Source organism: Callithrix jacchus, chromosome 6 (assembly GCF_049354715.1).
Source record: "Callithrix jacchus isolate 240 chromosome 6, calJac240_pri, whole genome shotgun sequence".
NCBI lineage: Eukaryota > Metazoa > Chordata > Mammalia > Primates > Cebidae > Callithrix > Callithrix jacchus.
In genome coordinates, this window is record NC_133507.1 from 30,398,908 (window position 1) to 30,687,265 (window position 288,358).

At 44.8% G+C, this 288,358-nt stretch overlaps 2 protein-coding genes and 6 pseudogenes across 2 annotated transcripts; 4 read left to right on the forward strand and 4 right to left on the reverse strand.

The window, feature by feature from the left end:
- Positions 1–12,032: 12,032 nt before the first annotated feature.
- On the forward strand, positions 12,033–94,963 carry LOC100895022 (interleukin-17 receptor A-like). Its single transcript, XM_078375622.1, has 9 exons — positions 12,033–12,117; positions 86,060–86,125; positions 86,953–87,065; positions 89,114–89,240; positions 90,613–90,660; positions 90,754–90,917; positions 92,159–92,246; positions 94,394–94,405; positions 94,851–94,963. Exons 1-9 carry the CDS (start codon positions 12,033–12,035, stop codon positions 94,961–94,963), a joined length of 816 nt encoding a protein of 271 aa, XP_078231748.1.
- A 7,920-nt stretch (positions 94,964–102,883) lies between these two features.
- LOC100389548 (transmembrane protein 121B-like) lies at positions 102,884–104,538 on the reverse strand. Its single transcript, XM_008990989.5, is given in 2 exon segments — positions 102,884–103,239; positions 103,242–104,538. Coding segments are annotated over 2 exon segments (1,653 nt in total).
- Positions 104,539–109,725: 5,187 nt separating this feature from the next.
- Positions 109,726–119,518, reverse strand: LOC100386307 (protein Mis18-beta-like; annotated as a pseudogene).
- Positions 119,519–122,162: 2,644 nt separating this feature from the next.
- Positions 122,163–194,277, reverse strand: LOC103790890 (adenosine deaminase 2-like; annotated as a pseudogene).
- A 6,368-nt stretch (positions 194,278–200,645) lies between these two features.
- On the forward strand, positions 200,646–210,754 carry LOC128932465 (centromere protein W pseudogene; annotated as a pseudogene).
- A 748-nt stretch (positions 210,755–211,502) lies between these two features.
- Positions 211,503–217,893, reverse strand: LOC100387015 (slit homolog 1 protein-like; annotated as a pseudogene).
- A 1,284-nt stretch (positions 217,894–219,177) lies between these two features.
- On the forward strand, positions 219,178–220,380 carry LOC100387371 (serine/threonine-protein kinase D3 pseudogene; annotated as a pseudogene).
- Positions 220,381–220,647: 267 nt separating this feature from the next.
- Positions 220,648–222,538, forward strand: LOC100387739 (glutamine--tRNA ligase pseudogene; annotated as a pseudogene).
- Positions 222,539–288,358: the final 65,820 nt, after the last annotated feature.

Consider the following 288,358-nt stretch of genomic DNA (forward strand, 5'->3'; position numbering starts at 1 on the left):
CCAGCCAGTAACCTCAATCAGGTCCTGACCTTTCTATCCCACTTTCAATGGTGTGCTGAGAAACTTTTAACTGACTCTGAAAAGGGGGCAAGAGAAGCCCTCATGTGGCGTGTTTGCTATTTTTTTTGGGGGCGTACTTGGAGGCTTGCTCTTTCTCCCAGGATGTTTTAAAAGTGGCCCCTGAATTAAAGGAACAAACAGGCTGGCAAACGTTCCCATTTTCGACCTCATTTTTGGTATTGCAGTCACAAAATTAACCACTTACTTTTTTCCCCCAGTGTGCTAAAAATGTTAGGTTGAAGACATTTTTTCGTGAGGAATGGGGTGATGGAAAGGCATCACTGCAGGTTAATATTGAAAACACTGAACAAGCATTAACATTTGAAATGATGGATCTTTACAACACTAAGTTTGAGCCCTCATGTCTGAGCATAGGACTGAGAGCCCAATACTGAGCCTGACTGGGAGAGCCAACAGGTGGATCTGTGGACTCACTCAAAGGCAGGGAGACTCCCCCAGGGTCCTGCTGGCAGGCCCACTCACCATCTGTCTGCAGCATCCATTCAATGTGAGCCATGGGGAACAGGTCTCCTTGCTGGGTGCAGGCAAAGCGGAGCTCAATCTGCAGCTCTTTCAGGGAGGAGGAGGTCAGGTTTTGAGGGTGGATCCAGCTGTCATCCAGGCAGGTACCTTGCAGCCAGGGAAGAAAAGCACTTAGAGACTTGCTGTGAAGACGGATGCCCCAGCAGTGGGTACAGACAGCTAAACAGCAAATAGCTCAGGGGCCTGTGACCTGCTAGCCTGTGAACCTTTGCTGCATCCTCAGCCTTCATTGACCTGCTCCCTCTGTTCTAATATGTACTGGGGTCACTACAAATCTCTAAGTCTAAAGTGTATTTTAGGAGAGAAGACAAAGTACACAACTTGATTTTGAGATGAAGCTGTGATTGGGCATAAGGGCACAGGCGGGATGGGGTTGTAGTAAGAGCTGCTTTATTTTTTTATTTTTATTTTTATTTTTTAAATTTTTTATTGGATTTTAGGTTTTGGGGTACATGAGCAGAGCATGCAAGACAGTTGCGTAGGTACGCACATGGCAGTGTGCTTTGCTTTGCTTCTCGCCTTCACCCACATTTGGCATTTCTCCCCAGGCTATCCCTCCCCACCTCCCCCTCCCACTGGCCCTCCCCTTTTTCCCCCAATAGACCCCAGTGTTTAGTACTCCCGTTTCTGTATCCATGTGTTCTCATTTTTCATCACCCGCCTATGAGTGAGAATATGCGGTGTTTCATTTTCTGTTCTTGTGTCAGTTTTCTGAGGATGATGTTCTCCATATTCATCCATGTCCCTACAAACGACACAAACGCATCATTTCTGATTGCTGCATAATATTCCATGGTGTATATGTGCCACACTTTTCCAATCCAGTCTATCATCAATGGGCATTTGTGTTGATTCCAGGTCTTTGATATTGTAAACAGTGCTGCAATGAACATTCGTGTACATGTGTCCTTATAGTAGAACGATTTATAGTCTTTTGGATATATACCCAGTAATGGGATTGCTGGGTCAAATGGAATTTCTATTTCTAAGGCCTCGAGGAATCGCTACACTGTCTTCCACAATGGTTGAACTAATTTACACTCCCACCAACAGTGTAAAAGTGTTCCTTTTTCTCCACATCCTTTCCAGCATCTGTTGTCTCCAGATTTTTTAATGATCGCCATTCTAACTGACGTGAGATGGTATCTCAATGTGGTTTTGATTTGCATCTCTCTGATGACCAGTGACGATGAGCATTTTTTCATATGATTGTTGGCCTCATATATGTCTTCTTTCGTAAAGTGTCTGTTCATATCCTTTGCCCACTTTTGAATGGGCTTGTTTGTTTTTTTCCTGTAAATCTGTTTGAGTTCTTTGTAAATTCTGGATATCAGCCCTTTGTCAGATGGGTAAACTGCAAACATTTTTTCCCATTCTGTTGGTTGCCGATCCACTCTAGTGACTGTTTCTTTTGCCGTGCAGAAGCTGTGGAGTTTCATTAGGTCCCATTTGTCTATTTTGGCTTTTGTTGCCAATGCTTTTGGTGTTTTGTTCATGAAGTCCTTGCCTACTCCTATGTCCTGGATAGTTTTGCCTAGATTTCCTTCTAGGGTTTTCATCGTGCCAGGTCTTCTGTTTAAGTCTTTAATCCATCTGGAGTTAATTTTAGTGTAAGGTGTCAGGAAGGGGTCCAGTTTCTGCTTTCTGCCCATGGCTAGCCAGTTTTCCCAACACCATTTGTTGAACAGGGAATCCTTTCCCCATTGCTTGTTTTTGTCAGGTTTATCAAAGATTGTATAGTTGTAGATACGTTGTGTTGCCTCTGGTGCCTCTGTTTTGTTCCATTGGTCTATATCTCTGTTTTGGTACCAGTACCATGCTGTTTTGATTACTGTAGCCTTGTAGTATAGTTTGAAATCCGGTAGTGTGATGCCCCCCGCTGTGTTCTTTTTGCTTAGAATTGACTTGGCTATGCGGGCTCTCTTTTGGTTCCATATGAAGTTCATGGTGGTTTTTTCCAGTTCTGTGAAGAAAGTCAATGGTAGCTTGATGGGGATAGCGTTGATTCTGTAAATTACTTTGGGCAGTATAGTCATTTTCACGATATTAACTCTTCCTAACCATGAACATGGAATGTTTCTCCATCTGTTTCTGTCCTCTCTGATTTCGTTGAGCAGTGGTTTGTAGTTCTCCTTGAAGAGGTCCCTTACGTTCCTTGTGAGTTGTATTCCAAGGTATTTTATTCTTTTTGTAGCAATTGTGAATGGCAGTTCATTCTTGATTTGCCTTTCTTTAAGTCTGTTATTGGTGTAGACGAATGCTTGTGATTTTTGCACATTGATTTTATATCCTGAGACTTTGCTGAAGTTGCTTATCAGTTTCAGGAGTTTTTGGGCTGAGGCGATGGGGTCCTCTAGGTATACTATCATGTCGCCTGCAAATAGAGACAATTTGGCTTCCTCCTTTCCTATTTGAATACCCTATATTTCTTTTTCTTGCCTGATTGCTATGGCTAGAACTTCCAGTACTATATTAAATAGGAGTGGTGAGAGAGGGCATCCTTGTCTAGTGCCCGATTTCAAAGGGAATGCTTCCAGTTTTTGCCCATTCAGTATGATATTGGCTGTTGGTTTGTCATAAATAGCTTTTATTACTTTGAGATACGTTCCATCGATACTGAGATTATTGAGGGTTTTTAGCATAAAGGGCTGTTGAATTTTGTCAAATGCCTTCTCTGCATCAATTGAGATAATCATGTGGTTTTTATTTTTGGTTCTGTTTATGTGGTGAATTATGTTGATAGACTTGTGTATGTTGAACCAGCCTTGCTCCTCGGGATAAATCCTACTTGATCATGATGAATAAGTTTTTTGATTTGCTGTTGCATTCGGCTTGCCAATATTTTATTGAAGATTTTTGTATCTATGTTCATCATGGATATTGGCTTGAAGTTTCCTTTTCTTGTTGGGTCTCTGCTGGGTTTTGGTATCAGAATGATATTGGTTTCATAAAATGATTTGGGAAGGATTCCCTCTTTTTGGATTGTTTGAAATAGTTTTAGAAGGAATGGTACCAGCTCCTCTTTGTGTGTCTGGTAGAATTCGGCTGTGAACCCGTCTGGACCTGGGCTTTTTTTGTATGGTGGGCTCTTAATTGCTGCCTCGACTTTTGACCTTGTTATTGGTCTATTCATAGTTTCAGCTTCCTCCTGGTTTAGGCTTGGGAGGACACAGGTGTCCAGGAATTTATCCATTTCTTCCAGGTTTACTAGTTTATGCGCATAGAGTTGTTTGTAATATTCTCTGATGATGGTTTGAATTTCTGTGGAATCTGTGGTGATTTCCCCTCTGTCATTTTTTATTGCATCTATTTGGTTGTTCTCTCTTTTATTTTTAATCAATCTGGCTAGTGGTCTGTCTATTTTGTTGATCTTTTCAAAAAACCAGCTCTTGGATTTATTGATTTTTTGAAGGGTTTTTCGTGTCTCAATCTCCTTCAGCTCAGCTCTGATCTTAGTTATTTCTTGTCTTCTGCTGGGTTTTGAGTTTTTTTGATCTTGCTCCTCTAGCTCTTTCAATTTTGACGATAGGGTGTCAATTTTGGATCTCTCCATTCTCCTCATATGGGCACTTATTGCTATATACTTTCCTCTAGAGACTGCTTTAAATGTGTCCCAGAGATTCTGGCATGTTGTGTCTTCGTTCTCATTGGTTTCGAAGAACTTCTTTATTTCTGTCTTCATTTCGTTGTTTACCCAGTCGACATTCAAGAGCCAGTTGTTCAGTTTCCATGAAGCTGTGCGGTTCTGGGTTGGTTTCTGTATTCTGAGTTCTAACTTGATTGCACTATGGTCTGAGAGGCTGTTTGTTATGATTTCAGTTGTTTTGCATTTGTTGAGCAGTGCTTTACTTCCAATTTTGTGGTCAATTTTTGAGTAGGTGTGATGTGGTGCTGAGAAGAATGTATATTCTGTGGATTTGGGGTGGAGAGTTCTGTAAATATCTATCAGGTTTGCTTGCTCCAGGTCTGAGTTCAAGCCCTGGATGTCCTTGTTGATTTCCTGTCTGGTTGATCTGTCTAATATTGACAGTGGAGTGTTGAAGTCTCCCACTATTATTGTGTGGGAGTCTAAGTCTCTTTGTAAGTCATTAAGAACTTGCCTTATGTATCTGGGTGCTCCTGCATTCGGTCCATATATGTTTAGGATCGTTAGCTCTTCTTGTTGTATCAATCCTTTTACCAGTATGTAATGGCCTTCTTTGTCTCTTTTGATCTTTGTTGCTTTAAAGTCTATTTTATCAGAGATGAGAATTGCAACTCCTGCTTTTTTTTGCTCTCCATTTGCTTGGTAAATCTTCCTCCATCCCTTTATTTTGAGCCTTTGTGTATCCTTGCATGTGAGATGGGTTTCCTGGATACAGCACACTGATGGGTTTTGGATTTTTATCCAATTTGCCAGTCTGTGTCTTTTGATTGGTGCATTTAGTCCATTTCCATTTAGGGTTAATATTGTTATGAGTGAATTTGATACTGCCATTTTGATGCTAGCTGGCTGTTTTGCCTGTTAGCTGTTGTAGATTCTTCATTATGTTGATGGTCGTTAGCATTTAGTGTGATTTTGGAATGGCTGGTACTGGTTGTTTCTTTCTATGTGTAGTGCCTCTCTCAGGAGTTCTTGTAAAGCAGGCCTGGTGGTGACAAAATCTCTGAGTACTTGCTTGTTCGCAAAGGATTTTATTTTTCCTTCACTTCTGAAGCTCAGTTTGGCTGGATATGTAATTCTGGGTTGAAAATTCTTTTCTTTAAGAATGTTGAATATTGGTCCCCACTCTCTTCTGGCTTGTAGTGTTTCTGCGACGAGATCTTCTGTGAGTCTGATGGGCTTCCCTTTGTGGGTGACCCGATCTTTCTCTCTGGCTGCCCTTAGTATTTTCTCCTTTATTTCAACCCTGTTGAATCTGACGATTATGTGCCTTGGGGTTGCTCTTCTTGCAAAATATCTTTGTGGTGTTCTCTCTATTTCCTGCATTTGAGTCCTAGCCTGTCTTGCTAGGTTGGGGAAATTTTCCTGGATGGTGTCCTGAAGGGTATTTTCCAGCTTGGATTCATTCTCTTCGTCCCCTTCTGGTACACCTATCAAACGTAGGTTAGGTCTTTTCACATAGTCCCACATTTCTTGGAGACTTTGTTCATTCCTTTTTGTGCTTTTTTCTCTAATTTTTGTTTGTCGTTTTATTTCATGGAGCTGGTCTTCGACTTCAGATATTCTTTCTTCTGCTTAGTCAATTCGGCTATTGAAACTTGTGCATGCTTCGCGAAGTTCTCGTATTGCGTTTTTCAGCTCCTTTAATTCATTCATATTCCTCTCTAAGTTATCCATTCTTGTTATCATTTCCTCATATCTTTTTTCAAGTTCCTTAATTTCTTTGCATTGATTTAATACATGTTCTTTTAGCTCACAAACGTTTCTCATTATCCACCTTCTGATGTCTAATTTTATCATTTTGTCACAGTCATTCTCCATCCAGCTTTGTTCCCTTGCTGGTGAGGAGTTTTGGTCCTTTCTAGGAGGCGAGGTGTTCTGGTTTCAGGTGTTTTCCTCCTCTTTTCGCTGGTTTTTCCCATCTTTGTGGATTCATCCGCTTGTCGTCTGCATAGTTGCTGGCTTTTCAATTGGGTCTCTGAGTGGACACCCAGATTGTTGATGATGAAGTATTTCTGTTACTTGTTTTTTCTTCTACCAGTCTAGCCCCTTCGCTGTACGACTGCTGAGGTCCACTCCAGGCCCTGCTTGTCTGGGGTTCACCTCTAGCAGCTGTGGCACAGCGAGGGATGCTACCAGTTTTTTTTCTTCTATCTTTGTCCCAGGATGATGCCTGCCAAGTGTCAGTCTTTTGGATATAGAGGGGTCAGGGAGCTGCTTGAGGAGACAGTCTGTGCTTTATATGAGCTCGATTTCTGAGCTGTGATCTCTGTTGTTCATTCAGGGCTGATAGGCTGATATGTTTGATTCTGCTGCAACAGAGCTCATTAAAACAACCCTTTTTTTTCTCAAATGATCTGTGTTGGGGTGTTCGGGCTTTATTTTTGGATGTTCGTTGAGGTGTCCTGCCCAGCTAGGAGGCAGACTAGCCACTGTTTGCCTTCCGAGGCTCCGCCCTGCTGTTGTGAGGCTCGCCCTGTTAGGGCCGGCTCTTCTGTTCTGCTCTGGTCTCCGCCACACCCTGCGGCGGAGTCTCTCTGTTGTAGTGGGTTTCCTTGGCAATGGCAGGCTGCATCAGCGGTGGGCGTGTATCTCAGTATGGACGGGTTGGCTCGGCAACGGCTGGCTGCGTCAGCAGCGGGCGTGTATCTCAGTTGGGGCAGGTTGCCTCGGTAATGGTGGACGCCCCTCCCCCACAGAGCGTCTCAGACCGACTGCATGGGGATAGTTTGAAATCGCGGTTTTGTTCGTCCCACTGGGATAGCCCAAACGCTCTGTCCCTGCAATCCCCTGGGCTGGCCCACTGTCCAAGTCTCATTTAGTCTCAAGTCCAGCCCTCTCAAGTCTCAGGTTGCCGGTTCAACAGGGCACCCGGACAAGCGCACCCTGTGGGGAGCGATAGGTAGGGCTGGCCGCTTCCACCCCGGCTGCCAGCTTCACCAGGCAGAGGCACTGCCAGGCATCCCGCGTCTCCTTTATACTTGGGAATTTCCCCGTTCTGTGGGCAACAAAGATAAGTCTGGAAATGCAGCTCCGACTCACCTCTTTGCGGATTGCAACAAAGATCAGTCTAGAAATGCAGCTCCGACTCACCTCTCCGTGGATTCAAGGAGAGCTCCAAACCTGGGTTGTTCTCACAGCGCCATCTTGAGTTCTTTCCCAGAGCTGCTTTATTTTTATATGTCAGGGGTCCCTAATTGGCTCAGACACTTGAATATGTGCCTCCTCTTTGAATTAAAGCAAAACAAAATCTACACCACAGATGTCTCTCACTTTACAGTGACAAGCTGTGTCAAATAAAATTACATTATAGATCCAGTAGGGCAGCACCCCAGGGAATACTTTCCCAATCCAATGACCATTCTGTTTCTCCCTTCCTGACTTTTGCATAATGAATGCTTTTGATAGGAAGTGCAGGTGCACGTATTCATGATTCTCCAGGATCCCTCCTTCTGATGGCTGTAACTCACAGCCTGAACCTGGAGTGGCATGGCAGGGCTTCTGCCAGAAGTTGGCACCATGCCATCACTTGATTAACAAGGCAATGAGAAGAACAGAAAAAGATGACTTACTATTCTTGACCGTGCAGTTTAGTCCCTGTGAAAAGAAAAGGGTGGTTATTACAGCTGGGAAAGGGCTTGAATTCATGTGCTGGGGCCAGATGCCCTCCCTTGGCTAGGAATGCTGTGACACAGGCTGCCCTTCTCACTTTTGGGGAATAGGATGAGGAGTGAGTCCAGCGGATGGCAAAGGGAAATAGCATTTTATGAGGAAGTGCTACGAACTGGGACCTTGACAACTTTAAAAGACACTGAGAGAGTTTTCTTGGGGCATGCTGAGCAAAGGGCCCCTATATATCCTGAGGTTTCCAACCTTCCTCGATGACACTGCTGTAAGAGATATGGAAGGGATAAGGGGCAGTATTTCCAGTTTCTGTGACAGATCTGTTGGGGAACATTCACTAAGTTCTCACAAAGTCTCTAGGAAATGTGTGCCAGGCCTTGTTCTGGGTGATCGTGATGAGTTATTATATTCAGCCCATTTTGTAGTTGAGGAAGCTGAGGCACTCATATCACATTATGTTGCCTCCCTCTTGGGCAATATGTGTTAACTTTCCAACCCTAAAGAGATCCTGATTGCCAAATTTAGAAGTCCTGGTGACAAATGCTACCAGGGAAATGTAACCATTAGGCTTATGTGTCACTGGCTGACCTACTTTGCAAAACACGCACACACTCAGATACACATACACAGACATACAACTTGAACACGGGGTTGAGTCGCCTCCCCAAGCCTCAATTTCTTCAACTATAAAAGCAGAATAATCATAATACCAACTCTGTAGCATTGTTGAGCACTATGTGACAAAAACGGAAATGCACACCTTGGGAGTGGGGGTGGGCTGGGGCTCAGGGTGTGCCTGTGGGAGTCGCTGACTTCTCCCTTCGAGTAGGTCTGCATGATAAACCTTTCAAACAATGGGAATGCAGTCACGGACTACACAATGGAATGAGTACTACCAGACAGGCAGCTCCCTAGAAGCACCGGAGAATCACTATGCCTAGAACCATCTCGCTTCCTGTGAAACAAGGCAAACTGTGCCCCGTGTCTGGCACAAAAGGGCTGCTCTGTGACTAATGGCTTCCTCCTCCAGAGTCTGGCATAGAGTAAGAGCTTAATAAATGAAAGCTACTTGTAGGGCCAGCAGAGGCCCTCACTCATTCAGACCTGGCAGTGCAGCCACGGCAGGCCCCATGGGGTGCTCAGGCTCGGGTGTCTCCAGTTCTCTAACTGGCAAAACAGACCAAATGCATCCCAGGGGGGAAAGTCAGATGCTGAGGCAGACCAGAAATTTCAAGGCCAACAGTGACTGGTGGGGCTGGTACCCTCCTCTCTCTTGAGAGGAAGCAGTGAAAAGCTCGTGCCACCAGGGTTCATTCACAGTGTGGGTGCAGAATGGCATCCACACGAGCCCAGGACAGGCTCTGAACGAGCTACTGCACCTGGATCCTCCCTCTCTGGGACCCCAGTTCATAAGTGCTCCCAACCCTGTTGAGCTCCTCTGATTAATTCTCCCCACAGGTCCCAGGATAGCACCACAGCCTCACCAGGCACTCCTCACATGTTCCCAGCAAAATCCATCTGACAGCCTAGGCCTGCACTAATAAATGCCACTCTTTCCTGAAGGATGAGGAGATTAACTCCCCTGAAGCCTCTCATTTCTCCTCTTTCTTACAATTCCTAGGATGTGGAGGATAAGAAAGTAGTTCTTTCACCTTGAGATGGGGAGCTTTTCCAGAGAAGGCAAACAGATACACCATTTAGAGTAACTTCCTACCAGCCACTGGGAATTACTTCGAAAACACTGCAGGGGCTGGGTGCAGTGGCTTATGCCTGTAATCCCAGCACTATGGAAGGCCGAGGTGGGCAAATCACGAGGTCAAGAGATCGAGACCATCCTGGCCAACATGGCAAAACCCCGTGTCTACTAAAAATACAAAAATTAGCTGGGCATGGTGGCATGCACCTGTAATTCCAGCTGCCTGAAAGGCTGAGGCAGAAGAATTGCTTGAACCCAGGAGGTGGATGTTGCAGTTGAAGTGAGCCAAGGTCGCACCACTGCACTCCAGCCTGGTGACTGAAAGACTTTGTCTCAAAAAACAAAACAAACAAACAAAAAAACCCAAAACACTTTAGGATGTGCCCATGATGAAAAGCTCTTGTCTTCATAAAGACCAAGAGGAGAGTGGAAGTGTTTGAGAACACAGTTAGCTGATTTCCAGTGCCACAGGTGGGTGCCCTCTTCTCATTCCTGAGATAGAGGGAAACAGTTCGGCATGCCCCAGGGAATACTGGTTTTGGTCTTGGTTTCTGATAGTTGTGGTTGAATGTAAGTCTTTTCCTTCGGTTACTCTTATGTTTATAGTTTTCATTCAAAACAGCCCTGAACCTTATCATAGATCTCTCCTCTCCAGCATGGATTAACAAACTAGGTTTTTTAGTGTACCATTGAGGTCATTCTTTTGATATTCTGGTAGATTACATTTGCTAATATTTTATTTAGAATTGCATAAATTTATATTCATAAATGAGATTGGGCCATAGTTTTTCTTTCTGTGTAAGATTTATCAAGTTTTAGAATTAAGTTTGTGCAAGTTTAAAAAAAAATGGGTACCTTTCCCTTTTGTTCTGTGGTACTGAATGTTCATCAAGAGAAAATGGCTAAATAAGGTGAGATCTATTTTAAATCTAAATGTCTATCAAACTACAAATGGTCGAATAGATGATTGCTGTATACTATGGAATGTTATGCAAATATTAAAGAGAATGAGAATTAGTTGCATAGACCTGCAGATGGCCAGAATGTGTTGATGAGTGAGGAAAAGAAATTGCAAACAACTTTTTATAGTATGAATCCATTTCTTTTCTTTTCTTTGAGACAGAGTCTTGCTCTGTCACCAGGCACCAGGCTAGAGTGCAGTGGCGTGACCTCGGTTCACTGCAACATCCGCCTCCCAGGTTCAAGTAATTCTCCTGCCTCAGCCTCCCAAGTAGCTGGGACTACAGGCATGCACCACCACGCCAAGCTAATTTTTTGTATTTTAGTAGAGACGGGGTTTCACCATGTTGGCCAGGATGGTCTCGATATTTTGACCTTGTCATCTGTCCACCTTGGCCTTTCAAAGTGCTGGGATTACAGGTGTGAGCCACTGCGCCCAGCCAGTATGATTCCATTTTCTATGGAAAGAGGTATGAAAAAGACCTCCCTGAATATACATATAAGTGTGACTGAATAAGAAGAGGAACATGAACAGGTGTGTATCAGGTATTAACACAGTTTGCTGGGGGCAAAGGGAACAGAAGCAAAGGGGATGGCATGAGAAACGACAAGGGTAAGAAGCTTTAAGTAAAACGACAAGGGTAAGAAGCTTTAAGCAAGAAAAATATACATGTAAGTGAAATACAGAATAAAAATTCTATTAGAGCTAATAGCGCATTGACCATGTACACACATTTTCTTCCTCTCTCCAAACAATATAACAATTCTGAAAAAATTTTTTTTTTGGTAAATTCTTAAGGATCAAAGAGCCAAACTCAGTGGAGAAGAGATATGAACAAATTTTCAAAAGCCCTTTTCAACTTGGGCCCAGCAGCACAGTTTCTCTAAAGAAGAGTGTTGAGGCTGAGCACGGTGGCTCATGCCTGTAATCTCAGCACTTTGGGAGGCTGAGGGGGTGCAGATCAAGAGGTCAGGAGATTGAGACCATCGTGGCTAACATAGTGATACTCAGTATCTACTAAAACTACAAAACATTATTTGCCAGGCATAGTGGCATGAGTCTGTAGTCCCAGCTGCCTGGGAGGCTGAGGCAGGAGAATTGCTTGAACCCAGGAAGTGAAGGTTGCAGTGAGCCGAGATAACACCACTGCACTCCAGCCTGGGAGACAGAGCGAGACTCCATCTCAAAAAAAAGGTGTTGGCTGGGTGCAGTGGCTTATGCCTGTTATCCCAGCACTTTGGGAGGCTTAGGTGGGTGAATCATCTGAGGTCAGGAGTTTGAGACCAGTCTGTCCAAGAGATGGTGAAACCTTGTCTCTACTAAAAATACAAAAATTAGCTGGACCTGGTGGCATGTGACTGTAGTCCTAGCTATTTAAGAGGCTTAAGTGGGAGAATTGCTTGAACCCAGGAGGCAGAGGCTGCAGAGAACCGAGATTATACCACCGGACTCTATCCTGGGTGACAGAGCAAGATTCTGTCTACAAAAGGGGAAAAAAAGCTATTATGCCACCTGCCACCAATGAAGTGGTGACACCAGAATATGACATCAGCATTCACGGGCACACCCATAGAGTGGACTTCAAGCAGCGTGCCCCTTGGGCCTTGGGCACTCAAAGAGACCCAGAACTTTGCCCTAAACAGACAGGGATTTCAGACATGCTAACACCAGGCTCAACAAAGCTGTCTGGGCTGAAAGAATAAGGAATGTTCCATACCATATCCACGTGTAGCTGTAAAGAAAGCATAAAAAAATTGAACAGTCACCAAACAAACTTTATTCTGGTTACCTGTGTCCCTATTGCCACTTTCAGAAACTGGCAGTCAGTCATTGTGGATGAGAACAAACTGTTGTCAAATAAAATTATAAAACTGCAAAAATTAACACATGAATGAATAAATAACTGTCCAAGTGGCAGCAGCGTAGACAGCTGGCTCCTGCTGAGTGGAGGAACTTCTCTCTGAATGCTACAAAAGAGAGTTATGGATAAGAGGCCAGAGGACCCTCAGAACCTTACAACACTCAGGGATTAGGGGCAGAGAGAATTAAGTGAAGGTCTACATGTGGAATGTTGTAAACCTTATGCTTTCTTTCCCTGCCCTGATCTCAGAATCCTGGCAGCCAGGCCCAAACAAAAGACCTCCATATTTCAGCATTTAGAGGTCACCCAATAGGCCAGCTTCACCATCAGCCTGACCTCCTACACAGTAAAGTCCTGTTCGATAAACCATAACTACACAGAACATTAAATTAGCTTTTAGGACTTCATTCTTAAAATATCCTCAGACAGGCCGAGTTCAGTGACTCATTCCTGTAATCCTAGCACTTTGGGAGGCTGAGGTAAGCAGATCACAAGATCAGGAGATCAAGACCACCCTGGCTAACAAAGTGAAACCCTATCTCTACTAAAAATACAAAAAATTAGCCGGGTGTGGTGGCATGTGCCTGTAGTTCCAGCTACTCAGGAGGCTAATTCAGGAGAATCTCTTGAACCCAGGAGAAAAAGGCTACAGTGAGCTGAGATTGCACCACTGCACTCCATCCTGGGAGACCGAGTGAGACTCTCACACACACACAAAAAGAAATCCTCAGACAGCTAAGAATGTTTGAGATGGGTTTTCAGTATAAAAAAAAAGATCAGGCTGGGCGTGGTTGCTCATGCCTGTAATCCAAGCACTTTAGAGGCCAAAGCAGGTGGATCATCTGAGGTCTGGAGTTCAAGACCAGTCTGGGGGAGACGACTCAAGATGGCGCTGTGAGAACAACCCAGGATTGAGGCTTTCGCTGGACGCACGGAGGTGAGTCAGGGACGCATTTCCAGACGGACCTTTGTTGCCCACAGAACGGGAAAATTCCCAGATATAAAACAAACGCGGGATGCCAGCCAGAGATCTTGACTGGTGTAGGCAGAAGCTGGTGCGGCTGCGGCCCGCGCCAAAGCGCAGAGGCGTTCCACAGACGTCCGCACAAAAGCGCACTGTTCCGGGTGCCCCGTTGAACTGGCAACCTGAGACCTAAGAGGGCTGAACTTGAGACTGAACAGGAATTGAACAGTGAGCCAGCCCAGGACAAAGCGTTAGGGGTAGCGCAGTGCGACAAACAAAACGGGATTCCAAACGCTCGCTGTTAAAAGGTTACCTTAAGGCACAGCTCCGTGCGGGAGGGGCGTCCGCCATTACCGAGGCAATCAGCCCCTACTGAGGTACACGCCCATTGCTGACGCAGCCTGCCGTTGCCGAGGCAACCCAGTACAACAGAGAGACTCCGCCGCAGGGCGGAGCCCGCGGCTGCAGGACGAAGCCCGCGGCTGCAGGGCGAAGCCCGCAGAAACAGGGTAAACCTCACACCAGCAGAGCGGAGCCTCGGCAGGACAAGACTGCCTCCTAGCTGGGCAGGACAACCCAGCAGACACTCAAAAATAAAGCCCGAACCCCTTCAGAAAGAGCAGCTGAGAAAAAAAAAGCTTTTTTTTGAGTTCCGTTGCAGCAGAACTAAACATAGCAGCCTAACAGCCCTGAATGAATATCAGAGCTCACAGCTCAGCATTTGAGCTCCTATAAAGAACAGACTGTCTCCTCAAGCAGCTCCCTGACCCCTCTATATCCAAAAGAATGACATTTGGCAGACATCATTCTGGGACAAAGATAGCAGAAAAAGAAACTGGTAGCATCCCTACTGTTCTGCAGCTGCTATAGGTGTACCCCAGACAAGCAGGGCTTGGAGTGGACCTCTGCAGTCGTACAACAAAGGGGCTAGACTGGTAGAAGGAAAACCAAGTAACAGAAATACTTCATCATCAACAATCTGGGGGTCCACCCAGAGACCCAATCGAAAAGTCAGCAACTACACAGACGACAGGTGGATAAATCCACAAAAATGGGAAGAAACCAGTGCAAAAAGGAGAAAAACACCCGAAACCAGAACACCTCGCCTCCTAGAAAGGACCAAAACTCCTCACCAGCAAGGGAACAAAGCTGGATGGAGAATGACTGTGACGAAATGACGGAATTAGACTTCAGAAGGTGGATAATGAGAAACTTTTGTGAGCTAAAAGAACATGTTTCAAATCAATGCAAAGAAACTAAGAACCTTGAAAAAAGATTCGAGGAAATGATAACAAGAATGGATAACTTAGAGAGGAATATGAATGAATTAAAGGAGATGAAAAACACAATACAAGAACTTCGTGAAGCATGCACAAGTTTCAATAGCCGAATTGACCAACCAGAAGAAAGAATTTCAGAAGTCGAAGATCAACTCAATGAAATAAAACGAGAAACCAAGATCAGAGAAAAAAGCGCAAAAAGGAATGAACAAAGTCTCCAAGAAATGTGGGACGATGTGAAAAGACCTAACCTATGTTTGATAGGTGTACCAGAATATGAGGAAGAGAATGAATTCAAGTTGGAAAATACTCTTCAGAACATTATCCAGGAAAATTTCCCATACCTAGCAAGACAGGCCAACACTCAATTGCAGGAAATACAGAGAACACCACAAAGATATTCCGCAAGAAGAGCAACCCCAAGGCACTTAATCGTCAGATTCAACAAGGTTGAAATAAAGGAGAAAATACTAAGGGCAGCCAGAGAGAAAGGTCGGGTCACCCACAAAGGGAAGCCCATCAGACTCACAGCAGATCTCTCGGCAGAAACACTACAAGCCAGAAGAGAGTGGGGGCCAATATTCAACATTCTGAAAAAAAAGAACTTTCAACCAAGAATTTCATATCCAGCCAAACTGAGCTTCAGAAGTGAAGGAAAAATAAAATCCTTTGTGAACAAGCAAGTACTCAGAGATTTTGTCACCACCAGGCCTGCGTTACAAGAGCTCCTGAAAGAGGCACTACACATAGAAAGGATCAACCAGTACCAGCCATTCCAAAATCACACTAATTGCAAAAGAGCATCAACATAATGAAGAATCTACAACAGCTAACAGGCAAAACAGCCAGCTAGCATCAAAATGGCAGTATCAAATTCACACATAACAATACTAACCCTAAATGTAAACGGACTAAATGCACCAATCAAAAGACACAGACTGGCAAATTGGATAAAAATCCAAAACTCATCAGTGTGCTGTATCCAGGAAACCCATCTTGCATGCAAGGATACACAAAGGCTCAAAATAAAGGGATGGAGGAAGATTTACCAAGCAAATGGAGAACAAAAAAAGCAGGAGTTGCAGTTCTCATCTCTGATAAAATAGACTTTAAAGCAACAAAGATCAAAAGAGACAAAGAAGGCCATTACATACTGGTAAAAAGATCGATACAACAAGAAGAGCTAACGATCCTAAACATATATGGACCCAACAGAGGAGCACCCAGATACATAAGGCAAGTTCTTAAAGACTTGCAAAGAGACTTAGACTCCCACACAATTATAGTGGGAGACTTTAACACCCCACTGTCAATATTAGACAGATCAACCAGACAGAAAATCAACAAGGATATCCAGGGCTTGAATTCAGACCTGGAGCAAGCAATCCTGATAGACATTTACAGAACTCTCCACCCCAAATCCACAGAATATACATTCTTCTCAGCACCACATCACACCTACTCTAAAATTGACCACATAATTGGAAGTAAAGCACTGCTCAGCAAATGCAAAACAACTGAAATCATAACAAACAGCCTCTTAGACCATAGTGCAATAAAGCTAGAGCTCAGAATTCAGAAACCAACCCAGAACCGCACAGCTTCATGGAAACTGAACAACTGGCTCTTGAATGTTGACTGGATAAACAACGAAATGAAGGCAGAAATAAAGAAGTTCTTTGAAATCAATGAGAACGAAGACACAACTAGCCAGAATCTCTGGGACACATTTAAAGCAGTCTCTAGAGGAAAGTATATAGCAATAAGTGCCCATATGTGGAGAATTGAGAGATCCAAAATTGACACCCTATCATCGAAATTGAAAGAGCTAGAGGAGCAAGATCAAAAAAACTCAAAATTCAGCAGAAGACAAGAAATAATTAAGATCAGAGCTGAACTGAAGGAGATTGAGACACGAAAAACCCTCCAAAAAATCGATAAATCCAAGAACTGGTTTTTTGAAAAGATCAACAAAATAGACAGACCACTAGCTAGACTGATTAAAAAGAAAAGAGAGAACAACCAAATAGATGCAATAAAAAATGATAGAAGGGAAATCACCACAGATTCCACAGAAATTCAAACCATCATCAGAGAATATTACAAACAACTCTACGCACATAAGCTAGCAAACCTGGAAGAAATGGATAAATTCCTGGACTCCTGTGTCCTCCCAAGCCTAAACCAGGAGGAAGCTGAAACTATGAAGAGACCAATAACAAGGTCAGAAGTCGAGGCAGCAATTAAGAGCCTACCACACAAAAAAAGCCCAGGTCCAGACGGGTTCACAGCCGAATTCTACCAGGCACACAAAGAGGAGCTGGTACCATTCCTTCTGAAACTATTCCAAATAATCCAAAAAGAGGGAATCCTTCCCAAATCATTCTATGAGACCAATATCATCCTGATACCAAAACCCGGCAGAGACCCAACAAGAAAAGAAAACTTCAGGCCAATATCCATGATGAACATAGATGCGAAAATCTTCAATAAAATGTTGGCAAGCCGATTGCAACAGCAAATCAAGAAACTTATCCATCATGATCAAGTAGGATTCATCCCGGGGATGCAAGGCTGGTTCAACATACGTAAGTCTATCAACGTAATTCACCACATAAACAGAACCAAAAACAAAAACCACATGATTATCTCAATTGACGCAGAGAAGGCATTTGACAAAATTCAACAGCCCTTTATGCTAAAAACCCTCAATAAACTCGGTATCGATGGAACATATCTCAAAGTAATAAAAGCTATTTATGACAAACCAACAGCCAATATCATACTGAATGGGCAAAAACTGGAAGTATTCCCTTTGAAATCCGGCACTAGACAAAGATGCCATCTTTCACCACTCCTATTCAATATAGTACTGGAAGTTCTAGCCAGAGCAATCAGGCAAGAAAAAGAAATAAAGGGTATTCAAATAGGAAAGGTGGAAGCCAAATTGTCTCTGCAGACGACATGATAGTATACCTAGAGGACCCCATCGCCTCAGCCCATAAACTCCTGAAACTGATAAGCAACTTCAGCAAAGTCTCAGGATATAAAATCAATGTGCAAAAATCACAAGCCTTCCTCTACACCAATAACAGACTTAAAGAAAGCCAAATCAAGAATGAACTGCCATTCACAATTGCTACAAAAAGAATAAAATACCTTGGAATACAACTCACAAGGAATGTTAGGGACCTCTTCAAGGAGAACTACAAACCACTGCTCAACGAAATCAGAGAGGACACAAACAGATGGAGAAACATTCCATGTTCATGGTTAGGAAGAATTAATATTCTGAAAATGGATATACTGCCCAAATAATTTACAGAATCAACGCTATCCCCATCAAGCTACCATTGACTTTCTTCACAGAACTGGAGAAAACCACCACGATGTTCATATGGAACCAAAAGAGAGCCCGCATAGCCAAGTCAATTCTAAGCAAAAAGAACACAGCGGGGGGCATCACACTACCGGATTTCAAACTATACTACAAGGCTACAGTAATCAAAACAGCATGGTACTGGTACCAAAACAGAGATATAGACCAATGGAACAGAACAGAGGCAACAGAGACAACACAACATATTTACAACCACACAATCTTTGATAAATTTGTCAAAAACAAGCAATGGGAAAAGGATTCCTTGTTCAACAAATGGTGTTGGGAAAACTGGCTAGCCATGTGCAGAAAGCAGAAACTGGACCCCTTCCTGACACCTTACACTGAAATTAACTCCAGATGGAATAAAGACTTAAACATAAGAGCTGGCACAATAAAAACCCTAGAAGGAAATCTAGGCAAAACTATCCAGGACATAGGAGTAGGCAAGGACTTCATGAACAAAACACTGAAAGCATTGGCAACAAAAGCCACAATAGACAAATCGGACCTCATCAATCTCCACAGCTTCTGCATGGCAAAAGAAACAGTCAATAGAGTGAATTGGCAACCAACAGAATGGGAAAAAATGTTTGCAGTTTACCCATCTGACAAAGGGCTGATATCCAGAATTTACAAAGAACTCAAACAGATTTACAGGAAAAAAGCAAACAAGCACATTCAAAAGTGGGCAAAGGATATGAACAGACACTTTACGAAAGAAGACATATATGAGGCCAACAATCATATGAAAAAATGCTCATCGTCACTGGTCATCAGAGAGATGCAAATCAAAACCACATGGAGATACCATCTCACGCCAGTTAGAATGGCGATCATTAAAAAATCTGGAGACAACAAATGCTGGAGAGGATGTGGAGAAAAAGGAACACTTTTACACTGTTGGTGGGAGTGTAAATTAGTTCAACCACTGTGTAAGACAGTGTGGCGATTCCTCAAGGCCTTAGAAATAGAAATTCCATTTTATCCAGCAATCCAAAAGACTATAAGTCGTTCTACTATAAGGACACATGTACACAAATGTTCATTGCATCACTGTTTACAATAGCAAAGACTTGGAATCAACCCAAATGCCCATTGATGATAGACTGGATTGGAAAAATGTGGCACATATACACCATGGAATATTTTGCAGCAATCAGAAATGATGAGTTTGTGTCATTTGTAGGGCCATGGATGAATATGGAGAACATCATCCTCAGCAAACTGACACAAGAACAGAAAACGAAACACCGCATATTCTCACTCATAGGTGGGTGATGAAAAATGAGAACGCATGGACACACAGCGAGAAGAGTATTAAACACTGGGGTCTATTGGGGGGAAATGGGGAGGGCCAGTGGGAGGGGGAGGTGGGGAGGGATAGCCTGGGGAGAAATGCCAAATGTGGGTGAAGGGGAGAAAGGGAGCAAAACACACTGCCATGTGTGAACCTATGCAACTGTCTTTCATGTTCTGCACATGTAACCCCAAACCTAAAATGCAATAAAAAATTAAAATAAAAGAAAGCCCATTATGAGCCTCGCTGAATTATGTATGCCTTGGAATCCTGAGGAGTCTATTTCCTATCAACCTCCTTTCCGAGTCTAACAGAAAAACCCATGCAGAATTGTAAGCAGTAAATTTTGTATAGCCTCTCCTTCAGAGTGTCATTGAGTAATGTATCCATGGATAAAAATTTGGAGACTCTCTCATATGGCCATTTGTTAAGAGCATCAGTAAAGGATGCATACCTGTGGAGTGGCCAGGTGTCTATTTTCTTTGGCCACACATTCAGAACATCAGTGAATAATACACACCTGAGGTATAGTCAGGAGTCTATATCATAAGGCCCCTTATTCAGAGGCTGAATGAATAATACACACCTGGGGAATAGTCAGGAATCTATTATATATTGCCACTTATTCAGAGCCTCAGTGAATAATGCACACATGGGAAATAGTCAGGAGGCTATTTCATATCGACACTCTTTCAGAGCTTCCCTGAATAGTACACACATTGGGAAGATTCAGAAACCTGTTTATTATGGCCACTCACTGAGACTCCCAGAAAATAGTGCACACTTGGGAAATTGTCAGTAGTCTATTTCATATGGCAACTCATACAGAATCTCAGTGAATAAGACACACCTGGGGAATAATCAGGCGTGTATTTCAATTAAGCACACACCACAAGGGTCAGTGAATTATACACAACTGGAAAAGCATCAGGAGTTAATTTCATCTGGCCTCTCACTCAGAGCTTCATTGAATAATGCCCTCCTGTGGAACAGTCAGGAGCTTAATTGATATAGCTACTAATTCAGAGCCTCTCTAAATAATATGCAACTCGGGGATATTTAGGTATCTATTTCATATTATCACTGATTCAATGCATTAGTAAATAATGCATACCATATCTGGGGAGTACTCAGCAATCTATTTCATATGGCCACTCATTCCTCACCTCAGTGAATAATGCACACCAGGGGAATAGTCAGCATTCTATTTCTTATGGACACTCATTCAGACCTTCACTTAATAATGCACACACTTGGAATAGTGAGGTTTCTGTTTCATATGACCACTCATTCAGAGCCTCACTGAATGGTACACACCTGTGGAATAGTCAGGGGACTGTTTTATGTAGCCACTCATTTAGTTCCTCAGTGAATCATGCACGCCTTAGAAGTACTGAGGATTTTATTTCAAATGACTCAATGAATAACACACACCTGAGTAATAGCCAGGAGTTTATGTCTTCAAGCCAATCATTCAGAGGCTCAGTGAATTGTACACACCTTGGAAATAGGAGTCTACTTCATATTGCTCCTCATTCAAAGCCTAAGTGAACAATGAACACCTGTTCAGTCCTCAGGAATGTATGTCGTATGGCCACTCATTCAGCACCTCACTGAATGATACACACGTGGGGAATAGTCGGGATTCTATTTAATATGGACACCCATTTTGAGAATAACTGAATAACCTATTCCTGTAGAATAGTGAGGAGTCTATTTCATATCACCCCTCCTTCCAAGTCTCACTGAGTAATACACACCTGGGGAATTGTCAGGAGTCTATTTTGTATGGCCTGCATTTAGAGCCTTATTGAATAATGCATACCTGGAGAAAAATTTGGAGTCTCTTTCATATGGCCATTCATTCAGAGCATTGGTGAATAATGTACACATGTGGAGTAGCCAGGTATCTATTTCCTTTGGCCACACATTGAGAACCTTAGCGAATAATACACACCTGTGGAATAGACAGGAGTCTATTTCACATGGCCCCTCATTCAGTGCCTTTGTGAATAAAACCCACCTGGAAAATAATCAGGAGTCTATTTTACATTGCCTCCAATTCATAGCCTCAGTGAATAATCCACACCTGGGGAATAGTCAGCAATCTATTTTATAGGGATAGTTTTTCAGAACCTCCCTTAATAATGCACACATGGGGGATATTCAGAAGTCTGTTTCACATGGCCACTGATTCACAGCCTCCGTGAATAATTCTTACCTTGGGAGAACTCAGCAATCTGTTTCATATGACCACTCATTCAGCACCTCAGTGAACAATGCACACCTGGGGAATAGTCAGGATTCTCTTTCACATGGTCACTAATTCAGAGCCTCACTGAATGGTACATACCTCTGGAATAGTCAGAAGTCTTTTATATTTCCACTCATTCAGAGCCGCAGTGAATAATGCACACCTGGGTAGTACTGAGGACTCTATTTCAAATGACCCCTCATTCAGAGCCTCAGTGAATAATACGCACATGGGGAATATTCAAGTCTCTATATGATATGGCCACTCATTCAGAGCCTCAGTGAATGATACATGCTTGGGGAGTAATCAGTATCTTATTCCATATAACCTGTGATTCAGAGTCAACATGAATAATGCACACCTTGGGAACAGACAGGTTTCTCTTTCATATGGACACTCTTTTCGCGCCTCAGTGAATAATACACACCAGAGGATTATTGATTAGGTTATTTCATATTGCCATTCATTCAGAGCTCTCCGAATAGTGCAAGTTTGGGGAATTTTTAGGAGTTTCTTTACAGTGTCCTCTCATTCAGAGCCTCATTGGATAATGCATACAGAGAAAAATCTTGGGGTCTCTTTCACATGGCCATTCATTCAGAGCATCAGTGAAGGATGCACACTTGTGGAGTAGCCATGTGTCTATTTTCTTTGGCGACACATTCAGAACATCAGTGAATAATACACAGCTGTGGAAGAGTCAGGAGTCTATTTTATACGGCCCCTCATTCAGAGCCCATGTGAATAAAACACAACTGGAGAATTGTCAGGAGTGTATTTCATATTGAAACTCATTCAGAGCCTCAGTGAATAATGCACACTTGGGGAATAGACAGGAGTCTATTTTATAAGGACACTCTTTCAGAGCCTCTCTGAAGAATATACACACATGGGGGTAGAGTCAGGAGTCTACTTCATATGGCCACTCAGTGAGAGCCTCAGGGAGGAGTGCACACCTGGGGAATTGTCAGGAGTCTATTTTGTATGACAACTCATACAGAACCTCAGTGAATAACACACACTTAGGGAAGAGTCAGGAGTGTGTTTTAATTGGCCACACATTCAGAAGCTCAGTGAATAATACATACCTAGAAAATTGTCAGAAGACGATTTCAGCTGGCCTCTCATGCAGACCTTCACTGAATAATGCACTCCTGTGGAGTAGTCAGCAGCCTAATTTATATTGCCATTCATTTAGAGCCTCTCTGTTATAAGCTCCCTTCAGATATTAAGGAATCTCTTTAATATGGCCACTCAGAGCCTCACTGAATAATAGACAACTGTGGAATAATTATATAGCCCCTAATTCAGAATCTCATGGAGTAATGCACACCACTGGATAAGTGAGGATTCTCTTTCATCTGGCCTCTCATGCAGAGCCTCACTGAATGATACACACCTGTGGAATTGTCAAGAGTCTATTTTATATTGCCACTCATTCAGAGCCTCAGTGAATAATGCATACATGGGGAGTACTGAGGATTCTAATGTAAATAATAGACACTTGGGGAACAGCCAATGGTCTATTTTATATGGTCACTCATTCAGACCCTCACTGAATGATACACACCTGGGGAATAGTCGGGATTCTATTTCATATGACCAGTCATTGAGAGCCAAGCTGAATAATGCACACCTTGGGAATAGTTAGGTGTCTCTTTCATAGGGACACTGTTTTTCAGAGCCTCAGTGAATAATGCACACCTGGGGAATAGTCAGGAGTCTGTTTAACATGTTCACTCATTATAAGCCTCAGTGAATAATGCACGTCTGTGGAGTATTGAGGAGCCTAATTCATATCATCCCTGATTCTGAGACTCCCTGAATAACTCACACATTGGAAACAGTCAGATATCTATTTTGTATGGTCACTCAGCAAGACCCCCACGGAATAATACACAACTGGGGAATAGTCAGGGGTCTAGTTTATATGGCCACTCAGAGGATCAGTGAATAATGTAGACTTGGGGAATACTCAGGAGTCTATTTCACATGGCCAATAATTCAGAGCCACAGTGAATAATGCACACCCGGGTAATAGTCAGGAGCCTCTTTAATATGGCCACTCATTCAGTGCCTCACTGAATGATACACACCTGGGGAATGGTCAGGATTCTATTCCATACTACCACTCATTCAGAGCCTTATTGAATAATTCACAATGGGGCAATAGTCAGGAGTCTATTTTACATGGCCTCTCATTCAGAGCTTCAGTGAATAATGAACGCCTATGGAGTAGTCAGGACGCTGTTTAAGATAGCCACAAATTAATTGCCTCCCTAAATGATACACACCTGGGTGATAGTCAGGATTCTATTTTCTATGACCTCTCATTTTTAGGGCTCACTACATAATACACCCCTAAGGGAGTGTCAGGAGTCTATTTGTATGGACACTCATACAGAACCTATTTGTATAATGCAAACATGGAGAACAATTAGGAGTCAATGTCATATGGCTACTCATTCAGACAATCAGTGAATAACGTACACATGTGGAGTAATTAGGAGTCTGTTTCATATGGCCACTCTTTCACAGCCTCACGGATATTGCACACTTGTGATAGAGTCTGAAGTCTATTTCTTATAGCCACTCATTCAGAGCCTCACTGAATAATGCACACCAGGTAAAAAGAGACTATTTCATATGGAAACTCATTCAGAGCCTCACTGAATATTATATACCTGGGGAATTTTCAGGAGTCTCTTTCATATGGCCACTCTTTCACAGCCTCAGGAAATAATGCACACCTGCAGAATAGTCAGAAGTCTCTTTCATAGGGCCACTCATTGAGAGCCTCACTAAATGTACGCACGTGGGGAAATAGTCAGGATTCTGTTTTATCCCCTCATTCAGAGTCTCACTGAATAATGCACACCTGTGGAATAGTCAGGAATCTTTCTCATGTGGCCTCTCATTCGGAGTGTCACTAAATAATGTGGAGTAGTGAGAAGTGTATATCATGCAGCCACATATTCAGAGCCTCAGTGAATAATACACACCTCTGGGATAGTAAGGAATCTAATTAATATGGCCACTTATTCTGAGCCTCACTGAAAAATACACACCTGGAGAATAATTTGGAATCTATTTCCGATGAACATTCATTCAAAGCCTCAGTGAATAATGCACACCTGTGGAGTAGCCAGGAGTCCATTTCATTTGGACATTCATTCATAGCCTCAGTGGATAATATGCACCTGTGGAATAGTCAGGAGTCTATTTTATATAACCACTTATTCAGGGCCTCCGTGAATAATACACACTTGGGGAATAGTTAGGAGTTTATTTTATGTGGCCACTCTTTCAGTGCCTCACTGAGTAATACATACCTGGGGAATAGTCAGGACAGTTTCATATAAACAGTCTTTGAGAGCCTCACTGAGAGGAGAGAGATCCAAGATAGGTGACCACTAGCAGCTCAGGCTTGTAGCTTCCCGTGAAACCTCAAAGAATGAGAGGACGCTACACTTTCAGACAAATTCTTGTTGCTTAAGAGCCAAAAGATTCCAAGGAGAGGAGCCCCAGGGGTCGCCTTATAACTGGCACTGCTGCGGTTTTGCCACTGGTGCAGTGGTTCTTGGTGCAGAGTAAATGGGACTGGTTCCCCTTTTGGCCGACGTTTGGAGCTGATTGAAGAAGGGATTCCGGAGTGAAGCCAGACGGGAGACTCCTGGATATAAAAGCACCATGAATCTTGATGCCGCTGTTTTAGCCAGTGCAGTGGGTTGCTCACATTTTGGCCCTGGGAATTAACAAGTTGGAGGTTCACTAAGAGACCTAATTGAAAGCTGGTAATTACATAGATGACAGGTGGATACATTTACAATGATGGAAAGAAACCAGCCTAAAAAGGCTGAGAATACTCAAAATCAGAATGTCTCTCCCTCTACAGAGGATCACAGTTCCTCATCAACAGAGGAACAAGGCCTGATGGAGAACGAGTGCATTCCATTACCAGAATCAGGCTTCAGAAGGTGGATAATAAGAAACTTCTGTGAGTTAAAAGGACATGTTCTAGCCCAATGTAAAGAAACTCAGAACTTTGAAAAAAGATTTGACAAAATCCTAACAAGAATAGACAATTTAGAGAGGAATATAAGTGAATTAATGGAACTGAGGAATACTATACTAGAACGCCAAGAAGTATGCACAGGTTTTAACACTCGAATTGATCAAGCAGAAGAAAGGATATCAGAGGTCGAAGACCAACTTAATGAAATGAAACGAGAAGACAAGATTAGAGCAGAAAAAGTAAAAAGGAATGAGCAAAATCTCCAAGAAATATGGGATTATGTGAAAAGACTTAATTTGCGTTTGATAGGTGCACCTGAATGTCATGAAAAGAAGGAATCCAAGCTGGAAAATATTCTTCAGCATATTACTCTGGAAAACTTTTCTAACCTAGTAAGGTGGGACAATACTCATCTCCAGGTAATACAGAGAACACCACAAAGATATTCGTCAAGTAGAGCAACCCCAAGACACATAATTGTTAGATTTACCAGGGTTGAAATAAAGGAGAAAATTCTAAGGGCAGCTAGAGACAAAGGTCAGGTTACCCATAAAGGGAAGCCTATCAGACTTACAGCAGATCTCTTTGCAGAAACCCTACAAGCTAAAAGAGAGTGGGGGTTATTATTCAATAGCCTCAAAGAATAGAATTTTCAACCCAGAATCTCATATCCAGCAAACTAAGCTTAATAAATGAAGGAAAACTAAAAATTTTCACGAACAAGCATGAACTCAGAGATTTCATCACCACCAGGCCAGCCTTACAAGAGCTTCTGAAAGAAGCATTACACACAGAAAGGAACAACCAGTATTAGTCATCCCAAAAACTTACCAAAAGATAAAGAATATCTCCATAATGAAGTATTTATATCAAGTAATGGGCAAAACAGCCAGCCAGCATTAAATAACAATATTAAACTCACAAATATCAATATTAATCCTAAATTTAAATGGAATAAATGCCCCAATCAAAGACACAGACACGGAAACTGAATAAAAAGTCAAAACACATCGGCACTCTTTATCCAGATCCATCTCATAAGCAAGGACACACAAAGACTCAAAACAAAAGGTTGGAGGATGACTCACCAATCAAATGGAGAGAAAAGAAAAACAAAACAAACAAACAAACAACACAGGAGTTGTAACTTTCGTCTCTGATGAAATAGACTACTATAGTAACCAAGACTAAAAGAAACAAAGAAGGACATTACATAATTATAAAAAGATCAATGCAACAATAGGAGTCAATGATCATAAATATATATGTACCCAAAATACGGGCACCGAGATATATAAGACAAGTTTTCAATGACTTATAAAGAGACTTGGACTCCCACACTAATAGCGGGAGACTTTGACACCACATTGTTAATATTTGACGGATCAACCAGATAGAAAATTAACAGAGACATTTTGATTTGAACTCAGACCTTGAACAAGTAAACTCAGTGAATATTTATAGAATTCTTCACCCCAGGTCCACAGAACATACATTTTTTTAGTATCACATTACACCTATTTTGAAAGTGACCACATAAATGGAAGCAAATCACTCTTCAGCACTTCCACAGCATTTCACAGATTTAAACAAAATATTTGTTGGCTGTTTGTTATTTTCTTTCCTTTTTCCTTCCTGTCTCCTCAAAATCATCAGCATAAAAAAGGTTAAACACAATCATCAGCATAAAAGAGGTTTTTAATACCTATTTCTAGATTGCATTCCAGCCTGGGCAATAAAGCAAGACTCCTGTTCTCTCTCCCCCTTTTCTCTTTCTCTTTCTTTGTTTAAAAGAAAAACAAAACAAAAAAAGAAAGCCTCACTGAATAATGCACACCTGTGGAATAGACAGGAATCTATTAAATTTGGTCCCTATTTCAAAGCCTCAGTGAATAATACACACCTGGGGAACAGTGAGGAGTCTATTTCATGTGGCCCCTCATTCAGAGCCTTAAGGAATAGTGCACAACTGGAGAATTCTCAAGAGTCTATTTGGAATGGCAATGCATTCAGAGACTCTGTGAATAACACACACCTAGGGAATAGTGAGGCATCTATTCCAAATGGCCAAACATTCAGAGCCTCAGTGAATAATGCACACCTGGGGAATAATCAGGAGTCTATTGCTTATGTCCACTCATTCAGCCCCTCAGTAAATAACGCACGTCTTTCGAGTACTGAGGAGTCTGTTTCATATGGCCACTCACTTCGAGCCTCACTGAATAGTACACACCTGGGAAAAAGTCAGGTGTGTATTTCAAACGGCCACTCATTCAGAGGCTCAGTGAATAATTCACACCTGTTGAGTACTCAGGAGTCTTTTTCATATGGTGAATCATTCAGAGATTCACTGAATAATAAACACCTTGGGAATAGTCAGGATTCCGTTTAGTATGACCACTCATTATGAGCCTCAGTGAATAACGCATGTCTGTGGAGTACTGAGGAGACTAATTCATATCGCCCCACATTCTGAGATTCCCTGAATAATAAACACCTGTGGAAAAACCAAAAGTCTATTTCATATGTCCACTCATTAGGACCCCCAAGAAATAATACACAACTGGGCAATAGTCAGGAGTCTATTTCTTATGGCCACTCAGAGAATCAGTGAATAATGCACACCACAATAATAGTCAGGAGCCTCTTTCATATGACTACTGATTCAGTATCTCACTGAATGATACACACCTGGGAAATCGTCAGGATTCTATTTCATATGACCACCCATTTAGAGCCTTACTGAATAATGCACAATGGGGCAATAGTCAGAAGTCTATTTCATATGACCTCTCATTCAGAGCTTCAGTGAATAATAAACACTTGTGGAGTAGTCAGTACCCCATTTAAGATAGACACAAATTTAGCAACTCCCTGAATGATACATGCCTGGGTGATAGTCAGGAGTATATTTGATATGGACACTCATACAGAACCTCTTTAAATAATGCACATGTGGGGAATAATCACTAGTCTATTTCATATGGTGATTCATTTAGAGAATCAATGAATAACGGACACCTGTGGAGTAAAATGGAGTCGATTTCATATAACCACTCTTTCAGTGTTTCAGTGAATAATACATATATCTGAAATAGTTAGTAATCTCTTTCATATGGCCACTCATTCAGGGCCTCAGTGAATAATACACTCCTGGGAAATAGTCAGGGGTCTTCTTCAAATGGCTACAAATTCAGAGTCTCTGTAAATAATGCACACCTTGAAAATAGTCTGGAGTCTCTTTATTATGCCCACTTATTCAGAGTCTCATTCAATAATACACACCTGGGGAAGAGTTAAGATTCTACTTCATATAGCCACTCATTTAGAGCCTCAGTGAATAATGCAGACCTAGGGAATAAACACTAGTCTATTTTATATGGCCACAAAATCAAAGCCTGAGTGAGTAATGCACAACTTTGGAATAGTGAGGAGTCTATTCCATTTTTCCACTTAATCAGAGTCTGAGTAAGTAATACACACCTGAGGAATAGTCAGGAATCTATTTTATATGGACACTAACTCAAAGCCTCATTAAATAATACATATCTGTGGAATAATCAGGAGGCTATTTTATATGGCCAAACTTTCAGAGCCTCAATGAATAATGCATACTGGGGAATATTCAGGACACTATTACATATGACCTCTCATTCAGAGCTTCGCTGAATAATGAACACCTGTAGAGTAGTCAGAAGTCTATTTCATATAGCTACACATTCAGAGCCTCACTGAATAGTACACAGCTTGGGGAAAGTCAAGATTCTATTTCATGGAGCCACTCTTTCAGAGCCCAACCTAAAAGTGCACTCCTGGGAGTATTCAGGAGTCTCTTTTCTATGGCCTCTCATTCAAAGCCTCATTGAATAATACACATCAGTGGAAAAGTCAGGAGTGTACTTCACATGGCCACTCGTTCAGTGCCTCAGTGGAAAATGCACACCTGAGGAGTAGTCATGAGGCTATCTCATGTAGCCACTCATCCATACCCATAGTAAGTAATACACACCTGGGGAAAAGTCAGGAGTCCATTTCATGTGGCCACTTATTCAGAAACTCACTGAATGATACACACCTGGAAAATAGAGTCTATGTCATATGGCCACACAATCGGAGCATTACTGAATAATGCACACATAGGAAACCGTCAGGATTCCATTTCATATGACCATTGATTAAAAGCCTCATTGAATAATGCACACCTGGGTAATAATCAGGAGGCTATGTCATATGAACACTTATTCAGAACCTCAGTGAATAATGCACACCTGTGGAGTAGCCAGGAGTGTATTTTATACAGCCACTCGTTCAGAACCTCCGTGAATAATACACATCTGTGGATTAGTCAGGATTCCATTTTATAGGGCCACTCACTCATAGCCTCAGTGAATAATGAACAAATGTACATTACTCAGCTATCTATTTCATATAGCCACTCATTCAGAGATTCACTGAATAATGCAAACATGGGGGATAACCAATATCCTATTTCATATGATCACTTATGCAGAGCCTCACTGAGTAATACACACCTAAGGTAGAGTTAGGAGTCTACTTTATATAGCCACTCATTTACAGCCTTAGTGAATAATGCCCACCTGGGGAATAGACACTAGTCTATTTTATATGGCCACAAAATCAAAGCCTGAGTGAGTAACGCACAACTTTGGAATAGTCAGTAGTCTATTCCATATGCCCACTTATTCAGAGTCTCAGTCAATAATACACACCTGGGGAATAGTCAGGAGTCTATTTCATATGGTCACTAACTCAAAGCCTCATTAAATAATACACACCTGTGAACTAGTCAGGAGACTATTTCATATGGCCAAACTTTCAGCCTCAGTGAACAATGCATACCTGTGGAATACTCAGGATGCTATTACATATGGCCTCTCATTCAGAGCTTCACTGAATAAGGAGCGCCTGTAGAGTAGTCAGAATTCTATTTCATATAGCCACACATTCAGAGCCTCACTGAATAGTATACACCTGGGGGAAAGTCAGGATTCTATTTCATATTGCCACTCATTCGGAGCCCAACCTAAAAATGCACGCCTGGGGAGTATTCAGGAGTCTCATCCTATGGCCACTCATTCAGAGCCTCACTAAAAAATACACACCTATGGAGAAGTCAGGAGTGTATTTCACATGGCGACTCATTCAGAGCCTCAGTGAAGAATCATATATACCTGGGGAATACTCAGGAATCTATTTCATATAGCCACTTTTTCAGAGACTCCCTGAATAATGCACACCTGAGGAATAGTCTGGAGTCTATTTGATATGACCTTTCACCCAGTGTCTCAGTGGAAAATGCACACCTGAGGAATAGTCAAGTGGCTATAGTCGGGAGTCTATTTCACATGGTCGCTCATTTAGAAACTCACTGAATGATACATACCTGGGGAATAGTCAGAGTCCACGCCATATGGCCACTTAATCAGAGCATAACTGAATGATGCACACCTGGGGGATAGTTAGGATTCTATTTTGTATGACCACTGATTGAGAGCCTCATTAAATAATGCACACCGGACATTAATCAGGAGGCTATGTCATATGAACACTCCTTCAGAGCCTCGGTGAATAATACACAGGTAGGGAATACTCAAGAGTCTATTACACAGGTTCTCTTATTCAAAGCCTCACTCAATAATGCACCATTTTTGGCTACTCAGGAGTCTATTTCATATGGCCACTCATTCAGCACCTCACTGAATGATACACACGTGGGGAATAGTCAGGATTCTGTTTAATATAAACACACATTATCAGGCTTGCTGAACTATGTATGCCTTGGAATCCTGAGAAGTCTATTTCCTCTTGATCCACTTCCCGAGTCTAAGAGAAAAGTTAACTCATGCGGAATTGTAAGGAGTATATTTCGTATGGCCCCTCCTTCAGAGCCTCATTGAATAATGTATACCTGGAGAAAAATTTGGAGTCTCTTTCATATGGCCATTCATTCAGGGCATCAGTAAGGAATGCACATTTGTGGAGTGGCCAGGTGTCTATTTCCTTCGGCCACACATTCAGCACATCAGCTAGTAATACACACCTGAGGTATAGTCAGGAGTCTATTTCATAAGGCCCCTCATTCAGAGACCGAGTGAATAATACACACCTGGGGAATGGTCAGGAATGTATTATATATTGCCACTTATTCAGAGCCTCAGTGAATAATGCACACATGGGAAATAGTCAGGAGGCTATTTCATATGGACACTCTTTCAGAGCCTCCCTGAATAATACACACATTGGGGAGAGTCAGGAATTTGTTTTTTATAGCCACTCACTGAGACTGCCAGGGAATAATGCACGCTTGGGGAATTGTCAGGAGTATATTTCATATGGCAACTCATACAAAACCTCAGTGAAAAGACACACCTGGGGAATAGTCAAGAGTGTATTTTAATTAAGCACACACTAAGAGCTCGGTGAATTATACACAACTAGGGAAAAATCAGGAGTCAATTTCATCTGGCCTCTCACTCAGAGCTTCATTGAATAATGCACGCCTGTGGAATAGTCAGGAGTCTAATTGATATAGCTACTCATTCAGAGCCTCTCTAACTAATATGCACCTCGGGGATATTTAGGTGTCTATTTCATATTACCACTGATTCAACGCATTAGTAAATAATGCATACCATACCTGGGGAGTACTCAGCAATCTATTTCGTATGGCCACTAATTCCTCCCCTCAGTGAATAATGCACACCAGGGGAATAGTCAGGATTCTAATAATGCACACCAGGGGAATAGTCACCATTCAGAACTTCACTGAATAATGCATTAATTTGGAATAGTGAAGATTATGTTTCATATGGCCACTCTTTCAGACCCTCACTGAATTGTACACACCTGTGGAATAGTCAGGAGACTATTTTATATAGCCACTCATTCAAGCCTCAGTGATTCATGAACGCCTGAGGACTACTGAGGATTTTATTTCAAATGACCCTTCATTCAAAGCCTTGGTGAATAGTCAAGCGTCTATTTCATATGGCCATTCATTCAGAGCCTCAGTGAATGACACACACTTGGTGAATAACCAGGGTTCTATTTCATACAAACAGTATTGAGAGCCAAACTGGATAATGTATACCTTGGGAATATTGACGAGTCTGATAGGAACACTCTTTTAGTGCCCCCGTGAATAATACACACCAGGAAAATACTGAAAAGTCTTTTTGATATTGTCCCTCATTCACAGCCTCTCGAAGTAGTGCAAGTTTGGGGAATTGTCAGGAGTTTAGAATGGCCACTCATTCAGAGACTCGGTGAAAAATGCACACCCAGGGAATAGTGAGGATTCTATTTCCAATGGCCACACATTCCGAGCCTAAGTGAATAATGCACACCTGAGGAATAGTCAGGGGTCTATTTCATATGCCCACTCTTTCAGAGTCTCACTGAATAACTCACACCTGTGGAGTACTGAGAGGTCTATTTCATATGGCCACTCATTTTGGGCCTCACTGAATAATACATACCTCGGTAATAAAAGTTTATTTCTTCAGGCCAATCATTCAGAGGCTCAGTGAATTATACACACCTGTGAGATAGTCAGATGTCTACTTTATATTGCTCCTCATTCAAAGCCTAAGTGAACAATGAACACCTGTTCAGTCCTCAGGAATGTATGCCATATGGCCACTCATTCAGCACCTTACTGAATGATACACACGTGGGGAATAGCCGGGATTCTATTTAATATGGACACCCATTTTGAGACAACTGAATAACATATCCCTGTAGAATAGTGAGGAGTCTATTTCATATCGCCCCTCCTTCCAAGTCTCACTGAGTAATACACACCTGGGGAATTTTCAGGAGTCTATTTTGTATGGCCTTCATTTAGAGCCTTATTAAATAATGCATACCTAGAGAAAAATTTGGACTCTCTTTTATATCGCCATTCATTCAGAGCATCGGTGAATAATGTACACATGTGGAGTAGCCAGGTATCTATTTCCTTTGGCCACACATTGAGAACCTCAGCGAATCATACACACCTGTGAAAAAGACAGGAGTCTATTTCACATGGCCCCTCATTCAGTGCTCATGTGAATAAAACTCACCTGAAAAACAATCAGGAGTCTATTTTACATTGCCTCCCATTTATAGCCTCAGTGAATAATCCACACCTGGGGAATCATCAGCAATCTATTTCATAGGGATAGTTTTTCAGAACCTCTTTTAATAATGCACACATGGGGGATATTCAGAAGTCTGTTTCACATGGCCACTGATTCACAGCCTCCGTGAATAGTGCGTACCTGGCGAGTACTCAGCAATCTATTTCATATTGTTATTCATTCAGCACCTCAGTGAATAATGCACACCTGGGGAATAGTCAGGATTATCTTTCACATGGTCACTCATTCAAAGCCTCACTGAATGGGATACACCTGTGGAATAGTCAGTAGTCTTTTTTATATTTCCACTCATTCAGAGCTGCAGTGAATAATGCTCACCTGGGGAATACTGAGGATTCTATTTCAAATGACCTCTCATTCAGATCCTCAGTGAATAATACACCCATGAGGAATGTTCAAAGCTCTATATCATATGGCCACTTATTCAGAGCTCAGTGAATAATACATGCCTGGGGAATAATCATTAGTTTATTTCATATGACTGTGATTCAGAGACAAACTGAATAATGCACACCTTGGGAATAGACAGGTTTCTCTTTCATATAAACACTTTTTCAGAGCCTCAGTGAATAGTACACATTAAGGGAATATTAATTAGGTTATTTCATATTGCCACTCATTCAGAGCTCTCCGAATGTGCAAGTTTGGGGAATTTTCAGGAGTTTGTTTACAGTGTTCTCTCATTCAGAGCCTCATTGAATAATGCATACCTGGAAAAATCTTGGAGTCTCTTTCACATGGCCATTCATTCAGAGCATCAGTGAAGAATGCACACTTGTGGAGTAGCCATGTGTCTATTTTCTTTGGCGACACATTCAGAACATCAGTGAATAATACACAGCTGTGGAAGAGTCAGGAGTCTATTTTATATGGCCTCTCATTCAGAGCCCATGTGAATAAAACACAACTGGAGAATAGTCAGGAGTGTATTTAATATTGGAACTCATTCAGAGCCTCAGTAAATAATGCACACCTGAGCAATAGACAGGAGTCTATTCCATATGGATACTCCTTCAGAGCCTCTCTGAAGAATACACACATCAGGTAGAGTCAGGCGTCTATTTCGTATGGCCACTCAGTGAGAGCCTCAGGGAGGAGTGCACACCTGGGGAATTGTCAGGAGTCTATTTTGTATGACAACTCATACAGAACCTCAGTGAATAACACACACCTAGTAAATAGTCAGGAATGTATTTCAGTTGGCCACACATTCAGGAGCTCAATGAATAATACACACCAGGGGAATTGTCAGGAGACAATTTTATCTGGCCTCGCATGCAGAACTTCACTGAATAATGCCTTCCCGTGGAGTAGTCAGCAGCTTAATTGAAATAGCCATTCATTCAGAGCCTCTCTGAGTAATAAGCTCCTTGTGGATATTCAGGAATTTCTTTAATATGGTCACTCAGAGCCTCATTGAATGGTGTACACACCTGTGGAATAGTCATATGGCCACTAATTCAGAATCTAATGGAGTAATGCACACCGTTAAATAAGTGAGCATTCTCTTTCATATATCCACTCATTCAAAGCCTCACTGAATGATACAGCCAAGGCAAGGCAAGGCAATTCCAGGCTATGTAATACCAGGCAAGGAGAGGCAATGCAACCCAAGGCAAGGCAAGGCAATTCCATGCAATTCTAGGCAAGACAATTTCAGGCAAGGCAATCCCATGCAGTAAAAGGCAAGGCAAGGCAAGGCAGGGCAATTGCGGTAAAGTCAATGCAAGGGAAGGAAAGGCAAAGCAAATACAGGCAAGGCAAGGCAAGGCAAGGCAATTTCAGGAAAGGCAATTCCAGGCAAGGCAATTTCAGGCAAGACAAGGCAAGGTAATTTCAAGCAAGGCAAGGCAGTACAAAGCAAGGCAATACCATAGAAGATAATTCCAGGCCAGGCAAAAAAAGGCAATTCGAGGCAAGACAATTCCAGGGAAGGCAAAGTAAGGCAAGATAATGCAATTCTAGGCAAGGTAATTTTAGGCAAGGCAAAACAATTTAAGGCAAAACAATTCCAGTTAAAAAAAGGTAAGGCAACACAAGACAAGGCAATTCTAGGCAAGGCAATTCCAGGCGAGGTAAATCAAGGCATGGAAATTCGAAAGAAGGTAACTCCAGTCAGGGCAAGGCAAGCCAAGGCAATTCCAGGCAAGACTATTCCAGGGAAAGCACTGCAGGGCAATTTCAGGCAAGGAAAAGCAAAACACGGCATGGCAATGCAATGCAATGCAAGGCAATTTTAAGCAAGGACATTCCAGGCAAGGCTTAAGCAAGGCAATTTCAGCAAGGCAGTTCTAGGCTTGGCAAGACAATGCAAGAGAAGGCAGCGGAATTCCAGGAAATGCAATTCCAGGCAAGGTAGGGCAAAGCAATGTAGGGTAATTTTAGGCACAGCCCTTTAGGCAAGGCAATGCAAGGCAATATCAGGAAAGTCAATTTTAGACACGGCAAGAAAAGTCAAGGCAAAAAATGTCAATTCCAGGCAAAGCAAGGCAAGAAAAGGCAAGGAAAGTCTTTTCAGGCAAGGCAATTTCAGCTAAGGCAAGGCAAGACAATTCCAGGCAAGGCAATTCAAGTCAAGGGAAGGCAAGACAATGCAGGGCAAGGCCATCCTAGGCAAGGCAATTTCAGGTAAGGAAAGCCATGGCATGGCAAATTGAAGCAAGGCAATTCCAGTCAAGGAAAGGCAAGACAAGGCAATTCTATGCACGGCTATTTCAGGGAAGGCAAGGCAGGGCAATTCCAGGCAAGGAAAAGCAAGGCAATGCAAGGCAATTCCAGGTAAAACAAGGCAAGACAATTTCAGGCAAGGCAACTCCAGGCAAGGAAATTCTAGGCAAGGCAAGACAAGACAATGCCAGGCAAGGCAATCCTGGCAAGGCAAGGCAAGGGAAGGCAAGGCAAGAGAAGGCAAGGCAATTCTAGGCAATGCAATTGCAGTAAAGACAATTCCAGGCAAGACAAGGCAAGACAAGGCAAGACAAGGCAGAGAAAGGCAATTCCAGGCAAGGCAATTTTAGGTAAGGCAAGGCAGGGAAATTCCAGGGAAGGCAACTCCAGGCAATGCAAGGCAGGGCAAGGCAAGGCATTCAATTTTAGGCAAGACAATTCCAGGCAAGGCAATCCCATGCAAGGAAAGGCAAGGCAAAGTAAGGCAATTTCTGGAAAATCAATTCCAGGCAAGGAAAGGCAAGGAAATTCCTGGCAAGGCAAGGCAAGGCAGTGCAATTCCATGCAGAGAAATTTCAGGCAAGGTAATGCAAAGCAGGTCTGTTCTGGGCAAGAAAAGTCAAGGCAATTATAAGCAAGGCAATTCCAGGCAAGGCAAAGCAAGCCAAGGCAAAACAATTCCATGCAGGGCAATTCCAGGATAGGCAAAGCAAGGCAACGCAAAAAAAATTCCAGGCAAGGCAAAGAAAGTCAAGGCAAGGACAGGTAAGACAATTCCAGGCAAGGCAATCCCATGCAAGGAAAGGCAAGGCAAAGTAAGGCAATTTCGGGAAAATCAGTTCTAGGCAAGGAAAGGTAAGGCAATTCCAGGCAAGGCAAGGCAAGACAGTGCAATTCCAGGCAGGAAAATTTCAGGCAAGATAATGCAAAGCAGGTCTGTTCTGGGCAAGAAGAGTCAAGGCAATTATACGCAAGGCAATTTGAGGCAAGGCAAAGCAAGCCAAGGCAAAAAAATTCCATGCAGGGCAATTCCAGGTTAGGCAAAGCAAGGCAACGCAAAAAAATTCCAGGCAAGGCAAGAAAAGGCAAGGCAAAGAAAGTCAAGGCAAGGAAAGGCAAAGCAATTCCACGCAAGGCAATTCCAGGCAATGCAATTCTAAGCAAGGCAAGGCAAGGCAAGGAAAAACAAGGCAAGGCACGACAAAAAAGAGAAGGCAAATTCAGGCAAGGCAGTTTCAGACAAGGCAAGGCATTTCCAGACAAGGCAAGGTAAGGTAAGGAAAGGCAGTTTTAGGCTACGCAATTTCAGGAAAGGCAATTCCAGGCAAGGGAAGGCAAGGCAAGACAAGGCAATTCCAGGCAAGGCAATTTCATGTAAGGCAAGGCAGGGCAATTCCAGGAAAGGCAAATCCAGGTTGGGCCAGGCAAGGCAATTCCAGGCTAGGAAATTTCAGGCAAGGCAAGACAAGGCAAGGCAATTCCAGGCAAGGCAAGATAAGGCAAGGCAAGGCATGGGAATTCCAGTAAAGGCAATTCCAGACAAGGCAAAGCAATTTCAGGCAAGACAATCTTAGGCAAGGCCAGGAAAGTCAAAACAATTCCAGACAAGGCAAGACAAGGCAAGGCAAGGCAATTCCAGGCGATTCAAGGCAAGGCAATGCAATTCCAGGCAGGAAAATTTCAGACAAGAAAATACAAGGCAATTCTAGGCAAGAAAATTAAAGGCAAAACAAGGCAAGCCAAGGAAAGGCAATTTTAGACAGGGCAATTCCAGCCTAGGCAAGGCAAGGCAAAGGAAGAAAACTCCAGAGAAGGCCAAAAACATTAAGGCAAGACAATTTCAGGCAAGGCAAGGCATGGCAATACCAGCCAAGGGCATTCCAGGCAAGGCAAAACAAGGCAAGGCAGGTCAATTGCAGATAAGACAATTCGAGGTAAGGAAAGGCAAGACAAAGCAGGGAAACGCCAGAGAAGGTAATTCAAGACAAGGCAAGGCAGGGAAATTTCAAACAAGGCAATTTGAGCCAAGGCAAGGCAAGGCAAAAAAGGGCAATTCAAGGCAAGGCTATTTGAGGCAAGGCAAGGCAATTCCAGGCAAGGCAAGGCAAGACAAGGCAAGGCAATTCCACACAAGGTAATTCCAGGCAAGGCAAGGAAAGGCAATTTGAGGCAAGGGAATTCCAGGCAAGGCAAGGTAAGGCAAGGCAATGCAATTCTAGGCAAGGCAATTCCAGGCAAGGCAAGGCAATGTAAGGCAAGGCAATTCCAGTCAAGGCAATGTAAAGCAACGCAAAACAAGAAAATTCCAGGTAAAGCAAATCCAGGCGAAAAAATGCAAGGCAAGGCAATTTGAAACAAGGCAACTCCAGTCAAGGCAAGGCAAGGCAAGGCAAGGCAAGGCAAGGCAAGGCAAGGCAAGGCAAGGCAAGGCAAGGCAAGGCAAGGCAAGGCAAGGCAAGGCAAGGCAAGGCAAGGCAAGGCAAGGCAAGGCAAGGCAAGGCAAGGCAAGGCAAGGCAAGGCAAGGCAAGGCAAGGCAAGGCAAGGCAAGGCAAGGCAAGGCAAGGCAAGGCAAGGCAAGGCAAGGCAAGGCAAGGCAAGGCAAGGCAAGGCAAGGCAAGGCAAGGCAAGGCAAGGCAAGGCAAGGCAAGGCAAGGCAAGGCAAGGCAAGGCAAGGCAAGGCAAGGCAAGGCAAGGCAAGGCAAGGCAAGGCAAGGCAAGGCAAGGCAAGGCAAGGCAAGGCAAGGCAAGGCAAGGCAAGGCAAGGCAAGGCAAGGCAAGGCAAGGCAATTTCAGGTAAGACCAAAAAAGTCAAGGCAATTTTAAGCAAGGCAAGACAAGACAAGGTAAGGCAAGGCAATTCCAGGCAAGAAAATTCCTAGCAAGGCAAGTCAATGCAAGGCAATTCCAGGCAAGTAAATTCCAGGCAAGGCTATGCAAGGAAATTGCAGGCAAGAGAAATGTAGGCAAGCCACGGAAAGGCAAGGAAATTCCAGGAAAGACAAGGCAATTCAAGGCAATTGCAGGCAGGGCAATTTCTGGCAAAGCAAGGCAAGGCAGGGCAATTCCAGGCAAGGCAATTCCAGACAACACAAGGCAAGGCAAGACAATTCTAGGCAAGGCAATTCCAGGCAAGCCAATGCAAGGGAATTCTAGACAGGACAATTTCAGGCTAGGCAAAGAAAGGCAATGCAATGAAATTTCCAACAAGGCAAAAACTTTCCAGGCAAGGGAATCCAAGGCAAGGCAAAACAAGGCAAGGCAGGGATATTCTACGCAAGGCTATTCGAGGTAAGAAAAGGCAAGGCAAAGCAGGGCAATTCTAGGCAAGGCAATTCGAGGCAAGGCAAAGCAGGGAAATTCCAAGCAAGGCAATTCGAAGCATGACAAGGCAAGGCAAAAATGTTCAATTCCAGGCAAGGCGATTTCAGGCAAGGCAAGGGAAGTCAATTCCAGTCGAGGCAAGGCAAGACAATGCAATTCTAACCAAGGCTATTTCAAGGAATGCAATGCAGGGCAAATCCAGAAAAGGAAAAGCAAAACAATGCAAGGCAGTTTCAGGCAAGACAATTCCAGGTAAGGCAAGGGAAGACACTTCCAGGCAAGCAATTCTAGGCAAGGCAATTCGAGGCAAGGCAAGGCAGACAAGGCAATGCCAGGCAAGGCAATTTCAGGAAAGGCAATGCAAGGGAATCCAAGGCAAGGCTATGCAATTCTAGGCAAGGAAATTGCAGGAAAGGCCATTCAAGGAAACGATAGGCAAGAAAAAACAGAAAGGCAATTGTAGGCAAGGCAATTGTAGGTAAGGCAAGGCAAGACAATTTCAGGGAAGGCAACCCCAGAAAATGCAAGGCAGGGCCATTTCAGGAAAGGCAATTTCCGGAAAGACAATTCCAGGAAAATTAAAACAAGAGAAGGTAGGGAAAGGCAATCCCAGGCAAGGAAATTTCAGGTAAGGCAAGGCAAGGCAATTCCAGGGAAGGCAACCTTAGACAAGGCAAGGCAAGGCAATTTCAGGCAAGGCAATTCAAGATAAGGCAAGGCAATTCTAGGCAAGTCAAGGCAAGGCAATTTCAGGCAACGCAAAACAAGGCAAGGCAAGGCAAGCCAAGCCAAGGCAAAACAATTCCAGGCAGGGCAACTCCAGGCTAGGCAAAGCAAAAAAAAACGCAAAAAAATCCAGGCAAGGAAAGGCAAGGAAAAACAAAGAAAGTCAAGGCAAGGAAAGAAAAGGCAATTATAGGCAAGGCAATTCCAGGCAAGGAAAGGAAAGACCAGACAGGACAAGGCTAATCCAGGCAAGGCAGCTCCAGGCAGGGCAAGGCAAGGCAAGGCAAGGCAATTCCAGGCTAGGCAATTGCAGGAAAGGTAATTCCAGGCAAGACAAGGCAAGACAAGGCAATTCCAGGGAAGGCAACTCCAGGCAAGGCAAGGCAATTCCAGGCTAGGCAATTACAGGCAAGGAAAGGCAAGGCAAGAAAATTTCAGGAAAGGCTATTCCAGGCAAAGACCAGGAAAGTCAAGGCAATTCTAGGCAAGGCAACGATTCAAGGCATTAAAATTTCTATTAAGGCAAGGCAATGCAAGGCAATTCCAGGCAAGTAAATTCCAGGCAAATCTAGGCAAGGAAATTGCAGGCAAGGCAAATCCAGGCAAGGCAAGGCAATGCAAGGCAAGGCAACTCTTGGCAAGGCAATGCAAGGCAGGGCAATTTCAGGCAGGGAAATTACAGTCAAGGCAAGGCAAGGCAGGGATATTCCAGGCAGGGCAATTCCAGACAACACAAAGCAACGCAAGAAAATTTCAGGCAATGCAATTCCAGGCAAGGCAAGGCAAAGCAAGCCGAAACAAGGTAATTCCAGACAGGGCAATTCCAGGCTAGACAAGGAAAGGCAATGCAAGAAAATTCCCAGCAAGGCTAAAAATTTCCAGGTAAGGGTATTCAAAGCAAAAAAAAAAAAACAAAAAAACAGGGCAAGGCAGCCCAATTCCAGGCAAGGCGATTCAAGAAAAGGAAAGGCAAGGCAAAGCAGGGCAATTCCAGGAAAGGCAAGGCAGGGAACTTCCAAGCAAGGCAATTCGAGGCATAGCAAGGCAAGGCGAAGAAGCGCAATTCCAGGCAAGGCGAATTCAGGCAAGGCAAGGCAAGGCAATTCCAGGCAAGGCAAGACGACAAGACAAGGAAATTCCAGGCCAGGCACGGAAAGGCAATTCTAGGCAAGGCAACTTCAGGCAAGGCAGGGCAAGGCAATGTAAGGCAATTCCAAGCAAGGCTCTTTTAGGCAAGGCAAGGCAATTTCAGGAAAGTCAACTTTAGGCATGGCATGGCAAGGCAAGGCAAGGCAAAGAGAGGCAATTCCAACCAAGGAAATTCCAGGTAAGGCAAGGCAAGGCAATTAAAGACTAGGCAATTCTAGGCAATGAAAGGCACGGCAAGGCAAGGCAAGCTAAGACAAAACAATTCCAGGCAGGGCAATTCCGGGCTAGGCAAGGCAAGGTAACACAAAAGAAATTCAGGCAAGGCAAGGCAATTCCAGGCAAGGCAAGGAAAGGCAAAACAAAAAAAGTCAAGGCAAGAAACGGAAAGGCTATTCCAGGCAAGGTAATTCCAGGCAAGGCATTTCTAGGAAAGGCAAGGGAAGGAAAGGAAAGGAAAGGAAAGGAAAGGCAAAAAAGGCAAGACAAGGAACATCCAGGCAAGGCAGTTCCAGGAAAGGCAAGGCAAGGCAATTCTAGGCTAGGCAATTGCAGGAAAGGGAATTCAAGGCAAGGCAAGGCAAGACAAGGCAATTCCAGGCTAGGCAATTCCACATAAGGCAAGTAGGGCAATTCCAGGAAAGGCAAATCCAGGCAAAGCAAGGCAAGGCAATTCCAGAAAAGTCAACTCCAGGCAAGACAAGGCAATTCAATTTCAGGCAAGGCAATTCTAGGCAAGGCAAGGCAAAAAAGAAAATTCCAGGAAAGGCAATTCCAGGTAAGGCCAAAAACGTCAAGGCAATTTCAAGCAAGGCAAGGCAATTCCAGGCAAGAAAATTTCTAGCAAGGCAAGTCAATGCAAGGCAATTCCAAGCAAGTAAATTCCAGGCAAGGCAAGGCAAGGCAAGGAAATTGCAGGCAAGACAAATGAAGGCAAGGCAAGGCAAGGCAATTCTAGGCAAGGCAAGTCAGGACAATTGCAGGCAGGGCAATTTCTGGCAAAGCAGGGCAAGGCAGGGCGATTCCAGGCACGGCAATTCCGGGAAACACAAGGCAAGGCAAGGCAAGACAATTCTAGGCAAGGAAATTTTAGGCAAGAAAAGTCAAGTCAAAGCAAGGCAATTAAGACAAGGCAATTCCAGGCTAGGCAAAGAAAGGCAATGAAAGAAAATTTCCAAAAAGGCAAAAACCTTCTAGGCAAGGGAATTCAAGTCAAGACAAAACAAGGCAAGGCAGTACAATTGCAGGCAAGGCAATTCGAGGTAAGGCAGGGCAAGGCAATGTAGGGCAATTTCAGGCAAGCCTCTTTAGGTAAGGCAAGGCAATACAAGGCAATTTCAGAAAAGTCAATTTTAGGCATCACAAGGCAAGGCAAGAAATGGAGAGGCAATTTCAGGCAAGGCAATTCCAGGCAAGGCAAGGCAAGGAAAGGCAATTACGGGCTAGGCAAAACAAGGCAAGGAAAGGCAAGGCAAGCCAAGGCAAGGCAAAACAATTCCAGGCATGAAATTTCATGCTAGAAAAAGGAAGGCAAAGCAAAATAATTTAGGAAAGGCAAGGAAATTCCAGTCAAGAAAAGGGAAAACAAAGCAAAGAAAGTCAAGAAAAAGAAAGGCAAGGCAATTCCATGCAAGGCAATTCTAAGCAAGGAAAAGCAAGAAAAAATAAGAAAAGGCAAGGAAAAATAAGGAAAGGCAAGACAAGGCAAGACAAGGCATATCCAGGCAAGGCAGTTACAGGCCAGACAAGGCAATTCCAGGTTAGGCAATTACAGGAAAGGCAATTCCAGTCAAGGCAAGTCAAGACAAGGCAATTTCAGGCAAGGAAATTTCACGTAAGGCAAGGCAGGGCAATTCCAGCAATGGCAAATCCAGACATAACACGGCAAGGAAATTCCAGGTAAGGCAACTCCAGGCAAGGCAAGACAGGGCCATTCCAGGCTAGGCAATTCCAGGTAAGGGAAGGCATGGCAAGGAAATTCCAGGAAATGCAATTCCAGGCAAGGCCAGGAAAGTCAAGGCAATTCCAAGCTAGACAATTACAGGCAAGGCAAGGCAAGGCAATTCCAGGGAAAATAATTCCTAGAAAGGCAAGTCAATGGTAGACAATTTCAGGCAAGTAAATTTCAGGAAAGGCAAGGCAAGAAAATTGCAAGCAAGACAAATGCAGTCAAGGCAAGACAATGCAAGGAAATTCCAGGCAAGGCAAGGCAGGGCAATTGCAGGCAGGGCTATTTCAGGCAAGGCAAGGCAAGGCGGGGCAATTCCAAACAAAGTAAGTCAAGGCAAGACAATTCTAGGCAAGAGAATTCCAGGCAAGGCAAGGCAAGCCAAAGCAAGGAAATTCCAGACAGGGCAATTCCAGGCTAGGAGAGAAAAGCAATGCAAGAAAATTTCCAAAAAGGCAAAAACCTTCCAGGCAAAGGAATTCAAAACAAGGCAAAACAAGGCAAGGCAGCCCATTCCAGGCTAGGCTATTTTAGGCAAGGCAAAGCAACGCAAGGCAATTTCAGGAAAGTTAATTTAAGGCACGGCAAGGCAAGGCAAGGAGAGGCAATTCCAGGCAAGGCATGGCAAGGCATGGCAATTCCAGGCTAGGCAAGTCCAGGCAATACAAGGCAAGTCAAGGCAAGACAAGACAAGGAAAAACAATTCTAGGCAGGGCAATTCCAGGCTAGGCAAAGCAAAAATAATCCAGGCAAGGCAAGGCAATTCCAGGAAAAGCAAGGAAAGGAAAACCAAAGAAAGTCAAGGCAAGGAAAGGCAAGGCAATTATAGGCAACGCAATTCCAGGCAAGACAAAACAAGACAAGGCGAATCCAGGCAAAGCAGTTCTAGGCAGGGCAAGGCAAGGCAATTCCAGGCTAGGCAATTGCAGGAAAGATAATTCCAGGCAAGGCAAGGCAAGACAATGCAATTCCAGGCAAGGCAAGGCAAGGCAAGGCAAGGCAATTCCAGGCTAGGCAATTCCAGGCAAGGCAAGGCAAGGAAATTCCAGGAAAGGCTATTTCAGGCAAGACCAGTAAAGTCAAGGCAATTCAAGGCAAGGCAATTGCAGGAAAGATAATTCCAGGCAAGGCAAGGCAAGACAATGCAATTCCAGGCAAGGCAAGGCAAGGCAAGGCAATGCAAGGCAATTCCAGGCAAGTACATTCCAGACAAGTCTAGGCAAGGAAATTTCAGGCAAGACAAATGCAAGTAAGGCAAGGCAATGCAGAAAAATTTTAGGCAAGGCAAGGCAAGTCAGGGCAATTGCAGGCAGGGCAATTTCTGGCAGGGCATTTCCAGGCAGGGAATTCCAGACAACGCAAGGCAAGGCAAGACAATGCTAGCCAAGGCAATTTCAGGCAAGGCAAGAAAAACCAAAGCAAGGCAATTTCAGACAGGGCAATTTCAGGCTAGTCAAGGAAAGGCAATGCAAGAAAATTTCCAACAAGGCGAAAACCTTCCAGGCAAGGAAATTCAAGGCAAGGCAGGCCAATTACAGGCAAGACGATTCGAGGTAAGAAAAGGCAAGGCAAACTAGGGCAATTCTAGGCAAGGCAAATTCTAGGCAATTCAAGGCAGGGAAATTGCAAGCAAGGAAATTCGAGGCAAGGCAAGGCAAGGCCAAAAAGGGCAATTCCAGGCAAGGCAATTTCAGGAAAGGCAAGACAAGGCAATTCCAGTCAAGGCAAGGCAAGGCAATGCAATTCCACGCAAGAGTATTCCAGGGAATCAAATGCAAAGCAATTCCAGGAAAGGAAAAGCAAGGCAATGCAAGGCAATTTCAGGCAAGATAATTCCAGGTAAAACAAAGCAAGCCAATTTCAGGCAAGCAATTCCAGGCAAGGCAATTCTAAGTGAGGCAAAGCAAGTCAAGGCAAGGCAATGCCAGTAAAGGCAATTTCAGGCAGGGCAAGGCAAAAGAAGGCAAGACAAGGATATGCAATTCCAGGCAAGAAAATTGCAGAAAAGGCAATTTCATGCAAGGCTATGCAAGACAAGGCAGAGAAAGGCAATTCCAGGCAAGGCAATTTTAGATAAGGCAAGGTAAGGCAATTCCAGGAATGTAACTCCAGAAAATGCAAGGCAGGGCCATTTCAGGCAAGACAATTGCTGGAAAGGCAATTCCAAGAATATTAAAGCAAGAGAAAGCAGGGAAGAGAAATTCCAAGCAAGGCAATTCCAGGTAAGGCAAGGCATGGCAATTCCAGTAATGGCAACCCCAGACAAGGCAAGGCAAGGCAATTCCAGGCATGGCAATTCCAGACAAGTAAATTCTAGGCAAAACTAGGCAAGGAAATTGCAGGCAAGGCAAATCCAGGAAAAGCAAGGCAACGCAAGGCAAGGCAGTTCCAGGCAAGACAACTCCACGCAAGGCAATCCCATGCAAGGATAGGCAAGGCAATGCAAGGCAATTCCGGGAATGTCAATTCCCTGCAAGGCAAGGCAAGGCAATTCCAGGCAAGGCAAGGAAAACCAGTGCAATTACAGGCAGGGAAATTTCAGGCAAGGTAATGCAAGGCAGGTCAGTTTCAGGCAAGACAAAACAAGGCAATTATAGGCAAGGCAATTCCAGGCAAGACAAAACAAGCCAAGGCAAAACAATTTCAGGCAGGGCAATTCCAGGCTAGGCAAAGCAAGGCAACGCAAAAAAATTCCAGGCAAGGCAAGGCAATTCCACGCAAGGCAAGGAAAGGCAAGGCAAAGAAAGTCAAGGCAAGGAAAGAAAAGGCAATACCAGGTAAGGCAATTTCAGGCAAGGCAAGGCAAGGAAAGGCAAAACAAGGCAAGACAAGGCAAATCCAGGCAAGGCAGTTCCAGACAAGGCAAGGCAATTCCAGGCAAGGCAAGACAAGATAAGGCAAGACAATTCCAGACAAGGAAATTCCAGGCAAGGAAAGGAAAGGTAATTCCAGGCAAGGCAAGGTAAGGCAAGGCAATGCAATTCTAGGTAAGGCAGTTCCAGGCAAGGCAATGAAATTTCAGGCAAGGAAATTTCTGGCAATGCAAGGCAAGGAAATTGCTGGAAAGGCAATTCCAGGCACGGTAAGGCAAGACAAAGCAGGGAAAAGTATTTCCAGGCAGGGCCATTCCAACTAAGGCAAAGAAAGGCAATTCCAGGCAAGGCAATTCCAGTCAAGGCAAGGCAAGGCAATGCAAGATGAGGCAAACTAGTCAAGGCAATTCCAGGTGAGAAAAGAAAAGGCAAGGCAATACGAAGCAAGGCAATTCCAGTGAAGACAAGGCAATTCTATGCAAGGCTATTCCAGGTAAGGGAAAGCCGGGTAATTCCAGGCAAGAAAAAGCAAGATAATGCAAGACAATTTCAGGCAAGGTAATTTCAGGTAAGGTAAGACAAGACAATTCCAGGCAAGGCAATTCCAGGCAACTCAATTCTAGGCAAGGAAATGCAAGGCTAGACAAGGCAATGCCAGGCAAGGCAATTCCAGGCAAAAAAAAGCACAAGGGAATGCAAGGCAAGGCAATGCAATTCTAGGCAAGGCAATTGCAAAAAAGGCAATTCCAGGCAAGACAAGGCAAAACAAGGTAGATAAAGGCAATTCCAGGCAAGGCAATTTTAGGTAAGGCAAGGCAAGGCATTTCCAGGGAAGGCAACTCCAGCAAATACAATGCAGGGAAAATCCAGGCAAGGAAATTGCCACAAAGGAAATTTCAGGAAAATTAACGCAAGACAAAGCAGGGTAAGTTTATTCCAGGCAAGGAAATTCCAGGGAAAGCAACTCCAGACAAGGCAAGGCAAGGAAAATCCAGGCAAGACAATTCTAAATAAGGCAAGGCAAAACAATTCCAGGCAACCAATCCCAGGCAAAGCAATTCTAGGCAAGGCAAGGCAAAACAAGGCAAGGCAATTCCAGTAAAGAAAACCCCTGGCACACAAGTCAATGCAAGGCAATTTCATGCAAGTAAATTCCAGGCAAGTCTAGGCAAGGAAATTGCAGGCAAAGCAAATCCAGACAAGGTAAAGGCAAGGCAAATTCAATTTCAGGCAAGGCAAGGCAAGGCAAGGCAGGGCAATTCCAGCCAGAGCAATTCAAGACAACGGAATGCAAGGCAAGACAATTCTAGGCAAGGCAATTTCAGGCAATGCAAGAAAGCCAAAGCAAGGCAATTCCAGACAGGGCAATTCCAGGCTACGCAAGGAAAGGCAATGCAAGAAAATTCCCACCATGGCAAAAAGATTCCAGGCAAAAGAATTCAAGGCAAGGCAAAACAAAGCAAGGTAGGCCAATTCCAGGCACGGCAATTAGAGGTTAGGAAAGGCAAGGCAAAGCAGGGCAATTCCAGGCAAGGCAATTTGAGGCAAGGCAACCCAGGGAAATTCCAAGCAAGGCAATTCGAGACAAGGCAAGGCAAGCAAGAAATGGCAATTCCAGTCAAGGCTATTTCAGGCAAGATGAGGCAAGGCAATTCCAGGCAAGGCAACACAAGACAAGGCAAGGCAATTCCAAACAAGAAAATTCCACGCAAGGCAAGGATAAACAGTACAGGCAAGGCAATTTCAGGCAAGGCAATTGCTGGCAATGCAAGGCAAGGCAATACAAGGCAAAACAATTGCTGGAAATACAATTCCAGGCAAGGCAAGGCAATTCCAGACAGGGCAATTCCAGGCTAGGAAAGGCAAGAAAATACAAGAAAATTTTCAGCAAGTCATGGAAATTCTAAGCAAGGCAATTCCAGGCAAGGCAAAGCCAGGCAAGTCAGGGTAATTCCAGGCAAGGCAATTCCAGGCAAGGCAAGACAAGGCAATTCCCGGCAAGGTGAGGCAAGGCTGGGCAAGCCAATTTCAGGCAAGGCAATGCAAGGCAAGGAAAGCCAATTCCAGTAAAAAAAAGGCAAAGCAAGGCGAGTAAAATCAAGGCAATTCCAGGCAAGGCAATTTCAGGTAATGCAAGGGAAGTCAAGGAAAGGAAACTCCAGGCAAGGCAATCCCAAGCAAGGCAAAACAAGGCAATTCCAGGCAAGGCAAGGCAAAGCAATTCTAGGCAAGGCAATGAAAGGTAAGGCAATTCCACGCAAGGCAAGGCAAGGAAATAGAAGAAGAGGCAATGCAAGGCAAGGCGATTCTAGGCAGTGCAATTTCAAAAAAGGCAATTTCAGACAAGGTAAGTTAAGACAAGACAGAGAAAGGCAATTACAGGCAAGGTAAGTCAAGGCAATTCCATGCAAAATGATTCCAAGCAAGGCAAGACAAGGAAGATAAGGCAATTCCAGCCAAGGAAATTTTAGGCAAGGCAAGGTAAGGCAATTCAAGGCAAGGCAAAGCAATGTGGGTCAAGGAAATTTCAGGTGAGGCAATTTCATTCAAGGCAATTCCAGGCAAGGCACGACAGGGAAGAAAAAACAATTCCAGTAAAGGCAATTCCAAGCAAGACAAGGCAAGGCAAGGAAAGAAGAGGCAATGCAAGGCAAGGCCATTCTAGGCAAGGCAATTCCATGAAAGGCAATTCCAGGCAAGGCAAGTCAGGACAAGGCAGGTAAAGGCAATTTTAGGCAAGGAAATTCCAGGTAAGGCAAGGCAAGGTAATTTCATGCTAGGCGATGCCAGGCAAGGCAAGACAAGGAAGATAAGGCAATTCCACACAAGGCAATTCAAGACAAGGCAAGGCAATTTCAGGCAAGGCATTCCAGGCAAGGCAAGCCAATGCAAAACAAGAAAACACTAGGCAAGGCAATTCCAGGCATGGCATGGCAAGGCAAGGCAAGGCAAGGCAAGGCAAGGCAAGGCAAGGCAAGGCAAGGCAAGGCAAGGCAAGGCAAGGCAAGGCAAGGCAAGGCAAGGCAAGGCAAGGCAAGGCAAGGCAAGGCAAGGCAAGGCAAGGCAAGGCAAGGCAAGGAGAGGCAATGCAAGGCAAGGCAGGGCAATTCCAGGCAAGGCAAGAAAATTCCAGAAAAGGTAATTCCAGGCAAGATAAGGCAAGGAAAAGGAATGCAATTCAATGCAAGGCAATTCTACATTAGGTAAGGAAGGCAATACCAGGCAAGGCAATTCCAGGCTAGGGAATTCCAGGCAAGGCAATTCCAGGCTAGGGAATTCCAGGCAAGGCAATTACAGATAAGGCAAGGCAAGACAAGTCAAACCAAGGCAATTCCAGGCAAGGCAATAAAATTCTATGCAAGGCAAGGCAAGAAAGTGCAATGCAAGACAAGGCAATTCCCCAAAAGGCAAGGCAAGAAAAGGCAAATTCACATAAGGCAATTCCAGGCAAGGCAAGAATAGGCAAGCCAAGCCAGGACAATTTCAGGCAGGGCAATTTCAGGCAGGGCAATTCCAGGAAAGACAAGGCAATTCCAGGAAAGGCAATTCCAGAAATAGAAATTCCAGGCAAGGAAAGGAAAGGGAAGAAGAGGCAAAGCAAGGCATGGTAATTTTAGGCAAGGCAATTCCAGGCAATGCAAGGCAATTCCAGGCAAGGCAAGGCAAGGTAATTCCAGGCAAGGTAAGGCAAGACAAGGTGAAACAAGGCAATTCAAGGTAAGGCAAGGCAAGACAAGGCAAGACAAGGCAAGGCAATTTCAGACAAAACAAATCCAGACAAGGCAAGGCCAGTTAAGACAAGGAGATTCCAGGCGAGGCGATTCCAGGCAAGGGACGTCGAGACAATTCCAGGCAACACAATTCTAGGCAATGGAAGGTAAGGCCAGGCAAGACAAGGTAATTTTACACTAGGCAATTCCAGAAAATGCAAGGCAAAGCTAGGGAAGGCGATTCCAGGCAAAATAATGCAAGGCAGGGCAATTCCAGTCAAGGTAATTTTAGGCAATTCAAGGTAAAGAAAGGCAGAGCAATTCCAGGGAAGGCAAAACAGAGAATCTCTAGTCAAGAATATTTCTGGCAAGCAAGGCAAGAGAAAACAAGGCAATTACAAGCAACCCATGCCAGGCAAGGCAAGCAGGGCAATTTCATGCAAGGCAATTCCAGGTAAGCCAAGGCAAGGCAGGACAATTCAACACAGAGCAATTTCAGGCAAGGCAAGGCAATTCTAGGCAAGGCAATTTTAGGCAAGCCAAGGCAAGGCTATTCAAGGCAAAACAATTCCAGGAAAGGCCAGGCAATTCCAGGCCAGCCAAATCCAGCAAAGTCAAGGCAATTCCAGCAAAGTCAAGGCAATTCCAGGCAAGGCAATTCCAAGCAAGGCAATTTCAGGCAAGGCAATTCCAGGCAAGGCAAGGCAAGGTAAATCCAGGCAAAGAAATTCCAGGCAAGGCAAGGCAAGGTAATGCAAGGCAATTCCAGGCAAGGCAAGACAAGACAGTGTAATTCAAGGCAGGGCAATACCAGGCAGAGAAAGGCAAGGCAAGGCAAGGGAAGGAGAGACAATGCAAGACAAGGCAATTCTAGGCAACGCAATTTCAGGAAAGGCAATTCAAGGCAAGACAAGGCAAGACAAGGTAGAAAAAGGCAATTCTAGGCAAGGCAAGGCAATTGCATGCAAGGCAATTCCAGGCAAGGCAAGACAAGAAAGGCAAGGCAATTCCATGCATGGCATTTTCAGGAAAGGGAAGGCAATGCAAGGCAAGGCAATTCTAGGCAAGGCAAGGCAAGACAAAGCAATTCTAAGCAAGGCAATTTCAGGCAAGACATGGCAAGGGAAGGAGAGGCAATGCGAGGCACAGCAATTCCAGGCAAGGCAAGGCAAGGGAAGGAGAGGCAATGCGAGGCACAGCAATTCCAGGCAAGGCAAGGCAAGGCAAGACAAAGCGATACCAGGAAAAGAAAGGTAAGGCATGTGAAATCAAAACAATTCCAGGCAAGGAAATTTCAGGTAAAGCAAGACAAGTCAAGACAAGCAAATTCCAGGCAAGGCAATTACACGCAAGGCAAGGGAAAGCAATTCCAAAAAAGGCAAGGCAAAGCAAGGCAAGGGAAAGCAATTCTAGGCAAGGAAATTCCAGGCAAGGAAAGGAAAGGAAAGGAAAGACAATTTCAGGCAAGGCAAGGCAACACAATTCCAGTCAAGGCAAGGCAAATCAAGGCAAGGGAAGGCAAGGCAGGCCAAGGAAATTTCAGGCAAGGCAATTTCAGGCAATTTCAGGCAATTTCAGGCAAGGCAAGGCAAGGCAAGGCAAGGCAAGGCAAGGCAAGGCAAGGCAAGGCAAGGCAAGGCAAGGCAAGGCAAGGCAAGGCAAGGCAAGGCAAGGCAAGGCAAGGCAAGGCAAGGCAAGGCAAGGCAAGGCAAGGCAAGGCAAGGCAAGGCAAGGCAAGGCAAGGCAAGGCAAGGCAAGGCAAGGCAAGGCAAGGCAAGGCAAGGCAAGGCAAGGCAAGGCAAGGCAAGGCAAGGCAAGGCAAGGCAAGGCAAGGCAAGGCAAGGCAAGGCAAGGCAAGGCAAGGCAAGGCAAGGCAAGGCAAGGCAAGGCAAGGCAAGTTAATCCCCGTCAAGGCAATTAAATGCAAGGCAAGGCAATGCAAGGCATAGCAAGGCAATTCCATGAAAGTCAAGGCAAGGCAGAGAATTCCAGGCAAGGCAATTTTGGGCAAGGCAAGAAAAGGCAAGGTAAAGAAAAGGCAAGAAAATTCCAGACAAGACAATTCCATGCAAAGCAAGGAAAGGCTACACAAGTCGATTCCAGATGAGGGACATCAAGGAAATTCCATGAAAGGCAATGCTAGGCAAGGGAAGTTAAGGCCAGGCAAGACAAGGCAATTTCAGGCTAGGAAATATTAGACAAGGCAAGGCAAGTTAAGGCAATTCCAGGCAAGGCAATTTCAGGCAATGCATGGCAAGGTAAGGCAAAACAATTCTCATCAAGGCAATTCCATGCAAGACAAGGCAATGCAAGGCAAGGCAATTCCAGGCAACGCAAGGCAATTCCAGAAAAGGCAAGACAAGGCAATTCCAGGAAAAACAATTTCAGGAAACACAAGGAAAGTCAAGGCAAGAAAACTCCAGGAAAGGCAATTCCAAGCAAGGCAAGGCAAGGCAAGGCAATTCCAGGCAAGGCAAGACAATTCCAGGGAAGGCAAGGAAAGGCTAGGCAAGGCGATTTCAGGCAAGGGACATCAAGGCAATTCAAGGCAAGGCAATTTTAGGCAAGGGAAGGTAAGGCCAGGAAAGACAAGGCAATTTCAGGCTAGGTAAATTTAGGCAAAGAAAGGCAAATCAAAGCAAGGCAATTCCAGAAAAAAAATTCCACGCATGATAAGGCAAGGCTAGGCACTGCAATTCCAGGTAAGTCAAGGCCAGGAAAAACAAGGCAAGGCAAGGCAATGCAATTCTAGGCAAGGCTATTTCAGGCAAGGCAAGGCAGGGCAATTTCAGTCAAGGCAATATAAGGCAATGCAACACAAGGCAAGGCAGGGAAATTCCAGGCAAGGCAATTCCAGGCAAGGCAAGACAGGCAGGGCAATTCCAGTGAAGGCAATTTCAGGCAGGGCAAGAAAAAAGACAACAAGGCATTTACAAGCAAGCCCAGGCCAGGTAGGGCAATTTTATGCAAGCCAAGGCAAGGCAGGAAAATTCCAGGCAAGGCAATTCCAGGCAAGACAAGGCAAGGCAAGACAAGGAAAGGCTATTCTAAGCAAAATAATTCCAGGCAAGGCAAGGCAAAACAAGACAATTTTAGCGAAGGCAATTTCAGGCAAGGCAAGGTAAGGAAAGGCAATTCCAGGCAAAGAAAGGCAAGAAATTCCAGGCAAGACAAGGCAAGAAAAAATAAGGGAAGAAGAGGCAGTGCAACGCAAGGCTATTATAGGCAAGGCGATTCGAGGGAATTCAATTCCAGGTAATGCAAGGCAAGACAAGGGAGGGAAAGGCAATTACAGGCAAGGCAATTTCAGGCAAGGCAATTTCAGGCAAGGCAATTTCAGGCAAGGCAATTTCAGGCAATTTCAGGCAATTTCAGGCAAGGCAATTTCAGGCAAGGCAATTTCAGGCAAGGCAATTTCAGGCAATTTCAGGCAAGGCAAGGCAAGGCAAGGCAAGGCAAGGCAAGGCAAGGCAAGGCAAGGCAAGGCAAGGCAAGGCAAGGCAAGGCAAGGCAAGGCAAGGCAAGGCAAGGCAAGGCAAGGCAAGGCAAGGCAAGGCAAGGCAAGGCAAGGCAAGGCAAGGCAAGGCAAGGCAAGGCAAGGCAAGGCAAGGCAAGGCAAGGCAAGGCAAGGCAAGGCAAGGCAAGGCAAGGCAAGGCAAGGCAAGGCAAGGCAAGGCAAGGCAAGGCAAGGCAAGGCAAGGCAAGGCAAGGCAAGGCAAGGCAAGGCAAGGCAAGGCAAGGCAAGGCAAGGCAAGGCAATTCCATGCTCAGTGACTCCAGGTGAGGCATAACAAAGAAGATGAGGCAATTCCAGGCAAGGAAATCCCAGGCAATTCAAGGCAAGGCAATTCCAGGCAATTCAAGGCAAGGCAATTCCAGGCAAGGCAACTCCAGTCAAGGCAAAGCAATGCAAGGCAGGGCAATTCCAGTCAAAGAAATTCCATGCAAGCGAAGGCAAGGGATGGCAAAAGAATTGCACGTGGGCCGGGTGCAGTGGCTCAAGCCTGTAATCCCAGCACTTTGGGAGGCTGAGGCGGGTGAATCACGAAGTCAAGAGATTGGAACCATCCTGGTCACCATGGTGAAAACCCGTCTCTACTAAAAATACAAAAAATTAGCTGGGCATGGTGGTGCATGCCTGTAATCTCAGTTGCTCGGGAGGCTGAGTCAGGAGAATTGCCTGAACCCAAAAGGCAGAAGTTGCGGTGAGCCAAGACTGCATCATTACACTTCAGTCTGGGTAACAAGAGCGAAACTCCATCTCAAAACAAACAAAACAAAACTAAACAAAACAAAAATAAGAATTGTTACAAAGTCCAGGCCAGGTAAGACAAGGCAGGACAATTTTACGCAAGGCAATTCCAGGCAAGGCAAGGCAGGACAATTCCTGTCAGGGCAATTTGAGACAATGCAAGGTAAGGCCAGGCAGAACTATTCCAGACAAGGCAAGACAGAGCAATTCCAGTCAAGGCAATTCGAATGCAAGGCACAGGAATTCCAGGCAAGGCAATTCCAGGCAAAGCAAGCCAATTCCAGGCAAAGCAAGGCAAGGCAAGAAAATTCCAGGCAAGGTAAGGCAAGGCAATTCCAGGCAAGGCAAGTCAATTCCAGGCAAAGCAATTCCAGGCAAGGCAATTCAAACTAAATCAAGGCAAATTCAGACAAGGCAATTCCAAGCAAGGCAATTCCAGGCAAGACAGTTCCAGGCAAGGCAATTCCAGGCAAGACAATTCCATGCAATGCAATTCCACTCAAGGCAAGACAAGGAAGGCAAGGCAATTCCAGTTAAGGCAATTCCAGGCAAGGCAAGGCAAGGTAAATCTAGGCAAAGCAATTCCAGGCAAGTCAAGGCAAGACAATGCAAGGCAAATACAGGCAAGGCAAGGCAAGACAGGTAATTCAAGGCAAGGCAACACCAGGCTACGCAAGGCAAGGCAAGAAAATGAAAGGAGAGGCAATGCAAGGCAAGGCAATTCTAGGCAAGACAATTTTAGGAAAGGCAATTCGAGGCAAGACAAGAAAAGACAAGGCAGACAAAGGCAATTCTAGGCAAGGCAAGGCAATTTCATGCAAGGCAATTCCAGGCAAGGCAAGACAAAAAAGGCAAGGCAATTCCAGGCAAGGCATTTTCTGAAAAGACAAGGCAGTGCAAGGCAAGGCAATTCTAGGCAAAGCAAGGCAAGGCAAAGCAATTCCAAGTGAAGGCAATTCCAGGCAAGGCAAGCCAAGGCAAGGGAAGAAGACGCAATGAAAGGCACAGCAATTCCAGGCAAGGCAATGCAAGACAATTCAAGGAAAGGCAATTTCAGACAAGAAAAGGCAATGCAAAACAAGGCAATTCCAGGCAAGGCAATTCTAGGCAGGGCAAACCAAGCCAAGCCAAGGCAATTCCAGGCTAGGCAAGGCAAAACAAGGCAAGGCAATTCCAGGCAAGGCAAATTCAGGCAATGCAAGGCAAGGCAAGGCAGGGAAATTTCAGTAAAGAAAATTCTAGGCAAGGCAAGGCAAGGCAAGGCAAGGGAATTGCAAGAAAGGCAAGGCCAGGCCAGGCCAGGCCAGGCAAGGCAGGGCAATTTCAGGCAAGGCAATTTCAGGCAAGGCAAGGTAAGGCAGAACAATTCCAGGCAAGGCAGCTCCAGGAAAGGCAAGATAATGCAGTTCAAGGCAATTTCAGGAGAGGCAATTTCAGGCAAGGCAAGACAGAAAAGGCCAATCAATTCCAGTCAAGGCAATTCCAGGCAAGACAAGGCCAAACAATTCCAGGCAAGGCAATTCCAGGCAAGGCAAGGCAAGGCAAGGCATGGCAATGCAAGGCAAAGGAAGAAAAGGCAATGTAAGGCAAGGCCATTTTAGACAAGGCAATTCCAGGAAAGGCAATTCCAGGAAAGGCAAGTAAAGACAAGTTAGGGAAATGCAATTTTAGGCAAGGCAATTTCAGGTAAGGCAAGGCAAGGCAATTCCATGCAAGGCAATTTTAGGCAAGGCAAGGCAAGACAAGGAAGATAAGGCAATTCCAGTCAAGGAAATTCCAGGCAAGGCAAGGCAAGGCAAGACAAGGCAAGGCAAGGCAAGGCAGGGCAGGGCAGGGCAGGGCAGGGCAGGGCAGGGCAGGGCAGGGCAGGGCAGGGCAGGGCAGGGTAGGGCAGGGCAGGGAAGGGCAGGGCAGGGCAGGGAAGGGCAGGGCAGTGCAAGGCAAGGCAAGGCAAGGCAAGGCAAGGCAAGGCAAGGCAATTCCAGGCAAGGCAATTCAGTGCAAAACAAGAAAACATCAGGCAAGGTAATTCCAGGCATGGAAAGGCATGGGAAGGCAAGGGAAGGAAAGGCAAAACAATGCAAGGGAAGGCTATTACAGGCAAGGCAAGGCAAGGCAAGGCAATTCCAGGAAAGGTAATTACAGGCAAGGTAAGGCAAGGAAAGGAAACGCAATTCAATGCAAGGCAATTACACGTAAGGCAAGGCATAGCAATATCAGGCAATGCAATTCCAGGAAAGGCAATTTCAGGCAAGGCAAGGCAAGACAAGTCAAGACAAGGCAATTCCAGGCAAGGCAAGAAAATTATCCTCAAGGCAAGGCAAGAAAGTGCAATTCCAGGCAAGGCAATTCCACAAAAGGCAAGGAAAGAAAAGGCAAGGAAAGGCAAATCCACGTTTGGCAATTCCAGGCAAGCCAAGGTAAGGCAAGGCAATTTCAGGCAAGGCATAACAAGGCAAGGCAAGGCACGACAATTTGAGGCAGGGCAATTCCAGGACAGGCAAGATAAATCCAGGAAAGGTAATTTCAGAAACGGCAATTCCAGGCAAGACAAGGCAAGGCAGGTAAAGGTAATTCCAGGCAAGGCAAGGCAATTCCAGGCAAGGTAAGGAAGGCAAGTCAATTCCCGGCAAGGCAAGCAAATTTCAGGCCAAGCAAGGCAAGAAAAGGCAAGGCAATTCCAGACAGAACAATTCCAGGCAAGGCAAGGCCACACAAGACAAAGCAATTCCAGTCGAGGATATTCCAGGCAAGGGAAGTCAAGGCAATTACAGGCAAAACAATTCTAGGCAAGGGAAGGTAAGGCCAGGCAAGACAAGGCAATTTCAGGCTAGGCAATTCCAGGCAAAACAAGGCTAGGCTAGGCTAGGCAAGGCGATTCCAATCAAGGGAATTTGAGGCAATGCAAGATAAGGTAAGACAGGGCAATTTCAGTGAAGGCAATTCAAGGCAAGAAAAAAACAAGGCAATTGCAAGCAAGACCAGGCCAGGCAAGAAAAGGCAGTGCAATTTCATGCAAGGCAATTTTAGGCAAGCCAAGGCAAGGCAGGGTAATTGCAGGCAGGGCAAATTCAGGAAAGGCAAACCAATTCGAGGCAAGGCAATAATAGGCAATATAAGGCAAGCCAAGGCAAGACTACTGCAGGAAAAACTCTTCCAGGCAAGGCAAGATAATTCCAGGCAAAGCAATTCCAGGCAAGGCAATTCCAGCCAAGTTGAGACAATTCCAGGCAAGTCGATTACAAGAAAGGCAATTCCAGGCAAGACAAGGCCAGACAAGGCAAGGTCAGGGAAGACAAGGCGATTCCAGGGGAGGGGATTTTAAGGAAGAGAAGTCAAGGCAATTACAGGTAAAACAATTCTAGGCAAGAGAAGGTAAGGCCAGGCAAGACAAGGCAATTTTAGGCCAGGCAATTCCAGGCGAGGCAAGGCTAGGGAAGGCGATTCCAGGCTAGGCAAGGCGAGGCAAGGCAAGGCAAACCAGGGCAATTCCAGTCAAGGCAATTTGATGCAATGAAAGGTAAGGAAAAGCAGGGCAATTCCAGGCAGGGCAATTAAAGGCAAGGCAAAAAGGATGGCCGAGAAGATGGTGCTGTAGGACCAACTTAAGATTTCAGCTCCCAGTCAAAGCACAGAGGGTGAGTGGACGCCGCATTTCCAGACGGATCTTTATTGCCCACAGATCAGGAGATTCCCAGGTGTAGGAGCCCCACAGGCCGCCTGCACGGCTTTTTGGGCCAGTGCGGCTGTTTGGGCCGGTACTGCAGCGCAGTGGCACTCTGTACAAAATACTCTGGTTTGGTTGCCCTGTTAAACCAGCAACTGGAGATTTCAGAAGGCATATTAGCACATTCATCTGATTAAAAGGGACTTAAACAGAAAGACAGGCCAGGAGATTCCCAGGCAACACCATTGTTCCAGCCGACGAAGTGGAAAATCAAACAGATCCTGGCCCCCTTTCAGGGGGGAACTGGAACACCTGGGAAAAAGTTAACCGTTCAACTTAAATAAAAAATAAGGGATCTGAGGCAGGGAGCCAGCTGATCAGGCTTGGTGGGTCCCACCCCCACAACAACAAAAAACAAAAATTGGAAACGCTCGGGGTTGAGAGTTTTATGGCAAGCACAGCTGAACCCAGGACAGTGCAGCTTGGTGGGGGAGTGGCGTCCGCCATTACCGAGGTACTTGACCCCTATGGAGTTACTCTGCCATTGCTGACGCAGCCTGCCATTGCTGAGGAAACCTCCAATTGCTAACAAAACCCGCCATAACAGAGATAGTCCGCCACTACAGAGGCAGGCCACCATCACCACGGAAGCTCTAATCACACCCATATAAACAAGACTAAAGGGAATTACACATGGCAGCAGAGTAGAACCCACGAGAGCAGGGCAGAGCCCACAACAGCAGAGTGGAGCACATGGCAGCACAGCATAGCCACTACAGACAGGCAGTAATTAGACGTCCTCCTTGCTAAGCATGACAGTGCAACGGATACTCATAAATAAAGCCCTAACTCCCCAAAACAAAACATTGGAGGAAAAAAGGGGCTTTATGAGTTCTGCTTCAGCAGACTTAAATGTATCTGCCTAGCAGCCCTGAATGAAAAACAGAGCTCACAGCTCAGCACTCAAGCTCCTAAAAAGTACGGACTGTCTCCTCAAGTATAAAGTACAAATAGTCTCCTCAAGCAGGTCTCTGACCCCCATACATCCAAAGAGTACTCACAAAGGACTATAAGACTGATATTTGGCAGGCACCACTCAAGGACAAAGATAGCAGAAGAAGGAATTGGTAGCAACCATCATGGTTTGGCAGCTGCTACAGGTGTACCCCAGACAAGCAGGGCCTGAAATGAACCTCAGCAGTCCTACAGCAGAGGGGCCAGACTGTTAGAAGGAAAACTAAGAAACATAAATACTTTCTCATCAACAATCTGGATGTCCACTCAGAGACCCAATTGGAAAATCATCAACTACTCAGAAAACAAGTGGATAAATTCACAAAGACGGAAAGAAACCAGCGCAAAAAGGAGGAAAACACCTGAAACCAGAACACCTTGCCTCCTACAAGGGATCACAACTCCTCACCAAGTGCTGAACCTCTCTGTTCAGCAAGGGAACAAAGCTGAACGGAGAATGAGTGTGATGAAATGACAGAATCAGACTTCAGAAGGTGGGTAATGGGAAACTTCTGTGAGCTAAAAGAACATGATCTAACTCAAAGCAAAGAAACTAAGAACTTGAAAAAAGATTTGGGGAAATGATAACAAGAATGGACAACTTAGAGAGAAATATGAGTGAATTGAAGAAGCTGAAAAACACAACATAAGAACTTCGCGAAGCATGCACAAGATTCAACAGCCGAATTGACCAAGCAGAAGAAAGAATATCAGAATTCGAAGACCAACTCAATGAAATAAAACGAGAAACCAAGATCAGAGAAAAAAGCGCAAAAAGGAATGAACAGTCTCCAAGAAATGTGGGACTATGTGAAGAGACCTAATCTACATTTTATAGGTGTACCTGAATGTGATGAAAGGAATGAATCCAAGCTGGAAAATACTCTTCAGGATATTATCCAGAAAAATTTTCCGAAACTAGCAAGGCAAGTCAATATTCAAGTCCAAGAAATACAGAGAACACTGCAAAGATATTCCGCAAAAAGAGCAACCTCAAGGCACATAATCGTCAGATTCACCAGGGTTGAAATAAAGGAGTCAATGCTAAGGGCAGCCAGAGAGAAAGGTCGGGTCACCCACAAAGGGAAGCCCATCGGACTCACAGCAGATCTCTCGGCAGAAACACTACAAGCCAGAAGAGAGTGGGGGCCAATATTCAACATCCTTTTTTTTTTAATTTTATATGGTTAATTTTCATTTTTTAAAAAATTTTTATTGGATTTTAGGTTTTGGGGTACATGAGCAGAGCATGCAAGACAGTTGTGTAGGTACACACATGGCAGTGTGCTTTGCTTTTCTTCTCCCCTTCACCCACATTTGGCATTTCTCCCCAGGCTATCCATCCCCACCTCCCCCTCCCACTGGTCCTCCCCTATTCCCCCCAATAAACCCCAGTGTTTAGTACTCCCCTTTCTGTGTCCATGTGTTCTCATTTTTCATCACCCGCCTATGAGTGAGCATATGCGGTGTTTCATTTTCTGTTCTTGTGTCAGTTTGCTGAGGATAATGTTCTCCAGATTAATCCATGTCCCTACAAACGACACGAACTCATCATTTCTGATTGCTGCATAATATTCGATGGTGTATATGTGCCACATTTTTCCAATCCAGTCTATTATCAATGGGCATTTGGGTTGATTCCAGGTCTTTGCTATTGTAAACAGTGCTGCAATGAACATTTGTGTACATGTGTCCTTATAGTAGAACGATTTATAGTCTTTTGGATATATACCCAGTAATGGGATTGCTGGGTCAAATGGAATTTCTATTTCTAAGGCCTTGAGGAATCGCCACACTGTCTTCCACAATGGTTGAAGTTCTTCGAAACCAACCAGAATGAAGGCACAACATACCAGAATCTCTGGGACACATTTAAAGAAGTCTCCAGAGGAAAATATATAGCAATATGTGCCCACATGAGAAAAGTGGGGAGATCCAAAGTTGACACTTTAACATCAAAATTGAAAGAGCCGGAGGCACAAGAAAAAAATACTCAAAACCTATCAAAAGACAAGAAATAACTAAGATCAGAGCAGAACTGGAGGAGATAGAGACAGGAAAAACCCTTCCAAATAATCAATAAATCCAAGAGCTGGTTTTTTTAGAAGATCAACAAAATAGACAGACCATTAGCCAGAATAATAAAAAAAGAAGAGAGAATAACCAAATAGATGCAATAAAAAACGATATAGGGGAAATCACCACAGATTCCGCAGAAATTCAAACCATCATCATAAAATATTACAAACAACTCTATGCACATAAACTAGTAAACCTGGAAGAAATGGATAAATTCCTGGACACCTGTATCCTCCAAAGCCTAAACCAGGAGGAAGTCAAAACTATGAATAGAACAATAACAAGGTCTGAAGTCGAGGCAGCAATTAAGAGCCTACCACACAAAAACAGCCCAGGTCCAGATGGGTTTACAGCTAAATTCTCCCAGACACAAAGAGGAACTGTTACCATTCCTTCTGAAACTATTCCAAATAATACAAAAAGAGGGAATCCTTCCCAAATCATTTTATGAGACCAACATCATTCTAATACCAAAACCCGGCAGAGACTCAACAAGAAAAGAAAACTTCAGGCCAATATCCATGATGAACATAGATGCAAAAATTTTCAATAATATGCTGGCAATCCGATTGCAACAGCACATCAAAAAGCTTATCCACCATGATCAAGTAGAATTTATCTCGTAGATGCAAGGCTGGTTCAACATACACAAGTCTATAAACGTAATTCACCACATAAACAGACCCAAAAACAAAAACAACATGATTATCTCAATTGACGCAGAGAAGGCCTTTGACAAAATTCAACAGCGCTTTATGCTAAAAACCCTCAATAAACTCGGGATCGATGGAACGTATCTCAAAATTATAAGAGCTATTTATGACAAACCAACAGCCAATATCATACTGAATGGGCAAAAACTGGAAGCATTTCCTTTGAAATCTGGCACTAGAGAAGAATGCCCTCTCTCACCACTCCTGTTCAGTATAGTACTGGAAGTTCAAGCCAGAGCAATCAGGCAAGAAAAAGAAATAAAGGATATTCAAACAGGAAAGGAGGAAGCCAAATTGTCTCTATTTGCAGACGACATGATAGTATATCTAGAAGACCCCATCGTCTCAGCCCAAAAACTCCTGAAACTGATAAGCAACTTCAGCAAAGTCTCCGAATATAAGTTCAATGTGCAAAAATCACAAGCATTTCTATACGCCAGTAATAGACTGAAAGAAAGACAAATCAAGAATGAACTGCCATTCACAATTGCTGCAAACAGAATAAAATACCTAGGAATACAACTAACAAGGAATGTCAGGGACCTCTTCAAGGAGAACTACAAACCACTGCTCAACGAAAAAAGAGAGGACACAAACAGATGGAGAAACATTTCGTGTTTATGGTTAGAAACAATCAATACCGTGAAAATGGCCATACTGCCTAAAGTAATTTACAGACTCAACACCATCCCATCAAGCTACCATTGACTTTCTTCAAAGAAATGGAAAAAAAACACCATGAACTTTATATGGAATCAAAACAGAGCACGCATAGCAAAGTCAATTCTAAGTAAAAAGAACACAGTGGGAGGTATCACACTACCGGACTTCAAACTATGCTACAAGGCTACAGTAATCAAAACCGCATGGTACTAGTATCAAAACAGAGATATAGACCAATGGAAAAGAACAGAGGCATCAGAAGCAACACAACATATCTACAACCATACAATCTTTGATAAACCTGACAAAAACAAGCAATGGGGAAAGGATTCCCTGTTTAATAAATGGTCTTGGGAAAACTGGCTAGCTATGTGCAGAAAGAAGAAACTGGACCCCTTCCTGACACCTTACCCTAAAATTAACTCCAGATGGATTAAAGACTTAAACATAAGGCCTGGCACCATAAAAACCCTAGAAGGAAATCTAGGCAAAACATTTCAGGACATAGGAGTAGGCAAGGACTTCATGAACAAAACACCAAAAGCATTGGCAAAAAAAGCCAAAATAGACAAATGGGACCTAATCAAACTACACAGCTTCTGCAAAGCTAAAGAAACAGTCACTAGAGTGAATCGGCAAGCAACAGAATGGGAAAAATTTTTGCAGGTTACCCATTGACAAAGGGCTGATATCCAGAATTTACAAAGGACTCAAACAGATTTACAGGAAACAAACAAACAAGCCCATTTTAAAATAAGCAAAGAATATGTACAGACACTTTATAAAAGAAGACATACATGAGGCCAACAAACATATGAAAAAATGCTCATCATCACTGGTCATTAGAGAGTTGCAAATGAAAACTGCATTGAGATACCATCTCACACCAGTTAGAATGGCGATCATTAAAAAAATCTGGAGACAACTGATGCTGGAGAGGACGTGGAGAAATAGGAACACTTTTACACTGTTGGTGGGAGTGTAAATTAGTTCAACCATTGTGAAAGACAGTGTGGCGATTCCTCAAGGCCTTAGAAATAGAAATTCCATTTGACCCAGCAATCCCATTACTGGGTATATATCGAAATGAGTATAAATTGTTCTACTATAAGGACACATGCACACGAATGTTCATTTCAGCACTGTTTACAATAGCAAAGACCTGGAACCCATACAAATGCCCAGCAATGATAGACTGGACTGGGAAAATGTGGCAAATATTTACCATGGAATATTATGCAGCAATCAAAAATGATGAGTTCCTGTCCTTTGTAGGGACATAGATGAATCTGAAGAAGATCATTCTCAGCAAACTGACACAAGAACAGAAAATAAAATACCGCATATTCTCGCTCATAGGCGGGTGATGAAATATGAGAACACATGGACACAGGGAAGGGATTGTTACACACTGGGGTCTATTAGAAGAAATAGGGGAGGGACAGCAGGGGGGGAGCTGGGAAGGGATAGCCTGGGGAGAAATATCAAATGTTGATGAAGGGGAGAAAGGCAGCAAAACACACTGCCATATGTGAGCCTATGCAACTATTTTGCATGTTCTGCATATGTACCCCAAAACCTAAAATGCAATTAAAAAAGACAAGGCAGGGAAAGGCAATTACAGGAATGGCAAGGCAAGGCAATTCCATGCAAGACGATTCCAGGCAAGGCAAGACAAGGAAGATAAGGCAATTGCAGGCAAGGAAAGGCAAGGCAATTCCAGGCAAGGAAATACAATGCAAGTCAAGCCAAATTCAGATGAGACAATTTCAGGCAAGGCAATTTTAGGCAATGCAAGTCAATTGCAGACAAGGCAAGACAGGGAAGGCAAAACAATTCCAGCCAAGGCAATTCCAGGCAAGGCAAGGCAAGGCAAGGGAAGAAGAGGCAATCCAAGCCAAGGCCATTCTAGACAAGGCAATTCCAGGAGTGGCAATTCCAGGCAAGGCGAGTCAAGACAAGGCAGAGAACAACAATTCTGGGAAAGGCAATTTCAGGTAAGGCAAGGCAAGCCAATTCCAGGCGAGGCAATTCTAGGCAATGCAAGTCACGGAAGATAAGGCAATTCCAGTCAAGAAAATTTCAGGCAAGGCAAGCCAAGGCAGTTCCAGGCCAGGCAAGCCAATGCAAACCACAGCAACTTCAGGCAAGGCAATTACAGGCATGGGAAGGCAACGCAAGGGAAGGGAAGGAGAGGCAATGCAAGGCAAGCAGGGAAATTCCAGGCAAGGGAAGGCAATTCCAGGAAAGGTAATTTCAGGCAAGTTATGGCAAGGCAATAAAACCCAATTCAATGCAAGGCAATTCCACATAAGGCAAGAGAAGGCAATACCAGGCAACACCATTCCAGGCAAGGCAATTTCAGGCAATGCAAGGCAAGACAAGTCAACACAAGGCAATTCCAGGCAAGGCAAGGAAACTCTATGCAAGGCAAGGCAAGAAAGTGCAATTTCAGGGAAGGTAATTCCATGAAAGCCAAGGAAAGTTAAAGCAAGAAAATGCAAATCCACATAAGGCAACTCCAGTCAAGGCAAAATAAGGCAAGGCAAGAATAGGCAAGGCAAAACAAGGCAAGGAAAGGCAAAACAAGGTAAGGCAGTACAATTAAAGAAGGGCAATTCCAGGCAAGGCAAGGCAATTCCAGGAAAGGCAATTTCAGAAATGGCAATTCCAGGCAAGGCAAGTCAACACCAGGCAGGGAAAGTCAATTCCAGGTAAGGCAAGGCAACTCTGGGCAAGGTAATTCCAGGCGAGGCAAGGCAAGGCAAGGCAAGAAAATTCCAGACAAGAAAATTACAGGCAAGGCAAGACGATTCCAGAAGAGGCGATTCCAGGCAAGGGAAGTAAAAGCAATTTCAGACAAAACAATTCTAGGCAACAGAAGGTAAGGTTAGGCAAGACAAGTCAATTTCAGGCTAGGCAATATTAGTCAAGACAAGGGAAGGAAAAGCAATTCCAAGCAAGGCACTTCCAGGCAATGCAAAACAAGGCAAGAATAAGGCAATTTCAGCAAAGCAAGGCAAGGCAAGTCAAGGCAATTCAAGGAAAGGCAATTCCAGGCAAGAAAAGGCAACGTGTGGTAAGGCAATTCCAGGCAAGAAAAGGCAAGGTGTGGTAAGGCAATTTCAGGCAAGGCAAGGCAATGCAATTGCAGGCAAGGCAAGGCAAGGCAAAGCAAGGCAAGGCAAGGCAAGGCAAGCCAAGGCAATACCAGGCAAGGCAACTACACTCAAGGCAAGGAAAGGCAATTCCAGGCAAGACAAGGCAAGGTAATCTAGGCAAGGAAATTCCAGGCAAGGCAAGGTAAGGCAATTCTAGCAAGGCAATTCCAGGCAATGCAAGTCAAGGAAAGGCAAGGCAATTCCAGGCAAGGCAATATCAGGTAACGCAAGGTAAGGCAAGGCAAGGAAACTCCAGGCAAGGCAATAACAAGCAAGGCAAAGCAAGGCAATTCCAGGCAAGGCAGGGCAATTTCAGGCAAGGCAAGGAAAGACAAGTCAAGGCAATTTCAGACAAGACAATTTCAGGTAAGGCATGGAAAGGGTAGGCAAGGCAGGCAAGGGACATCATGGCAATTTCAGCCAAGGCAATTCTAGGCAAGGGAAGGTAAGGCCAGGCAAGACAAGGCAATTTCAGGCTACGCAATTCCAGGCAAGGCAAGGCGAGGCGAGGCGAGGCGAGGCGAGGCACGGCGAGGCGAGGCAAGGCGAGGCAAGGCAAGGCAAGGCAAGGCAAGGCAATTCCAGACAAGAAAAGGCAAGGTTAGGCAAGGCAAGGCAAGGTTAGGCAAGGCGATTCCAGGCAAGGCAAAGCCAGGCAACACAAGGCAAGTCAAGTCAAGACAATTCCAGGCAAGGCAAGGCAGGACAATTCCAGTCAAGGCAATTTGAGGCAATGCAATGCAAGGCAAAACAGGACAATTTCAGGCAAGGCAATTTCAGGCAATTCAAGGCAGTACAAGTCCAGTCAAGACTATTCCAGGAAAGGCGAGGCAAGAAAAAATAAGGCAATTGCAAGCAAGGCCAGGTCCAACACAGGCAAGGGAGGGTAATTTCAGATAAGGCAATTCCAGGCAAGGGAGAGCAATTCCAGGCAGAGCAATCTCAGGCGAGACAAGGTAATTCTAAGCAAGGCAATTGTAGGCAAGACAAGGAAAGCCAAGAAAAGTCTATTCCAGGAAAACAATTTCAGGCAAGGCAAGGCAATTCCAGTCAAAGCAATTCTGGGCAAGGCAATTTCAGCCAAGTCAAGGCAATGTAAGGCAAGGCAATTCCATGCAAGGCAAGGTAAAATAAGGCAAGGCAATTCCATGCAAAAGAATTCCACTCAAGGCAACACAAAAAAACTAGGAAACTCCTGGCAAGGCAACTCCCAGCAAGACAAGGCAAGGCAATTCCAGGCAAAGCAATTCCAGGTAAGGCAAGGCAAGACAGGGTAATTCAAGGTAAGAAAATACCAGACAAAACAAAGCAAGGGAAGGAAACGGAATGAGAGGCAATGCAAGGCACGGCAATTCCAGGCAAGGCAATGCAAGGCAAGGCAATGCAATTCCAAACAAAGACAAGGCACGTCAAAGCAAGAAAATTCCAGACAAGGCAATTACACTCAAGGCAAGGCAAGGCAATTCCAGGCAAGCCAAGGCAAGGCAATTCCAGGCAAGAAAATTCCAGGCAAGGTAAGGTAAGGTAATTCTAGCAAGGCAAGGCAAAGTAATTCCAGGCAAGGCAAGAAAATTCCAGGCAAAGCAAGGCAAGGCAAGAAAATTCCAGGAAAGGCAATTCCAGGCAAGGAAAGCAATGCAAGGCAAGACAATTCCAGGCAAGAGAAAACAATGCTGGGCAAGGTAAGCAATGGAAGGCAAACCAATTCCAGGCAAGGTAAGGCAATTTCAGGCAAGGCAAGGGAAGGCCAAGCAAGGTAATTCCAGGCAAGGGAATACAACACGAGGCAAGGGAATTCCAGGAAAGACAAGGCAAGGCAAGGCAACTCAAGCCAAGGCAATTTCAGGTAATGCAAGGAAACTCAAAGCAAGAAACTCCAGGCAAGGCAATTCCAAGCAAGGCAAGGCAAGGCAATTTTAAACAATGCAATTTCAGGCAAGGCAACTCCAGGAAAGGCAAGGCAATGCAAGGCAGGGTAGGTTAATTCCCGGCAAGAAAATTTCAGGAGTAGCGATTCCAGTCAAGGCAAGGCAAAACAAGACAGGGAAACGCAATTGCAGGCAAGGCAATTCCACGTAAGGCAAGGAAATGTCATTCCAGGCCAGGCAAGGCAAGGCAAGGCAATTTTAGTCAAGGCAATTTCAGGCAAGGCAAGGCAAGGCAATTCCAGGCAAGGCAAGGCAAGGGAAGACACTGCAATTCCAGTCAAGGAAAGGCAAGAGAACTCCAAGCGAGGCCAGGTCAGGCAAGGCAAGGCAGGGCAATTTCACACAAGGCAATTCCAGGCAAGGCAAGGCAAGACAGGACAATTCGAGGAACGGATATTTCAGACAAGGAAAGACAATGAAGGTCAAGTCAATTTTAGGCAATGAAGGTCAAGGCAATTCCAGGCAATGCAAGGCAATTTTATGCAAGACAATTACAAGCAAGGCAAGACAGGGAAATCTAAACAATTCCAGTCAAGCTAATTACAGGCAAGGCAAGGCAAGGCAAGGCAAGGCAGTGCAGGGCAGGGCAGGTCAGGGCAGGGAAGGGCAGGGCAGGGCAGGGCAGGGAAGGGAAAGGCAAGGCAAGGCAAGGCAAGGCAAGGCAAGGCAATTCCAGGTAAGGCAATTCCAGGTAAGGCAATTCCAGGCAAAGCAATGCAATGCAAGGCAAGGCAAGGCAATTTCAGGAACGGCATGGCAATGGAAGGCAAGTTAATTTTAGGCAAGGCAATTTCAGGTAACACAAGAAAATTCAAGTCAAGGAAACTCCAGGCAAGGCAATTCCTAGCAAGGCAAGGCAAGGCAATTGCAGGAAAGGCAAGGCAATTCCATACAAGGCAATTCCAGGGAAGGCAGGGAAATTTTATGAAAGGCAAGGCAAGGCAATTCCAGACAAGACAATACTAGGTAAAATAAAAACAATAGGCAAGGTGATTCCAGGCAAGGAACGTCAAGACAATTCCAGTCAAGGCAATTCTAGGCAAGGGAAGGTAAGACCAGGAAAGACAAGACAATTTCAGGCTAGGCAATTCCAGGCAAGGAAAAACAATTTCAGGCAAGGCAAGGCAAAGCTAGGAAAGGCAAGGGTAGGCAAGGCGATTCCAGGTATGGCAAGGCCAGGCAAGACAAGGCAAGACAAGTCAAGGAAATTCCAGGCATGGCAAGGCAGGGCAATTCCAGCCAAGGCAATTTGAAGGAATGCAATTCCAGGCAAGGCAGGGCATTTCCAGGCAAGGCAATTCCAGGCAAGGCAAGGCAGGACAATTCCAGTAAAGGCAATTCCAGGCAAGGCACGGCAAGAAGAAACAAGGCAATTGCAAGCAAGTCCAGGCCTGGCAAAAGAAAGGCAGGGCAATTTCATGCAAGGTAATTCCAGCCAAACCAAGGCAAGGCAGGGCAATTACAGGCAGGGCAATTATAGGCAAGACAAGGCAATTTCAGGAAAGGCAAATCTAGGCAAGACAAAGAAAGCCAATAAAAGGCTATTCCAGGCAAAAAAATTCCAGTCAAGGCAAGGCAATTCCCGGCAAAGCAATTCCAGACAAGGCAATTCCAGCCAAGTCAAGGCAATGTAAGGCAAGGCAATGTAAGGCAAGACAATTCCAGGCAGGGCAATTCCAGGCAAGGCAATTCCATGCAAGGCAAGGTAAATCAAGGCAAGTTTATTCCATGAAAAGCAATTCCACTCAAGGCAAGAAAAGGAAGGCAAGGCAATTCCAGGCAAGGCAAGGTAATGCAATGCAAGGCAATTCCAGGCAAACCAAGGCAATACCAGGCAATGCAAGGCAAGGATTGGCAAGGAAGTGAGAGGAAATACAAGGCATGGCAATTTCAGGCAAGTCAACACAAGGAAAGAAAAGGCAATTCCAGACAAAGAAATGCAAGGCACATCAAGGCAAGGCAATTTCAGGTAATGCAAAACAAGTCAAGGCAAGAAAACTCCACACAAGGCAATTACACACAAGGAACGGCAAGCAATTCCAAGCAAGGTAAGGCAAGGCAAGGCAAAGGCAATTTCAGGCAATGCAAGGCAAGGCATAGTAAGGCAATTCCAGAAAGGCAATTTCAGGAAAGAAAAGCAACGCAAGGCAAGGCAATTCCAGGCAAGGCAAGGTAATTCCAGGCAAGGCAAGGCAAGGCAATTCCAAACAAGGGAATTCCAGGCAATGCAATGCAAGGCAAGGCAAGGCAAGGAAATTCCAAACAAGGAAATTCCAGGCAATGCAAGGCAAGGAAAAGCAAAGCAATTCCAGGCAAGGAAAACAATTCAAGGAAAGGCAATTCCAGGCAAGGAAAGGCAATTCTGGTCAAGGCAAGGCAAGGCAATTTCAGGCAAGGAAAGCAATGCAAGGCAAGGAAATTCCAGGCATGGCAAGGCAAGGCAATTTTGGGCAATGCAAAACAAGACAAGGTAAGCCAATTCCTGCCAAGACAATTTCAGGCAAGGAAAGCAATGCAATGTAATGCAACTCTAGACAAGGAAAGGCAAAGCAATATCAGGCAATGCAATGCAAGGCAAGGCAAGGCAATTCCCGGCAAGGCAATTTCATGCAAGGCAAGGCAAGGCAATTCCAAAAAAAAGCAAGGTAATTCCAGGTAAGGCAAGGCAATTCCAGAAAAGGGAATTCCATGTAATGCAAGGCAAGGTAAAGTAAGGCAATTCCAGGAAAGGCAACGAAAGCAATGCAAGGCAAGAAAATTCAGGAAAGGCAAAGCAATTTCAGGCAAGGCATGACAAGGCAATTTCAGGCCAGGCACAGCAAGGCAATTTCAGGCAAGGAAAGCAAGGCAAGGCAAGGCAAGGCAAGGCAAGGCAAGGCAATTTTAGGTAAGGCAAGGCAAGGACATTTTTGGCAAGGCAAGGCAAGTCAAGGTGAGGAAAGGTAAGGCAATTTCAGGTATGGCAATTCCAGGAAGGCAAGGCAAGGCCAGATAGGGCAATTCCAGTCAAGGCAAAACAAGGGAAGGCAAAAGAATTGCAAGCAAGGCTAGGCCAGGAAAGGCAAGGCAGGGCAATTTCACGCAAGGCAAGTTTAGGCAAGGGAAGGCAAGACAGGCCAATTCGAGAAAAGGCAATTCTAGGTAAGGCAATTCCAGGCAAGGCAACTAAAGGCCATTCCACGCAAGGTAAGGATGGGCAAGGCAATTTCGGGCAAGGCAATTTCAGGCAAGGCAATGCAAGGCTAGGTAAGGCGATTCCAGGAAAAAAAAACAAGGCAAGGCAAGTCAAGGCAAGGCAATTCCCAGCAAGGCAATTCCATGCAAGGAAAGGCAAGGCAAGCTCAGGCAAGGCAATTCCAAGCAAGACATGCAAGGCAAGCCAAGGCAATTCCATGAAAGAAAAGAAAAGGAAAGGCAAGTCAAGGCAAGGCAATTCCTGGCAAGGCAATTCCATGACATTCAAGGCAAGGCAATTTCAGGCAGTGCAAGGCAAGACCTAGCAAGGCAATTCCACGTAAAGCAAGGCAATTCCAGACAAGGCAAGGCAATTCTAAAATAGGCAATACAAGGCAATTTCAAAAAAGTCAATTGCAGGTAACGCAGGAAAAGTCAAGGTAAGGAAACTATGGGCAAGGCAATTCCAAACAAGTAAAGGCATGGCAATTTCAGGCAAAACAAGGCAAGGGAAGGCGATTCCAGGCAAGGCAAGGCGATTCAAGGCAAGGCAAGGCAAGGCAGGGCAAGGAAATTCCAGGAACAGTGATTCCAGTCAAGGAAAAGCAAGACAAGGCAGGGAAAGGCAATTCCAGGAAAGGCAATTCCAGGTAAGGCAAGGCAAGACCATTCCAGGTAAGGCAAAACAAGGCAAGGGAATGCAAGGCAAAATAAGGCAAGGCAAGGACATTCCAGGCAATGCAATTCTAGGCAAGGCAAGGAAAGGGAAGAAGAGGCATTGCAAGGCAAGGCCATTCTAGAAAAGGCAACTCCCGGCAAGGCAAGGCAAAACAAGGCAAGGAAAGGCAATTCCAGGGAAGGTAATTTCAGATAAGGCAAGGCAAGTTAATTCCAGGCAAGGCAAGGCAAAACAAAGCAAAAAAATTCATGCAAGGCAATGCCAGGCAAGGCAAGACAAGAAAGATAAGGCAATTCCAGGCAAGGAAGTTTCAGGCAATTCAAGACAAGGCAATTTACGACTAGGTAACTCCAGTCAAGGCAATGCAAAGCAAGGCAGGGCAATTAAAGTTAAAAATTCCAGGCAAGCTAAGGCAAGGGACGGCAAAATAATTGCAAGCAAGACCAGGACAGACAACGGAAGGCAGGGCAATTTCACACAAGGCAATTCCAGGCAAGGCAAGGCAATGCAGGCCAAGACAATTTCAGACAGGCAATTTCAGCCAAGGCAAGGCAAGGCAAGGCAAGGCAATTACAGGCAAGGCAAGGCAATGCAGGTCAAGACAATTTTAGGTGATTCAATTTCAGGCAAGGCAAATTCAAGCAATGCAAGGCAATTCCAGGAAAGACAAAACAGGAAAGGCAAAACAATTCCAGTCAAGGCAATTCCAGGCAAGACAATAAAAGACAAGGTTATTCCAGGCAAAGCAAGGCAAGGGAAGAAGGGGCAATGCAAAGCAAGGCCATTCTAGGAAAGGCAATTCCAGGAAAGGCAAAATGAGGAAAGGCAAGTCAAGACAATGCAGAAGAAAGAAATTCCAGGCAAGGCAATTCCAGGTAAGGCAAGGCAAGGAAATTCCATGCAAGACTATTTCAGCCAAGGCAAGACAAGAAAGGTAATGCAATTCCAGGCAAAGAAATTCCAGGCAAGGCAAGGCATTTCCAGGCAAGGCAATTCCAGGCAAGGCAAGGCAATGCAAATCAAGGCAACTCCAGGCAAGGAAATTCCAGGCATGGCAAGGCAAGGCAAGGCAAGGGAAGGAGAGGCAATTCCAGGCAAGGCATGGCAATTCCAGGCAAAGCAAGGCAATTCCAGGCAAGGTAAGGCAAGAAGAGGCAACGCAATTCAATGCAAGGCAATTCTATGTAAGGCAAAGCAAGGCAATACCAGGCTAGGCGATTCCAGGCAAGGGAATTCCAGGCAAGGCAATCCCAGGCAAGGCAATCCCAGGCAAAGCAAGGCAAGGGAAGTCAAGACAAGGCAACTCCAGGCAAGGCAATTCCAGGCAAAACAAGAAAATTCTATGTAAGGCAAGGCAAGGCAAGAAAGTGCAATTCGAGGCTGGACAATTCCACACAAGGCAAGGAAAAAAAAGGCAAGGAAAGGCAAATCGATGTAAGGCAATTCCAGGCAAGGAAGGTATGGCAAGGCGATTTGAGGCAAGGAAAGAATAGGCAAGGCAAAATAAGGCAAGGCAAGGCAGGACAACACGAGGCAGTGCAATTCCAGGCAAGGCAAGGCAAGGTAAGGCAGGGAAAGGCAATTCCAGGGAAGGCAAGGCAATTCTAGGCAAAGCAAGTCAATTCCAAGCAAGGCAAGGGAAGGAAATTCCAGGCAAGGCAAGGCAAGACAAGGCAAGGTAAGGCAGGGAAAGGCAATTCCAGGGAAGGCAAGGCAATTCTAGGCAAAGCAAGTCAATTCCAAGCAAGGCAAGGGAAGGAAATTCCAGGCAAGGCAAGGCAAGACAAGGCAAGGCAATTCCAGACAAAATAATTCCAGGCAATACAAAGCAATACCAGGCAAGGGAAATCAAGGCAATTCCAGGCAAAACAATTCTTGGCAAGGGAAGGTAAGACCAGGCAATAAAAGGGAATTTTAGGATAGGCAAATTCCAGGCAAGGCAAGGCAAGGCAAAGGAGGGCAATTTCAGTAAAGGCAATTTGAGGAAATGCAAGGTAAGAAAAGGCAGGACAATTCCAGGCAAGGCAATTAAACGCAAGTCAAGACAGGGAAATTCCAGTCAAGGCAATTCCAGGCAAGGCAAGGCAAGGCAAGACAGGGAAATTCCAGTCAAGGCAAGTCCAGCCAAGGCAAGGCAAGGCAAGGCAAGATAAAACAAGGTAATTTCAACAAGGCCAGACCAGACAAGGCAAGGCAGGGCAATTTCATGCAAGGCAATTCCAGGCAAGGCAGGGCAATTCCAGGCAAGGCAATTTCAGGCAAGGCAAGACAATTCTAGGCAAGGTAATTCTAGGGAAGACAAGGCAAGCCACGGCAAGGCTACTTCAGGCAAAACAATTTCAGGCAAGGCAAGGCAATATCAGTCAAAGAAATCCCAGGGAAGGCAAATCCAAGCAAGGCAATTCCAAGCAAGGCAATTCCAGGCAAGGCAATTCCATACCAGGCAAGGCAATGCAAGGTAAGACAATTTCAGGAGAGGCAAGGCAAGGCAAGGAAATTTCAGGTAATGCAAAAAAAGTCAAAGTAAAAAAACTCTAGCCAAGGCAATTCCAAGCAATGCAAGGTAAGACAATTACAGCCAACGCATTTCCAGGCAAGGGAGGGCAATTCCAGGCAAGGCAATTCCTGTCAAGGCAAGTCAAGGCAAGGCAAAACAAGGCAAGGCAAGGTAAGGTAAGGCAATTCAGGGCGAGGTAATTCTTGGCAAGAAAATTCCAGCAGCAGCGATTCCAGTCAAGGCATGTCAAGCAAGGCAGGCAAACGCAATTCGAGGCAAGGCAATTGCAGGCCAGGGAACACCCGTACAAGCCATTCCAGACCAAGTTAGGCCAGAAAATTCCAGCCCAGGAGAGGTAAGGCTAGGCAAGACCAGGCTATTCTAGGCCAGGTCAGACCAGACATTGCAAGGGAAGGCAAGGGAAGGCAAGGGAAGGCAAGGCAAGGCATGGCAAGGCAAGTCAATTCCAAGCAAGGCAATTCCAGGAATGGAAAGAAAAGACAAGTCAAGGCAAGGCAATTCCAGGCAAGGAAATTCTAGGCAAGGTAAGGCAAGGCAATTCCAGAAAAGGAAAGACAAGACAAGGAAAGGCAAGGCAATTGCAGGAAAGGCATTTCTAGGCAAGGCAAGGCAATTCCTGGCAAGGCAAGGCAAGGCAGGGAAATTCCAGGCAAGGCATGGCAAGGCAAGGCAGGGTAATTATAGGTAAGGCAATTACAGGCAAGGCTAGAAAAGGGAAGGCAATTGCAGGCAAGTCCATTATTGGCCAGGCCATTTCAGGCCAGAACAGACAAAGCCAGGAAAGACCATTTCAGGCGAGCCCAGGCCAGAGCAGGCAGGAACAGGCCAGGCCAGGCCATTCCAGGCTAGTGCAGTCAAGTCCAGGTCATCCCAGGCCATGTCAGGCCAATCCAGGCCATTTCAAACCAGGTTAGGCAAGGCCAGGCAGTTCCAGCCCAGGCCAGACAAGGTCAGGCAATTCCAGGCCAGGCCAAACCAGGCCAGGCAATGTAATGCAAGACAAGGCAAGGAAAGGCAAGGCAAGGCAATTACAGGCAAGGCAAGGCAATTTTAGGCAAGGCAAGGCAATACAATCTAAGGCAAGGCAAGTCAATGCAACTCCAAGCAAGGCAATTCGAGGCAATGAAAGGCAAGGCAAGACAGGCCAATTCTAGGCAAGGCAAGGCAAGGCAGGGCAATTCCAAGCAAGACAATTACAGGTGAGGCAAAACAAAGCCGGTCAAGGCAATTCCCAGCAAGGCAATGCAAGGCAAGGCAAGGCAATTTCAGGTAATGCAAGTCAAGTCAAGTCAAGGAAATTCCAGGCAAGGCAATTCCACGCAAGGCAAGGCAAGGCTATTCCAGGCAAGACAAGGCAATGCAATTCCAGGCAAGGAAATGCAAGGCAATTCCAGGCAAGGCAAGGCAAGGCAAGGCAGGGCAATTCCAGGCAAGGCAATTTCAGGAAAGGCAAGGCAAGGCAATTCCAGGCAAGGTAAATCCAGGCAAGGTAATTCCATGCAAGGCAATTCCAGGCAAGGCAAGAAAAAATAAGAAAGACAATCCAGGCAAGGCAATTTCAGGCAAGAAAACCCAAGGCAGGGTAATTCCAGGCAAGGAAATTTCAAGCAAGGCAAGACAACACAAGGCAGGGAAAGACAATTCTTGGCAAGGCAATTCCAGGTAAGGCAAGGCAAGGCAAAGCAAGGCAATTTCAGGTAAGGTAATTCCAGAAAAGGCAAGGCAAGGAAATTCCATGCAAGGAAATTCCAGGCAAGGCAAGACAAAAAAGGCAAGGCAATTCCAGGCGAGGCAAGGCAATTGCAGGCAAGGCAAGATAAGGCAGGGAAATTACAGGCAAGGCAAGGCAAAGGAAGGAGAAGCAATTCCAGGAAAGGCAAGGCAAGACAATTCTAGGCAAGGCAATTCCAGGCAAGTCAATGCAAGGGAAGGACGGGCAATTCCAGGAAAGGGAAGGCAAAATAGGGCAATTCCATAAAGGACAATTCCAGGAAAGGCTATCAAAGGCAAGGCAGGGAAATTTTAGTCAAGGCAATTTCAGGCAGGGCAAGGCAAGTCAGGGCAATTTCAGGCACAGCAATTCCAGGCATGGCAAGGCAAAGCAAGGCAATTCTAGGCAAGGCAAATATAGGCTAGGCAAGGCAAGCCAAGCCAAGGCAAGTCTATTCCAGGCAAAACAATTCCAGGCAAGGCAAGGCAATTCTAGGCAAGGCAATTCCAGCCAAGTCAAGGCAATTCCAGGCAAGGCATAGCAAGGCAAAGCAATGCAATTCTATGCAAGGTAATTCCAGGTAAGTCAAGGGAAGGCAATTCCAGGCAAGGCAGTTCCAGGGAAGGCAATTCTAGGCAAGGCAATTCCAGCCAAGTCAAAGCAATGCAGAGCAAGAAAATTCCAGACAAGGCAATTCCAGGCAAAATAATTCCAGGCAAGTCACGGCAAGGCAAAGCAATGCAATTACATGCAAGGCAATTCCAGGTAAGGCAAGGCAAAGCAATTCCAGGCAAGGTAAGGCAATTTCAGTCAAGGCAAGGCAATTCCAAGCAAGGCGAGGAAAGAAAAGGCAATTCCAGGCAAGGCAATTTCAGGCAAGGCATGGCAAGACAATTCAAGGCAGGGCAAATTCAGGCAAGGCAGGGCAATTCCAGGCAAGGCAATTCGAGACAATGCAAAGCAAGGCAAGGTAGGAGAATTCCAGGAAAGGCAATTCCAGGCAAGGCAAGGCAAGGTAGGACAATTTCAGGCAAAGCAATTCCAGGAAAGGCTACACTAGGCAAGGCAGGGCAATTGCAGTCAAGACAATTCCAGGCAAAACAAGGCAAGGCAAGGCAAGGCAATGCAATTTTAGGCAAAGCACGACAAGGCAATACTATTTCAGGCAGGGCCAGGCAAGGCTAATTTCTTGCAGGCATGGCTAGGCTAGGCTAGGCCCTTGCAGGTCAGGCCAGGCCAGTCCAAGCCATTCCAAGCCATGTCAGGCCAGGCCAAACGATTCCAGTCCACTCCAGACCAGACCAGGAAATTCCAGCCCAGGCCAGGCAAGACCAGGCAATTCTAGGACAGACCAGGGCAGGCAATGCAAGGCAAGGAAAGGAAAGGCAACTCCAGGCAAGGCAAGGCAATGCAAGGCAAGGCAAGGCAAGAAAAGGCAAGGAAAGGCAAGGCAAGGAAACGCCAGCCAAGGCAATTTTAGGCAAGGCATGGCAAGGCAATTCCAGGCAAGGCAAGGCAATGCAAAGCAAGAGAATTCCAGGCAAGGCAATTCCAGGCAAGGCAAGGAAAAGAAATAAAAGGCAATTCCAGGCAAGGCAATTTCTGGGAAGGTAAGGCAAGGCAAGGCAAGGAGGGGCAATTCCAGGCAAGTCAAGATAGGGAAATTTGAGGCAATGCAATTCGAGGCAAGGAAAGATAAGGCAAGGCAGAATAACTCTAGACAAGGAAATTCATGGCAAGGCAATGCAGGGCAATTTCTGGCACAACAATTCCAGGTAAGGCAAGGCAAGGCAAGACAAAACAAGGCAGTTCTAGGAAAGGCAAGAATAGGCAAGGAGAGACAAGTATAGGCAAGACAAAAGAAGGGAAGGCAATGCAAGGCAGGGTAATTGCACGCAATGCAATTTTAGGCAAGGCAAGGCAATTCCAGGCAAGGTAGGGTAATTCCAGGCAAGGCAATTTGACCCAAGGCAGAGCAAGGCAAGGCAAGTCAGGGCAATTCCAGGCAAGGCAATTCCAGGCAAGGCAAAACAAGGCAAGGCAAGGCAAGGCAATTCTAGGCAATGCAAGGCAATGTAAGGCAAGGCAATTCCAGGAAAGGCAAGTGAAGACAAGGCAAGGCAAGGAAATTTCAGGCAAGGCAATTCCAGGCAAGCCACGGCAAGGCAATGCAAGGCAATTCTGGGCAAGTCAAGGCAAGGCAATTCCAGCAAGGTAATTGCAGGCAACACAAGGCAATTCTAGGCAGGGCAATTTCATTCAAGGCAATTTCAGGCCAGCAAGGCAAGGAAATCCGAAGCAATTCCAGGCCAGGCAAGACAAGGCAAAAGAAGCCAAGGCAATTCCAGAACCAGGCAAAGCAAGCCATGGAAAGGCAATTCCAGAAAATTCCCTGCCAGGCAAGGCAAGGGAAGCCAATACCAGGCCAGGGAAGGCAAGGCAAGCAATTCTAGGCAAGACAAGTCAGGGCAAGGCAAAAGAATTTTAGAAAATTCCAGGCAATTTCAGTCCAGGCAAGGCAAGGCAAGGCAAGGCAAGTCAATTTTAGGCCAGACCATGTCAGGCAACGCAAGGAAAGTCTAGGCCAGGCAAGAGAATTCCAGGCCAGGCAAATTAAGGCAAGGTAAGGGAATTCCAGGCAAATTCAGGCCAGGCAAGGCAAGGCAAGGCAAGGCAAGGGAAGGCAAAGCAAGTCAATTTCATGCCAGGGAAGGCAAGGCAAGGCAATTGCAGGTCAGGCAAGGTAAGGCAAGGCAAGGCAAGGCAATTTCAGGCCAAGCAAGGCAAGACAAAGCAAGGCAATTCCAGCCAGGTTATGAAAGGAAAGGCAATTCATGGCAAGGCAAGGCAAGGTGATTCCAGGCCAGGCAATGCAATGCAAGGCAAGACAAGGCAATTCCAAGACAGGCCAGGCAAGGCAAGGCAATGGCAATTTAATTCCAGGCCAGGCAAGGCCAGGTAAGGCAAGGCAATTTCAGGCCAGGCAAGGCAAGGCAAGACAAATCAATTTCAGGCCAGGCCCAGCAAGGCAAGGCAAGGCACTTCTCCAATTTCTTTCTCTCACTGGCATTTTAGTGGATACAATGCAATATAATGAGGGGAGGGAAGGCCACAGAGGTGGTCCCTGGAAAACCTGGGTTTGTATGCATCATTGCACTTACTGTCTTCTGCAGTCTTGAGGTTTGAGGCTGCCTGGGCCTGGGTTTTCTCATTTCTCCAAAAGCAGGACTGGATGAGCCTTCTTAAAGTATGCCCATGGCACTTTTCATAATATAAGTGTCTGTCCAAAGCCCATTTAGACTTAGCCCTCCATGACTATCCTCAGACAGGAAGGAGGCTTCTACACACCTGTTCTGTACATAGCTCAGTGCTTAAGTACTAAATGCAGTGGTGTGATAAATATGTGTTGACTGAACAAAAGAATGCATGAATGAAAGAAAAAATGGTCAGCTATGCTTGGAAAGTAGTGGCAGTCTGAGACCCACCTTAGCATTGGTGCCAGCTGCCTGGGGTTAGCACCTCAAAACCCAGAAGGCTGATTTCCCCACAGAAATCAATACAAGAGAAACCATCAATAATTGCATTTCCCTGTGTATTTCCTTGTGACTAGCCTTGCCCTCTAGCTAGGCTTTATGCAGGTTTCCCATGACTGCCAGACTGGAGGAATGCCCATAGGAAAAATAGCAGCAACGTAAGAGTTGGCCAGGGTGATTGTTAACACATAAGTTCACAGAGAGGATGTGTGTTTCATTACAATCTTTTTTTCCTGAGTATTCACGGTTTTGACTTGTGGTTGTAGAACAAGTGCTCAGGTAAACCCCTTTATCTTCTTCTTGCCATAAGCCACTTTCATCATGCCAATCTTCCAAAGTCCACAAAGTTGTGTTCTTTGTGCCAGGCAATGTGCCAGTGGTTCACAAGTATCCCTTCATCCCATGCTCACAACAGCTCACAAGGTTGGCAAAATGAACCTGCTTTTGAGAGGCTGGGTCATTGGCCCAATGTCTCACAGCTAATGAGTGCCAAGCTGAAAATGAGAGCAAACTGTGCTTATAAGTTCAAAACCCACTTTCTCTCTCAGGCACTCAGTAGTGTTCCCTGAGTGCACTGACTTGAATAGAATCTTTCATTTCTTCCTCTTAACCTTCACCTTCTGGGTAGAGAACAGTGATCTATTGGAGATGTCTCTTATTGATTGATTGATTGATTGATTGAGAAAGAGCTTCATTTCATTGCCCAGGCTGGAATGCCATGGCATAATCTTGGCTCACTGCAACCTCCACCTCCCAAGTTTAAGCAATTCTTGTGCCTCAGCCACCAGAGTCACTGGGACTACATGTACCTGCCACCGTACCCAGCTAATTAATGTTATTTTTTTTTGAGATGGAGAGTCACTGTTGCCAAGGCTGTAGTGCAGTGGCATGATCTCACCTCAGTGCAACCAGGTTTCAGTGATTCTTCTGACTCAGCCTCCCAAGGAGCTGGGACTATAGGTGTGCACCATGACACTGAGCTGATTTTTGTTATTTTAGTAGAGATAGGTTTTCACGATGTTGACCAGGCTGATCTGGAACTCCTGACCTAAGGTGATATGCTTGCCTCAGCCTCCCAAAATGCTGGGATTACAGGTGTAAGCCAAGACGCCCAGCTAATTTATTTATTTTATTCATTTATTTTTTTGAGACAGGATCTCACTCTTTTGCCCACATTGGAGTGCAGTGGCATGACCTAAGCTCACTGCAACCTCCACTTCCCAGGCTCAAGGAATTCTACCGCCTTAGGTTCCCAGGTAGCTGAGATTACAGGCATGCACCACTATGCTCAGCTAATATTTGTATTTTTAGTAGAGATAGGGTTTCACCATTTTGGCCAGGGTGATTGTGAATTCCTGACCCAAATGATCCACCCACCTCAGCCTTCCAAAGTGCTGGCATTACAACCATGAGCCACCATGCCAGGCCAATTTTTTTATTTTTCATTTTTGTAGAAACAGGGTTTCATTATGTTGGCCAGGTCTTCATCTGCCAACCTCGGACTCCCAAAGTGCTGGAATTACAGGGATGAGCCTCTCCACCCTTGTCTTTTTTTATTTAAAGAGACAAGATGGCAGTGATTAAGATCTTATATTCTGGGGCAAAACTTTGTTGTGCAAATGCCAGCTCTGTGATACCTTGGGCCACTTACCCAACCTCCCTGATTCTTAGTTTTTTCAGCAGTACAGTTGCGATAAGGGTGCTTGGCTCATAGGATTGTTGTCAAGATCAAATGAGATATGTGTAAAAGTGCTTACCATGATGCCTGCACAAAAGAGGAGCTCAATAAACATCAGCTGTTTTCACCTTCATTGTCATGACAATCCCCCCCCGCTTTCTGCAGGATGCCTCACGTAATGCCATTCACAAGCAGGTAGCTCACAGATAATGTTCTGATCCTGCTGTTTTTAATGAATGGGCAGTGGCGCCATGCCTGTAATCTTAGCACATTGGGAGGCTGAGGGAGGCGAATCACTTAAGCCCAGGAGTTCAAGACTAGCCTGGGCAACATGGCAAAACCCTGTCTCTACAAAAAATACAAAACAGCTAGCTGTGGTGGTGCATGCAACTAGTCCCAGCTACTGGGGAGGATGAGGTGAGAGAATCTCTTGAGCCCAAGAGATGAACACTGCACTGAGCCCTAAGCATGCCACTGCACAACAGACTGAGACCCTTCTCAAAAAAAAATAAGAATGAAGGATTTAAAATTAGGGATGACTGTTGAAAAGGGATTTGTTAGTCAAGATATGTCTTAGTAATAGCCAAAGAAGACCCCAAACACCTTTTTTTGCTTTATTTAAAATGTTATACAATTTTATATTGAAACTAAATTATAAGGAAAAAATGTCTACTCTTTCTTCCTCTAAACAAATTAACGTTTTTATTTATTTTATCTTACTTTTCAATCCTTTCATTTGTTTAGCAAACTTCTATTTTCAAATTAATTTTTATCAAGTTATGTATGGTGATTCTCCTTTAACTCCTTTAAAAATGGTACTGAAATGTTTAAAACAAAAAACAGCATATCCCTGCGCCACCCCAAACCTGCTCCCCAAATATGATGCCTTTACTTCTTCTGACATTTACCTCCATATTTCTAAACATGCTGTGATATTGTTAATTCATGATTTGTTAATTTAAGATATTATGTATTGACTTCCAATAGAAGAAAATTACATTATCGTTGTGCCACCACCTCTCTCCTTTATTACATTTAAATCATGATATTAATTAAATGGAAGGCAGCATTTATATTATTATAACAAGTAAGCATCTTCACTGTCGAGGCCAGTAAGTGTACTTTTTTTGAGATGGAGTCTCTCACTGTCGCCCAGGTGGAGTGCAATGGCATGATCTCAGCTCACTGCAACCTCTACCTCCAGTCACACACAGGGATCAGTCAGGCCAGGCTGCCAGTTAGGTGACACTGACCCCACACTGCAGTGTCTCTCAGCAGCACAGGATGGATTTCTCTGCCATGTTATGCATCCCACCTGGGACATCTGAGACTGCTCCTTGTGCACTTCACTCCATGATCTGTCTGCTCCTGGAAGAGGGAAAAGAGAACTTGGTGAACCACGTCCTGGCTTTTTTTTTTGAGATGGACTCTCTCTGTCGCCCAGGCTGGAGTGTAGTTATGCAATCTTGGCTCACTGCAACCTCCACCTACTGGGTTCATGCAGTACTCTTGCCTCAGTCTCCCAAGTAGGATTACAGGTGCCCACCACCCCTGGCTAATTTTTTGTATTTTAGGTAGAGACGAGGTTTCATTATGTTGACCAAACTGTTCTCGAACCCCTGACATCATGATCCACCCATCTTGGCCTCCCAAAGTGCTGGAATTAAAGGCATGAGCAACCGCATTCAACCAGCAATGTACTTTATGTATTTTTTTCTGATACAAACCCCTCCCCTCCTGCCCTAGAGATAATAATTGTTTTAAATTTTTACTTGTATAATTTTTTTTAAGATGGGGTTTTACCATGTTAGTCAGGCTGGTCTTGAACTCCCAAGGTGATCTGCCCACCTTGACTTTTAAAGTGCTTAGATTACAGACATGAGCCACCATGCCCAGCCTACTTGTATAATTTTTTATGTAGTTAGTCTTAGTTGTTTTCTATCACACTTGTTGTATTATTTTTCCTGCCAAATCATCAGATATTCCATCCATTCCATCCCCCCTTTCTCCAGAGAACTTCCTCCTAGAGTCCTCTGTTCTCCAGCCCCAACCAGGTTTGTGCTATCTAGACCTGTGTCTAGACAAAAACAAACATCCTGTCATGGTCAAATCTCTCATGTCCTGGATGTTGTGTCTTCTTCCTCAGGGGTCACTCCCTCATTTTGCTGCAGCACATCCTCCTGTAATTTCCTAAGAATATGTATGAGGATGGATATAGACACACACACACATATCATGTATGTTCCTGATCTACATATATATGTACATCTACATGTATATTAGACATACATGTTAAGTATTTTCATGTCAAATATCTTTATTCTACCCTCATAACTTTTTTTGATAATTTGGCTGGGTATGAAAAGTCTGTGTTAAATATAATTTTCCCTCAGAATTTTGAAAGCATTGCATTCTAGGAAATTGTACATATGCTAAGAAAATCAATGTTATTACATTTGTTATCCATTTTTATGACACTTAATTTTTCTCTCTGGAAACTTTTAGGAACTTCTTTTTATTTCTGATATTACAACCGTTTTAAAATTTGGAGCCTTGGTCTGCTCTGCTTGCTCATTTTAAATTCTGTACCTTTTTAGTAGACAACTGAAGTGAAGAGGAGGGGAAGAGACTTTTAAATATTTTGCTATTAAAAAATTGTGAAAAGTTTCTATCAGATGGGGAGACTGCAGAAAAGGCTTCTCTTGGCTTCGAAGGTGGTGTAGCAGGTGTGAGCAATACTAGTGCCATGTGCCTTTCACACAGCATTTGCATCTTATTATTGTTGATATTACAACAGTTTCAGAATTTGGGGTCTTCGTTGCTGTTTTTGTGCAGGCCATTTAGTACCCATTTTAATTCAGCAATGTGATACTGTGAAATATGTATTTGGTTTTCAACCCCTTTTTCTGGAATAGAAACTCCTAAAACACTTAGAGTCTCCAAAATGGTATGTTTTATATACTAATGATTCATTGATGGCTGGCAGCTTCTAGGCAGATCAGGATGGGGGCTACCTAGAGGTACCAATCCTACCTGGAAGGACCAAGGTAGGATTAGAGGACTGGGATGTTCAGCCTCACTCCTTTCACCCTCACATCTGGGAAGGGCAGAGGGGACTGAAGGTTAAGTTGATCATCAATAGCCAGTGGTTTCATTAGTCATGCTCATGTGCAGCTCCACAAAAACTCAAAAGAACCTGGTTCAGAGAGCTTCCAGGTGGTGGAACATGTGGAGGTTCCTGGAGGAGGAAGCACCTGGGGAGGAGGAGGCACCTGGGAAGGAGGGCACACCTGGGAGGAGGGTGTACCTGGGAGAAGGGTGCGCCTAGGGAGGAGGGCACACCTGGGGAAGAGGGCATATATGGGGAGAAGTGTGCACCTGGGGAGGGCATGGAAACTCTGTACTCCTTCCCCTGTACCTCACCTTCTGCATTTTTTCCTTGGTATTATTTTTGATATTTTAAAAATAAACTGGTAATCGTGTTTCCCTGAGTTCTCTGAGCAGCTCTAGCAAATTAATTGAACTAAAGGAGAGAAGCATGAGAACCTCAAATTGAAGCCAGTTGGTCTTAGATGTTCTGGAGGCCTGGACTTACGACTGGTGTCTAGAGGGTGGGCAGTCTTGGGGACTGAGCACTCTACCTGTGGGATCTGATGCCATCTTTAAATAGTGTCAGAATTAAATTGGAGAACACCCAGCTGGTGCCTGCTGAAGAATTGATTGCTAGCTTGGTGGTGGGCAGAAACCTCCCCCACGATATGTAGTCACAGAAGTCTTTTTTGTTGATTGTGGTGTTGTGAGGGCAGGAGAGTTTCTCTACATTCTCAGGGAATATGGGTCCTTCACTTCCAGAATGTTTTCTTTCTTTCTTTTCTTTTTTTAAAAATAATTTCTCCCTTCTGTTTTCTCATTAGTCTCCTAGAAATCTAGTCAACCATATTTTGTTTCCCAAATTGAATTTCTAATAGTCATATATTTACTCCTATTTCTATTTGCTCTACTTTCAGAGAAATGTCCTTAATTTCATAGACTAACCCTTCTATTGAATTTTTATTCAATAGAACTTTATCTATTGAGTTTCAAGGTTCAGTTTTCATTCTCTGCCTGCTTGTTTGTCCGCGGTGTCCTGCCCCATCTTACAAATGCAATGACGTATCTCTTTGGGGCTATAATCCTTTTACTTATTTGTGTTTGTTTGTTTGTTTTCTAGTTTTAACAAAGAATTTTATTTGTTGCTCAAAAGTGGAATCCAGACAATAGCAACCCACTTCAAGAAGAGTTCTCTAATAAAACATTATTGGTCATTCTCTCTTCTCTTCACGTGGTGTACTCTCTCATGTACACATAATCAGAAAGCAGACTGATGCATGCAAACCCTGTGTGAAAGGCACAAGGCACTAGTATTTCTCACACCTGCTACACCTTTTTGCAAGCCAAGGAAAGTCTTTTCTGCAATCTCTCCATTTTGATAGAAAAGACCAGAGGAGAGTGGAAGGAATTGAGAACACAGTCAGTTGATTCCCAGTGCCACAGGCTGGTGTCCTACTCTCATTCCTGAGATAGAGGAAAATAGTTTGGCATGCCCCATGGAATGCTGGTATTGGTATTGGTTTCTGATAGTTGTGGTTGCATGTAAGTCTTTTCTTTCGGTTACTATTATGTTTATAGTTTTCATTCAAAACAGCCCTGAACCTTATCATAGATCTCTCCTCTCCAGCATGGATTAACAAATTAGGTTTGTTAATGTACCACGAGGTCATTCTTTTGATGTTCTGGTAGATTACATTTGCTAATACTTTATTTAGAGTTGCATGAATTTATATTTATAAATGAGATTGGGCTATAGTTTTTCTTTCTGTGTAAGATTTATCAAGTTTTAGAATTAAGTTTACACAAGCTTTAAAAAAATAAATAGCATTCCCTCTTTTTCTGTGGTACTGAATGTTCATCAAGAGAGAATGGCTAAATAAGGTGAGATCTAGTTTAAATCTAAATGTCTATCAAACTAGAAATGGTTGAATAGATGATTGCTGTCTACTATGGAATGTTATACAAATATTAAAGAGAATCAGAATTAGTTGCATAGACCCATCTGTTGGCCTGAAGATGGCCAGAAAGTGTTGATGAGTGAGGAAAAGAAATTGCAAACAACTTTTTATAGTATAAATCAATTTTTTTCTTTTTTTGAGGCAGAGACTTGCTCTGTCACCAGGCACTAGGCAAGAGTTCAGTGGTGTGACCTCAGTTCACTGCAATGAATGGATGCTGCAGACAGATGGTGAGTGGGCCTGCCAGCAAGACCCTGGGGGAGTCTCCCTGCCTCCGAGTGAGTCCACAGACCCACCTGTCAGCTCTCCCAGTCAGGATCAGGATTGGGTTCTCAGTCCCATGCTCAGACATGAGGGCTCAAACTTAGTGTTGTAAAAATCCATCATTTCAAGGGTTAATGCTTGTTCAGTGTTTTGGATATTAACCCACAGTGATACCTTCCCATCACTCCATTCCTCATGATAGGATGCCTTCAGCCTGACATTTTTAGCACACTGGGGAAGAAAAAGCAAGTGGTTAATTTTGTGACTGCAATACCAAAAATGAAGTCGAAAATGGCAACACATTTGCCAGCCTGTTTGTTTTCTTAATTCAGGGGCCACTTTAAAAATATCCTGGGAGCCTATTCAGGAATAGAGAATTTATGTTACAGAATTGGGGCAACTGGGGTGAATGAGAACCAGCCCCAGATTTGTGACTGGGGCCTGGGGGAGTTCTCTCTGAAAGTCTCCAGCCTCAGTACTCCTGCTGACTGCTGCAGCCTCGTGAGGATGATGGCATAGCTGTGTTTGACACCCGTGCCAGGCTGTCAAAGCCCTCACTACAAATTTGCAAAGCCTTTGCTTCTAGCCCTGTGTAAAGTGTCCTTTGTCCTTGCCCAGCTGGGAAATAACTGCAAGGAACTACACAGAGAGCAAGCTGAAAGGGATAGGAAGTGGAGAGCTGGGTTAGACAGGCAGATTTTCTTTCAAGAGTGAACAACCACAGGAGAGAGGGACACCCGGCACTTGTTGTGGCTGACCTGCATCTGTTTACCTTCTCTCCTCTGTTCTCCAGCCAGCGTCCTGTACCTTGAGGGCACAGGGTTACCTGTCCTGCAGCTAAACATTAATGAGTGTTTGTGCGTCAGGTTCAAGTTTCTGTCCAAACTGAGGCATCACCACAAAAGGGTAAGAATACAGCTTCTGAGTGGATCATGGTCCGCTGATGACACCAGCACAGACTTGTCCCCAAAATCATACCCTTATTTAGAGTGGTGAAGACCCAGAGGTGCTGAGAGAGTCTGAGGAATTCCAAACGGCAGCTTCAGATGGTCAGAAGTCAAAAGAGAAGTGTGGCTGTTGTGAGCAATAGTGAGGGACAGAGTGTATTTTAAAAGCTTTCCTGACATACCCCTGCTTTTTCTTCCCACTGTACTGAGCTATTCATTCTGAAAGAAAGGTGAATTGGAAGACAAATTCCACAGCCCTGCCTCCTGGCATCTTTGTGTAACTTTGTATGACATCTTTTCTGTGTAACTTGGATTAAGCTTGGGTTTACCCCCAGGAAGAAAAAACCACCCAGACCACAGAGCTGCTGCAGGTGGGCAAATGAGCACTCTGCAGCTCAATCTCATGCTGCTGTGCAAATGGTCAAATATTGATTCTTGTTTAAGTTTGTTTAAAACAGTGGGTCCCAAAGTGTGCTCCCTAGATCAGCAGCCTCAACTTCACCTGGGAACTTGTTATAAATGTGTGTTCTGACTGGGCATGGTGGTTCACACCTGTATCCCAGAACTTGGGGAGGATAGGTGGGTGGATCACAAGGTCAAGAGATGGAGACCATCCTGGCCAACATGGTGAAACTCTGCCTCTACTAAAAATACAAAAATTAGCTGGGTGTGTTGGCGTGTGCCTGTGGTCCCAGCTACTCAGCAGGCTGACAGGAGAATCACTTGAATCCAGGAGGCAGAAGTTGCAGTGAGCCGAGATTGCACCACTGCACTCTAGCCTAGTGACAGAATGAGACTCTGTATCAAACAAAAGAAGAATTAAAGAAATGTGTATTCTCTGGCCCCACCCCAGACTTCCCAGGTCAGAAATTCTTAGGGTGCGGTCCAGCAGCTGCTGCCTAACCGCCCCTCAAGTAATTATATTTATTATTTATTTTTTTATTTTTTATGAGACGGAGTTTCACTCTCGTTACCCAGGCTGGAGTGCAATGGCACGATCTCGGCTCATTGCAACCTCCACCTCCTGGGTTCAGGCAATTCTCCTGCCTCAGCCTCCTGAGTAGCTAGGATTACAGGCATACACCATCATGCCCAGCTAATTTTTTGTATTTTTAGTAGAAACCGGGTTAAACCATGTTGACCAGGATGGTCTCGATCTCTTGACCTTGGGATTCACCCGCCTCGGCCTCCCAAAGTGCTGGGATTACAGGCATGAGCCACTGCGCCCAGCCCCTCATGTAATTATGATACAAGCCTTAGTCTGAAGACTGCTGGTTTAACCCTGCAAACGGCCACTTGAAAACAAGTTAGGTCTCCCACAGACACAAGCAGCAAAGACAGGACCCGTGTATGATGTTAGATTAGAACCCCCAAACTTGGCTGCTGTGTGATGGTGAGACCCAGGTTTTTCCATCCACTCAGAAGCAAAGGACCCCTTGCCTCTCCTCCAGGGTAACTAAAATGGGTGTTGGAGTCGATATCTGTAATCTCTACCACTCAGAAAATAACTCAGCACAAATTCAAATATCTCTGCAACTAAGGTGCCTGCTGGCCCAGGGAAAGTGAACTTGTCCTCCACACTTTTTACCCCAGAACATTCTCAATAGATTCCTGGCTTTCCCATTTAAGGAGGAAGAATTATTTGAAAAAGTTTTTTACCTGCCTGTGTGCCAGATATCCAGAGCCTTAAGTCCTCTGGCTCAGTCATCTCACACCCATTGTTCTAGAATTTGAGAAGCCTAGTTGGGGGCAGGAATGCTTTCCCTTATTCACTGTCTGCTCAGGAGGCCAGATACAGGTTGCTACTGTTTTTCTTAACAGGCAGAAAAGACCAGAGGAAGCAGGACAAGAATACTGATTTCCCTGACTGGGTTTTGCTGTGGTAGTTGCTTTATTCTTATTTTTGCTTGAATGTTTAGGAGTGGGTGGGAACAGGGGTCTTTGGGCATAGATGGGTGAGAGGGGTGCATGTAACCCATCCACCTTCCCTTCCTGCCTTCTCTTCAGTGGTGTTTTACCTTCAGCCACTTTGTGGTTGATTCTAACCAGGAGTATGAGGTGACCATTCACCACATGTCCAAGCCCATCCCTGACGGGGACCCAAACCACCAGTCCAGGAATTTCCTCGTGCCTGGTAAGAGCATCCTTACAAGGCATTAACTACCCCCTGGACTCTATGAGAAGGAAGCAGCAGGTGGCACAGATGCCAGCCCCCTCGCTCAGCAAGGTAGTGACTGGCACTGCCAGTGCCTGAGACCCACAAAACAAAGGCCAGGACTGGGAGTTCTTTGGCGTGTGCTGCAGCCTCCACTCCCTGAGGCAGAGCCATTCACTGCTGAAACAGCAGTGGACATTGGTCTAAGATCCCACAAGTTTCATGAGAACCAGAGTTCCTCCTTCTACCTTGAGAAGCACCCATACTGCCCAGAAAATAGCATAAAGGCAAAGCCACAGACAAATCGTGGAGAAGTTGCAGCCTCTGCCCAAAGCCTGGTGCCACCTCCATGGCTTGCTTTTTTCTTCCCACCTTGCATTCTCCCTGCATCACGCAACACTCATCCCAGGCATGGTGCTCTCCTTCCTGTGCCATCCATTCTGCCTGCAGTTACTGCCAGGCTTTTCTTCTCAGGTATCCTTTGACATACATGCACCTTTTACTTCCCCATCCTCCCCAGAGGCTCAGCTGTTACTTGCATTTCTCTTTCTAATTTTAATCGAGGCGGTCTCACTTTGTCAACCAGGCTGTAGTGCAGTATTGCTATCCTAGCTCACTGCAGCCTGGAACTCCTGGGCTCAGTCGATTCTCCTGCCTCAGCCTCCCTATAATTCTCACTTTTCATAGCCAGCTGTGTCAGAAATCCTGCTTGATAACAAAGTCTGGGTCTTCTGCCCACTTGTGGCATCTCCAGAGCCTCAAAAATTGCTTTGCATATAGCAGGTGGTCTAGAAATTCTTGTTAAGGGTGATGTTGACTTTCTTCATCCTGAGGACACCCTGCACACATGTATGTGCACACACTCTCGGCTTACCCTGCTGGGTATCCCCGCGTGTGGCTCATCACTCCCTGGCATGGTGCTGCATGCTGTTTGTTTGCTTTTATTGGTCTTTCCTATGGGCTTGAAGTCTCCAGGGGGCAGGGCTTTGTCCTGTTTACCATTTAGCTGCAGTGTCAAGAACAGGGCCTGGTGCACCAAGTGCATTCAGGAGGAATGTACTTGAATTCAGAGGGTTCCCTGGAAGACGATGAACAGGCAAGCAGGCTAACACCCATGCCAAGATGGGTCCAACCCCAGAGCTCACTCTGAAGGGGCCATTCATGGACAGGCTCCCAGCAGAGAAAAGATAGCTGTTCTGGTGTCAGGAGTCTGGAAGAACAGGTTTCCGAAGGCAGAGGCTTCATGAGTTTCCTTTTCTCTGTGTCGGCAGACTTTGAGGACACCAGGGTGAAGGGAACCACGCAATGCGTGAGCGCAGGTACATGAGTTCCCTTTTCTCTGGGTCAGCAGGCTGTGAGGACACCAGGGTGAAGGGAACTGCGCCATGCATGAGCGCAGGTAATGGGCTGCCCTGGAGAGCTGCACACACGCATGCACACTTTCACTCCCATGCCCTTTCTCATTCCCAGCCTGCATGTGTAACCTTGGCAGGCAGCCTGTGGGACGCTGACATCACTGTGGAGACTCTGGAGGCCCACCAGCTGCGTGTGAGCTTCACCTTGTGGAACCAATCTACCTGTTACCAGGTCCTGCTGCCCAGCTTTCCACATAAGAAGAACCACAGCTGCTTCGAGCACATGCACCACATGCCTTCGGTAACTGCTATTTTTGACCCTTCTAAGCTCAGAACCACCCTCCAAGCCCCAAGTCTCTTCTCTGCTAGTCTGACAGAATTGTGTTGCCAGAGCTTGGAGCTCATTCTGTGCTTACTCTGTAGTGGTCATGGTGGCTTGCCTTTTTCTTCCCTGGTGATCTGATGGTTGATAGAAAGGCAATGGACTTCATCTTGCCCATGACTCAGCCCTCTTCCTTCTTCCCTCTTCCACAGGCTCCCTTGTTCTCTTTGTTTTGCTGTGTTTACTACAAACATGATTTGATGATTTAAAAAATATGTGGAAATAGAGATAAAGGGGAACTAAAGAAAATAAGTGCCTCACACCTGTAACCTTGATACTTTGGGAGGCCATGGCATGCTTGAAGTTGGAGTTGGAGCTGCAGTGAGCTGTGATGGCACCACTACACCTAACTAGGAAAACAGAGCAAGGCGCTGCCTCCTAAAAACGAAAAGCCTGGGCACAGTGGCTCATGCCTGTAATCCCAGCACTTTGGGAGGCCAAAGTGGGTGAACCACAAGGTCAGAAGTTCAAGACCAGCTGGCCAAGGTAGTGAAACCCCATCTGTACTAAAAGTACAAAAATTAGCTGGGTGTGGTGATACATGCCTGTAATCCCAGCTACTCGGGAGGATGAAGCAGGAGAATTGCTTGAACCTGGGAGGTGGAGGTTTCAGTGAGCTCAGATCATGCTTCTGTACTCCAGCCCAGGCAACAGAGTGAAAAAAAAGGAAATTAATGAAATAAAATTGGCTGGGCATGATGGTTTATGCCTATAATTCCAGCACTTTGGGAGGCCAAGGCAGGTAGATCACTTGAGGTCAGGAGTTCAAGATCAGCCTGGCCAATATGCTGAAACCCCATCTGTACTAAAAGTACAAAAATAAGCCAGGTGCACTGGCCCACACTTGTAATTTCAGCTACCTGGGAGGCTGGGCAGGAAAAGTGTGCTGTGTGGTTCTGTACAACTGGTGTGAATGACCACAGATTTGTAGCTTCAATTCCCAGCAGCCATAGCAAAGAGGGCCTTACCAGTTAATAAATGTACTTACAAATTTACAACAAACCGGCTTCCATGCAAAAATGGAGTTTTTTCTGGAACAGAAACCGGAAAAGCCTTTGTCTCCTGGTGTTACTAAGGTGTGCCCTGGAAAGCCTCTCTGTGGCAGAGCCACAGCAGGTTCTCACCCAAGTAGTCTTACCCATCCTTGCCTCTCTCCTCAGCCCAGACCACAGGACTTTCACCAGCGATCCAATATCACACTCACTCTATGCAGTTTTAGAGGGTGCTGTCGCTGCCAAGTGCACATGAGTTAATGTGGTGTGGGTGGGTGTGGGGAGCAAAATGGGTGGACAGTGAGGTGTGGGGAGTGAGGAGTGTGCACAGGTGGGGAGTGGTGTGGATGGGAGTGTGGAGTGTGTACATGTGGAGAGTGTGGTGTGCACAGGAGTGAGGAGTGTGCACAGGTGGAGGTGGTGTGGATTGGGAAAAGTGTGCACAGGTAGAGAGTGTGGTTTGGGGGAGTGAGGAGTGTGCACAGGTGGGGAGTGTGATATGAATAAACGTGAGGAGTGTACACAGGTGGAGAGTGGTGTGGATGGTAGTGAGATATACACAGGTGGAGAGTGGTGTGGATGGTAGTGAGGTATTTACACAGGTGGAGAGTGTGGTTTGGGGGAGTGAGGAGTGTGTATGGGTGGAGAGTGTGGTTTGAGGGAGTGACGAGTGTGCACAGGTGTTGAGTGAGTTGTGGATGGGAGTGAGGACTGTGCACAGGTGGAGATTGTGGTGTGCACGGGAGTGAGGAGTGTGCACAGGTGAAGAGTGTGGTGTGGATGAAAGTGAGGAGTGTGCACAGGTGGAGAGTGTGGTGTGGATGGGAGTGAAAAGTGTGCACAGGTGGAGAGTGTGGTGTGGGGGAGTGAGGAGTGTGTACAGGTGGAGGGTGTGGTGTGGATGGGAGTGAGAAATGTACACAGCTGGAGCTGTGGTATAGATGGGAGTGAGGAGTGTGTACATGTGGAGATTGTGGTGTGCACGGGAGTGAGGAGTGTGCACAGGTGGAGAGTGTGGTGTGGATGGGAGTGAGGAGTGTGCATAGGTGGAGAGTGTGGTGTGGGGGAGTGAGGAGTGTGAACAGGTGGAGAGTGGTGTGGACAGAGGGGAGTGTGCACAAGTGAAGAGTGTGGTGTGGACATAGAGAGGAGTGTGCACAGGTGGAGATTGTGGTGTGGGGAGTGAGGCGGGTACACAGGTGGAGAGTGTGGTGTAAATGGGAGTGAGGAGTGTGCACAGGTGGAGATTGTGGTGTGGGGATTGAGAAGTGTGCACAGGTGGAGAGTGTGGTATGGACAGAGAGGAGAGCGTGCACAGTTAGGGAGTATGTTGTGGACAGAGAGGGGAGCATGCACAGTCTGTTTTTCCTGATGGTGTAGAGGGAAGCCTTGTGCTCTCTCTGGCACCAGACACCACTGGCAGTGAGAATGCCTTGCTGGTTGAGACACTGCCCCTGCCTTTCTCCTTTCCAATTCTCCCAGCTTCATCTGGGCAGGGGTACTCTCACCATTCACTCCTTGCTGGAGGGAGGCAATGGCCCTTAACCTGCCCTCTCTGCCCATAGATCTAGGCCTTCTTCAGCAGCTGCCTCAAATGACTGCTTCAGACACTCCATGACTGTTTCCTGCCCAGAAACGCCAGACACTCCAGGTTGGAGACATGCAGCTGTCCAGGGCCACACTGGGAATGCAGGTGGCTGAGGGCCACCAGCCTGGGCTGAGGCCTGATCTGGGTCTGAGGGGTGGTTTCAGAGGAGAGTTTAGTTTAACATGGAGCTCTTCAGGCCTGAAGTGTGGAGTGGGGTTTAGAGTGTCACTCCCTGGAGTTGGAGTCTTGGCTGCCTTTCATTAGTGATTCATCCTCAGGCAAAATCTTTAGTCTTTCTGACCCTCCACTTTCTTTACTGGAAAATGGGGTGGTTTTAAGCCTATAGGCTAGTGCTGTGCCATGCACTGAGCACGCAGCTCCAACACACTGTCCATGTTTAATTCTCCCTCATTGTGAGTGAGTCATCATACTGTGAAGTACAAGATTCCCCCACCCTAAACCCCAGGTTCATGGATGAGGAAAGTGAGGCACAGCGATATTGAATAACTTGTCTAAGATCACACCCCAGGGACACTGTTTAGAAGTTGCATGCCCTAACGCATGGGAGGCTATGGCCACAGGCTCACAAGAAGGCTGAGACATGGGGCCAGGCTGGAAGGAGACCCAGCCTCCCAAGGCCAGCAGCTCAAGTCCTTGTCTCTTGTAGGTGGCTTCATTAATTTCAGCCTGAATCTAAAGTGCCTGGTGAGGGGCCAAAGTTATGAAAGCCCTTAAGGGATTTCAGTGGTGGATTTTGTGATGACTGGGAAGGGTTAAGAATACTCTTTCCCCTTTTCCCTTTGTTCTCATTGCAGAAACAATTGCAGGTAAGCTCTGATCTCTGCAGGGTGGCAGCCCTCAGGGACCATTCCCCAGGGGCCACGTGAGAGTGAGAAGTTCGTGCCTGACCCAGGCAGACTAGCCTGAAGGAGGCAAGCTGGGGTGGTGTGAGGTGGTGTGCGTGGGTGAGACTATGGTTTGTCAGCCGGGGGTTCAGTGTGTGAGACCATGATTTGTCAGTCTGGGGTTGGGTTGAGACCATGGTTTGTCAGCCCAGAGAAGGGGGTGAGACCACAGTTTGTCAGCCCCTGGGTGGGTGATACCATGGTTTGTCAGCCTGGGAGTGGGGGTCAGTCATGAGGGGGTGGGGTGGTGGACTGTGATTTGTCAGTAGCCAGAGAGGACAGAGCCTGAGGCTGGGGATAGGGACTGGGGCCCTCAGGGCCAGCAGGGCAGGCCTGGGCAGAACTCACACTGTTCTGCTCACCACAGATTACATGCCCCTGTGGGTTTACTGGTTCATCACAGGCATCTCCATTTTGCTCATGAGCTCCGTCATCCTGCTCAACGTCTGCATGACTTGGAGGCTACCCAGTAAGGGCTAGACCTCTGGCCATCCCTGGCACTGCCACTCACTATCAGGGCAAATTGCTTTATTCTCTCAGCCTCAGGTTCTCACTTGTAAAATGGAAATCACAGTGATACCCATGTCACTGTGCTGCTGAGTGAAATAAGGCATATGAATTCTTAGCACAGAACCTGGCATATGCTGTTTGCACAGTGTCCATTAGTTACCATTATATTTGTTGTTATTAAATAAAATATTACTAAAATCAACAGGTTAAAAGGAGCCAGAGTGAGGTTTTTTTGTGACAGAAATTATCAGCCAGGCAGGCGAAGCAGCCTGAACAACCCCGTGCTACAGCCCCAAGATGTGTGCATCTGGGGTCAGGGAGAATAGCTAGGGCCAGTGTCAGGTGATAGAGAAGACCCCGGCTGCCCTGAGCCATTGGGGAAGACCTCAACCCCACCTCGTTAGCCTTGTAGTCACAGGCCAGTTACTTAACACACCATGGAGTCACTTTTCTGTAAAATGTGCTGATAATGCTTCCCTCTCAGGGCTGTGATGAAGGTTAAATGAGTAGCTGAGGAAGGTGCTTGCTGGGGGAGATTAGTACATACCAGTATCATCTCCTACCTTCAGCCCGCTGCTGGCATGAGAGGGCCTTTGGGGGGTTCTGATAACAGCTGGTGCTCTGTAGGCTGTGCAGGTCTCTAATGGTGTGGAGGGTGCTTTTCATTTCTTTTCTGCTGTTGCTTCTGCTTCCCAAAGTGCACTGCATCCCAGGGTGAAGGCAAGGAGGAGCCTCACTTGTTATTCGACTGTCTTTGATGGGTCTATGGAAGAGCTGAAAGGATGAGGATTGAGATTAAGGTTCTAAGTCACTTGCTCAGTAATCTGTAAGTCTTGATCAACCCAGCTGTCACTAAGGAGTTAACTCTCACAGAGCAGTTTTTTCATTACATCTCCAAGGGGAACAATTGCTTAAGTATGTGGGTTCCCCTTCCTCACCCCAAAAATACCAGGAGGGAATGTTTCAAGGGACCCAGTGGGGCGGGTTTTGGAAAGTAGGGTGGTAAGATGCATGCCTTCTGCAAGGGTCCTTCTGGGGAAGAGCTTTCCCTCAGGTGGACTCAGTTTGGGATGGCCAAATTTCAGGGACACAGGGCAGACCAAGACCATAGTGAAAAGCCAGGGTGGACCCTCCAGCACTGCTCTGGGGGTCCCAGCTGTGTCAGTGCTGTAAAATAACAACTGGGACCCCAGCTGATTGTGTACAACGTGCCAGGACTTTACATAAACAAGCTCATTTAATGCCCATTGTACAAGAGCAAACACAACCTCACTGCACAGAGGAAGAAACTGCATTTCAGAGGCACCAGTGACTGTTCCAGTCATGTGCTCATAGTGCTCAAAGAGGATTGTATTCAGTCCCTGAAACATCTGAGCTGGGTCTCTGAATGCAAGGGTGCAGTGGAGTTACTTCGTTCTTGCTTTTATTATGTCTTGGTTTTTCTTTTTTTTTTTTGAGATGTAGTTTTACTCTTGTTACCCTGGCTGGAGTGCAATGGCATAATCTCGGCTCACCGCAACCTTTGCCTTCTGGGTTCAGGCAATTCTCCTGCCTCAGCATCCTGAGTAGCTGGGATTACAGGCATGCGCCACCATGCCCAGCTAATTTTTTGTATTTTAAGTAGAGATGGGGTTTCACCATGTTGACCAGGATGGTCTTGATCTCTTGACCTCGTGATCCACCCACCTCGGCCTCCCATAGTTTTGGGATTACAGGTTTGAGCCACTGCGCCTGGTCGGTTTTTTGTTTTTAAGTAAGGATCTCTCTCTGTCCCAGCCTCAAGCAATTCATCCTCCTCAGCCTGCCCAGTGACTGTAGCTGAAACTACAATCATGTACCACCATGCACGGCTAATTAGTGTGTGTGTATTTTTTGTAAAAATGGGGTTACACCATGTTTTTCAGACTAGTCATGAACTCCTGGGCTCAAGCCATCTGCCTACCTCGGACTCCCAAAGTGCTGAGATTACAGGCATGAGCCCACCAAGCCTGGTCTTCACTGTTTATCTTTGAAAATTAAATAGGGCATAAGAGAGAAGAGGAAGTGCTTACAATGCAGTGGGTAGTTTTAATTCTACAGCCTTTGGGATCTGCAATTGGTGCTCTCCTTCCTGAATAAACGAGGGATGTGCAGGGTCCTCTTCCACCTTAGTGCCCTGCCACAGCTGGGACTCCAGCAAGGCCGGGGGCGCTTGAGGGCAGAGTGAGATGGAGGCTGCCACTCAGCATCCAGGCCCTCATTTCACAAGTCAGGTGTGTCAGACACTGGGTCCTCACAGAGAAGAGGCAGCAGGGCTGGGGACTGGCCAGCTGCTCATCTGCCCTAGGTGGCTTGCCCATCTGTAAAGCGAATGGGGCAGGAGTTCTCACTTCATGGGGTCCTGGGAGGCCTGTAGTATCCCTGAGAGGCACCAGCCTGCTTCTGGGGCAGAGCAGTTTGTGCCCCAGAGGCATCGTTGAGCCTCTTTCGCTGCTGTTAGGTATTGCTCTCTCCCTCCTGTGTTTGCCTATTTAGACTCTAAAAGTAATAAGTGTTCCCATACTGTGCATCTTTAAGGAGCTCAGGAAGTGTCTGGCTGAGGGAGCAATGTGCATTGTGGAAAAACGGTCACAATATGGATTCCAAGGGTTATATTTTGCAGAAGACTATGAAGATAAGCAACTACCTTCAACCCATGGTGAGAGCTGTTAAGGTTAATTTTGTGCCCCTATGCATTCCCCGCCGATCCTCCCTCACTCTGAAATGGCCTCGTGGTCCATCTTGCCCTTCACCTCTGCATGTCTCTGTACACCCCATTGCTTCTCCCAGATCCTAGCACTGGGTGCACACTCTCGCCCTGTGCATTTAGGTCGATGAAGGGGGGTACTCACCAGGTGAGCCAGCCTTGCCTGTGAGAGGAACACACAGTCTCCTGTCTCCTGGTTTCAAGGGTGCCAGGAAGCCTGGCCCAGCCCACCTCCCCCCTGGAGTCCTTCCCAGGAGGAATAACCCCTTAGGCTATTGACTGTAGGATGAGTTTTCTCACAGGATATTTCCTCTATTATGAGACAAAAAGAAGGTACACGGTGACGGGTAGCAGGAGGAGAGGAAGTGGAAAGGAAGTGTGCAGGTGACTGGCCCCTGTGCTTGTCTGCTCCCTGGCATGGGTGTCCCACTGGCCGCCTCTGCCCACCAGTTCCATGGGATAGTCACAGAAGGTGAAATCAGCCCCTGCTTTTTTGCTAGAATGGCTGAGCTTTCATGGAAAGGAAGCTGGGCTCAAGCACCCACTGGTCACTGCAGGCTGCCTGGAGTGCAGAAGTAGGAGTGTGCACTGGCTTCTCCTGACTGCAGTGCCACATTGTGCAAGCCACCTCCCTTCTCGGGGCCTCAGGAAAATAGAAGGCAGCCCTGAAGGTGGCTGTGAGGAGGGACGAGGCTGATGTGCAAAGGGCCCTACAGTCGACCATGGACTGTGTTCTTTTGTTCTTCCTTAGGGCCACTGCTCAGGCATACGCCTCAAGGCCCAGGTGTGGGGTGAGGTTGGCCTTCCCTACACATGAACAAATCACTGCCCCCCTTCTCCACCTGTCACAAATCGACTTCTGATATGCCTGGCAAACCAAAATCGGTCAGGGATGGCTTACTTTCCTAGCAGATGTTTCTAAATATTCATAACATGCTTTGTCAAAGCAATCACCTTATTTTACATCCACTCCAGGGAGAAATGAAGATATGTTTCTATGTTGTTCTGTAATGATTTTGTATGTACATTGTGTTCCATGTTGCAGTTATACATGTCATAGGGGAAAGGACCTTTTTCTATGTATTCTGTGGTTGCTCCTGTTTTATAAATAATGAAGTTCCAGGAGGCCAGATGATAAGTAAAGCCACAGCTCACGAGAAGCAGAGAGGAGTTTTCAGGCTCCCAGGAGCATCTACTCTTGCCTTCTGGGCTCTCCTGAGTCAACTTTTTGCATCGCCTTTGGCACAGCCAGAAGCAGCAAGCTAGGATCTGTATAATACTGCCTGCCTGTGTACTAAGAAAACCACAATGTGTTTATTTGGATGCAGCCCCGACCTTCTTCTTTAGACTTAATACTATCCTTCATGTTAAAATAAAGCCAAATAAAAACCCATGGCCTTGTTTTTCTTATTCATATATAAGAATCTGTGCTTCTGGATGGGACAATAGTGATAGACGAAGGCAAAGTATTTAAAAATTAGTTTCTCAAGATGTTCCCCTTTGGAAAGCTACTCTTAGAAATAAATGGGAAGCTGGGTGTGGTGGCACACACCTGTAGTCCCAGCTACTTGAGAGGCTGAGGCAGGAGGATTGCTTGAGCACAGGATTTTGAGGCTGCAGTGAACTATGATGGCATCACTGTACTCCAGCCTGGTTGACTGAGACCGTAGCTCAGAAAAAAAGAAAAAGAAAGAAGGAAGGAAAGAAAGAAAAGTGAGAGAAAGAGGCCAGGGTGATGGGGAAAATCGTTCTCAGGCTGACTCCATTAAAGCTGAGCTGGCTGTGCTGACAAACTCTGTCAGATACTCACCTGCCCCAGGCCACAGCCTTACTGGCCCCCTGAGCCACATGCCACTGCCTAGAAGGAAAGGGCCATGGTGTTCCCATAATGTTAACACAAACCTATAAAATAATGGCAAATGTCACAGTTACATTTAAAAACTTTGTAAGAAAACCAAGACAGAAAAAATGTTAAACCACACAGGAAGCTTGTCACAAGTCTCAAGTTTTTTATTTTCAGAACAGTCTGGTTTTATTTTTAAAAAGAGAAGGAAAAAAGTGATTGCTAGTGAGGTGCCACTTCCCTCCTTCCTCCAGGCTCTCACCACCAGCTAGCTGGCTCACAAACCCACAGATACAGAATCAGGGCATGTTAAAATGGAACAGTTTTTAGAGAGGTTCTAGTCTTTTTTAAATAAGTAAGGATTTGGGAACTTAGAGAGGAACCCTCTGACTGGCAGAAACATTAAGAACAGGCAATTCTCAAGATTCTGAGCTCAGGGTCCTCTTCTGTGAACTATGTATGGGCTGGCATTGCCCTTGGGAGACAGGGAACCTCCTTGGCTGTCAAGCCCATGGGGAAATCCCAGATTTGCCCCTGCATCAAGGAGGCACTAGAAAGCAAGGCAAAGGAAGCTTCAGGGGTCATGATGAATGGAGCAAGGGAGGTGGGTGCAAGGGCCTGACACTCTGAGCACACAGTGCTCTACCCACATGTTTAAAACAGAGTGACTGGAACTGAGTTGGGCGCCTGATCTCTACCAGAATTGGGGTAGTTGCCATCAAGCTCTTCACATCTCCAGGGAAGTGGCAACTCATTGGAACTTATCACAACCTCCCACCAAAACCTAACAGTGCACAGATTTTACAACCAGGGAGACCAGGCAGGAGATGGCCATTTAAACAACAGAAAGGGGGAGGTCATGGGGCCGGCCAGTGGCCAGCCATGACTCAGACACAATGTCCTTTCACAGTCACTGAAATTAGGTAGCAGAGAAACAGCAAAGCTGGAGAGAGTACATGGGAACAAGGATCAGATGTTGGTAGCCACCCAGGGCCCAGGCCCCAGAAGCTGAAGTCCAATGAAAGTGAGGGGAGAGACATCAGTGGGGGTGGAAGAAGAAGGCAGAAAAAATAAATATGAAACCCAGGCAGCTTTGGGGCCACATAGGGTGAGAAACTGAAAGCACAAATCGTGGATGAAGTGTAAACATTTCCCCCCACCCTTCCCTGCTCTGAAAGCATTAGGAGGCTCAAGAGAACTTTGAGCCTCAGTCCCTTTTATGTCTGTCTATGTGGGTGTCTCTTTCCCAAGCCCCCAAGCAGTTGGGAGGGGAGCTTCAAGTGGGAGGCAGGGGCTTGACCTGGGTGCTGAGTTCATGTCCAGTGACTTGGCACTTCTGGCCCTCTCTGTGGGGGGTGCTGTGGACACTTCAGCTGTGCCAGTCCTGCCCCACACCTAGCCCAGGAGCCCAAGCTTTCCCTCTGGCTTCTTCTGGAGCTTCACCCACCTGGTGCAGAGCGGGGAATGTTCTGCTGGTGCAGCCTGGCTGGCTTCTCTCCTGGCCACCTGTACAGGGAGGATCAGGACCAGGGTTTTCAAGAGCCACAAACTTAAAAACTGAGAGTTGAAATTACCTTCAAACTTAAAGAGCACTCATCTAACTTCTACTTTTTTAATATGAGAAAACAAGCCTAGAAAATAAAAACAATATGTCACTCAAGGCCAGTGAATGACACAATCAGAACTAGAATCAATGTCTTCTGGTAACTCGCCTAGGGTTTATTACACCACATAAAACTTCCCAAACATAAGAAGGGAGAAGGGGAAATAAAAATTCTGCAAACAGCCGGGCGTGGTGGCTCACCCCTGTAAACCAAGCACTTTGGAGACCAAGGCTGATGGATCACCTGAGGTTGGGAGTTCAAGACCAGCCTGACCAACATGGTGAAACCCCATTTTAAAAAAAACATTCTGCAAGCTTCACCCCCACTGCGTCCTGTTGAGCGTGGAAGGAAGTATTTCCTGGCCTTGTTCCCTGCTGTGCTCCTGCATCCTTAAAATTTGTAAAAATAATTATCCTGCCTCAAAGATTGCAAGAGTAGTATTCCACACCAAGACTCTGAATGTACAGCCCCAAGATGTCTCTTGTCATCACCCTCAATGAGAAAAATCCAGGAGGGAAAGCCCTGCAGGCTGCCTTGTCCCTAGTGAGATTCGACCAGACCAGAGGGAGGAGGTCACCACCTCACTTTCTGATCTACACTTTCTAGAGGAAGAACAGGTGGGGAATGGGGCTCCCTGGTCTCCTGGGCCTATGGGAGGGCCAACTTCATGTCAATCTAGGAACCTCACCAAAGCTATTACTCTAAGCCCAGATCTGACCTAGTTGGCACCAAACCACAGGAAGGATAAGAGTTCTAGGTGCAGAGGGAAGAAGAGAGGGAGGCCAAGCCAATGGCTGTTACTCCACAGATCCTGTAATAACACTGGCACCCAACCCCAGCTGAAGCTGGTGGACATGGCGAATGCAACTTCTGAGTATTTTGTCTTATTTTTTGCAAGCAGCATCAGTGCATGATGCAACAAAAGTTGAAAGCGCGGAGGTAGAAATGCTCACTCACCCAAGAAAGGGTGCAGTTTGGTCCTTAGAGAATAGATTTCCTCCTCCCTCTGAGTGAAGAAGAGAGAAGCAGGATTGAGGAAGATCCTGGGTGAGTGTCTCCCTTAGAAGGGAGTACCTGGGCAGCTCCCAGGGGCCCCGCTCTTTTTGGGAATTTATGGTAACAAATCCAGGCAGAAAAGAGGAGGGTGGTGGTAAGTAAGGTGTAGGGGCAGGGCCTCCCCAGATCTCCTACCCATTGCAAAGTGTCACAGGGTGGATTCAAAAAACAACACTACACACACACACAGAGACATACACTTTGCATCTATCACCCAGGAGAAATAAAATAGACGCATCAGTGGAAAGTAGGTTCTGGGTCAACGTCAAGGCATGGGACAATGGCCACCAACCACAGCCTAAAAGAGGCTGGCACTTTTAAGCCAGGAAAAAGACTCAAGGCCGAGCACCCCTCTCCTCCTGATGGATGGCAATTAGAATGGAGGTGGGCAAAGAAAGAAGCAGAGCTACCAGCCCCTTGGAGGTCAGGATTGGAGTAGGTTAGAAGAAAGAGTGTAAGTGCGCCTACCTCCCTCACCATTAACTGCTGGTCTCCCTCCAAGAGGTCCTCACCCCAGGGGTGCAGAAGGACCCCCTGGCCCCTCAGCCCTATAAAGGGTTACCTCTTCCAAACAGAGGCTGAGCAAATCTGGGTGACAGAAGGTAGAAGATAAGAGAGTTGGGGACTGTCAACCCAAAACCAGGGACCCATGCTCTTCACCCTCAATTCTGGGAGATCACAGCCAGGGTGTTGACATAGCCATGGGCACCCTCGTCATTCTCCGAAATGCAGTGGCCCAGCTGGGAACCTCCCTGAGGTGGTGGCGGAGGCCATGTAGGGGTGGAGGGTGGAGCACCATAGCCCCCTCTGGCCCGACTCGGGAAGGACCGACTGTCCCTGTCCCAGCAGCCCTTCAGCACCTCCAGGCAGCGGCAGCCAAGGAAGAAGAAGTTCTTGAGCATGAAGATGTAGAGGGGCTTCTGGTAGCTGACCACCAGCAGGCAGCACAACACCAGCAAGGGCACGTCCACCAGGCAGCTGCCCAGGAGGCACAGAAGGCGGCAGCAGCTGCTGGGCTGGAGGCCTGGCCCCTGGATGCCACCGCCACCTTGGTGGCAGCGTTAAGCTCATAGAGCCATAGCACCGGTGAGGTGAGGGTGAGGAAGTAGACGGTGATGAGCAGGTGGCACAGGTGTATGCGCAGCTGCGCGGGGCCCTCCAGCATCAGCTCCAGCAACGTGAAGCTGTCGACCAGGTCCAGGCACGTGCCCAGGAAGCACCTGGCTGTGCAGTGCTGCTGGGGCTGCAGCGGCAGTGGTCTGGCTGAGCCACAGGGTGTGCCCACCTCACTGATGACCCGCGCCAGGCTGTAGAGCAGGGGCACAGACAGCGCTATGGTGAGGCGGAAGCCCGTGATGCCAAAGGGCACACTCAGCTCCATGAGGTCTAGCATGGACGTGCCCAGGATCAGCACCACCTTGGGTGTGAAGGCTATGGAATAGATAAGCCAGGCCAGGTAGGTGAAGGCAAACTCGCCCGCTGCCATGGCCGCCCCCGGGAATCTGCACACCTTGGCCCCAATGGAGGTGGTCAAGGGGGTGGGCAGGTTTAGGGGCAGTGCAGCATGGTGGTGGTGCGGGTAGCGTGGGTGGTGCGCACCACCCCAACGTCCCCGGCTGTTCTTGGCGAAGAAGATGGCCCAGCCCACCACCACCACCAGGGCCGTGGCGATCCAGGAGCACCAGTTCAGGTCGGTGATGGCGATGAAGTACAGGTCCAGTAGGCTGCCCTGCACCAGCAGCAGCACGAGGGACAGTGCCTGGTAGCCCCAGAGGCACCCGGGACGGGGGGCACAGCAGCAGCAACACGAACAGCAGGAGGCACCGCTGCCCGCCCCGCCGCCGCGTGCTTCCCCTGCTGAGAGGCTCCCAGGGCCCTTGACGGATCCGGTCGCGGCGCCCCCGCCGAAGTCAGCGGCGGTCATGCTGCAGGAGGAGGTGGGCATGGAGCTGGAGGACGAGGTGTCGGCAAAGGAGAAGAAGGCGGCGGGCGCGGAGCCGGCAGGGGCGCCCCCCTGCACCGGCAGCCCCGGGAGTGCTGCGTTGGGCACCAGCAGCTTGCTGACACTCAGGCTTTCATGGCCGTCCTCGCGATCGGCGCCCGTGCTGCTGCTCGGGGAGCCGCCGCCCCCGCTGTGTCTGCTGCCGCCTTCCCCGCGGCTAGTGCTGGTCCTGGTATTACCATCGCCCGAGCCTCTCCGGCCGCAGAAGGAGTCCCCGCGGAGGAAGAGCGGCTGCAGCCAGGCGGTGGTGGTGGGTGGTGGGAAGGCGCCGGGCACAGAGGAGACCGAGCGAGGGTGGCCCAGCGTTGGGCGCATTGTCTTCCGAGAGGCTCTGGGGCCACCGAGCTGCTCCCTTCCCGCCAACCCCAGGCGGGCAAGGCAGCCAAGGGGAGCCGGTCCCACCGCCTCTCCAGTGGTGGGGACTAGCGCGTGGGCCAGGTGTGGCGAGATCCGGACTGGAGCCACTGGACTGGGTGAGCCGGGCCAAGCCAGGTGGGAGCAGAGGCAGGCACGGAGCCCAGCAGACCGCGGTAACTGCGGGCGGGGTGGAAAGAGAGCCCACCAGGAGGGAGAGAGGCTGGCAGTGGGGAAACCAGGACTGGATTCGAGGGGGAGAGGAGGCGGCGAGGCCAGAGGAGGGGAAAGAGTGGCACGCTGGATCAGCAGGAAAAGGGGCAGAGGTGCCCAGCGTTGGAGTCTGGTGGGGAGCCCTATGGCCTGGAGGAAGCGGAGGAGGAGCAGGCGGCCGCCCGAGCGAGGCGACCCGCCGGGGACTCTGAGGGAGCGCGGACTCCTAAGGAAGTCACTGGGAGTTCCACTGGTTGCACTCCAGGGCGCTAGTGCCTAGATGGCTTCGGTGTCCCCAAGCCATGGACTCAGGCAACAGGGCGGGCTTTGCACCTGGCCTTCCCAGCTCTGATGTAGGCAAAGGGCAGTTTCCCTCCACCCTTCATCCAGTGCCCTTCCCACGGGCCCATCCGCCTCTCCCTAAGGCACTGAACACCGGTGAATGAGGCAGGCCATGTTGGCAAAAAGGGCCAGGGCAGCAGCCCCAGACCTACAGTCCTAAATATCCGTGTTCCCAGCACTGGGGTCAGAGCCATCTCAGGGATGACCCAGCTGATGGAGAAGTTCCCTGAAAACACCTGCCTAGGAGGAGAGGCTAGTGGTATCCACCCAGTGGGCTTTGCAAAGGTTTTATAAGCCGAATGGGACATAATAGGAAGATGTGTCTAGCAGAGAGGAAAATAAAGGGATATTTAGAGGTGTGGGCACCTGGATGAAAACAAAGGCTCCAAAGGGATGATGGTGAGGGTTACAGCCTGTCACAGTAGACAGAGACACCAAGGAAGAAAAGCAGTCAGTAACCCTCCATAGACAGGCTCAGAAGAAAGAGCACAGCAGCTCACCCCAGGACTCATCCATGGCTTCGGCCAGATGTCCATACAACAGCTCTGGAAGGCAGAAGGTAGAGTGCTGCCTTTGGGGATTCAAGGGAGAAAGAAATGACTATAGCAGTTGGGGCTCAAAAACAATCTGAGGTTCACCAAAAATGGAGACATTCCATTCCCAGCCCCATTAAAGGAAAGCAGGAAGCCCGCCTGGCCTGTTGGCCTCCACACTTTTTGGGTGGCCTGTGCCCTCCCTGATTTCATGGCCTTTGAAGGGTTGCTGTGGGCTCATCTTCCCTAGGTAACGGCTTGCAGCATGGCAACACCATGCAGTGTGAGGGAGTGTGTGCAGTGGAGCTGCAGGGCTTAGTCAGGCCTGTCTCTAAATCCACCTCTTGAATGAGGGTCAGTTTCAGCCAAATCTGCCTTTTCCAATTCCGTGGAGTCTGCACAGCCAATCCCTGGTAGATGTACAATTTAGAACCTGCACCATTTCCACCTCTCCTGAACATACAACCTTTGGAAAGCAGGCATGGTGGTGAAGGCAGGAGGAGCTCTGGGGCCGCTGCCCCAGCTGTGCCACTTAACACCTTTATGGTCTTATCCTGGATATTTCGCCTCACAAAGCTGATCTATAAAAAAGACCCCACCCCAATCTAAATGGGTTGCTGTATGAAGAGAGATCATGTGTGTAATCTCTCTTTGATGACAGAGCCAGTCCCTGGCTCGGAGTCCATGCTCAGTTAAAGGTCTCTGTGTGATCATCATTCTACTTAGGCTTTGCTTCCCAGGGAACGTCCACTCATAGCAGGGGCCTACAATGGCTGTTTTCTGGCTGGACTATGAGTTTTACTCTCCCACAGCATTGCACTTTGGTAAGTGCCAGAAAGCAAAACTGCCATGATTAGGAGCACTGGTTCTTGGAGCTGGTCTTCACAGGCTTACAGTGTGAGACAGCCAGGGTTCCAGTTGGGGCCAGGGTACACTCACATGGAGCTGGATGGGGAGTGAACGGTCTGGCAGGTGCAGCCACCACTCATGGCAAGCAACACAGCAGGCCTTGAGCTATCAGGGCTAAGCCAGTCCAGGTCAAAAAGTGGCCTTGTTGGGGGTCTGCCAACTGCTAATGGGGGTGCTTATGGCAGCTTCCCAATCCCTTCAGGGAAAACACAAGCTGGAAGCTCACACAGAAGCAGGCTTAGGCCTCCTGTACAAGTAAGTAAAGTGGTGGAAGAAAGAAGTAGCTGGTGGAGTGAAGTTACTCATGTCTGTAATCCCAGCTCTTTGGGAAGCAGAGAAGGACAATCACTTGAAGTCAGGAATTTGAGATCAGCCTGGCCAACACAGTTAAGTCCTGTCTCTACTAAAAATACAAAAAATAGCCTAGTGTGGCGGCAGGGATCTGCAATCCCAGCTACTCAGGAGGCTGAGGCAGGAGAATCACTTGAGCCAGGATGGTGGCGGTTATAGTAAGCTGAGATTGGGCCACCACTGCATTCCATCCTTGGCAACAGAGCATGGCTCAGTCTCAAAAAAAAAGAAAAAAAGAAAAAGGAATAGGGACATTTTCCTGAGGAAGGTCTAGCCCCTCTTCCAGAAGTGAGACTGGGTCACAGCCTTTCAGAGTCCCTCGTGTGCTGGGGCTCCTGTAAGTAGCTCTCTTTCAGCTAATCTTTTCAACCTCCACATGGCTTTCCTCCTTCCAAATGAAGAGCTGACCTGGAACGATGCAGATCCAGATTTTGGGTCAATGAGGTTTATGCATATTGGAAGAGTCTTCTTAATTAAAAAAGAATAAAATCTCACAAATACACGTTTTTTTCTGAAATGGGAGCTTCAGTAGTACCTAACCTAGTCCTGTATTCCAGAGGTCACTCTCAGCTCTAACAATTCCATTATTCTCTCTTTTTCTTTCAACTCTTTCCCTCTTCCTGCCTATTTTGTTTGGGTGTTTGCTTTGGTTTTGCTTTTTGTGTGTGGGTTTTTTCCTATTTTGTTTTGTTTTGAAACAGAGTCTTGCCCAAACTGGAGTGCAGTGGAGAGCAATCTAAGCTCACTGCAGCCTCCACTTCCTGGGTTCAAGCGATTCTCCTGCCTGAGCCTCTCTTGAGTAGCTGGGATTACAGGCATGCACCACCATGCCTGGCTAATTTTTTTGTATTTTTAGTAGATGACAGGGTTTCACCATGTTGGCCAGGCTGGTTTTGAACTCCTGACCTCAAGTGATGCACCTGCCTCGGCCTCCCAAAGTGCTGGGATTACAGGCATGAGCCACCACGACTGGCCCTATGTTTCCATTTTAATATGCATAACCATATTTATGTGTCTATTACACACACACACACACATACATACATACTCCAGTGACAATGGGCACATCTAGTGCCTGGAGCAGGGCTACTAAATATTCTCTGCTGAAAAAAGCAGAGCCCCCCAGAGAAATGGCTGAGCTCAGACGTCAGACAGAAAAAGTGCAAAATGAACCTAGAGTATTTTATTGTTTCAGAAAGTAAGGAAGTCTGGCCAGATGTGGTGGCTCACACCTGTAATCCCACCACTTTGGGAGGCTGAGGCAGACAGATTGCATGAGCCCAGGAGTTTGAGACCAACCTGGGCAACATGCATGGCAAAACCTAACTTTACAAAAAAATATACAAAAAGTAGCCAGGTGTGGTGTTGCATGCTTGTAGTTTCAGCCACTAGGAAGGGTGAGGTAGGAGGAACACTTGAGCCCCCTTGAGCCTGTGGGGTCAGGGCTGCAATAAGCTGTGATAGCACCACTGCACTCCAGCCTAGGAAGTGGAGAAAGACCCTGTCTCAGGGCCAGGTGCAGTGGCTCACGCCTGCAATCCCAGCATTTTGGGAGGCAGAGGTGGGTGGATCACTTGAGGTCAGGAGTTCGAGATCAGCCTGGCCAACATAGTAAAACCCCACCTCTAAAAAGAAAAAAAGACCCTGTCTCAAAAACAGAAAAGATAAAAGTAAGAAAGTTCTAAAAAATTATAGAACTTTATCAGCAGATCTGGAATCGTGTGAGCAACACAATAAGTAGAAATGAATTATAGCCCACTGAATACAACCTGAATCCCTAAGTATAATACAGATAAAAGGAAAAAAGGAAGGAGGGACGGAAGGAATTGTTCATCCTTGCAGCAGAATGGCACCTAAAATATGGAAGAAATGGTAGAATTGGAAAATCACCATTTTGGCCAGACACAGTGGCTCCTGTCTATAATTCCAGTGCTTTGCGAGGCAGAGGTGAGAGGACTGCTTGAGCCCAGGAGTTTGAGACCATATTGGGCAACATAGCAAGACTTCATACCAGAAAGAAAATTTTCCATCATCAGGCTGGAGTGCAATGGCATAATCTCGGCTCACTGCAACTTCTGCCTCCCAGGCTCAAGCGATTCTCTTGCTTCAGCCTCCAGAGTAGCTGGGACTACAGACATGCACCACCATGCCTGGTTAATTTTGTATTTTTAATAGAGATGGGGTTTCTCCATGTTGATCAGGCTGATCTCAAACTCCCAACCTCAGGTGATCCACCCGGCGTCAGCCTCCCAAAGTGTTGGGATTACTGGCATGAGCCACCATGCCTGACCCCTCAAAATTTTTTTATATTATTCAGGCAATTTGTTAAACATTGCCTATATATCATGGTCTGTATTTTATATAAGTGTAAAATTTTACTAATAAAAATGATTTATAGTATTCATAACAACTGTTTCATGCAAGAATATGAGTAGTCAACATTAAGCCCAACTCTATTTTCAGACCAACCATGCAACTGTAGATCAGAGGACACATGACACTTTGCACTTTAATTCCTAAATTTACAGTCAAAGACGTTTTCAGAGGTAAGTATTATGAATTCAATAAGAATCTAAAATAAGTTCTTAAGGCAAATAGCCATAAAACAGAAGAATCCTTAGTTTCTCGTCTTCTGAACACAGATTCACAAATCATTTAGAAAATGAGCCTAGAAGTAAATAGAAACTGCATTTCCCGCCCCCATTCTTGAAGCCAGTCTTTTCCAAAAAATGACGTCAGCCGCACCTGTTGTTGAAGACAGCAATAAAGCCTGAACCTGAAACTCAAGCATTGCTACAGATCAGTTTTCTGGCTTGGGCTGGTCAGAAGTCACTTCACTCAGAATCTTCATTAGTGAATTTTTTTTTTTACTGATATATCAATCTTTTATTTCCTTAAATAGTCTTTTTTTAAAATTTTTTATTGGATTTTAGGTTTTGGGGTACATGAGCATAGCATGCAAGACAGTTGCGTAGGTACACACATGGCAGTGTGCTTTGCTTTTCTTCTCCCCTTCACCCACATTTGGCATTTCTCCCCAGGCTATCCCTCCCCACCTCCCCCTCCCACTGGCCCTCCCCTTTTCCCCCCAATAGACCCCAGTGTTTAGTACTCCCCTTTCTGTGTCCATGTGTTCTCATGTTTCATCACCCGCCTATGAGTGAGAATATGCGGTGTTTCATTTTCTGTTCTTGTGTCAGTTTGCTGAGGATGACGTTCTCCAGATTCATCCATGTCCCTTCAAACTCATCATTTCTGATTGCTGCATAATATTCCGTGGTGTATATGTGCCACATTTTTCCAATCCAGTCTATTATCAATGGGCATTTGGGTTGATTCCAGGTCTTTGCTATTGTAAACAGTGCTGCAATGAACATTCGTGTACATGCGTCCTTATAGTAGAACGATTTACAGACTTTTGGATATATACCCAGTAATGGGATTGCTGGGTCAAATGGAATTTCTATTTCTAAGGCCTTGAGGAATCGCCACACTGTCTTCCACAGTGGTTGAACTAATTTACACTCCCACCAACAGTGTAAAAGTGTTCCTTTTTCTCCACATCCTCTCCAGCATCTGTTGTCTCCAGATTTTTTAATGATCGCCATTCTAACTGGCGTGAGATGGTATCTCCATGTGGTTTTGATTTGCATCTCTCTGATGACCAGTGACGATGAGCATTTTTTCATATGATTGTTGGCCTCATATATGTCTTCTTTCGTAAAGTATCTGTTCATATCCTTTGCCCACTTTTGAATGGGCTTGTTTGTTTTTTTCCTGTAAATCCGTTTGAGTTCTTTGTAAATTCTGGATATCAGCCCTTTGTCAGATGGGTAGACTGCGAAAATTTTTTCCCATTCTGTTGGTTGCCGATCCACTCTAGTGACTGTTTCTTTTGCCGTGCAGAAGCTGTGGAGTTTCATTAGGTCCCATTTGTCTATTTTGGCTTTTGTTGCCAATGCTTTTGGTGTTTTGTTCATGAAGTCCTTGCCTACTCCTATGTCCTGGATAGTTTTGCCTAGATTTCATTCTAGGGTTTTTATGGTGCCAGGTCTTATGTTTAAGTCTTTAATCCATCTGGAGTTAATTTTAGTGTAAGGTGTCAGGAAGGGGTCCAGTTTCTGCTTTCTGCACATGGCTAGCCAGTTTTCCCAACACCATTCGTTAAACAGGGAATCCTTTCCCCATTGCTTGTTTTTGTCAGGTTTATCAAAGATTGTATAGTTGTGTGTATGCTGTGTTGCCTCCAGTGCCTCTGTTTTGTTCCATTGGTCTATATCTCTGTTTTGGTACCAGTACCATGCTGTTTTGATTACTGTAGCCTTGTAGTATAGTTTGAAATCCGGTAGTGTGATGCCCCCCGCTGTGTTCTTTTTGCTTAGAATTGACATAACTATGCGGGCTCTCTTTTGGTTCCATATGAAGTTCATGGTGGTTTTTTCCAGTTCTGTGAAGAAAGTCAATGGTAGCTTGATGGGGATAGCGTTGATTCTGTAAATTACTTTGGGCAGTATAGCCATTTTCACGATATTAATTCTTCCTAACCATGAACATGGAATGTTTCTCCATCTGTTTGTGTCCTCTCTGATTTCGTTGAGCAGTGGTTTGTAGTTCTCCTTGAAGAGGTCCCTTACGTTCCTTGTGAGTTGTATTCCTAGGTATTTTATTCTTTTTGTAGCAATTGCGAATGGCAGTTCGCTCTTGATTTGGCTTTCTTTAAGTCTGTTATCGGTGTAGACGAATGCTTGTGATTTTTGCACATTGATTTTATATCCTGAGACTTTGCTGAAGTTGCTTATCAGTTTCAGGAGTTTTTGGGCAGAGGCGATGGGGTCTTCTAGGTATACTATCATGTCATCTGCAAATAGAGACAATTTGGCTTCCACCTTTCCTATTTGAATGCCCTTTATTTCTTTTTCTTGCCTGATTGCTATGGCTAGAACTTCCAGTACTATATTGAATAGGAGTGGTGAGAGAGGGCACCCTTGTCTAGTGCCAGATTTTAAAGGGAATGCTTCCAGTTTTTGCCCATTCAGTATGATATTGGCTGTTGGTTTGTCGTAAATAGCTTTTATTACTTTGAGATACGTTCCATCGATACCGAGTTTATTGAGGGTTTTTAGCATAAAGGGCTGTTGAATTTTGTCAAATGCCTTCTCTGCGTCAATTGAGATAATCATGTGGTTTTTGTTTTTGGTTCTGTTTATGTGGTGAATTACGTTGATAGACTTGCGTATGTTGAACCAGCCTTTCATCCCTGGGATGAATCCTACTTGGTCATGATGAATAAGTTTTTTGATTTGCTGTTGCAATCGGCTTGCCAATATTTTATTGAAGATTTTTGCATCTATGTTCATTATGGATATTGGCCTGAAGTTTTCTTTTCTCGTTGGGTCTCTGCTGGGTTTTGGTATCAGGATGATGTTGGTCTCATAAAATGATTTGGGAAGGATTCCCTCTTTTTGGATTGTTTGAAATAGTTTTAGAAGGAATGGTACCAGCTCCTCCTTGTGTGTCTGGTAGAATTCGGCTGTGAACCCGTCTGGACCTGGGCTTTTTTTGTGTGTAGGCTCTTAATTGCTGCCTCGACTTCTGACCTTGTTATTGGTCTATTCATAGTTTCAGCTTCCTCCTGGTTTAGGCTTGGGAGGACACAGGAGTCCAGGAATTTATCCATTTCTTCCAGGTTTACTAGTTTATGTGCATATACTTGTTTGTAATATTCTCTGATGATGGTTTGAATTTCTGTGGAATCTGTGGTGATTTCCCCTTTACCATTTTTTATTGCATCTATTTGGTTGTTCTCTCTTTTATTTTTAATCAGTCTGGCTTGTGGTCTGTCTATTTTGTTGATCTTTTCAAAAAACCAGCTCTTGGATTTATTGATTTTTTGAAGGGTTTTCGTGTCTCAATCTCCTTCAGCTCAGCTCTGATCTTAGTTATTTCTTGTCTTCTGCTGGGTTTTGAGTTTTTTTGATCTTGCTCCTCTAGCTCTTTTAATTTTGATGATAGGGTGTCAATTTTGGATCTCTCCATTCTTCTCATATGGGCACTTATTGCTATATACTTTCCTCTAGAGACTGCTTTAAATGTGTCCCAGAGGTTCTGGCACGTTGTGTCTTCGTTCTCATTGGTTTCGAAGAACTTCTTTATTTCTGCCTTCATTTCGTTGTTTACCCAGTCAACATTCAAGAGCCAGTTGTTCAGTTTCCATGAAGCTGTGCGGTTCTGGGTGGGTTTCTGAATTCTGAGTTCTAACTCGATTGCACTATGGTCTGAGAGGCTGTTTGTTATGATTTCAGTTGTTTTGCATTTGTTGAGCAGTGCTTTACTTTCAATTATGTGGTCAATTTTAGAGTAGGTGTGATGTGGTGCTGAGAAGAATGTGTATTCTGTGGATTTGGGGTGGAGAGTTCTGTAAATGTCTATCAGGTTTGCTTGCTCCAGGTCTGAGTTCAAGCCCTGGATATCCTTGTTGATTTTCTGTCTGGTTGATCTGTCTAGTATTGACAGTGGAGTGTTAAAGTCTCCCACTATTATTGTGTGGGAGTCTAAGTCCTTTTGTAAGTCATTAAGAACTTGCCTTATGTATCTGGGTGCTCCTGCATTGGGTCCATGTATGTTTAGAATCGTTAGCTCTTCTTGTTTTATTGATCCTTTTACCATTATGTAATGGCCTTCTTTTTCTCTTTTGATCTTTGTTGCTTTAAAGTCTATTTTATCAGAGATGAGAATTGCAACTCCTGCTTTTTTTTTGCTTTCCATTAGCTTGGCAAATCTTCCTCCATCCCTTTATTTTGAGCCTTTGTGTATCCTTGCATGTGAGATGGGTTTCCTGGATACAGCACACTGATGGGTTTTGGATTTTTATCCAATTTGCCAGTCTGTGTCTTTTGATTGGTGCGTTTTGTCCATTTACATTTAGGGTTAATATTATTATGTGTGAATTTGATACTGCCATTTTGATGCTAAGTGGCTGTTTTGCCTGTTAGTTGTTGTAGATTCTTCATTATGTTGATCCTCTTTAGCATTCAGTGTGATTTTGGAATGGCTGGTACTGGTTGTTCCTTTCTATGTGTAGTGCCTCTTTCAGGAGCTCTTGTAAAGCAGGTCTGGTGGTGACAAAATCTCTGAGTACTTGCTTGTTCGCAAAGGATTTTATTCTTCCTTCACTTCTGAAGCTCAGTTTGGCTGGATATGAAATTCTGGGTTGAAATTTCTTTTCTTTCAGAATGTTGAATATTGGCCTCCACTCTCTTCTGGCTTGTAGTGTTTCTGCTGAGAGATCTGCTGTGAGTCTGATTGGCTTCCCTTCGTGGGTGACCCGACCTTTCTCTCTGGCTGCCCTTAGTATTCTCTCCTTTATTTCAACCCTGTTGAATCTGATGATTATGTGCCTTGGGGTTGCTCTTCTTGCGGAATATCTTTGTGGTGTTCTCTGTATTTCCTGCAATTGAGTGTTGGCCTGTCTTGCTAGGTGGGGGATATTTTCCTGGATGATGTCCTGAAGAGTATTTTCCAGCTTGGATTCATTCTCTTCGTCCCCTTTTGGTACACCTATCAAACGTAGGTTAGGTCTTCTCACGTAGTGTCACATTTCTTGGAGACTTTGTTCATTCCTTTTTGCGCTTTTTTCTCTGATCTTGGTTTCTTGTTTTATTTCATTGAGTTGGTCTTCGACTTCAGATATTTTTTCTTCTGCTTGGTCAATTCGGCTATTGAAACTTGTGTTTGCTTCGCGAAGTTCTCGTGTTTTTCAACTCCTTTAATTCATTCATTTTCCTCTCTAAGTTATCCATTCTTGTTATCATTTTTTGAATCTTTTTTCAAATCTTTTTTCAAGGTTTTTAGTTTCCTTGCATTGATTTAATTTATGATCTTTTAGCTCACAAAAGTTTCTCATTATCCATCTTCTGAAGTCTAATTCCGTCATTTCGTCACAGTCATTCTTTGTCCAGCTTTGTTCCCTTGCTGGTGAGGAGTTTTGGTCCTTTCTAGGAGGCGAGGTGTTCTGGTTTCGGGTGTTTTCCTCTTTTTTGCACTGGTTTCTTCCCATCTTTGTGGATTTGTCCGCTGGTCGTCTGCGTAGTTGTTGACTTTTTCGATTGGGTCTCTGAGTGGATACCCAGAATGTTGATGATGAAGTATTTCTGTTGCTTGGTTTTCCTTCTACCAGTCTAGCCCCTTTGCTGTATGACTGCTGAGGTCCGCTCCAGACCCTGCTAGTCCGGGGTGCACCTCTAGCAGCTGTGGCACAGCGAGGGATGCTACCAGTTTCTTTTTCTGCTCTCTTTGTCCCAGGATGATACCTGCCTTATGTCAGTCTTTTGGATATAGAGGGGTCAGGGAGCTGCTTGAGGAGACAGTTTGTACTTTATAGGGGCTTAATTGCTGAGCTGTGAGCTCTGTTGTTCATTCAGGTCTGTTAGGCTGCTATGTTTGATTCTGCAGCAACAGAGCTCATTAAAAAATTCTTTTTTTTTCTCAAATGCTCTGTGTTGAGGGGTTTCGGCTTTATTTTTGGATGTCCGTTGAGGTCCTGCCCAGCTAGGACGCAGACTAGCCACTGTTTGGCTGCCGAGGCTCTGCCCTGCTGTTGTGTGATTCGCCCTGTTCCTGCAGGCTCTGCTGTGGTCTCCGCCATGCCCTGCAGTGGAGTCTTTCTGTTGTAGCGGGTTGCCTCGGCAATGGCAGGGTGCGTCAGCAGTGGGCGTGTATCTCAGTAGGGACGGGTTGCCTTGGCAATGGCAGGGTGCGTCAGCAGTGGGCGTGTATCTCAGTAGGGACGGGTTGCCTCGGCAATGGCAGGCTGCGTCAGCAGTGGGCGTGTATCTCAGTAGGGACAGGTTGCCTTGGCACCGGCTGGCTGCCTCAGCAATGGGCATGTATCTCAGTTGGGGCGGGTTGCCTTGGTAATGGTGGACGCCCCTCCCCCTCAGAGCATCTCGGGCCGTCTGCCCGGGGCTTGTTTGAAATCGCGCTTTTGTTCGTCCCACTGGGCCAACCCTAACGCTCTGTCCCTGCGATCCCCTGGCTGGCCCACTGTCCAAGTCTAGCTGAGTCTCAAGTCCAGCCCTCTCACGACTCCTGTTGCCAGTTCAACGGGGCACCCGGACAAGCGCGCCCTGTGGGGAGCGCTGGGTAGGGCCGGCCACCGCCACCCCAGCTGCCGGCTTCGCCAGACGGAGGTTCTGCCTGGCGTCCCGTGTCTCTTCTTCACTTGGGAATTTCCCCGTTCCGTGGGCAACAAAAATCAGTCTGGAAATGCAGCTCAGACTCACCTTTCCGTGGACACAATGTGAGCTCCAATCCTGGGTTGTTCTCACAGCACCATCTTGAGTCCTCCCTCTTCATTAGTGAATTTAAGCGAGTGTGCATTAGCACTATCTTCTCTTTCAGCTCTGCAATCGTTTCTGATAGAGGTACATCGTGAATATCCAACTCTGATGCATTTACTATGGCTTTTGTTTTTCAGAGAAAGCACACCATTTTGTTACTGAAAAGGCAGAAGTAACCTCTCAAAGCAGCCAGGGCAGCATAGGTAGAATACAGATGGACACCAATGGGAATCCCACAGGAACCACAGAACAAAAGGCTGTAAGTACTCCCTTTGAGTGAACCTTCAATGCCAACTAGGAAGGGCTCTTCCAAAACGATGTTATTTGTAACTCTGAAGAAGACAGAGGAACCGCGACAGGTCCCAGGCGAGATGCACTGAATCAGCGAGCATTGCGTGGCAATGTGTGCACTGAAACACAATGCACCACTCAGGCTGCAGCCAAGACGGTCACTGCTGGCCGGCAGCCAGATCCTCAGCCTCCAGCCCTGCGGGGCTGAGCAGCGAGGACCCATTCACCACCTGAGTATCCCACTTCATGGAGGTTGTAAAAGAAGCTTCGTCAGTCGTCCTCTCAGTGCCATCAAAAAAGTCAACCTGGGGCTGCGTTGCAGCCGGCACCTCCCCCCTCAAAATTTTTAATTAGCTCAGAGCAGTGATGTACACCTGTAGTCCCAGCCACTTGAGTGGCTGAGGCTAGAGGATTACTTGAGCCCAAGAAGTTAAGGCTGCAGTGAGTTGTGATCATGCCACTGCACTCCAGCCTAGATTTGAGACACAGTCAAAAAAGGGAGGAAGAAAGGAGGGGAGGGAGGGAGGGAGGAAGGAAGGAAGGAAGGAAGGAAGGAAGGGAAGGAGGGGAAGGAGGGGAAAGGAAGAAAGGAAAAAAAAAGGTGGGAAGGGGAGGAGGAGGGGAAGGGGGAGGGAAGGAAGGAAGGGAGGGAGGGAGAAGGGTGGGAGAGATGGGAAGGGAAGGAAGTAGGAAAGAAGAGAGAAAGAAAGTGGGGAAGGGGAGGGGGGAAGGGAAGAGGGGGAATGGAAGAGGGGAAAGGAAGGAATGGAGGAAGTAAGGAAGGAAAGCATTTGATAGTTGTATTTTACAAAATATTTTCCAACAATTCTTACACTATATACTATTTTTTATAATGTGGCTTTGACAAGTTTTCATTAGAAGTTGGGATCTCCATCTCCACCTCTTAAAATTAGGAGGTGTTTTTTGTTACTGTTGGGACCAACAGAGTATGGCATAAATGATGCCATGTGACTTCCAGAATCTTTCATTTATTCCCTGGAATACTTACCTCAGCAGTTGAGGTCAATGGGAAGAGGCCTAACCCGCCATAAGGAAAGCACCAGCTGAGCCCTGTGACTGTATTGAGAGCATCCCCTGGTGGCCTGACAGCTGCAGCTTTGCCTTTATTGTGACAAGGACCTCATGAGACCCCGAGCAGAACTGCCCAGCTGGGCCCTGCCCAGACCCGTAACCCACAGACTCTGGGAGGGATCACACATTTTTATTTTGTTTTAAGCCACTACGTTTTGGGATATTTGCTACATGGCAATAAATGGAACAGCGACCATGAGAGCAATAGGTTCGAGAAAAGTCCTCAGCAGATACAAGTAAAGTTTTAAGGAGGAGTCAAGACTTAAATAAAGTGTCTCCTCTCCAAATATTTGTTAATTACTAAGGGAAAAATGGTAACTTCACAATGCAAATTCTGGCAGGAATCAAGTTAAAGTGATCAAAGTCAGTAACATCGTATTAAGACAAATTAACATAGTATGCAAATGTGTAACAGCTGGCTGGTGGGGCATCGATTTGTAATATTTGCTGACTTTTGTGCGGTAAAAATTTCTACAAGCTGGTTGTATGACTCATGCCTGTAATCCAAGCACTTTGGGAAACTGAGGCAGGAGACTGAGTTGAGGTCAGGTCTTTGAGACAGGCTGGGCAGTAGAGCAAGATCCCAATCCCAGCTGTGGGACACTGGGTAAAGAGAGTGTTTGAGGTTTGTGGTGGTGTTGTTTTTGTTCGTTTTGTTTTTTTGAGTCTGGGTCTCGATTTGTTGGGTTGCCTAAAGTACAGTGGTGTGATCTCAGCTGACTGCAACCTCCACTTCCTGCACTCAAGTCATCCTCCTACCTCAGCCTTCTGAGTAGCTGAGACCACAGGCATGCCCCACCATACCCAGCCAATTTTTGTATTTTTAGTAGAGATGAGGTCTCACCATGTTGCCCAAGCTGGTCTCGAATTCCTAGGCTCAGGCAATCCATTCATCTTGGCCTCCCAAAGTGCTGGGATTACAGACGTGAGCCCCTGTGCCTGGCCTGTTAACAGTTTTCTGTACTATTCTTGCAACTTGTTTTGAAATTATTTCAAAATGATCAGATAAATGCTCCATGGACATTTAGTTCAATAGGACTAGGCCATGAGAAATAAAGGCAAGAAAGAAGAACTGGACACAGGCAATACTGTTGCTGGTTCACTTTGCCAAGTCGGAGATGACAGCAAGTTCAGGCCAGAGGCTGTCTGCATCTGCCTGTGCTGGAGATCCCCTGAAGCCATGGAAACTTGCTACAGAAGTCCATTCTGCTAAAGTCCATCTTTACCAACTGTTAAATATAAGTTAGTGGGTTGGGACCTTAAAGAGTTCTTCAGGGATTTGGTAAGGCATTGAATCACCTGCAGAGTTAGACAGGACCCTAGAGGCTGTCTTCTTACCCCCAGGCACAGCCTGTGGTTGCTGACTCCTGGTGGGCAAAACTTTTCCCAGGTCTACGAACCAAATGGTGATAAACTAGGAGTGGAGAGAGGGCTCACCACTGCCTGAGAGCTCAGGTGCAGGTCACAGAAGATGGATAAGAAGACATTTACCTCCACCTGCGACTTTTTTTTTGAGATGGAATTTTGCTCTTATTGCCCAGGCTGGAATGCAGTGGTGTGATCTCAGCTAACAGCAAACTCTGCCTCCCAGGTTAGAGTGATTCTCCTGCCTCAGCCTCCAGAGTAGCTAGAATTACAGACATGCACCACCACGCCTGAATAAGTTTGTAGTTTTAGTAGAGATTAGGTTTTCCCATGTTGATCAGGTTGGTCTCAAATTTCTGACATCAGGTGATCCACCCACCTCAGCCTTCCAAAGTGCTGGGATTACAGGAGTGAGCTACCACACCCAGCCCCACCTGTGGCTTTTAAGTAGTTCTTTGATCCCCTGCCATCCTTGAGTTGAGTGAGGACAGGGCTGACTTCTTGCATCCTTCTCCCAAGGCCAGGCAAGGAGCTGCACTCCGATCACATGAGGTCTTTTATTTGGGTGGCTCTGCTCTACTGCCCCCTGCCTCAGCAGCTGACTGAGCACACACAGAGACACCCACTCATTCAATGCATTGTTTATTGAACACGGACTGGGTTTGGGCTCAGGCACTGAGTTAGCATCATGTGTGAAACAATCAGAAACAATCATGAGTGCCTGCCCACGTGGGGGTTTCAGTCTGGCTGAGCGAGACTGTAAACACAGAAGTAAATGTACAATTATAAATTGTGATTAGAGGCAAGATGGAAAAGGGCAAGGGTTCCTGAGAGGAACAGGGCAGGCACAGGAAAACCCCTGAGACAGTGACAGGAACCTGAAACTTGAAGGGTAAACAGGAACAGGTGAGACAAAGGGGAAAAAAGAAACATGCTTGCTGGGCACAGTGGCTCACCAGCACTCTAGGATGCTGAGGCGGGCAGATAATGAAGTCAAGAGATTGATACCACCCTGGCCAACATGATGAAACCTGTCTCTATTAAAAATACAAAAATTAGCCAGGTGTGGTGGCACATGCCTGTAATACCAGCTACTCAAGAGGCTGAGGCAGGAGAATCACTTGAACCTGGGAGGCAGAGGTTGCAGTGAGCTGAGATCACATTACTGCACTCCAGTCTGGCAACAGAGACCTCATCTTAAAAAAAAAGAACGTTCCAGGGAGAGAGAAGGAGAAAAGACCCAGGTATGGTATAGAGCTGGGGACATCTGAGGAATAAAAGGCCTCTGGGGTGGGGGGCCCTTGGGGTGACTGGGAGAGGAAGGTGCTGGAAGGGATCCAGATTAAATCAGATGCTGTGTACCCTGTGGAGACACTGGTGTTCCTCTGATTGCACTGGGTTGTAAGCAAAGAAGTAACCTGATTTAATTTGATATTTAAAAAGTCAGGCTGGGCAAGGTGGCTCATGCCTGTAATCCCAGAACTTTGGGAGGCCCAGGCTGGTGAATCATGAAGTCAGGAGTTTAAGACCAGCCTGGCCAACATGGCGAAACTCCATCTCTACCAAAAATACAAAAAAATTAGCTGAGCATGGTGGTGCACCTGTAATCCCAGCTACTTGGGAGACTGAGGCAGGAGAATCACTTAAACCTGGGAGGTGGAGGGTGCAATGACCCAAGATCATGCCATTGCACTCCAGCCTGGGTGACAGGGTGAGACTCTGTCTCAATACAATAAAAGTCATTCTACTCTGTAAAGAATGAGCTGGAGGAGGCAAAGGGAAGAAAGGGGAGATCACCGAGGAGGCTGTTGTCATAACTCAGGTTGGGGCATGGTGGCTTGGACTTGGTAGCAATGTGCAGGCAGAGTGCCACTGTTTGGATCCAGATGCAGGGTGTGTTCTGATTTAGGGAGTGAGGGACAGCACAGCATCAAGACTTTCGTTGAAAATTTCTGCTTTGAGCAACTGGGTGGAATGTACAGAGGTGTCTTTTACAAGATATGGGAAAGGCCAGGGAAAGGTTTAAAGGGCTGAGTGTGGTGGTTCATGTCAGTAATCCCAGCACTTTGGGAGAATGAGGCAGGAGGATCACTTGAGACCAGGAGTTGGAGACCAGCCTGGGCAACATAGCAAGACACTCATTAGAAAAATTAAAGTAAAGAAAAAGAAAGGTTCAAATGGAAGAGATTGAGGGTTTAGAATTGTACCTCCTCAGCTTCAGAGATTCCTTTGAGCTCTTCAAGTACATAAATAAATGTGGGAATCATTAACAAATAAATGGTATGAAAAGGCAAGGGAATGGATGAGACCACCCAGGAAAAGAGAACACAGAGAGAAGAGAAATAAAGAGGACAGAGTTAAAGAGATCAGAACAGGCCAGGTGTGGTGGCTCACACTTGTAATCCCAGCATTTTGGGAAGCCAGGGTGGGTGAATCACTTGAGATCAGGAGTTTGAGCCCAGCCTGACCAACAAGATGAAACTCATTCTCTACTAAAAATATAAAAATCAGCTGGGCATGGTGGCACACACCCGTAATCCTAGCTACTTGGGAGGCTGAGTCAGGAGAATTGCCTGAACCTGAGAGGCGGAGGTTGCAGTGAGCCAAGATGGCACCATTGCCCTCCAGCCTGAGTGTCAAGAGCAAAACTCCATCTTGAAAGAAAAATTCTTAATTAATTAATTAATTAATTATTTTAAAAGACGGGGTTTCATCATGTCTGTCAGGCTGGTCTTGAACGCCCAACCTCAGGTGATCCTTTCATCTTGGGAGGATCCAAAGTGCTTGGATTACAGGTGTGAGCCACCACGTCTGGCCAAAAAATAATTTTTTTAAGAAAGAGATCAGAATAGAAGAGAGCCCAGGACTGAGGCCTGAGGACACAGCACAGAGGTGAGAGAGGAGAGATTCTGAAGTAGAGAAACTGGAAGCGATGGACACAGAGCAGAGAAAATCAAGAGGGCTAATGCTGCTGTAGCTGAGGGAGAATGTTCCAGAAGATGAAGCTAGTCAGCCAGCCAAGTGCTTCTCACATGGTCGCTCTGTACCCAGGCCATTGATTTGATGGGGACATGGAGCTGATTCAAGAATGGGTGAGTGGTGGTGGCAGTGCATGCGGGAAGGCAGCTCGTGGAGGATGGCTAGTTTCTCCTCACTCTGTAGTCACATCCACTATGAACTTATCCCATCTCTTCTTCCAGATTGCCATGAAAATATTTTTCTCAATCTCCAACAGGCTACTGTACTTGCAGGAAGAGGAGGAACCCAGGTCAGCCTCAGGGCAGGGGTTGGGAATGAGTCAGGGAGCCTGAGGGGACATCTGAGGCTTGAAGAGCAGTCTCCCCAGTACAGCAGCAAGGATTAACCAGCCATGATAAGAAGGAACCCAGAGAAAATATCAAGGCATTAGCTTCAAGCCTCCTCAGATGCAAACATGAGCTGTGGGCTGGAAGGTGGGCAGGGAGCCTGGGATGACATGAGACACTCACTTGATAGAGTTGATGGCCAGCTTCTTGAGGGTTCTCAGGCCAGCCTTCATCCTCCCAATGTTCATGAAGACCTCACAGAAATTGTAGGATCAGAGCTGATCACCATGGGGCACCCGATGGCCATCAGAGTAGCTGCAGGGTGGTTTCTCAAATCAGACACCAGTTTCAGAACCTGACCAGTAGGAGGCAAGGGAAAAAGATGAACTCTGAGTCCTAAAAAGAGTAGTCACAAGTGAATGAGACCCGGAGCCCCATCAGCTCCCTTCATCTCCCCATTGTTATCTCCCTAAAATGGGGATGACTTCTGGGCAGTCACAAGGAGAACAGGGCCAGTCCCCATGTGTCTCCTCCTGTTTCATCAGCACCACAAATACTCAGTCACTTCTGGTCCTGCTCAGAGAAGAGCTAACTGAATGCAGACACAAAAGACCCCAGGAAGCATTGGCCACCCCTGTGTCCTTTTTGCTCTGTCTGCAGTTTTGCCCAAAATTCCACCCCACTGGGGACCCTCACAGCTGCCGAATTCTTCCTGGTGGATTAAGCAAAAGGCCCCTTTGGAATGACTTTACTAACAGGTGGGAGAGTGGACATATTTTGGTAACAAGAGAGTTAAGGAAAGAGAAGTTATATGGAAAAAAGTTTAAGGGGGCAGAAATTGCGGTTAGGGGAGATCACATGAGATCAGCCGCTTGAGCCACACATACCTGGTTAGAAATGGGACAGATTTCTATGGGGATGTCCTTTTTCCACGAGTAAACCCTGAGGGCGGGGTGTTTGCTCAAAGCAAATTCATGTCCGATCCTGGTAGTGTTTAGCATTAAAGCATTCAGAATGTTCTTGTCTATGGAAGTGCCCTGCCAGTCTGAAGACATGGGAATGGTCTTCCATGGGGGATGGATGGGTCTGAACCCCCAGAACATCTTCAAATAAACAGTCCCACAAGCATTAAAATGAAAATAAATTAACACAAATACACACACACACGTGCACAGTTTCCTTTTAACAATGCTAAAAAGAGGTATGATACGGCTTTATTAATCATCTAATTTATTAATCATTCTAATGAGAAAGTTGAAACTTAATAGCTTTTATGAATTGACCAAAAATATTCACCTTGTAAGTAGCAAAACCAACTTTTAAACCTTGGTCTCTCTGACCTCACAGTCCACATTTAAAAAAAAATCTTTCTCTCTATAACCCAGGCTGAAGTGCAATGGCAGGATCTCAGCTCACTGCAACTTCTGCCTCCCAGATTCAAGCGATTCTCCTGCCTCAGCCTTCCTAGAAGCTGGGATTCCAGATGCCCACCACCACACCCAGCTATTTTTTGTATTTTGAGTAGAGATGGGGTTTTACAATGTTGGCCAGGCTGGTCTCAAACTCCTGACCTCAGATGGTCCACGCATCTCAGCCTCCTAAGGTGCTGGGATTACAGATGTGAGCCACTGCACCTGGCTTTGGGACTCTTATATTTATAATCTTTACAATAAGGTGTTACAAGGTTCTCTTGTTTACAACATCAGTATAAGTACCTGTATGTGACGACTGTAAACATTCTTGTGGCCTCCTCCCCTGCTGTCCCCATTGTGCCTTTCTTGCAGCTAAGGCCCTCAGTAGAGGGTGAAAGGTCAGATGTGGCTTCTCCAGACTCCCTTACAGCTAAACTAGCCTTAACACTGGCCTGGGAGGTTACTTGTTGGGGAGCTTTAGGGGATTCCTCCCTGATAAAAGGAGATGCACTGTGGGGCTGTCTTCTATTTTTTTCACTAGATATGGTCACCCTGAATGTGATTCACCATCCGACAACCAAGTGGGGCAGAATCACCCACAAAATGGGCATAGCAGAGATTCCTTCTTCTTTTTTTTTTTTTTCTGAGACAGAGTCTCACTCAGCCCAGGCTGGAGTGCAGTCACACAATCTTGGCTCACTGCAACCTCAGCCTTTCAGGCTTCAGTTCAAGCAATTCTCTTGCCTCAGCCTCCGTAGTAGCTGGGATTACAGGCACATGCCACCATACCCAGGTAATTTTTGTATTTTCAGTAGAGACAGGGTTTCACCTGTTGGCCATGCTGGTCTTGAACTCCTGACTTCGTGATCCACCTGCCTCGGCCTCCCAAAGTGCTGGGATTACAGGTGTGAGCCACCGCACCCTGCCCAGAGATTGCTTCTTATGTAAGATAACAAATGTCCTTATTGTAAAATCTGTGGGATGCATTCTTGCAGCCATAAGCATTCTAATGGATTCACACATAAAATATGAAAATTTGTCTAGGTATAGTGGCTCACACCTGTAATGGCAGCATTTTGGGAGGCTGAGGCAGGAGGATTGCTTGAGCCCAAGAGTTCAAGACCAGCCTGGGCAACATAGAGAAACCCTGTCTCTACAAAACTTATGGCCAGGTGCAGGTGGCCTGTAATCCCAGCACTTTGGGAGGCCAAGGTGGGCAGATCATGAGGTCAGGAGTTCGAGACCAGTCTGGCCAATATAGTGAAACCCCATCTCTACTAAAAATACAAAACATTAGCCAGGCATGGTGGCACATGCCTGTAGTCCCAGATACTCAGGAAGCTGAGGCAGGAGAAATGCTTGAACCCAGGAGGCAGAGGTGGCAGTGAGCAGAGATCATGCCACTACACTCCAATCTGGATGACAGAGTGAGACTCCATCTCAAGAAAAAAAAAAAGAAGTACAGAAATTAGCCAAAAATTGCATGATGGTGTGTGCCTGCAGTCCCATCTACTTGGGAGGCTGAGGTTTAGGATCACTTGAACCCAGAAGGTAAATGGAGGCTGTTGTGAGCCATGGTCATGCCACTGCTCTCTGGCCTGGGTGTTGGAGTGAGACCCTGTCTCAAAATATGTATATGAACATTCCACTCTTCTGGTAGAAATAAAACTCAAGAATTTCCATCGCTACCTAGCACATATATTTTTCTGAATTTTCACTGGTTTTTAAAGATTTCTTCTTCTTTTTAAAAATAAGGACATGGCTTTGAGGTATTAAATACTCAAGTCCTGACAAAGTTATCTCCAAGGATCATACAACTTGAAACTTGCTAGGTCCTGTATTGCAACATTTTGAACTGTCAGAATTATTTCACACACATATAATTTTTCCCAACTAGACCACAAATTCTTCAAGGTTAACAACCCCCTCCCCTTCAAACAATTCTTCTGCTCTCCTAGAGCAGACTTTGATCTAAATTGGATCTAAATTGACTGGAAAGGTCAGGAAAAAGATTACTGTAGAGTCTCTTCCTCTAGAGATGGTATGATAAAGCAGAGCCTGCGTCTGGGTAGGAGACGAAGCTGCCCACCACTCTCTCCACCCTGCCTTCCTATTCTGAGGGTGACAGGTGGAATGCTGCAGAGAGCTGCTCTCCTTGTCCCAGCATCCATGTAAACAGCCTCCCCTGAAGGACAGTCACAGTAGCTCACACCTACAATCTTAGCACTTTGGGAGGCTGAGGCGGGTGGGTCACCTGAGGTCAGGAGTTCAAGACCAGCCTGGCCAACATGGTAAAACCCTGTCTCTATTAAAAAAAAAAAAAAACAGGCCGGGTGCGGTGGCTCAAGCCTGCAATCTCAGCACTTTGGGAGGCCGAGGTGGGTAGATCACGAGGTCAAGAGATCGAGACCATCCTGGTCAACATGGTGAAACCCCATCTCTACTAAGAATACAAGAAATTAGCTGGGCATGGTGGCACGTGCCTGTAATCCCAGCTACTCAGGAGGCTGAGGCAGGAGAATTGCCTGAATCCAGGAGGTGGAGGTTGCTGTGAGCCGAGATCATGCCATTGCACTCCAGCCTGGGTAACAAGACCAAAACTCTGTCTCAAAAAAAAAAAAAAAACACAAAAAACCAAAAAACCAACAACACAGCCTCCCCTCCGAAATCTTCCTTTGGATCCGAAATTGCAGCCATGATCTTGCTTGTTAGGTTTACACATTTTATGGACTGGAATATGGAAGGGCTAAGATGACTGAAAAAGCCCGGGAAGGAGTTCTGGGGAAGAAAGATGGGACTGGACTAATGGTAGTTCAGGAGGAACACCAGCCAGGGCCTGCATGGGGCAGGGCAGGGTTTCCTTTCCTGCAATAATGAGGGACAAAACATCCTAAGACAAGGAGAAGTCCTGGTTCTCCTCCCCCTTCTGCCTATTTCCAGCTCTGTGGCTTTGGGCCGATCAGTTAACCTCTCAAGCACAATTCACTCGGAAGATGGAGAGCTTAAGACAGGGTTCCAGTGTTTAGTACTCCCCTCTCTGTGTCCATGTGTTCTCATTTTTCATCACCCGCCTTTGAGTAAGAATATGCGGTATTTCATTTTCTGTTCTTGTGTCAGTTTGCTGAGAATGATATTCTCCAGATTCATCCATGTCCCTACAAACGACACAAACTCATCATTTCTGATTGCTGCATAATATTCCATGGTGTATATGTGCCACATTTTCCCAATCCAGTCTATCATCGATGGGCATTTGGGTTGATTCCAGGGGTCTATAGGGGGGAAAGGGGAGGGCCAGTGGGAGGGGGAGGTGGGGAGGGATTGCCAGGGGAGAAATACCAAATGTGGGTGAAGGGGAGAAAGCAAACAAAACACACTGCAATGTGTGTACCTATGCAACTGTATTGCATGCTCTGCACATGTACCCCAAAACCTAAAATGCAATAAAAAAAAGACAGGGTTCCAATTTATATATATTATATATATGCATCAAAATATCACATGTGGCCAGGTGTGGTGGCTCACACCTGTAATTTCAGCGCTTTGGGAGATCTAGGTGGGCAGATCATTTGAAGTTGGAAGTTCAAGACCAGCCTGGCCAACAAAGTGAAACCCTGCCTCTACGAAAAATTCAAAAAATTAGCCAGGTGGGTATCAGGACCCTGCAATCCCAGCTACTAAAGATGTTGAAGCATGAGAATCACTTGAACCTGGAGGCAACATTTACAATGAGCTGAAATCGCACCACTGAATTCCAGCCTTGGCTACAGAGTAAGATTCAGTCTGAAAACGTTTTCTTTCTGTGGCTCAAGCCTGTAATCCCAACTCTTTGGGAGACAGAGGTGGGTGAATTAATTGAGGTCAGGAGATCAAGAGCAGTCTGACCAATACAGTGAAACTCCATCTATACTAAAAACATAAAAATTAGTCAGACATGGTGGTACATGCCAGTAATCCCAGCTACTCCAGCAGCTGAGGCAGGAGAATCACTTGAATCGAGGAGGCAAGGTTGAAGTGAGCTAAGATCTCACCACTGCCCTGCAGCCTGGGTGAAGAGTGAGACTCCGTCTCAAAAATTTTTCTTTTCTTTTTTTTTTTAAATTTCAGATTACAGAATTTTTTGTTCAAGTATGTGACTCAGTCAGGTTACAAAATTTATACCTAACTTCATTGATTTAACACGTGTATCTCTTTTATCTTTAACTGAAAATCTGGGTTATAACAACATTATTTGTTATTTTATATACATATGCAATTTTTTTAAAAATTGCATTTTAGGTTTTAGGGATCATGTGCAGAACTTGCAAGATAGTTGCATAGGTACACACATGGCAGTGTGTTTTGCTGCCTTCCTCCCCTTCACCCACATTTGGTACTTCTCCCCAGGCTATCCCTCACCAGCTCCCAACCCGCGCTGTCTCTCCCCTATTCCCTGCAATAGACCCTAGTGTGTAGTGCTCCCTTCCTGGTGTCCTTGTGGTCTCATTGTTAATCACCCACATATGAGCGAGAATATGTGGTATTTCATTTTCTGTTCTTCGGTCAGTTTGCTGAGAATGATGTTTCCAGATTCATCCACGTTTCTACAAAGGACATGAACTCATCATTTTTGATTGCTGCATAATATTCCATGGTATATATGTGTCACATTTTCCCAGTCCAGTCTATCATGGATGGGCATTTGGGTTGGTTCCAGGTCTTTGCTATTGCAAACAGTGCTGCAATAAACATTCGTATGCATGTGTCCTTATAGTAGAACGATTTGTAATCCTTTGGATATATACACAGTAATGGAATTGCTGGGTCAAATGGACTTTCTATTTCTTTTTTTCTTTTTAATTGCATTTTAGGTTTGGGGGTACATGTGCAGAACATGCAAGACAGTTGCATAGGTACACACATGGCAGTGTGTTTTGCTTTCTTTCTCCCCTTCACCCACATTTGGCATTTCTCCCCAGGCTATCCCTCCCAAACTCCCCTCCCACTGGCCCTCCCCATTTCCCCCCAGTAGACCCCAGTGTTTAGTACTCTTCTCTCTGTGTCCATGCATTCTCATTTTTCATCACCCACCTATGAGTGAGAATATGCGGTGTTTCGTTTTCTGTTCTTGTGTCAGTTTGCTGAGGATGATGTTCTCCAGATCCATCCATGTCCCTACAAATGACACAAACTCATCATTTCTGATTGCTGCATAATATTCCATGGTGTATATGTGCCACATTTTTCCAATCCAGTCTATCATCAATGGGCATTTGGATTGATTCCAAGTCTTTGCTATTGTAAACAGTGCTGCAATAAACATTCGTGTACATGTGTCCTTATAGTAGAAGGACTTATAGCCTTTTGGATATATACCCAGTAATGGGATTGCTGGGTCAAATGGAATTTCTATTTCTAAGGCCTTGAGGAATCGCCACACTGTCTTCCACAGTGGTTGAACTAATTTACACTCCCACCAACAGTGTAAAAGTGTTCCTTTTACTCCACATCCTCTCCAGCATCTGTTGTCTCCAGATTTTTTAATGATCGCCATTCTAACAGGCATGAGATGGTATCTCAATGTGGTTTTGATTTGCATCTCTCTGATGACCAGTGACGATGAGCATTTTTTCATATGATTGTTGGCCTCATATATGTCTTCTTTCGTAAAGTGTCTGTTCATATCCTTTGCCCACTTTTGAATGGGCTTGTTTGTTTTTTTCCTGTAAATCTGTTTGAGTTCTTTGTAAATTCTGGATATTAGCCCTTTGTCAGATGGGTAAACTGCAAAAATTTTTTCCCATTCTGTTGGTTGCTGATTCACTCTAGTGACTGTTTCTTTTGCCGTGCAGAAACTGTGGAGTTTAATTAGGTCCCATTTGTCTATTTTGGCTTTTGTTGCCAATGGTTTTGGTGTTTTGTTCATGAAGTCCTTGCCTACTCCTATGTCCTGGATAGTTTTGCCTAGATTTCCTTCTAGGGTTTTTATTGTGCCGGGTCTTATGTTTAAGTCTTTAATCCATCTGGAGTTAATTTTGGTGTAAGGTGTCAGGAAGGGGTCCAGTTTCTGCTTTCTGCACATGGCTAGCCAGTTTTCCCAACACCATTTGTTGAACAGGAAATTCTTTCCCCATTGCTTGTTTTTGACAGGTTTATCAAAGATTGTGTGGTTGTAGATATGTTGTGTTGCCTCTGTTGCCTCTGTTTTGTTCCATTGGTCTATATCTCTGTTTTGGTACCAGTACCATGCTGTTTTGATTACTGTAGCCTTGTAGTATAGTTTGAAATCCGGTAGTGTGTTGCCCCCCGCTGTGTTCTTTTTGCTTAGAATTGACTTGGCTATGCGGGCTCTCTTTTGGTTCCATATGAAGTTCGTGGTGGTTTTCTCCAGTTCTGTGAAGAAAGTCGATGGTAGCTTGATGGGTATAGCATTGATTCTGTAAATTACTTTGGGCAGTATAGCCATTTTCACGATATTAATTCTTCCCAACCATGAACATGGAATGTTTCTCCATCTGTTTGTGTCCTCTCTGACTTCGTTGAGCAGTGGTTTGTAGTTTTCCTTGAAGAGGTCCCTTACTTTCCTTGTGAGTTGTATTCCTAGGTATTTTATTCTTTTTGTAGCAATTGTGAATGGCAGTTCGTTCTTGATTTGGCTTTCTTTAAGTCTGTTATTGGTGTAGAGGAAGGCTTGTGAATTTTGCACATTGATTTTATATCCTGAGACTTTGCTGATGTTGCTTATCAGTTTCAGGAGTTTTTGGGCTGAGGCGATGGGGTCTTCTAGGTATGCTATCATGTCGTCTGCAAATAGAGACAATTTGGCTTCCACCTTTCCTATTTGAATACCCTTTATTTCTTTTTCTTGCCTGATTGCTCTGGCTAGAACTTCCAGTACTATATTGAATAGGAGTGGTGAGAGAGGGCATCCTTGTCTAGTGCCAGATTTCAAAGGGAATGCTTCCAGTTTTTGCCCATTCAGTATGATATTGGCTGTTGGTTTGTCATAAATAGCTTTTATTACTTTGATATATGTTCCATCAATACCGAGTTTATTGAGGGTTTTTAGCATAAAGGGCTGTTGAATTTTTTCAAATGCCTTCTCTGCATCAATTGAGATAATCATGTGGTTTTTGTTTATGATTCTGTTTATGTGGTGAATTACGTTGATAGACTTGCGTATGTTGAACCAGCCTTGCATCCCCAGGATGAATCCTACCTGATCATGATGGATAAGTTTCCTGATTTGCTGTTGCAATCAGCTGGCCAATATTTTATTGAAGATTTTTGCATCTATGTTCATCATGGGTATTGGCCTGAAGTTTTCTTTTCTTGTTGGGTCTCTGCCGGGTTTTGGTATCAGGATGATATTGGTCTCATAGAATAATTTGGGAAGGATTCCCTCTTTTTGTATTATTTGGAATAGTTTCAGAAGGAATGGTACCAGCTCCTCTTTGTGTGTCTGGTAGAATTCGGCTGTGAACCCGTCTGGACCTGGGCTTTTTTTGTGTGGTAGGCTCTTTTTTTTTTTTTTAATTTTTTTTTTTAAATTTTTTATTGGATTTTAGGTTTTGGGGTACATGAGCAGAGCATGCAAGACAGTTGCGTAGGTACACACATGGCAGTGTGCTTTGCTTTTCTTCTCCCCTTCACCCACATTTGGCATTTCTCCCCAGGCTATTCCTCCCCACCTCCCTCTCCCACTGGCCCTCCCCATTTCCCCCCAGTAGACCCCAGTGTTTAGTACTCCCATTTCTGTGTCCATGTGTTCTCATTTTTCATCACCCGCCTATGAGTGAGGATATGCGGTGTTTCATTTTCTGTTCTTGTGTCAGTTTGCTGAGGATGATGTTTTCCAGATTCATCCATGTCCCTACAAACGACATGAACTCATCATTTCTGATTGCTGCATAATATTCCATGGTGTATATGTGCCACATTTTTCCAATCCAGTCTATTATCAATGGGCATTTGGGTTGATTCCAGGTCTTTGCTATTGTAAACAGTGCTGCAATGAACATTCGTGTACATGTGTCCTTATAGTAGAACGATTTATAGTCTTTTGGATATATACCCAGTAATGGGATTGCTGGGTCAAAAGGAATTTCTATTTCTAAGGCCTTGAGGAATCGCCACACTGTCTTCCACAATGGTTGAACTAATTTACACTCCCACCAACAGTGTAGAAGTGTTCCTTTTTCTCCACATCCTCTCCAGCATCTGTTGTCTCCAGATTTTTTAATGATCGCCATTCTAACTGGCGTGAGATGGTATCTCAATGTGGTTTTGATTTGCATCTCTCTGATGACCAGTGGCGATGAGCATTTTTTCATATGATTGTTGGCCTCATATATGTCTTCTTTCGTAAAGTATCTGTTCATATCCTTTGCCCACTTTTGAATGGGCTTGTTTGTTTTTTTTCTATAAATCTGTTTGAGTTCTTTGTAAATTCTGGATATCAGCCCTTTGTCAGATGGGTAGACTGCGAAAATTTTTTCCCATTCTGTTGGTTGCCGATTCACTCTAGTGACTGTTTCTTTTGCTGTGCAGAAGCTGTGGAGTTTCATTAGGTCCCATTTGTCTATTTTGGCTTTTGTTGCCAATGCTTTTGGTGTTTTGTTCATGAAGGCCTTGCCTACTCCTATGTCCTGGATGATTTTGCCTAGATTTCCTTCTAGGGTTTTTATGGTGCCAGGTCTTGTGTTAAAGTCTTTAATCCATCTGGAGTTAATTTCAGTGTAAGGTCTCAGGAAGGGGTCCAGTTTTGCTTTATGCACATGGCTAGCCAGTTTTCCCACCATTTGTTAAACATGGAATCCTTTCCCCATTGCTTGTTTTTGTCAGGTTTATCAAAGATTGTATAGCTGTATGTATGTTGTGTTGCCTCCGGTGCCTCTGTTTTGTTCCATTGGTCTATATCTCTGTTTTGGTACCAGTACCATGCTGTTTTGATTACTGTAGCCTTGTAGTATAGTTTGAAATCCGGTAGTGTGATGCCCCCCGCCGTGTTCTTTTTGCTTAGAATTGACTTGGCTATGCGGGCTCTCTTTTGGTTCCATATGAAGTTCCTGGTGGTTTTTTCCAGTTCTGTGAAGAAAGTCAATGGTAGCTTGATGGGGATAGCGTTGATTCTGTAAATTACTTTTGGCAGTATAGCCATCTTCAAGATAGTAATTCTTCCTAACCATGAACATGGAATGTTTCTTCATCTGTTTGTGTCCTCTCTGATTTCGTTGAGCAGTGGTTTGTAGTTCTTCTTGAAGAGGTCTCTTACGTTCCTTGTGAGTTGTATTCCAAGGTATTTTATTTTTTTTTGTAGCAATTGCGAATGGCAGTTCGCTCTTGATTTGGCTTTCTTTAAGTCTGTTATTGGTGTAGACGAATGCTTGTGATTTTTGTACATTGATTTTATATCCTGAGACTTTGCTGAAGTTGCTTATCAGTTTCAGGAGTTTTTGGGATGAGGCGATGGGGTCTTCTAGGTATACTATCATGTCGTCTGCAAATAGAGACAATTTGGCTTCCACCTTTCCTATTTGAATACCCTTTATTTCTTTTTCTTGCCTGATTGCTCTGGCTAGAACTTCCAGTACTATATTGAATAGGAGTGGTGAGAGAGGGCATCCTTGTCTAGTGCCAGATTTCAAAGGGAATGCTTCCAGTTTTTGCCCATTCAGTATGATATTGGCTGTTGGTTTGTCATAAATAGCCTTTATTACTTTGAGATACGTTCCATCGATACCGAGTTTATTGAGGGTTTTTAGCATAAAGGGCTGTTGAATTTTTTCAAATGCCTTCTCTGCGTCAATTGAGATAATCATGTGGTTTTTGTTTTTGGTTCTGTTTATGTGGTGAATTACGTTGATAGACTTGCGTATGTTGAACCAGCCTGGCATCCCTGGGATGAATCCTACTTGATCATGATGAATAAGTTTTTTGATTTGCTGTTGCAATCGGCTTGCCAATATTTTATTGAAGATTTTTGCATCTATGTTCATCATGGATATTGGCCTGAAGTTTTCTTTTCTCGTTGGGTCTGTGCCGGGTTTTGGTATCAGGATGATGTTGGTCTCATAAAATGATTTGGGAAGGATTCCCTCTTTTTGGATTGTTTGAAATAGTTTTAGAAGGAATGGTACCAGCTCCTCCTTGTGTGTCTGGTAGAATTCGGCTGTGAACCCATCTGGACCTGGGCTTTTTTTGTGAGGTAGGCTCTTAATTGCTGCCTCGACTTCAGACCTTGTTATTGGTCTATTCATAGTTTTGTCTTCCTCTTAGTTTAGGCTTGGAAGGACCCAGGTGTTTAGCAATTTATCTATTTCTTCCAGGTTTACTAGTTTATGTGCATAGAGTTGTTTGTAATATACTCTGATGAGGTTTGAATTTCTGTGGCATCTGTGGTGATTTCCCCTTTATAGTTTGTTATTGCATCCATTTGGTTTTTCTCTCTTTTCTTTTTTATCATTCTTGCTAGTGGTCTATTTTCTTGATTTTTTCAAACAACCAGCTCTCATTTTTATTAATTTTTTGAAGGGATTTTCAGTCTCTATCTTTTTCAGTTCTGCTCTGTTCTTAGTTTTTTCTTGTCTTCTGCTAGGTTTTGAGTTTATTTGATCTTACTCCTCGAGCTCTTTCAATTTTGATGATAGGATGTCAATTTTGGATCTCTCCACTCTTCTCATGTGGGCACATATTGCTATATATTTTCCTCTGGAGACTGCTTTAAATGTGTCCCAGCGATTCTGGTATGTTATCTCTTTGTTCTTTTTGGTTTCCAAGAGCTTCTTCATTTCTGCCTTCATTTCATTCTTTATTCAGTCAACATTCAAGAGCCAGTTGTTCAGTTTCCATGAAGCTGTGCGGTTCTGAGTTAGTTTCTGAATTCTGAGTTCTAACTTGATTGCACTATGGTCTGAGAGATTGTTTGTTATGATTTCAGTTGTTTTGCATTTGCTGAGGAGTGCTTTACTTCCAATTATGTGGTCAATTTTAAAGTAGGTGTGATGTGGTGCTGAGAAGAATGTATATTCTCTGGATTTGGGGTGGAGAGTTCTGTAAATATCTATCAGGTTTGCTTGCTCCAGGTATGAGTTCAAGCCCTGGATATTCTTTTTAATTTTCTGTCTGGTTGATCTGTCTAATATCGACAATGGAGTGTTAAAATCTCCCACTATTATTGTGTGGGAGTCTAAGTCTCTTTGTAAGTCGTTAAGAACTTGCCTTATATATCTAGGTGCTCCTGTATTGGGTCCATATATATTTAGGATCGTTAGCTTTTCTTGTTGTATTGATCCTATTACCATTATGTAATGACCTTGTTTGTCTCTTTTGATCTTTGTTGCTTTAAAGTCCATTTTATCAGAGATGAGAATTGCAGCTCCTGCTTTTTATTGCTCTCCATTTGCTTGGTAAATCTTCCTCTATCTATTTATTTTGAGCCGTTGTGTATCCTTGCATTTGAGATAAATTTCCTCAGCACACCGATACAGCACACCGATGGTTATTGGATTTTTATCCAATTTGCCAGTCTGTGTCTTTTGATTGGTGCGTTTAGTCCATTTACATTTAGGGTTAATATTGTTATGTGTGAATTTGCTACTGCCATTTTGATGCTAGCTGGCTGTTTTCCATGTTGGTTAAGGGAGATTCTTCATTTTGTTGATATTCTTCAGTATTTCATATGTTTTCGAAATGGTTGGTACTGGTTGTTCTTGTCTATGTGTACTGCCTCTTTCAGGGGCTCTAGTAAAGCAGGCCTGGTGGTGACAAAATCTCTGAATATTTGCTTGTTTGCAACGAATTTTATTTTTCTTCACTTATGAAACTCAATTTGGCTTGATATAAAATTCTGGGTTGAAAGTTCTTCTCCTTAAGGATGTTGAAGCCCCCACTCTTCTCTGGCTTGTATAGTTTCTGCCGAGAGATCTGATGTGAGTCTGACGAGCTTTTCCTTGTGGGTGACCCAACCTTTCTCTCTGGCTGCCCTTAGTATTTTTTCCTTTATTTCAACCCTGGTGTATCTGACGATTATGTGCCTTGGGGTTGCTCTTCTTGCAGAATATCTTTGTGGTGTTCTCTGTATTTCCTGGACTTGAATATTGGCCTGCCTTTCTATGTTGAAGAAATTTTCCTGGATAATATCCTGTAGAGAATTTTCCAACTTGGATTCATTCTCTTCGTCACAGTCAGGTACACCTATCAAACGTAGGTTAGGTCTCTTCCCATATTCCCACATTTCTTGGAGACTTTGTTCATGCCTTTTTGCACTTTTTTCTCTCATCTTGGTTTCTCGTTTTATTTCACTGAGTTGATCTTCGACTTCTGATATTCTTTCTTCTGCTTGTTCAATTTGGCTGTTGAAACTTGTGCATGCTTGCAAAGTTCTCGTTCTGTGTTTTTCAGCTTCTTCAATTCATTCATATTCCTCTCTACATTGCCCATTCTTGTTATAATTTTCTCGAATCTTTTTTCAAACCTTTTTTCAAGGTTCTTAGCTTCTTTGCATTAATTTAGAACATGTTCTTTTACCTCACAGAAATTTCTCATTACCTGCCTTTTGAAGTCTGATTCCGTCATTTCATCACACTCATTCTCCATTCAGCTTTGTTCCTTTGCTGGCGAGGAGTTTTGGTTCTTTGTAGGAGGCGAGGTGTTATGGTTTTGGGTGTTTTCCTCCTTTTTGCCCCGGTTTCTTCCCATCTTTGTGGGTTTATCCACCTGTTGTCTGTGTAGTTGCTGACTTTTCAATTGGGTCTCTGAGTGGACGCCCAAATTGTTGATGATGAAGTATTTCTGTTACTTAGTTTTCCTTCTAACAGTCTAGCCCCTGTGCTGTATCACTGCTGAAGTCCACTCCAGGCTCTGCTTGTCTGGGGTACACTTGTAGCAGCTGCGGAACAGTGAGGGATGCTACCAATTTCTTTTTCTGCTATCTTTGTCCCATAATGATGCCCACCAAGTGTCAGTCTGATCAGTTTTTTTTTTGAGGTGACTCTTTGTTTATGCATGGGTCAGGGAGCTGCTTGAGGAGATAATCTGTACTTTATAGGAAGCTCAAGTGCTGAGCTGTGAGCTCCATTGTTCATTCAGGGCTGTTAGGCAGGTACATTTAAGTCTGCTGCTGCAGAACTCATAAAACTCCCTTTTTCCCTTAGATGCTCTGAATCAGGAAGTTAGGGCTTTCTTTATGAGTATCCGTTGCACTGTCCTGCCCAGCTAGAAGGCAGTCTAGTCACTATTTGCTTGCCGATACTCCACCCTCCTACCATGGAATCCTCCCTGTTGCCATGGGTTCTGCCCTGCTGCTGTGGGCTCCACCCTGCTTCCGGGGGCTCCGACCTGCTGTCATGAGCTCCACCCTGTTTCTGTGGGCTCTGCCCTACTGTGGTGGGCTCCATACTTTTGCCATGGGCTCTTCCCTGTTGTTGTGGGCTCCACCCTGTTGCCATGGGCTCTGCCTTGCTGCCGAATGTAATTCCTGTTTATATGGTTGCCTCGGTATTGGCGGAGTCTCTCTGTTATGGCGGATTGCCTTGGCAACGGAGTTGCCCTACCGCACCATCTTCCAGAGCTGCCGAATCTACATATGTAAATTCCCAGGTCAGAAGACCCCGCAGGGCTTTCTCTGGACTTCTGGGGCCCTGAATGCACGAGGACGCATAAAGGCTGAATAAGGGTTCCTCTCTGAGTAGTAGCGGACACGTCTCTCTTGTGCCACCCCTCCCAGTATCTCAGGCTTTCGCCTTTGCAGTGGCACAAATGTAGTTGGCTTCCTCGGGCTCCTATGACCCGTGAAAGCTATGGGAGTCACAAGTTTTTAAATGTGACCGGCCTCTCGGGAACTGAAGGTCAATCGGATGCAATTCCACCCTCCAGGAAGGCGCAGAAAGGGGTACCAAGACTGCCGATGAGGCGTTGGTGGGGGTGGGGATTGCTAACATGGGCAGTCGCATAGGCACGACCCTTCTCATGCCTTTTCTAAACCTAACCAAACACGGTAGCTTCTTACACCTGCAAGGGCCCTAGCCTGCAGCCCAAAAAATTGTTCATATTTGTGTAGAATGGGATCTTGCTATGTTGCCCAGACTGGTCTCAAACTCCTGGGCTCAAGTGATCCTCCTGCCTCTGCCTTCCTAAGTGCTAGGGTTACAGATGTGAGCTACTGTACCCGACTAAAATGAATTTCTTTTGAGACAGGGTCTAGCTCTGTCACCAGGCTGGAGTCCAGTGATTCTGGCCTCAGTTGACCCTCCTACTTCAGCATCTGAGTAGCTGGTACTACATGTGTGTGCTGTCGTGCCTCACTATGTTTTGTATTTTTTTTTTAGAGAGAATGTTTTATCATGTTGCCCTGGCAGGACTCAAACTCCTAGATTTAAGAGATCCACCCACATCAGCCTTCAAAGTGCTAGGATTACAGGCATGAGCCACTGCTTCTGTGCCCAGCCTGAAACAAAATTTAATAGCCAAAGTAGAATGATGTGAGTTTGCAGGATTATACAACCACCATGAAAAATAAAAGAAAATTAAAAAAAGAAGGATTCAAAATCAGACTCCACTGCATACCAGCTCTTTAACCCTGGACCACTAACACCACACTTGGAGTGCTGGGCTCTTCATCTATCAAATGGAGATTAGAACACAAGCAGGACTGGAGTACAAATTAGAAATAAATTAAAAATAATACATGTAATGTTGCTGATTCTATTATCCTTGTTATTTTTTCTCCACAGGGCTGTTGTCATAATTAAATGAGAGAAAACAAAGGAGAGGGCACTGGAAGCATCTGCAGGCCCTAACCCTGAGGTGTGGTCGCTGCTGTCCTGTTTCCTGGCAGCAGGCTGGAGTTGTGACTAGAAGCTCTCCCACTACCCACCTCTGCTGATTCCCGTTGGCTCACCTGTCTTTCCGCCATGGCAGAAGTAAGGCAGCTTAATACCATCCTTGGTGGGAATCATCAGCGCTTTGTTGTAGTAGTGCAAGGAGTGGCCAGTGTCCTCATGCCCCACCTGCAAAACAGAGAGGGACAGGAGGCATCTGCGGGGCACATGCCTCACTTGCTGATGGCACCCTTTGTAGCCCTTGAACACCCTCCCTTGTACCCTGCTGCCACAGCTGGGACCTTTGTCATGCAACCTCCAAAGAATGGCAAGGAGCAGCATGGCACGGTGGCTCACACCTATAATCCCAGCACTTTGGGAGGCTGAGGCGGGTGGATGGTGAGGTCAAGCGATTCAGACCATCCTTGCCAACATGGTGAAATCCCATCTTTACTAAAAATACAAAAATTAGCTGGGCGTGGTGCTGCACACCTGTAGTCCCAGCTCAGGAGGCTGAGGCAGGAGAATTGCTCAAACTGGGAGGCAGAGGTTGCAGTAAGCTGAGATCATGCCACTGCACTCCAGCCTGGCACCTGGCGACAGAGCAAGATTGTCTCAAAGAAAAGAAAAGAGACCCAGAGAGTGTAAGACAGAAAAGGAGAATGCAAGCCTGGTCCCAGGAATCAGAGGACTCCAGCCACCACTGCCACCCACCTCTTGTATGTCTGCATGTGTCAGTTTCCCTGAGACTCAGTTTCTTGCCTATAACAAGGACAACCACACCAAAATTGTGCTTTTCAAAGTAAGCTACACACAACCATGAGGCTCTGTAGCTGAGTGCTTTAGAATTAAAAGGGCTGGGTGTGGTGGCTCACACCTGTAATCCCAGCACATTAGAAGGCCAAGGCCTGGTCAACACAGAGAAATCCTGTCTCTACTAAAAATGCAAACATAAGGCCCAGCATGGTGGCTCATGCCTGTAATCCCAGCACTTTGGGACCCCAAGGCAGGTGGGTCACCTGAGGTTGGGAGTTCGAGAACAGCCTGACCAACATAAAGAAACTCTGTCTCTACTAAAAATACACGCACAAAAAAAGATGAGCTGGGTGTGGTGGTGCATGACTGTAATCCCAGCTACTTGGGAGGCTGAAGCCAGAGAATCACTTGAACCCAGGAGGTGGAGGTTGTAGTGAGTTGAGATGGTGTTATCACACTCCAGCCTGAGTAACAAGAGTAAAACTCTGTCTCAAAAAAAGAAATGCAAAAATGAGTCAGCCATGGTGGTGGGCACTTACAAGTGGTGGGCAATTACAATTCCCACTACTCAGGAGGCTGAGGCAGGAAAATCACTTAAATCTGGGTGGTGGAGGTTGCAGTTAGCGGAGATCACACCACTGCACTCCAGTCTGGGCAACAGAGTGAGACTCTGTCTACCCTCCCACCTTGCCCCCCAAGTTCTGAGATTACAGGCATGAGCCACTGACCTGACCTAATCTAGATTTTTTTTGATGGAGTCTCTTTGGCCCAGCTGGAGTGCAGTGGTGCAATCTTGGCTCACTGCAACCTCCACCTCCTGAGTTCAAGTGATTCTGCCTCAGCTTCCCAAGTAGCTGGTATTACAGGTGTGGACCACCATGCCTGGCTAATTTTTGTATTTTTAGTAGAGATAGGGTTTTGCCATGCTGGCCTGGCTGGTCTTGAACTCCTGATCTGAGGTGATTCACTTGCCTCAGCCTTCCAAAGTGCTGGGATTACAGGTGTGAGCCACTGCATCTGGCCAGTGCCACCACTCTGGGTCTAGATTCTTAATGAGATTAATGAGCTTTCACCTAAGAAATCTGTCCTGTATGTGCTTTGATTTGGTGGGGGTGTGTGAGACAATGACAACACCTATGAGTGCGCAGCTTCAAAAACAGGTTTGGCTGGGAACGGTGGTTCACACCTATAATCCCAACACTTTGGAAGGCTGAGGTGAGTGGATCATGAGGTCAGGAGTTCGAGACCAGCCTGATCAACACGGTGAAACGCTGTCTACCGAAAATACAAAAATTAGGAGGCTGAGGCAGGAGAATCACTTGAACCTGGGAGGTGGAGGTTGCAGTGAGTGGAGATCGCAGCACTGCACTCCAGCCTGGCTGACAGTGAGACTTCATCTCAAAAAAAGAATAGGTGAGGAATAAAATGGAATAGAAAAGAGGGAGGGGACAAATATCACTACCTTAAGTATTTGCAAAGAGCTGGTTCCATCCTGGACTCTGTTTTCAGATATTATCTCCCACCCACCTCCCTGCATGGAACAGAGGATAGTGAGGGTATTCAGAGCCACACCTGGGTGAGCAATGTGGAATTGATAAAAGGGCCATGGAGTATGAACCCATTACTGTCATCAGAACTCCCTGAATGCCATCCTTATTCTGGAACTTTTCTTTTAGCCAGCTGGCTGCTCTCCCTTCTCCAGTGACTGCCATTCTCTGCAGGCCCCTGAAGAGGATCAGTGCTGAGCTCTGAGCAGCCCTGCTGGGCCAGCAGGCTAAGCCTCTCCCTGGGATTTTAGGGGTACCACAGGCACATCAGTCTCCCATCTTAGGGAGTTGCCACTCCACCCAAACAGGCATCCCCACATGCACCCTTAACAGGCAGCCCTTGTGTTCACAGCATGGGTTACCAGGTCGTACCCTGCCACCACTGTGGGGAACTTGGTTCAGAGCCCCATGGCTGTTCAGATGGATTCTGCGATGAGTCACATCTTTGGATCTATGAGAGAGATGGAGAAGCCAGAAGACAGTGCCCAGCATGGACAGAGAGCTACACACCCCCGAGCATGCCCTCTGTGCAGGGCTGGGGGGCCCTGAGTGCACAGCAGCCACTTTCCAAACCTGAGGCACCCTTGCTTTCCTGACCCCACTCTGACCAGGCCACTGAGATCCTAAATCCATTCTTCAAAAACACTTGCTGTCTCTGGGGGCACCCTTAGTCTCTGAAAAGTAGGTGGGGTCAGAGGACCCATGGAAACGGTCTTCTTTGTCTGCATTCAGAGGAGGCCAAGTGGCCTTGCTCTCAACTCTCCCTGCATCTCTGTGAGGGGGCATGGATGTGGATGCTGTTCAGAAACAGCTCTCTGTTCACTGGACACCTGCAAAGGGCCACAGGTCACCCAAGTCCCTGTTGAGTTGGCTTCACTTGGTAATCATCTGGCCTCTTGCTGATTACATCAGCCAGCCCTGAGCACCGCAGAAACCCTACCGGGGCAAGGCAGGCAGCATAACAAAAACTGCAAAACACAGTGTCTGGCACAAGCCCACGACAGGCTCCAGGTCTCTGCCCTGCCACTGAATCTCCAGCTGTAATCCTTGGCTTTGTGGGGACAAAGGCTTCCTCGCCTTTCCCACCCGTGGCCTCTCCCTGGAGCCTAGGTGAACCTGGGGGCACTGATAAACTCAGTTCAGCCCTCACACCCTCCTGCCACTGGCCCTGGAAAGGGGCAGCTGGCACCAGGGAGCCACTGAACAGAACCTGGGCCCATATTGCAAGCTTCCTCCTAGGAGGATGGACACACAGGCCAAAGCTCAGCTCCTCCAGGTCCCAGGCCCCATGGAAGGGGAGGACACTCAGGAGGAGGCACAGGAGGAGGCTCCTAGTGAGTCAGTGCCCTCCAGAGCCCAGGCTTGTGGGTAGGCTGAGCAGAGGAGCCACCATGCTGGATTCCTTCGCTGCCCACCCTGTGCCTGACTCCCAGTAAACCCACTGGCTGCTGGCCCTGCAGCTGTGACCACAGACAGGTCCCAGCCTTAGACTTGCTTCTCTTCAAAATGAGGGGAGAGGTGCTGTCTGGTAAAGTTGGGACACTGAAGCTGCAAAGCATTCTGTGCTTCCCTGAAAAAGGAGTGGGTCTTTTATCCATGTGCCAGGCCATGCACATGGTGCTACTGGGGTTCACCATACACAGACCTGAGCCAGTGCCACTTAGGACATCTCCTTGATCAGGGACTTGCATGCAACCGCATGCAGAACAAGTTGAAACCAAACAATGGGCCAATTATCCAAACATTCAGGCAAAATCATTATACTCATAACTGAGTCACCCAGGCCAACATGGAGTCACAGCCAATAATTATCTGGGAAACTGACACACTCTTCATTTCAGTTTGGTGGTGAAGACCTAGGAGGGGCTTCAGGAACCATTTCTACTACTGTCCTCACACACAGAAAGCTTCTTGGCACCTGTGAGGGGCAGCGTCTCCCGAACTGCCAGCCTCACTTCTTGCCATTCCCCTCCCAGCCTAGCAGCTCTACCTGCCTCCCAGTCTCCCAACCCCAGCTCTTCAGCAATGTTCTCTCTCACCTGTGATCTGAATAAATAATTTTGATTCCAATAAACTCTGGGTGAGTTTTCATAAACTTCTCAGCCACTTCCTGGTAAGCCTTCACTGACCACTGTACATCATGCTGCTCCCCTCTGAGCTTGTACACCTGGGATGGAAGCACGGCCAGGAGCCATCAGGCCAGCAGAGGGAGGCACCTCCCCATTTCCCAGCCACCCCTTCCCAACACCCCCTCCCAGCAACCCCTTCCCAGCCACACTCTCCCAGCCATCAACAAGCTCTGGGAAAAGTAGATGAGAACAGAGGACACACAAAACAGTTTTATTTGCTTGTGTTTGGAGAAACCCAAGTGGCCTTATTCCCAAAAGTCTGGACAGGCTGGAATTATGCTTCTCTTGTTCAGGTCCTCTATGACCTCAGATGTCTCTTTTGCTGCATGGGGAACTCCTAGCTGGCTCTGGGATAACCCTGATGCCCACCTGTCTCCTTAGTTGCTGGGTTACTGCACTTAAAACAGCACCTGGGGAAGGCTGTGGTGGCTCATGCCTGTAATTCCAGCATTTTGGGAGGCCAAGGCGACAGATTACCTGAGGTCAGGAGTCAGAGCAACCTGGCCAACATGGTGAACCCCCGTCTCTACTAAAAATACAAGATTAGCCTGGCATGGAGGTGTGTGCCTGTTAATCCCAGCCCCAGCCACTGGGCAGGATGAAGCAGGAGAATCGCCTGAACCCAGGAGGTGGAGGTTGCAGTGCTCCAAGATCATGCCACTGCACTCCAGCCTGGGCAACAGAGTAAGACTATCTAAAAAAAAAAAAGCCTGAGCACGGTGGCTCATACCTATAATCCCAGCACTTTGGGAGTCCAAGGTGGGCAGATCACGAGGCCAGGAATTCACCAGCCTGGGCAATATGATGAAACCTGGTCTCTACTAAAAATACAAAAATTAGGCAGGCTAGTAGTGGTGCCTGTAATCCCAGCTATGTGGGAGGCTGAGGCAGAAGAATTGCTTGAACCCATGAGGTGAGATTGCAGTAAGCTGAGATCATGCCACTGCACTCCACCTTGGATGACAGAGAAAGACTGTCTCAAATATATATATGAATTTCTGCAGAAACTGTGGGGTGAAGGGGATGAGAGCAATAATATGGAGGTGTCGATTACTTCCATGGCCATCAATTAAGCCCCTATGATGTAAAAGAAACAGGGCTGGGCATTGGAAGGGATTAAAAAAGTGCTAATAGACAAGATGGCTGCCCTCAGGAGTGACAATATAGTCAGAGAGATAAACTTGTGCCACTAAAAACAGCTCGCACGTATAATCCTGGCACTTTGGGAGGCCAAGGCAGGAGAATCACTCTAGCCCAGGAGGTCAAGACAAGCCTGGGCAATGAGTTAGTCTCTGTCTCTAAAAAGAATAAAAGAAAACAATAGAGTCAGTTCTAAAGCGAAGCACATGGCCTCCCAGAAGCAGCAGTTTGTGGTGACTGGATGGGGTCAGAGAAAGTTGCTAGCCCTGACCGAGCGAATGGTGGCTCCACACAGAGCCAAGAGCTGCATGGAAGGGGGCGGTTCAAGGAGCTGAGGTTGAGACCCTTGGTGGGAGCCAAAGCTGTGCCCTTGCTAAGGAAGAAACATCTTCCTCCTCACTGGAGTCAGCTCTTGCCTCTGAGGCATCTCAGGAGCTGGGTCCACCTCCTCTGCTCATTTCTCACCTGCCCCTTGCCTCACTCCTGCCTCCCTAGCCTGGGGGTCTCCCACCTGCCTCCAGGTTGCAGCCGTCGGGTGCCCTTTGTCACTGGGCAGTCCCTCAGACCCTGTTTTTCCTCATGCCCTCAGAGCAGCCCTGCTGCTCTCTGATCTCCAGGGTTCTGCCCTGCTGCCTGGGCAAGGCAGTAGGGGAGCAAGCAGCAAGGTCTCTGCTCTCCACTGGTGTTTCCTCTTCTGTTTCCTCTGCTGCCCCCAGGAAGCTCAGCACATCACACAGCCCCCACACCCTGCACCTGCCCAGGGCACTGGACTCACTCTGCTCAGTTTTCCTGACTGCCTGACCTGGCACGGACATGCTCATGGCTACTGAATGTTAAGGCTGCCAGAGCATGTCAGAGAGGAGAACCTTAGTTACTGTTCACTCTGAATCTGGTATTGTTTATTATTTGTATTACTATTTACTGAAGGGGGTCAGAATACATCACCCTAAATAAGCCACTTAAGCAGAAGGACTATTTTTAGGTGAAGGCAATTAAGAAGCTGCAAACGAAGAAAGAGCTCCTTGCCCACATCAATGTCATTTGCCTTAATTTCCCTTTGTGAAAATGTTGACCTTCCCTCTCCTAGTACCAAGAGAATCACCACATTTCGTTAGAAAAAGGAGGTTGTCACCAAGATGGGTTCGCACAAACCAGCCTTGTAAAATTGCCCTTATCTTCCATGAGTTTCCCCCATATGTTTACCTGCCCACAATTCACTGTTCCTAAAAGCCCAAACCCCGTTTTCTTGTTCTTCTCACTTCTTCACAACTTATTACCAGTTGTTAGAATGGAACATAAGCCCCCAGTCTAACTTCTTTGAGGCTTCACATCTTTTCAAGGAAGGCCTCCATCTATCTGAGCACATAACAAATGTTTAGGCCAGGCATGGTGGCTCATACCAGTCATTATAGCACTTTGGGAGGCGGAGGTGGATCAACTTGAGCAGATCACCCAAGGTCAGGAGTTCGAGACCAGCCTGCCCAACGTGGCAAAACCCCATCTCTACTAAAAATACAAAAATTAGCCGGGCTTGGTGATGGACGCCTGTAATCCCAGCTACTTGGGAGGCTGAGGCAGGAGAAATGCTTGAACCCAAGAGGTGGAGGTTGCACTTAGCCAAGATCTTGCTGTTGCACTCCAGCCCAGGCAACAAGAGCAAAACTCCATCCCCCCCAAAAAGAAAGAAAATCTCTTAATTTTAACATCTAATACAGGAGATATTAATAGATATAATTCACATAAATAAAAGGTGTTTTAAATTAACAAACATTTTAAAGACTATAAAGAGGTTCTGGGACCAGAAATTTGAAGAACCACCTTGGAATCAGAAAAGTGTCTCTTCAAAGTGTCCTTTCTTGTTAATGAATAATCATAAGTGTTAGAAATAACGGTTTGTTTTAAAGACTTTCTTCAAAGCCTTCTTGCTCTTTGCTAGTAGCTCTTTGTTAAGCCATATCCTATGCGCTGTGAGACATGCTCATGGCCATGTGGTACATTCTGTGTTCTTGTACTTTAACCAAGACACTTGTGATAGACGTGCTCACAGGCACGTTCCAGCTCACAGTCCATGCCCCTTCCTTATTTGGACTTCCTTTTTGTTCTCCATTGCTTTTACCTGTTTAGAAAAGTTTTAAGTTGTTAGCCAATCGAGTTTTAGTTTGGATGGTGAAGAAAATCAAAGACAACCCCAAATACATAAGATAAATACGTCTGCTTTTCCTTTGTTAGTTTGCTTTCGAAGCAAGATAGCTAACAGGAGCACCCTTTCTGCATAAAGTAAAATTGCCATGCTAAGAGATTTTTTGTCTCAGTGCTAATTATTTCTTTGCAGCACCAAACATCTGTTTCCAAAAACCAATCCAGAATTGTCACCTGCATTGTCTAATATTCATCCAGCTGACTCACAGAAGGGAAGAACAAGGTCCTGTCCTGGCCCTGACCACCCTGTCATTGCTGAGTCTCCTGCCTGCCCACACCCCCCAGTTGGATTGGGCAGCTTTACTCTTTCCACCCTCTCTCCAATGGCACCAGAGAAAAAGCTCCATCAATAAATATTAATTTAACAAGAGAACAATCCACAAGGAGTTTTAAAACTACTAAGGCCCAGGCGGAAGGGCAAATAGACAGATGTTAGAGGAGTGGTAGGTGGAACCATGCTAACAGAAAAGAATAGAGACAAAAGAAATCACCTTAATAAAATGACAACCCAGGACTCAAGATGGCGCAGTAAAAACAACCCAGGATTGAAGCTCTCAGTGAATGCACAGAGAGGGTGAGTCAGGGCCGCATTTCCAGACGGATCTTTGTTGCCACAGAACAAGGAAATTCCCAGGTATAAAAGAGACGTGGGACACCAGGCAGAGGTTTTGGCTGGTGCAGCCGACAGCCAATGCGGCCGGCGGTTGGCGCTGTAGCGCAGTGGTGCTACACAGTGCTCCGCACAAAGCACAGTGGTCCGGGGTGCCCTGTTGAACTGGCAATCTGAGACTTGAGAGGGCTGAACTTGAGACTGAATGGGACTTGGACAGTGAGCCAGCCCAGGAGATTCCAGGGAAACAGCGTTTGGGGTAGCGCAGTAGGAAAAAGAAAACTGCGATTCCAAACACTCCCAGTGGAAAGGTTCCCTGAGGGCACAGCTGAACCCAGTACAGTGCAGCTCCATGGGGGAGGGGCGTCCACCATTACCGAGGAAATCTGCCCCTACTGAGGTACACGCCCATTGCTGACACAGCCTGCTGTTGCTGAGACTCTGCCACAAGGCGTATCCCATGGCAGCAGGGCGGAGACCACAGCAGAAGGGCAGAGCCTGCAACAACAGGGCGAACCTCACACCAGCAGGGTGGAGCCTCGGCAGGCAAATAGTGACTAGACTGCCTCCTACCTCAGCAGGACAGCACAACGGACACTAACGAAGAAAGCCCCAACACCCCTGAGACAGAGCATCTGAGAAAAAAAGGTTTTTTTTAATGAGTTCTGTTGCAGCAGAATTAAACGTAGCAGCCTAACAGACCTGAATGAACATCAGAGCTCACAGCTCAGCACTTGAGCTCCTATAAAGTACAGACTGTCTCCTCAAGCAGCTCCCTGACCCCTCTATATCCAGAAAACTGACATTTGGCAGGCATCATTCTGGGACAAAGATAGCAGAAAAAGAAACTGGTAGCATCCCTCACTGTTCCACAGCTGCTATAGGTGCACCCCAGACAAGCAGAGCCTGGAGTGGACCTCAACAGTCGTACAGTGGAGGGGCTAGACTGGTAGAAGAAAAACAAAGTAACAGAAATACTTCACAATCTACAATCTGGGCGTCCACTCAGAGACCCAATCAAAAAGTCAGCAACTACAAAGACGACAGGTGGATAAATCCACAAAGATGGGAAGAAACCAGCTCAAAAAAAAGAAAAACACCCGAAACCAGAACACCTCGCCTCCTAGAAAGGACCAAAACTCCTCACCAGCAAAGGAACAAAGCTGGACAAAGAATGACTTTGACGAAATGACAGAATTAGACTTCAGAAGGTGGATAATGAGAAACTTTTGTGAGCAAAAAGAACATGTTTTAAATCAATGCAAAGTAACTAAGAACCTTGAAAAAAGATTTGAAAAAAGATTCGAGAAAATGATAACAAGAATGGATAACTTAGAGAGGAGTATGAATGAATTAAAGGAGCTGAAAAACACAATATGAGAACTTCGCAAAAGATGCACAAATTTCAACAGCCGAATCGACGAAGCAGAAGAAAGAATATCAGAAGTCAAAGATCAACTCAACGAAATATAACGAGAAACCAAGATCAGAGAAAAAAGCGCAAAAAGGAATGAACAAACTCTTCAAGAAATGTGGGACTATGTGAAGACACCTAACCTACGTTTAATAGGTGTACCAGAATGTGACGAAGACAATGAATCCAAGCTGGACGATATTCTTCAGACATTATCCAGAAAAATTTTCGCCACCTAGCAAGACAGGCAAACACTCAAATGCAGGAAATACAGAGAAGACCACTAAGATATTCCGCAAGAAGAGCAACCCCAAGGCACATAATCGTCAGATTCAACAAGGTTGAAATAAAGGAGAAAATACTAAAGGCAGCCAGAGAGAAAGGTCGGGTCACTCACAAAGGGAAGCCCATCAGACTCACAGCAGATCTCTCGGCAGAAACACTACAAGCAAGAAGAGAGTGGGGGCCAATATTCAACATTCTTAAAGAAAAGAACTTTCAACCCAGAATTTCATATTCAGCCAAACTGAGCTTCAGAAGTGAAGGAAAAATAAAATCCTTTGCGAACAAGCAAGTACTCAGAGATTTTGTCATCACCAGGCCTGCTTTACAAGAGGTCCTGAAAGAGGCACTCCACATAAAAAGTAACAACGAGTACCAGCCATTCCAAAATCACACTAAATGCTAAAGAGCATCAACATAATGAAGAATCTACAACAACTAACGGGCAAAAAAGCCAGCTAGCATCAAAATAGCAGTATCAAATTCACACATAACAATATTAACCCTAAATGTAAATGGACTAAATGCACCAATCAAAAGACACAGACTGGCAAATTAAATAAAAATCCAAAACCTATCAGTGTGCTGTATCCAGGAAACCCATCTCACATGCAAGGATACACAAAGGCTCAAAATAAAGGGATGAAGGAAGATTTACCAAGCAAACGGAGAGCAAAAAAAAAGCAAGAGTTGCAATTCTCATCTCTGATAAAATAGACTTTCAAGCAACAAAGATCAAAAGAGACAAAGAAGGCCATTACATAATGGTAAAAGGATCGTTAAAACAAGAAGAGCTAACAATCCTGAACATATATGGACCCAATGCAGGAGCACCCAGATACATAAGGCAAGTTCTTAACGACTTACAAAGAGACTTACACTCCCACACAATAATAGTGGAGACTTTAACACTCCACTGTCAATATTAGACAGATCAACCAGACAGAAAATCAACAAGGATATCCAGGGCTTGAACTCAGACCTGGAGCAAGCAAACCTGATAGACATTTACAGAACTCTCCACCCCAAATCCAGAGAATATACATTCTTCTCAGCACCACATCACACCTACTCTAAAATTGACCACATAATTGGAAGTAAAGCACTCCTCAGCAAATGCAAAACAACTGAAATCATAACAAACAGCCTCTCAGACCATAGTGCAATCAAGTTAGAACTCAGAATACAGAAACCGACCCAGAACCGCACAGCTTCATGGAAACTGAACAACTGGCTCTTGAATGTTGACTGGGTAAACAACGAAATGGAGGCAGAAATAAAGAAGTTCTTCGAAACCAATGAGAACGAAGACACAACATGCCAGAACCTCTGGGACACATTTAAAGCAGTCTCTAGAGGAAAGTATATAGCAATAAGTGCCAATATGAGAAGAATGGAGAGATCCAAAATTGACACCCTATAGTCAAAATTGAAAGAGCTAGAGGAGCAAGATCAAAAAAACTCAAAACCCAGCAGAAGACAAGAAATAACTAAGATCAGAGCTGAACTGAAGGAGATTGAGACACGAAAAACCCTTCAAAAAATCAATAAATCCAAGAGCTGGTTTTTTGAATAGATCAACAAAATAGACAAACCACTAGCTAGATTGATTAAAAAGAAAAGAGAGAACAACCAAATAGATGCAATAAAAAATGATAAAGGGGAAATCACCACAGATTCCACAGAAATTCAAACCATCATCAGAGAATATTACAAACAACTCTATGCACATAAACTTGTAAACCTGGAAGAAATGGATAAATTCCTGGAGTCCTGCATCCTCCCAAGCCTAAACCAGGAGGAAGCTGAAACTATGAATAGACCAATAACAAGGTCAGAAGTCGAGGCAGCAATTAAGAGCCTACCACACAAAAAAAAGCCCAGATCCAGACGGGTTCACAGCCGAATTCTACCAGACACACAAAGAGAAGCTGGTACCACTTTTTCTAAAACTATTTCGAACAATCCAAAAAGAGGGAATACTTCGCAAATCATTTTACGAGACCAACATCATTCTGATACCAAAACCCGGCAGAGACCCAACAAGGAAAGAAAACTTCAGGCCAATATCCATGATGAACATAGATGCAAAAATCTTCAATAAAATATTGGCAAGCCGAATGCAACAGCAAATCAAAAAACTTATTCACCATGATCAAGTAGGATTCACCCAGGGGATGCAAGGCTGGTTCAACATACACAAGTCTATAAACGTAATTCACCACATAAACAGAACCATAAACAAAAACCACATGATTATCTCAATTGACGCAGAGAAGGCATTCGACATAATTCAAGAGCCCTTTATGCTTAAAACCCTCAATAAACTCGGTATCGATGGAACGTATCTCAAAGTAATAAAAGCTATTTACGACAAACCAACAGCCAATATCATACTGAATGGGCAAAAACTGGAAGCATTCCCTTTGAAATCCGGCACTAGACAAGAATGCCCTCTTTCACCACTCCTATTCAATATACTACTGGAAGTTCTAGCCAGAGCAATCAGGCAAGAAAAAGAAATAAAGGGCATTCAAATAGGAAGGTGGAAGCCAAATTGTCTCTATTTGCAGACGACATGATAGTATATCTGGAAGACCCCGTCATCTCAGGCCAAAAACTCCTGAAACTGATAAGCAACTTCAGCAGTCTCAGGATATAAAATCAATGTGCAAAAATCACAAGCATTCCTCTACACCAATAACAGACTTAAAGAAAGCCAAATCAAGAAGGAACTGCCATTCACAATTGCTACAAAAAGAATAAAATACCTAGGAAAACAACTCACAAGGAACGTAAGGGACCCCTTCAAGGAAAACTACAAGCCATTGCTTAACGAAATAAGAGAGGACACAAACAGTTGGCGAAACATTCCATGTTCATGGTTACGAAGAATTAATATCGTGAAAGTGGCTCTACTGCCCAAAGTAATTTACAGAATCAACAGTATCCCCATCAAGCTCCTTTCTTCACAGAACTGGAAAAAATCACCATGAACTTCATATGGAATTAAAAGAGAGCCCGCATAGCCAAGTCAATTCTAAGCAAAAAGAACACAGCGGGGGGCATCACCCTACAGGATTTCAAACTATACTACAAGGCTACAGTAATCAAAACAGCATGGTACTGGTACCAAAACAGCGAATATACCAATGAAACAAAACAGAGGCATCGGAGGCAACACAACATATCTACAACCATACAATTTTGTATAAACCTGACAAAAACAATCAATGTGGAAAGGATTCCCTGTTTAACAAACGGTGTTGGGAAAACTGACTAGTCATGTGCAGAAAGCAGAAACTGGACCCCTTTCTGACACCTTACACTAAAATTAACTCCAGATGGAGTAAAGACTTAAACATAAGGCCTGACACCATAAAACCCTAGAAGGAAATCTAGGCAATACCATCCAGGACATAGGAGTAGGCAAGGACTTCATGAACAAAACACCAAAAGCATTGGCAACAAAAGCCAAAATAGGCAAATGGGACCTCATGAAACTTTACAGCTTCTGCACAGCCAAAGAAACAGTCACTAGAGTGAATTGGCAACCAACAGAATGGGAAAAAATTTTTGCAGTTTACCCATCTGACAAAAGGCTGATATCCAGAATTTACAAAGAACTCAAACAGATTTACAGGAAAAAAACAAACAAGCCCATTCAAAATTGGGCAAAGGATATGAACAGACACTTTACGAAAGAAGACATATATGAGGCCAAAAATCATATGAAAAAATGCTCATTATCACTGGTCATGAGAGAGATGCAAATCAAAACCACATTTAGATACCGTCTCACGCCAGTTAGAATGGTGATCATTAAAAAATCTGGAGACAACAGATGCTGGAGAGGATGTGGAGAAAAAGGAACACTTTTACACTGTTGGTGGGAGTGTAAGTTAGTTCAACCATTGTGCAAGATAGTGTGGAGATTCCTCAAGGCCTTAGAAATAGAAATTCTGTTTGACCCAGCAATCCCATTACTGGATATATATCCAAAAGACTATAAATCGTTCTACTATAAGGACACATGCACACCAATGTTCATTGCACCACTGTTTACAATAGCAAAAACCTGGAATCAACCCAAATGCCCATTGATGATAGACTGGATTGGGCAAATGTGGCATATATACACCATGGAATATTATGCAGCAATCAGAAATGATGAATTTGTGTTATTTGTAGGGACATGGATGAATCTGGAGAACATCATTCTCAGCAAACTGACACAAGAACAGATAATGAAATACTGCATATTCCCACTCATAGGCGGGTGATGCAAAGTGAGAACACATGGACACAGGGAGGGGAGTACTAAACACTGGGGTCTATTGGTGGGGAAAGGGGAGGGCCAGCGGGGGGTATCTGGGGAGGGATAGTCTGGGGAGAAATGGCAAATGTGGGTGAAGGGGAGAAAGGAAGCAAAACACACTGCCATGTGTGTACCTATGCAACTGTCTTGCATGTTTGCACATGTGCCCCCAAACCTAAAATGCAATAAAAAATTTAAAAAAATGCCGACCCTGATTAAAAGCAGATCTTTGAGGCTGGGCACGGTGGCTCATGCCTGTAATCCCAGCACTTTGGGGGGCTGTGGTGGGCAGATTTTCTGAAGTCAGGAGTTCAAGATCAGCCTGGCCAACATGGCAAAACCCCGTCTCTATGAAACATGCAAAAATTTGCTGGACATGGTAGTGAGCACCTGTAATCCCAACTACTTGGGAGGCTGAGGCAGCAGAATCACTTGAACCTGCGAAACAGAGGTTTCAGTGAGCCGAGGTTGTTTCACTGCACTCTAGTCTCAGTGACAGAGTGAGACTCTGTCTCCAGAAAAATAAGAGAAAATTTCTGGCAGATTAGTCTAGTCTGCTCAGATACACAAGTGACAAAACCAGAGTAGAGGGCAGTGGTTTGAAACCCTCAATCTCAGCGATTCTGTGATCATCCCTGGAGAAGCCAAAAGTCCTGCCTTCCAAGGTCCCATTCACACTGTTGGTGGCATAGCCAGGAATGCCTGCAGAACAGGGTCAGGCCCCCAGGGCTGCCAAACCACCTTCCCAGTCTCCTGGTGCCCTGTAAACTACCACCAAGTCTGCCCATGAAGGAAGGGCCCAGGATGGGATCGGATTATAAACAGCACCCCAGTTCAAAGAGAGGGAAGCCATCTCAGGGTGAGGGACACCTGCAGCTCCTCAGGGGTTCTGGTCAGCCTTCCAGATTCAGGCTTTCAAAGGAGACTCCTCATTCTGTCTCAAATATATACATACAGCTAACAGAAGCACCCTCTCTGCAGAAAGTAAAATTGCCTTGCTAAGAGATCCTTTGTCTCAGTGCTAATTCTAATCCCAGAGGATTATTGCAAAGATCAAACAAATTAATAGTTTTAATGCTTTCAGAAATGATAACTACTACTAATAATGTTATTATTACAAATCTATCACCAGATCTAGAAAAACAACTCAAAATCCACAGTTGCCTCAGGAACACTGAGTTGATGTCTAAGAGTTTAAAAATCTGGCTGGGCGCAGTGGCCCATGCCTATAGTCCCAGCACTTTGGGAGGCCAAGTCAGGCAGATCATGATGTCAAGAGATCAAGACCATCCTGGCCAACATGATAAAACCCCGTCTCTACTAAAAAATACAAAAAAATTAGCTGGGTGTGGTGGCGTGTGACTGTAGTCCCAGCTACTCAGGGGGCTGAGGCAGGAGAATTGCTTGAACCCGAAAGGTGGAGGTTGCAGTGAGCCAAGATTGTGCCACTGCACTCTAGCCTGGCTCCTGGTGACAGAACAGATTCCATCTCAAAAAAAAAAAGAATTTAACAATTTGTAAGTACAAGAAACTAGTGTTAGCCATTCATCTAAGACTAAGTGATATAAAAAGTTGCCCTGAATTCACTTTAGATTATCTCAATTACTAACTATAGTTTAATAGAAAACTATAAATTTTTAGTGAAGTTATTTAAAATACATGTACCTTACATAAAGCAATATAATATAAAATTTTACTCACTATGATATCATGAAAGTATAAGAAAAAAGTTTTTTTTTGAGACAGAGTTTCACTCCTGTTGCCCAGGCTGGAGTACAAGGCATGATCCTAGCTCACTGCAACCTCTGCCTCCCAAATTCAAGTGATTGTCCTGCCTCAGCCTCCTAAGTAGCCGAAATTACAGGCATGAACTACCACACCCTGCTAATTTTGTATTTTTAGTATAGTTGGAGTTTCTCCATGTTGATCAGGCTGGTCTCCGACTTCCAACCTCAGGTGATCCACCTGCTTCGGCCTCCCAAAGTGTTGGGATTACAAATGTGAGCTACTTGCACCCAGCCCAGGAAATATAAAATTTTGAAGCTGGGAAGAACAACAGGGAGACTTGGAAGCAGAGAGCTGTTAAGGTCATACTACAACTGGTTTGTATCAGAACAGAAACTAAGACTCAGAGTTTCTTTTATTTTTGTTTTGAAATAGGGTCTTGGCTAGGCATGGTGGCTTACACCTGTAATTTAAACACTTTGGAGGCCAAGGAGGGTGGACCACCTGAGGTTGGGAGTCCAAGACCAGCCTAACCAACATGGTGAAACACCATCTAAAAAAAAGAGGCAGAGTCTCACTCTGCCACCCAAGCTACAATGCAGTGGCACCATCTTGAACAGCCTTGAACTCCAGGGTCAGGTGATCCTCCCACCTCAGCCTCCTGAGTAGCTGGGATCACAAGTGCATACAACCATACCTGGCTAATTACTTTGTTTTGTAGAGATGGGGGTTTTGCTCTATTGCCTAGGCTGGCCTCTAACTGAAGAGCTCAGAGGATTTACCTGCCATGGTCTCCCAAAGTGGAAGTTTCACTCAGCTTTCACTTCCAGCACATCATTCACTTCACAAGTGTTAAGTTTCTCCTATGTGCCAGGCATATGCACAGGCTTGATGCCATAATATCATTTAATTTTTGAAACTACACTATAAGTTAGGTCTCATTTTACAGAAAAGGATTTCGAGGTTGAGAAAGTTAGGCCCCCTGAATAATTAGTGAAGCTGGAAGCCGACCCCATTTCAAAATTTTGCTTGCCCTGAGGTGTCTTCTGCCCCTGCCTGTAGAAAGGTAACAGTCACCTCCAGGCACAGTAACTCACATCTGTAATCTCCGCACTTTGGGAGGTGGAGGCAGGTGTATCACATCATCATCAGTTTGAGACCAGCCTGCCTGGTAGACATGGTGAACCCCCATCTCTACTAAAATACAAAAACTAGCTGGGCGTGGTGGTGGGTGCCCGTAAACCCAGGTACTAGAGAGGCTGAGGAAGGAGAATAATTTGAATCCAGGAGGCGGAGGTTGCAGTGAGCCAAAATTGCACAATTGCACTCCAGACTGTGTGACAGAGTGAGACCCCATCTCAAAAAAAAAAAAGAAAAAATGAGGGCTGGACATGGTGGCTCCCACCTGTAATCCCAGCACTTTAGGAGGCTGAGGCAGGTTGATCACCTGATGTCAGAAATTCAAGACCAACCTGACCAGCAGAATGAAACCCCATTTCTACTAAAAATTCAAAAATGAGATAGGCATGGTGGCAGATGCCTGTAATCCCAGCTACTTGGGAGGCTGAGGCAGCATAATTGTTTGAACTTGGGAGGTGGAGGTGGCAGTGATCCAATATTGTGCCAAAACAAAGGGGATGAAAGGAAGGAGAAAGAAGGAAAGGAAGGAAGAGAAAAGAAAGAAAGAAGAACAAAAGAGAGGGGAAAAAAGGAAGGAGAAATAAGGAAAAAAAGAAAGGAAAGAGAGGAAGAAAGAAAAAGAAAGATGAGAGGAAGATTTACAAAGATAATGGAAAGCAAAAAAAAGCAGGAGTTGCAATTCTCATCTCTGATAAAATAGACTTTAAAGCAACAAAGATCAAAAGAGACAAAGAAGGCCATTACATAATGGTAAAAGGATCGATACAACAAGAAGAGCTAACGATCCTAAACATATATGGACCCAACACAGGAGCACCCAGATACATAAGGCAAGTTCTTAATGACTTACAAAAGGACTTAGACTCCCACACAATAATAGTGGGAGACTTTAACACTCCACTGTCAATACTAGACAGATCAACCAGACAGAAAATCAACAAGGATACCCAGGGCTTGAACTCAGACCTGGAGCAAGCAAACCTGGTGGACATTTACAGAACTCTCCACCCCAAATCCACAGAATACACATTCTTCTCAGCACCACATCACACCTATTCTAAAATTGACCACATAATTGGAAGTAAAGCACTGCTCAACAAATGCAAAACAACTGAAATCATAACAAACAGCCTCTCAGACCATAGTGCAATCAAGTTAGAACTCAGAATTCAGAAACCCACCCAGAACCGCACAGCTTCATGGAAACTGAACAACTGGCTCTTGAATGTTGACTGGGTAAACAACGAAATGAAGGCAGAAATAAAGAAGTTCTTCGAAACCAATGAGAATGAAGACACAACGTGCCAGAACCTCTGGGACACATTTAAAGCAGTCTCTAGAGGAAAGTATATAGCAATAAGTGCCCATATGAGGAGAATGGAGAGATCCAAAATTGACACCCTATCGTCAAAATTGAAAGAGCTAGAGGATCAAGATCAAAAAAACTCAAAACCCAGCAGAAGACAAGAAATTACTAAGATCAGAGCTGAGCTGAAGAAGATTGAGACACGAAAAACCCTTCAAAAAATCAATAAATCCAAGAGCTGGTTTTTTGAAAAGATCAACAAAATAGACAGACCACTAGCCAGATTGATTAAAAATAAAAGAGAGAACAACCAAATAGATGCAATAAAAAATGATAAAGGGGAAATGACCACAGATTCCACAGAAATTCAAACTATCATCAGAGAATATTACAAACAACTCTATGCACATAAACTAGTAAACCTGGAAGAAATGGATAAATTCCTGGACTCCTGTGTCCTCCCATGCCTAAACCAGGAGGAAGCTGAAACTATGAATAGACCAATAACAAGGTCTGAAGTTGAGGCAGCAATTAAGAGCCTACCTCACAAAAAAAGCCCAGGTCCAGATGGGTTCACAGCCAAATTCTACCAGACACACAAGGAGGAGCTGGTACCATCCCTTCTAAAACTATTTCAAACAATCCAAAAAGAGGGAATCCTTCCCAAATCATTTTATGAGACCAACATCATCCTGATACCAAAACCCGGCACAGACCCAACGAGAAAAGAAAACTTCAGGCCAATATCCATGATGAACATAGATGCAAAAATCTTCAATAAAATATTGGCAAGCCGAATGCAACAGCAAATCAAAAAACTTATTCACCATGATCAAGTAGGATTCATCCCGGGGATGCAAGGCTGGTTCAACATACGCAAGTCTATCAACGTAATTCACCACATAAACAGAACCAAAAACAAAAACCACATGATTATCTCAATTGACGCAGAGAAGGCATTTGACAAAATTCAACAGCCCTTTATGCTAAAAACCCTCAATAAACTCGGTATCGATGGAACGTATCTCAAAGTAATAAAAGCTATTTATGACAAACCAACAGCCAATATCATACTGAATGGGCAAAAACTGGAAGCATTCCCATTGAAATCTGGTACTAGACAAGGATGCCCTCTCTCACCACTCCTATTCAATATAGTACTGGAAGTTCTAGCCAGAGCAATCAGGCAAGAAAAAGAAATAAAGGGTATTCAAATAGGAAAGGTGGAAGCCAAATTGTCTCTATTTGCAGACGACATGATAGTATACCTAGAAGACCCCATCGCCTCAGCCCAAAAACTCCTGAAACTGATAAACAACTTCAGCAAAGTCTCAGGATATAAAATCATTGTGCAAAAATCACAAGCATTCCTCTACACCAATAACAGACTTAAAGAAAGCCAAATCAAGAGCGAACTGCCATTCGCAATTGCTACAAAAAGAATAAAATACCTTGGAATACAACTCACAAGGAACGTAAGGGACCTCTTCAAGGAGAACTACAAACCACTGCTCAACGAAATCAGAGAGGACACAAACAGATGGAGAAACATTCCATGTTCATGGTTAGGAAGAATTAATATCGTGAAAATGGCTATACTGCCCAAAGTAATTTTCAGAATCAACGCTATCCCCATCAAGCTACCATTGACTTTCTTCACAGAACTGGAAAAAACCACCATGAACTTCATATGGAACCAAAAGAGAGCCCGCATAGCCAAGTCAATTCTAAGCAAAAAGAACACAGCGGGGGGCATCACACTACCGGATTTCAAACTATACTACACGGCTACAGTAATCAAAACAGCATGGTACTGGTACCAAAACAGAGATATAGACCAATGGAACAAACAGAGGCACCGGAGGCCACACAACATACATACAACTATACAATCTTTGATAAACCTGACAAAAACAAGCAATGGGGAAAGGATTCCATGTTTAACAAATGGTGTTGGGAAAACTGGCTAGCCATGTGCAGAAAGCAGAAACTGGACCCCTTCCTGACACCTTACACTAAAATTAACTTCAGATGGATTAAGGACTTAAACATAAGACCTGGCACCATAAAAACCCTAGAAGGAAATCTAGGCAAAACTATCCAGGACATAGGAGTAGGCAAGGACTTCATGAACAAAACACCAAAAGCATTGGCAACAAAAGCCAAAATAGACAAATGGGACCTAATGAAACTCCACAGCCTCTGCACGGCAAAAGAAACAGTCACTAGAGTGGATCGGCAACCAACAGAATGGGAAAAAATTTTCGCAGTCTACCCATTTGACAAAGGGCTGATATCCAGAATTTACAAAGAACTCAAGCAGATTTACAGGAAAAAAACAAACAAGCCCATTCAAAAGTGGGCAAAGGATATGAACAGATACTTTACGAAAGAAGACATATATGAGGCCAACAATCATATGAAAAAATGCTCATCGTCACTGGTCATCAGAGAGATGCAAATCAAAACCACATTGAGATACCATCTCACGCCAGTTAGAATGGCGATCATTAAAAAATCTGGAGACAACAGATGCTGGAGAGGATGTGGAGAAAAAGGAACACTTTTACACTGTTGGTGGGAGTGTAAATTAGTTCAACCATTGTGGAAGACAGTGTGGCGATTCCTCAAGGCCTTAGAAATAGAAATTCCATTTGACCCAGCAATCCCATTACTGGGTATATATTCAAAAGACTATAAATCGTTCTACTATAAGGACACATGTACACGAATGTTCATTGCAGCACTGTTTACAATAGCAAAGACCTGGAATCAACCCAAATGCCCATTGATAATAGACTGGATTGGAAAAATGTGGCACATATACACCATGGAATGTTATGCAGCAATCAGAAATGATGAGTTCGTGTCGTTTGTAGGGACATGGATGAATCTGGAAAACATCATCCTCAGCAAACTGACACAAGAACAGAAAATGAAACACCGCATATTCTCACTCATAGGTGGGTGATGAAAAATGAGAACACACGGACACAGAAAGGGGAGTACTAAACACTGGGGTCTATTGGGGGGAAAAGGGGAGGGCCAGTGGGAGGGGGAGGTGGGGAGGGATAGCCTGGGGAGAAATGCCATATGTGGGTGAAGGGGAGAAGAAAAGCAAAGCACACTGCCATGTGTGTACCTACGCAACTGTCTTGCATGCTCTGCTCATGTACCCCAAAACCTATAATCCAATAAAAAATTTAAAAAAAAATAAAAAATAAAAAAATAAAAAATAAAAATAGAGTTATGTTTAAGTCTTTAATTCATTTTGAGTTGATTTCTTCATAGGGAAAAAAAAAGAAAGATGAAAAAGAAAGAAAGAAAGGGGATGAAAGGAAGGAGAAAGAAAGGAAGGAAGGAAAGAAGAAAGGAAGGAAGGAAGGTGACTGTTACTAGAGTGACATCTCAGCTCCGGTTGCATATTGGTGTCACTCAAGGAGAGGAAAAATGCCTGTGTCCCACTTCAGAGCAACCAAATCAGAATCTGTGGGGTAGGAGCTTGGTGTTTTGGACCCCCGCCAGGTGGTTCTAGGGTGCAATATACAGCTGGGGCGAAGTTCTGCCCTGTTCCAGTTGGACAGACACGTAAACAGCACAATGGTAGCGTCGTCAGATGAGTCCTATCAAAACAGGAGCAGTTAAGAGTGTGTGTCTTCTCCTAAAGAGACAACAGCAACATGACACAGGGTCACTTCGTTCAGCAAGGAGCCAAATAGAATTCTGAATGCTAAGAATTCAGGCAAAAGCCTGGTGGCTGGGGGCGGGTGCAGAAAGCACTAGAAATACTTATGATATTAATGACAACGTCTAGGCAAACGTCTCAAAATTGCTGTCAAAAGTTCTGTCCCCTGGACTGTGTCCCTTGGCCTCTCCCTCCTGAGTGCCAGCAGCACCATCACCTGTGGAGAACTCTGGGGTCTTTGAAGAGCCCCATGAAGATGCAGAGGACACAGTCGGGGCCTACGCCTCTGCCTAGGGGAAGGGACTGGACACTGGAGAAAAGACCCGCCTAGCAACTGTTGCCACCGGCGAGTGGCCTCTGTCACTGAGCACTAGCAAAACAATGAGAGGCTCTGTGGCCAGGATGGTCAGTCCACCACAGCCCCAGCCGAATCCGCAAGCAGGCCGGGGAGGTGGAGTGGCTCTGCAAAACGATTCCCGAGAAGGCTGTTTTTGGCTGTTCACGTGTTGATGGCCCCCCACTCAGGCTAATGGGGGTCATTAAGACCTCAACTCTCCATGGCAGAAGCCTTTGTTCCAGGGTCAGACCTGAACAAATGGTCACATCCCCTCCCCCTCAGCCTTTACAAAAATCCCCAATCCTAGCAATCTTCTTGCACCTTCTCCAAAGGCCGACTGTGGGACGAGCAAGGGTGGGCGGCATGAAGACCGCCCCCGAGGTCTCTCCACCCTGGCTCTGGAAGAAGAAAATGGCACCTACAAAAAAAGGGGAGCAAGACGGAACAGGAAGCCGGTGCTCGGGCCCCTCTCCCTGCTTTTCATCAAACCACTCAGCAGCTTCTCACACGTGCCATCCCACTGTGCTCAAGATAAAGGTCATCGAAGAGGCTCAAGGAAGATGGCACTGTAGGACCAACTCAGGATTGTAGCTCCCAGTTAATCCGCAGAGAATGAGTGGATGCTGCATTTCCATACTGATCTTTATAGACCACAGACCAGGAGATTCCCAGGTGTAAGAACCCATGGACTGCCAGTGAGGCAGTTTGGGCTGGCGTGGCTGTTTTGGCTGAGGCCGCAGTGCAGCGGCGCTCCATACAGAAAACACTGATTTGGTTTCCCTGTTAAACCAGCAATTGGAGATTTTGGAAGGCAGATTAACACATTCATCTGATTAAATGGGACTTAAACAGAAAGCCAGGCCAGGAAATTCCTGGGCAGCAACATGGTTTGAGCTGGCCCAGTGGGTCGCTGCATGGGAAATCACAAATATCCCAGCACCCTTTCAGCAGGTGACTGGAACACCTAGGAGAGAGACAACCGTTCAACTTAAAAAAAAGGAGGGGCTCTGAGGCAGAGAGCCAGGTGATCAGGCTCGGCGGGTCCCACACCCACAACAACAAACAAAACAGCAATTGGAAACTTTCAGGGTTGAGAGTTTCATGGCAAGCACAGCTGAACCCAAGACAGTGCAGCTTGGTGAAATAGGGGCATCCGCCACTATCGAGGCACGTGACCCTATGGAGGTCGTAGCCATTGCTAAAGCAGCCTGCCATTGCCAAGGCAACCCACCACAACAGAGAGAGTCCACCACTAGAAAGGCAGGCCACCATCACCACCACAGTTCTAACCACACCCATATAAACAGGACTACAGGGAATCACACATGGCAGCAGGGCAGAGCCCACAGCAGCAGGGTGGAGCCCACGACAGCTCGTGACAGCCACTACAGGCAAACAGTGACTAAACTGCCTCCTCGCTGGGCAGGAAAGTGCAACGGATACTCATAAATAAAGCCCTAACTCCCAGGGAGAGAGCACCTGAGGAAAAAAAGGGGGGCTTTATGAGTTCTGCTGCAGCAGACTTAAACGTACCTGCCCAGCAGCCCTGAATGAACAACGGAGTTCACAGATCAGCACTAGAGCTCCCATGAAGTCTAGACTGTCTCCTCAAGCAGCTCCCTGACGCCTGTATATCCAGAGTCCTCTCATAAAGGACAGATTAGACTGACATTTGGCGGGCATCATTCAGGAACAAAGATAGCAGAAGAAGGATCTGGTAGCAACCCGCACGGTTCCGCAGCTGCTACAGGAGGTTCCCAGGCAAGCAGGGCCTGGAGTGCACCTCAGCAGTCATACAGCAGTGGGGCCAGACTCTTAGAAGGAAAACTAAGAAACAGAAATACTTCATCATCAACAATCTGGACGTCAACTCAGAGAACCAAACGGAAAATCAGCAACCACTCAGACGACAAATGGATAAATCCACAAGGATGAAAAGAAACCAGGGCAAAAGAGAAAAACACCCGAAATAAGAACACCTCATCTTCTAAAAAAAAATCAAAACTCACCAGCAAGGGAACAAAGCTGGACGGAGAATGAGTGTGATGAAATGACGGAATCAGACTTCAGAAGCTGAATAATGAGAAACTTCCGTGAGCTAAAAGAACATGTTCTAAATCAATGCAAAGAAACTAAGAACCTTGAAAAGAGATTTGAAAAAAGATTTGAGAAAATAATAAGAATGGACAACTTAGAGAGAAAAATGAGTGAATTGAAGAAGCTGAAAAACACAACACCAGAACTTCATGAAGCATGCACAAGTTTCAACAACCGAATTGACCAAGCAGAAGAAAGAATATCAGAAGTTGAAGATCAACTCAATGAAATAAAACAAAAGCCAAGATTAGAGAAAATAGCACAAAAAGGAATGAACAAGTCTCCAGGAAATGTAGGACTATGTGAAGAGACCTAACCTACGTTTGATAGGTGTATCTGAATGTGACGAAGACAATGAATCCAAGCTGGAAAATACTCTTCAGGATATTATCCAGGAAAATTTCTCCAACCTACCAAGTCAGGCCAATATTCAAGTCCAGGAAATACAGAGAACACCACAAAGATATTCCTCAAGAAGAGCAACCCCATGGCACATAATTGTCAGGTTCACCAGGGTTGAAATGAAAGAGAAAATGCTAAGAGCAGCCAGAGAGAAAGGTCGGGTCACCCACAAAGGGAAGCCGATCAGGCTCACAGGAGATCTCTTGGCAGAAACCCTACAAGCCAGAAAAGAATGGGGGCCAATATTCAACATCCTTAAAGAAAAGAACTTTCAACCCAGAATTTCATATTCAGCCAAACTGAGCTTCACAAGTGAAGAAATAATAAAATCCTTTGCAAACAAGCAAGTACTCAGAGATTTTGTCACCACCAGGCCTGCTTTACAAGAGCTCCTGAAAGAGGCACTACACATAGAAAGAAACAACCAGGACCAGCCATTCCAAAAAACATACCAAATGCTAAAGACCATCAACAAAATGAAGAAACTGCATCAACTAATGGGCAAAACAGCCAGCTAGCATCAAAATGGCAGTATCAATTCACACATAACAATATCAACTTTAAATGTAAATGGGCTAAATGCACCAATCAAAAGAAACAGACTGGCTAACTAAATAAAAAGCCAAAACCCATCGGTGTGTTGTATCCAGGAAACCCATATCACATGCAAAGTTACACAAAGGCTCAAAATAAAGGGATGGAGGATGATTTACCAAGTAAATGGAGAGCAAAAAAAAGCAGGAGTTGCAATTCTCATCTCTGATAAAATAAACTTCAAAGCAAAAAAAAAAAAAAAACAAAGAAGGACTTTACATAATGGTAAAAGTATCAATACAACAAAAAGAACTAACGATTCTAAATATATATGGACCCAATACAGGAGCACCTAGATATATAAGGCAAGTTTTTAAAGACTTACAAAGAGACATAGACTCCCAAACAATAACAGCGGGAGACTTTAACACCCCACTGTCAACATTAGACAGCTCAACCAGACAGAAAATTAACAAGAATATCCAGCGTTTGAACTCAGACCTGGAGCAAGCAAACCTGATAGACATTTACAGAACTTTCCACCCCAATCCACAGAACATACATTCTTCTCAGCACCACATCACACCTACGCTAAAATTGACCACATGATTGGAAGTAAATCACTCCTCAGCAAATGCAAAACAACTGAAATCATAACAAACAGTCTCTCAGACCATAGTGCAATCAAGTTAGAACTCAGAATTCAGAAACTAACTCAGAACCGCACAGCTTCATGGAAACTGAACTACTGGCTCTTGAATGTTGACTGGATATAGAATGAAATGAAGGCAGAAATAAAGAAGTTCTTGGAAACCAACGAGAACAAAGACACAACATACCAGAATCTCTGGGACACATTTAAAGCAGTCTCCAGAGGAAAATATACAGCAATAAGTGCCCATATGAGAAGAGTGGAGAGATCCAAAATTGACACCCTAATAACAAAATTGAAAGAGCTAGAGGAGCAAGATTTAAAAAACTCAAAACCTAGCAGAAGACAAAAAATAACTAAGACCAGAGCAGAACTGAAGGAGATAGAGACACGAAACACCTTCAAATAATCAATAAATCCAAGATCTGTTTTTTTGAAAAGATCAACAAAATAGACAAACCACTAGCCAGACTGATAAAAAAGAAAAGAGAGAATAACCAAATAGATGCAAAAAAAAAAAAAAAACGATAAAGGGGAAATCACCACAGATTCCACAGAAATTCAAACCATCATCAGAGAATGTGACAAACAACTCTATGCACATAAACCAGTAAACCTGGAAAAAATGGATAAATTCCTGGACACCTGTGTCCCACCAGGCCAAAACCAGGAGGGAGCTGAAACTGTGAATAGACCAATGACAAGGTCTAAATTGAGGTAGCAATTAAGAGCTTTCCACACAAAAAAATCCCAGGTCAAGATGGGTTCACAGCCGAGTTCTACCAGACACACAGAGGGGAGTTGGTACCATTCCTTCTGAAACTATTCAAAATAATTCAAGAAGAGGAAATCCTTCCCAAATCATTTTATGAGACCAACATCATCCTGATACCAAAACCCAGAAAAGACTCAACAAGAAAAGAAAACTTCAGGCCAATATGCATGATGAACGTAAATGCAAAAATCTTCAATAAAATACTTGCAAGCCGATTGCAACAACACATGAAAAAGCTTATCCATCATGATCAAGTAGGATTCATCCTGGGGATGCAAGGCTGGTTCAACATTCGCAAGTGTATAAACGTAATTCACCACATAAACAGAACCAAAAACAAAAACCACATAATTATCTCAATTGACTCAGAGAACGCCTTTGACAAAATTCAACAGCCCTTTATGGTAAAAACCCTCAATAAAGTCAGTATTAATGAAACGTATCTCAAAATAATAAAAGCTATTTATGACAAACCAACAGTCAATATCATACTGAATGGGCAAAATTTGGAAGCATTCCCTTTGAAATCTGGCACTAGACAAGGATGCCCTCTCTCACCACTCCTATTCAATATAGTACTGGAAGTTCTAGCCAGAGCAGTCAGGCAATAAAAGGAAATAAAAAATATTCAAATAGGAAAGGTGGAAGCCAAATTGTCTCTATTTGCAGACGACATGATAGTATATCTAGAAGACCCCGTCATCTCAGCCCCAAAACTCCTGAAACTGATAAGCAAATTCAGCCAAGTCTCAGGATATAAAATCAATTGCAAAAATCACAAGCATTCCTATACACCAATAACAAACTTAAAGAGAGCCAAATTAAGAATGAACTGTCATTCACAATTCCTACATAGAGAATAAAATACCCAGAAATACAACTTACAGGGAATGTAATGGACCTCCTCAAGGAAAACTACAAACCACTGCTCAATGAAATAAGAGAACACAAACAAGTGGAGAATCATTCCATGTTCATGTTAGGAAGAATCAATATTGTTAAAATGCCATAGTGCCCAAAGTAATTTACAGACTCAACGCTATTCCCATCAAGCTACAATTGACTTTCTTCACAGAACTGGATAAAACCACCATGAACTTCATATGGAACCAAGAGGGCCGCATAGCCAAGTAAATTCTAAGGAAAAAGAACACAGTGGGAGGCATCACACTACCATACTTCAAACTATACTACAAGGCTACAGTAATCAAAACAGCATGGTACTGGTACCAAAACAGAGATATAGACCAATGGAAAACAGAGACATCAGAGGCAAGACAACATATCTACAACCAGACAATCTTTGATAAACCTGTCAAAAACAAGCAATGGGGAAAGGACTCCCTGTTTAATAAATGGTGTTGGGAAAACTGGCTAGCCATGTGCAGAAAGCAGAAACTGGACCCCTTCCTGACACCTTACACTAAAAATAATTCCAGATGGATTAAAGACTTAAACATAAGACCTAGCACCATAAAGACCCTAGAAGAAAATCTAGGCAAAACCATTCAGGACATAGGAGTAGGCAAGGACTTCATGAACAAAACACCAAAAGCATTGGCAACAAAAGCCAAAATAGACAAATGGGACCTAATGAAACTCCACAGCTTCTGCACGTCAAAAGAAACAGTCATTAGAGTGAATCGGCAACCAACAGAATGGGAAAAATTTTTGCAGTTCACCCATCTGACAAAGGGATGATATCCAGAATTTACAAAGAACTCAAACAGATTTTACAAGAAAAAGTCAAACAAGCCTATTCAAAAATGGGCAAAGGATATGAACAGACACTTTACAAAGAAGACATACATGAGACTCGGGGGAGGACTCAAGATGGCGCTGTGAGAACAACCCAGGATTGGAGCTCTTCTCGTTGAATCTGCAAACGGTGAGTCAGAGCGGCATTTCCAGACTGATCTTTGTTGCCCACAGAACGGGGAAACTCCCAAGTATAAAAAAGACACGGGACGGCAGGCAGTAGGTCTGCCTGGCGAAGCCGGCAGCTGGGGCGGCGGCGGCCGGCCCTACCCAGCAATCCCCACAGGGCGCGCTTGTCTGGGTGCCCTGTTGAACCGGCAACCTGAGACTTGAGAGGGCTGGACTTGAGACTGAATGAGACTTGGACAGTAGCCCAGCCCAGGGGATTGCAGGAATTGGGATACCCAGTGGGACGAACAAAACCGCGATTTCAAACTATCCCGAGCAGACGGTCCGAGACGCTCTGTGGGGGAGGGGCGTCCACCACTACCGAGGCAACTCGCCCCAACTAAGATACACGCCCACTGCTGACGCAGCCAGCCATTGCCGAGGCAACCCGCCCCAACGGAGATACACGCCCATTGCTGACGCAGCCAGCCGTTGCCGAGGCAACCCGTCCCTACTGAGATACACGCCCACTGCTGACGCAGCCTGCCGTTGCTGAGGCAACACGCTACAACAAAGAGACTCTGCCGCAGGGCGTGGCAGAGACCACAGCAGAGCCGGCAGGAACAGCACGAATCACACAACAGCAGGGCGGAGCCTCGGCAGCCAAACAGTGGCTAGTCTGCCTTCTAGCTGGGCAGGACACCTGATCGGACATCCAAAAATAAAGCCCAAACCCCTCAACACAGAGCATTTGAGAAAAAAAAGGGGGTTTTTTAATGAGCTCGGTTGCAGCAGAATCAAACATAGCAGCCTAACAGCCCTGAATGAACAACAGAGTGCACAGCTTAGCAATTAAACCCCTATAAAGTACAAACTGTCTCCTCAAGCAGCTCCCTGACCCCTCTATATCCAAAAGACTGACATTAGGCAGGCATCATCCTGGGACAAAGAGAGCAGAAAAAGAAACTGGTAGCATCCCTCGCTGTGCCACAGATACTAGAGGTGCACCCCAGACAAGCAGGGTCTGGAGCCGACCTCAGCAGTCGTACAGCGAAGGGGCTAGACTGGTAGAAGGAAAACAAAGCAACAGAAATACTTCATCATCAACATTCTGGGTGTCCACTCAGAGACCCAAACGAAAAGTCAGCAACTACGCAGACGACCAGCGGACAAATCCACAAAGATGGGAAGAAACCAGCGCAAAAAGGAGGAAAACACCCGAAACCAGAACACCTCGCCTCCTACAAAGGACCAAAACTCCTCACCAGCAAGGGAACAAAGCTGGACGGAGAATAACTGTGACGAAATGACGGAATTAGACTTCAGAAGATGGATAATGAGAAACTTTTGTGAGCTAAAAGACCATGTATTAAATCAATGCAAAGAAACTAAGAACCTTGAAAAAAGATTTGAAAAAAGATTCGAGGAAATGATAACAAGAATGGATACCTTAGAGAGGAATATGAATGAATTAAAGGAGCTGAAAAACACAATACGAGAACTTTGCGAAGCAAACACAAGTTTCAATAGCCGAATTGACCAAGCAGAAGAAAGAATATCTGAAGTCGAAGACCAATTCAATGAAATAAAACAAGAAACCAAGATCAGAGAAAAAAGCGCAAAAAGGAATGAACAAAGTCTCCAAGAAATGTGGGACTATGTGAAAAGACCTAACCTACGTTTGATAGGTGTACCAGAAGGGTACGAAGAGAATGAATCCAAGCTGGAAAATACTCTTCAGGACATCATCCAGGAAAATTTCCCCCACCTAGCAAGACAAGCCAACACTCAACTGCAGGAAATACAGAGAACACCACAAAGATATTCCGCAAGAAGAGCAACCCCAAGGCACATAATCGTCAGATTCAACAGGGTTGAAATAAAGGAGAGAATACTAAGGGCAGCCAGAGAGAAAGGTCAGGTCACCCACAAAGGGAAGCCCATCAGACTCACAGCAGATCTCTCGGCAGAAACACTACAAGCCAGAAGAGAGTGGGGGCCAATATTCAACATTCTTAAAGAAAAGAACTTTCAACCCAGAATTTCATATCCAGCCAAACTGAGCTTCAGAAGTGAAGGAAGAATAAAATCCTTTGCGAACAAGCAAGTACTCAGAGATTTTGTCACCACCAGGCCTGCTTTACAAGAGCTCCTGAAAGAGGCACTACACATAGAAAGGATTAACCAGTACCAGCCATTCCAAAATCACACTGAATGCTAAAGAGCTTAAACATAATGAAGAATCTACAACAACCAACAGGCAAAACAGCCACTTAGCATCAAAATGGCAGTATCAAATTCACACATAACAATATTAACCCTAAATGTAAATGGACTAAATACACCAATCAAAAGACACAGACTGGCAAATTGGATAAAAATCCAAAACCCATCAGTGTGCTGTATCCAGGAAACCCATCTCACATGCAAGGATACACAAAGGCTCAAAATAAAGGGATGGAGGAAGATTTACCAAGCTAATGGAAAGCAAAAAAAAGCAGGAGTTGCAATTCTCATCTCTGATAAAATAGACTTTAAAGTAACAAAGATCAAAAGAGACAAAGAAGGCCATTACATAATGGTAAAAGGATCGATACAACAAGAAGAGCTAACGATCCTAAACATATATGGACCCAACACAGGAGCACCCAGATACATAAGGCAAGTTCTTAATGACTTACAAAAGGACTTAGACTCCCACACAATAATAGTGGGAGACTTTAACACTCCACTGTCAATACTAGACAGATCAACCAGACAGAAAATCAACAAGGATACCCAGGGCTTGAACTCAGACCTGGAGCATGCAAACCTGGTGGACATTTACAGAACTCTCCACCCCAAATCCACAGAATACACATTCTTCTCAGCACCACATCACACCTATTCTAAAATTGACCACATAATTGGAAGTAAAGCACTGCTCAACAAATGCAAAACAACTGAAATCATAACAAACAGCCTCTCAGACCATAGTGCAATCAAGTTAGAACTCAGAATTCAGAAACCGACCCAGAAACACACAGCTTCATGGAAACTGAACAACTGGCTCTTGAATGTTGACTGGGTAAACAACGAAATGAAAGCAGAAGTAAAGAAGTTCTTCGAAACCAATGAGAACGAAGACACAACGTGCCAGAACCTCTGGGACACATTTAAAGCAGTCTCTAGAGGAAAGTATATATCAATAAGTGCCCATATGAGGAGAATGGAGAGATCCAAAATTGACACCCTATCATCAAAATTGAAAGAGCTAGAGGAGCAAGATCAAAAAAACTCAAAACCCAGCAGAAGACAAGAAATTACTAAGATCAGAGCTGAGCTGAAGGAGATTGAGACACGAAAAACCCTTCAAAAAATCAATAAATCCAAGAGCTGGTTTTTTGAAAAGATCAACAAAATAGACAGACCACTAGCCAGATTGATTAAAAAGAAAAGAGAGAACAACCAAATAGATGCAATAAAAAATGATAAAGGGGAAATCACCACAGATTCCACAGAAATTCAAACCATCATCAGAGAATATTACAAACAACTCTATGCGCATAAACTAGTAAACCTGGAAGAAATGGATAAATTCCTGGACTCCTGTGTCCTCCCAAGCCTAAACCAGGAGGAAGCTGAAACTATGAATAGACCAATAACAAGGTCTGAAGTTGAGGCAGCAATTAAGAGCCTACCACACAAAAAAAGCCCAGGTCCAGACGGGTTCACAGCCGAATTCTACCAGACACACAAGGAGGAGCTGGTACCATTCCTTCTAAAACTATTTCAAACAATCCAAAAAGAGGGAATCCTTCCCAAATCATTTTATGAGACCAACATCATCCTGATACCAAAACCCGGCACAGACCCAACGAGAAAAGAAAACTTCAGGCCAATATTCATGATGAACATAGATGCAAAAATCTTCAATAAAATATTGGCAAGCCGATTGCAACAGCAAATCAAAAAACTTATTCATCATGATCAAGTAGGATTCATCCCGGGGATGCAAGGCTGGTTCAACATACGCAAGTCTATAAATGTAATTCACCACATAAACAGAACCAAAAACAAAAACCACATGATTATCTCAATTGACGCAGAGAAGGCATTTGACAAAATTCAACAGCCCTTTATGCTAAAAACCCTCAATAAACTCGGTATCAATGGAACGTATCTCAAAGTAATAAAAGCTATTTATGACAAACCAACAGCCAATATCATACTGGGCAAAACCTGGAAGCATTCCCTTTGAAATCTGGCACTAGACAAGGATGCCCTCTCTCACCACTCCTATTCAATATAGTACTGGAAGTTCTAGCCAGAGCAATCAGGCAAGAAAAAGAAATAAAGGGTATTCAAATAGGAAAGGTGGAAGCCAAATTGTCTCTATTTGCAGACGACAGGATAGTATACCTAGAAGACCCCATTGCCTCAGCCCAAAAACTTCTGAAACTGATAAACAACTTCAGCAAAGTCTCAGGATATAAAATCAATGTGCAAAAATCACAAACATTCGTCTACACCAATAACAGACTTAAAGAAAGCCAAATCAAGAGCGAACTGCCATTCGCAATTGCTACAAAAAGAATAAAATACCTTGGAATACAACTCACAAGGAACGTAAGGGACCTCTTCAAGGAGAACTACAAACCACTGCTCAACGAAATCAGAGAGGACACAAACAGATGGAGAAACATTCCATGTTCATGGTTAGGAAGAATTAATATCGTGAAAATGGCTATACTGCCCAAAGTAATTTACAGAATCAACGCTATCCCCATCAAGCTACCATTGACTTTCTTCACAGAACTGGAAAAAACCACCATGAACTTCATATGGAACCAAAAGAGAGCCCGCATAGCCAAGTCAATTCTAAGCAAAAAGAACACAGCGGGGGGCATCACACTACCGGATTTCAAACTATACTACAAGGCTACAGTAATCAAAACAGCATGGTACTGGTACCAAAACAGATATATAGACCAATGGAACAAAACAGAGGCACCGGAGGCAACACAACATACATACAACTATACAATCTTTGATAAACCTGACAAAAACAAGCAATGGGGCAAGGATTCCATGTTTAACAAATGGTGTTGGGAAAACTGGCTAGCCATGTGCAGAAAGCAGAAACTGGACCCCTTTCTGACACCTTACACTAAAATTAACTCCAGATGGATTAAAGATTTAAACATAAGACCTGGCACCATAAAAACCCTAGAAGGAAATCTAGGCAAAACTATCCAGGACATAGGAGTAGGCAAGGACTTCATGAACAAAACACCAAAAGCATTGGCAACAAAAGCCAAAATAGACAAATGGGACCTAATGAAACTCCACAGCCTCTGCACGGCAAAAGAAACCGTCACTAGAGTGGATCGGCAACCAACAGAATGGGAAAAAATTTTCGCAGTCTACCCATCTGACAAAGGGCTGATATCCAGAATTTACAAAGAACTCAAACAGATTTACAGGAAAAAAACAAACAAGCCCATTCAAAAGTGGGCAAAGGATATGAACAGATACTTTACGAAAGAAGACATATATGAGGCCAACAGTCATATGAAAAAATGCTCATCGTCATTGGTCATCAGAGAGATGCAAATCAAAACCACATTGAGATACCATCTCACGCCAGTTAGAATGGCGATCATTAAAAAATCTGGAGACAACAGATGCTGGAGAGGATGTGGAGAAAAAGGAACACTTTTACACTGTTGGTGGGAGTGTAAATTAGTTCAACCATTGTGGAAGACAGTGTGGCGATTCCTCAAGGCCTTAGAAATAGAAATTCCGTTTGACCCAGCAATCCCATTACTGGGTATATATCCAAAAGACTATAAATCGTTCTACTATAAGGACACATGTACACGAATGTTCATTGCAGCACTGTTTACAATAGCAAAGACCTGGAATCAACCCAAATGCCCATTGATAATAGACTGGATTGGAAAAATGTGGCACATATACACCATGGAATATTATGCAGCAATCAGAAATGATGAGTTCGTGTCGTTTGTAGGGACATGGATGAATCTGGAGAACATCATCCTCAGCAAACTGACACAAGAACAGAAAATGAAACACCGCATATTCTCACTCATAGGTGGGTGATGAAGAATGAGAACACATGGACACAGAAAGGGGAGTACTAAACAGTGGGGTCTATTGGGGGGAAAAGGGGAGGGCCAATGAGAGGGGGAGGTGGGGAGGGATAGCCTGGGGAGAAATACCAAATATGGGTGAAGGGGAGAAGAAAAGCAAAGCACACTGCCATGTGTGTACCTACGCAACTGTCTTGCATGCTCTGCTCATGTACCCCAAAACGTATAATCCAATAAAAAATTAAAAAAAAAGAAAGAAGACATACATGAGACCAACAAACATGAAAAAATGCTCATCGTCACTGGTTATTAGAGAGATGCAAATAAAACCACATCGAGATACCATCTCACGCCAGTTAGAATGGCGATCATTAAAAAATCTGGCGTGATTGTTAAAAAATCTGGAGACAACAGATGCTGGAGAGGATGTGGAGAAATAGAAAAACTTTTACACTGCTGGTGGAAGTGTCAATTAGTTCAACCATTGTGGAAGACAATGTGGCGATTTCTCCAAGACCTAGAAATAGAAATTCTATTTGACCCAGCAATCCCATTACTGGGTATATATCCAAAGGACTATAAATCGGTCTACTATAAGGACACATGCACACGAATGTTCATTGCAGCACTGTTTACAATAGTAAAGACGTGGAACCAACCCAAATGCCCATCAAAGATAGACTGGACTAGGAAAATGTGGCACATATATACTATGGAATATTATGCAGCAATCAAAAATGATGAGTTCGTGTCCTTTGTAGGGACATGGATGAATCTGGAGAACATCATACTCAGCAAACTGACACAAGAACAAAATATTAAATACCACATATTCTTACTCATAGGCGAATGATGAACAATGAGAACACATAGACACAGGGAATGGAGCACTACACATCTGGGGTCTTTTGGGGGGAATAAGCGAGGGAAAGTGGGGAGGGTGAGCTGGGAAGGGATAGCATGGGGAGAATTGCCAAATTTGAGTGAAGAGGAGGAAGGCAGAAAAACACACTGCCACGTGTGTACCTATGCAACTATCTTGCATGTTCTGCACATGTACCCCAAAACCTAAAATGCAATTAAAAAAAGTTAAAGGTCATCATCTCAGGGTCTCCTTTCTCCCCTCTTGTTTTCCCCTGCACCCACGGAAGATCACAGTGTTCTGCAAGGGTCGGGGTTCTTAATGCAAGCCCACACCAAGACAGTTGACAGGATTTGCCCAGCAGGAATATTCTCCCCTGCCAGGCTCAAGGTCCATTCCAGGCAATCTATCTTTCCTCTAGAAAAAGGAAAATTGAAGCCAGAAGCCCTCTGGGATCTCCCCTTGAGGTGGGTTTGGCTATAAAGGCACTCAGAGAGCCCCACTCCATGAGAAAACAATAAACTTAGGAGCCCTGATCTGGTCCAATCTACCTGACCTTCATCGAGCTCTTTGACCTTTCCAAGCTTTAGTTTCGACATTTATAAGATGAATTAATACCTGGGCATGGTGGCTCACACCTGTAATTTTAGCTCTTTGGGAGGCTGATATAGGTGTGTTGCCTGAACTGAGGAGTTTGAGATCAGCTTGGGCAATATGATAAAACAACATCTCCACTAAAGTAAAAAATTAGCTGAGAGTGATGACCTGCACCTTTAGTCCCAGCTACTCAGAAGGGTAAGGCAGGAGAATCACTTGAACTTGGGAGGTGGAGGTTGCAGTGAGCCAAGATCCTGCCATTACACTCCAGCCTGTTGACAGAGCCAGACTTTGTCTCAAAAAAATAAAAGGTGGTTGTGGGGAGCTGAGGGGTGCCTGGCAAAGTGGCTCATACCTGTAATTCCAGCACTTTGGGAGGCCGAGGTGGGCAGATCATGAGGTTAGAAATTCAAGACCAGCCTGACCAACATGCTGAAACCCCATCTCTACTAAAAATAAAAAATTAGCTAGACATGGTGGCAGGTGCCTGTAATTCCAGCTACTCAGTAGGCTGAGGCAGGAGAATCACTTGAACCCGGGAGGCAGAGGTTGCAGTAAGCTGAGATCATACCACTGCACTCCAGACTGAGAAACAGAGTGAGACTCTATCTCAAAAAAAAAAAAGAATTAATATCTTCCTTAAACTAGCCTCACAACATTAGCTTCCAATGTGACAATGTAGGTAAAGTACTTTGCAAAGGTCAAGGTGAAGCAAACCTCAAAGTGTGGTCTGGGTCAGGCCACCTGCATTAGAATCCACAAGAAAGGGGCTGGGAGAGGGGGACTAGTTATTTTCACAGCTTCCTCACCCTACCAGACAACTCAGAATTAAAACCTGGGAGGTCAGCATTCAATACCTGATTTTTTTGAGAGTTTCACTCTTATTGCCCAGACTGGAGTGCATTGGCTGGATCTTGGCTCACCACAACCTCAGCCTCCCAGGTTCACATGCCCTGCCTTAGCCTCCAGAGTAACTGGGACTACAGGTGCCTGCCACCACGCCTGGCTAATTTTGTTTGTATTTTTAATAGAGATGGGGTTTTACTATGTTGAACAGGCTGGTCTTGAACTACTATCCTCGTGATCTTCCCCCCTTGGCCTCCCAAAGTGCTGGGATTACAGGTGTGAGGCCCCCTGCCTGGCCCAATACCTGATTTTAAACAGCATCTCCAAATTCTTCATATGCACCCCGATGTTTGAGAACCCAGATTCACACACATGATGACAACTACTGGGGTCTACTCCTTGTAAGATGTGGGCTGGTCTGAAATAAGTCACAATTTAGTTGAGAAATCAGGACTGACATATTCTTGCATAAATAACATAAAGCAATGAATTTGGGCTACTGAAAAGAAATGTTACAGGGAACAAAGGAATGAGGGAAGTAGAAAGCCATGGTCCCAGAAAGAATAAAGGAGGGGCTGCTGGTCTTCCAACTGGGTGGAGCTGAAATTGCTCAGGAGAGAAGGGTGAGCCTTGATGGAGTCCAACCCTGGAGAGAGGCTTTCAAACACAGAAATTAGCCAGGCACAGTGGCTCACACCTGTAATCCCAGCTACTTCAGGACTGGGGTGGGCGAATCACCTGAGGTCAGGAATTCAAGAGCAGCCTGGCCAACATGGTGAAACCCCATCTGTACTAATAATACAAAAATTAGCTGGGCTCATTGGTGCATGCCTGTAATCCCAGCTATTTCAGAGCCTGAGGCAAGATAATGACTTTAACCTGGGAGGCGGTGGTTGCAGTGCTAGGATTACAAGGCTGACCCAGTGTACCCAGCCCCCAAAAATCTATTTTTATTGTTTAATCCTCCAGCCTGCAGTATTCTGTTATGTCAGTTCAAGCAGGTTAATGAAAGGGGTAGAATGGAAATGACTTGAATCGGCACCCAGGTTTGCATCCTTGATTGGCCATTTACCAGCTGAGTATCCTTGGATAAGCTGGTTAAACTTGCTGAGCTTCATATTTCTCATTTCATAATCACTTATAAAATATTACTATACAAGGCCAGATATGGTGGCTCATCTCTGTAGTCCTAGCACTTTGGGAGGCCAAGGTGAGTGGATGGCTTGAGCTCAGGAGTTCAAGACCAGGATGAGCAACATGGCAAAACCCCATCTCTATAAAAAATACACATATTAGCTGCTCTGAAGGCCGACACAAGAGGATTGCTTCAGCCTGGGAAACTGAGGCTGCAGTGAGCTGAGATTGTGCCACTGCACTCCAGCCTAGATGACAGAATTAGACCCTGTCTTAAATGGTAATAATAATAATATACAAGTCTGTTAGAAAATTGTTCCATCATGTTTTCAGGAAGATTCATCTGGCTGGGTGTGGTGGCTCACACCTGTGATTGCAGCACTTTGGGAGGCTGTGGTGAGTGGATCACGAGGTCAAGAGGTTGAGACCATCCTGGCAACATGGTGAAATTCTGTCTGTACTTAAATAGAAAAATTAGCTGGGCATGGTGGTGCACACCTGTAGTCCCAGCTATTTGGGAGGCTGAGGCAGAAGAATTGCTTGAATCCGGGAGGTGGAGGTTGCAGTGAGCTGAAATCACGCCATTGCACTCCAGACTGGCACCTGGCAACAGAGTGAGATGCTGTCTCAGAAGAAAAAAAAGAGGATCATCTTCCAGCGAGATTGTCATCACTTCAGATCTAGGAGCTTTTATTCTCTCTGGTCTTACTGAGCATCAGACAAGTCTCATTTGCTGCAGTAATGGAGTTGCTGGCCAGGCTCATGCCTGTAATCCCAGCACTTTGGGAGGCCGAGGTGGGTGGATTAACTGAAGTCAGGAGTTCAGGACCAGCCTGACCAACATAGTGAAACCCTGTCTCTACTAAAAATACAAAAATTAGCCATGCGTGGTGGTACATGCCTGTAATCCCAGCTGCTCAGATGGCTGAGGAAGGAGAATCACCAAAGCTAGGAGGCAGAAGTTGCCGTGAGCCAAGATCATGCCACTGCACTCCAGCCTGGGTAATGGAGCAAGACCCTGTCCCAAAAAATAATAATAGTAAGTTAAAATAGTGATGTTGATAATGCTTTTTGTAGATTTTAAATGTACCAGAAAATTACTATTGATAGAAAAGGTGTTGAATGCTTTTGTGGAGCAAAGTATTCTTTAAAGTTAAAAGAAAAAGCTGCTCATGCTTTTTTTTGAGGTAGGGTTTTATTTTTCTATTTATTTATTATTTTTTCTTTGAGACAGAGTCTCGCTCTGTCGCCCAGGCTGGAGTGCAATGGCATACTCTCTACTCACCGCAATCCCCACCTCCTAGTTTCAAGCAATTCACCTGCCTCAGCCTCCCAGGTAGCTGGGATTACAGGTACATGCCACCACACCCAGCCAATTTTTGTATTTTTAAGTAGAGACAAGGTTTCACCATGTTGGTCAGGCTAGTCTCAAACCCCTGATCCTGTGATCCACCCACCTCAGCCTCCCAAAGTGCTGGAATTATAGGTGTGAGCCACTGTGCCCAGTGAGATAGGGTTTTATCTTGTCACTTACACTGGAATGCAGTGGCTCGATCTCAGTTCACTGCAGTCTCAACCTCCTGGGTTCAAGTGATCCTCCTTCCTCAGCCTCCCAAGTAACTGAGACTACTGGCAGGCAGCAGCACACCTGGCTAATTTTTTGTATTTTTGGTAGAGACAGAGTTTCACCATGTTGTCCAGACTGGCAACTCCTGGGCTCAAGTGTTCTGCTCGCCTCAGCCTCCCAAAGTGCTGGAATTACAGGTGTGATCCACAGTGCTCAGCCTTGCTTCATGCTTTTTTTTGAGACAGAGTTTCACTCTTGCTACCCAGGCTGGAGTGCAATGGTGCAATCTTGGCTCATCGCAACATCCACCTCCTGGGTTCAAGCAATTCTCTTGACTCAGCCTACCAAGTAGCTGGGACTATAGGCGTGTGCCACCATGCCCAGCTTATTTTTGTTGTTTTAGTAGAGATGGGGTTTCACCATATTGACCAGGATGGCTTCAATCTCTTGACCTTGTGATCCACCTGCCTCCGCCTCCCAAAGTGCCGGGAATATAGGTGTAAGCCACCGTGTCCAGCTGCCTCATGCTTTTTTAAAGCCATATTTTTATTCATAGCTTTGTACCAAGGGAGAAACCTCCCCACTGCCACCCATGACCAGCCTGGTACACGTGCTTTCTGAACTACTACTCACCTGTCATCAAACTCAGTGATGTTTTCCACCCGCCTCCGACAACCCTCCAGCAGAATCCACTTGGGACATTCTTCTGACATATGTGGAGTTGGGTGAGCAGATCTAAACTGTACGATCCCCTTCGTGGTGAAACAGATGTGGCAGTGGGGTCTGTAGGTGACATTTCTCACCAGCCAGTCCATAGTCACAATGCCAATGTCATGGAGGTGCAAGGAAGCCCCTGGAGAGAAAAGAATAATGGGGGAGACAAAGGGGTGCAGTCCCCCCCATGACTCCAAGGCTGTGGGGATAGTGTGGATTACAAGACGTGGGAGGAGAGGATCTCTGTCCAGACATGTTCCTCAGAACTTGTTTAAGCCTTTAGTTTAAGAGTGGAGCTTCTGGCCTGGTGTGGTGGTTCATGCCTGTAATCCAAGCACTTTGGAGGCCAAGGCAGGTGAATAACCTGAGGTCTGGAGTTCAAGACCAACCTGACCAACGTGGAAAACCCCGTCTTTATATTTTTTAAAAAAAGGAGTGGAGCTTCCGTGGCTTCTTGTATCACTAGTCAGGAGCCAGAGATGATCTTGTCCAAGAGGGGCAGCATGGGAGAGTGAGAGAGCCCCAAGCCTTTCAGCCAGGCCTTGCCACCCAGCACTACATGATGAGATGCACTGGGGTGAGCTTCAGAGCTATGGTTCTATTCACACATTAGTCCTCCATCCTCTTATCCTGCCCCTAGCTCCTCTCCCACTGGCTTCTAGTTCCTGGCATGGGTGATGTGTCTGTACAGCTTCTGGCCTGTGGGCTTTGCCAGTTGAGTCCCCGTGCTTGTCCTCGCAGCCAGACACCATCTGTGTCTCTTGCTCCCCCAGGCACAGTGCATGCCATCCCTCTGCTCTTCTTGCCCCCGCCCAGCACCTGGCCCTGACACAAGCCCCTAGACACCTGTCCTGGCTGCATGAGCTTTTGTGTGTCGCCCTCCTATGCTCCCCAGCAACCGGGGATGCTACTTTGCTGACCTCATGGTTTACTTTTTTAAAATAGGCCAGGCGTGTGTGGCTCACAACTGTAATCCCAGCACGTTGGGAGGCCGAGGTGGGTGGATCATGAGGTCAAGAGATGGAGACATGATGAAACCCCATCTCTACTAAAAATACAAAAATTAGCTGGGCGTGGTGGAGTGCACCTGTAGTCCCAGCCACTCAGGAGGCTGAGGCAGAAGAATTGCTTGAACCCAGGAGGCGGAGGTTGCAGTGAGCCAAGATCGCACCACTGCACTCCAGCCTGGGGCCTGGTGACAGAGCAAGACTCTGTCTCAAAAAAAAAAATCTATGTTTATAACATTAAAAGAAAAAAAAAACACAGGTTTTGGAAAGTCTTTGTAAACTGAAAATTGCTATTATTTTTAAAATTTAACTTGACATTTTTGGCCAAGTGCAGTGGCTCACACCTGTAATCCTAGCACTTTTGGAGGCTGAGGTGGGTGGATCACCTGAGGTCAGGATTTCGAGACCAGCCTGGCCAACATGGTGAAACCCCATCTCTAAAATAAATAAATAAATGAATGAATGAATGAATAAATAAATAAATAAATTGACATTTTTGGCTGGGTACGGTGGCTCATACCTGCAATCTCAGTACTCTGGGAGACTGAGCTACCCAGATTAGGAGATGAAATATTTAGCATCCTGCACATATGAATAACCAGGGAAGTGGTGCGCCTGTAATCTGAGCTACTCTGGAGGCTGAGTGGAGAGCATTGCTTGAGCCCGGGAGGTGGAGGTTGCAGTGAGCTATGATGGCACCACTGCATTCCAGCCTGGCGGACATGGTGAAACCCTGTCTCTACTAAAAGTATTAAAAGGGGCTGGGCATGGTGGCTCATGCCTATAATCTCAGCACTCTGAGAGGCTGAGGCGGGTGAATCACAAGGTCAAAAGATTGAGATCATCCTGGGCAACGTGGTGAAACCCCGTCTCCACTAAAATGCAAATTAAAATTAAAAAATAAAAACTAGCCAGGCATGGTGGCACACGCCTATAGTCCTGAGGCAGGGCTGAGGCAGGGGAAGCTGAAGCAGGGGAATCGCTTGAACCTGGGAGGCAGAGGTTGCAGTGAACTGAGATCATGCCACTGCACTTCAGCCTGGTGACAGAGCAAGAATCAGTCTCAAAAAAAAAATACAAAAATTGGCTGGGTGAGGTGGTTCATGCCTGTAATCCTAGCACTTTGGGAGGCTGAGGTGGGCAGATCACTAGGTCAAGAGATCAAGACCATCCTGGCCAACATGAAGAAACCCTGTCTCTACTAAAAATACAAAAAAAAAATTAGCCAGGAGTGGTGGCACGCTCCTGTGGTCCCAGCTACTCGGGAGGCTGAGGTGGAAGAATCACTTGAACTCAAAAGGTGGAGTTTGCAGTGAGCTGAGACTGTGCCAGTGCACTCCAGCCTGGTGACAGAGCAAGACTCCATCTTAAAAAAATACAAAAATTAGCCAGTCATGGATGTTAATTATTTCATCATTTATGGAGGTGTATTTATACCACTCCAGGATGCTACATCATATTATGGTAGCTTAGCCCCTGGGAAAGGCATAAAAGAAAGTGTTGTAAGGAAAGATATGAAGGGAATATCACAGTCTCAGGGCTGTATGCTTTTCCAACGTTTCCAGGGACAATCAGGAATATTCAGGCTGATCTTAATTGTTGCAAGTCACCTAGGTCTTGGTTTCTGACACATTTTCCTAGTCTACCCATAAGTACTGCAGGACAGAGCGGCTGAGTGAGGTGTCTCTGCTCCACCTAAAATAGCAACATCTACAAGCACAATAACAGCTCCGAGATGAGTTCCCCGGCCTTCCCAGCACCCAAATCCATGCCTTTCCAAAGCTTACCTTTTGGCATCATCCTTAGGATATTAAACACCTGACTTCTCTCAGTGAGATGCTTGGCTCAGAAAAAGTGCATGCTTGGTGGGAATATCAGGGTCTTCATGGCCTCCTTCATCTCAGTGACTTTGAGGGTCATGAGCTTCTCATTGGCCTGCTCCTCCTTGATGTTCAGCAGCAGCTGCCCCCTGCAGCTGCATCATTTTTTCTTTTGTCAACAGGTGCTCCCATGTTTCTTCCTTGGATAGAGTTGAGCCAAAAAAAGACATTGCCACAGCCAACAGCAAGAAGCACAGGGCTGACCACTCAGATGGCCCATTCACCAACAACAGGACACCTGGGCGAGGAAACAGCTCCAATGGAGACTCCACAGGACTGCAAAGGGGAGTGGGTGAGTGAAAACTTAGATTTAAGGACTGAACTCCGGTCTTCCTTTTCTTGCCCTGCTCTCAAATTACCAGAAGGCAGGATAGTGAAGGATTCTTCTTCCAGACCCCAGAGAAAAGACCTACTGGTACAGACAGGTAGGGGGTTCCCAAATTAAAGGTCACCCTGAGGCCTTCTGATAGTGAAACATTATGGTCAGCAAGCCCTGGCTCATATGTAAAGACACTGCAATCTGATTTTTAATGGTTCACTTTTATTTTATTTTAATAATAATTATTATTCTTTTCTTTTTTGAGACAGAGCCTCAATCTGTCACCAGGCACCAGGAGGGAGTGTGGTAGCACAATCTTGGCTCACTGCAACCTCCACCTCTTTGGTTCAAGCAATTCCCCTGCCTCAGACTCCCAAGTAGCTGGGACTATGGGTGCATACCACCACATACAGTTAGTATTTGTATTTTTAGTAGAGACGGGGTTTCACCATGTTGAACAAAATGGTCTCAATCTCTTCACCTCATGATCCACCCACCTCGGTCTCCCAAAGTGTTGGGATTACAGGCTTGAGCCACTGCACCCAGCCTATTATTTTTTTAAAGGCAGTCTCGCTCTGTCGCCCAGACTGTAGTGCAGTGGTGCGATCTTGGCTCACTGCAACCTCCACCTCCTGGATTTAAGCGATTCTCATGCCTAAGCCTCCTGAGTAGCTGGGACTATAGGCTTGTGCTACCACACCAGGCTAATTTTTATATTTTTAGTAGAGACCCTATTGGTAAGGCTAATATTGAACTCCTGGCCTCAAGTGATCCACCCATCTGGACCTCCCAAAGTGCTGGGACTAGAGGCATGAGCCACCATGCCCAGCCAGTGTTTCATCTTTAAATATAACCAGCATGCCTGTGATCCCAGCTACTCAGGAGGCTGAAACAGGAGCATCACTTGAGCCCAGGAATTTGAGGCTGCAGTGAGCTAAGAATGAGCCACTGCACTCCAGCCCTGTCAAGAGAGTAAGACCTCTCTCAAACAACATTTTTAATTAAATAATAAAAATAAGACTAGGTGCTGGCACAACAGGTGGATTTCTCAAGACCAGGAGTTCAAGACAAGCCTCAACAACATGTTGAAACCCTATCTTGGCCAGGCATGGTGACTCACTCCTGTAATTTCAGCACTTTTGGAGGTGGGGGCAGGCAGATCACAAGGTCAAAGATTGAGACCACCCTGGCCAACATGGTGAAACTCCGTCTTTACCATAATTACAAAACTTAGTCGGGCACAGTGTCAGGCACCTGTATTCCCAGCTACTTGGGAGGCTGAGGCAAGAGAATCACTTGAACCTGGGAGGCAGAGGTTTCAATGAGTTGAGATAGCACCACTGCACCCCAGCCTGGAGACAGAGCGAGACTCCATCTCAAACAAAGAAACTCTATCTCTACAAAATATACAAAAATTAGTTGGGCATGGCGTTGCACACCCATAGTCCCAGCTACTGGGGAGCCTGAGGTAAGTTGACCTGTGCCTGGGAGGTTGAGAATGCAATGAGCCAAGATTGTGCCACTGCCATCTAGCCTGGGAACATAGTGATATCCTCTCTGAAATAAATATATTATATAAATAGCAAAAAAAAAAAACAATTAACGGAATAAGGAGACAACCTTTTTTTTTTTCAGTGGAGTTTCACTCTTGTCGCCCACGCTGGAGTGCAGTGGTGCAATGTCAGCTCACTGCAACCTCCAATTCCAAGTTTCAAGCAATTCTCCTGCTTCAGCCTCCCGAGTAGCTGGGATTATAGGCATGCACCACCATGGTTGGCTAATTTTTCTTTACTAGAGGGGGTCAGCCGGGCACTGTGGCTCAGGCCTGTAATCCCAGCACTTTGTAGGCTGAGGTGGGAGATTATCTGAAGTCGGGAGTTCAAGACCAGCCTGACCTAGATGGAGAAATCCTATCTCTACTAAAAATACAAAATTAGCCAGGGCATTCTGGCTCATGCCTGTAATCCCAGCTACTCAGGAGTTTGAGCAGAATTGCTTGAATCTGGGAGGCAGAGAATGCAGTGAGCTGAGATCATGCCATTGCACTTCAGCCGGCCAATAAGAGTAAAACTCTGCCTAAAAAAAAAAGGGGGGGATCTGGCTATGTTTCTCAGGCTGGAGTGCAATTGTTATTCACTGGTGCCATCCCACTACTGATCAGCACTGGAATTTTGACCTGCTCCATTTCCAGCTGGGGCTGGTTCACCCCTTCTTAGGCAACCTGGTAATCTCCTGCTCCTAGGAGTTCATCATATTGATGCTGAAATGAGTGCGGGCACCTGATCAGCACAGTGAACTACAGCCCAGAAATCCTGGGCTCAGGCAATCCTCCCACCTCAGCCTTCTGAGTAGCTGGGACTACAGGCACGCACAGGCATGCCTGGGAATTTTTTTTTTATTTTTTATTGGATTTTAGGTTTTGGGGTACATGAGCAGAGCGTGCAAGACAGTTGCCTAGGTATGCACATGGCACTGTGCTTTGCTTTGCTTCTCCCCTTCACCCACATTTGGCATTTCTCCACAGGCTATCCCTCCCCACCTCCCCCTCCCACAGGCCCTCCCCTTTTCTCCCCAAAAGACCCCAGTGTTTTGTACTCCCCTTTCTGTGTCCATGTGTTCTCATTTTCATCACCCTCCTATGAGTGAGAATATGCGGTGTTTCATTTTCTGTTCTTGTGTCAGTTTGCTGAGGATGATGTTCTCCAGATTCATCCATGTCCCTACAAACGACACAAACTCATCATTTCTGATTGCTGCATAATATTCCATGGTGTATATGAGCCACATTTTTCCAATCCAGTATATCATCAATGGGCATTTGGGTTGATTCCAGGTCTTTGCTATTGTAAACAGTGCTGCAATGAACATTCGTGTACATGTGTCCTTATAGTAGAACGATTTATAGTCTTTTGGATATATACCCAGTAATGGGATTGCTGGGTCAAATGAAATTTCTATTTCTTTTTTTTTTAAATTTTTTATTGGATTATAGGTTTTGGGGTACATGAGCATAGCATGCAAGACAGTTGCATAGGTACACACATGGCAGTGTGCTTTGCTTTTCTTCTCCCCTTCACCCACATTTGGCATTTCTCCCCAGGCTATCCCTCCCCACCTCCCCCTCCCACTGGCCCTCCCCTTTTCCCCCCAATAGACCCCACTGTTTAGTACTCCCCTTTCTGTGTCCATGTGTTCTCATTTTTCATCACCCACCTATGAGTGAGAATATGCGGTGTTTCATTTTCTGTTCTTGTGTCAGTTTGCTGAGGATGATGTTCTCCAGATTCATCCATGTCCCTACAAACGACACGAACTCATCATTTCTGATTTCTGCATAATATTCCATGGTGTATATGTGCCACATTTCTCCAATCCAGTCTATTATCAATCAGCATTTGGGTTGATTCCAGGTCTTTGCTATTGTAAACAGTGCTGCAATGAACATTCGTGTACATGTGTCCTTATAGTAGAACGATTTATAGTCTTTTGGATATATACCCAGTAATGGGATTGCTGGGTCAAATGGAATTTCTATTTCTAAGGCCTTGAGGAATCGCCACACTGTCTTCCACAATGGTTGAACTAATTTACGCTCCCACCAACAGTGTAAAAGTGTTCCTTTTTCTCCACATCCTCTCCAGCATCTGTTGTCTCCAGATTTTTTAATGATCGCCATTCTAACTGGCGTGAGATGGTATCTCAATGTGGTTTTGGTTTGCATCTCTCTGATTACCAGTGACGATGAGCATTTTTTCATATGATTGTTGGCCTCATATATGTCTTCTTTCGTAAAGTGTCTGTTCATATCCTCTGCCCACTTTTGAATGGGCTTGTTTGCTTTTTCCTGTAAATCTGTTTGAGTTCTTTGTAAATTCTGGATATCAGCCCTTTGTCAGATGGGTAAACTGCAAACATTTTTTCCCATTCTGTTGGTTGCAGATTCACTCTAGTGACTGTTTCTTTTGTTGTGCAGAAGCTGTGGAGTTTCATTAGGTCCCATTTGTCTATTTTGGCTTTTGTTGCCAATGCTTTTGGTGTTTTGTTCATGAAGTCCTTGCCTACTCCTATGTCCTGGATAGTTTTGCCTAGATTTCCTTCTAGGGTTTTATGGTGCCAGGTCTTATGTTTAAGTCTTTAATCCATCTGGAGTTAATTTTAGTGTAAGGTGTCAGGAAGGGGTCCAGTTTCTGCTTTCTGCACATGGCTAGCCAGTTTTCCCAACACCATTTGTTAAACAGGGAATCCTTTCCCCATTGCTTGTTTTTGCCAGGTTTATCAAAGATTGTATAGTTGTAGATATGTTGTGTTGCTTCCGGTGTCTCTGTTTTGTTCCATTGGTCTATATCTCTGTTTTGGTACCAGTACCATGCTGTTCTGATTACTGTAGCCTTGTAGTATAGTTTGAAATCCAGTAGTGTGATGCCCCCCGCTGTGTTCTTTTTGCTTAGAATTGACTTGGCTATGCGGGCTCTCTATTGGTTCCATATGAAGTTCATGGTGGTTTTTTCCAGTTCTGTGAAGAAAGTCAATGGTAGCTTGATGGGGATAGCGTTGATTCTGTAAATTACTTTGGGCAGTATAGCCATTTTCACGATATTAATTCTTCCTAACCATGAATATGGAATGTTTCTCCATCTGTTTGTGTCCTCTCTGATTTCGTTGAGCAGTGGCTTGTAGTTCTCCTTGAAGAGGTCCCTTACGTTCCTTGTGAGTTGTATTCCAAGGTATTTTATTCTTTTTGTAGCAGTTGTGAATGGCAGTTCATTCTTGATTTGGCTTTCTTTAAGTCTGTTATTGGTGTAGACGAATGCTTGCGATTTTTGCACATTGATTTTATATCCTGAGACTTTGCTGAAGTTGCTTATCAGTTTCAGGAGTTTTTGGGCTGAGGCGATGGGGTCTTCTAGGTATACTATCATGTCGTCTGCAAATAGAGACAATTTGGCTTCCACCTTTCCTATTTGAATACCCTTTATTTCTTTTTCTTGCCTGATTGCTATGGCTAGAACTTCCAGTACTATATTGAATAGGAGTGGTGAGAGAGAGCATCCTTGTCTAGTGCCAGATTTCAAAGGGAATGCTTCCAGTTTTTGCCCATTCAGTATGATATTGGCTGTTGGTTTGTCATAAATAGCTTTTATTACTTTGAGATACGTTCTATCAACACCGAGTTTATTGAGGGTTTTTAGCATAAAGGGCTGTTGAATTTTGTCAAATGCCTTCTCTGCGTCAATTTAGATAATCATGTGGTTTTTGTTTTTGGTTCTGTTTATGTGGTGAATTACGTTGATAGACTTGTGTATGTTGAACCAGCCCTGCATCTTCGGGATGAATCCTACTTGATCATGATGAAAAAGTTTTTTGATTTGCTGTTGCATTCGGCTTGCCAATATTTTATTGAAGATTTTTGCATCTATGTTCATCATGAATATTGGCCTGAAGTTTTCTTTTCTTGTTGGGTCTCTGCCGGGTTTTGGTATCAGGATGATGTTGGTTTCGTAAAATGATTTGGGAAGGATTCCATCTTTTTGGATTGTTTGAAATAGTTTTAGAAGGAATGGTACCAGCTTTTCTTTGTGTGTCTGGTAGCATTCGGCTGTGAACCGTCTGGACCTGAGCTTTTTTTGTGTGGTAGGCTCTTAATTGCTGCCTCCACTTCTGCCTTTGTTATTGGTCTATTCATAGTTTCAGCTTCCTCCTGGTTTAGGCTTGGGAGGACACAGGAGTCCAGGAATTTATCCATTTCTTCCAGGTTTACTAGTTTATGTGAATAGAGTTGTTTGTAATATTCTCTGATGATGGTTTGAATTTCTGTGGAGTCTTTGTTGATTTCCCCTTTATCGTTTTTTATTGCATCTATTTGGTTGTTCTCTCTTTTATTTTTAATCAATCTGGATAGTGGTCTGTCTATTTTGTTGATCTATTCAAAAAACCAGCTCTTGGATTTATTGAGTTTTTGAAGGGTTTTTCGTGTCTCAATCTCCTTCAGCTCAGCTCTGATCTTAGTTATTTCTTGTCTTCTGCTGGGTTTTGAGTTTTTTTGATCTTGCTCCTCTAGCTCTTTCAATTTTGACGATAGGGTGTCAATTTTGGATCCCTCCATTCTCCTCATATGGGCACTTATTGCTATATACTTTCCTCTAGAGACTGCTTTAAATGTCTCCCAGAGGTTCTGGCTTTTTGTGTCTTCGTTCTCATTGGTTTCGAAGAACTTCTTTATTTCTGTCTTCATTTCATTGTTTACCCAGTCAACATTCAAGAGCCAGTTGTTCAGTTTTCATGAAGCTGTGTGGTTCTGGGTCGGTTTCTGTATTCTGAATTCTAACTTGATTGCACTATGGTCTGAGAGGCTGTTTGTTATGATTTCAGTTGTTTTGCATTTGTTGAGCAGTGCTTTACTTCCAATTATGTGGTCAATTTTAGAGTAGGTGTGATGTGGTGCTGAGAAGAATGTGTATTCTGTGAATTTGTGGTGGAGAGTTCTGTAAATGTCTATCAGGTTTGCATGCTCCAGGTCTGAGTTCAAGCCCTGGATATCCTTGTTGATTTTCTGTCTGGTTTATCTGTCTAATATTGACAGTGGAGTGTTAAAGTCTCGCAGTAGTATTGTGTGGGAGTGTAAGTCTCTTTGTAAGTCATTAAGAACTTGCCTTATGTATCTGGGTGCTCCTGCGTTGGGTCCATATATGTTCAGGATTGTTAGCTCTTCTTGTTGTATCGATCCTTTTACCATAATGTAATGGCCTTCTTTGTCTCTTTTGATCTTTGTTGCTTTAAAGTCTATTTTATCAGAGATGAGAATTGCAACTCCTTCTTTCTTTTGCTCTCCATTTGCTTGGTAAATCTTCCTCCATCCCTTTATTTTGAGCCTTTTTGTATCCTTGCGTGTGAGATGGGTTTCCTGGATACAGCACACTGATGGGTTTTGGACTTTTATCCAATTTGCCAGTCTGTGTCTTTTGATTGGTGCATTTAGTCCGTTTACATTTAGGGTTAATATTGTTATGTGTGAATTTGATGCTGCCATTTTGGTGCTAAGTGGCTATTTTGCCTGTTATTTGTTGTAGAATCTTCATTATGTTGATGCTCTTTACCATTTAGTGTGATTTTGGAATGGCTGGTACTGGTTGTTTCTTTATATGTGTAGTGCCTCTTTTAGGAGCTCTTGAAAAGCAGGCCTGGTGGTGACAAAATATCTGAGTACTTGCTTGTTCGCAAAGGATTTTATTCTTCCTTCGCTTCTGAAGCTCAGTTTGGCTGGATATGAAATTCTTGGTTGAAAGTTCTTTTCTTTCAGAATGTTGAATATTGGCCCCCACTCTCTTCTGGCTTGTAGTGTTTCTGCTGAGAGATCTGCTGTGAGTCTGATGGGCTTCCCTTTGTGGGTGACCTGACCTTTCTCTCTGGCTGCCTTTAGTATTTTCTCCTTTATTTCAACCTAGTTGAATCTTACGATTATGTGCCTTGGGGTTGCTCTTCTTGTGGAATATCTTTGTGGTGTTCTCTGTATTTCCTGTATTTGAGTGTTAGCCTGTCCTGCTAGGTGGGCGAAATTTTCCTGGATGATGTCCTGAAGAGTATTTTCCAGCTTGGATACATTCTCTTCGTCCCCTTCTGGTCCACCTATCAAACGTAGGTTAGGTTTTTTCACATAGTCCCATATTTTTTGGAGACTTTGTTCATTCCTTTTTGCGCTTTTTTCTCTAATCTTGGTTTCTCGTTTTATTTCATTGAGTTGGTCTTCGACTTCAGATATTCTTTCTTCTGCTTGTCCAATTCGGCTATTGAAACTTGTGCATGCTTCGTGAAGTTCTCGTATTGTGCTTTTCAGCTCCTTTAATTCATTCATATTCCTCTCTAATTTATTCATTCTTGTTATCATTTCCTCATATCTTTTTAAAATTTCCTTAGTTTCTTTGCATTGATTTAATACATGTTCTTTTAGCTCACAAAAGTTTCTCATTATCCATCTTCTGAAGTCTAATTCCGTCATTTCGTCACAGTCATTCTCCGTCCAGCTTTGTTCCCTTGCTGGTGAGGAGTTTTGGTCCTTTCTAGGAGGCGAGGTGTTCTGGGTTCGGGTGTTTTCCTCCTTTTTGCGCTGGTTTCTTCCCATCCTTGTGGATTTATCCGCTTGTCACCTGCATAGTTGCTGACTTTTCGATTGGTTCTCTGAGTGGTCACCCAGGTTGTTGATGATGAAGTATTTCTGTTACTTGGTTTTCCTTCTACCAGTCTAGCCCCTTTGCTGTACGACTGCTGAGGTCCACTCCAGGCCTTCTCGTCTGGGGTGCACCTCTAGCAGCTGTGGCACAGCGAGGGATGCTACCAGTTTCTTTTTCTGCTATCTTTGTCCCAGGATGATGCCTGCCAAATGTCAGTCTTTTGGATATAGAGGGGTCAGGGAGCTGCTTGAGGAGACAGTCTGTACTTTATAGGGGCTCAACTGCTGATCTGTGATCTCTGTTGTTCATTCAGGGCTGTTAGGCTGCTATGTTTGATTCTGCTGAAACAGAGCTCATTCAAAAAGCCCTTTTTTTTTCTCAAATGCTCTGTGTTGGGGGGTTCAGGCTTTATTTTTGGATGTTCGTTGAGGTGTCCTGCCCAGCTAGGAAGCAGACTAGTCACTGTTTGCCTGCCAAGGCTCTGCCCTGCTGTTGTGAGGCTCACCCTGCTGGGGCCGGCTCTGTTGTTCTGCTGTGGACTCTGCCACGCCCTGAGGCGGAGTCTCTCTGTTGTAGCGGGTTGTCTCGGCAATGGCAGGCTGCATCAGCAGTTGGCGTGTATCTCAGTAGGGATGGGTTGCCTTGGCAATGGCTGACTGTGTCAGAAGTGGGCGTGTATCTCAGTTGGGGCGGGTTGCCTCTGTAATGGTGGACGCCCCTCCCCCTCAGAGCGTCTCAGACCGACTGCATGGGGATCATTTGAAATCGCGGTTTTGTTTGTCCCACTGGTCTAGCCCCAACGCTCTGTCCCTGCAATCCCCTGGTCTGGCCCACTGTCCAAGTGTCGTTCAGTCTCCAGTGCAGCCCTCTCAAGTCTCAGGTTGCTGGTTCAACAGGGCACCCAGACAAGCGCGCCCTTTGGGAAGCGATGGGTAGGGCCTGCCGCCACCACCCCGGCTGCTGGCTTCGACAGGCAGAGGTACTGCCAGGCGTCCCGCATCTTTTTTATACTTGGGAATTTCCCCGTTCTGTGTGCAACAAAGATCAGTCTGGAAATGCAGCTCCGACTCACCTCTCCACGGATTCAAGGAGAGCTCCAATCCTGGGTTGTTCTCACAGCGCCATCTTGAGACCCCCTCCCAGCAATTTTTTTTTTAAAGACAGAATTTCACTGTGTCACCCAGGCTGGAGTGCCACAGCATGATCTCAGCTCACTGCAACCTGGACCTCCCAGGTTCAAGCAATTCTCCCACCTCAGCCTCCCAAGTATCTGGTACTACAGGCATAAGCCACCACGACCAGCCTAGTTTTTTGTATTTTTAGGAGAGACAGGGTTTCACCATGTTGACCAGGCTGGTCTTGAACTCCTGACCTTGTGATTCACTGCCTTGGCCTCCAGAAGTGCTGGCATTACAGACATAAGGCATCATGCTCTGTCTTTTCTCAGCTCACTGCAACCTCCACCTCCCAGGTCCAAGCAATTCTCCTGCCTCAGCCTACTGAGTAGCTGGGACTACAGTCGTATGCCACCATGCCCGTCTAATTTTTTATTTTTTAGTATAGATAGAGTTTCACCATGCTGGCCAGGCTGGTTTTGAACTCCTGACCTCCAGTGATCCACCTGCCTTGGCCTCCCAAAGTGCTGGCTGGGTATGAGTCACTACACCAGGCCAGAGACAATCTCCTCAATAGGAGAAAGTTCTTAAAAATTAGTTATCTGGGCTGGATATGGTGGCTCATGCCTATAATCCAAGCACTTTGAAGGCCAAGGCGGGTGGATCATCTGAGGTTGGCAGTTCAAGACCAGCCTGACCAACATGGTGAAACCACATCTTTAAAAAAAATTAGTTATCTGACTAAGATCAAGAATATAAATGGAAATCAAACAACAGTAAAAAGAAAATCTCACTTTAAAAATGGCCAACAGGTATATAAATAAATGCCCCCAATTTTTTTCTTTTCTTCTTTCTTTTTTTTTTCTTGAGATGGGGTCTCAGGCCAGGCATGGTGGCTCAAGCCTGAAATCCCAGCACTTTGGGAGGCTGAGGAGGGCAGATCATGAGGTCGAGAGATCGAGATGATCCTGACCAAAATGATGAAACCCCATCTCTACTAAAAATACAAAAATTAGCTGGACTTGGTGGCATGTGCCTGTAGTCCCAGTTACTCAGGAGGCTGAGGCAGGAGAATTGCCTGAACCCAGGAGGTAGAGGTTTCAGTAAGCTGAGATTGTGCCACTGCACTCCAGCCTGGTGCCTGGAAACAGAGTGAGACTCTGTCTCAAAAAAAAAAAAAGAGAGATGGGGTCTCACTCTGTTGCCCAGGCTGGAGTGCATAGTGTGAGTCCACATGGTCAAGGCCCATAGCAACTGCAGCCGAAACCTCCCAGTTTCAATCAATCCTCCCACCCTAGCCTCCTGCGTAGCTGAATGCGGCACTGCTACACCCAGCTAATTTTTAAAAAAATTTCTGTAGAGACAGGGACTCATTATGTTGCCATGGCTGGTCTCAAACTCCTGGTCTCAAGCATTCCTCCTGCCTCAGATTACAGGTCTGAGCCATTAGGCCCAGTGAACAGTTTTTATAATCATCAAGAAAATGCAAATCAAAACTATAATGAGATTATCTCACCCCATCCCAAAAAATGGCTACTATTTGAAATACAAAAACAAGCTGGGCATGGTGGCTCATGTCTGTAATCCCAGCACTTTGGGAGGCTGATGCCAGTGGATCACGAGGTCAGGGGTTCGAGACTGTCCTGAGCAACATGGTGAAACACTGTCCCTACTTGAAAATACAAAAGTCAGCCAGGTGTTGTGGTGCACACTTGTAATCTCAGCTACTTGGGAGGTTGAGGCAGGAGAATTGCTTGAACCCAGGAGGTGGAGGTTATAGTGAGTCGAGAGTGTGCCATTGCACACCAGTCTGGGCAACAGAGTGAGACTGTCTCATAAAAATAAAATTAAAATAAATAAATAAATAAAATAAGAGACAAAAAACAGATGCTGGTGAAGATGTAGAGAAAAAGGAGCTCTTATAACATCATTGATGGGAATATAAACTAGTACAGCCTCTATGGAAAACAGTATGGGTGTTTCTCAAAGAATTAAAAATAGAACCACCATATAATCCAGCATTTTTATTACTGGGTATCTATCCCAAATAAAGGAAATCAGTATGTTGAAGGGATACCTATACCCAGATAATTATGGCAGCACTATGCACAAAAGCGAGGATAGAAACAACCCAAGTGTCCACCAACGGATCAATGGATAAAGAAAATGCAGCAGAAAACACAATTAAAGGAAAGAAAAAAAAGGGTGGGTGCTGTGGCTCACGCCTGTTATCCAAGCACTTTGGAGGCCAAGGCGGGTGGATCACCTGAGGTCGGGAGTTCAAGACCAGCCTGACCCCGTCATTAAAAGAAAAAAAAAAGAAAACACATCATATATGCATAGTGGAATACTACTCAGTTATTAAAAGATGAAATTATGTCATTTGCACCAACATGCATGGAACTAGAAGATGTAATATTAAATGAAAGAAACCAGACACAGAATGGCAAACACCATATGTTCCCACCTACATATGCGAGCTAAGGACTTTGATCTCATAGACATAGAGAATAGAAAGATAGACACCAGAGCCCATGAAGAGTTGAGGTATACTCAGGGCATGAGGAAAAGTTGGTTATGGGCACAAAGAGGCATTTTGAGAGGCTGAGGCAGGAGGGTCACTTGAGCCTGGAAGTTGAAGGCTGACCTGGGCAACAAAGCAAGTTTCCATCTCTACAAAAAATTTTAAAATTACCTATGTGGGGCTGGGCGCGGTGGCTCATGCCTATAATCCCAGAACTTTGGGAAACCAAGGTGGGTGGATCATGAGTTCAAGAGATTGAGACCATTTTGGCCATGATGAAACCCCATCTCTACTAAAAATACAAAAACTAGCCGGGCATGGTGGCATGCTTCTGTGGTCTCAGCTACTTGGGAGGCTGTGGCAAAAGAATTGCTTGAACCCAGGAGGTGGAGGTTGCAGTGAGCCAAGATTGGGACACTGCATTCCAGCCTGGCAACAGATATTGGAGAGGCTGAGGCATGAGAATCGCTTGAACCTGAAAAATGGAAGTTGCAGAAAGCTGAGATCCTGCCACTGCACTCCAGCCTGGGTGACAGAGTGAGACTCTGTCTACACAAAAAAAAGAAGAAGAGAGTAGACCATATATATCTGTGGTCCTAAGTAAATGCCCTTGGGCACATTTTCAAAATCCTGCTGGGAAGAAAGCCTGTTACTCCTCCACTGAGTCTTAGGCCATCTCAGGTAAAGGCAGGGAGAGGTGGAGCAGGTGAACCAAGCCCAAGCTCAAGACTTCCCAGAGCATCTGAGAAAAAAAGGTTTTATGAGTTCTGCTGCAGCATACTTAAACGTGCCTGCATAGCAGCCCTGAATGAACAACAAAGCTCACAGCTCAGCACTTGAGCTCCTATAAAGTACAGACCGTCTCCTCAAGCAGCTCCCTGACCCCGTATATCCAAAGAGTCACCTCAAAAATAATTGATCAAAATGACATTTGGTGGGCATCAGTCTGAGACAAAGATAGCAGAGGAAGAAACTGGTAGCATCCCTCACTGTTCTGCAGCTGCTACAGGTGTACCCCAGACAAGCAGGGTCTGGAGTGGACCTCAGCAGTCTTACAGCAAAGGGGCTAGACTGTTAGAAGGAAAACTAAAAAACAGAAATAATTCATCATCAACAAGCTGGGCATCCACAGAGAGACCCAATCAAAAAGTCACCAACCTACTCAGACGACAGGTGAATAAATCCACAAAGATTAAAAAAAAAAAAAACAGAACAAAAAGGATAAAAACACCTGAAACCAGAACACCTCGCCTCCTGTAAAGGACCAAAACTCCTCACCAGCAAGGGAAAAAAGCTGGACGGAGAATGAGTGTGATGAAATGATGGAATCAGACTTCAGAAGGTGGGTATTGAGAAACTTCCGTGAGCTAAAAGAGTGTGTTGTAAATCAATGCAAAAAAACTAAGAACATAGAAAAAAAAATTTAAGGAAATGATAACAAGAATGGACAACTAAGAGAGGAATGTAAATGAATTGAAGAAGCTAAAAAACATAATACCAGAACTTTGCGAATCATGCACAAGTTTTTACAGCCGAACTGACCAAGCAGAAAAAAGGATATCAGTAGTATAAGATCAACTCAATGAAATAAAATGAGAAACCAAGGTTAGAGAAAATAGCGCAAAAAGGAACGAACAAAGTCTCCAAGAAATGTGGGACTATGTGAAGAGACCTAACCTATGTTTGACACGTGTACCTGAATGTGACGAAAAGAATAAATCCAAGCTGGAAAATACTGTTCAGGATATTACTCAGGAAAATTTCCCCAACCTAGCAAGGGAGGCTAATGGCCAAGTCCAGGAAATACAGAGAACACCACAAAGATATTCCACAAAAAGAGCAACCCCAAGACACATAATCGTCAGATTCACCAGGGTTGAAATGAAGGAGAAAATGCTAAGGGCAGCAAGAGAGAAAGGTCGGATCACCCACAAAGGGAAGCCCATCAGACTCACAGCAGATCTCTCGACAGAAACTCTACAAGCCAGAAGAGAGTGGGGACCAATATTCAACAACTTTAAAGAAAAGAACTTTCAACCCAGAATCTCATATCCAGCCAAATTGAGCTTCAGAAGTGAAGGAAAAATAAAATCCTTTGCCAACAAGCAAGTACCAGAGATTTTGTCACCACCAGGCCTGCTTTATGAGAGCTCCTAAAAGAGGCACTAAACATAAAAAGGAACAACCAGTACCAGCCATTCCAAAATCACACTAAATGCTAAAGAGCATCAACATAATGAAGAATCAACAACAACTAACAGGCAAAACAGCCACTTAGCATCAAAATGGCAGTATCAAATTCACACATAACAATATTAACCCTAAATGTAAATGGACTAAATGCACCAATCAAAAGACACAGACTGGCAAATTGGATAAAAATCCAAAACCCATCAGTGTGTGGTATCCAGGAAACCCATCTCACATGCAAGGATACACAAAGGCTCAAAATAAAGGGATGGAGGAAGATTTACCAAGCAAATGGAGAGCAAAAAAAAGCAGGAGTTGCAATTCTCATCTCTGATAAAATAGACTTTAAAGCAACAAAGATCAAAAGAGACAAAGAAGGCCATTACATTATGGTAAAAGGATTGATACAACAAGAAGAGCTAACGATCCTAAACATATATGGACCCAATGCAGGAGCACCCAGATACATAAGGCAAGTTCTTAATGACTTACAAAGAGACTTAGACTCCCACACAATAATAGTGGGAGACTTTAACACTCCACTGTCAATATTAGACAGATCAACCAGACAGAAAATCAACAAGGATATCCAGGGCTTGAACTCAGACCTGGAGCAAGTAAACCTGATAGACATTTACAGAACTCTCCATCCCAAATCCACAGAATATACATTCTTCTCAGCACCACACCACACCTACTCAAAAATTGACCACATAATTGGAAGTAAAGCACTGCTCAACAAATGCAAAACAACTGAAATCATAACAAACAGCCTCTCAGACCATAGTGCAATCAAGTTAGAACTCAGAATACAGAAACCAACCCAGAACCGCACAGCTTCATGGAAACTGAACAATTGGCTCTTGAATGTTGACTGGGTAGACAATGAAATGAAGACAGAAATAAAGAAGTTTTTCGAAACCAATGAGAACGAAGACACAACATGCCAGAACCTCTGGGACACATTTAAAGCAGTCTCTAGAGGAAAGTATATAGCAATAAGTGCCCATATGAGGAGAATGGAGAGATCCAAAATTGACACCCTATCGTCAAAATTGAAAGAGCTAGAGGAGCAAGATCAAAAAAACTCAAAACCCAGCAGAATACAAGAAATAACTAAGATCAGAACTGAACTGAAGGAGATTGAGATACGAAAAACCCTTCAAAAAATCAATAAATCCAAGAGCTGGTTTTTTGAAAAGATCAACAAAATAGACAGACCACTAGCCAGATTGATTAAAAAGAAAACAGAGAACAACCAAATAGATGCAATAAAAAATGATAAAGGGGAAATCACCACAGATTCCACAGAAATTTAAGCCATCATCAGAGAATATTACAAACAACTCTATGCACATAAACTAGTAAACCTGGAAGAAATGGATAAATTCCTGGACTCCTGTGTCCTCCCAAGCCTAAACCAGGAGGAAGCTGAAACTATGAATAGACCAATAACATGGTCAAAAGTCGAGGCAGCAATTAAGAGCCTACCACACAAAAAAAGCCCAGGTCCAGACGGGTTCACAGCCGAATTCTACCAGACACACAAAGAGGAGCTGGTACCATTCCTTCTAAAACTATTTCAAACAATCCAAAAAGAGGGAATACTTGGGAAATCATTTTACGAGACCAACATCATCCTGATACCAAAACCCGGCAGAGACCCAACGAGAAAAGAAAACTTCAGGCCAATATCCATGATGAACATAGATGCAAAAGTCTTCAATAAAATATTGGCAAGCCGAATGCAACAGCAAATCAAAAAACTTATTCACCATGATCAAGTAGGATTCATCCTGGGGATGCAAGGCTGGTTCAACATACGCAAGTCTATCAATGTAATTCACCACATAAACAGAACCAAAAACAAAAACCACATGATTATCTCAACTGACGCAGAGAAGGTATTTGACAACATTCAACAGCCCTTTATGCTAAAAACCCTCAATAAACTCGGTATCGATGGAACGTATCTCAAAGTAATAAAAGCTATTTATGACAAACCAACAGCCAATATCATACTGAATGGGCAAAAACTGGAAGCATTCCCTCTGAAATCTGGCACTAGACAAATATGCCCTCTTTCACCACTCCTATTCAGTATAGTTCTGGAAGTTCTAGCCAGAGCAATCAGGCAAGAAAAAGAAATAAAGGGTATTCAAATAGGAAAGGAGGAAGCCAAATTGTCTCTATTTGCAGACGACATGTTAGTATACCTAGAAGACCCCATCGCCTCAGCCCAAAAACTCCTGAAACTGATAAGCAACTTCAGCAAAGTCTCAGGATATAAAATCAATGCGCAAATATCACGAGCATTCGTCTACACCAACAACAGACTTAAAGAACGCCAAATCAAGAACGAACTGCCATTCACAATTGCTACAAAAAGAATAAAATACGTAGGAATACAACTCACAAGGAACGTAAGGGACCTCTACAAGGAGAACTACAAATCACTGCTCAACGAAATCAGAGAGGACACAAACAGATGGAGAAACATTCCATATTCATGGTTAGGAAGAATTAATATCGTGAAAATGGCTATACTGCCCAAAGTAATTTACAGAATCAACGCTATCCCCGTCAAGCTACCAGTGACTTTCTTCACAGAACTGGAAAAAACCACCATGAACTTCATATGGAACCAAAAGAGAGCCCGCATAGCCAAGTCAATTCTAAGCAAAAAGAACACAGCGGAGGGCATCACACTACTGGATTTCAAACTATACTACAAGGCTACAGTAATCAAAACAGCATGGTAGTGGTAGCAAAACAGAGATATCGACCAATGGAACAAAACAGAGGCACCGGAGGCAACACAACATACATACAACTATACAATCTTTGATAAACCTGACAAAAACAAGCAATGGGGAAAGGATTCCCTGTTTAACAAATGGTGTTGGGAAAACTGGCTAGCCATGTGCAGAAAGCAGAAACTGGACCCCTTCCTGACACCTTACACTAAAATTAACTCCAGATGGATTAAAGACTTAAACATAAGACCTGGCACCATAAAAACCCTAGAAGGAAATCTAGGCAAAACTATCCAGGACATAGGAGTAGGCAAGGACTTTATGAACAAAACACCAAAAGCATTGGCAACAAAAGCCAAAATAGACAAATGGGACCTAATGAAACTCCACAGCTTCTGCACGGCAAAAGGAACAGTCACTAGAGTGAATCGGCAACCAACAGAATGGGAAAAAATTTTCGCAGTTCACCCATCTGACAAAGGGCTGATATCCAGAATCTACAAAGAACTCAAACAGATTTACAGGAAAAAAACAAAGAAGCCCATTCAAAAATGGGCAAAGGATATGAACAGATACTTTACGAAAGAAGACATATATGAGGCCAACAATCATATGAAAAAATGCTCATCGTCACTGGTCATCAGAGAGATGCAAATCAAAACCACATTTAGATACCATCTCACGCCAGTTAGAATGGCGATCATTAAGAAATCTGGAGACAACAGATGCTGGAGAGGATGTGGAGAAAAAGGAACACTTTTACACTGTTGGTGGGAGTGTAAATTAGTTCAACCATTTTGGAAGACTGCGTGGCGATTCCTCAAGGCCTTAGAAATAGAAATTCCATTTGATCCAGCAATCCCATTACTGGGCATATATCCAAAAGACTATAAATCGTTCTACTATAAGGACACATGTACACGAATGTTCATTGCAGCACTGTTTACAATAGGAAAGACCTGGAATCAACCCAAATGCCCATTGATAATAGACTGGATTGGAAAAATGTGGCACATATACACCATGGAATATTATGCAGCAATCAGAAATAATGAGTTTGTGTCGTTTGTAGGGACATGGATGAATCTGGAGAACATCATCCTCAGCAAACTGACACAAGAACAGAAAATGAAACACCGCATATTCTCACTCATAGGTGGGTGATGAAAAATGAGAACACATGGACACAGAAAGGGGAGTACTAAACACTTGGGTCTATTGGGGGGAACAGGGGAGGGCCAGTGGGAGGGGGAGGTGGGGAGGGATAGCCTGGGGAGAAATGCCAAATGTGGGTGAAGGGGAGAAGGAAAGAAAAGCACACTGCCATGTGTGTTTCTACGCAACTGTCTTACATGCTCTGCTCATGTACCCCAAAACCCAAAATCCAATAAAATATTAAAAAAAAATGAATGAGTTAGCAAGCCATGAAAAGATATGAGGAAACCTCAAGTGTATATTACTACAGTAAGTGAAAGAAGCAAAATTAAAAAGACTATATACTGGCCAGGCGCGGTGGCTCACGCCTGTAATCCCAGCAGTTTGGGAGGCTGAGGCGGGTGGATCACGAGGTTAGGAGATCAAGACCATCCTGGTCAACATGGTGAAACCCCATCTCTACTAAAAAATACAAAAAATTAGCTGGGCATGGTGGCGTGTGCCTGTAATCCCAGCTACTCAGGAGGCTGAGGCAGGAGAATTGCCTGAATCCAGGAGGCGGAGGTTGTGGTGAGCCAAGATCGCGCCATTGCACTCCAGCCTGGGTAACGAGAGCGAAACTCCGTCTCAAAATTAAAAATAAAAATAAATAAATAAATAAGACTATATACTGTATTATTCCAATTATATGACATTTTAAAAAAGGCAAAACTATGGAAACCATAAATAGATCAGTAGTTCCCAGGAGTTAAAGGGAAGATAGCAATGAATAAGCCAAGGATAGAAAATTTTTAGGGCAAACCTCCAAAACCATGGATTATACAACACAAAGAATGAAGCCCCATATATGGACTTTGGGTGATAATGATGTGTCAATGTAAGTGTAAGAAATATGTCACTCTGGTGGGGTTGTTCATAATGGGAAAGTCTGTGCATATGTGAAGGCAGGGGATAAATAGAAAATCTTTGTACCTTTCACTCAATTTTGCTGTGAACTTACAACTTCTCTAACGTAATAAGTCTTTTTTTTAAAAGGTGAGGGGGACTGACACCAGCATTATGGCAGACTGGGAGTTTTCAGTGCTCATTTACCAACAGAAACACTGATTTTGACAACCACCCACAGATGAGAGTACATTTGTGAGAGCCTGGGAGCCCTGAAGAGAGGTCATAACACCTCAGTGGAGCAAAAATATCTGAAAATAGATGCGCTGAAAATGGTAAGAAGAACAATTTCACTTTACTCATAATAGGTATGAAATGGAAAGCCTTCCCTTGTACGTGCTAGGAGAATTAATATTGTGAAACTGTTCATACTACCCAAAGTGATCTACAGATTCCATCTAATCCCCATCAAAATTTCAATGACATATTTTTCTTTTTTTTTGTATTGCATTTTAGGTTTTGGGGTACATTGCAGAACATGCAAGATAGTTGCATAGGTACACACGTGACAGTGTGCTTTGCTGCCTCTCACCCTCATCTGGCATTTCTCTTCATGCTATCCCTCCCCAGCTCCGCCCCCCAATAGACCCCAGTGTTTAGTACTCCCTTCCTTGTGGCCATGTGTTCTCATTGTTCTTGTGTCAGTTTGCTGAGAATGATGTTCTCCAGATTCATCTATGTCCCTACAAATGACACAAACTCATCGTCTTCCATCATGGTTGAACTAATTTACACTCTCACCAGCAGTGTAAAAGTGTTCCTGTTTCTCCATATTCTCTCCAGCATCTGTTTTCTCCAGATTTTTTAATGATCGCCATTGTACCTGGTGTGAGATGTTATCTCAATGTGGTTTTGATTTGCATCTCTCTAATGACCAGTGATGATGAGCAATTTTTCCTATGTTTGTTGGCCTCATGTATGTCTTCTTTTGTAAAGTGTCTGTTCATATCCTTTGCCCATTTTTGAATGGGCTTGTTTGTCTTTTTCCTGTAAATCTGTTTTTGTTCTTTGTAAATTCTGGATATCAGCCCTTTGTCAGATGGGTAAACTGCAAAAATTTTTTCCCATTCTGTTGGTTGCTGATTCACTCTAGTGACTTTTTCTTTTGACATGCAGAAGCTGTGGAGTTTGATTAGGTCCCACTTGTCTATTTTGGCTTTTGTTGACAGTGCTTTTGGTGTTCTGTTCATGACACCAAAACTACTCCTATGTCCTGGATAGTTTTGCCTAGATTTTCTTCTAGGGTTTTTACAGTGCCAGGTCTTATGTTGAAGTCTTTTATCTGTCTGGAGTTAATTTTAGTGTAAGGTGTCAGGAAGGGGTCCAGTTTCTGCTTTCTGCACATGGCTAGCCAGTTTTCCCAACACCGTTTATTAAACAGGGAATTCTTTCCCCATTGCTTGTTTTGTCAGGTTTATCAAAGATTGTATGGTTGTAGATATGTTGTCTTGCCTCTGATGCTTCTGTTCTGTTTCACTGGTCGATATCTCTGTTTTGGTACCAGTACCATGCTGTTTTGATTACTGTAGCCTTGTAGTATAGTTTGAAGTCCGGTAGTGTGATGCCTCCCGCTGTGTTCTTTTTGCTTAGAATTGACTTGGCTATGCGAGCTCTCTTTTGGTTCCATATGAAGTTTAAGGTGGTTTTTTCCAGTTCTGTGAAGAAGGTCATTGGTAGCTTGATGGGAATAGTGTTGAGTCAGTAAATAACATCTGGCAGTATGGCCATTTTCACGACATTGATTCTTCCTAACCACGAACATAGAATGTTTCTCCATCTGTTTGTGTTTTCTCTTATTTTTTTGAGCAGTGATATGTAGTTCTCCTTGAAGAGGTACTTTATGTTCCTTGTTAGTTTTATACCTATGTATTTTATTCTCTTTGTAGAAATTGTGAATGGCAGTTTGTTCTTGATTTGGCTCTCTCTCTTTCAGTCTGTTATTCGTGTATAGAAATGCTTGTAATTTTTGCACCTTGATTTTATATCCTGAGACTTTGCTGAATTTGCTTATCCGTTACAGAAATTTTTGGGCTGAGACGATGGGGTCTTCTAGATATGCAATCATGTTGTCTGCAAATAGAGACAATATGACTTTCTTCTTTTCTATTTGAATACCCTTTATTTTTTTTTCTTGCATGATTGCTCTGGCTAGAACTTCCAGTACTATATTAAATAGGAGTGGTGAGAGAGGGCATCCTTGTCTAGTGCCAGATTTCAAAGGGAATGCTTCCAGTTTTTTCCCCTTCAGTATGACATTGGTTGTTGGTTTGTCATAAATACCTTTTATTATTTTGAGATATGTTCCACAATACCGAGTTTATTGAGGGTTTTTAGCATAAAGGGCTGTTGAATTTTGTCAAAGGCCTTCTCTGCATCAATTGAGATAATCATGTGGTTTTTGTTTTTGGTTCTGTTTATGTGATGAATTGCGTTTATAGACTTGCGTATTTTGAAGCAGCCTTGCATCTCTGGGATGAATCCTACTTGATCATGGTGGATAAGCTCTTTGATGTGCTGTTGCAATTGGCTTGCCAGTATTTTATTGAAGATTTTTGCGCCTATGTTCATCATGGATATTGACCTGAAGTTTTCTTTTCTTGTTGAGTCTCTGCCAGGCTTTGGTATCAGGATCATGTTGGTATCATAAAATGATTTGGAACGGATTTTCTCTTTTTGGATTATTTGAAATAGTTTCAGAAAGAATGGTAACAGTTCCTTTTGGTGTGTCTGGTAGAATTCGATTGTGAATCATTCTGGACCTGGGCTTTTTTTTGTGTGGTAGGCTCTTAATGGCTGACTCAACTTCAGACCTTCGTATTGATCTATTCATAGTTTCAACTTCCTCCTGGTTTAGGCTTGAGAGGACAAAACTGTTTAGGAGTTTATCAATTTCTTTCTAGGTTTGCTAGTTTATGTGCATATAGTTGTTTTTAGTATTCTCTGATGATGGTTTGAATTTCTGTGGAATCTGTGGTAATTTTCCCTTTATCGTTTTTTATTGCATTTATTTGGTTATTCTCTCTTTTCTTTTTTTATCAATCTGGCTAGAGGTCTGTCTATTTTGTTAATCTTTTCAAAAAACCAGCGCTTGGATTTATTGATTTTTGCAGGGTTCTCGTGTCTCTATCTCCTTCAGTTCTGCTCTGATCTTAGTTATTTCTTGTCTTCTGCTAGGTTTTGAGTTTTTTTGATCTTGCTCCTCTAGCTCTTTCAATTTTGACGATAGGGTGTCAATTTTAGATCTCTCCACTCTTCTCATGTGGGCACTTATTGCTATATATTTTCCTCTACAGACTGCTTTAAATGTGTCCCAGAGATTCTGGTATGTTCTGTTTTTGTTCTCATTGGTTTCAAAGAACTTCTTTATTTCTGCCTTTATTTCTTTCTTTACCCAGTCAACATTCAAGAGCCAGTTGTTCAGTTTCCATGAAGCTGTGCGGTTCTAAGTCAGTTTCTGAATTCTGAGTTCTAACTTGATTGCAGTATGGTCTCAGAGACTGTTTGTTATTATGTCAGTTGTCTTGCATTTGATAAGGAGTGATTTACTTCCAATCATGTGGTCAATTTTAGAGTAGGTGTAATGTGGTGCTGAGAAGAATGTTTATTCTGTAGATTTGAGGTGGAGAGTTCTGTAAATGTCTATCAGGTTTGCTTGTTTGAGGGCTGAGTTCAAGTCCCGGATATTCTTGTTAACTTTCTGCGTGGTTGATCTGTCTAATGTTGACAATGGTGTGTTAAATTCTCCCACTATTATTGTGTGGGAGTTTAAGTCTCTTTTTAAGTCTTTAAAAACTTGCCTTATATATCTGCGTGCTCCTGTATTGGGTTCATATATATTTGGGATCGTTCACTCTTCTTGTTTTATCAATATTTTTATCATTATGTAATGTCCTTCTTTGTCTCTTTTGATCTTTGTTGCTTTTAAGTCGATTTTATCAGAGATGGGAATTGCAACTCCTGCTTTTTTTTGCTCTTTATTTGCTTTGTAAATCTTCCTTCATCTTTTTATTTTGAGCCTTTGTGTATCTTTGCATGTGAGATGGGTTTTCTGGATACAGCACATTGATGGGTTTTGGTTTTTTATCCAATTTGCCAGTCTGTGTCTTTTGATTGGTGCTTTCAGCTCATTTATATTTAGGGTTAATATTTATATGTGTGAATTTGATACTGCCATTTTGTTGCTAGCTGGTTGTTTTGCCCATTAGTTGATGCAGATTCTTCATTTTGTTGATGGTCTTTAGCATTTGGCATGTTTTTGGAATGGCTGGTACTGGTTGTTCCTTTCTATTTGTAGTGCCTCTTTCAGGAGCTCTTGTAAAGCAGGCCTGTTGGTGACAAAATCTCAGAGTACTTGCTTTTTTGCAAATGATTTTACTTTTCCTTCACTTATGAAACTCAGTTTGGCTGGATATGGAATTCTAAGTTGAAAGTTCTTTCCTTTAAGGATGTTGAATATTGGCCCCCACTCTCTCCTGGCTTGTAGGGTTTCTTCCAAGAGATCTGCTTTGAGTCTGATGGGGTTTTCTTTGTGCGTGACCCAACATTTCTCTGTGGCTGCCCTTAGTATTTTCTCCTTCATTTCAACCCTGGTGAATCTGATGATTATGTGTCTTGGGGTTACTCTTCTTGCGGAATATCTTTGTGGTGTTCTCTGTATTTCCTGGACTTGAATATTGGCCTGCCTTGCTAGGTTGGGGAAATTTTTCTGGATAGTATTTTGAAGAGTATTTTCCAGCTTGCCTTCATTCTTTTTGTCACATTCAGGTACACCTATCAAATGTAGATTAGGTCTCTTCACATAGTCCCACATTTCTTGGAGACTTTGTTCATTCTGTTTTGTGCTTTTTTCTCTAATCTTGCCTTCTCATTTTATTTCACTGAGTTGATCTTTGGCCTCTGATATTCTTTCTTCTGCTTGGTCAATTCGGCTGTTGAGACTTGTGCAGCTTTACTAAGTTCTCGTGTTGTGTTTCTTTAGCTCCATCAATTCACTCATATTTCTCTCTAAGTTGTTCATTCTTGTAATCATTTCCTCAAATTTTTTTTCAAGGTATTTAGTTTCTTTTCATTGCGTTAGAACGTGTTCTTTTAGCACACGGAAATTTCTCATTACCCAGCTTTTGAAGTCTGAATCCATCATTTCATCACACTCGTTTTCCGTCCAGCTTTGTTCCCTCGCTGGTGAGGAGTTGTGTTCCCTTGTAGGAGGTGACGTGTTCTGGTTTCGTTTGTTTTTCTTCTTTTTGTGCTGGTTTCTTTCCATCTTTGTGGGTTTATTCACCTGTAGCCTGAGTAGTTGCTGACTTTTTGATTGGGTCTCTGAGTGGATGCTCAGATTGTTGATCATGAAGTATTTCTGTTTCTTAGTTTTTCTTCTAACAGTCTAGCCCCTCTGCTGTAAGACTGCTGAGGTCCACTCCAGGTCCTGCTTGCCTGGGGTACACCTGTAGCAGCTGTGGAATATTGAGAAATGCTACCAGTTTCTTCTTCTGCTACCTTTGTCTTAGAATGATGCCCACAAAATATCTGTCTGGGTAGTCCTTTGTGAAGTGACTCTGGATATGCAGGTGTCAGGGAGCTGCTTGAGAAGACAGTCTGTACTTTATAGGAGCTCACGTGCTGAGCTGTGTGTCCCGTTGTTCATTCAAGGCTGCTAGGCAGGTTCATTTAAGTCTGCTGCAGCAGAACTAATAAAGCCCTTTTTATTCCTCAATTGCTCTGTCTCAAGGAGTTAGGGTTTTATTTATGAGTATCCGTTGCACTTTTCTGCCCAGCAAGGAGGCAGTCTAGTCACTACCTGCCTGCCGAGCATTCGCCCTACTGCTGTGGGCTCCTCCCTGCTGCTGTGGGCTCCACACGGTTGCCATGGGCTCCATCCTGTTGCCCTGGGCCCTGCCCTGCTGCCGAGTGTAATTCCTTTTAGTTCGGTTTATAAGGGTGTGGTTAAACCTGCTGTGGTGATAGTGGGTTGCCTCTGTATTGGTGGACTCTCTCTGTTATGGAAAGGTGCCTTGGCAACAGCAGTCTCTGTCAGCAATGGGAGAGTACTTCAGTAGGGGTGGAATGCCTCTGTAATGGCGGATGCCCCTCTCCCACCGAGCTGCACCATCTTGCATTCAGCTGTGCTTGCCATGAAACTCTCAACTCTGAGCGTTTCCAATTGCTGTTTTGTTTGTTTTTGTTGGTGTGGGACCCACGGAGCCCGATCACCTGGCTCCCTGCCTCAGAACCTTTTTTTTTTTAAGTTGAACCGTTGACTCACTCCCAGGTGTTTCAATCGCCTGCTGAAAGGGCACCAGAATTTGTGTGATTTCCCATGCAGCAACCCACTGCGCCGGCTCAAACGTTGCTGCCTAAAAATCTCCTGGCCTGGCTTACTGTTTAAGTCCCGTTTAATCAGATGAATGTGCTAATCTGCCTTTCCAAATCTCAAATTGCCAGTTTAACAGGGCAACCAAACCAGTGTATTTTGTACCGAGTGCCGCTGCGCTGTGGCGCCGGCCAAAATGGCCCCTCTAGCTGAAACAACTGCGCTGGCATCCCGTGGGGTCCTACACCTGGGAATCTCCTGGTCTGTGGGCAATAAAGATCCATCTGAAAATGCGGCATCCACTCACCCTCTGTTTTTTTACTGAGAGCTGCAATCCTGAGTTGCTCTTATAGCACCATCTTCCCCCTTCCCCTTAGGGTTAATATTGTTATGTGTGAATATGATACTGCCATTTTGATGCTAGCTGGCTGTTTTGCCCTTTAGTTAATGCAGATTCTTCATTTTGTTGATGCTCTTTAGCATTTGGCATGTTTTTGGAATGGCTGCTACTGGTTGTTCTTTTCTATGTGTAGTGCCTATTTCAGGAGCTCTTGTAAAGCAGGCCTGTTGGTGACAAAATCTCAGAGTACTTGCTTTTTCGCAAAGAATTTCATTTTTTTTTTCACTTATGAAGCTCAGTTTGGATGGATATGGAATTCTGGGTTGAAAGTTATTTTCTTTAAGGATGTTGAATATTGGCCTTCACTCTCTTCTGGCTTGTAGCATGTCTGCCGAGAGATCTGCTGTGAGTCTGATGAGGTTTCCTTTTTGGGTGATCTGACCTTTCTCTCTGGCTTCCCTTAGATTTTCTTCTTTATTTCAACCCTGGTGAACCTGCCAATTACGTGCCTTGGGGTTACTCTTATTGTGGAATATCTTTGTGGTGTTCTCTGTATTTCCTGCACTTGAATATTGGCCTGCCTTGCTAGGTTGGGGAAATTTTTCTGGATAATATCCTGAAGAGTATTTTCCAGCTTGGCTTCATTCTCTTCGTCATATTCAGGTACACCTATCAAATGTAGATTAGGTCTCTTCACATAGTCCCACATTTCTTGGAGACTTTGTTCATTTTATTTTGTGCTTTATTCTCTAATCTTGCCTTCTCATTTTATTTCATTGAGTTGATCTTTGACTTCTGATATCCTTTCTTCTGCTTGGTCAATTCAGCTGTTGAAACTTGTGCATGCTTCACGAAGTTCTTGTGTTATGTTTTTCAGCTCCTTCAATTCACTCATATTCCTCTCTAAGTTGTCCATTCTTGTTATCATTTCCTCAAATTTTTTCAATGTTCTTAGGTTCTTTGCATTGATTTAGAACATGTTCTTTTAGCTCACGGAAGTTTCCCATTACCCTGCTTCTGAAGTCTGATTCCATCATTTCATCACACTCATTCTCTGTCCAGCTTTGTTTCCTTGCTGGTGAGGAGTTGTGGCTCTTTGTAGGAGGTGAGGTGTTCTGGTTTCGGGTGTTTTTCTCCTTTTTGCGCTGGTTTCTTACCATCTTTGTGGATTTATTCACCTGTCGTCTGAGTAGTTGCTGATTTTTCAATTGGGTCCCTGAGTGGACGTCCAGATTGTTGATGATGAAGCATTTCTGTTTCTTAGTTTTCCTTCTAACAGTCTGGCCCATCTGTTGTATAACTGCTGAGGTTCGCTCCAGGCCCTGCTTGCCTGAGGAACTTTTGTAGCAGCTGTGGAACCGTGAGGGTTGCTACCACATTATTCTTCTGGTATCTTTGTCCCTGAATGATGCCCGCCACATGTCAGTCTGATTAGTTTTTTGTCGGGTGACTCTTTGGATATATGGGGGTCAGGGAGTTGCTTGAAGAGACAGTTTGTACTTTATAGGAGCTCAAGTGTTGAGATTTGAGCTCTATTGTTCATTCAGGACTGCTATGCAGGTACGTTTAAGTCTGCTGCAGCAGAACTCCCTTCTTTTTTTCATGGGCTCTGTCCCGGGCAGTTAGAGCTTTATTTATGAGTATCCATTGCACTGTCCTGCCCAGCGAGGAGGCAGTCTAGTCACTGCTTGTCTGCAGTGGCTATGCTGAGCTGCTGTGGGCTCTGCCCTGCTGCCATGGGCTTTGCCCTGATCTCAAGGGCTCTGCCATGCTGCCATGTGTAATTCCCTGTTGTCCTGTTTATATGGATGTGGTTAGAACTGCAGTGGCGATGGTGGCCTGCCTCTGTATTGGCAGACTCTCTCTGTTATGCCGGGTTGCCTCAGCAATGGCAGGCTGTGTCAGCAATGGCAGATTATCTCTGTAGGAATAGAGTGCGTCGATAATGGCAGATGCCCCTCCTCCACCGAGCTGCACTGTCCTGGGTTCAGCTGTACTTGCCATGAAACTCTCAACCCTGAGCGTTTCCAATTGCTGTTTTGTTTGTTTTTGTGGAAGTGGGGCCCGCTGAGCCTGATCACCTGGCTCCCTGCCTAGAGCCCTTTATTTTTTCTTAAGTTGAATGGTGACTCTATCCCAGGTGTTCAAGTCGCCTGCTGCAAGGGGGCCAGGATCTGTGTGATTTTTTGTGCAGCAACCCACTGTGCCAGTTCAAACAACATTGTTGCCCAGGAATCTCCTGGCCTGCTTTCTTTTTACATGTCGTTTAATCATATGAATGTGCTAATATGCCTTCCAAAATCTCCAATTGCCAGTTTAACAGGGCAATGAAACCAGTGTATTTTGTACAGAGTGCCACTGTGCTGTGACCCAAGCCCAAATAGCCATGCCAGCCCAAACAGCTGCACTGGCCCAAACTGCCATGCTGGCGGCCCATGGGGCCCCTAAACCTGGGAATATCCTGGTCTGTGGGCACTAAAGATTCGTCTGGAAATGCGGCATCCACTCACCCTCTGTGATTTTCCTAGGAGCTGCAATCCTGAGTTAGCCCTTCAGCACCATCTTCCCTGATCCCGGCCCCCGTTGCTTTCTAAAGCGAGTCTTCAAGCGACAGAAGCCTCAACTTCATCTGGAAAAATGTGGTGATTTACTGGTCCATCTGAGCTGTTTACTATTTGTTCATCGATTAGTAGAAGAGTCCAGGACAAACGCTTGTGAAAATAAATGTAGAGTCATTAACAAGGAGCATGTACTGGCCGCAGAAAGGTAATTCTAAAGAAGAGCCCAGGTTAGAAGTCAAAGAACATATTTTTGAAAGTTATTAAGATGCATTCTTTTGGGTGGTAACAGGTCATAAAGACATTTTTTTACACATCAATTACTATGGGATTATTAAATATTGGCTAGAAGAAAAAAAAGGCAAAGCAGGGGTCTGCTTCTCCTTCATCTTCTGCTGTGATTATGAGTTTCCTGTGGCCTCCTCAGCCATGCAGAACTGGGATCTGATGTTTCTTCTGGGCCTTGAAGAATGAGTACATTTCCAGCTGGGAAAAGGACATTTTGATGTTGGAAGACACTGGTCATTTCTGCCGCTCAGCACTAGCCCACCCCACAGAAAGATCAGCTGGGAGAACTCCTGCTCCCTCCAGTTTTTTCCCTGCTAAGTGCAGCTCTTCTTCCTCACTGTAGGCTGGGAAATAAGATGCCTGGCTCCCTAAATCCCAATGCGAGCCACTGGCTGGAGACCAAAAGGACAGCCCTGCAGAAGTTCATTATCCTGGACTTTTCCACATGCCCCCCAGGGCTCCGTGTAGTGCTCTTTTCCCTTCTCTTCCTGGAAACTCTAGTGGGGAACCTGCTAATCCTAGGCCTGGTCCTGGTGGACTCCACCCTGCACTCACCAATGTGCTTCTTCCTGGGGGCGCTGTTTACTGTGGAGGTAGCTTATATGTTGGTGCTGATGCTGCATATACTGGCCAGCTTCCTCCTGCCCCCCAGGGGCCAGGCCATGGCCCCCTCCACCTGCGCCACCCAGATAGGCTTATTCATGGCCCTGGAGTCTCCACGTGCCTGCCGCCACCATGTTGAAGGCCTGTGGCAGCCCACAGCCCCCCCCAACACCCTGGATGACCACCAGCACCCGGGTGTAAGAGAGCAGGATAAGGAGCAGGGGCAGCACCAGCAGCAGCAGGCAGGCTTTCAGGAGGACATGTTCCTGTAGGACCTGAGACCCAGAGGCCAGCACCAGCATGGCTGGGATGTCACAGAAGACATGATGGACCAGGCCGCCATGGCAGAAAGACAGCTGGAAGATGGCCATGGTAAGGCCCAAGGCCAGGATGGAGCCACCGATGCAGCAGGCAGCCAGCAGGCCCCAGCAGACACCTGTGGTCATAAGCTGAGGGTAGTAGAGCGGTTGTCAAATGGCCAGGTTGTGGTCTAGGGCCATGGCCCTCGTTTTTTTTTTTCATTCAACAAATATTTATTAAGCACCTATTTGTGCAAGGCACTTCTGGAGAGGGCAGCTCACACCCCAGGCCTCACCCAACCCCTCTGGCCCCAGCTATGATGCAATTTGCTTTTAAAAGGCTGCTCTGGCATCACCCGACCCAGGAGGGCCCAGCTGCCCAGGAGCCATCCTGTAATGACCTGCACCCCAGCCCACTGCAGTGGCTGGGCACCCCTCACCCACCCTCAACTGCCTGTCCATGCCTTGCACTATGCACAGAGGCACAGTCACACTTGATGGGCTTTTCCACCTTCTCTGCAAAAGAGGTCCCATCGCTTCACTCAAAGGTGAACTTACTCTGCTTCAGCAGAAGGCCCTGGCAGCAGCCCTGAGCTGTACACGAGCCCCAGCACTCCACCCATGACAGGGGCCGCATGGTCTGGCAGAGAGCATAGTCCCTCTGGACATGGTGAAAGTCCTGGACAGGGTCCCCCCAGCACTCAGACTCTGGATAAGGCAGACACAAAAATAAAGTCTCAGGTCACACCCATGGGTGAGCTGCTGCCTCCAGGGAGGCAGAAGGAAGAGGGCAGCATCTGTGGGGTGGAGCCTGTGACTCTCAGACCCCATCATAATTCCTCTCTCGCTGACATGCACAAGCTCCTCCCAGGGCCCTCTGGGACAGATTGAACTGCCCAAGGGAGGTGGGGTCCCCATTGCTAGAGTTGTGCAAGAGAGGCTAGAGGCCCCGGAGGCAATATTATGAAAAGGATTCCTGCTGAAGAGGGGATGGCCTAGAGGACCCTTAAGGTGCCTGAGTTCTGGGTTTCTCTGGCTTCTCCCTGCCCAGCCTTAGCAGTCTGGATTCCAGTAGAAGCATATTAGTCAAGGAGCAGGGAGGGCCTGGGAAGGAGTCTCCAACCCTCGGACTTCCTGCCACCATGCCCAGGTAATGAGGTGATGGAGCCCAGATGCAGAGGTTGGGCCAGGAGCTGTTACCCCGGGTGGTCTCTTCTGCAAGGAGAGACCCCAGTCAGAACAGGCACATACCCTGAATAAGGGAGCTGCAGGGCAAACCAGGCCAGGAGAGATGGGGGACAATTTCCAGAGGGTGGAGGGACCCCAAAAGCTTCATAGTAGCCCATGGCACAGGGCTGGGGAGGACAGAAGGGCTGCCGAGGCTGGGAGAAAGAAAGAGTCAAATTGCTAAGGCAATTTGTGAGGGACCCTGGGGAAGGCACATTAGGAGGGGGCTCCTGACCTTGATCACACAGCTAGCCCAAAAAGCCAGGGTCACACATAGTGTGCCTCCTTGGTGGCCAAGGCCTGGCAGTGGCCATGCAGGCACTGCAGGCCTCTGCAGGGCTCTTCTGGGGCCCCGGCCCAGTTGCACAGGGCCCCCGAGTATCCATTCTATCACTGGCAGCTGTAGGAGAGAGTGTTGGGGGCACACATTGCCTGTGGACACACTTGTGGCCATGGCAGGGGCTGTCAGCAGGCTGGTCGCAGTGTAGGGCTTCCCTGCCAGCCTCACAGTGGCATGTGGGCCCTGGGGTGGCATTGGGCTGACAGATGCCGTGTAGGCAGTAGAGCTTGTGGCAGGGTTCACAGCCTGGCACCACACCCAGCTTCATCTGTGTCTTGGTGAAGTTCTGCAGCTCCATTGTTGAAGTTTCGGATGCATCCATGGAAGCTCATGCTGTTGAGGATCTGCCACAGGCAGAAGGCAGCTGAGTTGACATCCACGGGCATCCCTCCCACATAGAGTGGTGCCTCACTGTTGAGCGTATAATGTTTGCCAAAGTTGTCCATGGTCATGGGGCTGCTGCCATCAATGGAAAGATTCACCATCTGGTCAAAGGTGACCAGTTCAACAGTGTGGAACTGTGGAATCGATCGTCTCAGCACTGTAGATGGCAGAGCTGGGGTAGCTGCCTAAGTCGTAGCTGACACACATGGCCCTGGTACAGTTCAACTGCAATGTGATCGTTGTCCCCATTATACAAAAGGATTCCATTGTTCTCTACCATGAAAACCTGCAGGGTGATGTTGGCCCGTGGCCAGTTTTGCAGGTCAGTAAACTGCAGGTAAGCATCCAGATCCACAAAGTTGCACTGAGCAACTTCTCACACTCAGGGCCATCGAAGCCTGGGAGGCACTGGAACATGGACCTGTTGCCCTGGTCCACACAGTTGGCCTCATTCTGGCACCCAGTCCCCTCACAGGGGCTCTTGGGGGCAGGTGGATGGGGAGGGATCTCACAGAGCTGTCAGCTGTAGCCCTCAGCACAGAGGCAGAAGTAGCTGTTGACTTCATCCACACACTGTGCTCCATTCTGGCAGTGGTGGTTCCTGCAGTCATCCTGGTTCTTACTGCAGTTATCACCTTCATAACCTGGCACACACTCACACCTGGGCCCAGCTGGGGTGCCCACAAACTGGGCCTCATGTTGACATGGGTTCAGATTCGGAGGGCACAAGTCCACCGGCTGCTCACAGGCCCTTCCCTTGTACTGCAGAGGGCACTGGCAGGTGTAGTTGCCCACGCTGTCCAGGCAGATGCCCCCATTGGCACAGGCATGCTTCACTCAGTCATTCATGTTCACCCCACAGGTTGGTTTTTCAAAGCTAGTGGGACAGGAGCACGTGAATTGGGCATCCTCACCCTCCTGTGCATGGCAGGTGTCCTTGTTTTCACAGGGGCCACTGGAACAGCTGTCCAGAAATACCTCACAGTCTCAGCCCTTATAGCTGCTGGGGAAAGCACACCTGTACACCTCAAGAGGGTCATTGTGGCAGGTGCCCTGGTTCTGGCAGGGACTGGACAAGCAGGGATCACACTTGGCCTGGACGGCCAGTGTGGGAAAACCTTGGCATTCAAACTTCTTGGCAGGCATGGTGAGGAGCAGCTTGCGCTCCACGTCTGGGGGCCCAGCACAGCAGGCAATGCCCGGTTCCTAGTAGCCAGTCTTCACCCAGCTGGACAGCCAGTGGAGGTGGCAGTCACAGTAAAGGGGGTTGGCACCAATTGGCCAGGTAAGACAGGAAGGTCATGTCTGCAAAGATGCCCTCTCTGAAGGTGGAGATGTCATTGCCATGGAGGGACAGTAGCTGCAAAGAGTGGAGTCTTTGGAAGGCCAGTGGCGGGATGCACTGCAGGGCATTGTAGCTGAGGATCAGAGTGGTCAGCTGGCTTATGTTGGTGAGGGAAAAATTGCTTAAAAAACTGATCTCGTTGTTGCTCAAGTCCACGAGCTGCAGGTACTTGAAGGTAAACAGCTGTCCTGGAACAAGCGTGAACTCGTTCCCATCCAAATAGAGTTCTGTGACATCTTTGGGGACATCCCTGGGCAGGGCCCACAGGTGCTTGGTGCTGCACCAGACCATGGTGTCCAAGCAGGTGCACTCCTGTGGGCACTGAGGGTGGGGCAGGCAGCCCCCCTCCTTCTGGCCTTTCTAACACCTGAAGTCAGGGAAGGCCACATTTTGCAGGGGAATCTGCCACAAGAAGTCGTGGTTCTGGCAGCGAGGGTTCCCCGTCACAATCTTGCGCTTCCGCAGCCAATCTCCCAGCCAAGCCAGCTGGCAGTTGCAGTTGAAAAAGTTGGCCAGGAGGATCAGCCTGGAGAGAAACTGGAGGGTGTCAAAGGCCCCTGGGGACACGGTGGTGATCTGGTTTTTATAGAGCGAGAGCAGCCGGACATTGTGCAGGCCCGTGAAGCTGTCATTGTGGATGCAGCTGATGCCTTTGTTCTGCAGCATTTGGGTCCTCAGGCCATCCAGACCCCAGAACATGCTGCTCTGGATGGACTCCAGCTGGTTGGCAGTCAGGTGCAGCTCGCTCACAGAGGCTGCACCCTCGAAGGCCCTGTCTTCAATTTCTGACATCTTGCAGTTGCTCAGGTTGATTTTCTTCAGATGTGTGTTTTAAGCATCCCGGTGGCCTCCAGGATGAAAATCTCATGGTTATTCAATTGCAGTTCAGCCGTGGACTGGGGAATGCGCTCGAAAATCTTGGTGAGCTTCAGGCTGTAGCACGCCACCATGCTGGCCTCACAGCAGCACTTATATGGACACACCACCTAGATGTTGCGCTCGCTGTTCAGCTGGTAATCCTCCATGCCTGAAATGAAGTACTGCTCTTTGGCTGAGCATCGGAACTTCTTGCTCTTGATCTGCTCAATGCGCTTGTTGGCAAGGAGCCAGGGACTGGCACAGCGGGCCCCACTCATCTTGATGGGATTGGTGTGCAGAAAGTCGGCCAGCCACTTGAGATTACAATAGCAAATGAAAGGTTCTGGGCTAGAAAAAGTGTCTAGATGGCCCGCAGAGGCCTAAATCCTTGTACCCATGGGGTCAGAACATGCTTTTGGAGAGGGGTAGAGGAAGGTCTGGTTTGGCTGAGCAAGCACTTCTGCCCAGCAGCCTTCTCTGCAGCCCCAGATTCAATTTAAAACATCTTAAGGGAGGCTTAAAAAAAAATTGTCACTTTTCCCTATAATGAATGCGGGGGTTTTAGTTTACTGGCTCACTGAAGGCAGTGGGTGATGGCTTCCAGATGCAGGTTATCTGCCTCGCCTGTGGCCTTAGTGGAAAGCTTTTGATGTTTAACATACAGAGCACACAAGAGGGCAGAGGCATCTTGGGGGTTGTTGTAGGGAACAGAGAAGCAGAGAGGACTTTGCAAGGGGCTGGAGGACAAGGAGGCTGGTCGCTGCTGCTTCTGAGTGTGTTTTCCTAAGAGCAGGAGAGAGCAAGGTGGAGCAGCCACAGCCACAAAGAATGAAAGTTTCTTTGCAGGACAGGTGTAGGCTTCTCATAAGAAATAACCTCCTGACTTTACATATCTTCCTGAGAAAACAAGATGTAGAAAACCAAACCTTCAAAACCACTAAATAAATGAGGAGAGATCTTTTATCATCCTGAGCTGGCACTTTCAACCTTTCAGAGTAGTTTTCTAGCATTTTATTCCATGCATTTCAAGAACTCAAGATGTTGACATAAACCAAAAACAGCTATGTTAATTAGCCTGCCAGAATGTGAGGGTGAAAGAAAATGGAGGCCCAGAGAGGGATAGTGACTAACTCAGGGTCAGCCAGCTTTCTGATGATTGAACCCCAAAAGAACATTTTGCATATATAAAGTGATATATCAGTCAGATCTCATTATACTAATTTTAAATGGATCAGTTAACCAAAAAGAACATACTGTAGTGATGTATAAGCAAGGCTGTACAGTTAATTACCAACTATGTTTTTGATTGTTAAGAAAGTGAGTAAATGCCACAAGGGTTCTTTTTTTTTTTGAGACAGAGTATCACTCTGACACCTTGGCTGGAGTACAGTGATAAGATCTCGGCTCACTGCAACCTCCACCTCCAGGTTCAAGTGATTCTCCTGCCTCACCTCCTGAATAGCTGGGATTACAGGCACATGCCCATTCCTGGCTAATGTTTTTATTTTTAGTACAGATGGGGTTTCACCATGTTGGCCAGGCTGGTCTCAAACTCCTAACCTCGTGATCCACTGGCATTGGCCTCCCAAAGTGCTGTGATTACAGGCCTGAGTCACTGTGCCCGGCCAACAGTTCTTAATAGTTGCTAGAGTTTCTCAGATTTTGTTTTACAGGATCTCTTTTTTCTCCTTATAATATATCTACCTACACAAACCCCTCAGGAGTTAAAAGGTTCAAGATTCTGTAAACCGAGACTCCTAGGTCATTCCAGAACCGACCATCAGCCCACCCTCTAAGCCATGCACATGTGTGTTACTCAGGTGTCTGAACCCAAAAAAGGATATTTTCTGTGTTTATACCCACTATCAGCAGGTGGGCTTGGGAAAAGAAGGAAGGGGAGTGAACTCACTGCCTAAAAAATGAACTAACCAAAAACACCTAAGGGGGATTGAGTACTGTGTACTTCTAACCAGTTCAGTCAGCAGCAACTTGTTAGGCAGGACCCTTAAGGCCCCAGAAGTACAATTCATGTTCTCCAGTAGCTTACAGTGTAACTGGGGACAAGCATCATGTAAATACAAGAAAATGTTTAGTAAAATTCCAGTCAACATGAAAGTTGGCTAATGAGTAGCTATACGTAACAAGAGGCTGTCGGAGCTCAGAAGGAACAAGCAGCTTTAGGCAATGTAGCCTAGCAGTTAGAGGCATGGTTTTGGCAGTCTCATAGAAGTATCTATGAATTCCATGAGTTCTAGGTTCTGAGTCTGTGATGTTAAGTATATTATTTGACACTTCTAAGCCTAGGTTTCCACTGTATAAAATAAGGATGATATTTGGACTTGCCTCATAGGGTTTTTGTGGAGGTTAATAAAATAATGTATATGAAAAATAATGTGAAGGATGTGGATTAAATTATCATAAATGATGTGCTTTCAATATTCCAAATAACTGTAGTGGAGTAAGAAAGAGACATCTGTCAAATGTATCTTTACCAGGACCCAGCCTCTCAGTTCCAAGACCCCTACAGCCTGAATATGTAGCCCTTCCAAATGAAGAGTCACATGTCCACCAGAAACCAAGTAAGAGAATTCCTTCTTGGAGTGGTCGCCCAATCTGGATGGAAAAGATGGTAATGTGCACAGTGAAAGTTCCACACACATTTGCTGTTCACTCTTCTACCCCTCCCATGATATGTCAGTACTGCACGCTGTTACTGAAAGGCCTCTTTCACCAAGGAATGCAGTATGAAGATTGTAAATTCAACTGTCATAAGCGCTGTGCATCAAAAGTATCAAGAGACTGCCTTGGCGAGGTTACTTTCAGTGCAGAACCTTCCAGTCTGGGAACAGATACAGATATACCAATGAATATTGACAATAATGACATAAATAGTAATAGTAGTCGGCGCTTGGATGACACGGAAAAGCCATCTCCCCCAGAAGACAAGATGTTCTTCCTGGATCCATCTGATCTTGATGTGGAAAGAGAGATAAAGAAGCCATTAAAACAATCAGTCCCTCAACAAGCAATAATATTCCACTAACGAGGGTTGTACAATCCATCAAGCACACAAAGAGGAAGAGCAGCACAGTGGTGAAGGAAGGGTGGATGGTCCATTACACCAGCAGGGATAACCTGAGAAAGAGGCATTACTGGAGATCTGACAGCAAATGTCTAACATTATTTCAGAATGAATCTGGATCAAAGTATTATAAGAAAATTTCACTTTCAGAAATTCTTCGCATATCTTCACCATGAGATTTCACAAACATTTCACAAGGCAGCAATCCACACTGTTTTGAAATCATCTCTGATACTATGGTATCAGTGAAATACATGCCCATTGCGAAAACAATGGGCATAGCTCTCATAATCCTGTTCTTGATGTAGCATAGACTTGATATAGCATAGAGCTGAGAAAAAGCAATTCGCCAAGCCCTCATGCCTGTTACTCCTCAAGCAAGTGTTTGCACTTCTCCAGGGCAAAGGAAAGATCACAAAGATTTGTCTATGAGTATCTCTGTGTCTAATTGTCAGATCCAGGAGAATGTGGATATCAGTACTGTTTACCAGATCTTTGCAGATGAGGTGCTTGGTTTAGGCCAGTTTGGCATTGTTTATGAAGGAAAACATAGAAAGACTGGGAGAGATGTGGCTATTAAATTGATAAGATGAGATTCCCTACAAAACAATAAATTCAACTCCGAAATGAAGTGGCTATTTTACAGAATTTGCACCATCCTGGGACTGTAAACCTGGAATGTATGTTTGAAACCCCAGAACAAGTCTTTGTAGTAATGGAAAAGCTGCATGGAGATATGCTGGAAATGATTCTATCCAGTGAGAAAAGTCAGCTTCCAGAAAGAATTACTAAATTCATGGTCACACAGATACTTCTTGCTTTGAGGAATCTGCATTTTAAGAATATTGTGCACTGTAATTTAAAGCCATAAAATGTGCTGCTTGCATTAGAAGAGCCATTTAATCAGGTGAAGCTGTATGATTATAAATTTGCACGCATCATTGGTGAAAAGTCATTCAGGAAATCTGTGGTAGAAACTCCAGCATACTTAGCCCCTAAAGTTCTCCGGATCAAAGGTTACAACCATTCTCTAGATATATGGTCAGTGGGAGTTATTATCTAAGTGAGCCTCAGTGGCACATTTCCCTTTAATGAGGATGAAGGTATAAATGACCAGATCCAAAATGCTGCATTTATGTACCCACTGAATCCACGGAAAAAAATTTCTCTTGAAGCAATTGATTTGATAAACAATCTGCTTCAAGTGAAGATGAGAAAGCGTTATAGTGTGGACAAATCTCTTAGTCATCCCTGGCTACAGGACTATCAGACTTGGCTTGACCTTACAGAATTTGAAACTTGCATTGGGAAATGTTACATTACACATGAAAGTGATGATGCTCGCTGGGAAATACATGCATACACACATAACCTTATATATCCAAAGCACGTCATTATGGCTCCTAATCCAGATGATATGGAAGAAGATTCTTAATCACTGAGTTAACCTAAGTAAGGAAGGATTTTACTTAATGGACAGATATTTTGCTGTATAACTTGTTCTTTGTAGGCTGTCATCTGCAAGGATGCAAAGATATGAGGAAATATGATAAAGAATCAGTGACACCAATACTGTAGTCCATACTAAGTAGGTACAGGTGGGAAACTGAATAATAAGAACTCATAATGGAATCAAGGTGAAGCTTTTAATAAACTTTTGTAGCCTAAGCAATTAAAAAAAATGAATGTCTGCTGTTTCAACATGGGGCTGCTGATGGGAGAAGCTCGGGCTGTGCTTAAGTGGGCAGATGGCAAAATGATCAAGAACGAAGTGGACATGCAGGTCCTTCACTTTCTGGGCTGCAAGATGGAGGCTGATCTGGAGAAGCCCAAGGTGGCCAAAGCGCGGCTGGAAGAAACAGACCGGAGGACAGCAAAAGATGTGATAGAGAATCGTGAGCCTGCCGACCAGACTCTGTCTCTGATGAAGCAGCTCTGGGAGGAGGCCCTTAAGTTCCACAAGCCTGGTGAGAACTACAAGACTCCAGGCTATGTGATTACTCCACACACCATGAATCTATGAAAGCAGCATCTGGAGATTACTGGTGGGCAGATACGTACCCGGTTCCCGCCAGAACCCAATGGAATCCTGCATATTGGACATGCCAAAGACATCAGTTTCAACTTTGGCTATGCCAAGGCCAACAATGGCATCTGTTTTCTGTGCTTTGATGACAGCAACCCTGAGAAGGAGGAAGCAAAGTTCTTCACTGCCATCTATGACATGGTAGCCTGGCTGGGTTACACACCTTACAGAGTGACATATGCCTGACTATTTTGACCAGCTATATGCCTGGGCTGTGGAGCTCATTCACAGGGGTCTGGCTTATGTGTGTCACTAGCTAGGGGAGGAGTTCAAAGGCCATAATCCTTTGCCCACATCCTGGAGAGACCATCCCATGGAAAAGTCACTGCTGCTCTTTGAGGCAATGCACAAGGGCAAGTTTTCAGAGGGTAAGGCCACACTACAGATGAAGCTGGTGATGGAGAATGGCAAGATGGATTCTGTAGCTTATCGAGTCAAGTATACACCACACCACCACACAGGGGACAAATGGTGCATCTATTCCACCTACGACTATACACACTGACTCTGTGACTCCATCGAGCACATCACTCACTTACTCTGCACCAAGAAATTCCAGGCCCGACACTCTTCTTACTTCTGGCTTTGCAATGCACTGGACGTCTATTGCCCTGTTCAGTGGGAGTATGGCCACCTCAGCCTGCACTACACTCTTGTCTCTAAGAGGAAGATCCTCCAGCGTGTAGAAACTGGTGCTGTATGGGACTGGGATGACCCACAGCTTTTTACACTCTTGGCCCTGAGACGATGGGTGTTTCCACTTGAGGGCATCAACAACTTCTGTGCCCGGGTGTTAATGACAGTGGCACAAACCACAATGGAACCATATCTTCTAGAAGGCTGTGTGCGTGATGTGCTGCTGAATTACACAGCTTCACAAGCCATGGCTGTGCTGGAGTCACTACGGGTCACCATTACCAACTTTCCTGCTGCCAAGTCCTTGAACATCCAGGTGCCCAACTTGCCAGCTGATAAGACCAAAGGCTTCCATCAGGTTCCTTTTGCACCCATTGTGTTCATTGAGAGGACTGGCTTTAAGGAGGAGCCAGAGCCAGGCTTTAAGCACCCGGCTTGGGGCCAGCCTGTGGGCCTGAGGCATACAGGCTAAGTCATTGAGCTGCAGCATGTTGTCAAGGGCCCCAGTGGTTGTGTAGAAAGTCTGGAGGTAACCTGCAGAAGGGAAGATTATGGAGAGAAGCCAAAGGCCTTTATTCACTGGGTTTCACAGCCTTTGACATGTGAGGTTCACCTCTATGAGCGATTATTCCAGCACAAGAACCCTGAAGATCCTACTGAGGCGCCTGGTGGATTCTTAAGTGACCTGAACCCAGCATCACTATGCATGGTGGAGGCAGCATTAGTGGACTGCTCTGTGGCCCTGGCAAAACCCTTCAACAAATTCCAGTTTGAGCATCTTGGGTACTTCTCTGTGGATCCAGACAGTCATCAGGGAAAGTTTGTTTTTAACCAAACTGTGACACTGAAGGAAGACTCGGAAAAGATGTGAGCTGGAAACACTGTGAACCTACCCCTACCTCGTCCTCCTGGAGGTTGGGCCTACCCTCACCACCTCAAATTCCATGTTAATAAAAAACAGCTAAATTAAAAACAAAAAGGGTCATTTGCACAAACCTCAATGTGACTTGTACATGCCGAAGTTGCATAGTGCTCTATGAGTGAGTGTATGCACATGTGTGTTAGAGAGCCAGAAAGATGACTATGCAGTTCTTGGTGGTTTCCTACTTACCTACTTTCATCCCAGCTTCACTTTTCTACCCCTGTCTCCCATGACCTCTTCTTGGCCCATCAATTCCCCAGATGTCTCTGGTGAGAGTAGAGGCCTCAAGGCCCTGGTCCATGCCTCGGGGTGCCATAACTGTGGTGGGCAGTGCCCTGGAGCCAAACTGTTCACACAGATGGCCAGCATCGTGGTATGGCTTATCCACACCATCCACAGGAGCCTCTCCATAGCCACACACTTCTTTTCCAAAAGTCTTGCATTGTAAATAATTTTATTTATTTATTTATGAGAACGTCTGGGCCAAGAGCACCTTCTCCATCTGGCAAAAGCCAGATTTGAGTTCTAATACTTGTGCCCTGTCCCCACCCCCACTTCAGCTGCTCACTTCTGAGTCTCCCCAAACCTAAGCCTCTGTTGCCCTCTGGGCTTTTTTGGATGGCTTTTTTCACCCTGCTCAGGCAGTAGGTAGGAAAGGGAGAGAAAACAAAAAGCACAAAGGTGAGGGGGTGAGGCTGAACATCCACCACAGGTAGTGGCACGAGGTGAAGTGAATTGAATCTGCCCACCATCTGCTCGTAAGTCAGGAGGAATGTGGACAGGGACCCTCCTAATCTGGGGTTGGATAAAACCAAGCACTCTGTTATCCAGCATTTCCTTCTAGAGGGTTCCACTACCCAACCCTGGGCACAGCTCCATCTCAGTTACCATAACCCTGAGGTACTCTAAGATTCCAAAGTGCCTTGTGATATATCAAAGATGATGGCACTGGCTTCAGCCTCATTTTAGCATTACATCCATGTTACTGTTTCCAAAGCCTTTGGAGGTGGGAGATTCTGCAGCATTGAGAAGGTGGCTGAGTTTTCAAACACACCCCCCTCAGAACTGACACCTGTGGAAGAGGGTGTGTCCTTTAAAGCAAGGCCACGATTCAAAGCATGTTGTCCTTTAGGGAGATATCCTCCATGGTGGAGGAAAGAGTGTCTTGTAAGCCATAAAGCTCTAAGCTAACACAAGGTGAATCTTAATATTATTATTCTTTTTGGGGTGACTTTGACTCTTGGAAATTGCTAAGGTCATCTAAGCCACTTGTGTTGGATCAAGTTCACATAACGCGTGGCAGAGTCTAACATGGTTTGGGTCGAGTAGCCTGTCTCTGGTTCCTAGGCTATATAGGGGCTGGGAGCCTGCAGTATTGTCACTCTTGTTTTCTGAAGCATTTCCCAAGAGAAGGCCAGAATGTTGCAAGATTGATATTCTGCTGGGGGAAAGCACATAGCCTCCTCAAGGTCAGCTGTCTAGTGCATTTTTAAAACTGTGTTTTCACATCTGATAGTGGTGCATTTAGTGGTCGCTTACAATTATTTGTGATTTTATTTAACAGCCACTGGCACACGGTGCTTATTACGTGCCAGGCCGTGATCTAAGCACTTTACAACATTAACTCATTTAAACCTCATAATAGCTTGTGAGGTAGATCCCAGTATTATCTGCATTTTACAAATTAATCAGAGCATTTTATTTACAAGAACATATAAAAAACCCGCCCACACTGAATAATCTGACTTTTCTTTAAGATTTTCATTGTGCATTTTATATTTTAATATCCTTTCTCTTTCATGAAAAAGGTCATAATGCCCACCTAATTAAAAAAATCTCTCATATCTCTGATGGAGCCACAATTGATTACATACTTTCACATGGAAATAATATATGAATGAAGAACATGGAGAAATTTGAGAGTTGAATTACATCCTTATTTGCATTTCAAAGAGTATGTAATTTTCTTAATATCACAATGTTAATTTATTTGATATTTGAAGTTTACAAAATGTATACTTCAAATGTAATTATAATTTTCAAAAATCATTTCCTCTTTTTAATGTTATATACAAATAACTTATCAATAATTTTAGTTTTAAATGACTTTTTATGCTCAACCCTGGGGTTTAGTGTAATGTCTGAAGTGTCAATGTCTTATTTCTACTGTGAATTCCCTGATATTTACAGAGAGTTAATTTTGGATTAGATATTTTTAATATTAACTGCATCTACAAAAATGTATGTTTTAGTATACTCTGATGTTTTCTAAGATACAGTTTATAATTTTTTTCCCTAACTTATTACATTTGCAGAGTTTTCCTCCAATATAAATTCCCTTATATTGAGCAAAGTTTGAGCAACTTTAGGGTTTTTCTCTAGTACAAAATATGTACAATGAGATTTGTGATACAAATATACTACTAAAACCCTCTTTATATTTGTAATGTCATCAAAAAATACTCTTCATCATTCTAAGGTATATATTTTCTACAAGATCTTCTGACAGTAATTGCATTTTTAATGTTTTTATTAAGCATAAACTCTGTGATGATGAGTAAGACGTGAGCAGATATTAATGGCTTTTTAAATATTCTTTATCTGTGTACTTTTTTTTCAAGTATAAACGTTTTCCCGTGCAGTAAGGCATGAGCATTGGTTACATGTTTTGCCACATTCTTCACACTTGAAGGAGTTTTCTCCAGTATAAATTATACTACTTACAATCAAGGGTGGCAACCACTTAATGGCTTTGTGGCGTCACTCATACATTTATGCTTTCTCGCCAGTATGATTTCTTTTATGTTTAGAAAAGTTTGAGGTGTTCTCTTTGAGCACTGTCACATCTGTTGGGTTTGTAGTTACTCTGTGGTATAATTTGACAACATATTAAAAGCTTTGTCACATTCTTCCCATTTGAAGAATTTCTCTGCAGCATAAATTATCTTACATATCATAAGGGTTGAAAAGTTCTTAAAGCTTTTGTCACATTCTTAATATTTGGAAAATTTATCTTCTGTATGAATTCTTTTATGTTTAGTTAGAATTGAAGACCAGTTAAAGACTTTTTTCATTCTTTCCCTTTGTAGGCTTTCTCTTCAGTATGATTTGTCTTCTGTGTCATAAGGTGTGAGAAACGGTTACGGGCTTTGCCACATTCTTCACATTTGTAGGGCTACTTTTCATTATGAATTATCTTATGTTCAGTAAGGCTTGAGTACCAGTTAAAAGCTTTGCAACATTCTTTAGGTTTGCTGGGTTTCTCTCGCAATAAACCTCATTCTCTTCCTCTGTATTTTTTTACATGTCAAATGTGAACTTTAGTGTGTTCGTATTTTTTAGAAAATAATAAAAAAATTTAATGGAGAATGATTTAAAAACATTTACAATAAATTATTTTTGCATCTTTAAAAAAATAAAAAGGGTCATGGGGCTGGACAATGCCGCCATTAGTCACCTTCGTCTCACCTGGAAGAAGCTGCCAGAAAAATTAAAGAATTTGTTCTGCAAATTTGAGAACCTGAAGAAACCACAAAAGCTACCGAGAAGCGATCTCCAAAATGAAGACCCTGTGATTCCTTTCATGCCTCTGATCTTCAAAGATCTGACTTTCCTGCACAAAGGGAGTAAGACCCTTGTAGATGGTTTGGTGAACATTAAGAAGTTGCATTCAGTGGCTGAAAAAGTGAGAACAATCCGCAAATGCTGGAGCTGGCCCCTTTGCCCAGACATGGAGGCATCCCCCCATCACCTGCAAACCAAGACCTATGTGTGCCAGTTCCAGATCATCGACAACCAGAACCTCCTCTTCGAGCTCTCCTACAAGCTGGAGGCAAAGAGTCAGTGAGAGTGGAGGTTCTAGTGAGATTCGCCACATCCTTGGGTGCCTGGCACTCAAGCACGTTGCACAATGTCTCAACCTACATCTGACATCTTTCCTGAGGAGCAACTTCCTGCCCACCCCTGCTCCACAGGAAAGAGTTGGATGGATTTACTCTTTGACCCATAATTTTGTCCATTCTGCTGATGCCCTCTCCCCATTGCTCTTTCAAGCCAAAACCACACTGCTGGTTCCTGCCCTTCAGAGAAAGGGGGCAGAAAGCTCCTTCCTCTGTCATCTCCCATCGAGGTCTGTTCTGGGGATGGAATTTCCAACTTCCTCTTCCCAAGAAAAAGAGAAAGCTGCCAACCCTTCTGTCTTGCCAAGTAGGGTGGTGGGAGGGATTGGCAGTCTTCTTCTCCAACACCTGTCCAGCTTCTTCCTGGTCAGGGCTGAGAGCCCCAGGAATATTATGTTGCCGTGTGTGTGTGTGTGTGTGTGTGTGTCTGTGTGTGTGTGTCCTTTTAGGGAGCATGAGTCCATCTGGTAATTTAGGGTGGGTGTTGTGTGTGCCGAAGAGGCATTCTTCTGTTTGGTGCTACCCTGATCTACTCTGCTCCTGGGATGGTGCGGAGTGCTTTCCCCACCCCCACACTCCCTGCTCAGCTCCTCATGCTGCCCTGCCTGCCCAGGCTTGTGAGCCAAGATGCTTTTCAGGGCTGGGAGTAGCAGCAGGTGGTAGGGTTTACTCATCAGCCCTTGCAAGTTCCTCCACATAGGCCTCCAGAAGGTCCAGGGGTGGGCTCTAATGAGAGGGTAAAAGATGCTCAGGAAAACACAGGCCTCAGCTGCATAGAGAACCCTTCTCCTGCCTTGCAGTGGGGTGGGATAGAGCAGTATCAGGAGCTAGGGCTGTCTGCTGCCCAGAATCCTGCTTTTTGGGTGTCTAACTGCTAAGGAGAGAGTTGGCTTTCCCCTTCTGGCTCATGTGTCTGACACCAACAACGTGGTCCCTATCCCTCTCCCTGTCTCAACTCCCCGTTTGTCCTCCCCATAGAGCTGGGTAGGGTGGACCCCTATATCCGGGGAAGGCAGCCCCATAGTGGGGAAGGGGGATGGTGGAGACTGTAAAGTTGCCACTGGACTCTGGTGAGGTCTTTATTACCTCTGCCCCTTCCCTCTCCCATCATCAGCCTCAAGGCCTGAGGAGTGCAGGGGCTACTGGCAGCTACAGGGTGAGGTTTCCTGACACGGCCTCACCTTTCTTTCTGGCACCACCTTTTTTCCTTTTGAAAAGGAAGCAACAGAAGCAGCAAAAGCAGCTGCTGCTCCTGCTATGAGGGTGTATATATTTTTACCCAAAGCTCTGGAATTGTACATTTATTTTTTTAAACTCAAAGAAGGAAAGAGCCTTGTATCATATGTGAATATTGTATCATAGGTAATGTTGTACAAACCATTTTATACAGTGATCTGTCTTGTTCCTGTGGCAAAAATCCTCTACGGACATATGGAGGCACTGTGTCCCATGCCCTCCTACCCTGATGATGTCCACGGTGTCCATGGCACCCTCCCGCTCCCTGTCCCCTCCCTGCTACTGCTGATATGCTCTCCTCTCCCTGCAGCCCCAGGCTTCCAGCCTTCTTTCCAACTCCTTCCAGCAGCCTTTGTACTCCAGCTACCGCCACCCTCTGGATTGAACACTGGAACCCACTGGCCCAGTCTTGGCTGCTGCCAACCCCCAGCCTTGACGCCTGCCCAGGGACTCCTAGCACCCTCCCCTTGCCCTGCAGCTTTAACACAGTGAACCACATGTATTGTACAGGTGCGGTTGTCATTGCGGAAACCGCTCGGTGGGGAAAAAGTCAATAAAGTCTGTGAATCAAAAAATGGGTCTAAATGATACCAGATGTTGTGAAGGAAACTGAGCAATTTCCTTGAGCACCAGATGAGTCTAAGGTTGGAAGAGTGGCAAATACCCAAGACAGGCTAGAGTTTCCTCTTTGGTCAGGAGGTAGAAAGAAAAGAAAGATGTGGATAAGAGAGGTTTGAACACAGACTTCTCTGGGTGGGTGCCTTATTCTCTAGTTTGTAGAGGGCAGACAGACTGGCTTGGGGCTTGCTTTTCTGCAGAAAAAGCCAAGCAGCCCAAATCTCTCCAGTTGCCTATCTGATATTACCTGGGTGCCCTGAAGGCATGACTGAAACCAAACTCAGTATCCCCCACCTCTTCTGAAACCAGAAGCCTGGAAACCTACCAATACCACCAAGTAGCCTAAATGTTACACCAGAATCACTGTTTTCTTCAAGCCAGGAGAGTCACCAGGGCCTACAGAATCTCCTTTCTCAATTTCTCTCGGGTTCACCCTGCTCTCTATAACTCACTCTCACTTTCACTCTCACTAACCTAACTCATTTAGGTTACCCACATTATTCCCCTGGATCAATGCAAAGTCCTCATAACTGTCTCAGACAAGTGTGTCAAGCCTTTGGGCCTTTGCACATGCTGATTCCTCTGTCTGGAACACACTGTCCCCACACTTCCTGGTTAACTTTTGGGGAAGTTTTGCTCTTATTACCTAGGCTGGAGTGCAGTGGTGCAGTCTCGTCTCACTGCAACCTCTGCCTCCCAGCTTAGAGCAATTCTTCTGCCTCAGCTCTCCCAGTAGCTGGGATTATAGGTGCCCACAACCATGCCTGTATAATTTTTGTATTTTTAGTAGGGACAGAGTTATACCATATTGCCCATGCTGGTCTCAAACTCCTGACCTCAGGTGATCCACCAGCCTCAGTTTCCCTAAGTGCTGAGATTACAGGCATGAGTCACTGCATCTGGCTCCTGATTAACTTGTTTTCCTGGAAGGTTTCCTGCCCCTCCAACAATCCTCATACAAAAAGTATAAATAATATCCATCTGTGAAGGTGAATTTTATGCATCAACTTGACCATAAACACCACAGGATGTTCAGATTAAACATGTTTTCTAGATGTGAGGATACTTCCAGATGACACCAGCATTTCAATTGGTGGACTAAGTAAGGCAGATTACCCTTCCCAGTGCAAGTGGGCATCATCCAATTCATTGAGAGTGTGACAGAACCTAAAGGCAGACAAGGAGAAATTTGCCATTTTTCTTCCTGCCTGCCTGCTGAGCTGGGATGTCCCATCTAATCTTTCCCTGTCCTTGGACTGAGACTTATACCATCAACTCTTGTAGTTCTCAGGCCTTCAGACTCAGAGTGGAATTGATACCATGGGCTTCCTAGATGTATAGCTTGCAAGCAGCATATCATGGGACCTCTCAGCTTCCCAAACTGCATGAGCCAATTTCTCATGATCACTCTCCTTTCTCTGGAGAACCCTGACTACCTCAGCATCAATTTCAGGAATAGAGTTACGTTCAGAGAGGGAGCGGAAGTGAGAAAGCTAGAATAAGCTGGGGCAAGAGCAACTTTTCTAAGGTTTTATTTCTTTTTTTTTATATGGAGTCTCACCCTGTCAGCCAGGTTAGAGTCCAGTGGTGTGATCTCAGCTCACTGCAACCTCCACCTCCCAGGTTCAAGCAATTCTCATGTCTCAGCCTCTGGAATAGCTGGGATTGCAGGTGTACACCACCATGCCTGGCTAATTTTTTGTATTTTTGATAAATACAGGGTTTCACTATGTTACCCAGGCTAGCCTCACACTCCTGGCCTCAAGTGATCCACCCACCTCAGCCTCCCAAAGTGCTGGAATTGTAGGCATAGCCACCATGCCCAGCCTCTAAATTTTAATTTCTTGAAAAGGAAATAGAACCAGGTGTGGTGGCTCATGCTTATAATCTCAGCATTTTGGGAGGCTGAGGTGAGAAGATTGCCCAAGGCCAGGAGTTGTGGACATGTCTGGGCAATATAGCAAGACCCTGTTCCTACAACAAATAATAAAATAAAATATTAGCTAAGCATGGTTAGTTTATTTTTACATCAGATTACTCCATTTTCACACTGCCAATAAAGACATACCTGAGACTGGGTAATTTATGAAGAAAAACAGATTTAATGGACTCAGTTCCATGTGGCTGGGGAGGCCTCACAATCATGGCTGAAGGTGAAAGTCACGTCTTATATGGTGGCAGACAAGAGAAAATTAGAAACAAGCAAAAAGGGAAACCGTTCATAAAACCATCAGATCTTTTGAGACTTATTCAGTACCAGGTGAACAGTATGGATTAAACTGCCCCCACGATTCAATTATCTCCCACCAGGTCCCTCCCACAACCCTTGGGAATTGTGGGAGCTGCAATTCAAGTTGAGATTTTGGTGGGGACACAGCCAAACCATATCATCTTCTATCCCAGTCCAGGAGGGTGATATGGTTGAGGCTGTGAAGACCTTGGACTCATCCAGGGGGATCAATGCTGTAGTGTGGTTCTCAGAAAAGGTGACAGCCTTGCCTCAGTCAGAGAAGAGCCCAGCTTCATGGCACCAGATGCTGACTGACTAGATGAAGAGGCTGAAGATCACCTCCCAACTTGGCTTATCAGAAAAGATAAAAAATTGCTGGAGAGGCCAGAGAAACTAAAACAAAAAAAAACCATATAAGCACAGAGTACCCCTGATTTTGACAAAGGCATGAGAACAAGAAGAAGAAAAATGGGAGGTGGAGAAAATTAATTTTTTTAAAATAAGTATAATTTTATATTTATAAAGCACCTTTCCCGGAGAGAAGAGATAAGAGAGCATGAGAATTCTGCGCTCTCAGAAAATTTGTTTTTTTTTTCAAAACCTATAAGTGATTTTTCAGACCTGACCACTGGCAACTACAAAACCTTTACCTGGCAGTATTTATGGGAATACACTGCCCTTTCTACAGACCAGATTGAGTACACAGCCAGTTCATTACAATCTCTGAAACAAGTTGCAGTTGAGAACTCAGGGCCTCTTTACTGGTCAGGCTCTTACTGTATTTAAATTCCTAGTGCCTTCATCCCTAGATCTCTTTTATTTTGTACTGGTTGTTAGTTTCTTTGTTTAGTGCTTCTTTTTTTATGATGAGGAAGATCAGGGAAGTATCAACTAGAAAGGGCACAAAGAAACTCTATTGGGAGGGTTCCCTTTTTTTAAGAAAGAAGGAGAGAAAGAAAGAATTAAAAAAAGAAATGAAGGAGAGGAAGACCGAGGAAGAAAAAGAGGGAGAGAGAACAGGAATGTTGTTTTATTCTAAAAATGGGTATTGAAAACTTCTTTTATGCCAATAATTGTGCTTAATAATCGCCAATCAATATTTCATTTAAAGCTATGAGTAGGTGTGGTGTGATACTGATAAGAATGTATACTTTGTGTATTTAAAGTGGAGAGTTCTATAAATGTTTATTAAGTGTATTTGTTCTGGATCTGAGTTCAAGTCTTGGATATCCTTATTAATTTTCTGTCTCATTGTTCTACCTAATATTGATGTTGAAGTCTCCCACTATTACTGGGTGGGAGTCTAAGTCTCTTTATAGGTCTTATGCATCTGGGTGTTCCTGTATTGGGTGCATATATATTTAGGATCAATAGCTCTTCTTGTTGCATTGATTCTTTTACCATTATATCTTTGTTGCTTTAAAATATCCTTTATCAGAGGTGAGACTTGCAACTCCTGCTTTTTATTTATTTACTTATTTTTGCTCTCCATTTGGTTGGTAAATCTTTCTCCAACCCTTTGTTTAGAGTCTTTGTGTATCCTTGCATGTGAAATAGGTCTGGATGCAGCATACCACTGGATTTTGATTGTATCTTTTGATTAATGAATTTAGTGTATTTAAATTTAGGATTACTGCCATTTGATGTTAGCTGGCTGTTTTATCCATTCATTGATATAAATTCTTCATTATGTTGATGCTCTTTACCTTTTGGTATATTTTTGGAAAGGCTAATACTGGTTGTTCCTTTCTATGTGTAATGCTTCTTTCAGAAGCTCTTGTAAAGCAGGCCTGGTGGTAATAAAATTTCTGCGTACTTGCTTGTTCATAAAAAAATTATTTTTCCTTCAGTTGTGAAGCTTAGTTTAGCTGGATATGAAATTCTGGGCTGAAAGTTCTTTTCCTTAAGGATGTTGAATATTGGCCCCCACTCTTTACTGGCTTGTAGGGTTTCTGCTTAGAGATCTGTTCTAAGTCTGATAGGCTTCTTTTTATGGGTAGCCTGACCTTTCTCTCTAGCTGCCCTTAGTATTTTCTCCTTCATTTCAACGCTGGTAAATCTAAAAATTATGTGCCTTGGGGTTGCTCTTCTTGAGGAGTATCTTTGTGCTTTCTCTGTATTACCTGGAGTTGAATATTTTCCTGCCTCGCTAGGTTGGGAAAGTTTTTCTGAGTAATATCGTGAAAAGTATTTTCCAGCCTCAATTCATTCCCTTTGTCGCATTCAGATACACTTATCAAACATAGATTAGGCCTTTTCACATAATTCCATATTTCTTCAAGACATTACTTATTCCTCTTTATCCTTTTTTCTCTATGCTTGTCTTCTCACTTTATTGTTTTTTAATTTTTTATTGCATTTTAGGTTTTGGGGTACATGAGCAGAACATGCAAGACAGTTGCGTAGGTACACACATGGCAGTGTGTTTTGCTTCCTTTCTCCCCTTCACCCACATTTGGCATTTCTCCCTGGGCTATCCCTCCCCACCTCCCCCTCTCACTGGCCCTCCCCATTTCCCCCCAATAGACCCAAGTGTTTAGTGCTCCCCTCCCTGTGTCCATGTGTTCTCATTTTTCATCACCCGCCTATGAGTGAGAATATGTGGTGTTTCATTTTCTGTTCTTGTATCAGTTTGCTGAGAATGATGCTCTCCAGATTCATCCATGTCCCTACAAACGACACAAACTCATCATTTCTGATTGCTGCATAATATTCCATGGTGTACATGTGCCACATTTTTTCAATCCAGTCTATCATCAATGGGCATTTGGGTTGATTCCAGGTCTTTGCTATTGTAAACAGTGCTGCAATGAACATTCGTGTACATGTGTCCTTATAGTAGAACGATTTATAGTCTTTTGGATATATACCCAGTAATGGGATTGCTGGGTCAAATGGAATTTCTATTTCTAAGGCCTTGAGGAATAGCCACACCGTCTTCAACAATGGTTGAACTAATTTACACTCCCACCAACAGTGTAAAAGTGTTCCTTTTTCTCCACATCCTTTCCAGCATCTGTTGTCTCCAGATTTTTTAATGATCGCCATTCTAACTGGCGTGAGATGGTATCTCAATGTGGTTTTGATTTGCATCTCTCTGATGACCAGTGACGATGAGCATTTTTTCATATGATTGTTGGCCTCATATATGTCTTCTTTCATAAAGTGTCTGTTCATATCCTTTGCCTACTTTTGAATGGGCTTGTTTGTTTTTTTCCTGTAAATCTGTTTGAGTTCTTTGTAGATTCTGGATATCAGCCCTTTGTCAGATGGGTAAACTGCAAAAATGTTTTCCCATTCTGTTGGTTGCCGATCCACTCTAGTGACTGTTTCTTTTGCCGTGCAGAAGCTGTGGAGTTTCATTAGGTCCCATTTGTCTATTTTGGCTTTTGTTGCCAATGCTTTTGGTGTTTTGTTCATAAAGTCCTTGCCTACTCCTATGTCCTGGATAGTTTTGCCTAGATTTCCTTCTAGGGTTTTCATGGTGCCAGGTCTTATGTTTAAGTCTTTAATCCATCTGGAGTTAATTTTAGTGTAAGGTGTCAGGAAGGGGTCCAGTTTCTGCCTTCGGGACATGGCTAGCCAGTTTTCCCAACACCATTTGTTAAACAGGGAATCGTTTCCCCATTGCTTGTTTTTGTCAGGTTTATCAAAGATTGTATGGTTGTAGATACGTTGTGTTGCCTCCAGTGCCTCGGTCTTGTTCCATTGGTCTATATCTCTGCTTTGGTACCAGTACCATGCTGTTTTGATTACTGTAGCCTTGTAGTATAGTTTGAAATCCGGTAGGGTGATGCCCCCCTCTGTGTTCTTTTTACTTAGAATTGACTGGCTATGCGGGCTCTCTTTTAGTTCCATATGAAGTTCATGGTGGTTTTATCCAGTTCTGTGAAGAAAGTCAATGGTAGCTTGATGGGGATAGCGTTGATTCTGTAAATTACTTTGGGCAGTATAGCCATTTTCACTATATTGATTCTTCCTAACAATGAACATGGAATGTTTCTCCATCTGTTTGTGTCCTCTCTGATTTCATTGAGCAGTAGTTTGTAGTTTTCCTTGAAGAGGTCCCTTACGTTCCTTGTGAGTTGTATTCCAAGGTATTTTATTCTTTTTGTAGCAATTGTAAATGGCAGTTTGTTCTTGATTTGGCTTTCTTTAAGTCTGTTATTGGTTTAGACGAATGCCTGTGATTTTTGCACATTGATTCTATATCCTGAGACTTTGCTGAAGTTGCTTATCAGTTTCAGGAGTTTTGGGGCTGAGGCGATGGGGTCTTCTAGGTATACTATCATGTCGTCTGCAAATAGAGACAATTTGGCTTCCACCTTTCCTATTTGAATACCCTTTATTTCTTTGTCTTGCCTGATTGCTGTGGCTAGATCTTCCAGTACTATATTGAATAGGAGTGGTGAAAGAGGGCATCCTTGTCTAGTGCCAGATTTCAAAGGGAATGCTTCCAGTTTTTGCCCATTCAGTATGATATTGGCTGTTGGTTTGTCATAAATAGCTTTTATTACTTTGAGATACGTTCCATCGATACCGAGTTTATTGAGGGTTTTTAGCATAAAGGGCTGTTGAATTTTGTCAAATGCCTTCTCTGCGTCAATTGAGATAATCATGTTGTTTTTGTTTTTGGTTCTGTTTATGTGGTGAATTACGTTTATAGACTTCTGTATGTTGAACCAGTCTTGCATCCCCGGGATGAATCCTACTTGATCATGATGAATAAGTTTTTTGATTTGTTGTTGCAGTCGGCTTGCCAATATTTTATTGAAGATTTTTGCATCTATGTTCATCATGAATATTGGCCTGAAGTTTTCTTTTCTTGTTGGGTCTCTGCTGGGTTTTGGTATCAGGATAATGTTGGTCTCATAAAATGATTTGGAAAAGATTCCCTGTTTTTGGATTATTTGGAATAGTTTTAGAAGGAATGGTACCAGCTCCTCTTTGTGTGTCTGGTCGAATCTGGCTGTGAACCCGTCTGGTCCTGGGCTTTTTTTGTGTGGTAGGCTCTTAATTGCTGCCTCAACTTCTGACCTTGTTATTGGTCTATTCATAGTTTCAGCTTCCTCCTGGTTTAGGCTTGGGAGGACACAGGAGTCCAGGAATTTATCCATTTCTTCCAGGTTTACTAGTTTATGTGCATAGAGTTGTTTGTAATATTCTCTGATGATGGTTTGAATTTCTGTGGAATCTGTGGTGATTTCCCCTTTATCACTTTTTATTGCATCTATTTGGTTGTTCTCTCTTTTATTTTTAATGAATCTGGCTAGTGGTCTGTCTATTTTGTTGATCTTTTCAAAAAACCAGCTCTTGGATTTATTGATTTTTTGGAGGGTTTTTGTGTCTCAATCTCCTTCAGTTCAGCTCTGATCTTAGTTATTTCTTGTCTTCTGCTGGATTTCGAGTTTTTTTGATCTTGCTCCTCTAGCTCTTTCAATTTTGACGATAGGGTGTCAATTTTGGATCTCTCCATTCTCCTCATATGGGCACTTATTGCTATATACTTTCCTCTAGAGACTGCTTTAAATGTGTCCCAGAGATTCTGGCATGTTGTGTCTTCATTCTCATGGTTTCTAAGAACTTCTTTATTTCTGCCTTCATTTCATTGTTTACCCAGTCAACATTCAAGAGCCAGTTTTTCAGTTTCCATGAAGCTGTGCGGTTCTAGGTTAATTTCTGAATTCTCAGTTCTAACTTGATTGCACTATGGTCTTAGAGGCTGTTTGTTATGATTTCAGTTGTTTTGCATTTGCTGAGCAGTGCTTTACTTCCAAGTTTGTGTTCAATTTTAGAGTAGGTGTGATGTGGTACTGAGAAGAATGTGTATTCTGTGGATTTGGGGTGGAGAGTTTTGTAAATGTCTATCAGGTTTGCTTGCTCCAGGTCTGAGTTCAAGCCCTGGATATCCTTGTTGATTTTCTGTCTGGTTGATCTGTCTAATATTGACTGTGGAGTTTTAAAGTCTCCCACTATTATTGTTTGAGAGTCTACGTCTCTTTTTAAGTCATTAAGAACTTGCCTTATATATCTGGGTGCTCCTGTATTGGGTCCATATATGTTCAGGATCGTTAGCTCTTCTTTTTGTATCGATCCTTTTACCATTATGTAATGGCCTTCTTTGTCTCTTTTGATCTTTGTTGCTTTAAAGTCTATTTTATCAGAGATGAGAATTGCAACTCCTGCTTTTTTTTTCCTTTCACTTGCTTGGTAAATCTTCCTCCATCCCTTTATTTTGAGCCTTTGTGTATCCTTGCATGTGAGATGGGTTTCCTGGATACCGCACACTGATGGGTTTTTGATTTTTATCCAATTTGCCAATCTGTGTCTTTTGATTGGTGCATTTAGTCCATTTATATTTAGATTTAATATTGTTATGTGTGAATTTGATACTGCCATTTTGATACTAAGTGGCTGATTTGCCCGTTAGTTGTTGTAGATTCTTTATTATGTTCATGCTCTCTTTTCACTTTATTTCACCAAAACAAGGCAAGGAAAGGCAAGGCAATGGAAGACAAGCCAAATCAAAACAATTCCAGGCAGGGCACTTCCAGGCTAGGAAAAGCAAGTCAATGCAAAAAAATTTCAGGCAAGGTAAAGAAATTCCAGGCAATGGAAGGAAAGCAAAAACTATTCCAGGCAAGGCGATTCCAGGCAAGGCAAGGCAAGGCAAGGCAAATCCACGCAATGCAGTTCCAGGCAATGTAAGGCAAGGCAATTCCAGACTAGGCAATTGCAGGTAAGGGAATTCCAGGCAAGGCAATTTCACGTATGGCAAGGCAAACCAATTCAAAAAAAAGGGCAATTTAGACAAGGCAAGGCAAGGGCACTCCAGGCAAGGCAAGGCAAGGCAAGACAATTCCAGGCTAGGCAATTCCAGGAAAGGTAAGGCAAGGCAAGGAAATTTCAGGAAGGCAGTATCCGACAAGGCCAGGAAAGTTAAGGCAACTCCAGGCAAGGCAAGACCAGGCAAGAAAAGGCAAGGCAATTCCAGGCAAAAAAATTCCTGGCAAGGCAGGTAAGTGCAAGGCAATTTCAGGCAAGTACATTCCATGCAAGGCTTCGCAATAAAATTTCAGGCAAGGCAAATCCAGGCAAGGCAAGACAAGGAGAGGAAATTTTAGGTAAGGCAAGGCATGTTAGGGTAATTTCAGGAAGGGCAATTTCAGGCAATGGAAGACAAGGCAGGGCAATTCAAGGCAGGGAGAATTCAGACAACGCAAGGCAAGTCAGGACAATTCTAGTCAAGGCAATTCCAGGCAAGACAAGGCAAGCCAAAGCAAGGCAATTCCAGACAGAACAATTACAGGCTAGGCAAGGAAAGGCAATGCAAGAAAACTCTCAGCAAGGCAAAAAAATTTCAGGCAAGGGAATTGAAGGCAAGGCTGAACAAGGCAGATCCAGCCAATTCCAGGCAAGGCAATTCGAGTTAAAAAAAGGGAAGGCAAGGCAGGGCAATTCCAGACAAGGCAATTCGAGGCAAGGCAAGGCACAGCAGGGAAATTCCAAGCAAGGAAATTCGAGGCAAGGCAAGGCAAGGCAATTCCAGGCAAGGCAAGACAAGACAAGGCAAGGGAACTCCAGACAAGGAAATTTTAGGAAAGGCAAGGAAAGGCAACTCCAGGCAAGGCATTTTCAGGCATAGCAATGCAATTCTAGGCAAGGTAATTCCAGCCAAGGCAAGGCATTTTCAGTCATAGCAATGCAATTTTAGGCAAGGTAATTCCAGCCAAGGCAAGGCAATTTCAGGCAAGGCAACTCCTGGCTATGCAAGAAAAGGCAATTCCAGGCAACGCAATTGCCAGTAAGGCAGTCCCATGCAAGGAAGGGCAAGACAAGGCAGGGAAAGGTATTTCCAGGCAAGACAATTCCAGCTAAGGCAAGTCAAGACAATTTCAGGAAAGGCAATTCCAGTCAAGGCGAGGCAAGGCAAGGCAATTCTTGGCAAGGGAAATCCAGGCGGGGAAATTCAAAACAAGGCAATTTGAAGCAAGGCAATTCCAGTCAAAGCAAGGCAAGGCAATGCAAGGCAATGCAATTATAGGCAAGGCAAGTTCAGAAGAGGAAAAGAAAATCAAGGCAATTTAAAGCAAGGAAATTCCAGTCAAGGCAAGGCAAGAAAAGGCAATTCAACACAAGGCTATTTCAGGAAAGGCAAGACAGGGCAATTACAGGCAAGGAAAAGCAAGGCAGTAAAAGGCAATTTCAAGCAAGACAATTCAAGGTAACGCAAGGCGAAACAATTCCAGACAAGGCAATTTCAGGCAAGGCAATTCTAGTCAAGGCAAGTAAGGCAAGGCAAGGCAATTTTAGCCAAAAAAATTGCTTGCAAAACAAGTCAATGAAAGGCAATTGCAGGCAAGGCTAGGCAAGAAAATTGCAGGCAAGGCAAATCCAAAAAAGGAAATGCAAAACAAGATGATTCAAGGCAAGTCAAAACAAGGCAGGGCAATTGCAGGCAGTGCTATTTCAGGCAAGGTAAGGCAAGACAATGCAGGGCAATTCCAGAAAACGCAAGGCAAAAGAAGATGATTCCAGGCAAGTCAAAACAAGGCAAGACAATTCTAGGCAAGGTAATTCCAGGCAAGGCAAGGCAAGCCAAAGCAAGGAAATTCCAGACAGGGCAATTCCAGGCTAGGGGAGGAAAGGCAATGCAAGAAAATTCCAAGAACAGCAAAAACATTCCAGGCAAAGAAATTCACGGCAAGGCAAAACAAGGCAAGGCAGGCCAATTTCAGGCTAGGCAATTTGAGGTAAGGAAAGACAAGGTAAAGCAGGGCAATTTCAGAAAAGGCAACTTCAGGCAAGTCAAGGCAAGGCAATTCCAGGAAAGGAAATTTTTAGAAGAGTAATTCCAGGCAAGGCAAGGCAAGACAAGGCAGGGAAAGCTATTTCCAGGCAAGGCAATTCCAGCTAAGGCAAAGCAGGACAATTTCAGGCAACGGAATTCCAGAGAGGGCAAGGCAAGGCAATTCTAGGCAAGGCAATGCTAGGCAAAAAATGTCAAGGCAAGGCAATTCATAGCAAGGCAATTGCAGTCAAGTCATGGCAAGACAAGGCAATTACATGCCAGGCTATTCCAGGGAAGGCAAGGCAGAGCAATTGCAAAGAAGGAGAAGCAAGGCAAGGTAAGGTAATGCAATGCAAGGCAATTCCAAGCAAGGAAATTTCAGGCAAGGCAAAGCAAGTGAATGCAGCGAAATCCTAGGCAAGTCAATACCAGGGAAGGCAGGGCACAGCAATATAGATTAATTCTATACAAGGTTCTTTTAGGCAAGGAAAGGCAATGCAAGGCAATGTAGATCAATTCTAGGAAAGATTTTTTTAGGCAAGGCAAGGCATCGCAGGGCAATTTCAGGACAGTCAATTTTAGGCACTAAAAATTGCAAGGCAAAGCAAGGTAAGGCAAAACGAGGCAATTCCATTAAAGGCAATTTCAGGCAAGGCAAGGCAAGGCAAGGCAATTTCAGGCAAGGCAAGGCAAGGCAAGGCAAGGCAATTCCAGGCAATTCCAGGCAAGGCAAGGCAAGGCAAGGCAAGGCAAGGCAAGGCAAGGCAAGGCAAGGCAAGGCAAGGCAAGGCAAGGCAAGGCAAGGCAAGGCAAGGCAAGGCAAGGCAAGGCAAGGCAAGGCAAGGCAAGGCAAGGCAAGGCAAGGCAAGGCAAGGCAAGGCAAGGCAAGGCAAGGCAAGGCAAGGCAAGGCAAGGCAAGGCAAGGCAAGGCAAGGCAAGGCAAGGCAAGGCAAGGCAAGGCAAGGCAAGGCAAGGCAAGGCAAGGCAAGGCAAGGCAAGGCAAAACGAGGCAATTCCATTCAAGGCAATTTCAGACAAGGCAAGGCAAGGCAAGGCAAGGAGATTCCAGACAAGGCAAGGCGATTCCAGACAAGGCAAGGCAAAGCAACACAATGCAAACCAAACCAATTCCAGGGAAAACAGTTCCAGGCAAGTCAATCCTATGCAAGAAAGGGCAAGGCAATGCAAGGCAATTGCAGAAACATCAGTTCCAGGCAAGGAAAGGCAAGACGAATTCAGTCAAGGCAAGGCAACGCAACGCAATTCCAGGCAAAGTAAGGCAGGGCAATTGCATTCAGGGCCATTTAAGGCAAGACAAGGCAAGGCAGAGCAATTCCATGCAGGGCAATTCCAGTCAATGCAAGGCAAGGCAAGACAATTTTAGGGAAGGCAATTCCAGGCAAAACAAGGCAAGCCAAAACAAGGCAATTCCAGACAGGGCAATTCCAGGCTATGCAAGGAAAGGCAAGTCAAGAAAATTCCCAGCAAGGCAAAGAAATTCCAGGCAAGGGAATTCAAGGCAAGGCAAAACAGAAAAGACAGGCCTATTCCAGGCAACGCAATTCGAGGTCAGAAAAGGTAAGGCAAAGCAGGGCAATTCCAGGCAAGTCAATCCAAGACAAGGAAAGGAAATTCCAGAAAAAATATTTCAGACAACACAAGGAAAGGCAATTCCAGGCAGGGCAAGGTAAGGGAAAGCAATACAATTATAGGCAAGGCAATGCAAGGGAAGGCAATTTAAGGCAAGCAATTTTTGGCAAGGCAAGACAAGGCAATTCCTGGCAAGGCAAATGCTGGAAGGGCAATTCCAGGCAAGACAAGGCAAAACAAGGCAGGGAAATGTATTTCCAGGCAAGGCAATTCCAGCTAAGTTAAGGCAAGACAATTCCAGGCAAGGCAATTGCAGTCAAGGGAAGGCCTGACAATGCAAGGCAAGGCAATTCTAGGCAAAACAATTCCAGGAGTGGAAAGGCAAGGCAAGGCAATTTGAAGCAAGGCAATTGCAGGCAAGGCAAGGCAAGACAAGGCAATTTCACGCAAGGCTATTCCAGGGAAGGCAAGGCAGGGAAATTCCAAAACAGGAAAGCAAGGCAAGAAAAGGCAATGCAATGCAAGGCAATTCCAAGAAAGAAAATTCCAGGCAAGGCAAGGGAAGGCAAAAGAATACAGTGCAATTCTAGGCAAGGCAATACCAGCTAAGACAGGGCAAGGCAATGTAGGGCAATTCTAGGCAAGATTCTTCTAGGCAAGGCAAGGCAAAGCAGGGCAAAACAAAAAGAGGCAATTCCAGGAAAGGCAATTCCAGGAAAGTAAGCCAAGGCAATTCGAGGCTAGGCAATTCCAAGCAAGGCAAGGCAACGCAACCCAAGGCAAGCCAGGCAATTTCAGGAAAGACAATTCCAGGCAAGACAATCCCATGCAAGAATAGGCAAGGCAATGCAAAGCAATTGTGGGAACAACTCCAGGCAAGGAAAAACAAGACAAATTCAGGCACGGCAAGGCAAGGCAAATCCAGGCAAGACAATTGCAGAAAAAGCAATTTCAGGCAGGCAAGGCAAGGCAATTTCAGGCAAGGCAAAACAATTGCAGACAAGGAAATTCCAGGAAAGGCAAGAAAAGGTAATTTCAGGCAAAGCAATCTCAGGCAAGGCAAGGTAAGACAAAGCAATGCAATTCTAGGCAAGGCAGTTTCCGGCAAGGCAAGGCAATTCCAGACAGGGAAATTACATGCTAGGCAAGAAAAGCCAATGCAAAAAAATTTCCAGCAAGGCAAAAAATATTCCAGACAATGGAATACAAGGCAAGGCAGGCAATTCCAGGCAAGGCAATTCGAAGTAAGGAAAGGCAAGGCAAAACAGAGCAATTCCAGGCAAGGCAATTTGAGGGAAGGCAAGGCAGAGAAATTCCAAACAAGGCAATATGAGACAAGGCAAGGCAAGACAAAAAAGGGCAATTCCAGGCAAAAGAATTTCAGGCAAGGCAAGACAAATGCAGGCAATGCAAGAGAAGACAAGGCAAGGTAATTCCAGACAAGAAAATTTCAGGCAAGGCAAGAAAATGCAATGCCAGACAAGGCAAGGTAAGGAAAGGCAATGCAATTCTAGACAAGGAAATTCCAGGCAAGGAAAGGCAATGCAAGGCACGGCAATTTCAGGCAAAGCAAGGCAATTCTAGGTGAAGCAATTGCTGGAAAAGCATTTCCATGCAAGATAAGGCAAGACAAGGCAGGGAAAGGCATTTCCAGGCAAGGCAATTCCAGCTAAGGCAAAGAAAGACAATTCCAGGCAAGGCAGTTCAACTCAAGGCAAAAAAAGGCAATGCCAGGCAAGGTAATTCTACGCAAGGTAATTCCAGGTGAGGAAAGGCAAATCAAGGCAATTCGAAGCAAGGCAATTCCAGTCAAGGCGAGGCAAGACAAGGCAATTACATGCAAGGCTATTCCAAGAAAGGCAAGCAGGGCAATTACAGGCAAGGAAAAGCAAGGCAATGCAAGGCAGTTCCAAGCAAGGCAATTCAAGATGACACAGGAAAACAATTCCAGGCAAGGCAATTCCAAGCAAGAAAATTCCTGGCAAAACATGTCAATGCAAAACAATTCCAGGTTATTAAATTCCAGGCAAGTCTGGGCAAGAAAATTGCAGGCAAGGCAAGGCAAGGCAAGACAATCCCAGGCAAGGCAAGGCAAGGCAAGGCAAGGCAAGGCAAGGCAAGGCAAGGCAAGGCAAGGCAAGGCAAGGCAAGGCAAGGCAAGGCAAGGCAAGGCAAGGCAAGGCAAGGCAAGGCAAGGCAAGGCAAAAGGCAAGGCAAGGCAAGGCAGGGCAGCTCCATGCAGGGCAATTCCAGACAATGCAAGGCTAGGCGAGAAAATTGTAGACAAGGCAATTCCAGGCAAGGCAAGGCAAACCAAAGGAAGGCAATTCCAGACAATTTTAGTCTAGGCAAGGAAAGGCAATGCAAGAAAATTCCCATCAAGGCAAAAAAATTCCAGGAAAGGAAATTCAAGCAAGGCAAAACAAGGCAAAACAGGCCAATTCCAGGCAAGGCAATTCGAGATAAGAAAAGGGAAGGCAAAGCAGGGCAATACCAGGCAAGGCGATTTCAGGCAAGGCAAGGGAAGGCAAGGCAAAGCAGTTTCGTAATGGCAAGACAAGACAATGCAAGGCAATTCCAGACAAGAAAATTCCAGGCAAGGCAAGGAAAGGCAATTTTAGGCAAGGTAATTCCAGGCAAAGCAAGGTAAGGCAAGGAAATGCAATTCCAGGCAAGTCAAGGCAATTCAAGGCAAGGCAATTTAAGGCAAGGCAATTCCTGGCAATGCAAGGGAAGGCAATTCCAGGCAAGGCAAAACAAGACAAGGTAAAGAAAGTTATTTCCAGGCAGCGCAATTCCAGCTAAGGCAAGGCAAGACAATTACAGGCAAAACAATTCCAGTCAAGGCAAGGCAAGGCAACGCAAGGCGAGGGAATTCTAGGCCAAAATAGGAAGGCAAGGCAATTCCAGTCAAGGCAAGGCAAGACAAGGCAATTACATGCAAGACTATTCCAGGGAAGGCAAGGCAGGGCAATTTCAAAGAAGAAAAAGCAAGGCAAGGTAAGGCAATGCAATGCCAGGCAATTTCAAGCAAGGAAATTCCAGGCAATGCAAGGCCAGGCAAGGGAATAAAGCATAATTCTAGGCAAGGAAATACCAGGAAATTTAGGGAAAGGCAATGTAGGGCATTCTAAGCAAGGTTCTTTTAGGCAAGGCAAGATAACGCAAGGAAATTTTACGACAGTCAATTTTAGGCACAGCAAGGCAATGCATGGCAAGAAAAGGCGAGGCAAGGCAAAAAAAAGGCAATTCCAGGCAAGGCAAGGGAAGGAAATTCCAGGCTAGGCAATTTCAGGCAAGGTAAGGCAAGATAACCCAAGGTAAGCCAAGGCAATTCCAAGAAACACAATTCCAGGCAAGGCAATCTCATGCAAGAAAAGGCAAGGCAATGCAAGGCAATTGCCTGAACGTCAACTCCAGGAAAGGAAAGGCAAGACAAATCGAGGCAAGGGAAGGCAAGGCAATTCCAGGCAAGACAATTTCAGGAAAGACAAAGGAAGGCAATTCCAGACAAGGAAATTCCAGGAAAGACAAGGAAAGGCAATTCCAGACAAGGCAATTCGAGGCAAGGCAAGGTAAGGCAAGGCAACACAATTCTAGGCAAGGCAATTCTAGTCAAGGCAAGGCAAGACAACGCAGGAAAAGGTAGTTCCAGGCAAGACAATTCCAGCTAAGACAAGGCTAGGCAATTCCAGTCAAGGGAAGGCAAGGTAACGCAAGGCAAGGCAATTCTAGGCAAGGCAATTCCAGGCGAGGAAAGACAAGGCAAGAAAATCTGAAGCAAGGAAATTGCAGTCAAGGAAAGACAAGACAAAGCAATTCCACGCAGGGCTCTTCCAGGGATGAAAAGGAAAGGCAACTCCAAAGAAGGGAAAGCAAGGCAAGGCAAGGCAAGGAAAGGAAAGGTAATTCCAAGCAAGGTAATTCCAGGCAAGGCAAGGCAAGGGAATACAGCGGAATTCTAGGCAAGGCAATACCAGGCAAGACAGGGAAAGCCAATGTAGGGCAATTCTAGGAAAGGTTCTTTAGGCAAGGCAAGGCAACGTAAGGCAATTTCAGGACAGTCAATTTTAGGAACAGCAAGGCAATGCAAGGCAAGGCAAGGAAAGTCAATTCCAGGCAAGGCAATTCCAGGCTAGGCAAGGCAAGGCAAGGCAACCCAAGGTAAGCCATGGAAATTCCAGGAAAGACAATTCCAGACAAGGCAATCCCATGAAAGATAAAACAAGACAATACAAGACAATTGCGTGAACGTCAATTCCAGGCAAGAAAAAGTAAGACAAATGCAGGCATGGCAAGGAAAGGCAACTCCAGGCAAGATAATTGCAGAAAAGGGAATTCCAGGCAAGGTGATTTCAGGCAAGGCAAGGCAAGGCAATTCCAGGCAAGGCAAGGCAAGACAAGACAAGACAATTCCAGACAAGAAAATTCCAGGCAAGGCAAGGAAAGGCAATTCCAGGCAAGACAATCCCAGGCAAGGCAAGGTAAGGCAAGGCAAGGCAATTCCAGGCAAAGCAAGGCAATTTCAGTCAAGGCAATTCAGGCAAGGCAATTGCTGGAAATGCAAGGCAAGGCAATCAAGGCAAGGTAATTGCCAGATAGGCACTTCCAGGCAAGACAAAGCAAGACACAGCAGGGAAATGTATTTTCAGGCAAGGCAATTTCAGCTAAAGCAAGGTAAGACAATTCCAGGCAAGGCAATTTCCGTCAAGGCACGGTAAGGCAAAACAAGGCAAAGTAATTCTAGGAAAGGCAATTCCAGGCGAGGAAAGGGAAGGCAAGGCAATTCGAAGCAAGGCAATTTCAGTCAAAACGAAAAAAGACAATTCAATTCAATGCAAGGCTATTCCAGCAAGGCAAGGTGGGGAAGTTTCAGGCAAGGAAAAGCAAGGAAATTCAAGGCAATTTTAAGCAAGGCAGTTCTAGTTTAAAAAAAGGCAAGACAATTTCAGGCAAGGGAATTCCAGGCAAGGCAATTCTAAGCAAGGCAAGGAAAGGCAATCCTTGGAAAGAAAATTCCTGTCAAGTCAAGTCAATCCAAGGTAATTCCAGGTAAGAAAATTTCAGGCAAGGATAGTCAAGGAAATTTCAGGCAAGGCAAAGCCAGCCAAGGCAAGGCAAGGGAATTCCAGGCAAGGCAAGGCAGGACAACTGCAGGTAGGGCAGTTTCAGGCAAGGGAAGGCAAGGCAGGGCAATTCTAGGCAGGGAAATTCCAGACAAAGCAAGGCAAGAAAATGCTAAGCAAGGCAATTCTAGGCAGGGCAAGGCAAGCTAAAGAAAGGCAATTCTAGACAGGGCAACTTCAGGCTAGGCAAAGAAAGGCAATGCAAGAAAATTCCCAGCAAGGCAAAAACATTCCAGACATGGGAATTCAAGGCAAGGGAAACAAGGCAAGGCAGGCCAATTCCAGGCAAGGCAATTCGAGGTAAGACAAGAAAAGGAAAAGCAGGGCAATTCCAGGCAAGGCAAGGCAATTCTAGGCAAGGCAAGGCAATTCCAGAAAAAAAATCCAGGCAAGGCAAGGAAAGGCAATTCTAGGCAGGGCAAGGTAAGGCAAGGCAATGCCATTCTAAGTAAGACAAATCGAGGCGAGGCAAGGCAAGACAAGGCAATGCAAAAAATGGCAATTTAAGGCAAGGTAATTCCTGGCAATGCGAGGCAAGGCAATTGCCAGAAGGGCAATTCTAGGCAATGCAAGGAAAGACAAGGCAGAGAAATGTATCTCTAAGCAAGGCAATTCCAGCTAAGGCAAGGCAAGACAATTCCAGGCAAGGCAATTCCAGGCAAGGCAGGGTAACCCCAGGCAAGACAATTCTTGGCAAGGCAATTCCAAGCGAAAAAAGGCAATTAGAATCAAGGTAATTGCAGTCAAGGCAAGGCACGACAAGGCAATTTTATGCAAAAGGCAAGGCAGGACAATTCCAAATCAGAAAAATTAAGTCAAGGCAAGGCAAGGCAATGCAACGCAAGGCAATTCCAAGCAAAAAAATTCCAGACAAGGATAGGAAAGGTAAGGAAATGAAGCACAATTCTAGGCAAGGCAACACCAAGCAAGGCAGGAACAGGCAATGTAGGGCAATTCTAGGCGAGGTTCTTTTCGTCAAGTCAACGCAAAGCAAGGCAAGTTTAGGACAGTCAATTTTAGGCCCAGCAAGGCAACGCAAGGCAAGGCAAGATAAGACAAAAAGAGGCAATTCCAGACAAGACAATTCCATTCAAGGCAAGGCAAGGCAGGGCAATTTCAGGCTAGGCAATTCCAGGCAAGGAAAGGCAAGGCAAACCAAGGGAATTTCAGAAAAAAAAAAAAAAAAACAATTTAAGGCAAGGCAATTCCATGCAAGAAAATGCAAGGCAATGCAAGACAATGGCAGGAACATCAATTCTAGGCAAGGAAAGGCAAGACAAATTCAGGCACAGCAAGGCAAGGCAATCCCATGCAAGACAATTGCAAAAAAGGCAATTCAAGGCAAGGCGATTTCAGGCAAGGCAAGGCAAGGCAAGGCAATTCCAAGAAAGGCAGAACAAAAAAAGGCAAGGCAATTCCAGAGAAGGGAATTCTAGTCAAGGCAAGGCAAGGCAAAGCAATTGCAGGCAAGGTAATTCCAGTCAAGGCGAGGCAATGCAAGGCAAGGCAATTACAGGCAAGGCAATTGCCAGAAAAACAATACCAGGCAAGACAAGGAAACACAAGGCCGGGAAAGGTGTTTCCAGGCAAGACAATTCCAGCTATGGCAGGGCAAGACAATTCCAGGCAAGGCAATTCCGGTCAAGGCAAGGCAAGGCAAGCAACGCAAGGCAAGGCAATTCGAAGCAAGCCAATTCCAGTCAAGGTAAGGCAAGACAAGGAAATTCCACGCAAGGCTATTCCAGGGTAGGCAAGGCAGGGCAATTCCATGCAAGGAAATGCAAGGCAATTTCAAACAACGCAATTCTAGGTAAGGCAAAGCAAGACAATTCCAGGCAGGGCAATTCCTGGTAAAAAAAAATTCCTGGTAAAGCAAGTCAATGGAAGGCAATTTCAGGCAAGTAAATTTCAGGCAAGGCTAGGCAAGGAAATTGCAGGCAAGGCAAATCCAGTCAAGCAAGGCAACCCAAGGCTGTTCCAGGCACAGCAAGGCAAAGCAGAGCAATTGCAGGCAGGGCAATTTTTGGAAAGGCAAGGTAAGGCAGGGCAATTTCAGACAACACAAGACAAGGCAAGACAATTCTAGGCAAGGCAATTCCAGGCTAGGCAAGGCAAGCCAAAGCAAGGCAACTCCAGACACGGCAATTTCAGTCTAAGCAAGAAAAGACAATTCAAGAAAATTCTCAGCAAGGCAAAAAATTCCAGGCAAGGGAAATGATGGCAAGGCAAAACAAGGCAAGGCAGGCCAATTCCAGGCAAGGCAATTTGAGGTATGAAAAGGCAAGGCAAAACAGGGCAATTCCAGGTAAGGCAATTTGAGGCAAGACAAGGCAGAAAAATTCCAAGCAAGGCAATTCCAGGCAAAACAAGGCAAGGCAAGGAAATAAACAACAATTGCAGCCAAGGCGATTTCAGGCAAGGCAAGACAAGGCAAGGCAATTCCCAGAAAGGCAAGACAAGAAAAGGCAAGGCAATTCCAGACAAAAAAATTCCAGGCACGGAAAGGTAAGGCAAGGGAATGCAATTCTAGGCAAGGCAAAAAAAGGCAAGTAAAGGCAATGCAAGGCAAGGCAATTCTTGGAAATGCAAGGCAGGGCAATTGCCAGAAAGACAATTCCATGTAAGGCAAGGCAAGACAAGGCAGAGAAATGTAGGAAAGGCAATTGCAGCTAAGCAAGAGAAGAGAATTCCAGGCAAGGCAATTCCAGTCAAGGCAAGGCAAGACAAAATGATTCCACGCAGGGCTATTCCAGGGAAGGCAAGGCAGGGCAATTACAGACAAGGAAATGCAAGGCAACGCAAGGCAATTCCATGGAAGGCAATTCAAGGTAACCCAAGGCAAAATAAATCCAGGCAAGCCAATTACAGGCAAGGCAATTCTAGGCAACGCAAGGCAAGGGAAGGCAATTCCAGTCAAGAAAATTCCTGGAAAACAAGGCAATTTCAGGCAAGTAAATTCCATGCAAGGCAAGGCAAGGAAATTGCAGGGAAGGCAAATTTAGGCAAGGCAAGGCAAGGCAAGGCAAGGCAAGACAAGTCAAGGCAAGGCAGGGCACTTGCAGGCAGGGCAATTCCAGACAATGCAAGGCAAGGCAAGACAATTCTAGGCAAGGCAATTTCAGGCAAGGCAAGGCAAGCCAAAGCAAGGCAATTCCAGACAGGGCAATTCCAGTCTAGGCAATAAAAGGCAATGCAAGAAAATGCCCAGCAATGCAAAAAAAAAAATTCAGGCAAGGGAAATTAAGGCAGGGCAATTCCAGACAGGAAAATTACAGGCAAGGAAAAAAAGGGCAATTCCAGGCAAGGCAAGGTAAGGCAAGGCAATGCAATTCTAGGCAAGGCAATTCAAGGCATGGCAAGGCAAGGCAATTCCAGTAAAGGCAAGGCAAGACAAGGCAATTCCACGAAAGGCTATTCCAGGAAAGGCAAGGCAGGGCAATTATAGGCAAGAAAAAGCAAGCAGTGCAAGGCAATTCCAAGCAAGACAATTCAAGGTTACACAAGGCAAAACAATTCCAGGCACGGCAATTCTAGGCAAGGCAAGACAAGTTAAGGTAAGGCAATTCTAGGCATGAGAATTCTTGGCAAAACAAGTCAATGCAAGGCAATTCCAGGCAAGTAAATTACAGGCAAGGTTAGACAAGGAAATTGTAGACAAGGCAAATCCAGGCAAGGCAAGGCAATGCAAGACAATTCCAGGCAAGTCAAGGCAAGGCAGGGCAATTCCAGGCAGGGAAATTCCAGCCAACGCAAGGCAAAGCAAGACACTTCCAGGCAAGGCAATTTCAGGCAAGGCAAGGCAAGCCAAAGCAAGGCAATTTCAGACAGTGCAATTTCAGGCTAGGCAAGGAAAGGCAAGGCAAGAAAATTCCCAGCATGGCAAAAAATTTCCAGGCAAGGGAATTGAAGGCAAGGCAAAACAAGGCAAGGCAGGCCAATTCCAGGCAAGGCAATTTGAGGAAAAAAAACAAGGCAGAGCAGGGCAATTTCAGGCAGGGCGATTTCAGGCAAGGCAAGGTAAGGCAATTCCAGGCAAGGCAAGAAAAGACAAGACAAGGCAATTACAAACAATAAAATTTCAGGAAAGGCAAAAAGGGGCAATTCCAGGCAAGGCAATTCTATGGAAGGTAAGGTAAGGCAAGGCAAGGCAATTCTAGGCAAGGCAATTCCAGGCAAAAAAAGGCAATGCAAGACAAGGCAATTCCTGGCAATGCAAGGCAAGGCAATTCCCAGCAAGGCAATTACAGTCAAGGCAAGGCAAGGCAATGCAAGGCGAGGCAATTCTAGGCAAGGCAATTTCAGGCCAGGAAAGGCAAGGCAAGGCAATTCGAAGCAAAGGAATTTTAGTCAAGCCAAGGCAAGACAAGGCAATTTTATGCAAGGTTACTTCAAGGAAGGCAAGGCAGGGCAATTTCAAAGAAGGAAAAGCAAGGCAAGGAAAGGCAATGCAATGCTAGTCAATTCCTAGCAAGAAAATTTCAGGCAAGGCAAGGGAAGGAAGCGCAATTCTAAGCAAGGAAAACCTGAAAAGGCAGGGCAAGACAATATAGGGCAATTCTAAGCAACGTTCTTTTAGACAAGGTAAGGCAATGCAAGGCAATTTTAGAACAGTCAATTTTAGGCACAGTAAGGCAACACAAGGCAAGGCAAGGCAAGGCAAGGCAAGGCCAAAAGAAACAATTCCAGGCAAGTAAATTGTAGGCATGGCAAGGCAAGGCAATTCCAGTCTAGGAAATTTCAAGCAAGGCAAGGCCAGGTAACTCAAGGCAAGCCAAGGAAATTCCATGACAGAAAATTCCAGGCAAGACAATCCTCCAGGGATTAGTCTTGGCCAGCAAGAGGGTTCCAAACATGAGTGGGGAGTGTGCTGGAAATAAAGAAAGATAGAAAGCGGGGTCAGGAGGGGTATGGAAATCTTATCCCACACCAAATTTCTTTCTTTTTTTTTTTAATTTTTTATTGGATTTTAGGTTTTGGGGTACATGAGCAGAGCATGCAAGACAGTTGCGAAGGAACACACATGGCAGTGTGCTTTTCTTTCCTTCTCCCCTTCACCCACATTTGGCATTTCTCCCCAGGCTATCCCTCCCCACCTCCCCCTCCCACTGGCACTCCCCTCTTCCCCCCAATAGACCCCAGCGTTTAGTACTCCCCTTTCTGTGTCCATGTGTTCTCATTTTTCATCACCCGCCTATGAGTGAGAATATGCGGTGTTTCATTTTCTGTTCTTGTGTCAGTTTGCTGAGGATGACGTTCTCCAGATTCATTCATGTCCCTACAAACGACACAAACTCATCATTTCTGATTGCTGCATAATATTCCACGGTGTATATGTGCCACATTTTTCCAATCCAGTCTATTATCAATGGGCATTTGGGTTGATTCCAGGTCTTTGCTATTGTAAACAGTGCTGCAATGAACATTCGTGTACATGTGTCCTTATAGTAGAACGATTTATAGTCTTTTGGATATATACTCAGTAATGGGATTGCTGGGTCAAATGGAATTTCTATTTCTAAGGCCTTGAGGAATCGCCACACTGTCTTCCACAATGGTTGAACCAATTTACACCCCCACCAACAGTGTAAAAGTGTTCCTTTTTCTCCACATCCTCTCCAGCATCTGTTGTCTCCAGATTTTTTAATGATCGCCATTCTAACTGGCATAAGATGGTATCTCAATGTGGTTTTGATTTGCATCTCTCTGATGATCAGTGACGATGAGCATTTTTTCATATGATTGTTGGCCTCATATATGTCTTCTTTCGTAAAGTATCTGTTCATATCCTTTGCCCACTTTTGAATGGGCTTGTTTGTTTTTTTCCTGTAAATCTGTTTGAGTTCTTTGTAAATTCTGGATATCAGCCCTTTGTCAGATGGGTAAACTGGAAAGATTTTTTCCCATTCTGTTGGTTGCCGATCCACTCTAGTGACTGTTTCTTTTGCCGTGCAGAAGCTGTGGAGTATCATTAGGTCCCATTTGTGTATTTTGGCTTTTGTTGCCAATGCTTTTGGTGTTTTGTTGCCTACTCCTATGTCCTGGATAGTTTTGCCTAGATTTCCTTCTAGGGTTTTTATCGTGCCAGGTCTTCTGTTTACGTCTTTAATCCATCTGGAGTTAATTTTAGTGTAAGGTGTCAGGAAGGGGTCCAGTTTCTGCTTTCTGCACATGGCTAGCCAGTTTTCCCAACACCATTTGTTAAACGGGGAATCCTTTACCCCTTGCTTGTTTTTGTCAGGTTTATCAAAGATTGTATAGTTGTAGATATGTTGTGTTGCCTCCGGTGCCTCTGTTTTGTTCCATTGGTCTATATCTCTGTTTTGGTACCAGTACCATGCTGTTTTGATTACTGTAGCCTTGTAGTATAGTTTGAAATCCGGTAGTGTGATGCCCCCCGCTGTGTTCTTTTTGCTTAGAATTGACTTGGCTATGCGGGCTCTCTTTTGGTTCCATATGAAGTTCATGGTGGTTTTTTTTTCAGTTCTGTAAAGAAAGTCGATGGTAGCTTGATGCGGATAGCGTTGATTCTGTAAATTACTTTGGGCAGTATAGCCATTTTCACGATGTTAATTCTTCCTAACCATGAACATGGAATGTTTCTCCATCTGTTTGTGTCCTCTCTGATTTTGTTGAGCAGTGGTTTGTAGTTCTCCTTGAAGAGGTCCCTTATGTTCCTTGTGAGTTGTATTCCTACGTATTTTATTCTTTTTGTAGCAATTGTGAATGGCAGTTCGTTCTTGATTTGGCTTTCTTTAAGTCTGTTATTGGTGTAGATGAATGCTTGTGATTTTTGCACATTGATTTTATATCCTGAGACTTTGCTGAAGTTGCTTATCAGTTTCAGGAGTTTTTGGGCTGAGGCGATGGGGTCTTCTAGGTATACTATCATGTCGTCTGCAAATAGAGGCAGTTTGGCTTCCACCTTTCCTATTTGAATACCCTTTATTTCTTTTTCTTGCCTGATTGCTCTGGCTAGAACTTCCAGAACTATATTGAATAGGAGTGGTGAAAGAGGGCATCCTTGTCTAGTGCCAGATTTCAAAGGGAATGCTTCCAGTTTTTGCCCATTCAGTATGATATTGGCTGTTGGTTTGTCATAAATAGCTTTTATTACTTTGAGATACGTTCCATCGATACCGAGTTTATTGAGGGTTTTTAGCATAAAGGGCTGTTGAATTTTGTCAAATGCCTTCTCTGCGTCAATTGAGATAGTCATGTGGTTTTTGTTTTTGGTTCTGTTTATGTGGTGAATTACGTTTATAGACTTGCGTATGTTGAACCAGCCTTGCATCCCCGGGATGAATCCTACTTGATCATGGTGAATAAGTTTTTTGATTTGCTGTTGCATTCGGCTTGCCAATATTTTATTGAAGATTTTTGCATCTATGTTCATCATGGATATTGGCCTGAAGTTTTCTTTTCTCGTTGGGTCTCTGCCAGGTTTTGGTATCAGAATGATGTTGGTCTCATAAAATGATTTGAGAAGTATTCCCTCTTTTTGGATTGTTTGAAATAGTTTTAGAAGGAATGGTACCAGCTCCTCTTTGTGTGTCTGGTAGAATTCGGCTGTGGACCCGTCTGGACCTGGGCTTTTTTTGTGTGGTAGGCTCTTAATTGCTGCCTCGACTTCTGACCTTGTTATTGGTCTATTCATAGTTTCAACTTCCTCCTGGTTTAGGCTTGGGAGGATGCAGGAGTCCAGGAATTTATCCATTTCTTCCACGTTTGCTAGTTTATGTGCATAGAGTTGTTTGTAATATTCTCTGATGATGGTTTGAATTACTGTGGAATCTGTGGTGACTTTTCCTTTATCATTTTTTATTGCATCTATTTGGTTGTTCTCTCTTTTATTTTTAATCAATCTGGCTAGTGGTCTGTCTATTTTGTTGATCTTTTCAAAAAACCAGCTCTTGGATTTATTGATTTTTTGAAGGGTTTTTGTGTCTCAATCTCCTTCAGTTCAGCTCTGATCTTAGTTATTTCTTGTCTTCTGCTGGGTTTTGAGTTTTTTTGATCTTGCTCCTCTAGCTCTTTCAATTTTGACGATAGGGTGTCAATTTTGGATCTCTCCATTCTCCTCATATGGGCACTTATTGCTATATACTTTCCTCTAGAGACTGCTTTAAATGTGTCCCAGAGGTTCTGGCACGTTGTGTCTTCGTTCTCATTGGTTTCGAAGAACTTCATTTCTGCCTTCATTTCGTTGTTTACCCAGTCAACATTCAAGAGCCAGTTGTTCAGTTTCCATGAAGCTGTGCAGTTCTGGGTCGGTTTCTGAATTCTGAGTTCTAACTTGATTGCACTATGGTCTGAGAGGCAGTTTGTTATGATTTCAGTTGTTTTGCATTTGTTGAGCAGTGCTTTACTTTCAATTATGTGGTCAATTTTTGAGTAGGTGTGATGTGGTGCTGAGAAGAATGTGTATTCTGTGGATTTGGGGTGGAGAGTTCTGTAAATGTCTATCAGGTTTGCTTGCTCCAGGTCTGAGTTCATGCCCTGGATATCCTTGTTGATTTTCCGTCTGGTTGATCTGTCTAGTATTGACAGTGGAGTGTTAAAGTCTCCCACTATTATTGTGTGGGAGTCTAAGTCCTTTTGTAAGTCATTAAGAACTTGCCTTATGTATCTGGGTGCTCCTGCATTGGGTCCATATATGTTCAGGATCGTTAGCTCTTCTTGTTTTATTGATCCTTTTACCATTATGTAATGGTCTTCTTTGTCTCTTTTGATCTTTGTTGCTTTAAAGTCTATTTTATCAGAGATGAGAATTGCAACTCCTGCTTTTTTTTGCTCTCCATTTGCTTGGTAAATCTTCCTCCATCCCTTTATTTTGAGCCTTTGTGTATCCTTGCATGTGAGATGGGTTTCCTGGATACAGCACACTGATGGATTTTGGATTTTTATCCAATTTACCAGTCTGTGTCTTTTGATTGGTGCATTTAGTCCATTTACATTTAGGGTTAATATTGTTATGTGTGAATTTGATGCTGCCATTTTGATGCTAAGTGGCTGTTTTGCCTGTTAGGTTTTGTAGATTCTTCATTATGTTGATGCTCTTTAGCATTTAGTGTGATTTTGGAACGACTGGTACTGGTTGTTCCTTTTTATGTTTAGTGCCTCTTTTAGGAGCTCTCATAAAGCAGGCCTGGTGGTGACAAATCTCTGAGTACTTGCTTGTTCGCCAAGGATTTTATTTTTCCTTCACTTCTGAAGCTCAGTTTGTCTGGATATGAAATTCTGGGTTGAAAGTTCTTTTCTTTAAGAATGTTGAATATTGGCCCCCACTCTCTTCTGGCTTGTAGAGTTTCTGTCGAGAGATCTGCTGTGAGTCTGATGGGCTTCCCTTTGTGGGTAACTCGACCTTTCTCTCTGTCTGCCCTTAGTATTTTCTCCTTTATTTCAACCTTGTTGAATCTGATGATTATGTGCCTTGGGGTTGCTCTTCTTGCAGAATATCTTTGTGGTGTTCTCTGTATTTCTTGCATTTGAGTGTTGGCCTGTCTAGCTTGGTCGGGGAAGTTTTCCTGGATGATGTCCTGAAGAGTATTTTCCAGCTTGGATTCATTCTCTTCGTCCCCTTCTGGTACACCTATCAAACATAGATTAGGTCTTTTCACATAGTCCCACATTTCTTGGAGACTTTGTTCATTCCTTTTTGTGCTTTTTTCTCTAATCTTGGTTTCTCGTTTAATTTCATTGAGTTGGTCTTCGGCTTCAGATATTCTTTCTTCTGCTTAGTCAATTCGGCTATTGAAACTTGTGCATGCTTCGCGAAGTTCTCGTATTGTGTTTTTCAGCTCCTTTAATTCATTCATATTCCTGTCTAAGTTATCCATTCTTGTTATCATTTCCTCATATCTTTTTAAAATTTCCTTAGTTTCTTTGCATTGATTTAATACATGTTCTTTTAGCTCACAAAAGTTTCTCATTATCCACCTTCTGAAGTCTAATTCCGTCATTTTATCACAGTCATTCTTTGTCCAGTTTTGTTCCCTTGCTGGTGAGGAGTTTTGGTCCTTTCTAGGAGGCGAGGTGTTCTGGTTTCGGGTGTTTTCCTCCTTTTTTCGCTGGTTTCTTCCCATCTTTGTGGGTTTATCCGCTTGTCGTCTGTGTAGTTGCTGACTTTTCGATTGGGTCTCTGAGTGGACACCCAGATTGTTGATGATGAAGTATTTCTGTTACTTGGTTTTCCTTCTACCAGCCTATTTCCTTCACTGTATGACTGCTGAGGTCCACTCTAGGCCCTGCTTGTCTGGGGTGCACCTCTAGCAGCTGTGGCACAGCGAGGGATGCTACCCGTTTCTTTTTCTGCTACCTTTTTCCCACGATGATGCCTGACAAATGTCAGTCTTTTGGATATAGAGGGGTCAGGGAGCTGCTTGAGGAGACAGTCTGTTCTTTTTAGGAGCTCAATTTCTGAGCTGTGAGCTCTGTTGTTCATTCAGGGCTGTTAGGCTGCTATGTTTGATTCTGCTGCAACAGAGCTCATTAACAAAACCCGTTTTTTCTCAAATGCTCTGTGTTGGGGGGTTCGGGCTTTATTTTTCGATGTTCGATGAGGTGTCCTGCCCAGCTAGGAGGCAGACTAGCCACTGTTTGCCTGCCGAGACTCTGCCCTGCTGTTGTGTGATTCGCCCTGTTCCTGCAGGCTCTGCTGTGGTCTCCGCCACACCCTGTGTCGGAGTCTCTTCGTTGTAGCGTGTTGCCTTGGCAACAGCATGCTGTGTCAGCAGTGGGCGTGTATCTCAGTAGGGACAGGTTGCCTCGGCAATGGGAGGCTGCGTCTGCAGTGGGCGTGTATCCCAGTAGGGGCGGGTTGCCTCAGTAGTGGTGGACGCCCCTCCCCCACAGAGCGTCTCGGACCGTCTGCTCAGGATAGTTTGAAATCGCGGTTTTGTTCATCCCACTGGGTATCCCGAATGCTCTGTCCCTGCAATCCCCTGGGCTGGCCTGCTGTCCAAGTCTTGTTCAGTCTCAAGTCCAGCCCTCTCAAGTCTCAGGTTGCTGGTTCAACAGGGCACCCGGACAAGCGCGCCCTGTGGGGATTGCTGGGTAGGGCCGGCCGCCGCCGCCCCGGCTGCCGGCTTCACCAGGCAGACTTACTGCCAGGCGTCCCATGTCTTTTCTATACTTGGGAGTTTCCCCGTTCTGTGGGCAACAAAGATCAGTCTAAAAATGCAGCTCGGCCTCACCTCTTTGCGGATTCAATGAGAGCTCCAATCCTGGGTTGTTCTCACAGCGCCATCTTGAGTCCTCCACCCTCAAATTTATTTCTTAAAGGCTCAGTATATATACATTTTTCCAGGCTCTGGTTTATGTCATTGTAAGAAAAAATGCAAATCACTAGATGACCTACTCTATATAATAAATTTGGCAGACACAGAATCAGTGGTCGTAAAAGGTGATAGTCATTCCTGGTGCTCATAAACAACATTTACATGGAGACATTGTTCCTCGTGACTGCAAGAATTTTTGGTTTTCTACATCTGATTATCTTTTAAATAGATTCCCTTTGTCTGTTCCTGATTCTTTTATCTTGAGTCCCCTCCTTCAGAGGAACCTGTGTTTGGGCTCAAACCTCCAGTATTGTAAAACTCGCTTTGCAAGTATTTACATGGGCGGGCTCCCCACAGTTCCTCTTTTATTTTTGATTTTTTAGCTGCAACTCAGATAATTCAAGCTGCAACTGTCGGAGGGAGGAGAACAGGAATCAAAGGATAACAGGCAAAAGAAGAATCAGGAGGAGGATTAACATTCCTAAGCAAATTAGAGACGAAAAAGATGGTATCTTAGACCAATGGAGCCAGAAGGACAATGTGTTCACAATATCTTTGGCTTCAGTATAATCTACAGGGAGCTGTTTCCTGGAAGCATCAATTGCATATATTTGTTTCTGTAATTTTCTTATATCTAAAGACAAAGTATTATGTGACCATATCCCTTACAAATGGGTTTTAACTAAAGGCCATTGCCATTCAGAAGCATTATATTCCATATTAGTAACACAAATGGAAGTAAATTCAGCATGGCACTGAAGTGCAAGGCTATTTTGAATATTTTACTCTTTATCTCCAATTAAAGCAACAGTTTCTTCCAAAGCATTTAACTTTGCTTCTAATTTTCTGTCTATATCCATCTGAGTTCCTAAAGACATAGAGATATTCTTTGCTAAGTGGTTAACATAAGCAGCAGTTTGTGTTTTATAAGATAATTAACATGGCAATAAACATTACAGTCAGAGTTCTTTGTGTACCCTGTAAGTCCACAAGTTGAGCGACTTCCGCACAAAGTCGTTTCAGTTGACCCCAAGTCAGCACAGGAAGGCGCTGAGTATTCTGTGTTAGGGAACGCCTCCTTAAACGACGACAGAGTGGTGGGGGTGGTGTCAGATGCAGTCGTCTCAGTTGCGGGATCAAGGTCCTGGGACTTCCTATCGGCAGGAGGTCCTTGAAGGGCATGTTTCACCAACCGTTCTGGGATCCACAACGGGCTTTCAGCAGATCTAGGAAAAACACAAACATTTCCTCGTCCCTATATAAGAACTGGATCAGGTCCATTCCACTTGTTAGTTAAGACATCCTTTCACAGCACCTCAGCTTGTTCTCTGGGACTAGGGTGCCAGAAACGCTCAGCAGCAGAGTGTCCTTCTGCATCAAAAGTCAAAAAATATAAAACGTAAAGAGCATGTCTGAGCAAATTATGAGGAGTCTTATGTAAATCAGTTCCTGACTCCCCTCTCTTGTTTTTGCAGTTATTTTTAAAATCGCATGAGCATGTTTAACAATTCCTTGTCTTTGTGGATTATAGGGAATACCTGTACGATGTTGGATATGAAACAGAACAAAAGTGATTGAATCCTTTGCTGGTATAAGCAGGAGCATTATCTGTTTTAAGGATTTTAGGAGGACCTAAAATAGAAAACACCGACAAACAGTGGCCTATAACGTTTTTAACAGCTTCTCCTCTATGAGCTGAGGCTACTAGAAAATGAGAAAAAGTATCAATAGTTACATGTATATATTGAAATTTGCCAAAAGTTGCAAAATGAGTAACATCCTCTTGAAATATGTGTCCACTTTGCAGTCCTTGAGGATTAACACCATAGTGAAAAGGAACTGGTAAGTGGGGAAGACATGCAGAGCATTGTTTAACAACCTGTCGAGCTTGTTCTTGAGTAATTTTAAACTGTAAATGAAGACTGCGGGCATTTTAATGATGTAAAGCATGAGATGCTTGTGCCTGTTGAAGAGGAGTTAGAACTGAAAAAACAGATTGAGTAAGCAGATCGGCTTGCTGATTCCCTTCACTGAGAGGTCCTGGCAGATTAGAATGAGTTCGACTGTGACCTATGAGTATAGGATTAGAACGCTGCCAAAGAGAGCCCTGAAAGGGAATTAAAAGATGAATAATTGAGGAAGAATCGGTAGAACATAAGGGAGCAGGCACCAGGTTTTGAACAAGTTGAACAACATATTGGCTATCAGAATAAATTTTACCAGGAATATCCCAGTGAGATAAAACATATTTTACTGCAAGGAGTTCAACTCCTTGAGCTGAGGTTTCCTGAGTTTGAAAATAAAAAGGTTGTTTATTAACAGAACCAGCTGCAATACCAGATGAGGATCCATCTGTGGATGCTAGTTGTGCCTGTGTCAAAGGTGTTTTAACACATTTTAGAGGAAAGATAAGAGAACTAAGAGTATAGAATTGTAAAATCTTATCAGCTGGAAGGTGATAGCCTATCTTGGGTAATCTAGCAAAAGCAATTTCCCAGGTTTCTGAGAATTGCCAAAGCCAAGTTTGTTGAGGATATATATAAGGAACAATAATTTCTGAAGGCTCGTATCCAAACAATGCAAGGGCACGAGTCCTGCCTTTAGCAACCAGGGAAGAAACTAAATCATAATAAGAAGTGACCACCTTTCCATGACTGGCAGGAAGGTACAGCCATTCTAATATGCCTTGTTTCCAGAAGACACCTGTAGGAGTATACTGTGTGCATAACACACAAAAGCTCCAGGGTGCTTTGTTCTGTATTCTGGTTAATTTTTGTTCTGACAAAGCCCTCTGGACAACCTGGAGTGTTTGCACAGCTTCAGGAATGAGCTGGCATGGTGAATTAGGATTAGAAGTTTCTTTTAAAATGTCAAATAGAGGTTTTAAATCTCCTGTAGTAAGTCTGAGACTAGGTCTGATCAAATTTAAATTACCTAAAACTTTTTGGAAATCATTAAGAATTTTCAATTGAGAAGTATTTAGTTTTGGAATTTCATAGGATATTTTTTGTGACTCAATTATATGTCCTAAATAATGATAAGGAACAGCAAATTGAATTTTCTCAGAAGCAACTACTAACCCAGCATTAGTTAAGCACTCCTGCAATTTCACAAAGGCAGAATTTAAAAGAACACTAGATGAAGCAGCAATTAAAATAGTATCCATATAATGAATAAGAATAATGTTAGGATGTTGTTGCCTGCCAGGAAAAATAGCCTTTGCAACAAAAGTTTGACAAAGTGTGGGACTGTTAGACATGTCTTGAGGTAAAACCACCCATTCATATCTGTCCCAAGGTTGTTCATAATTAGTAGATGGAATACTGAAAGCAAACCTTTTACAATCTTGTGGGGCAAGAGGTTTAGTAAAAAAGCAGTCTTTTAAATCAATAACAATCAACTTCCATGATTGAGTTATTATTACAGGAGATGGCAGACCAGGTTGAAGAGGCCCCATTATTTCCATGGTTTCATTAACTTTTCTTAAATCCTGTAAAAATCTCCATTTGCCAGTTTTTTTCTTAATAACAAAAATTGGAGAATTCCAAGGGCTTTGAGTGGGTAAGATATGTACTGCCTCTAGTTGTTCCCAAACATACTCTCAAGCAGCAGAAATCTTCTGTTTAGATAAAAACCACTGCTCTACCCATAGTGGAGAGTCAGACTTCCACCAAGTAGCATCAGCATGGGCATTGGGAGAATTAGTGGCCCCTAGAGAAAATACCCTAAACCCTGTCTGTCATATTTTGGAGAAGGGTTTATAGGCTCCAGTATTTCCTGTAAATTTTTACCTAAGCCTTTTCCTTCTTGATAACCTTGTTTTTTCATTATTTGCCAAGAAAAATTTCCAGTAGTAAGTTTAGCTCCCATTGCTTCTAAAATATCTCGACCTCATAGGTTAAATGGGAGTCCTGGGAGGACATAAGGTTGAAAATATTCTTCATGTCCTTCAGCATCAGACCATTTCAATAAATTGCTAGATTTTTCAGGATTTTTGCTCATACCAATTCCCTGTAAGGATGTCATAGAAGGAGTGCAGGGCCATTGTAAAGGCCAATGATTAGCTGAAATAATAGAGCTATCAGCACCAGTATCTAGCAGTCCTTTAAAGGGCTTGCCGTCAATCCATATAGTTAATTCAGGGTGAGAAGCAGTGATAGACTGCACCCAGTAGGCATGATTTGAAGATCCGAAAGCTGAGCGACCTTGAGCCTCTGCAGAAAGGGAATGGCCTATAGAATAATTCACAGGTATAATAAGAACCTGTACTATAGGCTTGTCAGGAGTTAAAGTAAATATTTCATGAGATGCCCAAGCCATGATTTTAATTTCTCCTGTATAATCAGCATCTATAACCCCAGGAAGGACTTGTAGTCCATTCATAGTCCATCCACTTCTGCCTAACAAAAGACCAACATGACCCTGAGGCAAAGGACCAAAAATTCCTGTAGGAATAGCTTGAGGACCCATTTCCAGTTTTAATACTTCTCGGGAAGAGGGACAGAGGTCAAGTCCTGTGTTGCCTGGTGTGGCCCTATAGAGCTGAGAAATGGTTTTGCCATTCCTGGATTCGGTGTCTTCTGGAGAACAGGTGCCCCAAATTTCTGTGGGGGTCTGGACAGCCCCCTCTGGCCGTTTCCCGACTTAGGCTGTAAATAATTTCCTTGTGCATCTCACTTAGATCGACGCTCGTTGGTCCAATGAATACCTCAGTGACAACGAGGACATTCCCCAGGTTGCCTTCCACTGTTAGAAGGATTGGAAGGCATTTTTATTTCCTCAGTCTGACATTGTCAGTTACATCAGTCTGACATTGTCGAGCAATACGTCCAGAATTACCACATTTAAAACATTTAGGTTCTTGTTTTTCCTTATTATTAAATGTTTGTTTCACATAAGCGGCAACAGTCATTCCTGCTTAAGCAGCAGCCATGGCCAGCCCCTGTTGATACGCAGGTCCTATATCAGCACATAAATGAATATAATCAGAAAGCGAGCCCCTCTTTTTCCATGGCCGTATAGCTGCTTGACAAGCTGGATTAGCATTTTCATACGTCAATTGCTTAACCAATAAAGAGACAGCTTCTCCATCCTGTACCAGTCTGTCAACTGCCTGAAGTAAGCGAGACACAAACTCCTAATATGGCTCATCAGAACCCTGTTTAATTTTTGCCAATTTCTCAGTTTTGACCCCTATTGAGGAAAATTGTTTCCATGCTTGTAAAGCGATAGTATAGATTTGTCCAAAACTATCTCAGGAAGTTGTATCTGAGTATTAAGGTTCTTGAACTGTCCCTTTCCAAGAAGCATATCTAAAGTAACTGGAATCTGATAAGTAAGATTTCTTTGTGCCAGATCATAAGCACTATCGTCATAATCAGCTCTCCAAAGTAAACAATCACCACCAGAAAGGCAAGTTTTAGCAAGACGACCCCAATTATGTGGCGGCAGAGCTTCTCCAGTCAAATTTTCCAACAAAGAGAGGGTATAAGGGGCTGTAGGGCTGTATTGTGCGACACCCTCTTTTATCTCTTTTAAAGTTTTAGGTGGGACAGGATAATATCTATTAATTATTTGTCCTTGGGAATCTGAGACTTCTACAACCGGGAAGAGGCAAGGAAACATATTATCTACATCAGAAACCCCTCTTTTATTAGATATTAGAGCATGAGTTAGCGGAGACACAGGAGCAAGTTCTGTGGACCTTAAAGTTATAGGCATGTTTCCAGTAGGATAGCCTCCCATATTTGTAACATTTCCCTGTACTACATGTAAGCACAGTTGTCAAGAAACTGCACGAGAGCAGAGTGAAAGTAAATCCTGAAATTGCCTTAAAAAGTCTGGCGGCAGGGTCAGCGTAACAGGACCAGGCTGCCAAGTAGGCACAGTCTCGGGAGGCTTATTAGGGTGTACTATGACTTCAGTCAAAGAAACATCATAAGAATTAGAATCATACTCACTATGATGACTGCAAGAACCTCTTTCAGCAATTTCTTCTTGTTCAGGTGGCACTGGATGAGGATTTGAATTTTCTGGAGCGAAAGTTCCCAGCGTGAAAGTCGCCTGAGTTTGGTATGTAGGCAAGGCAAGGGAAGGAGAAAGGAAGGGAGGGGGAGAATAGAAAGGCATGAAAGCCACAGCAGCAGGAGGTATTGGAGAAGACAAAGGGGAAGAACAGACACAGGCACAAAGCTTGCTCCAGACAGAGATCAATATGGCTGCTTGAGGCAATTTCCTATTATAAGAGCAAAAGTGACTGATTTTTTCACCAATAAGTTCCCAAGCTTTTTCATCCAAAATTCCACTTTCAGGAATCCAGGGACACAGTTCGTGAACAATCTGCAAAAATTCCTGCACTTGACTAAGTTTTATATCATGACCACGAGCCTTAATCATAGAATGCAACAAATGTATAAACAACTTATGTTCTTTTGAATCGATCTGCCCCATTTTTACTCCTTATTGCTCACAAATTGAGGTTCTTCTTCTGAAACAAAAATTTGCAGTTATTTACACAAATTTGTTAACTCTTGATCGTTTTTATGTATTCTTTTTTTAATTTCTTTGTTACTTACGGCCGGCACCAGTCACTTAAAGCGTCACTGAAATCCCCAATTCTTAGGTCCCTTGTTCAGGTCGCCACGTCTTGGGGTCACTCTTGGCCAGCAAGAGGGTTCCAAACATGAGTGGGGGAGTGCACGGAAAATAAAGAAAGACAGAAAGCGGGGTCAGGAGGGGTATGGAAATCTTATCCCACACCAAATTTATTTCTCAAAGGCTCAGTATGTATACATTTTTTCAGGCTCTGGTTTACGTCATTGCAAGAGAAAATGCAAATCACTAGATGACCTACTGTATACAATAAAGATGGCAGATACACAATCAGTGGTCATAAAAGGTGATAGTCATTCCTGGTGCTCATAAAAAATATTTACATGGAGACATTGTTCCTCATGACTGCAAGAGTTTTCAGTTTCAAACAGCTGATTATCTTTTAAACAGCTTCCCTTTGTCTGTTAAGGATTCTTGTATCTCGGCTTCTCTCCTTCAGGGGACCCTATGTCTGGGCTCAAACCGCCAGTATTGTAAAACTCGCTTTGCAGGTATTTACACGGATGCGCTCCCCACACAATCCCATGCAAAAAAAGGCAAGGCAATGCAACGCAATTGTGGGAACGTCAATCCCAGGCAGGGAAAGGCAAGACAAATCTAGGCAAGTCAAGGTAAGGCAATTCCAGTCAAGACAACTGCAGGAAAACCAATTCCAGGCAAGGCAATTTCAGGCAAGGCAAGGCAATACAAGACAAGGCAAGTCAATGAAATTCTAGGAAAGGCAATTCAAAGGCAAGGCTAGGCAATACAAGGCAAGACAATTCGTGGAAATGCAAGGCAAGAAAATTGCCAGAAAGGCAATTCCAAGCAAGGCAACGCAAGAAAAGGCAGGGAAATGTATTTCCAGAAAATGCAATTCCAGCTAAGGCAAGGAAAAAAATTCCAGGCAAGGCAATTCCAGTAAAGTCAAGGCAAGGCAACGCAGGGCAGGGAAAATGTGGGCAGGGAAAATGTAGGCAAGGAAATGCCAGGTGAGGAATGACAAAGCAAGGCAATTCAAAGCAAGACATTTCCAGTCAAGGCAAAACAAGACAAGGCAATTCCATGCAAGGCTATTTCAGGGAAGGCAGGACAGGGCAATTCCAGGCAAGCAAAAGCAAGACAATGCAAGGCAATTTCAGGGAAGGCAGGACAGGGCAATTCCAGGCAAGAAAAAGCAAGACAATGCAAGGCAATTTCAGGCAAGGCAATTCCAGGTAAGGAGAGGCAGAACAATTCCAGGCAAGGCAATTCTTGGCAAGGCAAGGCAAGGCAAGGCAAGGCAATTCCTGGCAAGAATATTCCTGGCAAGGCATGTCAATGCACGGCAATTCCAGGTACGTAATCCGCAGGCAAGGTTAGGCAAGGAAAGTGCAGGCAAGGCATATCCAGGAGAGGAAGGGAAGGCAAGGCAATTACAGGCAAGGCAAAGCAAGGTCGGGCAATTGCAGCCAGGGCAATTTCCAGCAAGGCATGGCAGGGCAATTCCAGGCAGGGCAATTCCAGACAATGCAAGACAAGGCAAGACAATTCTAGGCAAGGCAATTCCAGACAGGGCAATTTCAGGCTAGGCAAGGAAAGACAATGCAAGAAAATTCCCAGCAAAACAAAAAAATTCCAGACAGGGGAATTCAAGGCAAGGCAAAACAAGGCCAGGCAGGCCAATTCCAGGCAAGGCAGGCCAATTCCAGGCAAGGCAATTCGAGGTAAGAAAAGGCAAGGAAAAGCAGGGCAACCCCAGGCAAGGCAACTCAAGGCAAGGCAAGGCAGAAAAATTCCAAGCAAGGCAATTAGAGGCAAGGCAAGGCAAAAAAAAAGCAATTCCAAGACGATTTCAGGCAAGGCGATTTCAGGTAAAACAATTGCCGGAAAGTCAATCCCAGGCAAGGCAAGGCAAAACAAGTCAGGAAAATGTATTTCCAGGCAGTGCAATTCCAGCTAAGGAAAGGCAAGACAATTACAGGCAAGGTGATTTCAGTCAAGGCAAGGCAAGGCAACACCAAGCAAGGCAATTTTAGGCAAGGCAATTCCAAGAGAGAAAAAACAAGGCAAGGCAATTCCAGTCAAGGCAAAGCAAGACAAGGCAATTCCAGAAAAGGCAAGGCAGGGTCATTATAGGCAAGGAAAAGCAAGGCAATAAAAGGCAATAACAAGCAAGGCAATTCAAGGTAACACAAGGCAAAACAATTCCAGGCCAGGCAATTCTAGGCAAGGCAAGGCAAGGCAATTCCAGGCAAGACAATTCCTGGCAAAACAATTCAATACAAGGCAATTTCTGGCAAGTAAATTTCAGGCAAAGCTAGGTAAGGAAACTGCAGGCAAGGCAAATCCAGGCAAGGCAAGGCAAGGCAAGGCAATGCCAGGAGAATCAAAGATGGTGAGAGAATGATCCAAGATGGCTGATCACTAACATCTTGGAATTGCAGCTCCCAGTGAAAGTGATGAGAAGGAGAGGAGGCCACAGTTTCGGACAAATTTTTGTCGCTCACAGACCAGAATATTCCCAGTTTAATAGCCCCACGTGTCGCCAGCACGACTCCTGTGGCCGGTGCAGTGATTTTGCTGGCACCTTGGTGTGGTAGCTTTTGGTGCAGAGTAAACGAGACTAATTCCTTTTCTGACTGATGTTTGAAGCTCCAGGAAGGCAGAGTCGCCTATTACGAACTCAAGAAGGAAGCCAGACTGGATATTCTCAGGAAGAAAAGCACCATAAGTCTTAATGCTACTGTTTTGGCTGGCGCAGTTGATTGCTCAAATTTTGGCCCTGAGAATTAACAACTTGGACGTCCACTCAGAGACCTAATTTGAAAGTTGGTAATTACAAAGACGACAGGTAGATAAATTTACAATGATCGTAAAAAACCAGCATAAAAAGGCTGAGAATACTCAAAATCAGAATGCCTCTCCCTCTAAAGAGGATCAGAGTTCCTCAACAAGGGAACAAGGCTTGATAAAGAATGAGTGCATTTCATTAACAAAATCAGGCTTCAGAAGGTGGATGATAAGAAACTGCTGTGAGTTAAAAGAACACGTTTTAGCCCAATGTAAAGAAACTAAGAACTTTGAAAAAAGGTTTGACGAAATCCTAATTCGAATAGACAATTTAGAGAGGAATATAAGTTAATTAACGGAAATGAAGAATACAATATGGGAACTCCGAGAAGTATGTACAGGTTTAAACACTCGAATTGATCAAGCAGAAGAAAGGATATCAGAGGTCGAAGACCAATTTAATGAAATAAAATGAGAAGACAAGAATAGAGAAAAAATATAAAAAGGAATGAGCAAAGTCTCCAAGAAATATGAAACTATGTGAAAAAAACTAATTTACGTTTGATAGGTGTACCTAAATGCGACGGAGAGAATGAATCCAAGCTGCAAAATAGTCTTCAGAATATTATTCAGGAAAACTTTTCCAACCTAGCAAAGCAGGACAATATTCAACCCCAGGTAATACAGAGAATACCACAAAGATATTACTCAAGAAGAGCAACCCCAAGGCACATAATTTTTAGATTCACCAGGGTTGAAATAAAGGACAAAATACTAAGTGCAGCCAGAGAGAAAGGTCAGGTTACCCACAAAGGCAAACTTATCAGACTTACAGCAGATCTCTCAGCAGAAACCCTACAAGCTAGAAGAACGTGGGGGCCAATATTCAACATTCTTAAAGAACAGAACTTTCAGCCCAGAATTTTATATCCAGCCAAACTAAGCTTCACAACAGAAGGAAAAATAAAATCTTTTATGAACATGCAAGTACTCAGAGATTTTATTATCACCAGGCCTGCTTTACAAGAGCTTTTGAAAGAAGCATTACACATAGAAAGAAACAACCAGTATCAGCCTTTCTAAAAATATACCAAAACGTAAAGAGCATCAACATAAAAAAGAATTTACATCAACGAATAGATAAAAGAGCCAACTAACATCAAATGGCAGTAATCCTAAATTTAAATCGACTAAATCCCCTAATCAAAAGATACAGCCAAAACCCAACGGTATGCTACATCCAGACCCATTTCACATGCAAGGATACACAAAGACTCAAAACAAAGGGATGGAGAAGGATTTATTAACCAAATGGAAAGCAAAAATAAATAAACAAATAAAAAGCAGGAGTTGCAATTCTTGCATCTGATAAAATAGGTTTTAAAGCAACAAAGATATAGTGGTAAAAGGATCAATGCAACAATAAAAGCTAACGATCCTAACACCGAGACACATAAGACCTATAAAGAGACTTAGACTCAACGAGATAGAAAATTAATAAGGATATCCAGGACTTGAACTCAGATCCAGAACAAGTAAACTTAAATATTTATAGAGCTCTACACTTTATATATACAAAATATACATTCTTGTCAATACCACAACACACCTACTCACAGGTTAAAATAAAATATTGATCGGCCATTATTAATACCCATTTTTAGAATCAAGCAACACTTCCATTCTCTCTCCCTCTTTTTATTCCTCTTTGTTCCTATCCTCCACTCCATTTTTTTCTTTCCTTAGCAAAAATAACAATGCCAGGCAAGTCAAGGAAAGGCAGGGCAATTCCCAGCAAAGCAAGGCAAGGTAGGGCAATTTCAGACAACACAAGGAAAGGCAAGATAATTCTAGGCAATGCAATTCCAGGCAAGGCAATTCCAGTCAGGGCAATTCCAGTCTAGGCAAGAAAAGGCAATGAAAGAAAATTCCCAGCAAGGCAAGGGAATTCAAGGCAATACAAAACAAGGAAAGGCAGTCCAATTCCAGGCAAGGCAATTCGAGATAAGGCAAAGCAAGGCAAATCAGGGCAATTCTAGGCAAGGCAATTCGAGGCAACACAAGGCAAAAAAAATCCAATCAAGGCAATTCGAGACAAGGCAAGGCAAGGCAAAAAAAAAAAAAAATTCCAGGCAAGGCGATTTCAGGCAAGCCAAGGCAAAACAATTCCAGGCAAGGCAATTGCCAGAAAGGCAATTCCAGGCAAAACAAGGCAAAAAAAGGCAGGGAAATGTATTTCCAGACAGCACAATTTCAGCTAAGACAAGGCAAGACAATTCCAGGCAAGACAATTCCAGTCAAGGCATGTCAAGGCAATGCAATGCAAGGTAATTCAAGGCAAGGCAATTTGAAGCAAGGCAATTCCAGTCAAGGCAAGGCAAGAAAAGGCAATTTTATGCAAGGCTATTCCAGGAAAGGCAAGGGAGGACAACTATAGGCAAGGAAAAGCAAGGCAATGCAAGGCAATTCCAAACAAGGTAATTTAAGGTAACTTAAGGCAAAATAATTCCAGGCAAGTCAATTCTAGGTAAGGCAAAACAAGACAAAGCAAGGCAATTCCAGGCAAGAAAATTCCTGTCAAAACAAGTCAATACAAGTCAATTCCAGGCAAGTAAATTCCAGGCTATTCTAGGCAAGAAAATTGTAGGCAACGCTAGGCAAGGCAAGACAATTCCAGGCAAGTCAAGGCAAAGCAGGGCAATTGCAGGCAGGGGAGTTTCTGGAAAGGCAAGGCAACACAGGGCAATTCCAGATAATGCAAGGCAATATAAGACAATTGTAGGCAAGGCAATTCCAGGCAAGGCAAGGCAAGGCAAAGCAAGGCAATGCCAGACAGGGATATTCCAGAATAGGCAAAAAATTGCAATGCAAGAAAATTCTCAGTGAAACAATAAAATTTCAAGCAAGGGAATTCAAGGCAAGGCAAAACAAGACATGGCAGGCCAATTCCAGGCAAGGCAATTTGGGGTAAGGAAAGGCAAGGCAAAGCAGGGCAATTCCAGGCAAGGCAAGACAAGACAAAGCAATGCAATTCCAGACGAGGATATTCCCGGCAAGGCAAGGAAAGGCAATTCTAGGCAAGGCAATTCCATGCAAGGCAAGGTAAGGCAAGGGAAGGCAATTCCAGGCAAAGAAAGGAAATGCAAGGCATGGTAATTGCTGGCAATGCAAGGCAAGGCAATTCTAGGCAAGGAAATTGCTGGAAGGGCAATTCCAGGCAAGGTAAGGCAAGACAAGGCAGGGAAAGGTATTTCCAGGCACTGCAATTTCAGCTAAGACAAGGCAAGACAACTCCAGGCAAGGCAATTACAGTCAGGGCAAGGCAAGGCAATGCAAGCCAAGGCAATTCTAGGCAAGGCAATTCCAGGTGAGGAAAGGCAAAGCAAAGCAATTCAAAGCAAAACAATTTCAGTCAAGACAAGACAAGACAAGGCAATTCCACGCAAGGCTATGCCAGGGAAGGCAATCCAGGGCAATTCAAAAGAAGAAAAAGAAAGGCCAGGAAAGGACATGCAATGCAAGGCAATTCCAAACAAGGAAATTACAAGCAAGGCAAGGCAATGCAAGGCAAGGCAAGGCAAGGGAATGAAGTGCAATTCTAGACAAGGCTAACCCTACAAGGCAAGGCAAGGCAATGTAAGGCAATTCTAAGCAAAGTTCTTTTAGGCAAGGCAAGGCTATGCAAGGGAATTTCAGGACAGTCAATTTTAGGTATGGCAAGTCAAGGCAAGAGAAAAAAGAGGCAATTCCAGGAAAGGGAATTCCAGGCAAAGCAAGGCAATGCAATTCCAGGAAAGACAATTCCAGACAAGACAATTCCATGCATAAAAAGGCAAGGCAATGCAAGGCAAATGCAGGAATGTCAATTTCAGGCAAGGAAAGGCAAGACAAATACAGGTAAGGCAAGGCAAGGCAATTCCAGCCAAGAAAATTGCAGGAAAATAAATTTCAGGCAAAGCGATTTCACGCAAGGCAAGGCAAGGCGATTCCAGGCAAGGCAAGGCAATTCCAGACAAAACAATTCCAGGCAAGGCAAGAAAAGGCAATTCCATTCAAGGCAATCTCCGGCAAAACAAGGTAAGGCAAGTCAATGCAATTCTAGGCAAGGCAATTCAAGGCAAGGCAATTCCTGGCAATGCAAGGTATGTAAATTCCAGGCAAGGCAATTGCCAGAAAGGCAATTCCAGGCAAGACAAGGCAAGAGAAGGTAGGGAAAGGTATTTTCAGGGAACTCAATTTCAGCTAAGGCAAGGAAAGAAAATTTCAGGCAAGGCAATTCCAGAAAAGGCAAGGCAAGGCAACACAAGGCAATTCCAGTCAAGGCAAGGCAAGGCAAGGCAAGGCAATTCCATGCACAGCTATTTTAGGTAATGCAAGCTAGGGCAATTCCAGGCAAGGAAAAGCAAGGCAATGCAAGGCAATGAAAGGCAATTCATGGCAAAGCAATTTCAGGTAAGGAAAAACAGAATAATTCCAAGCAAGGTAATTCCAGGCAAGGCAATTCTAGACAAGGCAGGGCAAGGCAATGCAAGGCAATTCGTGGCAAGAAAATTGCTGGCAAAGCAAGTCAATGCAAGGCAGTTCTAGGCAAGTAAACCCCAAGCAAAACTAGGCAAGAAAATTGCACGCAAGGCATATCCAGCCAAGGCAAAGGAAGGCAAGGCAATTTCAGGCAAGGCAAGTCAAGGCAGCGTAATTGTAGACAGTGCAATTTCCAGCAAGGCAAGGCAAGGCAAGAGAGGGCAATTCCAGGCAGAACAATTCCAGACAAGGCAAGGCAAGGCAAGACAATTCTAGTCAAGACGATTCCAGGCAAGGCAAGGCAAGCCAAAGCAAGGCAATTCCAGACTGGGCAATTCCATGCTAGGCAAGAAAAAACAATGCAAGAAAATTTCCAGCAAAGCAAAAAAATTTGAGGCAAGAGAATTCAAGGCAAGGCAAAACATGGCAAGGTAGGCCAATTCCAGGCAAGGCAATTCGAGGCAAGACAAGGCAGAAAAATTCCAAGCAAGGCAATTCAAGGCAAGGCAAGGCAAAAAAAAGCAATTTTAGGAAGGTGATTTAACGCAAGTCAAGGCAAAACAATTCCAGACAAGGCAATTGCCAAAAAAACAATTCCACGCAAGGCAAGGCAAGGCAAGACAAGGCACTAAAAGGTATTTTCAGGAAGAGCAATTCCAGCTAAGGCAAGGCAAGACAATTCCAGGCAAGGCAATTCCAGTCAAGGCAAGGCGAGGTAACATAAGGCAAGGCAATTCTAGGCAAGGCAATTCCAGGAGAGGAAAGGCAAAGCAAGGCAATTCGAAGCAAGGTAAGTGCAGTCCCGGCAAGGCAAGACAAGGCAATTTCATGCAAGGCTATTACAGGAAAGGCAAGGCAGGAAAATTCCAGGCAAGAAAAAGCAAGGCAATGCAAGGGAATTCCAGGTCAATCAAGGCAAGACAAATCCAGGCTAGGTAATTCCAGGAAAGGCAATTCTAGGAGAGGCAAGGCAAGGCAAGGCAAAACAATTTCAGGCAAAAACAATTCTGGCAAGGCAACTCAATGCAAGGCAATTTCAGGCAAGAAAATTCCAGGCATAGCTAGGCAAGAAAACTTCAGGCAAGGTAAATCCAGGCAATTCAAGGCAAGCAGGGCAAGGCAGGGCAATTTCAGGCAAGGCAAGGCAAGGCAGGGCAATTCCAGAAAACGGAAGGCAAGGCAAGATAATTCTAGTCAAGGCTATTCCAGGCAAGGCAAGGCAAGCCAAAGAAAGGCCATTCCAGACAGGGCAATTCCAGGCTAGGCAAAGAAAGGCAATGCAAGAAAATTTTCAGCAAGGCAAAAAAATTCCAGACAAGGGAACTCAAGGCAAGGCAAAACAAGATATGGCAGGCCAATTCCAGGCGAAGCAATTCGAGGTAAGGCAAGGCACGTCAAAGCAGGGTAATTCCAGGCAAGGTGATTTCAAGCAAGGCAAGACAAGACAAGGCAAGGCAAGGCAAGGCAATTCCAGGCAAGGTAAGACAAGATAAGGCAAGGTAATTCCAGACAAAAAAATTTCAGGCAAGGCAAGGAAAGGCAATTCCAGGCAAGGCAAATTCCAGGTAAGGCAAGGCAAGGCAATTCCAGAGGAGGCAACTTTAGACAAGGCAAGGAAACGCAATTTCAGGAAAGAAAATTCCAGGCAAGACAAGACAGCGTAGAGCATGGCAATTTCAATCAAGGTAAGGCTAGACAAGGCAAGGCTATTCCAGGCAAGGCAATTCAAGTCAATGCAAGGCAAGGCAAGACAAGGCAAAAAAATTTTAGTTACAAAATTTCCAGGCAAGGCAAGGACAGGAAAGGCAAGGACATTCCAGGTAGGGCAATTTCAGGCAAGGCAAGTAAATGCAATGCGAGGCGATCTCAAGCAATGAAATTTCATGCAAGGCATGGCAAGGCAAGGAAATGCAAGTCAAATCAAGGCAAGGCAGGTCAATTCTAAGAAAGGCAATTTCAGGCAAGTCAGGGCAAGGGTATGTAGGGAAGTCCAGGAACAGCTCTTTTAGGCAGGACAAGGCAATGCAAGGCAATTTCAGAAAAATCAACTTTAGGCACAGCAACGCAAGGTAAGGCAAGATAATTCCAAAAAAGCCAAAACAAGGCAGGGCAATTTTAGGCAGAACAATTTCTGGCAAGGCAAGGTAAGGCAAGGCAATTCTAGGCAAGGCAATTCCAGGCAAGCCAAAGCAAGCCAAGGTAAGGCAATTCCAGACAGGGAAATTCCAGGCTAGGCAAGGCAAAGCAATGTAAGAAAAATTCCAACAGGGCACGGAAATTTCAAGCAAGACAATTTCAGGCAAGGCAATGCAAGGCAATTACAGAAAACGTATTTCCAGGCAAGGCAAAGTAAGGCAATTCGAGGCAAGGTTAGGCAATTCAGTGCAATTCTAGGAAAAGCAATTACAGGCAAGGCAACGTAAGGGAAAGAAATTCCAGGCAAGGAAATTTTTGTCAATTGAAGGAAAGGCAACTTCAGGCAAGGCAATTGCCAGAAAGGCAATTCCAGGCAAGGCAAAGCAAGACAACGCAGGGAAAAACCATGCAGGCAAGGTAACTCCAGCTAAGGCAAGGCAAGGCGATTCCAGCTAAGGAAGGGCAAGGCAATTCCAGGCAAGGCAAATCCAGTCAAGGCAAGGCCAGAAAACGCAAGGAAAGGCAATTCATGGCAGGAATATTTCAGTTGAGTAAAGGCAAGGGAAGGCAATTCGAAACAAGGCAACTCCAGTCAAATCAAGGCAACACAAGGCAATTTCAGGCAATTCGATTCTAAGGAAGGCAAGGTAGGGCAATTCCAGGCAAGGAAAAGCAAGGCAAGGAAATGCAATGCAATGCAAGACAATTCCAAGCAAAAAAATTCCAGGTAATGCAAGGCAAGGCAATTCCAGAAAAGGCAGTCCTAGGCTAGGCAAGGGAATACAAGGGAAGTCAAGGCAAGGCAAAAACAGGCAATTCAATTCAAGCAATTTCAGGCAAGTCAAGGCAAGGCAATTCCAGGCTAGGCAATTCCAGACAAGGCTAGGCAAGGCAACCCAAGCAAGCCAAGGATATTCCAAAAAAGACACTTTCAGGCAAGGCAATCCCACGCAAGTAAAGGCAAGGCAATGCAAAGAAATTGCAGGAACGTCAATTCCAGAGAAGGGAAGGCAAGACAAACCCAGGCAAGGCAAGGCAAGGCAATTCCAGGCAAGACAATTGTAGGAAAGGCAATTCCAGGCAAGGCAATTTCAGGCAATGCAAGGCAAGGCAATTCCAGGCAAGGCAAGGCAAGACAAGGCAAGGCAATTCCAGACTATGTAATTCCAGGCGAGGCAAGAAAAAGCAATTCGAGGCAAGGCCATTCCAGGGAAGGCAACGTAAAGCAAAGCAATGCAGTTCTAGTCAAGACAATTTCAGGCAAGCCAAGGCAGTGTAAGGCAAGGTAATTTCAGTCAAGGCAAGATAAGGCAACGCAAGGCAAAGCAATTCTAGGAAAGGCAATTCCAGGCAAAAAAAATAATGGCAAGGTAATTCAAAACAAGGCAACTCCAGTCAAGGCAAGACAGCACAAGGCAATTCCATGCAAGGCTATTCCAGGGAAGACAAGGCAGGGCAATTCCAGGCAAGGGAAAGCAAGGCAAGGCAATGCAATGCAATGCAAGGAAATTCCAGTCAAGGAAGGCAAGGCAATTTCAGAAAATGCAGTCCTAGGCTAGGCAAGGCAATGCAAAAGAAGGCAGTGCAATTCTAGGCAAGGCAATATCCGACAAGGCAGAGCAAAGCAATGTAGGGCAATTTTAGGCAAGGCTCTTTTATACAAGGCAAGGCAATTCAAGGCAATTCCAGAAAAGTCAATTTTAGGCATGGCAAGGCATGGCAGGGCAAGGAGAGTCAATTCCATGCAAGGCAATTCCAGGCAGGGCAAGGCAAGGCAATTTCAGGCTCAGCAATTTCAGGCAACGTAAGGCAACAAAAGGCAAGGCAAGGCAAGGAAATTTCACGCAAGACAATTCCTAGCAAAACAATACCAGGCAAGACAATCCTATGCATGGAAAGGCAGGTCAATGCAAGGCAATTGTGGGAAAGTGAATTCCAGGTAAGGAAAGGCAAGGCAATTTCAGGCAAGGTAATTCTAGGTTAGATAAGGCAAGGCAAGAGAAGTCAGTGTAATTCTAGGAAAGACAATTCCAGGCAAGCAGGGAAAGGAAATGAGGGAAAATTTTAGGCAAGGCTCTTTTAGGCAAGAGAAGACAATGCAAGGCAATTTCAGGAAAGTCAATTTTAGGCACAGCAAGGCAACGCAAGGCAAGGCAAGGCAAAAGAGACAATTACATTCAAGGCAATTCCAGGCTAGGAAATTTTAGGCAAGGGAAGGCAAGGCAACCCAAGGATAGGCAAGGCTATTTCAGGCAAGACAATTCCAGGCAAGCAAATCCCATGCAAGAAAAGGCAAGGCATTGCAAAGAAATTGCGAGAACATCAATTCCAGGGAAGGAAATGTAAGACAAATCCTGGCTAGGCAAGGCAAGGCAATTCCGTGCAAAACAACTGAAGGAGAGGCAATTCCAGGCAAGGAGATTTCAGGCATTGCAAGGCAAGGCAATTCCAAGCAAGGTAAGGCAAGACAAGGCAAGGCAAGGCAATTCCAGACAACGTAATTCCAGCTGAGGCAAGGAAAGGCAATTCAAGGCAAGGCAATCCCAGGGAAGGCAAGGTAAGACAAGGCAACACAATTCTAGGCAAGACAATTTCAGGCAAGTCAAGGCAGTGTAAGGCAAGGCAATTCCAGTCAAGGCAAGTTAAGGCAATGCAAGGCAAAGCAATTCTAGGCAAGGCAATTTCAGGTGAGGAAAGGTAAGTCAAGGCAATTCTAAACAAAACAACTCCAGTCAAGGCAAGACAACACAAGGCAATTCCAGGCAAGGCTATTACATGGAAGGCAAGTCAGGGCAATTTCAGGCAAGAAAAAGCAAGGCAAGGCAGGGCAATTCCAGGCAAGAAAAAGCAAGGCAAGGCAAGGCAATGCAATGCAAGGCAATTCCAAGCAAGGAAATTACAGGCAAGGCAAGGCAAGGCAATTAAAGACAAGGCTGTCCTAGGCTAGGCAAGGCAATGCAAGAAAAGGCAGTGCAATTCCAGGCAAGGCAGGGCAAGGCAATGTAGGAAAATTCCAAACAAGGCTCTTTTAGGCAAGGCAAAGCAACCGAAGGCAACTTCAGGAAAGTCAATTTTAGGCATGGCAAGGCAAGGAAAGTCAAGGAGAGTCAATGCAGGCAAGAAAATTTCAGACAAAACAAGGCAAAACAATATCAGGCTAGGCAAATCCAGGCAACCCAAGGCAACGAAAGGCAAGACAAGGCAAGGAAATTCCAAGAAAACATTTCCTGGAAAGACAATTTCAGGCAAGGAAATCCCATGCAAGGAAAGGCAAGACAATGCAAGGCAATTCTGGAAAAGCCAATTTCAGAAAAGGAATGACAATGCAATTTCAGGCAAGGCAAACAAGGGCAGTGCAATTCCAGGCAGGGAAATTTCAGGCAAGGTAATGCAAGGCAGGTCAGTTCCAGGCAACACAAGGCAAGGCAATTATAGGCAAGGAAATTCCAGGCAAGGCAATAAAAGCCAAGGCAAGGCAATTCCAAAAATGACAATATCAGATTAGACAAAGCAAGGTAATGCAAAACATTCCAGCAAGGCAAGGCAATACCAGGCAAGGAAAGGAAAGGCAAGGTAAAAAAAGTCAAGACAATAAATGGCAATGCAATTCCAGGCAAGGCAATTTAATGCAAGGCAATTCTACACAAGGCAAGGCTAAGAATAACAAGGCAAGACAGGACAAGGCAAGAAACGGGAGTTCCAGGCAAAAGAAGGCAAGGCAAGGCAAATTCAGACAAGGCAATTCCAGGCAAGGCAATTCCACGTATTGTAAGGCAAAGCAATTCCAGGAAAGTCAAATCCAGACAAGGCAACTTTAGGCAAAACCAGGCAAGGAAATTCCAAACTAGGCAATTCCAGGGAAGGCAAAGCAAGGCAAGGCAAGGCAAGGCAATAAAATTTCAGGAGAGACAATTCCAGGCAAGGCAAGGATATTCAAGGCAATTGCAGGCAAGGCAAGGCAAGACACGGCAAGGCAAGACAAGGCAATTCCTGGCAAGAAAATTTCTGGCAAGGCAAGTCAAAGCAAGGCAATTCCAGGCAAGTAAATTCCAGGCAAGGCTAGGCAAGGAAATTGCAGGGAAGGCAAATCCAGGCAAGGCAAGGCAAGGCAAGGCAATTCCAGGCAAGGCTAGGCAATTTCAGGCAAAGCAGGGAAGGCAAGGCAGGGCAATTGTAGGCAGGAAAATTTCAGACAATGCAAAGCAAGGGGAGAGAACTCTAGGCAAGGCAATTCCAGGCAAGGAAACGCAAAACAAAGCAAGGCAATTCCAGACAGGGCAATTACAGGCTAGGCAAGGAAAGACAAGGCAAGAAAATTTCAAGCAAGGCAAAAAAATTCCAGACAACGGAACTCAAGGCAAGGTAAAACAAGGAAAGGCAGGCCAATTCCAGGCATGACTATGCAAGGAAAGCTAGGCAGGAACATTCCAAGCAAGGCAATTTGAGGCAAGGCAAGGCAAATAAGGGCAATTAAAGGCAAGGCGATTTCAGGCAAGGCAAGGCAAGGCAATTCCAGGCAAAACAAAACAAGACAAGGCAAGGCAATTCCAGACAGGAAAATTCCAGGCACGGCAAGGAAAGGCACTTCCAAGCAAGGCAATTCCAGGCAAGACAAGGTAAGGCAAACAATGCAATTCTAGGCAAGGCATTTTCAGGTGAGGCAATGCAATGAAAGGCAAGACAATTTCAGGGAAGGAAATTTTTGGCAATTCCAGGCAAAGCAATTCCAAACAAGGCAATTTCAGGTAAGGCAATTCCAGGCAAGGGAAGGCAAGACAAGGCAGGGAAAAATATTTACAGAAAATGCAATTCCAGCGAATGCAAGGCAAGACAATTCCATACAAGGCAATTCCAAACAAGGCAAGTCAAGGCAACGCAAGGCAAGGCAATTCTAGGCAAGATAATTACAGGCAAAAAAGGCAAGGCAAGGCAATTCGAAAGAAGACAATTCCAGTCGAGGCAAGGCAAGACAAAGCAATTCCACGCAAGTCTATTCCAGGGAAGAAAAGGCAGGGCAATTCCAGGCAAGAAAATGCCAGGCAATGAAAGGCAATTCCAGGAAAGGCAATTCCAGGGAAGGCAAGGAAAGAAAACTCCAGGCAAGGCAATTCCAGGAACGGCAATTATAGACAAGGGAAGGCAAGGCAAGTCAAGTCAAGGCAAGACCAGGAAATGCCATGCAAGGCAATTCAAGACAAGGCATGACAAAAAAAAGCAGGGCAAGGCAATGCAATTGCAGGAAAGGCAATTTCAGGAAAGGCAAGGCAAGGCAAAACAAGGCAGAAAAAGGGTATTCCAGGAAAGGCAATTTTAGGTAAGGCAAGGCAAAACAATTCCAGAAAAGGCAACTCCAGGAAATGCAAGGCAAGTCAATTCCAGACTAGGCAATCCCCAGGAAGGCAATTCCAGGAAAATTATGATAAGAGGAGGCAGGGAAAGGCAATCCCAGTTAAGGCAATTCCAGGTAAGACAAGGCAAGGCAATTCCAGTCAAGACAATTCAAGACAAGGCAAGGGAAAGCAATTTCAGGCAAGGCAAATCCAGGCAAGGCAAGAAAACGCAGGGCAAGGCAATTTCAATCAAGGCAAGGCAAGACAAGGCTATTCCAGGGAAGGCAATTCCAGGCAATTCCAGGCAAAATAAAAAATTCCAGGTAAAATAATTCCACCTAAGGCAAGGCAAGGCAAGGCAAGGACATTTCAGGCAATTTCAGGTAAGGCAAGGCAATGCAGTGCAAGGCAATTTCAAGCAAGAAAATTCCTGGCAAGGCAAGGCAAGGCATGGCAGATCAATTCAAAGAAGGCAATACCAGGCAAGGCAGGGCAAGAATTTGTAGGGCAATTCCAGGCAAGAATCTTTTAGGCAAGTCAAGGCAAGGCAATTTCAGGAAAGTCCATTTTAGGCATGGCAAGGCAGGTCAAGGCAGGGAAAGGCAAGGCAATTCCAGGAAAAGCAAGGCAAAGCAGCGCAATTCCAGGCAGTCAAATTTCAGGGAAGGCAAGGCAAGGCAAGGCAAGGCAAGGCAAGGCAAGACAGGCCAATTCCAGACAAGGCAAGTCAAAACAAGGTAATTCTAGCAAAGGCAATTTCAGCAAGGCAAGGCAAGCCAAGGCAATGCAATTCCAGACAGGGCCATTCCAGGCTAGGCAAGGCAAGGAAATGCAAGAAAATTTCCAAAAAGGCATGAAATTTCCAAGTAAGACAATTTCAGGCAAGGCAAGGAAAGGCAATTCCAGATAAGGTATTTCCAGGCAAGGCAAGAAAATGCAATTCGAGGCAAGGCAATTCCAGTCAAGGCAAGGTAAGGCAATTCAATGCAATTCTAGGCAAAGCAATTTTAGGCAAGGAAAGGCAATGTAAGGCAAGGCAATTCCAGGCAAGACAATTTGTGGAAATGCAAGGCAGGGCAACTTCAGGCAAGATAATTGCTGGAAGGGCAATTCCAGGCAAGATAATTGCTGGAAGGGCAATTCCAGGCAAGACAAGGCAAGACAAGGCAGGAAAAGGCAATTTCAGGCAAGGGAATTCCAGCTAAGGCAAGGCAAGGCACTTCAAGTCGAGAAAAGGCAAGGCAATGCAAGGCCAGGCAATTCTAGACAAGGCAATTCTAGGCGAGGAAAGGCCATGCAAGGCAATGCAAAACAAGGCAACTCCAGTCAAGGCAAGGCAAGACGAGGGAATTTCAGGCAAGGGTATTCCAGGGAAGGCAAGGCAGGGAAATTCATGGCAGAGAAAATCAAGGCAAGGCAAGGCAATGCAAAGTAAGGCTATTCCAAGCATGGAAATTCCAGGCAAGGCAAGGTAAGGCAGTTCCAGGAAAGGCTATTCTAGGCTAGCCAAGGCAAGGCACGGGAAAGCAGCACAATTGTAGGCAACGCAATTCCAGGCAAAACAAGGCAAGGCAATTTATGGCAATTCTAGTCAAGGCTCTTTTAGGCAAAGCAAGGCAACACAAGGCAATTTCAGGAAAGTGAATTTTAGGCAAGACAATGAAAGGCAAGGCAAGACAAGGCAAAAAGAGGCAATTCCATTCAAGGCAAGGCAATTCCATTCAAGGCAAGGCAATTCCAGGCTAGGCAATTTTAGGCAAAGCAAGGCAAGTCAACCCAAGGCAAGCCAAGGCAATTTTAGGAAAAACAATTTCAGGCAAGGCAATCCCATGCAAAAAAGGCAAGGCAATGCAAGGCAATTGCAGGAACATCAATTCCAGGCAAGGAAAGGCAAGACAAATCCAGGCAAGGCAATTCTAGGCAAGACAAGGCAATTCTAGGCAAGGAAAAGCAAGGCAATGCAAGGCAATTTCATGCAAGGCAATTCTAAGTATGGCAAGGCAAGACAATTTCAGGCAAAACAATTTCAGGCAAGGAAATGCAAGACAAAACAAGGCAATTCCAGACAAGGCAATTCCAGGCAAGGCAAGGCAAGGCAAGGCAATGCAATTCTGGGCAAGACAATTGCAGGAAAGGCATTTCCAGGCAAGACAAGGCCAGACAATACAGAGAAAGGCAATTCCAGAAAAGGCAATTTTAGGTAAGGCAAGAAGAGGCAATTCCAGGGAAGGCAACTCCAGGAAATGTAAACCAGAGCAATTCCAGGAAAATCAAGGTAAGAGAAGACAGAGAAAGTCAATCCCAGCCAAAGCAATTCCAGAAAAGGCAACTCCAGACAAGGCAAGGCAAGGCAATTCAGTCAAGGCAAGACAATGCAGGGCAAGGCAATTCCAGTTAAGGCAAGGAAAGACAAGTCTATTCCAGGCAAGGCAATTTCAGAAAATGCAAGGCAAGGCAAGGTAAAAAAAATTCCAGGTAAGAAAATTCCTGTCAAGGCAAAAAAGGCAAGGCAATTCCAGGGAAGGCAACTCCAGGAAATGTAAAACAGGACAATTTCAGGCATGAAAATTGCCAGAAAGGCAATTCCAGGAAAATTAAGGTAAGAGAAGGCAAAGAAAGGCAATCCCAGGCAAGGCAAGACAACTCAGGGCAAGGTAATTTCAATCAAGGCAAGGCAAGGCAAGTCTATTCCATGCAAGGCAATTCCAGGAAATGCAAGGCAAGGCAAAGAAAGGCAGGGCAAGGGAAGAATATTCTAGGCAAGGCAATTTCAGACAAGGCAAGGCAATGCAATGCAAGGCAATTCCAGGCAAGGCAAGGCAAGACAAAACAAGGCAAGGCAAAGCAAGGCAGGGAAAACCAGGCAAGGCAAATCTAGGCTAGACAAGGCAAAGCAAGTGAAGGCAGTGCAATTCTAGGCAAGGCAATTTCATGCGATACAGAGCAGGGCAATGTAGGGCAATTCTAGGCAAGGCTCTATTAGGCAAGGCAAGGCAACGCAAGGCAATTTTAGGAAAGAAAATTTTAGGCATGGCCAGGCAACGGAAGGGAAGGCAAGCCAAGGCAAAAAGAGGCAATTTCAGGCAAGGAAAGGCGAGGCAATACCAGGGTAAGCAATACCAGGCAAGGCAAGGCAAGGCAGCCCAAGGCATGGAAAGGCAATCCCAGACAAGACGATTCCAGGCAAGGCAATCCCATGAATAAAAGGCAATGCAATGCAAGTCAACTGTGGGAAAGCTAATTCCAGGCAAGGAAAGGCAAGACAAATCCAGGTAAGGAAAGGCAAAATAATTCCAGGCAAGGCAATTGCAGGATAGATAATTCCAGGCAAGGGGATTTCAGGCAAAACAATGCAGGGCAATTCCAGGCAAGGCCAGGCAAGACAAGGCAAGGAAATTCCAGCAAAGTAATTCCAGGCAAGGCAAACAAAGGCAATTCGAGGCAAGACAAGTCCAGGGAAGGCAAGGTAAGGGAAGGGAAGGCAATGCAATTCTAGGCAAGGCAATTCCAGGCAAGACAAGGCAATGTAAGGCAAAGCAATTCCAGTCAAGGCAAGAAAAGGCAACACATAGCAAGGCAATTCCAGGCAAGGAACGGCAAGGCAAGGCAATTCGAAACAAGGCAACTCTAGTCAAGGCAAGACAAGACAAGGCAATTCCAGAGCAGGCAAGTCAGGGCAATTTTAGGCAAGAAAAAGCAAGGCAAGGCAAGGCAATGCAAGGCAATTCCAAGCAAGAAAATTCCAGGCAAAGCAAGGAAAGGCAATTCCAGCAAGGCAATTCTAGGCTAGGCAAGGCAAGGCAAGGAAGGGCAGCGAAATTCTAGGCAAGCCAATTCAAAGCAAGGCAAGACAAGGCAATATAGGGCAATTCTAGTCAAGGATCTTTTAGGCAATGCAAGGCAATGCAGGGCAATTTTAGGAAAGTCAATTTTAGGCATGGCACTGCAAGGCAAGCCAAGGCAAGGAGAGTGAATTCCAGTAAAGGCAATTCCGGGCAAAGCAAGGCCAGCCAATGCAAGGCAATTTCAGGCTAGGCAATTTAGGCAACACAAGGAAATGAAAGGCAAGCTAAAGCAATTCCAGGCAAGACAATTCCAGGAAACACAATTTCAGGCAAGGCAAGGCAAGGTAATTTCAGGCAAGGCAAGGAAAGGTAAGGCAGTGCAATTCCAGGCAGGGAAATTTCAGGCAAGGTAATGCAAAACAGTTTAGTTCCAGAAAAGACAAGGCAAGGCAATTATAGACAAGGCAATTCCAGGGAAGGCAAGGCAATTTCAGGCAAGGCAAGGAAAGCCAAGGCAAAACAACTCCAAGCAGCGCAATTTCAGGCTAGACAAAGCAAGGTAATGCTTAAAAGTTCAGGCAAAACAAGGCAATACCAGGCAAGGCAAGGAAAGGCAAGACAAAGAAAGTCATGGCAAGGAAATGCAAGGCAATTCCAGGCAAGGCAATTCAAGAAAAGGAAAGGCAAGGCAAAGCAAGACGAGGCAAGACAACGTTAATGTAGGCAAGGCAGTATCAGACCAGGCAAGGAAAGGTAGGGCAAGGCAATTACAGGCTTGGCAATTGCAGAAAAGTTGATTCCAGGCAAGGCAAGGCAAGACAAGGCAATTGCAGGCAAGGTAATTCCACGTAATGCAAGGCAAGGCAATTCCAGGAAAGGAAAATCCAGGCAAGGCAAGGCAAGGCAAGGCAACACTATGTAATTTTAGGTAAGACAACTCCTGGCAAGACGAGGCAAGGCAAGGCAAGGCAGGCAAGGCAAGGCAAGGCAAGCAAGGCAATTCCAGGAAAGGCAATAACAGGCAAGGCCAAATAAGTCAAGGCAATTTAATGCAAAACAAGACAAGGCAAGCCAAGGCAATTCCAGGCAAGAAGATTTTTGGCAAGGCAAGTCAGTGCAGGCAATTCCAGGCAAGAAAATTCCAGGCAAGGCTAGGCAATAAAATTGCAGGCACAGTAAATGCAGGCAAGGCAAGAAAAAGCAAGACAGTTCCAGGCAATGCAGGGCAATTGCTGGCAGGGCAATTCCAGGCAAGGCAAGGCAAGGCAGCGCCATTCCGTGCAAAGGAATTCCAAAAAACGCAAGGCAAGGCAAGACAATTCTAGGCAAAGCAATTCCAGGAAAGGCAAGGCAAGCCAAAGAAAGGCCATGCCAGACAGGACAATTCCAGGCTAGGCAAGAAAAGTCAATGCAAGAAAATTCCCAGCAAGGCAAAAGAACTCCAGACAAGAAAACTCAAGGCCAGACAAAACAAGGCAAGGCAGGCCAATTCCAGGCAAGGCAATTCGAGGTAAGAAAAGGCAAGGGAAAGCAGGGCAATCCGAGGCAAGGCAATTCGAGGCAAGGCAAAACAGGGAAATTCGAAGCAAGGCAATTTGAGGCAAGGCAAGGCAAGGTAAAAAAAGGGCAATTTCAGGCAATGTGATTTCAGGCAAGGCAAGGCAAGGCAATTGCAGGCAAGGCTAGACAAGTCAAGGCAAGACAATTCCAGACAAGGATATTCCAGGCAAGGCAAAGAAAGGCAATGCAAGGTCAGACGATTCTAAGTAATTCAATTCCAGGAGAGAAAAGGCAAGGCAAGGCAAGGCAATACAAAAAATTTCCATGCAAGGCTATTACAGGGAAGGCAAATCAGGGAAATTCCAGGCAAAGAAAAGCAAGGCAATGCAAGGCAATTCCAGGCAATGCAATTCCAGGGAATGCAAGGCAAGACAATTCCAGGGAAGGAAATTCCATACAAGGCAATTCTAGGCAAGGCAAGGCAAGACAAGGCAAAGCAAGACAAGGCAATGCCAGGCAAGAAAATTTCAGTCAAGGCAAGGCAGGGCAGGGCAATTCTGAGCTATTTAATTTCAGGCAAGGAAGAGCAGGGGTATGTGGGGCAATTTCAGGCAAGGCTGTTTTAGGCAAGGCAAGGCAATTCAATTCCAGGAGAAGAAAGTCAAGGCAGAACTATTCCAGGCAGGGCAATTTCAGGCAAGGCACGACAGCACAATTCCAGGCAGGTCAATCCCAGACAAGGCAAGGCAAGACAAGGCAATTCTAGGCAGGGCAATTCCAGGAAAGGCAAGGCGAGACAAGGCAAGCCAATTCCAGACAAAATAATTCCAGCCAAGGCAAGAAAAGGCAATTCTAGGCAAGGCAATTCCAGGTGAGGAAAGCCAAAATAAGACAATTCGAAACAAGGCAACTCTAGTCAAGGTAAGGCAAGACAAGGCAATACCACGCAAGGCTATTCTAGGGAAGAAAAGGCAGGGCAATTCCAGTCACGGGAAAGCAAGGCAAGGCAAGGCAAGGCAAGGCAATGAAATGCAAGGCAATTCCAAGCAAAAATTCTGAGACAAGGCAAGGCAAGGAAATTCTATGCTAGTCAAGGCAAGGCAAGGCAAGGCAAGGGAAAGGCAATTCCAGGAAAGGCAGTTTTAGGTATGAAAAGGCAAGGGAATTTCAGGGAAGTTATCTCCATGCAATGCAAGTCGCTGTAATTCCAGGCAAGGCAATTTCCAGGAAAATTAAGGCAAGAGAACGCAGGAAAAGGCAATTTCAGGCAAGGGAATTCCAGGGAAGGCAATTCCACACAAAGCAAGGCAAGGTAACTCAGGGCAAGGCAATTACAGGCAATGCAATGCAATGCAAGGCAAGGAAAAAAAATTCCAGGTAAGAAAATTTCAGGCAAGTCAAGGAAAGGCAAGGGAAGGACATTCCAGGCAAGGCAATTTCATGGCAAGGCAAGGCAATGCAATGAAAGGTAATTCCAAGCAATGAAATTCCAGGCAAGGCAAGGCAGGGCAATTCCAGGCAAGGCAGGGTAATTCCAGGCAAAACTCTTTTAGGCAAGGCAAAGCAATGCAAGGCAATTTCAGGAATGTCAATTTTAGGCACAGCAAGTCAAGGCACGGCAAGACAATTCAACAAAAGGCAAAACAAGGCATGAAAATTTCAAGCAAGGAAATTTCAAACAAGGCAAGCCAAGGCAATTCCAGACAAGATATTTTCAGGCAAGGCAGAAAAAGACAATTCGAGGCAAGGCACTTTTCGTCAAGGCAAGGTAAGGCAAGGCAATGCAATTCTAGGCAATGAAACTTTAGGCTAGGCAAGGCAAGGCATTTTAAGGTAAGAAAAAAACACGCAAGGTAATTTTTGGCAATTAAAGGCAGAGAAATTCCAGGAAAAGAAATTGCCAGAAAAGCAATTAGAGGCAAGGCCAGGGACGAAAAGGTATGGACAAACAATTACAGGCAAGGCAATTTCAGCTAAGACAAGGCAATGCAGTGTAAGGCAAGGCAATTCCAGTCAAGGCAATGTAAGGTAACGCAAGGCAAGGCAATTCTAGGCTAGGCAATGCCAGGCCAGGAAAGGCAAGGCAAGGCAATTTGAAACAAGGCAACTCCAGTCAAGGCAAGGCAAGACAAGGCAATTCCAGGCAAGGCTATTCCAGGGAGTCAAGGCACAGCAATTCCAGGCAAGAAAAAGCAAGGCAAGGTAAGGCAATGCAATGCAAGGCAATTTCAAGCTAGAAAATTCCAGGCAAGGCAAGGCAAGGCAATTCCAGGCAAGACAATTCTAGGCTAGGCAAGGCTAGGCAAGGCAAGGCAAGGGAATGCAGCACAATTCTATGCAAGGCAATTCCAGGCAAGGCAGGGGAAGGCAATGTAGGACAATTCTAGGCAAGGCTCTTTTAGGCAAGGCAAGGCAATGCAAGGCAATTTCAGAAAAGTCACTTTTAGGCATGGCAAGGCAAGACAAGGAAAAAAAAGAGGCAGTTCCAGGCAAGACGAGGCAAGGCAAGGCAAGGAAATTGCAGGCTAGGCAATACCAGGCAAGGCAAGGCAAGGCAATTCCAGGAAAGACAATCCCATGCAAGAAAAGGAAAGGCAATGTAAGGGAATAGCGGGAAAGTGAATTCCAGGCAAGGCAAATCCAGGTCAGGCAAGGCAAGGCTATTCCAGGCAAGGCAATTGCAGAAAAGGCAACTCCAGACAAGGCAATTTCAGGCAACGCAAGGCAAGGAAATTCCAGGAAAGGCAAGGCAAGGCAAGGCAATATAAAGCACGGCAAATCCAGACAAGGTAATTCCAGGCAAGGCAAGAAAAAGCAATTAGAGACAAGGCAATTTTAGGGAAGGCAAGGTAAGGCGACGCAATGCAATTCTAGGCAAAAAGCAATTCCAGGCAAGGCAAGGCAACTTCAGTCAAGGCAAGGTAAGGCAACGCAAGCCAATGCTATTCTAGGCAAGGAAATTCCAGGTGAGGAAAATCAAGAAAAGGCAACTCAAAAGAAGGCAACTCCAGTCAAGGCAAGGAAAGACAAGGCAATTCCACACAAGACTATTTCGGGGAAAGAAAGGCAGGGAAATTGCACGCAAGGAAAAGTAAAGCAAAGCAAGAAAATGAAATGCACAGAAATTCGAAGCAAGAAAATTTCAGGCAAAACAAGGCAAGGCAATTACAGGCAAGACCATTCTAGGCTAGGCAAGACAAGGCAAAAAGAAGCAGCGCAATCCTAGGCAAGGCAATTACAGGCAAGGCAGGGCAAGGCCATGTAAAGCAATTCCAGGCAAGGCTCTTTTAGGCAAGGCAAGGAAACGCAAGACAATTTCAGGAAAGTCAACTTTAGGCATAGCAAGGCAAGGCAAGGCAAGGCAAGGAGAGTCAATTCCAGGGAAGGCAATTCCAGGAAAGGAAAGGCAAGACAAGGCAAGGAATGGTATTTCCGGGCAAGGCAATTACAGCTAAGGCAAGGCAAAGCAATTCCAGGCAAGGCAATTCCAGTAAAGGCAAGGCAAGGCAATTCTAAACAAGGCAATTCCAGGCAAGGAAAGGCAAGGCAAGGCAAATTGAAGCAAGGCAATTCCAGCCAAGGCAAGGCAAGACAAGGCAATTCCACGCAAGGCTATTTCAGGGAAGGCAAGTCAGGGCAATTCCAGAAAAGGGAAAGCGAGGCAATGTAAGGCAATTCCAGGAAAGGCAATTCGAGGAAAGGTAAAGCAAGACAATTCCAGGCAAGGCATTTCCAGGCAAGGCAAGGCAAGACAAGACAATGCCAAGCAAGGCAAGGTAAGGGAAGTCAAGGCAATGCAATTTTAGGGAAGGCAATTGCAGAAAAGGCAATTTCAGACAAGGCAAGGGAAGACAAGGCAGAGAAGGGCAATTCCAGGCAAGGCAATTTTAGGTAAGGCACGGCAAGGCAATTCCAGTAAAGACAACTCCAGGCAGTGCAAGGCAGGGCAATTTTAGGAAAATTAAGGCAAGAGAAGTCAGAAAAAGGCCATCCCAGGCAAGGCAATTTCAGGTAAAACAAGACAAGGCAATTCCAGGGAAGGCAACTCCAGACAAGGCAAGGCAAGGCAAGGCAATTCCAGGCAAGGCAAGACAACACAGGGCAAGGCCATTTTAATCAAGCAAGGCAAGGCAAGGCAAGTCTATTCCAGGCAAGGAAATTCCAGGCAATGCAAGGCAGGGCAAGACAAAAAATTCCATGTGAGTAAATCCCAGACAAGGCCAGGACATTCCAGGCAAGGCAATTTTACACAAGACAATGCAATAAAATGCAAGGCAATTCCAAGCAATACAATTCCAGTCAAGGCAAGGCAAGGCAAAGAAAGGCAAGGCAAGACAAGGCAGGGCAATTCTAAGGAAGGCAATTTCA

What these genes read in the sequence shown, in the direction of transcription:
- LOC100895022 (XM_078375622.1), top strand. Translation starts at nt 12,033, where the DNA reads ATGCCACCTGCCACCAATGAAGTGGTGACACCAGAATATGACATCAGC. An exon ending in TAGAGTGGACTTCAAGCAGC is followed by an intron (nt 12,118 to 86,059) that starts GTGCCCCTTGGG and finishes CTCTGTCACCAG; the next exon opens with GCACTAGGCAAGAGTTCAGT. An exon ending in CAGGAATTTCCTCGTGCCTG is followed by an intron (nt 89,241 to 90,612) that starts GTAAGAGCATCC and finishes CTGGGTCAGCAG; the next exon opens with GCTGTGAGGACACCAGGGTG.